The following is a 216,817-nucleotide window of genomic DNA, read 5'->3' as shown; positions in this document are numbered from 1 at the left end:
CGATGTCATTCTTTCCCAGGTTGAGTACACTTGGATAGATGCAGCTCTTTGGCTTTGCAGGGTTCACCTGCTGTACACCTGGCTGGACTCCCACGCGGAAACATCCTCTGATCAAACACACATCTGGCACTGTCCACACTCAGCCGCCTTGCGCAGGCTCCAGGTGGTGCAAAGGTTCAAAACTGTGGGCTCGGAAGGGAAAGTATGCCCAGCCTTAGAACTACATTCAATGTCCTTTTGTCCAAGAGGGTAATTCAGCTCCTTATAAACCAGATTATAAAGCTCTTATGCTGTTGCAACTCTGCTTTGCTGATGTCACCTGCTGCTACAAATGAGTTATTAACTTTTCATAAAAGCTGCAAGGGATGTGGTCCAAAATGTTACCTCTCTAATCAAGGTCAGTCCTTGCGAAGAAGAAGAATCTGCTCTGTCACCAATTTTCCCTCCACAGTCCCAAGGGACATTAAGTACAAACAAACACCAAATGAACCACAGTAGACAAGATCCAGAACTGATACCCGAACCTGAGAAACCACATCAGAAACCAAAGAGAAACCAGTGGAGCAACCGTGATTTATTTGTGAAGAGCTTTAACAACATCAAAAAAGAGGACTAAAAGGTAAGAGCACTGGTGGTGGATGTTGCTCGGGGGGTGGTGGTGGTGGTGGTGGTTTCTCCCACCTCTGCTGCCCTGCCCGAGAGATGAACATCAACCCACAACTGAAGAATGGTGTGAGGGTCGATTCCTGTCCTACATCTCACTCCTCGGGTCAGAGGAGTGCGTGGTGAACACTGAGCTATAACAAAATCATTAACAAGTCTTGCTCCTAGATTAAGAAGCAATCCTGTAAGGCAAACAGGAAGCATGCCCGAAAATCTCTTTAACAATAAGGTAAATAATTTACTTGGTGACAACTTTTCCACAGACAATGTGCTAGTGCTGGAGATTTCAAACTAAGGAAAGAGGAAGAGTAGCATGATTGTATATTAGCCATATTTATTGTCATGTCTTGTGATTGCTGCTAAAGAAATCTTGCCCAGCACTGGCACTTTGTCCATCAAAGGAGGGCGTATCAAAGGAGGGTTCGGGGGTTCGGGGGGTCATGGGTCATTCAGGCACGTTTCCCATGCTATTGTGACATATTCTACAACACGTTACAGGTGACAAACGACAAGATTTTCTCCCTTTTCACAATACAGCCTCTGCTGGTGGACTGAGATCAGCGGAATCGGCAGAGTGAGTGATGAGATTACAGGAAGCGGATTCCTGCTCCGAACTGGACGCCATCACATATCCTGCGAGAAAGAAAGAGAGGTCAGGATTGACTGTCAAGCCAGACCTTGGCGCTAAATAAATGATCTATAAGGTATGCTGAACTTTGGGCCATTACAGGTGCAGGTGGACAGGCGTATCTGAACATTGTTTCATGGCAAGTCCATCCAACAGTTGATAAGATATTTCAGCCTAATTTTGTACAGCGCTCCTACCTGTCTCCACTCTGAGCTCCCATGGGCACGCAGTAGTTGAGCTCGAGCCTGGCGATGTTTCCAAGCCGGAGCACAATACCCGCTCCGTAGGACCAGCGAATGCACTCAGCTAGCTTCTGAAGGTGTGCCCGGGGACCTTCGCCTGCACACGGAACACTTAACATGTCACACCACAACTATGACAAAGCTCCTTACTGTGTTCCTGATTACTTTCACAGCTGTCCCGACCTTCTCAGAGAAAAGAATTGGATCAAGAGAATTGTAACAGGTGTGAAGTCTGACTTGCTACCTGTCGGGCATAGCGGAGATACATGAAGAGTGCTAGTTAAATGTTTCTAGAACATTTTATTAGCCTAAGTTATTTACAATTGCGCATTCCTGTCTTGGCTCCATACAACACTGCAGGTATGGAATAGTAATATTTTAAGTGCACCTACCATAGTGAAGATTACAGAGGTTGCCGGCATTGAGAAAGAAATGTGTCCTGAAAAGGTCTCCAAAACCGCCCTTTCCTGGTCGAAAGGGCAGAGGTGTGTAGAGATGCAGGCCACCTGCCCAGTATGCCTCTCCACCCAGATAGTCACCTGGAACACACAGAGAGGCAGAATATATCTCTAATAAAATTCTCCACAGTCATTACAAGAGCTTAAATGAGAATCCTAATTTTTCAGCTAGCTAGCTGTTGTGATCCAGATTATTGAGCTCTATTTGTACTCTAATTTTTCTAGATAAAATGATCATCCTTTCTCAAAAAACTCCAGCTAATGCTGATGTTTCTGTCTCTCATATAATATGTTACAAAAGATTTTAGTTGAGTTTTTAAGTCTTTACCTCCATGGACCTGTCAGTTACCTTTGACATGGTAAGCCACAACCACCACAACTCTTGGTACAGGCCATGGTTATCTCTTGCCTGCACTACGGCAATGTCATTCTAGTGGGTGCAGAGTGAAACCCTTAAAGATGGTCCAGAATGCAGTGGCGTATCTGCTCTACAGCCCTAAAAGGGTGCATGCCACTCGGCTGCTCACTGAAATTCATGTCAAGACACCCTAACATGCCCAATTACTTAATTACTTAATACTTATACACACCTATATACACCTGCTTCTTTTTCTTTACAAAGAACTAAGTACAATTAAACGCAATTTTTTTGTGCTGCCCTTAATGCATCTATTTCTATACTCTACATATTTTACTTGCAAGTTTTCTATGACCGCCAGACAGTCAAAACTGTTTATACCTTCACTTTGTGGCCCAATACTGTACATCCCAAATCCTCGTACGCTGGTGGGACCTCCAAGGTAGAACCTGGACAAAAATACATGAGCATCACTGAACCATCTGCTCTGAGTGAGGTTAAACTACAAACGTTTTTCATATCTACATACTAAATGGTATAATTTAATTGTGATTTGTTGAGGTCTCGGACAGGAGCTGGGGATGTTGTCAAATCCAGATCAATAAATCGAATAAATCAGATGTACCTGTCGGCAATGCAAGATGGTTCTGGTCCGATGGGATAAAGCATTCCACCCCACAGAGATGCAGACAGGACCTGAGAAGATACAAAATGTTCCCTTTATACATACCTGTATACATTCACATTGAATGCATACTGTCATACAGGGCAAGGCAGAAAACGTCAATACATATTTCCTGTTTCTCACTGCTTTGCTACCATCTGGTGGTTCTTGAAGGTAGCTACAATTACAAGTGCACCTCCACAAACAAATGCAACAACATAGGTTATTCTACCATCACTTGTGTTTGATAGAAAAGCTTGGCTGGAGTACTGAAACATGGCAATCAGTGTCCATAGAATTTATTTATGCAGTGCCTGAGCACAAGCGATGTACCAAAACAGCTAACTAAAATCTCAGCCCCAGCTTTCTGAAGCCAGCTCTGTTGACAATATCTGATGTCCATCTTACCGAGTCCCAGAAGAGCCGTCTGTTGAGCTGCAGCTCAAAATCCTCTTTCAAGAAGCTGGCGTCTCCTCCTGTGTACCCAGCCAACTCCTGTAGGGTGAAAGCAAACACACACCTCCGTTTAATAGTTGTGGCATTGGACAAAATATTTGAACCATGTAAAATATGTCTAAAATGCTAACTGCTGTCTGGGATAAAATAAGGAGAGGAAATTGAGTTGAGGGTTTAACAGTGGAAAAATTAAAGTCAATATACACTTATATGTATATATATATATATAGATATAGATATACACATATATATGCACGGGCACACATGAAGGTTTACCTGGTTGATCCGGAGCAAGGCACCTCTGCTGGGGAAAATGGCAGAATTCCTTGAATCGATTGACACTGTGTGCTGAAAACAAAACCAATATGAGAACATTCAATTGCCCTCAAAAATTTCAGGAAAATTGTCTAAATCAAATGCAATTATGAAAGAGAAAAGGTTTTCAAGAGTGACTATATATGACATATAAACAAATAATCAGAGATTCTGGCGCTTCTGCGAGGAGCTAGAGAAAAAATCTCCAGACTGTACCGAGAGAGCAGACTTCAGCGAGTGTCCGCTCTCCTCTCGCACTGCGAAGGACGCACTGCGTGCCAGGCAGCCCAGCTCCCTCCAGACACCCTCCCACTTCAGTGTGTGGTTTGTCATCCCAAGAGGAAACTGCAGGGGAACAGGAACATGGAGAACTACGGCTTAAGTAATTCTTAAATTGCTTTTTATGTAAACTTTTTCAACTTAAAAAGCACTGTATGTGTGTATGAATGGGTCAGTGTGACTTGTAGTGTAACATCGGTGCACTCTTTCAAAAGACAATGGTATACACACACATACTTATATCGTTGTAAGAACACTCATTGACATAAGCAATCGCTACCCCTTACCCTAACCTTCTCCTAACCCTAATTCTAACCTGAACAGTAAAAATGTCCTCACTTTCCCAAAATGTCCTCACTCTGTAAGGTCTATGCTCAACTTGGTTCTCACAATGAGAGATGTACAAGTATACACACACACACACACACACACACACACACACACAGCCTCTTACATTTAACTCTGCAGACACGCCTCTGTCGGTCTCCTTTAAGGAGCTCCATGGGAACTGACCGGTGACTTTGTACAAGTTGAGAGTGAGGCTGAAACAGAGGACACCAACTTTGAAAAAAAAAAACACCAGTATGTTCCTTAAAAGTACAGCAGAATAAAAACACAAAGTTACACAGGTGACTTTCTAAAGTCACAGCGAAAGTAAAACATCCTGACTTTTGTGTTTTCAAACCATAACAGGATTGTGTGTGACTGCAGCCTCCTCCATTAAGACGGCACTACTGATGCTTCACCTATCAGAGGAGCTGTCTGTTTTGAATTTCTACTCATTCTTCTCAGTCACCAATGCTTTTGAAAGATTTGGCGTACTTGCGTTCGAAGTGTCCAGGCTGGGGCTTGAAGAAGGACAGGCCGTAGGACGTCTCCTTGGTCCCATAGGAGAACTGGAAGGTGAGTTTCTCAGCTCGGCCAAACATGTTGGGCAGTTTCAGACCCAAAACCTGGAAAAGAGGACAGAGGGCTATATACAGTAACACCAAACCAGTGAGCCAGCTTAAAAAATACTGGGGTGCTGGAACAGCAAAGTCTAATTGTTTCCCAGGTTCTTCACTGGTTTCTTGGTGATGGATGGTATCTGGGTTAGTGCTGCTAAGTGTGAACTTGTAGATGACCTTTCTTCAGCACCAGGGATCTTGACTTCGCCTGCTTGATCCGTTACTCAAGGCCCTTCGGGATCTGCCTTCTCCCTGGGACAGATGTTGTCATCACAGTCAGACCATCCATAAAGATGGCTGTCAGATGCCAGACTGCACTGAACCTCAGCAAACTTCGCCAGCATGTTCACTGCAAGTGCGAAGATGGTCACAGAAATGATGCTTCCATTAATGATTCCCTTCTTGAGCTCAGGTCCTTACGCACCTTGCGGCAAATGCATTCTCTACTTGTTGTTGCATGTCCACTGCCAAGTATCAGTGTATTTTGGTCTGTCTGAATGGGTTTCTCTTCCACCCCGACTTCTGGGGCATCCCAGGAGGTACATTTTCATAGGTAAATATGTAGCTTGCTGTAGGTTCTTCCTCTCAGAAGATCCAGATCAGGCCGCTAACTCTCATGAACCTCGTTGCCATCTCTCAGGGCTGCCCGCTGTCAGCTTCAGCTGTCACCACTCTATTCTTGGTAGTCAATCAGTCTATTCCTGGAAGTCACTGGTTGTTCCCGACAAAAGATTTTAAGCATACATGAACCGTTAGCCCCCATCATCAATGATGTTTCCTGGGGTTACTAAAAGCAAATATTTTCCATGGCCTATTATCTGTAAAGGCTGGTTCACTCACCATGCTTCCTTCATTGTTGCCAACCATCGTATTGTAGCTTCCCGTCAGTCTCTTGATCTCGGTCACCTCAAAAGTTACATCTAGGCCATTGGGCAGGGCATCTGTACCTGAGGAAGGAAAACAAGGCAAGAAGGGGTGAGTGAGGTTTGTACCCTTCACCTTCACATCCATGTCAGCTGAGGGTCCATTTAAAAAGCAAGAGATTGCCCAGTGACATCATAATTGTGAGCACTGACAGATGGGGGGAAGCACCCAAACATCCCACCATTTCTACTACAATGAATCAGTTACCTTCAGATGTATCGATAAGAACCTCCACCTCGTTGAAGATTCCCAGGCGGAGAAGCCTCTGTCTGGCGACGTGAGCTTTTTTCATCACCTGTGACCAAACAAGAAATACAGTGATTGACTGAAATTTAAACTTCAACTTCTGGACATCATCTGTCAATTCAAAGTGGTGATATGCTTTGCACTGCAGTACAGTCACAAATACATACATCAATGAGGTTTTTGGCATGGAACACATCAGAGATCTCATAGCCGAGCAGATCCTCTTTGGTTCTTCCAAGACCTTGGATGTTGACATGTTGGACAACTACCTGAAATCAGAGATATTTTACTTTATATCACTGTCATACACAAATGACAACACCTGTAGCACACTGTAATAACATGTAAAAATGTCCTTTTTGGTGTTTAAAGGCTAAATGCCTAATACAACACAGACAATGTATAACAGATTCTACAACACCTAAAATAACCTCAAATCAGTTTTACACAAAGAACCACGGCTGTAACCTAATCTATTACTAATTATATCCTAAATAAAATATTCCAAGTAAAAACACTACTAATGTTACTAGTACTCACATCTTTGTTTTCGAGGATCTCCTGCTTGGCCTCCGAGTCCGGCTCTGGAGTCTCCACCAAGTCATCGGGGTTGATGCCCAAGTCCCTGCCATGCATCGGGAGAGGGTCCAGACTCTGCAGCAGTCATGAGGACACAGATGTACATTACACTGGTCTGGTCTGGTCTGGTCTATATAGCGGCAGATATGCGCAAGAGCCCCGTAATACAACCCGCACTGTCATTGAGACTGTGTCCGCAGAGAAGCTGTCTATTTGTGTTACAAGGTAAGGTGAAAGGATAACACTAACACCTTATAATTAGGCCCTAACACAGTCCAATACAAACACACAACAAAAAAGGTGCATGGCTCCTTTAAAGGGCAGCTAGGTCAGTGGATAGGACTTCATATCTGGACTCAGCTAGGATCTGATGTCCCACAACCTGTGACATTCACAGCACATAAAAAGTCAGTTCAGACACTGTTGTCCACTAAAGGATGGACATTTGAACAAATAAATGAAGTTAGATTATAGGAAATGAATAAAAGTATTGATTTGAAAAATATCTTCAGGAATTCGTGGTTACAATATGGTGACAACAGAGGCAAGTATGGCACGACACAAATTAGACAATTTTCTGGATTCATTACAGTTTAATAAAAGGTAACCCTGAAATATGACCATAGTAAATAAAACAAAGCATTTTGTCAAACGTATTGCTGATATTTCAGTTTGAAAATGCCGCTCCGTCTGTATCGGCAGCATTACAGGCGACGACATTACCGACAGTTTTCACGTTTTACACTCGGTTCGTTCAGTTACCGGTGTCACAGAACACCAAGAACGGATGCCAAGGGAGCTCGCAGCCTTCAACCATACACTGGGAGCGGGGGTTAGGAGGGTCATGGGCAAGCTATCCGCACACAGGCTAGCTGTCAGGAGTAAATGAGGTTTACCTTCGCATGGACTGTCCCCATTATAAGTACCCGCTCCTAAAAGCCTCTTCGGTCGTGGTTAGTCGCTCTGCTCGACTAGGGGAAAATGAAAAGAAAAGAAATGACAGCAACTACTTTCTCCTGCTGCAAACCTCCTTCAAGGGAGACGCCATGACACTTTCGTGCTGTGTTCGCGGACTCCTCAAGCGGTGCGTCAACTCTATTCTCCGTCTTTGTGGATTGGCTGATATCTACAAATCCCCGAGTTGTTATGGGTTTTGTTTTTTTGGTGTGTGTGTGTGTTTGTGGGGGGGTTGGTGAAAACTACATTAACAGCAAAAAGTCACTGTCACGCGTTCAATAAATTTAAGCTGGAAATCATATTAATCATAGCCTAGTTGTGTTTGTGTCACCTCAGAACTTATAAGCAACACAGGAGAATGGAAAAGCGAGTAGAAGCCTATGTATGAGCTCTACAGCAATAGCAACAGCTGCAGCTACGATGTTACTGTAACAGCAGAGTATGGTGATGTGTGACATGGAAAGGAAATCTACTTACCGGGATGACGTTGTCAGCGTTCACAAATACGTTGTTCATAAAGGCATCAGCGTGTCTTCTCTATGATTGGATAGAAATGAGAACCCATAAAAGTGGGTGAGGCCAGTCTGTTCGATTCAACTAAATTCAGAGGCTTTACTGGGAGATATACCCCTCTCTCTCTCTCTCTCTCTCTCTCTCTCTCTCTCTCTCTCTCTCTCTCTGTCTCTCTCTCTCTTTATATATATATAGTTACAATCAAAACCCCCACAGCAAATTAGGTTTATTGGCAAAATGTACAAACTACTAGCTGTTTACAATAAGCAAATGAAATAAGAACAATTTAAATAGCTCAACACAACTAATATTACAAGTGGTTTCTCCAAATTCAACAAAAAATCCCACTTTTAATGACTACTGCAGTAACAGAATTATTCAGTCACTTCATGACAAGCATCTTTGCTGTTATGACCTGCTGCAAACATGATGCATAGCCAGACACCAGCCTCTGGCAGCGTTCCTGAGGAATCTTAGCCCACTCCTCATAGGCAAAGGCCTCCAGTTCACTAAAATTTTTGGGTTTGCAAGTTGCAGCCGCTTTTTTCAAATCCCGCCAGAGATTTTCAAGTCAGGTGGCTGTGTTGGCCACTCTAGTATCTTCCAGGACTTCTTCTGAAACCAAACCTTGATGAGGGATCATTGTCCTGTTGGAAGGTCCAGTGACATCCAAACTTCAGCTTCCTCACAGACGGCATGACATTTTCTCCCAGGATTTACTGATACTCGATTGAATCCATCTTGCCCTCCACATGCTGCAGGTTTCCAGTGCCAGAGGTAGCAAAGCAGCCCCAACATCACTGAACCACGGCCATGCTTCTCTGTAGGCAGGGTGTTCTTTTCAGCGCATACTTCATTCTTCCTCCTCCAGACATCCATAGGCCCAAAAAGTTCCAGTTTTGCTTCATCGCTCCACAGAACAGAATCCCAAAACCTCTTTGGCATATATATATAGTTTTGAGCAAATTGGAGCCAACTTTTCTTGTGTTTTTGGGTCAGTAGTGGTGTACGTCTGGGAGTTTGGGCATGAAGTCCTTCAGCGTTTAGTATGCACCTTACTGTGGAAACTGAAACCTGTGCCGTGCCTGCTGCCACCAAGTCTTGCTGCAGGTCTTTTGCAATCAGTCGAGGATTTTTGACCACCTGCCTCCTCAGGGCTCTGGTGGCAGCTGTTAATAACTTCCTCTTTCTGCCACGTCCAGGTAGTGTAACCACTGTTCCTTTAACTATAAACTTGCGAACTATGCTTCCAGCTGTACCTCTAGGAACATTCAGTGCCTTTACTATCTTTTTGTATCCTTTTCCTTGTTTGTGCAAGGCAATGATCTCTATGTGTTTATATACACACATACACAGTTTATTCTAACAGCAAAAAATACATATGTATATATATATATATTTGACGTCTGAATTCATTATCATTTAATTTATGATGCCATCAACATTAGAGTGTTGATGGCTCTAATGTTGATGGCATGGTTGATGTCTCTAATACAACTCAGTCACCCCCTAAATGAGGTTCTCCAGCAGATGGCAGACTATCATCTCACTTCAAGCAGAATAGAACCTGCCAACTTCTGGTGACTCAACACTTGTTAACTGCGTCTCAGTTTGGTCTGAGGAGATGTTTGTTGGGTTCCCAGACAGGTTTGGCCCCCTAGGTATGCTTGATTATTGTAAGCTTAGAAAAATAACTCTTTTCGGGTTTGCAGTTATAAGTTACCTGAACCATGGCCCTTGAACTTCCCGAGCTACTTTGCTTTGGCTCAGGGAGTCAACAACGAGGAATATTGTGCTTTTTGAACTGTCACTTCATTTTGAAGGACTTAAACCACAAGAGTCACCTTTCGACCTTAATTTTTGAAATGAATGGATGGTTCATGACCTTTGTTGTGGCTGGATTATCCTGTTAGTGACGTGTGGGCCCCTCTTAACACATCCACCACTCATTTTGTCCTGAGAAACCAGAAACCAACCACTACTTCTATGCTACCCCACTCCAGGATGTGCTGTATATAAAAAGTGTTCACCACCTTCAAGTCAGTATTTAGTAGATGCACCTTTGCCTGCAATCACAGCACTGAGTGTGTGGATAGGTCTCAATCAGGCTTGTACATCTGGACACTGCAATTTTACTTGATTCTTCTTTGTGAAACTGCTCAAGTTTTGTCAGGTTTCATGGGGATCAGGTGTGAACAGCCTGTTTCAAGTCCAAGGGCTGTGTGGCTGCAGGTTTTTGTTCCAACCAATGAAGAGCACACAGTTTGACCAATCAACTGTCTGAAGACTGAGATCAGTTGATTAAATGAGTGCTGCTGCTTGGTTGTAACAAAAGCCTGCAGCCACATGGCCCTTTGTGGAACAGTTTGGACACCTCTGCTTTAAACCATCTCTGCGTAGCTTTCGCTGTGTTGTAGTTGTCTTGCAGACTGAGTCAGATTGTTCTCCAGGATAATTTGCTGCATTCATTTTATACTCTATCTTAACAAGCCCTCCAGGGCATGCTGCTGAGAAGCATCCCCACAAGCATGTTGCTGCCCCCACCATGCTTAACAGTGGGGGTGGTGTGTTTGTGGTGATGTCTGCCAAACACAGCGTCTAGTCTCATGGCCAAAAAGCTCCATTTTGGTCTCATCAAACCAAAGGACCTTGGAGTCTTCCACATGCCACTCTAGTTGAGACTTTATATGAACTGTCTTCAACAATGGCTTTCTCTTTGCTGCTCTCCCATAAAACTTTGTCTGGTGAAGAACCTCAGTAGCAGTTGTATGCACAGTCTCTCCCATCTCAGGTGCTGAAGCTTTTAACTCCTTCAGAGTATTCATAGGTGTGTTGGAGGCCTCCCTTACTAGTCTCCTTCTTGGAGGGTCACTCAGTTTGTTTTCACATGTGCCATTTTCCTTCCATTTCTTGATGAATTTAACTGAAGTCCAGTGGATGTTCAGTGACTTAATTTTTTTTTGTATCCATACCCTGACTTATACTTTTCAATAACCTTCTCTCCAAGTTGTTTGTAGTATAGTAGTATAGTAGTAGTATTCTTTTGTCTTCATAGAGGAACTGTAGCTAGGAACACTGATTAAGCACAGTTGTCTTTTAACTGCAATTGAACCACATTCACTGCACTCACTGAGGTGATCTCCATTTCACTAACTGTGGGACGACTAGCACAAACTGGCTAGACCACTGTTGAATTAGTCACTTTAAAGGGAGTGAATAGTTATGCAATCACTTATTTGACACTTTTGTGTAATTAACTGACATGACTTGTCCACTAAATCAGTTTTCACTTTGATATTCAAGATGTTGTTGTTTTTTTTGGTAAATTCTTCTTAAAATGTAAAATGATTCCTTTTATAAACCAATAAAAAGGGTAAGGTCTGGTGACCCACTGGGATTTGTCTGGGGGACACCCTGAGGGTCCTGACCCCAGGTCTGGAACCACAAGTATAAATGAATCTTGGGGTTCCTTGTCATGGGTACTTTCACCATGACTGATGGTGACACCTTAAATACTCTCTCCTCTCTCTCTCTCTCTCTCTCTCTCTCTCTCTCTCTCTCTCCTCTCTCTGTACTACCAACAAACCAATCAAATGGCTCGGGTTGCTCCCCCCCTCCGCACCCTGTCTCTCCTGCTCTCCCTCTCTCTCTCTGTCCCTCTCTCTCTCTCTCTAACCCCGCCGCTGCCAGTCCACCAAAAGCGGTCCTCCTCCGCTCGTATCGCACACACACACATACACACACTTACACACACATACATACATACATACATACATACACACAGTCCAAACCCCGAGAAAAAAAGCCCCTGCTGAATCCTCAACACCGTCTGTCAGTCAGCAATGGGGAGCGCTTGTTTTTCCCGGGACGTTTGTTTGTTTATCCTCCTCATAAATACTTGCAGGGTGATGGGGAATGCCGGACTCGCAGGTAAGAGCTCCCATTTCCTCTCTGTATCGCTTGTATCGCTATTTGTCAACCATTGGATTCACCTTTATTTTCTTTCAATTATTTAATTTCATTTAATTTATTTTGCTGGTTCCAAAGTGGAAAAATAAATAGAAGCGCTGCTGAATAACTGCTGGGAATATGTTCTAATCGTATTTAAAACATAATAAAGCCACTTTAAACTTGTCATTTACTAACACTGAATGTCCTTTATGACATTTTTATTTAATGCGATATTAGATCCGCATCGTATTAATGTACAAAAATGCACTTAATGTCACTGGAAACGCGTATTTGCGCACGATTTTTTGAGACGATTTGAATAGTTTTAAAACAGCTTTTTTTTTTTTTTTACAATGAATCTGGTTCATTCGTAAATCAGACTTTAATTGATTCAATGTGAAAACTTCTCGGTAATAACTCTTGGGGGTAATTTTTGCATCCCAGTTCGTCCATGAACGGGATTTGCAAATGCGCAGCGGAGCTTTTCAGCAGACTCGCACTGGAACTTCTCGCCCCCTCCTTTCGTGCAAACAAATCCATTTCAAATGGTGAAACCGAAGAAGCTTGATCTCGGGGTTAAGGACCCGTTCGGTTTGATTTGCAATGAGAGGGTTTACGCGTCTAGGAAACGGTTGCAAATGATGATTGTGGTGGTTTTTCGAAGCCGAGTTCGCTAGAGAGCATCTCGTCTCCGGGTTTGGGGTGGACTGTGTGGAGTTGTTGGAGGAGGAGGGCGGTGGAGGGTGTGTGTGTGTGTGTGTGTGTGTGAAAAAGTGGGTTGAGGAGAAGGAGGGGGCGGGTGGAGTGGAGGGGTGGACTAGTGTTGCCGGAGGGCCGTCAAAGTCCCAGGAGGAAGGCAAGGCAGGCAAGCATGGGCCCGGTATTGACCAGGCAGAAGCAGAGGCAGCAGCAGCACATTGTTTAGCCTCCCACCACTGTCAATGGGTGAAGAGTCAATATTGAGACAGTGAGCCTCCATGCATGCAGGCAGGCAGAGCTTTGTCCAAAAACCATGAGGGGTTCAGGTTTTTACTCAGCACCCTGCAGAGAGGACGGACACTTTCACCATCAAACGCTGCACCAAAAACATTTGAAGCGCTTTATTGTGAAATCAGTTCTCAGTCATTTGTTTATTTATTTGTTGCCTTTCATATGCCTGCGCTGGGGCATAGGGACCAGACCAGAGAACAGGGGCTGAACCACAGGGCTGCTTCCAGCTATTTGTACTCTGAAAGGAAAGCGCAGAGGGTGATGAGAGCGGCCCTGTGGTGTTGCAAAGCTCTGCTGAATGACAAGAGGAACCTCCTTCTGTGCATGTGTGTGTACACTGTGTAATGACTTGGCCCTCCACCCTGAGATTCAGCCCCCCCCAATGTGACCGACTCCTCTATCAATAACCCAATCAGATGGGGAACCGTTAAATCCTCCTTTCTCGTGTGTGTTGTCTGAGGCTGGACCTTGACCTCAGGGGCTCTTTCACTCTGTCACATTGTGACAAAGGGCTTGCGATTCTGCTCTTTTGACTCTTCTACCGGAGGATATCCTGGGGTTGATTGATCTGGAAAAACCAATTCAGTTGTGTTAAGCTAAATGCAACTTTGTTAGAAAATTTAAAAATCATATCATATGTTCATATCATATGTTGTTTGATTAAAATTATCTTAAAGCTGCAGGTGAAAAAAAAACATGTTTAGGATTCTGGTTCAATCTTTAATTTATAAAAATACCTGTTGCTCTTTAATATTTCTTGCTTTATTCTAAACTCGTTTGTCCCTGTCAGGATCCTGTAGGAATGATTACTCAGTTTTTCCAGTGATCTGATTGGTCAGTAGGCTGTTGACAGGTTTTTTTCAGTCTGATTCTCTGAAGTTAACCTGCTCCACTGCAGGTTAGGTTTGCAAGCATAAGTTACCATGGTGATGTCACCTGGTGAGAAGTGAACCACCATCATAACCCTGAAAATCCAGAGTTAAACCTGAAGCTCCCACTTACCACAGATCCTGCTACATAGTACTGGCCTCTGGTCCAAAAAAAAGTGAAAAAGTGTAAAGTGTGATTCATTTTTCTGATAAAGTGTGATTTTCATGTTGCCTCACAAAATACTGGTTATAGATACCAAATCCCCACATACACTCCTCATCTTAAGACATGGTGGAAATGAGGGAACTCATCCTACAGGGGCAAGTCCAGCTCTCTTTGGACCCTGCACATTGTGGTTAAGGAAAAGTTCCCTGTGTAAAGAGATGTCATAGGTCTGATTGGATGCCGATGTTCAATGTTTGTGCAGATGCAGATGAGTGTGCGGAGGGTTCGGACGATTGCCATATTGACGCCCTCTGCCAGAACACGCCAAAGTCCTACAACTGCATCTGCAAGCCGGGCTACAAAGGAGACGGCAAGCAGTGTGAGGGTGAGTGAACTTTCTACTTTTAAACCCCGTGGAGAATTGTTCGGATGAATGCTGTTCTCCTTTGAGAATCTGACTGCAGGGACAAGAAAATCAATGGCAAGTCTGTTAGGACAGATGAGCAAGGCTGCAGGATTTCAAGTCCCAAGTCTCTTCTAGAATAGTAACTGAACCATTACTGAAACATCAACAGAACCCAACAGGAAATAAATCAAAGCTTTTGAACCATCAAACAAGGCAAACCTACATTGTCATGTACATAGTCCAAACTTTGGGGGATGGATGAGGCATCCACCATGACGCCAGCCAGGCTTCTTTGGTCAGAGAGAGTGCTCCAGGTGAACTGGCTTCTTTTGTATGCATCCTGCTCTCATACATGAAAACACATCTGTAGCGCATCAGCTCAGTCACTATGTTCAAGATGCAGATGCCAATTTAGCAATCCGGCAACCTTTGTTCGAGGAATTCTGACCCCTTTATCCCCATTTGTACAATTCAACACCACAAGGACCCAGAATTTTTAGAGTAGAACTTGTGAGCAGCTCAACAGGGAGTTTTTCACCTCACCTTTGACTGTGGTTTTCTAGTACACAGCATACCAGAAACATATTTACTTGAAGGCAAAGTGGAACAACACATTGTCAGCATAATTAGCTTGAAGCGTACTGAGACCTTCAGTAATCCCCTGGTCTACTATTTAATCTTGATGATACAGGTGCAAGGTGAAGCATGATTCAAGGGCTGTCTGGCATGCTTGTTCACCTCAAATCTAGTTTCAGCTCATTTTGGGTAATTGGGTGATACCATTTCCTGTCCAAAGACAATGTTTGGTGCCATTGCAGAAAGTAGTAGTAGTATTTTATTTAGTGAAGCAGAAATTAAGGCTGTGGTCAGTGGTTAATATGCTGTTTTTTGTTTTTTTGTTTTTTTTTTTTACTGTGGAACTATATCATTGGTTCTAAAGAGTTTTAACTGCGTAACCCAAACCTTAACTAGACCGGTTCCCAATTTCATCAATCATCAATGAATTAGATTCTGAATATGGACTTAATATGGGCATGTTCAGGAGAAGGGTCAAAAAGCATCCCTAGCTGCCACAATGAGAGTTTCCTGATCAGATCAGATCAAATCAAACCAAACCAAACCAAACATGTAGACAAAGTCTGGATAGATGTTTGTACAAAAACAGGGCCTCTGATGATGTAATCCCCCACCCCCACCCCACCCTTCTCCAAGTTCTCCTAATTAACAGGGAGGAAGTGGACTGAGCAAGGGTGTTAGGGTGAGATGGGGCCAATGCCTCCACTCACTTCTGCCTCAGAGCATACCACAGCTGGAGCCTGCCAACTGCGCAGATATGCCTTTTTAACCGTTTTGCTGAATCCTACCTCACTCTCACATGCATTTACACACATATGTGCATAATCTTTTCCCATGTACTGGATGCACCACTGCACAAAACTAGACCGATTGGTCTGGAATTTCAGTGAATTCATTGCATTTTCAAAACCTGGATGAGAATAAAGAATCAGTTAGAGATTAAAGTAATTTCTGATATTTAGGAACACGGCAATGTTGCTTGGGTTCATCCGCACTGTACACGTATGCATTTTTACATTGGATAAAATATTTTTTTAAAAATCAATTCAAAATATTCCACTTTGTTTTAGAAACAATGACAAATATTCTCGGACTCAGGTATTAAACTGAATTTTATATAAATATAAATTACCTGATCACTCCCTCAGCCTGATGCCTAAAGGCCTCTATTTGAAAACCCTTATTTATTTTTTATTTATATGTTTTTAATATAATGGGAAAATAAGGCCTTAAAGTTCTCCTGAATAGTCTTTAAATCTCAAAACAAAATAATATGTTAGGAGATTTGCTAGTGTTCCGAAAATCTCAACTGTGAATCTTCCTGAACAGCCCCCTAAGTGTCAGGAAAGGTTAGTTAACAGTGAAATAAAATTAAATAATGGTGGATTTTGCAGAGGAGGGAGTTTGCCTATACCATTGAGTTGGTCTGAGCAAGAGGAAATCATGTTGATTTCTTCTTCCTGCGCAATTTGCACATGTTGCTATCTATTTTATTTTATTATATTTTTAAACATTTATTTAGTTCCTTGTTGTGTGTCTCTACAGTTTTTGCCCAGACGGCCCAGCAAGCAGCTCAGAGCAGATTTGGTCACCAATATTATGTTAACATGTTAAGACTGGGTCAGGTCCAGAATCTATTTAAAGATGAATGCAGCCTGATTCTGATGCTGAGCTTTACAGGGTTACTATAGCTGCTTTAACTTTGCTAAAGCAAAGTAGCTGCTGTAGTGGATGCCAGTTTGTCAGACAGCGAACCACAGGAATACATTAAATTTTTGTATAGAGTAAGAGAAGCTAGTGGAACAGAGGTTAGCTTGGATGGGACAATCAGGACTTCAGCTCTCTACAGAACATTTTCCACTCATTACAGTGAGTTTATAGCACAAACACAACTCATATGCTCTCAGTCTTTCTGTTTTTTTTCCTTCCATCTGTGTATTCTTGTATCTTGCGATTATGTTATTTTTTGTTTGAACTGACCCTTTAGATGTGCAGGGTTATTGATTGTGTAAACTAAAATCCCCAAGTACATTAACTACACAGCTCTGTTGTCTTTTTCTGCTTGCCATATAAGTGTGTGATTTATTACACTGGACAGACAGGCGCACACACAGAGTCTGAACAAGGCGTCCTGAATAACAACTGCTCCTCTGTCCTCGGAGAGGAGACAGCAGAAAGTTCTGAAATTTTCAGGAATATGATCTTCCTCTCATAAAGCTGCTGTCTGAGTAGACCTGTCCTGCAAGCCACTTTTTATTACATCACTTCACCTAGGCCAGGATATGAATCAGTGTGTTTGTATGTGTGTGTGTGTTTTCTGTGTAAGTATGTCTGACTGTGTGTGGGAGCTGTAGTCTGCTTTGGTGGAGCTATATCAACTGCATTTTATTACACCCCTACATTGTGAGGACCAATATGAGCATAGACTCTGTGAGGACATTTTGAGAAAGTGAGGGCTTTTTTGGGTGGTTCACGGAGGACTTTTTGAGGGTTAAGACTCGGGTCTTCGGGTTAAGTTTAGAATCATGTTTAGGTTAAGGTCAGGTTGATGGGTTAGGGAATGCATTATGTCAATGAGTGTCCTCACAAAGATATAAATTCAAGTGTGTGTGTAAAATATGCTTCCCAACACACACTCCGCCCATTGTCTCCTGACTTTATGCCGAGATCTATCAAACTCCCTCTGGTGATGAGGCAACAGCTAGTGACAGGGACGCCAAATGAAGACGGATGGCGGATAGGAGTCGACCCCTGACCCCAGTGATTAGATATGGGTGCTTTAATTGGCTGGCTGTGTTTTCCATCAGCAGGCATTATGGGCCACTTTGCCAGCCAGTGCCATTAGCGGGTTCTGCTATTCCTGGAAGCACCTGGAAGCAGCAGAGCCTCTGCATCCCACGGGTTGTCTCTGTTTCTCTATTATCAGTGTGAATCCACATCGGCAAACAATCACTCAACAGTCTATAAACATGCAGTGGATCACAAGAAATTGGATAAAACTGAGGGTTTGATGAACACTTTTTACTCTACAGTCTTCATAGATTGTGTGAGCTGGCTCAGAAATGTATGATCCATCATTTATCATCTTATTGCCCTTCTCTGTCAAGAACACCTATATTCATTTAAAGACCCTCAGATGCACCCTTAGTACTCCATATTCCTGGATCTAAAGTGATCCGGAGACCTGGTGACTGTTGTATGAGCAAATCTGTTTTGCTTCCCTCAGATTAATATGACACAATTAAGGATGATGGTAAAACTCATATATGCTTTAATGTGTCCAAGAAGGATATGTCACTTGAGTTGGCATTGGTTGTGTCTAAAGGTTAAAAAAAAATTGAAAAGTAAAAAAACATTGGTGGTGTGAAGTTAGAATGTTTACCAGACCCCATGTGTTGTTGGTACAAGCAGCTTATTATGACCCATAGTATTACTGTTGAGTATTTTTTTGAGCGAATAATACCAAAGTACCAAAATGATAGCACCCTCTAGTGGCCAGAGCAATTATGAAGTCATATGACGATGTTGTGGTCACAAAGAAGGGAGGTGTAGGAAGGGGGTTTGAGTGGATGGGATGGAGACAGCTGTTGTTTGGGCGGAGGGGTGCAATCCCAGCCAACTTTTGGTGAGAGGCTGGTGACACTCCGAACAGGTTGCCGGATACCCAGAGGGAACTCATGAAGGGGGAGAACATGCAAACCCCACACAGAACTTTGCACAGAAAAGCCCTGGCCAGCGTATTCAAACCCAGAACCTTCTTGCTCTGAGGCGACAACACACACTTTACCAGGAAAGGATCCTGTGGGTGGTATCATAGGGTAGGGACAAACCATCTAGATTGCTGTCAAGGTTGGAGGACTTTTTGGAAAGTGTGTTTTTTGACTCAGATTTCTCTTTGACAAAGGTCTCAATTCTAATGCAAGCCCGCTTTGGGCTAACTCTGCAGCTGTGTGCACTTACATTGGCAGGTACTCAAAATTACAAGACTTGGATCAGGATCAGGAGCTAAAACACTTGATTGGGACTCTAAACATATTAGAGATTGACCTTATGTCCAGCTCTTGAAAACATTCATGTTTCCTAAGTGAAACACTCAAGTGTTTCACAGATATTTCCCAGGAAAATCACAGCACCACACACCACAGCATTGAGGGCAAAGTACCAAAAAGGTGCCAGAGAAAGCAACAATGTAAAGTGGTTCGAGTTTTCACATTTAAAACAATAACTAAATGTGCTGGGACAGGCCAAAAACCACAAGTACCTCTGTCAAGATAGAAAAGGCTGTGGTCAAAACGTCAATCAAATATTGGGGATTGGTTTATTGGGCATCAGCAGAAATGTAGAGACTTTAGTTCTGACATTCTTTTCTGAAGAAGACAACATGAACATGGATTGTATTGATGATCACATTAGTGATGTTAAGTTTCAAGGCTCCAGAGGGATGTGGCCTGTGTGAGAAAACTCTGGCTCGCTCTTGTGCTTTTGTAACGGCTGGGGATTTGAGCCCTGGTGACCAAGGGAGACGACCTGCGCTCTCAGCCTCTGCTACATTTCCGCACTGCAAATTAGCAGCTTGCAGCCAGAAGCCGGCTGTCTGGTGGTTCAGCAGGATTCAGAGGGATCACACCCCAGCTGCACCAAATTTCACCTAGAATTTTAGTGCCCAAGGGCGTTTTTATTCTTGTCGCAAAGGTTCTGAGCGCTCCCATGAGTACTGTGTCCTCAAAGGAGTCATTTTCTCAAGTGACTATGCTTCTCTGAAAGCTGCTTACCGCTGACATCTGATGTGGCTTTCATGAACGCTGCCCTCTCTGTAGACTTTTCCACAAGCTGATACTGCTGGCTCGTTATGGAAAAATGTGAACTTTTATCCCTGTGCTGTCAAATGAAGACTGTGTGGGAGGAGCTGTGTATCACTCAAGTCTGCTTTATTGCACATGTGTGTGTGTGTGCAGAACAGTGCCTGAGTTGTCTCCCTGTTTATAGAGAGATCGAGCAAAACCATAACCGGCTGTTGATAGAGTATAAAATTCAAAGGATTATGATTGGATGAATCACTGTGTATCCAAGAGACTTTGCTGTGTTCGCAGAGTTCAGGAAACTCAGTGAGCTTTGGGAGATTAGTGATGGCGTTCCTGCAGCAAAAAACATCTTTACAACCAATATTAAATGTCAGGTCTTTAAATCTCTGAAATGTTTAACCAAAGTGCATTATTATTTTCTTTATTTTGCCTTATTCTAACATGACTTGTGTGCTTCAGTTTCACGTTTTTCTTAAAAACTGATAAATAAAATTTCAGGAATAGGGTTAAGGTCCGACTGGGACATTTTTTTTTTCAGTGTATGATGTTCCAGAGGGGGATGAGTGATCTGGCTGGTTGCCACAGAGCCATCACTGGTCTGCAAAAGCCCCCCCGTGTTTACTCAACATTTGTCACTCAACATTTGTCACTTCAAGGCTAATTGATTGGTCTTCAGCAGCACTGCCCACTTCTCTGAATAGAAGCCTCCTCTCCTCCCTCCCATTATGCGTTTTAATATCAAAGCTTTTGCCGTCAAACACTGTGTGCGTCACAGTTGAAGTTTGAGATTTTATCTCTCTGCCGGAGAAACTCATTCATTAAGAAGCAGGAGGAAGTAAATATCACTTTGAACAATAGTTTTAATAGTTTTAAATGCTTTAAAACTCAGGTTTTTCTTATCTGGGCCAAATAGTTTGTTTGGTACTCATGTGGACCTGTCAAATCACAAGAAGGTTCTGGTTCAAATCCATGTTCTGGGTTTTTCTGTGTGGAGTTTGCATGTTCTCTCACGTGGGTTCCCTCTGGGTACTCCAGCTTCCTCCCACAGTCCTCCCACAGTGTCATATTGTGCCTTAATTACATTGCCATTGTGTTCATATTCTACCATTCACTTTGTGATAAAAGTTATGTTGGGAAGGTCATCCTCGGATGACCGCGAGGACAGACCGATTGCACGCCTTGTGGACATGGTAACTTCGTAGCCACACCTACAGGCTGCATCCAGAAATTAGTTGAATCCACCACTTCTTAATTTGCTACTGTGGGAGTTTGAACACCTTTGAGTTCTTTGAATTAGCCTATATGCAGATGTTAGCAAGTATGGAAGACAGACAGCCTGCCACTTTTTCTCAGGCTTACTTGGGGGATCACTGCGCTACTTTTTCTGGTAAAGCTTGACCCTATTTTCATAAAGTAAAATCTTCTTTCCTGCCACTTTCTTCACTTTGTTCCCATCAACTCACTCTGCTCCCTTAGTCCGAAAGTGTGATCCACAATCTACTGAAACTACAAACTACATCATTGCTCTCATATTAGGGGTGTAACAGTGCACAGATGTCACGCTTCGATACGTACCTTGGTTTTGGGGCCACGGTTCGATACAGGTTCAATACAACAAGAAGAAGAAATAAATACCTAGTGCTTGTTTTATTCCTACTGTTTATTTTGAACAGGCGGTAGTATTGGGTCACAGTCAGGTACAGAACTTTAATGCTTCTTGTGATATTCAAGTACAAAATAAATAGAATAACGAAAACTTTTTAATCAAGAAACTATATTAAACTTTCAAAGGTTAACCAAATCTTTTCCTTAAACAAATAATAAACATTAAATGTGCATTAATAATGTTTCTTGCATTGTCACTGATCAGTGCAACCACTGCCTCCTGGAGCTTCTCAGCTAGGTGAGTGCTTGTGTGCTGTTCATACAGTGGCCTCATTTGTAACACTGGGCTTTTCGTTTCCCAGTCAGGGTTGATGAAGTGTGCTGTCACTGTGAGATAGCTTTCGGTAGCACGGGAGGTCCAACTGTCGGTTGTTAATGCAACAGCGGGTGCAGAGGACAGCTCGTGTTCAACCAGTGTTCTTGTGCGCATGTACAGAGAAGGGGGCACGGACTGGCTTATGTGTGTGCGGGATCGGACAGTGTAACGTGGCTCGATGACTTTTAATAAATACTATACCATACTATACTATTAATAAATATAAAGCCAGGATTCTCTACTACTGTATAAGGGTGCATTGCGGATGAAATGTATATGCCAACTGCCTCCGTGATAGCCTTGGTCCTGTCTGCTCTTGCATCTAAAGGCTGGTTAAAAACTGCAGGAATTAGCTGTTGCACTGTTGCAGTCTTTTTCTGCCTAACTCCGGTGACTGGCACATGTGGGTGATGTCGTCTGATATGAGTTAGCATGTTGGTTGTATTTCCACTCACGTACCGTACAGCTGCCTTACAATGTCGACACACTGTCATTGTGCTATCTACAACTCGCTGTCCTTTACTGTCATACTTCACAGGAAACCCGAAACCTTCCCACACTACAGATCTGAAGCAAGCAGACGGGTCTTCGAGCTCTTGTGTGCTGTCGGACCTTGCCGTTTTTGTTTGAGATTGGTGTGTGCATGCTGTGTGTAGCAGATCGTCTCTTCTTCAGCTTTTTCTGTTCTGAGACGTAGTGTTACATTATCACGAGCACTCGTGACTGACTGTATTCCGCATTGGAGGGTATTGTGGCGGTTCGGGACGAATACATTAACCGTTACACCCCTATCTCATGTCCTTTATTTAGTATCTTAACTGAAAAACAAATGTGTCCGTACATTTACTGCTTTTGTTCTTTGTAATATTGGAACATGTTCTGAAAGAAGTACCCTGGTGGCCTGAGACCGGATTCCACTCACAGCTCCTCCTTTGCTCTGTGCCACAGCGACAAACACCCGACCTGTTTTACTGAGACAGAGAGAAGAAGGAGAAAGGGCGTCTCGTGGGAGGACTGGGTGGTGAGGGAGACGGTGCAGGTGGGAGGGCGAGAGAGAGAAGTGGCAGACAATTTACTAGGCCATTGTCTGCCTGGCGTCTACGCCTCCGTCATCAATCAGCCACTCTCCTCACTGGCTTGCAACAGACACACACACCTAAATTCACACGCACAAATCCAACCCACCAAACACAGATTCGGTCTGTGCACCTCCCTCTTCCTGTCTCTCGTCTGCCTCTCCCATGTCAGACTCAGTAGAGCAGGTCAGATTCATTGAGGCTCAGGCTTTTATATATAGATACAGTGTCCTCATGCCAGCATCCAACCCGCTTTCCTGTTAATCTTTGACACATGATGTCTGGAGCTGTGAGGTGGAAATGTCACTGGGGAAAAGCGCCCAGGAATTCCAAACAGCTTGGTTCTGACTTTTGCCTTAACTCAACACCTGAGACGTGTGTTGTATGTGACATGAGACTTTCGTAACACACTGTCTGTCTCCATGAGGTTGAAATGATACCACGGTGAAAAAAAACATGGGGATGTAATGGCAGGACATGGAACTTAAACTTTCCAATACCATGGTATCCAAGATTAGCTGCAAGTTTCCGCTATCCACTTTTCTCAGCTGCATTTATTGGCACTTGATCAAAACATATAAACTTTTTGCATCTTTTAGGTCTTGTGATAGGCTGTGTGATCCTTTCTCCTTCATTCCCTTCTGTCCTTCAGTGTGTCTGTCCAGTTACGGGGTGCTGGGTCATCACTGAAGGTGCCTAATTCACTTGATATGATGTGGAGCATAAACAATTCCCTGGCAATTAGAAAATGTGACCATGTGAGTGGAAGCAGCTGCCAGTCTGAAGCTGTCGGGGGCAGATGTCAGATGTCAGCAACAGCTCAGGGGCAGGAAATGGCACCATTTGGGGCCAAGTAGACCCTACTAGGCACCTTCCCTCTACCTCCGCCAACCTGCCCCACTTCCCTCTAATCTCTGTCACACACACTTCAAACCCTCTTCCCATTCTCTCCATCACATCAACATAAACCACCATCAAAACAGTTTATTAAGGCCTAAGCACAGATGGCCCATGGCCAAACAAGGAACCTAATAATTTAAAAGCCTCTTGGTGTCGTACTCTTAATACAACAGGAAGTCAACCATTTTGAATTTACTGTGGATTTTTTTTTTGCAGATTGAAGCCATTTAAAGGCATTGTATTTTAATGAACTCCCAGAGAATTAACCAGAGGGGCTTCAAATCTGATAAGTTGTAAGTCCCTTGCAATGCTAAATTCAATTAAATTTTGCCCAAAACATGAAACAGGAAGATGTTACTCAAATATACGTTGTTAGAGCTATTTTCTTTTTTCAGTTCAATTCAGTTTTATTTATATAGCGCCTTCCACAATCAAAATTGTCTCAAAGTGTTTTACAGAGACCCAGAGCCTGACCCCAGAGCAAACACTTAAGGCGACAGTGGCAAGAAAAAAACTCCCTTTTAACAGGAAAAAACCTTGAGCAGAACCTGGTTCATACAGGGGACTCTCCTGCTGATGGCCGGGCTGGGTGAAAGGAGGAAAAGGAGGAAGATAGGACAGCTGGGAATGGAGGAGAGGAGGATTGGCAGTGGACAATGTTAGAGGGCCAGCATTCAAATTACAGAACAGTTAGTGGATACTGTGTGCTCAGCAGATTACACTTATAATAGGACACAGAGCATAGAAGCAAAAAAGCTGTCATAATTGGTAATTATGTACATTACAGTTGGCATAGAATATTAATCCAAAATGTATCTTAATCAGAGTGGAAAATTAAGCATAGTAATGTGTTAGAAATGGATAATTGTAGACAATAAACAGTAGCAGGTCGGTGGAGCCAGGACCACAGACAGAGAACATGCAGCTCCGGAGCCAGAGATACCTGCAGAAAGGTACAGAGAAAGAGAGACCAGAGAGAAACAAGCAAGGGGACACAGAGTTAATGACATGTAATAAAGGTTAATAAATGTGAGAGTGGGTCTGAGGAGAGAAAGAGAGAAGAGGTGTGCAGAGGATCATGGGAAGTCCCCCAGCAGCCTAGGCCTATAGCAGCATAACTAAGGGATGGTTCAGTTGCCTGAGCCAGCCTTGCTATGGGCTTTATCCTTAACTGTAACAGTGCCTATAGAAATAATTGTGACTAACTATAGGTTTAGTCATAATAACTAGAACTATAACTACAACTGGATGTCTGCTTCCCGAACCCAAACTGGCAGTTAGTTCCACAGGATAGGGGCCTCAGACCCACTCTCAAATTTATTAGCCTTTATTACATGTCATTAACTCTGTGTCCTCTCGGTCCCGTAGTCCTGTTTTTGCCTCCGTGCTCTGTTTCATAATTCTATTCTGCTGAGCACACATTATCCAATAACTGTTCACTAACTGTAATGTAAATGCTGACCCACATTGTCTGTATTATGCTTCACGTCCTTCTCCCCCTCTCCTCCATTCCTAGCTGTCCTATCTTCCTCCTTTTCCTCCTTTCACCCAGCCCGGCCATCGGCAGGAGGGTCCCCCATCTGAGCCAGGTTCTGCTCAAGGTTTCTTCCTGTTAAAGGGGAGTTTTTCCTTGCCACTTTCGCCTTAAGTGCTTGCTCTGGGTCAGGCTCTGGGTCTCTGTAAAGCGCTTTGAGACAATTTTGATTGTGGAAGGCGCTATATAAATAAAATTGAATTGAATTGAATTGAATTGATAGCTAAAGGCTCAGTCTCCCACTCTACTTTTAGAAATTCTGGGAACCATGAGCAAACCTGCATTCTGGGAAGGAAGCAGTCAGTTGGGATAATATGATACTATCAGCTCTTTGAGATATGAAGGAGCCTGGCCACTGAGGGCCTTATATGTAAGGAGAAGGATTTTAAAATCAATTCTGGATTTTACAGGGAGCCAATGAAGAGAAGCTAATACAGCAGCAATATGAACTCTCTTGCTAATTCCAGTCAGTACTCTCACTGTAGCATTTTGGATCAGCTGGAGGCTTTTTAGAGTTAACTGGACATCATGATAACAGGGAATTACAGTAGTCCAGCCTAGAAGTAACAAATGCATGGACTAGTTTTTCAGCATCACTCTGAAACAGAATGTTCCTAATCTTAACGATATTGAGCAGGTAAAAAAAAGGCAGTGCGAGTTAAAGGACAAATCCTGATCAAAAATAACTCCAAGGTTCCTCACATACTGAATGCTAAATTAATGTCATCCAAGAAGAAAGTTGGTTAACTGATCTGTTTTGTCTGGCTTCATAGATAAACATAGCTGCGTATCATCTGCATAGCAATGGAACTTTATTCCATGTTTCCTGATAATATTGCCTAGAGGGAAGCATGTATAAGGTGAACAATATCGGTCCAAGCACAGAACCCTGTGGAACTCCATGACTAATTCCGGTATAAATGGAGGAATTGTCATTAACATGAACAAACTGGAATCTATCTCATAGATATGATTTTAACCAACCTAGTGCTGTTCCTTTAATCCCAATGACATGGTCCAATCTTTCCAACCGAGTCCATTGTCTGATGCTGTGAGAAGGTCGTTGGCAACTTTCACCTGTGCTGTTTCTGTGCTATGATGTACTCTAAATCCTGACTGAAAAACTTCAAACCGTTCCTTTGGACATGGTCACATAACTAAGTTGCAACAGCCTTTTCAAGAATTTTAGAAGTAAAGGGGAGATTGGATATAGGTCTATAGTTTGCTAAAATGCCAGGGTCAAGAGAAGGCTTTTTAAGTAGAGGTTTGATAACTGCAACCTTAAAATCCTGTGGAACATATTCTATTACTAAAGAGAGATTTATCTGATCTAATATGGAAGTTCCAATCAAGGGCAAAACATCTTTGAGAAGTCTGGTTGGGATGGTTGGGATAGGATCCAAAAGACATGTTGATGGTTTAGATTTAGTAACTATTGAAGTCAACTCAGCAAGGTCTATGGAAGAAAAACAGACGACGAATCAGGACTGCCAGATGTTTCTAAAGTTGCTGTTGTTGGAAGGATTTGATGAATTCTATCTCTAATATCTACTATTTTGTTGGTAAAGAAACTCATAAAGTCATCACTAGTGATCTACACGTAGTATCACAGAGGAGTATGGACTGATACGATTCCAATGGATTGGACTGGTTGAGAACCAGTTCCAAACTGTTGTAGACCTATGAAAGGGCTAGCATTTACTTCTAGATAGAAGTACTTCCTAATGTTCAGGTCTGTTTTGATAGTCAGACGTTCTTTAGTGTACCAGTATGGATGCGTCCATTAAAGGGAAACTACTTTAAACATACAGTAAATTTCTACTTATCTACTTGTCATGTTTAGTACAACTCAGACACTGAAAACAACTTTATTTCACTTAGGAAACATCAGTATTTTCAAGAACTTAAGGTTAATCTCTAATATGTTTGAATCCCATAGAAGTGTTTTAGCACCAATCCTGATCCGTCTTTTAATATTGAGTACCTGCCAATGCAGGCTACAGTTAGCCCAAAGCAGGTTTGCATTAGCACTGAGACCTTTTTTTAGAGAACAAATCTTTAGTTTGATATATTAAATATGTACTCACTAAAATTGCACCCACTTTTAAGGTCAGTGGCTTTGTTATGTTTCCAGGAAAAGTTGCAGCTTCTAGTGCTCTAGCATATAGCATTCACAGAGCACAGAGCATTTCTTATGAACAAAATAAATAAAAATATAACACTTGAAATCTAAAACCAAGTGCTTTGGTGCTGAAAACATATATGTGTTTCAGTACACAGTACTAACCTGTAAAACAGGTGAAATGATGAAGCTGAGAAAACTTGCTACCGTTCTTCTAATCGGTCTTGCCGGAATGGTAAGCTTACAACCGCTACATCATCAAGATAGTCCTGGTGTGGCCAGTGCTTTGCTTCCCTCTACTGTCGGTGATGGCACACATATTTTTCAAAACAAAAGCCTTGGAGGACTTAGTCATATCACTTTCATCAGCACCTAAATAGTGTTACTCTTACAAAAATAAAATGTTAATTAAATTGAATCAGTCATGTCATCCCATATTTTGTGTGGGTCATACTTACTCTAGAGTTTTCAGGTGTTTTCCTCGTATTCTCTGTGTATTACAGTCATTTTAATCTATATGTAGTCATAAGTATAACTATTTGATAGTTAAGGCACATACCATGTAACAGTAATATACACGGTTCAACTCCTGGCTGGTAGGTGCCTGTTGTTGTCATATCCGTCTCTCTGCAATCACATTTCCTGTCTGTATCCCTGCTACAGCTATCAAATAAAGGCAAAGATACAAAATAAATAAATATAAAAATAAGTAAAATTTTAAAAACTCTAACCTAGTATGAAAACAGAGAGAATAAAGTGTGCACCAATTAATCACCTGCTGCTTTTCATTCACCCTCAGTGAAGCTCCCTCAGTCCTCACGCTCCTTTACTTCTAGTCCTTTACCTTCTCTCTTCATGTCTGACAGATGAAAAGCAGAGCACATAGGAGGTGCCACAGCCACACCATCTGAGCTGGCAGCACAGCAAAGTGCCCAAACAACCTCTTTCCCAAATAGTCGCCCCTTTCCAGCTCACCCTAATTGGTTGCAAATGCCTTTTAGGATGAGCCAGTTATGGCTGTTGGGAGGTTATGTACACAAGGCTCACGCTCTTTAAAGCACAATTCCGCCACGATTGATTTTTGTTGTCGTTTGTTATGTTTTCCTTCCTTTAAAATGAACCTCTGGCTGTTGTCACACACGTGCAGCTCATTTAAAGCTGTTTGGTCAGTTTTTTGAAGAAGGCTCAGGTTACTGTTTCATATTAAGAGTATTGAATGTGAGAGGACGATATATTTATCTTCTCATCTAATCCCAATCATGCTGGAATGGCCCCTTCAAGTACAGAGTCATGCTTCCTTTGTCAGAGATCAGACAAACAGGATTAAAATGCTCTGATGTGTGTTGGCGTGCGTAATTGGCTTCCGGTAAACATGTCCGTGGCGTTTCGTGGTGCAGGATGTGGCACTGATTTGGCTTTTGTGATGATGGTTTCTAACCTCTCAGATGAGGATCTTTTCATGTTGATGCCTGCCTTCTTTTGGACTCTTCAAAGACCTCATGCTTGAGCCAAAATCACCACGTTCTTCATCTGAAAGAGAGTGCTTTGTGGATAGGTCTCTGTGAATAGTGTGTAAAATGTGTAGGGGTTGTTTTCTAGCGTGTGTGATTACATTTGCATGTGTTCTGGTCTTGGTACCAGCAGTTTGCAGTTTCTTGAGTGTATGTATCTGCTTGGTGTCCAGGTCTGGCTTATGTCCACATCCAGGATATGGAGTCTGAGAGACATGTCAGTGCGTTAGCATGTGTGTCGTCCATAGCTGCTACGTGCTGGTGCCTCATCCCCAACTCTGAGCCATCAAACCTGGCAACTCAAGTCACTGACAGTTTTGCTTCCTGACAAATTATGCGATCCAACAAAGAGTCTGTTCTCATATCCCTTACAAAAAAGAAGTATACTTAAAGTTCATTTAATTAAGTAAACTTAAGTACACTTCATGCAGTAAGTATGGAGGAGTAATTAAGGACAGTGCTAACCATGTGCTGCCTACCCGCTTTGTATCTTAGTTTTCTTTTGTACTGCCACTATACTATGAACTATACAAAACTGAACATATGCTATACTGCTAGTTTACGAGTTATGTACTTCTAGCCCATTTTGTAGTTTATAAAAGTATACTTTTAATGAATGCATATAAAGACAAAGAACTGCCCAGAGATTAGTGGATGACTTGGTCTACTACCTGAGACACAGCTGTCTTATGATGACAGTGTGCTGTTAAAGAGGCTGTTCCATACTAAGAGCCTGAGGGGGCTGCTATCAGTGTCTTTAAGTCACTGATATCAACATCCATTGATGAAACTGCTGGACAAACTGAAGGACAGGTAGATGGACAGACAGGCAGGTCAGCTTGCAGGTATGTAAGAGGAATGCTGGCAGACACAAACTATAATGTGAGAAGACGCAACAGAAGAGAGTCCAGAGTGGGACGTTGAACAGGGTGCCCAGACTTTTGTGAATTTTGCATTCATCAAACTGTGGACAATTCCAAATAAGGGTCTGGGTCCTGGAATCAAGAAGCCCAGAGGGCAAATACCTGCACTGTGTCATCCTCAGAACAGAGGGAGGAGGAGGATGTGTGCTGGGGTTCTTCCTCGCTGCCTGGCAGATCTCCTGCTGTTCACACAGAGGGTAGGGGGTGGGGGGTGTGGGGGGGTGGACTGTTTATTTAAGTGGCTCTGCATGGCAACCACTTGTGAGTGGATCCTCTGAAAGCCTCTACGGGCTCAGGCCGGAGGTGGGGGTTGTTGGGGAGGGGGTGGAGGTTGTGGTAGGGTGGGCAACATCCATAGATAATTAAACACCAGCTGACGCTCTCATCTCCTTCCTCACCTTCTATCCAAACTGCCTATTCCTTACCGCCTTTGCAGTGAAGGGGAGGAACCCTTCACTGCACTGTAATGCAACTGGAGGTTTTAATGAAGAATAGCACAGATACCCAGGAACAGTGATGTTAAACTACCTGGGATACGAACTTAAAAGAAATTCATCAGGACAAAAGAGGTATTATCATTCTCTGTTTGGATGCAGCAGCCTGCTGCCTCATATCTCTTTTCTGTCATCTCTCTCTCCTACTACTACTAAACAGACTTTCATAATACTGCCACTGGTGGCACGATGTTGTGGTGGTCAGCACCGTTGCCTCACAGCAAGAAGGTTCTGGGTTTATCAGCCAGGGCTTTTCTGTGTGGAGTTTGCATGTTCTCCCCTCTGCTAGCATGGGTTCCGTCTGGGTGCTCCAGCTTCCTCCCACAGTCCAGCGACAGTCTACTTAGTTTCACTGGCAACTCTAAATTGTCCATAGGTGTGAATGTGAGCATAAGTGGTTGTTTGTCTCTATATGTCAGCCCTGTGGTGTGCTGGTGACCTCTTCAGGGTACACTCTTGCCTAGTGTCGATGCCTTAAATGTTTATTAAAAAAACATTACATTACACATCACCGACAAAGGTTCTCGCAGTAACACCTTATTGTCTTTCAGACATGGACGAGTGTGAGAACGATTACAATGGGGGCTGCGTCCATGAATGCATCAACATACCAGGAAACTACAGGTGCACCTGCTATGATGGATTCATGCTGGCCCACGATGGACACAACTGTCTGGGTAAGAACAGTCTCTTTGTTTAAATGCATTCCACCTCTATGTGTATGCTTGTGTTAAACTAGGAACTTTATACAAAAACGTCATGTCTTGTTTTAAGATAGTGGCCAAAATTAGATCCCATAAAGCAGAGGTGTCCAAACTGTTCCACAAAGGGCCGTGTGGCTGCAGGTTTTTGTTCTAACCAATCAGCAGCACACCAGACTTGACTCATTTAATCAACTGATCTCAGTCTTCAGACAGTTGATTGGTCAAACTATGTGCTCTTCATTGGTTGGAACAAAAACCTGCAACCACACGGCCCTTTGTGGAACAGTTTGGACACCCCTGCGAAAAAGGTCTTCTTTACTCCTTATCTTAGTGGATGGCAGAATGCTTGATTTGTATCTGTCTTTATACGACATCACTGGATTTTTGTCTGAATATGTTAATTGAAATACAAATGTGAACATTATATTAGAGAAATCAAGGACTGTCCTTTTGTTTTCAGTGAAATTTGAAGGATTTCACGGTCTATGGGAAGTGTCAAATGTATGGTTGTCTTTTAGTATGTGTCAGTGTCCTGTCTGTTGGTTTTAGATGATTATGTGTTTGGTGAGTGTCTCAGTTTTTATGGGTATGCATCCATCTAATTTAGAGTATGAATAGATATGTCTGTCTGTGCTTTAGAGACTATGCTTGACAGTGTGTATGTGTGTGTGTACCTGTATTTCTTAAGCACGTCTGGCTCAGCTAGCCTTTCTCCAGAGAGACCCTCTGTCATCGTTTGGAGGGTTTCCATGATTTGTGCTGTTTTATGCTCCTTTCCTCTGTACTCTTGGGAGGACGGTCAGGGTTGAAGAGTTCTCCTACAGATATCTGGCTTGGCTTCATTACTGACAGATCCAGCCCATTTAGCTCCAGTGCTGCGTTGCTGACTGAATTGTCAGCCAGAATAATGTTTTTCTCTGCCCTGTGCAAAACATTGTTCTGAAAGTATTTGCACAAACACATTTGTAAAATAAAATCAGAAACCTAAAAACCATGTCACTTTGGACTCTCTGTGTCTTTGGTGGGATATGTTTTGGCATTTCGTAAGTGTTCATGCTTTGAACCTTTGGAGATATTCAGTGAGGGATTCAGTGCTAAAAGCAGCAGCCAGTGGCGCAGAGGAGCTGCTTCATTGTGGATTCACTTTACAGGAATGACTTTCAGACAGCTGAGATAAAACAGAGTAAAATACACCCGGCCATCAGAAGTCAAAGTTTCCTCCATGTACAAGCATGGCCGAGGATGTTAATGAAAAAGCTTTTAAAGGTAGAGTAAGCGAACGACTGTTAGAATTTGAACTCAACAGAAAAATAAATTCTGCCCTCCCTTCAGTCTGCCTTTAGAAGTTTGACACCCCCCCCCCCCCCCCCCCCCCAATATAATGCGCATCGCCAAGGCAACAACACTTACAATTGGGCTAGCTGACCAAAAGAGAAATACAGTTCTGCTTGAAAGTTTGTGAACCCCTTGAGTAGTTTAGATTTTTCTGTTGTTTTACCATGATTTTCTTATTTTATCATCACCAGTTTTTATATATGAAATGTCAGGTTAATGTATAGCAATTCCATGTACTTGTTTTGAGGGAACTGTGTCAGTAGCCAGCAGAATACGTGAAACATGGAATCAGAGTGTGTGCAAAAGTAAGTGAACCCCAGCTGCATTGGTAAAATCAAGTCAGTAATAGGCTCAGGTGAAACGCATGTGGGTGCTCAAGTAATCAATTAAGCTGACCAATCAAATAAGACATCCTTAGGAAAGGTTTTAAGCAGCACTGATTAAAAGAGAGAGGAAACCAATGAAACCACTGTTGTGCCAAGGCCTGAAGCATACAGATCAACAATGCTGAGAGGAAAGGAGATGTCAGAGGACATCAGGAAGAAGGTGGTGACAGCTCATCAGTCTAGGGAAAGCTACAAGACCATCTCCAAAAGATTCCAGCTCCATCCATCCACTGTAACACAAATCATTTAAAAATGGAGGGCACTCAGCATCACTGCAACTCTGCCCAGAGGTGGACGACCATCAAAAATCTCACTAAGAAGCACCAGAAAAATAATAAATCAGGTACACACATCAACTCTAGAGAGTTACAGACCACTCTGGCAGCATCTGGGATAAATGTACATGCATCTACTATCAGGCGACAAATGAACAAACATGGCATTCATGGGAGAGTTGCTAGAAGGAAGCCTATGCTCTCAAGAATGAACAAAGTTGCCCATTTAAACTTTGCTAGACAGCACTTGGACAAACCAGAGGCCTTCTGGAAGTCCATTCTCTGGATAGATGAGTCCAAAATTGAATTATTAGGCCATAATCACAGGCGCCATGTTTGAAGAAAAGTCAACACTACATATCAAGAAAAGAACCCCCTCCCAACAATGAAGCATGGTGGTGGAAATGTGAAGGTCTGGGTCTGCTTTTCTGCCTCGACACCTGGACACCTCCATATTATCCAGGGAACCATGAAATCCCAGACCTATCAACAAATTCTTGACAAGAATCTCCTGCCATCAGTCAGGAAGTTGAAGCTTGGACAGAAATGGATTATGAGTGGGCAAAAATCCCCATAAGCAGATGAGAGACACTGTCTAGTGGTTACAGAAGACGTTTGGTTGAAATAATGGCTGCAAAAGGGGGTGTCACAAGCTACTAACTAAAAGGGTTCACATACTTTTGCACATAGCAGATTTTCAGTTATTTGAGAGATAAATTAGTTGAATAAATAATGAAAATATATCTTTTTTTCTATGTGTTCCTTCTTTGGAAGGTCTGCTTTACAAATTGGAATTTGGATGTTCATTTCATAAGGTTATTTAAATTTTTTTTACGAAAACGATGACCATGTCTGGAGGGTTCACAAACTTTCAAGCAGCATTGAATGGCAGAATCCATCATGGAAATAGATACTGTATCTCATAGTTGAAGCAAAACAATCAAATGGCATGCACTCAAACATCCGTCCATCTGTCCATCCACCCACCCATCCATCCATCAGATATACAGCTTATCCTTTTGAGGACAAGCTGACATTAGGTGAAAGGCATGATACACCCTGGGCAGGTCGCCAGACCTGAGGTCAACTCAGACTCGTCAGTTAACCAATCCTGTATGTCTTTAGACTGTGGGAGGAAGCCGGAGCACCTTGAGGAATTCCACATAGGCCTGGGGATAACATGAAAACTCAGAATGTTCTTGCTGCACCACAGTGCTGCCTTGCATTTAAACACAGCATCCAAAAAGAATTGTGTAAAAACTAGTGAGAGTTAGTTGTTTAGACTGCAGTGACAGCAGAGAGGACCGCAAGTTTGTAGCTAAGCTAACATGAAAGGTAATGTTACCTAGCATGGCATTAATCCAAGTAGTCCAAGTCCAAGTCTTTGTGGCTCTAAAACCCTTTGCACATTGCAAAAACAAATACCATGATATGAATAAAAAAAAGACTGCAAGGCTATGGGTTAGAAAACTCACTACAGTCAAACATCACCAAGTTCAAAACCTCCTGCTGCTGCTACTGCCTTAACAGGGCCATCTACTAGGCCTACCATTCTACACAATCAACAATAAAAATTCTTTACAACAAAAGACTTCACATAAAAATAGGAAAATGAACAGGAAAACATATTAAAAAATATTAATGTAACATAAGGTGGAAAATCACAGTGGAATTGCACTGCAGCCATCTTTTGGCAGTGACTGGCAGCCAACTCTCAGTCTTCCACTGGTTCCTTTTTAAACAGCTCTGCGTAGAAGAAGGGGGCATATCAAGGGAGCAAGGGAGCATCTATTTGAGATACAGTCAGAAAGTACGAGCGAAACAGAGTAGACTTTTGCTACAGCACCCAGCAGGTTGGCTAAGGCAGCTATTTCAGATTTAATGGCTTCAATATGCCCTTGATTTCCTGTAGAATCTACTAGACTCTGTAATTCTACTACACTACTTCAGTTTCTATGTCTTGAAGAGACCTGTGCTTGGTGACATTGCAAGTAAACCACTGATGGAACTGTTTTATTTGACTCTTTCCAACATCCTGCTTAACATCTAGGATGTAAAAGTAGCACTGAACAAGGAAACGATCAGACAAAGCAACAGGAATATTTTGGCATGCTTTAAAAATGCCAAAAACGGTGCTTAAAAAATAAGAATGATCAAGTCTGGCCAAAGTTAACAAATTGCCCTTGGAGTTACTCCAGGTATGCTGCCTGTCCTTCCTCTTAAAACCCTCCAGACACCACCGGAGTCTTAATGAGACACTTGAGACTGGCAGATGAAGGATGAGGCTCTAGGTGATTCCTATCTGATTTTGTGTACACTCAAAATTACCTCCCAGAAAAAAAAGATTGCAATTATGAATGACTGAACATCACAAAAACAAAATCTCATTGTATCAAGGCTCAGAGCTGGAGCATTTCCAAAAATCATTTTCAAATTTACAGGGACTAAAAGCACACAGTCTCCACCACTGTTAAATGATTTACAACTTAGAGTGACTTCTACCCGGACCAGTCCTTCCCAGTCATTCACAATGTCACTGTGAGTTTCTTGTACAAAAACCACACCCAAGTTCTTCTTTTTTTAATTTTTATCACATCACTTCTAGCTCCATTAATATTTAAAGAACCTATTTTTAGGTTCTCCTTGGAAGAGAAGGAACTTGTCGCTACAACAAAAGCACATACAACCAGCATGTGGAGAAGCATTTCTGATTTCATCTTCTTTTTCAGTTAGATGAGCTTAGACTGTTGTCACAATTTTCTTGAGCTGATAAAAAACGCGTTCGCTGAAAGCATCCTCTCCTTTCTTCAGCCATGTCATAGACCTGGCAAAACCTCTCAAATCAGAGATGAAATGTTCAGTTTTAACTGCCCATTTCTGCTTTAGATTCTCTGTCTGACAAGTCATCCAGTGCTCTCTTTGCCTTAGTATCTAACTGTTCTTTGGCTATACTGTTTTTCCTTGATTTGTTAGTTCGACTTATCTCTTCAGAGCCCACACCAGTCTGCTCTCCAGCATTAGGACGAATCAAATGTCCCTGTCCTTGAAACTGAAGTTATCAATTTTGAAACTTAAAGTGAAGCTCAAATAATTTCTGCTGCCTGTGGGAATCGTAAAGACTATATTCTACATTAGACAGTGTGCTTTAATTTTGGCAACTTGTGACCCATTAGAACCATTTTAAAGGGAGACACTTCCTGTAGTGTGACAGCTCTTTGGCCAACTCTTCATTTTTAATGAATGGATGTTCATTTTGTGAGGTCACACCAGTGCAAGAGCAGGGGTTAAAGTTATTACATACCACAACACCATTTTCAGCAGCCTTCTCAACTTTGGCCACATCATCTAGAAAAATGACAGGAATGTAGAATTATTCAGGATACTTGAGAATTTTAGTTTTGGTAAAAAAGTATAAGTCATGGACTAAGCTGTTAATCGGTGGCCGGATCTCTGGCTCCTCCAGTCCGCATGTCGAAGTGTCCATGAGGAAGATACTGAACCCAAAAAAATTGCTCATTAAAATGGACTTGAAAGGCACTACTTCATTTACACACATACAGTATTATAAAGATAGTGTTGGAGATGTTCTTTCTTTCTTTGTGACGTCTTTTATCTCTTTCTGCCGTACGTTGCCTATTTTTCCATCCCCATCTCTTAGAGTATTTGTCTTTTTCTCTCCCTTTTTCTCCCACTGACCTTCTCCACTCTTCCTGTCTGTCTGCTGACCTTGTCCCAGCTTTCATCTAATTTCCTTAATAGCTGTCTGGTGTCCTTTCCTTTTTCTTGTTCTCTGCAATAACATTTTAAATCTGTTTTTCAGAGAAATCAAAAAAATTTCTTCCCCACACTTTCAAGCATCACCTGATAATCTTGTGGCTTAATCTTTTACCCTAGCAGACTAATACATCACTGTGTCTATGGGAATTACATATAGACGTAAGTATTAATATATTTATGTGTTAATGTATTTAATGAGATGTTAACTCTCTGGGCTTGTTGACCACTGCCTCAGCTTCTTGAGAGGTTAAAGTGTTAGTTATCACTACCTAATCACTGGGTGACCTTCTTACCTTTCCAATTTGGACTTTCAATCCATTAAAAGTGAAAGTCCTGTATTGATAAGTATGATTTGTAAGTATGATCGGACTTTAAAGTTAATGTCAATCCATACCCTTATCCTCTCATGTGTTGTGGGTCTGGGAGTGGTTAGCACTGAAACTGGGAAGTACCTGAAAACTTTTAGCTGCAGCTCTTATCAACACTGCCACTGTATGTCACCAACTTACAGTGTGCCAATAATGTGTCATGGCACAGTGACAGCAAATGAATGACAACGAAGTACAATGCTGCACATCAGCATCTTGGTAATGAAAGTCCCCCCCACATCAGGCAGCAGTCAGGCCTCAGAGGACAAAACTAACTTGATGGATAGTTTCTGGATGCGGCGTCTCCATTTGGTCAGAGTGATGGGTCTGGGCTGTCTCTGAAAATTCAGCTTTCCTCCTAAATCTGTCACACACCCACTAAAGTTGCTTGACCTTGCCAATGCCTCCAAAAGTGATACAAGATACTATAACAGTCAGGCAGACTGAGAGCACGGAGGCCTTTCTTTTGGAGCAGTGACGAATACATTGCCTGCTAGATACTAGATACTGTTTTTATCTTATGGGAGCATAAGTTGTAACAGATAAGAGCCATAAATTTAGGAACAGAGGATCTCAGTTTCAGAGGATCTCAGCAAATGTGTTTGTTAGTGTATATAGTAAAATTTTAAAATGGTAAATGTACCTAATTTACATAGCGCTTTTCTAGTCTTATCAACCACTCATACAGCACTGTTTGCTAACATACACACACTTGTATACACTGATACGCAGAGTGTGGTGGTGGGGGGATTTGGGGCTCAGTATCTTGCCCAAGGACACTTTGGTATGTGGACTGGAGGTACCTGGGATTGAACCATCAACCTTCTGATTGGCGAACAACTTGCTTTACCAGTGGTTAGCTCTAGTGCCTCACAGCAAGAAGATTCCTGTCGGTAGGTGTGAATGGTTGTTTTTCTCTGTATGTCAGCCTTGTGATAGACTGGCAACCTGTTCAGGATTTACCCCACCTCTCGCCCAAAATCAGCTGGGATTGGCTCCAGCCCCCTGCCCGTTACCCTTAAGAGGTTAAACGGTATAGAAAATGGATGGATGGAATTATATTCTATTACTATTGATCTACATTACTAGATCAATAGTAAGCCCATGCTTACGTCTTGCATGGGCTCAAGTTCAATGTTCATTTTAGAAAAAAAGACCAAAACAAAACAGTTGCTTCCTAAAGTGCAACAGACAGACAGTAAACATTTCAGCAGTGGAAAAAACTTGTTTGTAAGCAGGAGTGTTGAAATGACTTATGAGTACTGTGTGGTTTTGTCTGATGCCAGGAGTACATCTTGTTTTTGCGAATGCGGCATATGTCCAACCTCATAAAACAAAATCCACAAATAGATAGGTAGGTAGGTAGGTAGGTAGGTAGGATTCTGGTAGTCCATGGAAGGCGTTGTCTAGTAGATTAGGGTTTATCATGCAAGGATCAGCCTAATTTAATCCACTTTGAGAAGACATATGACAATACAGATTGAGTAATGCGTTCTTGTGTCCTGACTCACTGATACCCTCACCAGTTTCTCTCATGCTTTATGTTTACTGCAATCACTAACTGTAGAGATAAATAGTTCCCTGTGATATAAACAGAACTTTGACAGACTGGCATGTCAGCCTGTTGTCAAACTGCAGTTCCAACCTTGGTCTTCTCGCTGCCCATCAGCATGGGACCTCAGGTGTTTGTTATAAATGTCTCGCTTTCAAGTGCCATTCATTCAGTGGGAGATTTACTGTATCACCATTGACACAAAATTAATACTGGCAATGTGTATACCTCTGCAGACACAGAGCGTCTCGGCTCTCATATTATGATGAGCTGTCATAATATCATACATCAGAGCTGTGGCTTGACTCAGCTGCGATGAGTTCAAAGATCCTGGAAATTAAAATCATATGTCGCCCACGACTGGTAGAAATGTAGAACACGCTAACCGTAATCACTCTGCTTTCTGACTCATCAATCAAAGCTGAGAATATTATGTCTACACATCTGTCCTCAGAAGACACTTGCTGCAGTCCGCCTCAGGGTTCAGGCCCTTGCTTTGACAGCAGCAGAGGCCGCATGTACTCAAGACCGAAGCTTAGAGCAGCTGGAGAGGAAATTAATAAGTGAGCTGCAGTGTTAAGTCACCATCAAAGTGCAACAGCTCCATTCGAAAACAACTTGTTTGTTTCCCCATCAAAGTTCACACTCAATTTATTTCTCATTTTTTCTCGCACGCTCTGGGAAAAACAATAAAGACCGTTGTGGCTTTTAAATAGACCCAAAGGCATGATTTTCAGCAACCTCACAACCTTGTGGTGTTTTGAATAAGCCTTGGATGACCAAAAAAAAAAAAAAAAAATGAAATCTGTTCGCGTGAGCATGCGGAAAGTCGCTCCATCGGCTCCCAGATGCACTGTGTCAACAAGTTAGGGCACTAATTGATTTAAGATTGCCTAATTGTACCCTGATTAAAGAGCGGTCTTGTTCGGTTCCTTTCTTCCTTTTGATTTCGACTTTTATTTATTTGGTTTTGGCGTGGACACAGCTGGGCTCAATGTGTCGCTCACTCTGTGCCCTCGGGTGCAATCCAGTGAGTTTATTTTCCTTCTGTTGTGTCGTTTTCATTTCACAGTGAGATCTGAGAGGTAGCTGCGGCGCGGCAGGGAGTCAGCGACCACAGTGTGTCACAGAGAGGTTCAACATGTAGCAGACGAAGGGAGAGAGAAAGGGGGGGCAGATAAAGTTTGACAAGCTCCCGTGGAGCTATCAAATCCACATTTATTTGTTTTAAATATAATGGGACAGAAAATGTGTCCCTTGTTCTTACAAAGTAAAAATGTGTCCCTTGTTCTTACTGGAAGACAGCTAGGGACACACAGCAGATTTCAGCATTAGTGGAACAATATGAAGGGATGGGCTCACAGTTATATAAAGTCTGTCTTAAAGACTCATCTGTCCATATGTACATCTAAACAGCTTTTAGCTGCTGTTATTATTTCTTCTGTGACTGTGATGTGACTCTAATGTAAGTGATAGGGGACAACATCTAAAGCCCTTGTGCCCCTAATTTATCTGAAGTTAATAATGAACTTAAACAGCCTGAGTTAGGCAGATTAAATGTTGGGTTCACAATTTTTCAAGTCTGTTGTAAGACAAGCTTCAGGTACTTTTATGGAGGTGGCGCAGCAAGTTAAGAGTGCAGCAAGTTGGACTATGGACTGCCTAGAGAGGGTCAGGAGGGCCGCCGGTTCGATTCCTCGACCAAGCACAACTGATATGGGTAGTGGTGAAGGAGATGCACCCCCTGAGCCTGACCCCAGAGCAGGCACTTAAGGCGACAATGACAAGAAAAAAACTCCCTTTTAACAGGAAGAAACCTTGAGCAGAACCTGGCTCATACAGGGGACCCTCCTGCTGATGGCTGGGCTGGGTGAAAGGAGGAAAAGGAGGAAGATAGGACAGTTGGGAATGGAGGAGAGGAGGAGAAGGACATCCAGCATATAAAACATGATACAAACAGGGTCGGCAGTGGACAACGTTAGAGGGCCAGCATTCAGATTACAGAACAGTTAGTGGATACTGTGTGCTCAGCAGATTATGATAGGAAACAGAGCACAGAAGCAAACAGCTGTCATAATTGGTAATTATTTACATTACAGTTGGCACAGAATATTAATCCAAAATGTATGTGTAGCAGAGTGGAACATTAAGCATAGTAATGTGTTAGAAATGGATAATTCTAGACAGTAAACAGGTCGGTGGAGCCAGGACCACAAACAGAGAACATGCAGCTCCAGAGCTAATCTCTCTAGCTAATTCCAGTCAGTACTCTTGCTGCAGCATTTTGGATCAGCTGGAGGCTTTTTAGAGAGTTAACTGGACATCCTGATAATAGGGAATTACAGTAGTCCAGTCTAGAAGTAACAAATGCATGGACTAGTTTTTCAGCATCACTCTGAGACAGAATGTACCTAATCTTATATTGCGCTAATATTGCACAGGTGAAAGAAGGCGGTCCTAGAGACTTGTTTTATATGCGAGTTAAAGGACAAATCCTGATCAAAAATAACTCTAAGGTTCCTCACAGTCGTACTGGATGCTAAATTAATGCCATCCAGAATAACTATATGATTAGAAAATCTGTTTCTGGGGTGTTAAGGACCAGAAGCTACAAGTCATCCAGGCCTTTATGTCTTTAAGACATGCCTGAAGTATGGCTAATTGCTCTGTTTCGTCTGGCTTCATAGATAAATATAGCTGCATATCATCTGCATAGCAAGGGAAATTTATTCCATGCTTAATAATCTTAATAAATTAATATTGCCTAGGAGAAGCATGTATAAGGTGAACAATATCGGTCTAAGCACAGAACCCTGTGGAACTCCATGACTAACTCTGGTATAAATGGAGGAATTGTCATTAACATGAACAAACTGGAATCTATCTGATAGATATGATTTAAACCAACCTTGTGCTGTTCCTTTAATCCCAATGACATGTTCTAATCTTTCCAATACTATACTATGATCAATAGTGTCAAATGCAGCACTAAGTCTCTAGTAGGTAGTAGTATCTAGTAGGACAATTATAGAGACGAGTAACTTTCACCAGTGCTATTTCTGTGCTATGATGTACTCTAAATCCTGACTGAAAAACCTCAAACAAACCGTTCCTATGGAGGTGGTCACACAACTGAGTTGCAACAGCCTTTTCAAGAATTTTAGAAGTAAAGGGGAGATTAGATATAGGTCTATAGTTTGCTAAAATGCCAGGGTCAAGAGAGGGCTTTTTAAGTAGAGGTTTGATAATTGCAACCTTAAAAGTCTGTGGAACATATCCTATTACTAAAGAGAGATTTATCTGATCTAATATGAAAGTGCAAATCAAGAGAAAACATCTTTGAGAAGTCTGGTTGGGATAGGATCCAAAAGACATGTTGATGGTTTAGATTAAGTAACTAAATTTCACTAGCTTGAGGGATAAATAAAGTAATAAACTAAAACTAACTAAAACAGATGTGAGTGGGTTGTCATAACACCTTATTTTGAAAACCGGGCGCAGTCACGTGTGTCCTTGCATTAACTTTCCCAAGTCCGACTTAATTTGATAAATTGTATATGTACCGTTAAGATTTCATACAAGACTTTCATACTGCAACACATAGTGTACTGCAGCAAGAAAAATGACAGAATCAAGTTGAAATCCCTTCATGTGAGCTTGCTCTGGGCTGTTTCAGTGTACCATTCAGAACACAGGTGCGCTCTAAATTTAAGGGGCGATTGGCTTAACCACAGTGGAATTAATCAAAATCTGTGAATGAATTAAATAAAACGTGGGAACAACTGAATCAAAACATGGGAATGAATTCATCAAAATGTTGGAATGAACTGTATCTCATGGGCACGCGATAAGATCTTAGGTTCTCAGTGTAGTAAAAACATGGACTCAATATACATACTTTTTTATTTCTATGGTCACTCCGGGGCTATGGAAAAGTTACTGTTTCTTTGTGTTTTAGTACAAAACGCCCTCTCAATGGTAATGGTACTTTTCTACTCTTATTGACTTGTACCTTGCCCAGTGACACCTCAGTACATGGATTGGAAGAGCCAGGGATCAAATCACCTACTTCCTGATTAGTGGAACTCAATCTTCCTCCTGAACTACAGCTGCCCCATACGCAATCTCAGTCTGCTGAGACTCAAAAAGGAAGATTTTACGGTAAAAAAACACTGAAACTTTGGAAAATACCCTCTTAATTTGTCAAATTCAAACTCTTGAAGCCACATATGAGTTTCAGCTAAATTCAGGAATGCACTTCTGCACAGAAGCGGGACTGTGGCTGTGACTGTGTCACCCATCTGTTACACTAGAATGATGCCTGGAAGGGATCACTTCACAGCCAGTGTAAAATATAAGAAAAATGTAAAACACCATAGTTTTCTACAAAATAACAAAGGAGGTGAGGAGCAAGGGAAGGTGACTCCAAACTGCTATGCCCAAACAGAACAGAACCAGAGTCACAGGAGTCTGGTACAAACATACAGTAACCTTTGTCAAAATCTATACATAAAGCTTGCAAAATCTGATGCATAGCCCTACATATACCTGAATAGCTACTGTATATTTTGGACAATAAAACTTCCCCCTTTATAGGTGTTCAAAGTTTATTTCAAAATGCATATGCAGCACTTTGAACTTCCAAGTCTTGTTGTTGTCCCCCATCACCCTTTCACCTCATCTCTGTCCCTTCCCTTTTTCTTGTCACCTCCTGTACTCTGCCTCCCTTTAATAACACAAGTTTACACAAGCACAATCAAACAGAAAACAGAAGAGCTCTGGTTGAAACTTGCAAAGTAGCCTTGTGGCTTTTGTTTATGCAGAAAAGTTGGCAGAGATTAGTTAGAGATGGCTGCACTTCTTCTCACTCTCTCTCAGCTTCCCTCTTTCTCCCTTCAGCCTTAAAATGAAATGCATCAGTCATATTAATGACTTCCGTTCAAACATGAGCATTTGCCTGAAATAGTGTTAGGAAGTGCAATGAAAACAAAACAAAAAAACCCAGAGTTCAGTGAGGACCCCATGACTTCTGCTGCACTAATACATGAGTATATTTAAGCATGAAGTGAAAGTTTATGGATGAGTCCAGGGTAGAAAGAAAGTAAGTGCACAAAATGACTCTCATTCATGCACCATTCAGAGTACATTTAGTGAAAATGCTGGCCATAGGGCTGACATGATTGAATGAACTGGTAGGCAACTCTGCGGTAACCAGGAAGTGTATTATAATGCTGTACTTCCAAGGTTTTGGTGAGGCTGGAATCTTGGATGTAGGTTAGCTAGGTGAGTCAAGGCTGTAAATCACTTGGATAGTAATCCTTAAATCAAATCACAAAATGGTCTGGGAACAGTGGAGTTTTGGAAATGAATCTGTAGATGCAATTCTATCCAGGATGGGCTGAATTAAAGCTCTGACTGCTTGCAGGGTCTCTGTTACTTCATGTATGAGTGGATTTACAAAGCTACAAATTCACAGTGCAAATCCCAAATGTTTTCTGATTATAAGCAGAGCTGCTAGTTCTTGAACAGAATGGGACATCACAGTAAGGGTTGCGTATTTGTGTTGTTGAAACTGTGGTAGCGGGTGATACAGGCAGACCTCAGAGAATGAAAGGATACAGCAGAATTAGCAGTTGGCAAATGTTTTGCAGAAGCTTCAACAGCTGTATACAGTAACTCCCACCAACACAGCTGTGCTGTCGATGGTTCTGTGGCAGTTATCTGTTCATCTCTGCACTGAACACAACCACTCTCTTTCTGTCCTCTGTTTTATGGCCTGTCTTCCTGTTAAATGAACTCAGTCTAGGGCTCTGTAACTGAAGGAGTGTTAGTGCTGGCGCCTGTTTTGTTCTTGGTTTTTTAAGGTCCCCTTGGAACTGATCTCCTTTCTCCTTAAATTCATGTAGGGGCCACTTTGGTGAGCAGAAATGAGAAGACGGAGAAAAGATGAAGACAGGAAGAACTGCTTGACAAAATGAGAATATTTCTGTAGCTTGCTCTCCAGTGAACAGTATATATGTATTACTGTCTCTCTGAGCGGTGTGAGGCAAGTAGGAGAAGATGGTACAGATCGAAGAGGAGGCTCAGCATTTAACACTGGACTCTGTAGATTAAGAGTACAAATACTTGTCTTTTCTCTCTAGCTCTTCTACCCCTGTCACCCACCAAGGGATAGCATGATACTGAAGTGTTCCCCTTCTCTCCACGCACTGTTCTAACAAGGCTCTGGAAGGCTCTGTCCACTCCGCAGGGGTTTAACAAGCCCACCGCCTCCTTCTAAAAGTAGAGCAATGAATTTCCTGGCAAATCTGCAAAGGGTTAGTCCCACTGGAGCTCCAGTGAACCCAGGCAGACAGGAAAACACAAGTTAAGACAGCATCACATAAAGATAAAGACAAAGGATATGTTTGTCGTCTGCTCACAACTTTCAGATGTTGGGACTGCAAAGGTCGTTTTTAATACATCCTTAACATGTTGATGTTCACTGAGACAAATGAAGGATGAAACAGAGTGGATGGTCGCATGTTTAGATTAGGAAAGAGATTTTACAAAGGGGCTATGGGTATAAATATGCTCCAGCTTGATGAGTGGAAAAATAAAATTGGAAGGGGAAAATTTTATCTGGATCTTTGTTCTCTCCCCATTTTTGCCATCAGATCATATGCTGTACAAATTAGTTCCTCTCAAGCTTACCTGACATTCACCTAATTTATACCATCTATACAGGAACAGCTGTCAAATGGAACTCTGAACTTTAGTCTCTTTATGTCACATTGCTTTTGTCCTTGCTTGATGTAACCATTTGGTATAAACAGATATAGGCTAGAACAAGGTTGGACATCATATTCAGCATATACTTTTGTGTAACCTTTCTGCAAGGTTAACCTCAGAACCTCAGTCTAATCACAATGCAAAGTCATCCTGGTCAGGCATGGGGTTTACACACACACACAGGCTTTTTTCACTATCTCTGTGGGGTGCACTCATTGACAATGCATTTCCTAGCCCCTTACCTTAACCTTAACCAATATCAACTTAATGCCAGACCTTAACCTTTACCCTAACCTAACTCAAACCAAAACCCAATTGTAACCATAACCCTAAAACCAAGTCTTAACCCTCAAAAAGCTGAGGGGACCTCAATTTTGGTCCCCACAGTGATACGAGTACTCTCTAGGATATTAAAACAAGCCCATAAACACACACACATGGGCAGCCCTGTCTGATCCCTGTTAAAATCAGTCAAGGGTGTTACATATTTCCAGTTCACTTCAGCCCCATCAAAATGCCCTATTGGAAATTTACTGGCCTTTCAGTGGCACATTGGGGCCCTATAAACACACTCGTGTACCAGTATGTGCACATAACACACTCACACTCTCGCACACATCTTTAGATAGACCTTTGTAACCACCTAGTGCCAGGTCCCCTCTGTGTGTGTGTGTGTGTGTGTGTGTGTGTGTGCGCCCGTGTGTGACCCTTGCATTCCCGACTCTGGTGTCATCCCTCTCATCAGACATTTCCCGGCACATAAACTCTTGCTGACATATGTTTGTTTATGAAGTCTAATGGGCTGCTGTTCTACCAAGTTGCCATGGCTGACCTTATCTCTCTGTCTGTATCCCCATTCGAACAGATGTGGACGAGTGTCTGGACAACAATGGTGGATGCCAGCAAGTGTGTGTCAACACTATGGGAAGCTACGAGTGTCAGTGCAAAGAGGGTTTCTTCCTCAGTGACAACCAGCATACCTGCATCCACCGCTCTGATGGTAAGGCCTGGACAGATTGGGAGAGAATGCTGTGAGAAAGTGTGTGCTCTTTGTTTCCAGTTTTTGAAAATGAATTACTTGAGGGGAGCATGTAGGGTTTTAATTCAGGGTCATATGAAGCTTCTTGTTGTGGTGTTAGCTTACACTTTGAGTTCAAAGTGTCATCAGTCTTATAATCAGAAGGAGTTAAGCTCTCAATTCATAGATCTCATGTTTCTGCTTTGAAGGAATACCAAGACCATGACTTAGCGAATGGAGGATATCTGAGACTGTAGGGGAATATCTGGCAGAACTGTTGGCTGTTGCCTACTTTTGTAGCATCATTTCGCAGGGATGCTTCCAAAGGTGCAGCAGGCGCCAAGGCAACAAGGTGTCAGTCAATGGAGTTGCTCATCTGATCTAGTGCTTTCACTCCAGTGTGGATAGAGCAGAACTGAGGTTGATGGTGGCTTTTGCAAGCAGGCAGAAGGGTTGTGATTCCGCTGCTGGCTTCTTGATTTTGGTGACATTAGTGTCAGATAAATTCTTATATTTTCACTTTGCCTGACTAGATTCATTACATAATCTTGAATGTGATGTTGCTGATGTTGATCCTTATCTGTCATCACATTTGATTGGTTGCAGGGCATGTACATCAACACATTTTGTCAGTGTATGGAGTACCCTTTGCCAAGGAGTCTTGTGTTAATTAGCAAAAAATACATCCAGCTCAGACATCCACCTTGTTCGCAACCAACACATAACTAATTTGTGAAATTAAATTCTACATTTTATAACTTAATATTTTATAACATGGGACTTGATTTTCATTAACACATCTGCTGAGTTATATTTAAACAGATTATGGAATATCAGAATATCTGAAAATATCAGTTTCTGTTATTTTGGAATGAGCTATAATTTAAGACAGGAGTATGGCAACTCCTCATCTCAGAGTGTGAGAGAAAGAGAGAGGGACTGCTGGTGATTGTGAACCCTAACCCTTTTGTTTTGATCATTTTTCTTCATGAGCTATATTTCAGTTTGCAGAATAAGTCTCTGTTCCGCAGCACTTTATCTGATCTTTTCCTGGGATGCACAGCTGGATAATCAAAAGGGTGATAAAGAAAAACTTCACGCCCTTCCATTAATTGTATTATCAGATCAAAACGTTAGCTTCTCCAGGTTGGAGGCAGGTAGCTCCTTCTGGCATGTGCTAATTTTTGACACTTTTACTGTGTCAGGGGAGTAAGGGGGGGCACTTGAAAAGTCCAGAGGAGTTTTCTAGCAAAGTTTATTCATACGCTTTATCTCCCAGTGGAATGTGAAAAGGAGAAAACAAGCCCTCACTCCCTGGTGGTACATCCTGAGATCTCTGAACTTCTGGTCAGAGATCTCAGGATGTACCAACAGAGATCTCTGACCAGAGATCTCTGGTAGTACTCTGGTGGTACATCCTGAGATCTCTGAACTTCCGGTCACTCACCGTTGATATCTTTGTGGAATTTGTGATTGAAAGGGGCGGTGTCCTCATGACAGTCTTGGTACTCATTGTGTAACACTGAACAAAACAGTGTTACACAACGAGGGATTACATTGTCTAACATGAATGGACCACTTTTGGTGGAATGACTTGTTGTAAAACATTTATTCAGGTGGAGTGAATTCCCTGTCTTTGACTGTGTCAAATGCAGAGTCCAGTTTTAAATGTTTAGTCTTATTGTCTTGAAAGTCTTTATTGTTTCATGTATTTTTTCTGACATTTCTTTAAATATAATGATGTAAGCATGGGTGGATTACAAGTCAATGGGCCCTTGAACACAGACATGTCAAAAGCCCCCCAAACCTCCTACATAGGAACAAGACCCCAAGACTCGAAGAAACATTTTGTTTAGTGTATTCTGGATGACCCAAACACTGTGTGTCTCTTTGTAGTTGTTTTGCATCGCTTTGTGGTCCCTTTGGTATCTCTTTGTGGCCATTAGTCATTTTGTAATTCTTTCTAATCTTTGTGTCTCTTGGTATCTGCTTTCTGTGTGACTATTTTGCATCTCATTGCAGTTGTTTTGCATTCGGATGGGCAGACAAAGCCTCATGAACTTCTGTCGTGTCTTTGTCATTATAGCAGCCTTTAGAGTGTAGTCTCCACATCACTTGTTCATGCACTTTCTTTTGTGTTTTAACCCCTTAACACTCCGGCCAAATTTGCCCAAAACGTCTGTCAAAAATATACCCAAATTAAATTCAAAGCTGTTCTTGAGCCCTTAGGAGTACATTCAAAAGTTTGGTCTCTTTGTGAAAGTAACACTCTAAAGTTTTTATTTCAGCAGTCTGATGTACTGTAATTGTAACTGGTATGGAGTAAGAGAATATTAAACACAGAAATTTTTTTTTTCCTCGCCTGGATTTTTTTTGTAAAAATGTATCTTTCTAATAACCTGGGCTTGTAGGTGTGGATTAGATGATAACATATTTCTGTAGTCCTACCCATTCCATGTTAAAATTTCATAGTAATTGTACAAAAAATAACTGTTTTTCAGTGGGTATGTCCAGGTGTTCTCAAGAGCTATCCAAAATGGCCACTTTGGATAGCTCTTGGGCACGCCAGGTGCCAAGTGTATAACTCCTGAATGCTTCAACATACAGATATCAATGACGGCGCTAATGAAAGGTGACACTTAGAGAAATCATATTCCATATCGATTCCTTTAATATATTCATATTCATATTCATAATTAGTAGTACAGAAATAAAGTTATGGAAGAAAAAACACATTGAATGTTCATTATTCTATTGAAACTAAACATGTGCATTATAAGAAATGAGTCAGAAAAAGTGCTAGATGGTCGGAAATCAACACCTTCATGTGAATGAAACACACAAACTATTCACAGCAAACTGTTTACATATTTACAATTTCACCTTCCTAAGTTTGGCTGCCTGGTTAGCTCAGTTGGTAGAACATGAGACTCAGTCTCTCAGGGTCGTGGGTTTGAGCCCCACTCTGGACGGCACCACCTCACCAGGTGGCCACTCTGCTTTTGTTTTTTGTTTTTTTCGTTCACGTGATTGGTCAACTACCTGACGTGAGGCGTGTCTGCACTGAGTCGGGGGGGGGGGGGGTAGTGGGGGTAGCGGGGGTTACAGACACAGGAGAGAAACAGAGAGAGAACAGCCCCTAAAGAGACAACTTGCTGGGAAGGTGACAAAATGAGTGACCGCGGGAAAATTAATTCATTTTACACGTAATTTTACATTATTTTGTTAGTAAATTAATTTAAGTAACAAAAAAAAATCTGCGGAGCCCCTTGGGAGCCGAAAGAACCGGCACTTTTTAGTGAGCCGAGCCATAAGAAAATCACTACTGTTTTTACGCACGTGCGCACGACTAGCTGATTGTTAATTCATTAGAGTGCTGTATCAGTTGTGGTCATTCCTAAGTGCACAGATGTACAATATCAAGTAAATATGGAAATGGGTTCGGCTATAATTTGCTGCAATCAATGGAAAGAATATGGCAGTGGGCCTTACAGTCAGAAATACAAGAGGATTTGAGGGATGTGCTTTGTGAACATGGGGCATTTTGTGGTTGTGGAAAAGCATACTTATGTTTTCACTGAAGGTTTTTATTTAAAAATTGAATTTGCACCACAGTGCTGGGCTTTAGGCGGTTTATTTGCTGGCTGACTACTTACCCAGCCTTGGAAAAGATCCTTTCACATGGCACTGAGGATGCTTGCACAGCCATCAGAAATAAGTGGGGATGTGCATGCATGTGACTCATCTAGAACTGGAGCTGGTCCGGTGGCCCTGCCAAATGTGGGTCATTGACATACCTCAGAGGTTGCACAGAGGTTGCATTGTTGTTGAATGTGCCTCAATATTGATGAGGTGTCATTATTATATGACAACTTAGCAGTACATAGCAAACATCAAACCTTACAATTAAAGCAAATGTATATTTACAGTAGTGGACTTATGTACCCGATCAAGATTAAGTGTATCCCTAACTGCAGAATAAAAGATGGCCTTAGGGGTCACTGCAATGGATTACCATCCGCAGATACCATTCCTGATGCAATCTTGTTCAGGGGACCAGTCTGATTTACCACCTGAGCCACTACATTTACCTCATTGGCGGTTAACAGGTTGAAGTGTTCCCACACTCTTCCACTGGTTGTCTCTTTCCGCCAGTACTCACCATGAGATTGAAATGTTGAAACCTCACTTGAGTGTGTCTAGGATATCAAATACTCAACTGCTTCCTTTATGTCTCCCTTTTATCTTGTGGGTTATCAGATAGGGCCAAATCTTCAAACTGTTGAAAGCCCTTCCCTCCCACCCTGGTGGCTAACTGACATTTGAGGCTGCAGACACCATCATCAGTAACATGGCAAAGGCAGCAGCACTGATAGACAGTGGGTGCAAAAACTGTTTGACCCCAATTCCCCGGCATCCCTGACCCATTGTGCTTGTCACATTTAATTTATGGCCTCAATCTGTGGCAACAAGGGACCCTGACAGACGCTGTGATCCTGAGGTGAGGAGGCGTCGCTTCCTACCCCCCCTGCAATCATACACACATTCCCTGAGCACAATACATGCATGCATCCAGCTGTGAATGAAGACAGTGTGGCAGTCAAGTTCAAAGACAGATGAGAGGACGGTCATCTGTCATCTTTGCAACAGCACAAAAAAAGGAGACGCTAGAGGAATGTGGTGAGGGGTGAAGACTAAGAGAGATCAAATAGAGGAAGAGGCAGAGCCCGAGCGACCTCTCCCTTTATCCTCGCAGTTTTTGCCCTGGCTGCTCACAGTTGGTCACAGTGTGGTCAGTGTGAAGGCGTGTTAGGAGCCAGTTAGAGGATTCTCTGTAGAGACGCTCAGAGAAAGAGGTGAAAGAGATGCAGAAATAGAAGGTTTGTGTTTGCTCACTGGAAACCCCATAAACCAGCGTATGAATACATCTCCCTTTCCCTCCCTCTCTCTTCTCCTCTCCTTCAGAACTATTTCAGGAAGTTTTGCCATAGCTCACAATGGGGGAAACAAATTCAGTGACAGCCACAGAGAGTTCCTCTTATGTTATCTGGTGGATTAACAACGTTTTATCACCAAACAAGACCTTAATGCAGGAGACTAGTTACCAAATTTCATGGATTAATTTCCCTTTTTCAACCATGATAAAATACTTGCTCTTTAATAAAGGCTACATGTTTTATTTAGTGTATCGTAAACAAAGCTCTCTAAGTCCTTCATATCTGTCCACCTTCTCCATGCTCTAAATATACTAGAGATCAAAGCTGTTACTGTGTCAAGGCATAGTTCCCACTCCCGTCAGAGGGATGTTCATGGTAAACAAGCAGTGAAGATGCTTGTGGTATATTCCTGTTGCCCTGCTACAGCAGGCTGTCCTGAGTCTTCAACCACTGCCACACAGGCCCTCCACCCCGTCCATAAAACCTTCAATCGGACACTTGTCTTCTCCCTCTCCTGGACAGGAATAGCAGCAGCATCTTGGTGTCCCACAGGAATCTCCTTGCACAGTTTTTTCCCCCTCATTCTCTCCACCATGACTTGCTTCTCTCCCATCCTTAGCTTGTCTCCTCTCATACACTCTCTTTATGTCATCTGCTCAAAACTCTTTTTCTGTCACTTTCTCCTCTCTTCTTCTTTTCTTTTTTTTTGTTTCTGTTGGCTTCCAAAGGTTCCACCTCAAACCAGATTAGGACCTCTCCCATTCATTCATTTTCTCAGGCCACCTTTAATTTATCTTGTGATCCATTGAAGGGACCTGACCCCTAGGCTGGGAACCACTGGACTAAATTAGCTAACAGTATCTAACGGTAACTTGACCTCAAGCAGCTACAACATTGAAACTAAGTCCTCGGCAATGAGCATTTTACCAAAAAAAAAAAAAACTTTTACGGTCTGAACCCTTTTTGTTACATTTAGAACTCTTTTGTGGACATTTTCAGAGTCTTGTTTAGTTTGTTAAGTTTTGTTTATAGTTCCTGTTTTATTTTGAAATCATGGCCCTTGTGTATCTTGTCTTGTCCTACTTCCTGTCTTTGTCTTGTTTCCTTCCATTTGTGATTGTCTGCCCCGCCCTAATTGGTTTCGCCTGTTGTCCATTGCCTTGTGTATTTAAGTCTCGTCGTTTCCCTATGTTCTTGTCAGTTCGTCTGTGTCCATGCCCGAGTCTGTGCCTGTTTCGATACCCAAGTCTGTGCCTGTATCAGAGTCTGTACCTGAGTCTGTGTCTTCCCCTTGTTTGTTCCCATACCTGTGCCTAGCGTTTTTTTTCCCCACCTCATGGACTTACCTTGGTTTCCTGTTTTCATGTAAGAACTTTTGTATTTTTTTGTTTTGTTCCTGAGTATTTTTTCTCCCATGTGGATGATTTGTGGTTTATTAAAAGACTTTTAGTTTACTCCTTTTGCTTGTCTTGGAGGTTATTGCGTTTGGGTCCAAGTCCTTGCCTTCCCTTCGTGACATGTATAGTTCTTTTGATACCTTAAATGCATTTTGCCAATAAACCTTCTGTACTTTTACTTAAGCAGAATTTTTGAACGCAGTACTTTTAATGGATTATTTTTACAGGGACTTTTACAACAATTTATATCACGTCACCTGACTTCCTCATTTGCTCTTGCCATAATCACTAGGGCCACTAGTGGTCGCCTAACAATAAAACGTAACTATGAGTCGGAATAACTGTTGGACAACCTGTCGACAGTTTTGCTTTTTTATGACGTCTCATTATTTATTTTCATGCAAACAGCAAATAATTTCCTGCGAGAACATGTTATATAGACACTAATAAACTAATAGAAGTCAAGGCCTTTACTCCCATTCATGACCCCAACTTGGTATGTTGTGAGTCTATATGTACAGTATGTGAGGTGTGCTGAAGACCTGCTTCACCTGCACACTTTCTCCAGCAGGCAAAAAAAAATCATGCAGTACTTAGCCGCCAAACTCCTGTCACATCGTTTCCTGTTGTGGATTAACCTAGGCGTGTTCATCTCCAAAAACCTGTGGAGAGCTAAATACAATAGAGCTTTTTAATTGTGTGCTTGTATGTGTATCCTGGCAAGTGACAGCTAGTCTGTTTAAGACATTTAGCAAGAAATCTAGACTTGTTGTCTGCTCTTAATGTCACCTTGACGTGCCATGTTCACCATAACTGCAGCAGTAGGGAGTTCTGGGCTTCTCAACCAGCTTCTCAAATTCTAGTCTGGTGGATACAAATTATTACACTCATTTTGTGTGTGTGTGTGTGTGTGCATATGTGTGTGAGGACAGATAGTTTGTGTTAGATTGTTGCTTTGCATATGGTAAGTGTCAGCTCGCGGCTCATTTCTTTCTCCCCCCCTTTCCCTGACACTCGCCTGGGGGATAATAAAGCCTAGCAACAATTGTTTGTTCCATTATGGTGTGTTTCCACTCTGTTGTGCTTCACAGCTCTGCCTGAAGCACAGTCCAGGCGAGAACCAAAAACTCCACACAAACTCCCAAACACAAATTGGGGGGGTGTGCAGGGGGACCTGTGACCTACAGGTCTACATGACCACATGAATCAGGTATAGCTCACAGGCCCAACAATGACATGCATACAGAATTTGGGGATCCTTGCCATAAATAATTGTTGTGTAGGTGTTATTTAATAGTTCACTGTTTTGCAGTCCTGTGTGATTTGCAGCAGCAGTGCAGAGTTTGATTAGTTGCAGAGTAGTGTTAGGTATCACATTGATGCCTCAAGAGTTGACCAGGTCTGTCCCTATGTCTGATTTATTAATTGTACCTTTTGGACAGTGTAGCCCCCCCCCCCCCCCCCCCCCCCCCCACCCAACCACCAAAACAGAGTGAAAATAATACGCTTGTAAATTCTTCTCTGAGCTCAACACCAAAATTCTCTGGCAAAGTTTGGAGCTGGCAGTGAGCTGGGAACTTTAAACACCATCTCATGCGGACGCCATGCCTGGTGTTCCAAGAGAGTGTTTTGGTCGCAAGAGTGAAGGTCTCTGTGATGACTTGATGATTCTTAATAGTGGACTGTGGACAAGAAAAACACACTTTTTTGATTGGGAAAGAATCGACAAAGAAGGCTGACGCCGTAGAGTTATTCCAGATCAGCCCAGTTTTTAAGGTGCATTTTTAAAATTCTTTCCTATTTTCCTAACTTTTTCCTGACAGTTTGAAAAATCATTAGGTGGCCGCTCAGGCCTGTGGGTATGAGTGTAGTGCTAGTTGGGGGAGGGGAAACGGTAGCTCCTCAGTCCAGTCAACAGTCCAGAACGTAGAAGGATATTCAGCTTTAATTCATATGTGACAAAGACAAACAGTAATTTAGCAAATTTGAGAAGCTGAAAGCAAAGGGTTTTTGTTTTTTTTTTTGAGCTGGAAACTCAATGAATCACTGACACTATTAAATTATTAATCATTTAAATTTAAAGATCATAAATCATATCACATTTTTGAGATAGATCTCACTGGAAATAGTCCCCTAATCATTGGTATCCTCATTGGGTAACTCTTAAAGTACCCCCCGCCCCCCTTTAGCATTTCTAAGCAGCATATAAACATTTAATTATTAATCAATATTAATTATCATTAATAACTGAGTTTTAAGTTCTTATAGATTGTTAGAAACCAGTTATTACATGTTTATTTACTGATTTAACAGGGATATAAAGTGTTGTCATGATTTGAAATGATGACACAGTGCATAATATGTGTATACAGTGTGCCATGTGTTGGGAGAGAGGACGGCAAAAAAAGCAGGGGATTCTGGGGGCAGGAGATGGGGGAGGTGTGCGTATTGGTGGGGGTGGAGGGGGAGAGAGAAAGAGAAAAATAAACACAGAGAGACAAACATAGTGGAGTGGACCAGTGGAAGTTGCATGTGTTTATTTGGAGTTGTGTGAGGAGAGGAAGCAGACTGAAGCTGAGGCTGCTGCCGCACTTGTACACACACACACACACAGATGCACACACATCCATGGACGCAGACGCACAAATATGCAGTCACGCACAAACGCCCACATGCACAGCCATGCGCACGTCCTTTCCGCGACGGAGGAATTCTCACTTTAAACAAACCAAAGCAGGAAATTGGAGGCGCAGGGAGCGTTTAAATGACAGCCCATGGGCACGTGGGAACTCTTTAAGTACAGGGAACTTGGTCTACCTGGCTGTTATCGTCATCAGTTACAAACATCATCAAATGCTACATATGCTTCACCTACCATACACCTACACACACTGAGAGCCAGGTGTCAAAGTGGGAATAAAAATTGGCCCAGGACTTTTGACTCAGACTGACCAACCACTGACCCACCCATGTTGGTGGTGCAGTAGTTAGCACAGTCGCCTCGCAGCAAAAAAGATCCTGGGTTCATCGGCTGGGGCTTTTCTGTGTGGGGTTTGCATATTCTCCCCCATGCTACAGTGGATTCCCTCCAGGTACTCTGGCTACCTCCCACAGTCCAAAGACATGCAGATTATAGGTTCATTGGCAACACTGAATTGTCCATAGGTGATAATGTGAGTGTGAAGAGTTGTTTGTCTCTATATGTCAGTCCTGTGATAGACCTCTTAAGGGTGCACCTCTTGCCCAATGAGAGGATAAGCAGAATGGATGATGGATGGGTGGATGTCTTATTCCACAAAAGTGGTGCATGAAGAAAAATGGAAGAAAACAAAGACCACTTGACCATTCTGTGAGTTTAGACATGCTGAAATGTAAATCCTCTCTAGAACACTGTGGATTCCCAATGTCTTTGTAAGACTTTTGAGTCGTGCATTGACTGGTAGACAAAAAGCAAAGTGTTTTCTTAACTTAATTATGTTTTGTAAATGCTTTTCTTTGGTCATTGGCCTTGCTGTGGACCCATTTGGTAAATGGACATACAGGAAACAGAACACAGAGAGTCATCATGAAACATCTTATTAGATACATTTCATAGTGTTCAGTTTCCCTAGTAGGGGTCAGACTTTTAGGGAAATACAATGCAGTTAATGAACTACTCCCCTAAATGGCACTGGTATTATCCTTTAATTTTTGAGGGTCTGAATAAAATGGTTGCCTGTTTGTGTTTTGTATAACCCCCCCTCCAGATGTCCTGGTGATTAAGTCCAAAAACCATAGTCTGTCATAACGACAGAGGTGCTAAAAGTAACCAGTGCTTTCCTTCGTAAGCACCCATTCTTCCTTCATCTTATAAATACTTATTATTTAAATATTATTCCAACTTGTGATTTTAACTTTGAAAACAGGCTCTTATGAATGAGCAACATCTCTCTGAGGTAAACAGGAGTTATTTACCTGTCAGTGGAAGGTGGAATTTATGTTTTTTCTTCTCTGTTCTGCTCTTTTTCACCCTCAAAAGATATTTTTAGGGCAGAGTTTGCCTTTTGGTCAGTGGAAATGTTTAATACCAGGGTATGGAACTGAGCTGGTGTGTAGCTCCTGCTTGGTAGCAAACAGAAAATGTTGGGAGTGGAGACACAAACATACAGGCATACAGTGGCCTCATAAAGTAGTCAGACTGCTTCGCTTTTTTCACTTTTTAGTATTTAATTTTAAATACTAAAAAGTGAATTTACCATTTTTATGCCTCCGTGCCTGTGATGGCTGTAACTGGAGGCATTATGTTTTTGGGTTGTCTGCCTGTAGGTCCAGTTCAAATTTGGCACAAAATGTTCACTTGGACTTATTAGATTTTGGAGGTCAAAGGTCAAGGTTCCTGTGACCTCATGTCTGTGGCCCTTCTATCTCTGTTTTTGGCCATAGCTCAAAAGTTCATACAGTAATAATGTCAAAATACACTTTTTACTCAGTTTTACTTCAAAAAATCTTCACTATATAATAGTATATGAGTCTGTCAAAATGAATTTATTGGACATAGTTTAGAAAGGCATACAGACCAAAACCAAGCCATGAAGTCTAAGTAACTCTCTGTAGATCTCTGTGATAAAATTGTGATCAGGCATAAATCGGAGCAACCATTTCTAAAGCTTTGATTGTTCCGAGAAGCACAGTGACCTTACTCATTGTGTAATGGAATAAGTTTTTGAAACCCAGACTCTTCCTAGAGTTGGCTGTCCAACTAAACTATGTTGCTGTGCAAGAAGGGCCTTGGTCAAGGAGGTACTCCAACACCCAGCTTCAGAAGTCCTCTGCAGAGGTGGGAGAACCCGTGAGAAGAACGACCATCTGAGCAACACTCCATGTCATTTGAGTAAATGACATATGACGGCTCGCTTGAAGTTTGACAAACTGCGTATAGAGGACTCAGAACATGAGAAAAAAGATTCTCTGATCGGATGAAGTAAAAACGCAAAATTTTAGGCAGAATTGCGACCACCATGCCTGGTGAACACCAGGCACTGCTCATCACCTGGCTAATGCCATCCTTACAGTGAGTCACGGTGGTGGCAACATCATGCTGTGGTGGTGGGGGGTCTTATTACCAGTAGCGACAAAGAGACTGGTCAGAATTGAGGGAAGGATGAATTCAGCCAAATATACAGAGGTCTTGAAGAAAATCTGTTCCAGAGACCACACGACCTGAGACTGGGGCGACGGTTCACCTTTCAGCATGAAGCATGTTCCAAAGCATTCAGCCAAGACACTGGAGTGGTTTGGGACAAGTCTCCGACCGTCCTTGAGTGGGCCCAGCCAAAGCTGAGACTTAAACCCCATCGAACATCTGTGGAGAGATCTAAAATGACACTTCACAGATGCTTCCCATCCAATTCTGACAGAGCTTGAGAGGATCTGCCAGGAAGAATAGGATACACTGCCCAAATCCTGGTGTGCAATGCTGGTAGACCTACCCTCGAAGACTCGAAACTGTAACTACTGCCAAGTACAAAGCACAGAATTAAAGATCTTTTGAAGTTGAATATTTTTGAATAATCTAGCATTAAGTGTAGATTTATGGGCAGTATGTCAATTTTAGCCATTTAAAATAAAATCTACAACACAGTGAAGTGTGCAGAAAGTGAAGGTGTCTAAATACTTTCCCAAGCCACTGTATATCCATGAAGTAAACCTCCTTCTGTGTCATTATTTCACAGCTTTGTGCAGGAAACTAACATCTGCCTCAGCCAGAACAAGTCTGACACACACACACACACACACAGACACACACACACACAAACACACACACTTGTATTTCTATCTTTTTGAGGATACTCATAAGATGTCATAACACATTCCCATTCCTTAGCCCCTTACCCTAACCTTAACCATCAAAACTTAATGCCTAACCCCCAACCCTTACCCTTATGAACCTTCAAACAGCCCTTTGAAGATGTGTCAGAAGGTGAAGGCAGGCTAAAATGTCCTCACTTTCTCAAAATGTCCTCACTCCAGTGGTATAAAACTCAAAATGGTCCTCACAATGTGTAAGCATGCAAGTGCACACAAACACTTTGTAGTCATACTACCACATGAAAACAGGGCTGTGTGAATCAAACAGCTCCCCGTTTTCCCTCTTTTTAACATTAGCAGCTGGACTCTGTTAACATGACACAGTGAACTCTGGTTCGCCTGCTCTCTGGCCTCCATGCAAATGTTGCTGCTTTGACGCCATCGCTGTTGAGTACCCTTCACTGCTTTGTGTATTTATATAACCCATACCTGTGGTTTGCAGGTTGTAGCTCATTAACTACAAATTAAAGACACTTTATGTAACTGCTGACCGTTTTCCAGAAAGACCCCATCAGCTTTCCTGCCTTCAGGCAGCCCAGCAGGTTTTGGTTCAGTTCAGTACACTGTTGAAAATCAGCTTGCAGGGACTTGCTTGATATAGCCAAGAAAGTAATCATTCATTCTAATCCAATTTTATGTGTTATTTTGTCTTTAAGGTTGGACCTTGAGCTTTGCATCCAGTAGTAACATTTGTGCCAGCCTTTTTGGGAACCAACTCTAGAATCTGCTTCTTAATAGGATGTATTTCATTTTAAAACAGAATGCAGGGACAAGACATTAGCAATGTACAGGAAGTTTGATTTGAGGATGTGCAGAAAGGTTGTACCCATTACTGTAGCATGTGGTACCAGGGGATTGTAGGATCCTCTGATGATGTACACCTGTACTTTTGCAGAGTAAGGATGTTCTCCAACTGAAATGATGCCTTCTTCAAAACCGTCAAAGGTGGGACTGAGTTCAGCAGCTGATTTCTGAGTTGCTTTCTCTAGCACCACCGCCATCCCTGTGGTGACAGAGTGGAACTGACACATTTACATTTTCAATATGTAACTGCTTCCACTGGATCTCCGGAATAGATTAGCCACCATACATCACAGTGTTACAGGCAGGTTCAGTGTAGCAGTGACGTCTACTTCCGGACGTATCTGTACTATGTCCTTGAAATGTGATTACAGTATTCACCTACAGTGCTTTTTCCTTTCAGCCTTAATTGTTTTTTTGGATTCACGGAAGTGGAAGATAGATTAAAATATTTTTGCCGCAGGTTTCACAACAATTCAGGTTTGGTTCCTTTTGCCTTCTGCCACCAGTTTAGTGCTTTAATTCAACTGGTTCCTGTCCAACTACTCTTTCATGATTCACAATGTATGATGCAGCATCAAAATTTTCTAGCATAGTGATCATGCTAATGTCTCAAAATAAAAGTTTCTCCCTGGTGCTGTGATTTGTAAAATTAGATCTAAATACAAAAAGAGAAAGCAAAAGAATGAGGGAGTGGGATCTGTGCATCCGTGTGTGTGTGTGTGTGTGGTGCTTGCTTCCTCTAGTGTTTAAAGAAGAGATTGTGAGGGGTTGGTAGAAAGGCACAGCCCTTATGTAAAGGAGTTCAATGCAGCCAGTTGAAGAAAGGCTCTCATTGAAATTCATGGCTTAGCACCTATAGCTCTAGACCAAGTGAGAGAGATTTCAATTAAAATGGCAGCTACAAGAGCGTGCATGGAAAAGTGTGTGTGTGGGGGGGGGGGGGTTATTAAAAACTATCCCCATGCTGTGTGTGGGTAAATTTTGGGTGCAGAGACTCAGCTGCTGACTTCCAGAGAAAATTGAATCTGCCGACTGGGTTCATGAGAAAGTAGGTGCATCACAAGCACGCATTAACCATGCACAAGGCACTCCACATGACAAAGCAGTGATGTAACAGCTGCTCTCATCCGGTCTGCAGCAGTAGCCAGTCGTCTTCTGTGAAGAGGAAGCTGTAATGAGACAGAGCTGTTCCGGTGGTTTGATTTAGTCTTTGAGGCTTTTTTAAAAAAAGGTTCATGTTTTAGAAGAGGCCTTCTTTAGAAGTAGAGGTCTACATGGGTGGTTTTGTGCGTGCGCCATCTAGTCACAGTACAAACACTGACAAGCATGCACATGGTCATTATAGCAGGTATGAATACAAACACACACAACACACAACTGTGTCTTTATTCACTCTCATTCAGCTATTTCTCTGATAATAAGCACAACGTGTGTAGCTTGTCTCTGGACTGGTAAAAAATCCTACAAATACTTACAGCTTATGCATAGAGAGAAGAGTTTGTGTCCTTAGTCACAGAACTGTGACACTGACTTCGACGGCATAGACTCAGTTAAACACTTTTGAGTTGAAACTGTCGATTTGATGTACAGAAAAAAAATATTATATTTCAATATCATACCTATCATAGATAAGCTGGGTATTTATATTTTCTGGATTCCTGGTTTTAATACATCTCCTCTCTTTTAGTATTTTATCTTATTTTATCTTTCTTTGTTTTTTTAATCTGTTTTCCTTTTAATACTGCACCTTGATTTCTGGTCTTTGAAATCTTAGATTTTTTCTTTTTAAGCATTTTCTTATTGTTTTTCACACATTTTCACTTTTATTTTTAATTTTATTTTATTATTTATCATTTTTGTATTTTATTTTGAATTTTAAAAAATCCTACCTGGTGTTTCCTTGTTGCGTATTTATGATAGTATTTCCACCCCTCGTTTAAAGGGCTGTTTAAGAGTTAAGACTTGCTTTTAGGGTTCAGGTTCAAATTGGGTTTTGGTTAGGGTCAGGCATTCAGTTTTTTGTAAAGTACTTTTTGTTACAATGCTTTGTATGAAGAGTACTGATTGATTGATTGATTGATTCATTCATTCATTCCTTCATTGGTTGACAAGTAAATGCAAGTATTAAATGTATTTGTTGACACTTGCAGTGCTGGAACATTTAAATGTAAAATGGTTACTTTTTTGACCCAGGAAGTGTTAATGCTATGATGGTAAGAGCTTACTGAAATCCAAATATATAGAACTAAGCTCTTAATATGTTCTTTTCCTTTCTGTCTTCTTCTTCAAGCTTCATTACATACAATGACAAGACAATACAATGATGTGCATTTGTAGTGTTTGTATGGTTCCTTCACATGATTCAGTTTTTAAATGTTGCAACATCTTTTCTTCACTTAAAAGTCACTTTGCTTCACAGTTGACTGTGAAACTGTGAAATCTCTCTTTGTCCCTGGTGACGATCAGGCTGAGAGAGACTGGGGTTCAGCATCACCTCATTCCTCACCAGCCTCAGAGGAAACGGGGAGGAGAGCGACTACAAGCCTCTAAATTATTCTATCCTTTATCTGTCTCTGTCTTTCACTTCATTCCTCTTTTCCTTTTTTTCTTTTTGTTTTTTACTGTCTCCATTATACTTTGCCAGCCAGACTTTCGGGGCTTTGGGGTGTAACACCGCAAGAGTCAGATTCTAATAACACGGCTGTGATATACTTGGATCTCATCTGGTGTCAGAGCTCCTGAGAGAGATATGTGTGGAGAGGTGGATAAAGAAAGGCAGGCAGAGTGAAAGGCAAAGACAGACATGGGATAATAAAAAAGACAGTGGAGAGACTGTGCGAGAGACAGACTGTGTCCTGGGGGCTCTTACTGGGGCCATGAAGATGTGTCTCTGTGTTTTATCTGGACCTGCTGGGGCTCTCGATCAGGAGCTTCAGTAGTCGTAAACCTGTTGACCTCCCTACTCTAAACAAAAGCTGCACAGTGGAGCTGGAAAGACGAAACATCAACCTTCTCTCCGCTTTTTCATCGCTAAGTGAAGAATTGCAGTCAAAAGAGGCATAGGCACCACATTACTGTAAAGACTGTTTGCATTTTCTGACCTAAAAGGATTCAAATCAAAAATACTTTACATTTTACTCAGTTTCCCAAATCAGAACATCAGGTTTTGGATTTGTTTTTCCCCTTCATTCCAGGCATCCACTGATTTCAGTTACTCTCTGGAAATTAATTTTTATTATCCTTTTGAACATGCTGGAGTCTGTGGTCTTGTGAGTCACTTTTGAGGTAGTTTGACAGGCCTTGACATTTTTATTTTATCTACAAAATATTGGTCTCAAAGTGCTAAATGTGCTTCTATTCAGCACAAACTCAGCACCAATAATCTGAGAGCTGTAGGTCAACTGTAAACACACTTTTCAAAAATCTATTCTTACAGAGGCTGAGATATTGCAAGAGAATAAAGAAACAGACAGAAACACATTATAAACATTTCACGAAATTTAAGCTATTAACCTTGTAAATATAATTCTAAGTATATGTGTGAATGCACACACACATATTCATTAGGGGCTGAGCCCCTGAAGGGCTGGTATTAGACCCCTGTTTTAGCTATAAGATGTGCTGCGCCTGTGCAGACTTTACAGAGGTAAAATAATTCAGTGTGTTTTTCAAATGCTCAAAATATGTTCACCAAGATTAATCCAAAAATGTTAATGTTACTAATCTACATGTAACCCTTTTAATGGCCAACGGTAGCTAAATGAAACTGGTCAACAAAGTGTGGTTAACCTAGCCTGGGATATACCCTGGACTTGGGGTAGAGGGAACCTGTTGCAGGTTTTATGAGTGAGTGATCAACAGTCACAAGGGTCCTTAACTTCTATGTGCAACAATTTATGAAAGGGAAGAAGTTGAGTTAGTAACATGTATTAATGGGATATGAATGAGAATGGATAAAGAGAGAGAGGAGCTCAGTGCATGATGGGAAGTCCCCCGGCAGTCTTAAGCCTATAGCAGCTTAACTAGTAGATGGTTCAAGCAAAGCCTTAGCCAGAACCTCCTCTTAAACATGGAGAGGGTGTCTGACTCCCAGACCCAAACTGGGAAATGGTTCCACAGAAGAGGAGCCTGATAACTGAAGGATCTGACACCAATTGTACTTTTGGAGACTCTAGGAACCACTAGTAGGATTGCATTCTGGGAGCGCAGAGTTCTAGTAGGGTAATGCATTAATAAGTCTCAGTTTTGCGAACCTGTTAACAGGACTGGTAGTTTTTAAGTATATGTAATATAGTCGCATTTGTTTTGGGTTTTTTTCTCCATATGAAGGGGGCCTCTGTCTGTCTGTGCATCAGCAGGTCAACACTGACATTAAGCTAAACAGAGCTCAACATCAGATCGGGGCTGATGTAGGGACCCATGTGGGTTATTCAGGCCTGACAAGTGAATGTGTCAGTGATCAGGGGCTTTGTGTTTCAGCCTCTCTACCTCGTCACTTCGGACACGTTGAGAGGCCATGGTTCGTGGCCGCCGCTCTGTTTGCTGTTTTAGACTCAGCTGTGCTGAGTGCTGGGCCTGTGTCCTTACTTCTCCCACTGCCTCAGTTTATTTGACTTCTCCAGGGTTTAAACTGATTGTAGATACATTGCTTTCTTATGAGTTTAGTTTTCAAACAGGGTCAATGTATGCTTTGGCAAATCTTGAAAGTTTGTTTTACCCCTCAACTATGTTGTTCAGCTAGTTTTCTGGATTGTGCAGGGGTTGAATTTGACTGCTCATCAGTACCTGTTTACATTTAAGGTTAAATGAAATATATTGCCAGAATTATATAATGTTGAACAGAAGGTAGAAAAGGGTTTGATCTTTTGTTAATCATGTAAATTCACAATTTCTTTTAAAGATTTGGCTCCTTTGATTTTGGACTTTGATGGAATGGTCCTGTTGGGAGTGGACAGCTAGAATGGTGTTGTTTAAGAAAGACCTTTTTGTGAAGGGGACTCTCTTGAGGGAATGGCCCCCTAATGAGGTACTTGAAGTGCTCTTGGGCCCCATGAAGGGACATTATTCACCATGGGGACCGGGTGGGGTGGGGGGGGGCGTTCTTGAAAAACCTTCTACATGGTGCTTGGATTGGTTCAGAGAGACAATGCTGAACCACAGCAACTTTACAGCCAAACACCATAATATCCAGAAAACATTCAGTGAGCACACATAGCATCACACTAAATTTGTTATATTTATAACAGGATATATCTAGACAATTCAGATCTGTATTGGGATTTTAATCTGCATACAGTACTCCAGTCCACCCAGCTGACCCTCCTGCAGTTCCGACTACCCCCGGCAGATGCCCCCAGCAGTCCCGCTACCATCTGACCTGGACTCCTCATTGGCTATGGTCAATGCTGCTGTCTCTTCCCCACCTGTCACTGACAAGTTGTTGATCCATCATGGAACAGCCGAAAAAATTACGGGGAAGGTTCTCCTCTTCCCATCGCTGGATGCTAAACGAGGCTGTGATCAGACAGTCTGGAGGTCTCCTTCACCCAGAGCCAGCAGAAGACCATTTCTCCCAGGATGGAACCTGCCTCCCCTTCACAGCATTTGCCTGTCCAGACCACCCATCCACAGCTGTGATGTTGCCACACTACATGGTCACTGAAAGTGCACTGTTTTGTTCTGTCAGCACTCAGTCTCCATTCCTGTCCTCTCCACTACTACACTGTTAGCCACCAATCCATAATCATGATAAGACAGATTCCTTCTGTGCTTGTTTCTTGCCTGATGCTCCAATTTTAGAAATATGAAGACTCTTGTGAAAAGTCATGAAGGAATGCATTGTGAGTAACATGAGTGCAAGAAGTGCAGCCAAGGAACATGGGAAATTTAACTGATAGTCATGAGGAACAAAGCAAGGGGTTGCCATCTCAGATCATGGGGCAGATACAAAATCTGCTATGGGAGAAAAACTGCTTCTTTCTTCTTACCATCTTTTGTGAGTGAAGACATCTGATTAAGCTGATGTCTATCTACATGTATGCACTCCCTGACTAACTGTTCCAGCTCTTCTCAGAGCTCAGTGATATCTTTGGCCAGTTTCTCCCTCTCTACTCGTCTCGCTGGAAAGCACCAGACCTCCGCGCCCCGCTTCTTTGCTTCCTCCCCCAGCTCCTCTCCACGCTGATGAACATTTTTAACACTTGCCTCGGAGGCATGGTGACCAGCCATGTCCGAGCTGACAAGAAGAAGTCTCAGACCATTAACAGCTGTAAATTAAGACAGAATGTATAATTGGTGGTGATCAAGAAGGGGAAATGTGTCAGGATTTTAGTTTGAGAAAGTCCGACTTCAGAAAGCTTTAAAAAATTGTCTTGTAGTAATGAGAAAAAGGTAACAGTGGTTGGGTGAATGAGACCCAACTGGTGGTTGGATGACTGTTGATGTGTTTTTTAATTATTTTTATCACCTTTTCAACTCCATGGGCCATGAATGCACACAAACAAATGTTTGTGCAAGCTGACCTGACTAAGCAAGAATATTGTGGCAGAGTTACCCTCCCAAAGATAGAAAAGCCGGGTGCAGAACTAAACTCAAATGGCAAAATACACACAGTTCACTACCCTTTGTCAACCTCAGCAAGGTCCACACCCCAAGACATAAGATAGATGAACTTTAAGCAAAAGTTAACTACTTGCATGAATATAGAAATGCTTCCATCCTGGTGTTCATGGAACCATGGCTTGAAAGTCGCTTTGATGATCACATACTCTTTACTGACGGTTTTATTGACACCTTGTTACAAACGAGCTATTGGTAAAATACACAGCCATCATTTGTGAGAGTGTAAAGCCTAAAAGTAGAATTCTTGGCTGTGTTTTTATTCTCATTTACATCCATCCCAACGCGAACAATGCCTCTGTACACATCAAGAACACTGTAGATGGAACTGATTTCACCTGACTCTCCCAATTTTATTTTGCGAGACTTTAAACCACAGTTCCATGGAAAAGTCTGTGAAAGACTTCCAATAATATATGTCAATGTGCCAGACGTTTTGACAAGACTCTTAACAAGTGCTATAGTTTTGTTCCAGGGGCCTACAAATCTCTGCCCCTCCTTCCTCTTGGAACTGCTGATCATAATCTAATTCTCCTTGCACCTGAACACCGACCAGTTGTACAAAGAACAGAGAAAGTGGTCAGCTCTATAAAACAAGGCCCTTGCACTGACTGTGCAAGGCACTGATGCACCAAGGTGGTGTTTTGAATGTTTAAGCTGGAATGTGTTTTTAACACCAGATCTCACTCTAAATTAGTTGGTTAGCAACATCTTGTTGTACATATCCTTCTTCTGACAATTTCCATGGCCTTTGGGTCACAAAAGACCTCAACATTATTCTCAACAATAAGCCTTCTATATGTCCATCACAATTTGTTTTGTAGCTTGGTCATTTTGAGATCAGATTCATAAAAAAAAACTTCCTGACTGACTGACATTACCATCCCCACTGGTATTGCTCGAAGAAATGTTTGTCTTTAGGCCCATGCATTGTCCGAGCAGGACAAGCAAAGTCTAATTTCTGTGATCAATCAATCAATCAAGAACTTTATTTGTCCCCTGGGGGGCAATTCAAGGCACAAACAGTTTACACACAACACAATAAGGCATAGAATAAATAGATAAATGATGCTATAGGACGGAGGTCACTAACAGGCGGACCGCGGTCTGGGTCCGGACCCAGACGCCGTCCTATGCGGACCCAGACCTACCATCAATAAATTATTGAGGGATTCTACATCACGACGAGGCGCTAATATTTTAACCAGCACAGCTTTTCTAGTCTTTACGGTATCTTTTTAGTGGACTTTACAGACCAATTGCATGCGAGTTAAGCCATCCCACGTGACGCAGCTCAGCCAATCAAATTTGAGAGTGAAAGCGCGACTCTGAATACAGAGATAAGAGATGAGTGACAGGTGGAAAGGGAAGCTAACGATACAGGGAGATGACATTTATAGACAAGTGAGCCAGAGACAGGAAAAGAAGACAGAGAGGCGAGTGAGTGGGAGACAGGGAGAGACAATGGCCCTGACACCATTCCAGCCCAGATTTAAAAAAGTTAGAGCTCAGTTCTCTCACTGAACAACAGAAAGTGGGGGCATAAAATATAAGAGGGGAAGAGAGAGAAACTGTAAAACTGTTCAGTTGTTAAGATGTGTTTATATTAATTTATTGTAAAAATTTATTGAGACAGTTAAAGGAAAAAGGGAAACTCAAGCTGCTGGTATTTTATTTTTCTAAAATTAATCACTTTATTTATTTTATTATATATATGTATGTATGTATATATGTGTATGTATATATGTGTATATATGTGTGTGTGTATATATATATGTATATGTATGTATGTTGTTATATATGTTGTTATATATGTTGTTACATATGTTGTTACATATGTTGTTATGTGTGTCAAGGGTTTGCCTTTTACAAGGTGGTGTCACATATCCGCTAGTCAGAGGTTGTTTGAACACTTTGCTTCATTTGTTTTGTTTGTTCAAATCTGATCAAACCACACCCCACAGTCCTGATGAAAATCAGCTGAGATTTCAAGTCTTAAACTCTTTTAAAAGTCTTGATACTTCCTTATTTAGTCTTGAATATTTGATGTTATAGAGAAATACTTAAAACTGAAGCCAGGTTTTCTGTGATTAAAGTCTCACTGTCCTTCTGTCTCTGTCCCCTGCATAGATGGGATGAACTGCATGAACAAAGACCACGGCTGTGCTCACATCTGCAGAGAGGCTCCAGGGAAAGGCGGGGTGTCATGCGAGTGCCGCCCCGGTTTTGAGCTGGCCAAAAACCAGAAAGACTGTACATGTATGTATCGCACTTGACCTCCATACTACCCCCACATCCCCCCACTGACACACACACACGCTACTTTGATTAGATTTTTATTGAGTTACCATTGTGATGGTTCTAAACTGTTCCTGTAATAAACATCTGTAATGGCAATGGCAAGTTCCAGTGGGCTTTCAGAGTTAAAATATGAAAAATCAATCACCAAAATCAGCGAAGCATTTCAGACCAAGCTGAAGGTGCTGAAGGATTCAGTAGAGAGAATTCATGTCTCTAACTCCATCCCTCTTTTTCTTGAATTAAGGGCTGCTGTCTTTGAGAGGGGGAAAATAAGCATTCAGTTACACTTTGTTTGGCAACACATCTTGTTCTCCTCTGAGGCGCTGAGAGTGTAAAAGATTGTGAAAACCTCTGAAAGGCTCTAATGCGCCCCAAACTCCAACCCCCCAACCCCCTCCCCTCCGCTGTGGTAATATTTCATTAGCGGCAAGGGACCCAATCCGCCGGCTTGTTGAGCATGCGGCACAGGACAGTTGTAAACGAGTGACGAGAGAAACGACAGTTCCCAGGTTAGGGATCTGCAACTGCGCAGTGTCATTTTTGTTTTCCGCCTTCACCGATGACAAATGTAAAGGCAAATGAGGAAATAAAAATACTGAACACATCACAGATGGCTCTCATAATGAATGTTTGACAGATCAGCTTTGTTTACAATGGCAAACTCTATTTCAGTTTGTGGATGTTGAAAAGCACTTAGCTGGCAAGTTTGAGGGCCAGGGAACTGAAGTTGAAACCTGTTTTTTCTGGTGGATAAGGGCTAATGTTCCTGAGTTCTTGAAAAGGTCTCAAGAAAAGTTTCTCTTTCTGACTTTTTTCTTCCTTCTCTTTATCTCTCCATCTTTCAACACCTTCCACATACTTTTTTTTTTACCTTCCTGAGAAAATATTTAAAAAACGGAACCTTGTTTCTTTTCCCTCTGACCCTCGTTTTTATCACAGGAGGTTTTCCAGAACCCTGAGAACCTTTAAAAAATGTTTTTACCTGCTTTTCAAACACAATAACATAGACCTAATTTGGTTTCTGTCCCCCCGACTCAGAAATCCCTGCTCTTGTAGTAGTAATTCGTGATGGCTCAGGAACTGTCAGGGAGGAGTTTGTAGTGTTAGATGCTCAAACTCTAGTTTTGCTTCAACCCTGAGTCTAAGGGTCTAAACTGCAGCAAATGGATTTTGTATTAAACCTAATCTCTGCTCTGGATAATGTTCAGATGCAATGTTTTTTTTTTGTTTGTTTTTTTTTTAATTAATGTGCTACATTTATTAACAGCAGCGGAGTCACCAGGAGATTTTAGTGGTGAACATCCAATGCACACAGCTTTCACACCAGAGACCACGGTTCACATCCACTGTCTGTGGGCTAGACAACAAAAGCATTTTGTTCAAGGTTCAGGTGGTGAGTTGGAAGTCGCAGATGGTGGTTAGGTTAGAAAAAAATAAACATGTTGTGTCTGAAGTCACTGTGAACTTTGTATTCAACCACACCAGGATGTTTCCCGAACCTTAACCAAGTGCTGTGAGAGTCTGAACAGAGCCATCCATCCATCCATTTTCTATACCGCGTAACCTCTAAAGGGTCACAGGGGGCTGGCTGAGGCCAATCCCAGCCATCTATCACAAGGATGACATACCCAGAGGGAACCCATGCTAGCTCAGAGAAGAACATGCAAATTCCACAGAAAAGCCTAGGCCGACGGATTTGAACCCAGAGCCTTCTTGCTTTGAGGGGACAGTGCTAATTCTGTGGCCCAGAACAGAGCCGTAAAACAGTTTAACAATGCTGGAGTCGCTACATGTGGATGTTGTGCTGCAAGATCACATATTTTAGGGGAAAACAAACACATCTGTGGGCAGTTTACTGAAATGCTCAGCATCAACGTATCTGCGACATAACCAGATCGCTTTTGTTTTTCGACAGACTCTGGAGGCAAAGCCCAGTCTCACGTGACAGTTTTGTGCGTCCTCCATCCACCGCAACCACCTCTTCATGACTTTGCAGCTGTTAAATAAATGTAGCACTTAATTCATTCAAAAATCAATAAGTTGCCTCCGAACATAATCCAGTCAGCGATTACGTTTCTTGCAAAACATATTTACTGTTGCAGTTTGGTTGTATAGAAATGTAATTGCTAGAAGAGGGTTCCTTTTTTTCTTGTCTCTTTTTTCTGTAACTTCCAATGTTTATCTTCTCCTCTCTTATTTCATATAGCTATTGTAGCTAAATAATTAGTTAGCATTAAAATGTCGTTCAAATTCCTTAAATGTGTTTGTTATCTTCAGTGACGTGTAACTATGGAAACGGGGGCTGTCAGCACACATGCGATGACACGGACACAGGGCCAGTGTGCGGCTGCCATCAGAAATACGCCCTGCACTCAGACAGCAAGACCTGCATCGGTAAGTGACAACCACAATGGCTTTTTCCGGGTTAACACACAAACATAGTCTGATGTTGTCATAGCTGTTTCAGTGTAACATCTGCTGGATGAGAGAAGGCGGTGAGAGGACAACGCTTCTGCGGCATCATCGCCGTGACTAGTGTGGCACTTATAAAGATGTATATCAATTGACATTATCCACAATAAACTTGAATGAGGCTTACTTTGGAATAGTTCTGTGCAAACAATGTAGCGACTGCTGTAATGAAATGCTAATGTTTCATGCAGACTATATTCAGCATCTGAACTGAATTAGTAGAATAAACAAAATGATAAAACATGCTAGCCTAGCAGCATAAAGGCTAATAATGCAACACTCTCTGCTGAAGACCATGCTGTTCTCTCCATGTTGTCAACACAAAATTCTCTTATCCTGAAATATAAGACAACCCCTACCTTTCCAAACCTAAATTTCAGAAAACTTAATGAACAAAAAATATATATTCATGACATATATGTAGATATATTAAGAATTTTGGATGTTAGAGTAAAGATTGTCATTTTTAGGAAGAGTTTTTTTATGTTCTTTTACTTTTTGTGTTAGAACTAATAATTTGAAGGAATGAATTAATAAGGTCTGTGTGCAATTTACCAAAAAAAAAAAAAAAAAAAAAAATCATGGGGTTCAAGTACGGGTAACAGTACAAGCAACAGTCAGTTCTGTCAATAATGAGTAATTTATTAGCGCTATAGTGCATCTAGCTATTCTGGCTTTTCCAAAATGCTAGTGTAACAGTACACGAAACATTGAAAAGTTCATTTTTAAAAAGGTGGAAAGGTCAACTTCAGTTTGGTTCTTGTATGAAGACGAGAGCAGTCACCTTCAGGTGGCACTATGACACCTAAAAGAGGAGGTTTGTCAGGAGGTAAGGTGAAGACAAAATCTAAACCAAATCTCCTACAATTTATGGGTAAATTAAGATTCGGTGTTCACAGCAGTTCAGTCCAGGAAGAAATTCCTGAAGCAGTAGTTACTTGAAGTTCAGAATTTGTTTTGACTCCCCTGCTGCCAGAATCTCTAAGCCTGGTGGGATGACCAGGTCCAATTTATGAACTGCTTGGGAGTCCATGTAACTTCTGTTTACCAAAGAAAACAAAGTGTAATTGTGATTTAACACTTACGCTACATGTCACCTGGTGAGATTACAACCACCTGCTGGACTATAGGACATGTGGTCGTCTCATCTTTGACAGTGAACTGAGAACCATCATAGAACGACGTCATCACTTTTGATCGCGCACAGTTATCTGATGTCATTTTTGATATTGCTTTCTGCTGTATTCCAATACTGGAACTGTCTCTCTTTCTCTTTGTCTCTGTTTTTGTCCTCCTCTGTCAAGAGCAGATTGGCAGATTGGGCAGGGGAGGTTTGATTACCCGTAACCCTTTTTTCTTTCCAGCTTCTTTGAAGACGTGAAACACAGCATCAAGGGAAAAAAACGGCGAGGAGGAAGGGTGAACAAGAGCTAGAGGGAACCCTCTTCTCACTCTTTTCCTTAACGTCTCGTGTCTTTTCTCTCTCTCTCTCTCTCTCTCTCTCTCTCTATGTCCATCTCTCTTGATGAGAGAAAAGACCCCTGAGTCTGTTGGTCCAAGACTCCCAACTGCTAAGTGGGCCAACCTTTAATGCCCTCCACACCCCGCTCCCTCTCTTACCCTTTCTATATAGCGCTACCCTACTGCTCCAACCCCACCCCGAACCTTGACCCTCTTCCTCCTCCTGCTTTCTGGTGATAGTACCTGATTGCCTGTCTTGTCTGAGCATCTATGTTAAAACCAAATCAGGTGGAAATAAGGATTAGTCCTCAGTGCACAAGAGGAAAGAGAGACTCTATGTGTGGGTGGGTATGGGGGTGGGAGGGAGAGGTGTGTGTGTGTGTGTGTGTTGTGTGTGTGTGTGTGTGTGTGTGTGGTGGGGCAGGAGGGAGGGGGGGCACATCTCAATTGCAGACATCTCAATTGCAGCCTGATCTTAGGTGAAGCTCCCACCAGCTCCCACGAAAGCAAACCTAACCTAACTTCCTCCTCACCCTCCTCTTCCTCCAGCTCTCTCACCACCTCTTCATCCTCCACCTCCTCACAAGTCCCAGAACCCCCCCCCCCAAAAACAAAAAACAGAAAACCAGTTCATTGACAGCCCAAACCTGCCCAGCCCAACAACACCAAAATGACCTCCATGCACCTCTGCTCTGCTTTCTCTTGCTCTGGTACACCTTTGCTACTGCTCGTCTTTCCTCACCATCACAACATCTCATTCCTTACTGCATGTGTCGATGTGTCACGGGTGCTGCATCGCCCTGTCTATCCCCGCCACTGCCTCTCTAACCCAATTGCCCAGCTGCATGGACATGAGCGCCTGCACTGCATTTGTATGACTTACTTTTCCTGTTCATTATCTTTTTTTTTCCTTTTATGAATCGAAGACTATTTTTATTGTCATTGTTTTTAGCAATCCTGGTCCTTCTGTTTGATTCCAGTGCATTGTTTTTTTTTTTAAATTTACTATTCTCCTTCTAGTTGTAGTAGTGTAGAGTGGTTTAACCCTCCCCTCCAATCCAAAACCCCAACCCCACCCGTCGTCGTCCTGCGTAGGTCTGGATCTCTTAAAACACTCCCCTCTCTGTGGGCCTCCAACCGCCGCTTCATCCTGTGGTAGACTCTTTAGGAGTGAGTGGCTGGGACTTCTTTTCTTCCCACCTCTTCTCAACCTGTCTTACACATCCACCTCTCTCTCTCTCACACATACACACATTTTATCTCCCTCACTGACCGATTTTTTCACACGCTCTAGCAAGCAGACGCTCGAAAGCACACACACACACTGGTATGCACAGGCTCTTGATTCAACAGTCCAGCACACACACACACACATTTCATCCATTAGTCGAGCACCAAAAAGGCCTCCATTCATCCCTGAGTGCACTTCGTAGAGTCCACCACTTTGTCCATGAAGTGCCTGAGAGGAGAGGGACAAAAATAACAGAGGGCTTGGATGGGGGTGGGGGGGTGGGGGGGTGCAGCAGGGAGTGGAAGGGATGTTAATTACCCCCAATATCCAGCCACCCCCCCCCCCCCCAACCCCACCCCCTTACACCTCCCACCATCCCACAGGAGTGTGTACATCAAAGGCCAGTCCGGTGGCATCCATTCAGGGAGATGCTCATTCAGGCCCTTAATGACTCAGGGCCAAAGAGAAAGGCACCATCCCTAGCACCAAAGCACACATCGCACACACATAGCCATCTTAACAGTCATCTCATTCCCCTTCTCCACCACGCAATAACGCCCCCCCCCCCACCCCCCTCCCCAAACCTCCCCCCAACCTCCCCATCTCCAGCTTTGGGAATGTATTTCTTCCAGCGTTGACTGTTAAAGCCAGTTGTAATGTGTTCCATAGACAAACAGGCAACCAGCGCTGCCCCCAGACCACCTCCTCCTGCTTTTTTTGTCCTTTTTTTATTTCTGTGCATGCCCCCCAAACCCCCTCCTCCTCCCCACACTCTCCCTTCAAAAACCCCATTTCTCAGCGTGTGCACCCCTCCTTCCCTCATATACCTCCTCTCCCATTGTGGGCCACGATGGGACTGATTTTGTCTTTCTTTTCATCCCTCCCTTTCTCTCTCTTTTCCCATGTTTCTTTTCAACCATCTTGTCATCACTCTGTTCCTCAAGCCCAAACTGTTTGAGCCCCCCCCCACCTCTTCCTGCACCACCCTTTCTCCTCTTTCTTGTCACTGGTATCTCCCACTTCTTTGCTTTCCATCTCCGTGCCCACATTTGAGGCTGCTTGTCTAGGAAACGTTGGACACGTATCTTAAACTTCCTCCCTCTCTTTCTTGTTGTCCTCCTCCACCCCTAATGCCAGGGAATCATTGCTGACAAAGCGTGGCCATTTGATATGGAAGAAAAAGAAACTCCATCTGCAACAACAGCAACGTCAACGTCAGAACTAAAATCCCTCAAAACATTTACCCCTATCATATTCCATTCCCAACACCTCGTACACCTATCATTTTATTTATTTAACCTTTTTCATATGTAAGCCCTGAACCTTCTCCTGTCTCCTTCTCTACCTACCCACTTGCCTACCAACTGCTTCATTTTAAAGGCTATACTCAGATACATTTTCATTTTTATTTCGGTTTGTTCTTTTGATTTCTTCTGGGGGATTTATCATTTGTTTGGGGATTAACACTCTAACAGGGATTTTGGCGCTTCTTCATCGCTTCTTTGCTTCTTGGCTTTGTTTTTTTTTTTGTTTTTTGCTCAAACGCCAAGAGGGGCTGAAGGTCTGGTCATTTGGGCTTCTCATTAACCTGCTGCTCACTGTTTGTCCCCTTGTCACTTGTGTTTTAGAGAAAGATGAGGCTGCAATTGAGAGCTCTGAATTCAATGCCACGTCAGTAGCTGATGTGGACAAGCGGGTGAAACGGCGGCTACTTATGGGTAACTCTTTTCTTCCTCTTTCTATGTGTTGCCATGGCGCTTGTGCTTGTATCCCCAACTCTACTCCTCTCTCCGTTCCTCCTTGTCCTCCTCTCTCTGTCTTTTATTTTGTTAACTTTCATTTTTTTGTAAATCTTTGGTGCCCACTGTGTCTACTACCACAGTCACATTTTTGTTCCAACTGTATCTAACATGATGAAAACGCAGTAAAAGAGGTCACTGTTTCCCTTTAAACCCTTCCTCCCCAGTTATACTTACTGAAATTTCTGGATGGCTCTAAGGTTTCCTCATTAACTAACCTTTTTCTACTCCAGTTACGCCTTACTCCGAATGTTTTGCTCTTATTTTTGATTACCCACGTTACAAAACAGGATACCATTACAAGCAGGGAAAAACCCTTGTAAACGGTCATAAACACTTGCCCCACATTTACCATACACCATAAAGGTTTTGTGATTTGTCAGAATATTTTCAAAATCATAATCCTCAATAGCTGCAGCAAAGGCAAAGAGAAAAACAGAAAGAGAGTCCTATGAGACCCCATGGTGCTGGTGAACCCATCTCCAACATTGCAGTGCTTTCTACTTAGTGAAACACTTGGTAGGCTATCAAGGTTAACGTCACCAGACTGGACTACCCTGTGACCAAATGGATGGTTTTTCATGTTTGCAAGACCTCAAATAATACATCAGAGATTTTGAGAAGTGTCTTTTATCACTACACATTGGTGTTCTTTTGGTGGGATGATTGCAAGATTAAAATAGTACTGATGATACTTTTGTCCCTGGGGGCTTCAAAAACCACCTTCAGGAATTCCTGGCTGTGCTTGGACCACATTTTAGGAACAACTACTCAAACTAGATCCAATCTGTTTTAAAGTTCATCTTTGGGTGTTCTACTATTCATGAAAATTAGAGGATCAATGACTTCTACTTGAGGGCTTGGTTTGGTTTCTGAAGGACTTCACTCTGCTACTTTTTGCTCTTGGACCTTCAAAATGCCTTTCAATTAATTAATTAATATTTTTGTTGTGACTTGCACATGACAAAAAGGGCATTTTAGTTAAAATTAAATTGCATTTTTCAAAGCACCACTTTCATCCTTTGCTGTCCTCTGAATTTAACCTTTCTTTTATTTTCTAAGACAGAAGTACAGAAATCCATCCCGATAACCCAAACCAATGTGCTGCCCAGTCCGTAATGTATTAAACCATGTTACATATTTATACTTATAAGTTTCATTTCAGTTGGTTCTGGTCAGTGTTGCTTGGAGGAAGAGTGGAGAATTTGGTTTTAGGGATGCTTCCTTGTCCTTCCTCAACCTCTGTTTTTTCCCTCTTCCTTCAGTTACCTTTTAACTTAATATTTTATTTCTCCTCACTGGCTAAAATCTGCTTCACCTCCTGTTGTACCAGCATGTCACCTGTCTTGATGGCGTTCCACTTGTAACCCCGTTGTGGATTGTGCATCATGTATACCCCACTGGGATTACAGTTATTATTATTAATCTCTGTATGGAGGTTTTCCTTTTGACCCAGCCCCTCCACAATGAGATCCATGTCACCCACAACAACAGTTGTTTGTGACATTTCAGACTTAAACCTGGTCTAAGGTTTGAAAGGCTCTGTGGACACTTTGGCAACCAGATGCCCTTCATTCTAATGTACTGTAATTTTCTTCTGAATTATTTTATGCCCAGCTGGTTGACAACAAATCTTTCACACTTCACCTCAGATATCTGCACAGATATAAACGTTATCCATTACTGGAATAAGATTTGCAACAAAATGAAACTCTCTGAGACCGCTCCCTTGAATGGGAAAGTGGTCTCAGACGTTTTGGACCCCACTGTATGTGCCTCCATCACGTCTGTGCGCATGGGGGAACATGTGTGCATGCGTGTGGTTGCTGAGAGCAGGGGCCACCCCAGAGCTGCACCAGCACAGCGCAGACAAAATGCTGATCAAGACAGAAGGAAACCTGCAGCTGGGGCTGTAATGAAAAGGTGCTGCTGAGACAAGGACAAGGCTACAGAAAAAAAGAGGGGCCAAGACAGATAGAAAAAGGTTAGAAGAGGGAGCATGGCTGACTTGATGAAAAGTCAGTCATGATGTTGAGACTGAATGAAAAGCTAAACCAGGAGCCAGATGCTGGACACACTTGAGAAAAGTGTCAAAAGAGAGGCCCAGTGGCTGTGGCCCTAGATTCCACATAAGACAGCATGAGGCCTGAGAGGCAATTGTACCCTTCTAACCTTTCTTATAACAGTGCAGCAGTTGCTGTTACTTGGCATGATGCTTTAGTTTACGCAGTGCCTACAGTTTTCTCCCGGTTTTAATCAATAGAACATGTGTCCTGCTCTCACGGAGGGAGCGGTTTGCAGCAGTCAGCATTTCCATGTGAGGGAGTGTGAGGGACATGTGTATACTTACTGTCTTCCCTTTCATTCCTCTGCCCCCTCGTTGACATGTTGTGATCCCTACAGAAGAAGCTGCTGTGCTTGTTCAGTCTGCAAGAGGAGAGGTGGATTCAGTTGCTTCCATCTTGCTGGTCTCCTCTCACCTCAATTCCTCTTACAGATCATGAATGTTTTACCAAGAAGGATCTGGGTTCGTTGGCTGGGGCTTTTCTGTGTGGAGTTTGCATGTTCTGTCCCATGCTAGCATGGGTTCCCTCCAAGTACTCTGGCTTCCTCCCACAGTCCAAAGACATGAACATTATTTTAGTTGGCGACTCTGAATTGTCCATAGGAGTGAATGTGAGCAAGAATAGTTGTTTGCTTCTATATGTCAGTCCTGTGATAGACTGGCGATCTGTTCAGGGTGAGCCCCAGCTTTCGCCAATGTCAGCTGGGATTGGCTCCAGCCCCCTGTGACCCTTAAGAGGATAAACGGTTGTATGGATGGACAACAGTTAGTGATGCTAACAATGGAATGAAGTTCCTTCCAAAATGAGCCCAACAGTTACTTAATAATCTGTGTGAATAAAAATGAATAAATAAACATGATTCATAACTGATCTAAATTCATACATCACCCACAAAGTAGCTAACCAGCCTCTGTAATCCCAGTGACACAAAAACACAGTAGTGTGTAGAGTAATAGGCAAATTTTTTTCCCAATGTTTCAACATTAATCCAAAATGCTCAACAAAAGATGAGATAGTGTGAATGAAGTTTGGACATTGACCCAGTGGACATTAGGCAGTATTTAAATGAAAGCTTGAAGGTACAGCTAGCATGACTCAGTCCCCACCCTATGATTTTAGGACCATTATAAGTGGAAAAAAATGGATATATCAATAAATAAATTACGTAGCTGGGGGAGGTGGATATTCCCTTAAAAAATTCAGAGCTTCCAATATTAACGTTGCAATATACCCATTGTGGATCTCTTTTGGTTAATCTGTACAAAAAGATGTTTAAAACAACAAGAGGTGTTTTTACAGGGGGCAGGGGGGGTTATGTGCTTCTGTGCTGGACTGTGACTTGAACCTCAAGACACTGGTAGAACTTAGTGAACAGCAGCAAATTTCAATACTCAGTCATTGCTGATTCCAGTCATCATTGAGAGAAGCTCCATGTAGAAATAATGCCCCCCCACCCCACCCCTGACACACTCACTCAAACCAGGCTAGAACAGAAATATGCATGGTTAGACGGAGGGTGTAGAGGCTTGGTGACAGGGCTGTAGGGGTGGGGGGGGGGGGGGGAGTTGTCCAACACATCAATCATGCCCCGGCGGTGTGTCTGCGTTCCCGCACTCAGCCTGGCCCTGGGGCTGGACGTCGTCCTGGAGAAAGAGGAGGCTTTGAGTAGGGCTATGTTCACCCTCAACTAATGATAGGGCACCAATGTACTCTGTATAAATCACTCTGACCCATAAACACTGCCCTCACATGCATCAAGCCTACTCGCATGCACCTTTAGCGCTCACACAGACCTTATTGACTATATACACCTGTGCAGACATGTAGATCTTAACACAATACACGTTCTCACGCACACTCTTGAAAGACCTGGGGAGTACAGAGGGGGACGGTATTCTGATGTCATACCCTACCAGGCCAATCAGATAGGCTGCCCTGATGATAGAGTATCCCTCCTTCCAGTTTAGCTATCTTCCAAATGCCTTTCAAATGTCCTCAGATCTTCTCCAAAGAGAGAGCCAGAGACTGAAAGAGTTTGATGGAGTCGTGAGGTTGTTGCTGTTGAGGGAACACAAACAAACAAACACCTTCCTGTTTCTCGATGTAGAAGACACCAACCATCTTGGCCCGGATGCATTTGTGACTGTGCATTCTAAAAGGGCATTATGCTAATGCCTTGACCTCAAGATGTGCATGTGCTAGCCTTAAAGGGCTTTAACTGTTTTCCCTCTTCACCTCCCTCAGGCACACAGTCTCCTGGCTTTTTAACGAAATGGGAAAAGTCGCCAGAAAGATTGGGAACATCCTCTGATTTCATGAATTACATGTTGTTCTTTTGTTTCTTTGATGATGTTATGTTTGGTACTTCACATGTTTGGCCCCCTTGTTGGCCATTTATAAGCCCAAAGCAGAAATGTCTTCACTCCTAACTGTTCCTGTACTATTCACACAACACCCAAACTTGGAACTTCGGTTTTTCTTTAATCTGGAAAGTCAAACCCACCAAAAGTAGAACGGTTACTAAGTGAAACCTCCTTATTAGGCGTAGATTTATTAAATCCCTTTCAACAAACATAAGTCAACATCAGATTTCAGCCTCTTCAGCACTTCTCGAGGCCTGTTTGGGAGGGGGGGGGGGGGGGGGGTGCACAAGTGTGTGCCGAGCTTTGCTAAAGCAACAGCAGCAGAGCAGGTGAGCTAGAGTTACCATGAGCTCGTGTTTGTTTTAGGATCAGCTTGGGGGTGATACTCACAAGTCCGAGCAAACCTTATCCGCAAACCTTATTCTGCTCCGAGAGTGTTCTAGGACTCCCAGCACCATGCACTAACTTTTTATTTTTCTTTTTACTTACCTTAATCCTACTTTTTTTTGTTTCTGTTAACCGATTTCTTGTCACTTTTGGAAACAGGACCGACCTCTGGGCCAAAGAGTTCTGCACCCTCCTATATCAGCTCAGTTTTTGTTCTGTTGTATTGATACACTGCTGTGAATGACAATGAGGTCCTGATTGGGACTTTCTGTGTGTATGAACATTGTATTTATCTCTATATAAAAATTGTGTCTACTCATGAAAACTGGGATGTTGTGATGTAATTTCCTCATCTGTGTGTTGACAAAGCTACATGAAAAAAAAACCACAAGAATGAATTAAATTCTCATGTGCTGTTTGATTGTGTATTCTACTGCATGAAGCTTTGTCTTAACCCACATCACCTTCAGTGTCTATAGTTTCTTTTTCATGATATTTCAGAAGCAGGGGTGACATGTTAACACCACCGTTTTTGTGTCTTTCTATTTTTTCCCATCTTTTTGCTGTCATCTATAGAGACCTGCGCTGTGAACAATGGCGGCTGCGACCGGACATGTAAAGACACAGCCACAGGGGTGCGCTGCAGCTGTCCCGTGGGATTTACCCTGCAGCCTGACGGCAAAACCTGTAAAGGTTGGTAAATATGCGAAAGTGTGAATATACTTGTGTGCAGGCCAGCAAGCCTGTCGTGAGGGTCGATGATGGTCCTGTTCACTGAGCGCTTTGCATGCGTGCACAGGTGGCCTCATCCGCCTGAGCTTGCGTATGATGGGCATCTGAGTGATCCTGAGCCAAACTCGACCCTCCTCCATCCACTTCACTTCCAACTGCACAGAGCTCCGGTCGCCGTAACTGCCACTGCAGCCGCTGCTGCTTGTTGTTGATTTTGCCACTGAGCATTTCTCCACTTCCGACAGCCCTGCCACTGACGTCAACGATGGTGGTCTGAGGAGAAGGCTGCTGAAGCGTGCTCCTAAACATCCCAAACAGATTATTACAGGGTTTTTGGCTTTCCTCTAAACAAACAGTCTCGCTGAATGAGGTTGACCCGTGGGTTCAAGCTGAGTCAAACACCAGTCTTTACAGCCTGCAGAACTTTATTCTCCCCAGAGCTTGACAAAGCCACAGTGAGAGGGCTTTGAGTAGGCAGTAGGCGGCATTCAGTTTTGGAGTTTGGTTACGTGTCCACAAGTTGAGTGAGAGCTTTTCTGAAAAGGATATGGAAAATATGGATTAGTATTTCTTTTGGATGACAATATTCTTACCAGTGGGCAGTACGGTTTTGGTGGTGGTGCAGGAAGAAGGTTCTGGGATCAAGTCTGCTTAATATTGTGCATCGGATCATGAGTCAGTTGCCATGAAGGTTCTAGGTGTGAATCTGCTGGCCAGGGCTTTTCTGCGCTTCTTAAGAGGACACATGGGGGTGGGTGGATTCTTACCAGTCCTTCCTGAATCCTTTAGCAATTCCAAATAAAGCAAAATATTCCAAATACTTTTATACTGTACAATTGATGTGATTGTTAGTGAGGTGGATAGACCAGCGGGGACACTCCACCCCGCATGCAACAAGCGTGTCGTCATAGCAACAAAGTGCAGGTCATGTGACAGCGACATGACATGTTTGCGTGTCAGGATCCTGGGTGCCTTACGTGGTGTGATGTTAGTGTACTTCTTATAAATTGTATAATACTGTCTGTGTGAATGAGTGTGTGTGTGTTCTGGAACATGTGTGTTTGTGAAAGTGTCAGGCAGTTTGAGAATGTGGCATGTAGGTGTGTGAAATCCTGGAGCCGGAGCTGTCTCTCAGGCCTGGCAGGCAGACGACGAGCTGACAAACTTTGGATGTTTGAACAGTGAGGCCCACGCTAGCCACTGTCTCTCTTTCTCTTTCTCTCTCTCTCCCCCATACACACAATGACACACACACACTGACACAGACAGCACCATCCAGATGTAGCTGCAGTAAATACAGCAGTCCACTCGTAAATGCACACATTTTTAAAGACGAGAGTCAGCTCCTAATTTGAAGAATTTGAATGCAGCACAGTTATCATAATTGCCTTTGTTTTTTGCATTAGATTACACAATTAAAGTGTAATTTACTCTTAGGAACTGAAAAATTCTCTTCAGTTACATTGAGCAACATGTGTAATCCACTTCAGAAGGGCATCAGAAGTGTTTTCTAATCATTTGTCTCGGGTCAGTAACTCTGCGGTTACAGCTCAGACATTAAAAACGACAAGGGAAAGATCGTAGTTTGGGTTTAAGGTAAGGGAGACACCACTGTCATGGTTACAACAATAACCACAGGGTTGAAGTTAGGGAATGATCATGGGAACAGTTAAAGAAACCAGTAAGAGGTCCATGTTAGAGTCCTCCTCCCTTTGTGGACTTTGTTGCTCTACAACAATGCCACCTGATTTCGTCACAAGTCCTACAGATGTTGAGGCTTTGACACTTGAACATTAACAGATGTCGTTTTGGGGCAACAGCTGACTCTGTCACCCCTCTTGGTAGGCCAGTCTCAGATATAGCAAAATACTGGATCTGGTCCATGTCAAAAGTGAAAATCAGTCGAAACACGTGTCAGCCATCCCAACTATTTGGTTCACCTGACAAGCATACTGCATGCTGGAAGAACATCTTGTCTGCCGCCCCAGTGTCAAGTTCAAGCCCAGCAGCTTGTGTGAACACTTCCATCCTGTCTCTCCCCAGGTGATTTGTGGTCCTGACAGAACCCAGCATTTACAGCAGTGGAAAAATGAAAAGCCCCCCTCGCCCCAAGTTGGGGGCATGAGTTGAGTGGGGAAGATGGATAGGCGCACAGTCCAGCTGTGCCCCGCCCACATAATTTGGCTGTGGATCAGCCCCTGGGGCTTCATAAATCCCTGAGCGGGGGATCAGTGCTGAGGGGGAGCTGAGAGACACAGAACAGGCGGTGCTCATCGATCAGTATCTATCACCTGGGCACCAAGCATGAAAACATACACTCACACACACAGATGCAAACCAAGGTCTGACGCCCTGAAACAATTACTGCTACTATGTGCAACTCAGCTAGGCCCAGACCATCCTTTGAAGGTCTTAGGGGTTGTAGAAAAACATGGTCATAGTGTTCATTGGCCATACGTCCCATATATGGCCATATATCCTTAAAAGGATGAGTGATATGGATAATGGATGGATGGAGTGAGACAGTTTGCAGTAAGGAGAAGACAGAAAATGAGAGGATTGGGAGATGGGGGATGAAATGCAAGAAAGGTCCCTGATTGGACTTGAAGGGATGTCGCAGTAACATGGTCAGTATCTAAAAGTACTTACATGGAGAAGGTTTGAGCATGTCTTTGGACTGTTGGAGAGAACACCTGGAGAAAGCTGCCAATGCATTCAAACTCATCAGAGAAGCTGTTTCACGCAACCAGAGCAAGATGTGAAATTTCCATCTCCTCTCCCTCTTAGAGCAAATTTATTCTTTAGTCCTTCCTTTATTGGCGCCTCAACGGTATTCAGTTAATTCCATGAGGCTTCCTGTAACCTTGGCAACAGCATGCACAGGTTGCGGTGGCTGTCTGAGAGATAGCTAATCAATATCTCCCGCTGAAGCCTATACATGTGTGTATATGTGTATTTGTGGGGGTGTGTGTGTTGACTCCGGTGATACATAGTAATCATAGTCATGGTAGCAGTGTTATTGTGGTGCACAGACACAGTATAATTGCTGCTATTTAACTGTTTACAGAACATAATAGTTAGTGGCAAGATAAGTGCCGCGCTGTGAGGTGGTCTCATCTAATGTGCTGCTGAATTACTTGATAGAGACAGACAGCTCTGTCTCCACCTCTCTGTCTCTGTCTTCCTGTCCATGTTGCTCTAAAGCCAAAAGGGATGTGCCCTGTCGTGCCTGTCTATCATAATCATTTCAATATAAACTATGTAGGGCATGTTTAAAAACCCAGAAGTCTGATAAATGCCCTTTCATCTGCACTGACAGATGAGGCGGTTCAGCCTCTCATGATGACAGACACGCCAACCCGAGGAGGTGTTTCATCACGGGGCTCTCATGCTGACAGCTGAGTGTGTGAGAGAGAGAGGGAACTGAATTTGTCTTCCCAAAAGGTATACAAAGGCAACTGGACTTGCTTTAAGTTCTTGAAAAGGTTTCACCTCTCGTTTCAAGGTCTTCTTCAGTTCTAAATGACTGGTGGGGAACCTGGGGTACCCTAATGACTCATGTGATGGCAGGGCAGGACAACGACTCACATGTGACTCACGTGACCTCAACAACTCGAAAAGTGTTAACAACCCTGCAAGGTAAATACCTGGATTCCCCACCAGTCATTTAGAACTCAAGAAGCCTTTCAGACAGGATGGGATGCTTGAATAATCCTGATGACTGGCAGGACCCTGAACTTCACTACCAGTAAAAGGTCTGGGAAGGGATTGGTTGGATTAAACTGTCAAATATTTTAGTTCAAATTTTAATTGGTACGTCAGTTTTGTAAAATGTTCTTTTAATTGCATGAAATGCTCTAGATGTATCCCACAGAGGCCCTGCATGTAGAATTCTGTAGGTCCATATTAAACATCCAAAGAAAAACACCAATCAGTGCTGCAGGGCAGAATTAGGCTGTTACCCATTGATTATTAACATAAAAAAATTTGGTTATATCTCAAAATGAACCCCCAAGACACACTGAGAGCTCAAGCACGACAAAACCAAGAAATTAACCCCCAAAAGTCCCTCTTGTCAGTTGGTCTTGAGACTTACTGACCAAATAACACCCAATACTGTTCCATCTCACACCAGCACTGCTTTTTTAGCTTCTAATCAGAGTAAATCAAATGATTAAATTAAGAAAAGATGCCTGATGATCTGGAATACTGACAGAGTATCTCTTTACTGTCAGAGATACAAATCAAACACCTGGATACTAGCAGAGGAAAGACCTCACCTCAGAGACAGAGACACACTTTCTCTTAAAATGTAACAAATATAATAATATCAGAGTGGAATACATTAAGAAATTTGATTTGTTAGTCCCAAAATTCATGGAGTGAGGTGACAGTGAAAAGCAACCGATTCTATTATTATTATTTACTTAAAGAATGCCAATAAAACTTACTGAATTGAAACAACTGAAACTAAACTGAAAAGAAGGAGATAGGGAAGAGATTTCCAGATGTTTGATCAGGAGGTACACATTGGAGGTTGGATAAGATACTGTATATATGTGTGTGTTTGTGTGTCCCTGTGTGCTTCTATTTCTTTGGGTTGATTAACACACACTTTGTTGTATGTTAGTCTGTATTTCGTGCACATACAAGGTTGGTGCATGTGTGTTTCTGTGGGAAGCATGAGGTTCGTGTACTGTACACAGTGTATGTATTGACACCTGAGACACGTTTCCACTGGTCTGCATTCCTCTTCTATCTGAAAAGACCGGAAAACACACACACACAAATCAAACCAACACAAGAACATGATCATATTCATTCACCAAGGAACTGGTAGACTTCTAACAAAGGAACATCACATCCATTCAGACATAGAAACACGGTCATACATACACTGCTGCAACATAACTATGAGATTTTTGTTGTAACTGCTAAATACATTACAATAATGCAATTAATGTAGGGCTTCAACTAATTAATCTGTCAATTATTGTCAGTTAATTGATGATGTCATGTATGACAAACAAAAGCATGACATTCACACATTTTAGATCCAGGAAATGTTTAACAATTTTGTAAAAAAAAAATTGAAAAAAAAAATGAAACCATTGATTGATTATGAGCTGCTGATTAATTTTCACCCTCAACTAATCCAGTGCTATTGCTGTGGTCTTCCATCATCTTACATGACCTGCAGCATGGCAAGCAGTGCCCGCTTTGGTCCAACCAAGCCAGCATCGCTGACTGTTTTTATTGTCATTGTGTTAAACGGAGAATTTCCCTTGGCCCGCATGCACCCGTGGAGTGTTTGTTATAAAACAGAATCAAGCGCTGGGGTCGTTTAATACCTGAATAAATACACGCTGCCTCCCGGCCTGATGTCTGTCCTCTCCACTGGCAACACCACTGACAAGGAAAACCAATGCTCCCAAGAAAACTAGATCCCCTGTACTCCGTAATTATTTGTAGAGGTTCGGGTTTCTTGCAAATGCATTCCATTTAATTGCTTTTTACTGCAAATATTTGGTAAAACTACACAGCTCCTCTCCACTGTGGAGCAGCTCGTACTCTGGAGGTATGAGCTTGCACAAGCAAGTCTAAATGTGGTTTAATTAAGAGACAAGAATAAGAGATGTGTTTTCTTCCTGGGCAGTTTGTTTCAACCAGCTTTTCCACCTCAGCCCCTTACATAACGCTGACCCTGCACTTGACCTCTGCATGCTGGGGTCAGAGGTGAGCACTTAGGGTTCATTTACTTCTACCTTCAGCAGTGGCAGTGGACAGTTTTTGCACCAGCGCTGATCAATTGGGTCGACTAGCAGGTCTTATTCAGGCACCTGAGCCCCGCAAGCAGCATTTGGGGGTCTCTGCCAGAGTCAGATTTCTCATTCCAAACTCTGAACTTCTCAAACATAGCCCTGAGGCGCACAGCAGAGCAGACGAGGGGGTGGAGGGCTTGTTTCCTTTGGCCCAGGTGGATGTTAGCAAACCTTCTCATTTGGCCCACAACCTCCTCAGCGGCCAGCACAGTGAAGAGTTCACATTCTAAAAAACATCTAACCTGGAAGAAAAATTAGTTCCCCAAAGGTCACCCTTCAACTGCCACTAGATTCAGTTCAGATTTAGTTGTGTAGGAGGTCTGTTATTTGGGTTATTGAGAAACTTGTTTTTCTTAACTGATGCAGACAGGGTAATCTGCAGACTTCGATCACTCAGCGTCATATCGATCAAACTTTTCAGCCCAGTGAATCTAATGCTCTGCTTTAAGCTAGGTCATGTTCAGCCCTACAACTTGTGAACCACAATTAACTAAAATTACTCTACTGCTGCCTCCTCTGCTGCTAAACATGATCCAAGCTTCTGTGGTCTTGATCACAATGCAAACAGTTTACACATGCTAGCAAAGACTCTATTGTCACAAGTTAAGAAAAAAAAAGCCAAAATACTGCAAAAAAAAAGGTTTTACTTTACTTTTTCCAAACTCCTAATATTCTCGTAACAGCAATGGATGGAAATGTGTGCTAATTTGCATACTATGCAGATTCTCAGCAAGTTTGGTTAAAATTTGCACTAAATTTAGATGGAGACTTGAAAGGAACAGTCATCCTTGTTTTTTTTTTTATGAACAGTTTTCTCTTGCTGAGATCATGAGGTTTTTGGAACTTATAAATTTGGGCCAGACGCTTTTTTTGACTTTTCAGATTTGATCTGTTTCATATCGAATACGATAGACAGACTCTTTGTTTGATTCTATTTCAATCTGGAGAAACTTGCAAGAGCAACGAAAGAAAATGAGACAATTAGAAGAAAATTTATTTTGAAAGGGTGGACCTTAGACCCCGGCAGGAAGTGGATCCCTATAGGAAGCGATCCTATGGATTAGATGCTTCTGATGTGAAGGAAACTAGTAGGTAGTGATGAGGAATGGAGCTCAAGTTTGGGATGTCTTCTTAGACAGAGACTTCTGATTAGAGGTTTTGATTGGAGAGGGCCTGGCATCCACAGTTGAGGCAAGTCACGAATTGCCATGGTTCAAATTACAGTAGAGGGAGAACGCTTTTTCAGTTTGACAGCTAACGAGTGATTGACTAAAGGTAAGTATGTAGGGTTATGGTTGGATGAAGACAGGAAGGAGTTGGTGGAAAAATACTGAGAAACTGTGTTAAACTAAGTTTCGTTTAGGCAGGTACTGGAAAGAGGCCGAGAGAGTAACACAAAGGAAATACTCCAAGTGGTATTATTATGTAGCTATATGTGAAAAAAGAAACACATTAGCAATAGTGTAGTGGTGTTTTCAATGAACGTTATAGTTCACTACAACAAAGGCTTATATATATAGAACAAGGTTAATACAAAATGATGCTGTGTTTTCTTTGAATGCCCATTAGCATTCCTTGTTTCATTATTTCGTGGTAACGTTCCATTTGTAGTAGGGTGTTTGTGGCGGCCACATTGGTGTGAGAGACATAACATCATTCTATGCATGCTTTTTTCTTGGCATGAGCAGTGACAGCTTGGCAAACTGTCACTGGCAAACTGTCACTGCTTATTAAGCAGCAACCTTTTTTCTTTGCTGTCCATACACAGTCGTATGTGAGTGTTAATTATCTAATTAGGATCATCCTCATTAACAAATGCCTCCTACATGATGGCCTCTGGCAGTCCAGATGTTTGTTCATGAGGTTCATGAGTTCAAGGTGCCCATTCATGTGAACACGCAGACTTTATTCATATTTTTTTCCTGCTTTTTGCACTAATGCAGACCATTGACACTAGCTGTTGTAGACGTCCTACAATTTTAGCCATGCTAAGTCATGGTTCTATAGTTGGCAGTGTTTCAGAGGTTTGGTCGGCCAGCCATTATGGTCCAGACTGAAATATCTCAACAGCTATTGGATGTATTGCCAATGCATTTGTTGCAGATATTCATGGTGTACTGAGGACAAATCTGTCATGACTAGCCCCTAAGGGGGCTGTTTTCTGAAAACTTTTGTTATGTTTTGAACTCTTTTGTGGACATTGGGACCTTTTCAGTCTTGTTTAGTTTAAGTTTTGTTTATAGTTCCTGTTTTATTTTGAAACCATAGCCCTTGTGTATCTTGTCTTGTTCTACTTCCTGTCTTTGTTTTGTTCCCCGCCATTTGTGATTGCCCTAATTGTTTCCACCTGTTCCCCGTTACCTTGAGTGTATATATTGTCTGCGTCTCCTTTTGTTCAGGATCAGTCTGCCTTGTCTCTTGTCTCTCACCTTGTCTCATGTCTTTCGCCTTGTCTCTTGTCTCTGGTCTTGCTTTTTGTCATCATATCCCACGTTAGGATGTGTATTATTTTTGTTACTTTGTTTCTGGTTTGGTTTTTGCTCCTTCCTGTTTCCTCACTAGAGGAATTTTGCGTTTGCATTTTGTATTTTTGTTTTTGTGCCTTTTTTCCCATTATGGGTGATCCTTGTTTGCTACTTTGTAAGAATAAAAAACATTATTTTGGATTTCGTCTGTGGGGTCGTGCGTTTGGGTTCAAGTCCTTGCTCTAGCCGTGACACATATCCACTTATTTTTCCTCTAGCTCAAATATACTGTACAGTATGTTGTCAAAGGCATTTAACATTTACATTCCCATAGCTGCTAAAGACCAATTGGCATTACAGCCTCAGGGAGCCAATAGTGTGGCTGTGATCTCCTGGTATTGTTTACTGATATTTTTCTGTTGCTGCTTATCCTTCATGACATCAGAAGCCACAAGAAATCCAGAGAGCAATAGTAATTGGCTGAAAGGCATTTAAGTTCCTGTAAAATGACTGGGTTCCTCTAATAAGGATTTAGGTGAGGAAAAATAATTTGTAGCACAAATACAGAATAGATGGAGGTTAAGAAAATTCAGTCTGACTTTCCACACGTCAGGCAACCCTCCATTCCCCCTTCACCACCTCCTCCTGACTCGCCTTTATCTGTCCTGTCTCTCTCTTCCCTCCAAGCTTTATCATTTCAAGATGTGCGGAGGCTTAATGTATTTATTTAAGCTCAAAGCATATTTAAGCTCCATTAAAGGTAATTATATACCCTGTTATAAGGCTCAGCCATCCCTAGAGTGGCCATTAAGTTTGGGTAGATGTGGTGGTTCTGCCAGTGTTTGCGGCTGCCAGAATAATTACGAAGCTGTGTCTGTGTTGGATAGACCTGGGGTGGTATCCACTGTTCTGTTTTTTTTTTTCAAAGGCATCAGAGCAGAGACGACGTGGGCAGAGAGGGAATGCTGGGGAATGGTTTGTGTGTTTCTAAGTTTGTATAGATGCCTTACTTACCAACTGTGCCTGTCTCTGAGAATCCAGATTTCCTCAGTCCTGAAGCTTTTCTTCTGGTGGTCTATGCCATATTTTGAAAGGAGAAAGGCAACCATCCCTCTGGCCGTCACGTTGATTCAGATCAGCCCTACAAGCTGCTGTCAGCATACTAAAGGAAAGAACTGTGACATGGCTGTGATTGATTAGCAATCCTTTGGGGCAAGTGGTGCTGCAGGTTAGACATGAGACAACAGAGGAATAACAGAGAGGTGAGAAACTAAGACAGGAAAAAAGACAGTGAGGAATCAAAAGAGCAGAACTGTTAGAATCAAGTAGTCTGTAGATGACTGGCAGTGGAGAGCAGAGAGAAACTGAAAGGATCTAATCAATCTTAAATGCTTCTCCCCTGGTATGACATCACATTTTGGGATGCTAGATGGGCACTTGAGTATACTTGAATGCCCTTACCTATCCCTCTCTTCCACTCTCCTTAAAAAACCCTGAGCCCCATTCTCTTCCCGCCAGCCACGATCTATTTCAGCCGAGCCAGACGGAAGGACAGTCTCTTTAAAGGGCCACTGACAGAGCACAGCAGGACATAGACTTTACTACATTTTTACCGCAGCACACAGCCAGCACCTTGTGGATTCCTGTCTCGGCTCCATGTTTAGATGAAGAGTTCATTCAGCACAAACACACACAAGCATGAACATGCACTAGAGATGCTGGGGTAAAAAAAAAAAAAAAGCCAAAAAAGCTTTTTAGCTTTTGCATTATTTTTCTCTTGGCCACGCATGCCCTCACGGGCCATTTTGCAAATACAAAAATTGAACAATTCATAATGGAAATAGTAATAATCAGTCATAATTTTTAGTTGGAGGTCTAGTTGCAAGTTTTAATGACATCTCTTTAAAATGGTGGTCTATGGGGAAAATATTTTTTAGGCCACAAGGAATTGTATTTCTTTATTTGCTTTCACATTGACATGTCCAGCTAACAAGCTTCCTACAAAAGTAAAAAAACAAAAAAAAAAAAACAAAAAAAAAAAAAAACAAGCAAAAAAAAACAACAACTATGTGATTGTCCCGGTTTTGTTGTCACATTGTGTTTTTTAGTTGGTCAGTTGGTCCACCATAGTTCTGTGGAGGTCTTTAGTGTTGTCATGCTTTCAGAGTTTAGGAGAATATTAACTACTTTTTCCTGCTCTTTAATGGATTCAGGGAAGCTTACACTTTAACAGCCCTAGCCAAAGTCAAGTCAAGTCAAGTCAAGCAGGTTTTATTGTCGTTTCAGCCATATACATAGTATACAGTGGGACGAAACAACGTTTCACCAGGAACAATTAGTGAGATACACAACTGTTAGAGACAAGACAGATACAGTATAGTGCATACAAACTATTTTGAACCACATACACACACAGAATTCGCACACACACAATCATCGCACATTTCTTGCACACTGACATACACACACACACTCTCAGACACACATGTATATACATTTTTTACATAATTTGCAGAAAACAGTGACATAAAGCAAACAACAACAGTGACATGAAGAAAATAATGCTAGACAGGGCATGGCTATTAACAGAGCACTGGTAGACAGTAGTTATAGTTGTTGTATAAAAAAAGTATATATATGAGATATTAGCAGCAAAAGAAAAAGTGCAGAGTGCATAGAGGTGCAGTGTGCTAGTTTGCTTTTATGTTGCCAGTTAATATTACAGGTTTGTTATATTGCACTATAGGTTATTTAACAGTCTGCCTGGGGAAAGAAGCTCTTCCCCATTCTGGAGGTGCGGGCAGTGATACTGCAGAACCTTCTGCCTGATGGTAGTAAGGTGAAAAGTCCATGGGAGGGATGGGTAATGTCCTTGACAATGTTCTTGGCTTTGCACATGCAGCGGGTGTTGTAGATGTCTGAGAGGGGGGGCAGAGAGGCACCTGTGATTTCTTTGGCCATCCTCACAATCCACTGCAGGGCCTTACGATCTGCAGCAGTGCAGTTACCAAACCATACTGTGATGGTGCCACTGAGGATGCTCTCAATAGTCCCTCTGTAGAATGTTGTCAGGACGAAGGTTGGGAGGTGGGCTTTTCGCAGCCTCCTCAGAAAGTACAAACGCTGCTGGGCTTTCTTTGTGATGTGTTTGGTGTTATTCGTTCATGTAAGGTCTTCTGTCATGTGCACGCCCAGAAACTTTGCACTCTGGACAATCTCCACTGGCAGGTTGTTGATGCACAGTGGAGAGTGTTTGTGTGGGGTTACCCTAGATAGCATTATATTTGCCAAACACATTGCTAACATTTGCATTTGTAAGCAATAATGCTCACTAACAGCATTACTGTAAAACTTTTGTTTTTTCCAACATAACCAAACTGCAAATATAACATTGTCACAGCATAAAATGGATTTAGATGGTTTTTAAAAATGCGTGTTGTTCAGGAGTATTTGGACAAAAGACATAGTTTGTCATTTAATTTGCAGGATGTTAATTCAAAGTTCTATTAATTAAGTAATGCCAGACAGTGGTAGCTTGATTATCTAGCTAGCTGCAGCTGATAAAATCTGGCAAGGTGTCATCTCAGCCGACAATATTGGAGGGTTGTCAGCTAAAAATACAAGACGCTTGTTTTTGTTTGTCACTGTCTGAAATGAAAGAGCCATTATTTAAAAAAAATAATAAAAGAAAAATAAAAGAAAAATCATGATGAATTTTGTTTGTTGTCACCGATATCAAACATGTTCTGGCAATCAGGGTGGAAAAGTGACAGCCATCATCAACAAATCAAAGTTAAAGTGTTTAACAAAAGCTGTAACACGTAAAAAGTTTGTATTTGTCTCATTCAGCTCTTGCCTCTTTTTCCTTCCATTTTCTCCCTCTTCTTCTTTGTCAGGCCTTTTTCTGTCTCCCCCTCTCTCTTCCTCTATATCTCGACTTATTCCCTTACTCAAGGGCTTAGGTGGTAATCCCTCACAGTTTTCATCACTTAAAGCATCAATCAAAAGGGGCTTAGCCTGTGTAATCGGCCCTCTCCCTCCCTCTTTTGCTTCTGCTCCTTCTTCTCTTTTCCTTCTCTTCCCACCTGCTCCTCTTTCACCCTCTCTGCCCTCTATTTCCAGCCTGATCTCTCCTCCTACTTCTTCTCTAGAAACAAAGTTTTTTTCTTTTTTTTTTGTTTTGTTTTTTTAACAATAGAATAGCTTTCATTACATAGTTTGCATTTGCTATAAATAAGATACTTGAAAAAGAAAAAGGTAGAAGACATGATTTTACAGTTCGGGTTCATCTGAGGGCATGGTAGTCTGGTTGAGGTGAGGGAATGAGGTTGGAGCATTGTGGGAGTTTGTGAAACCAGATCTGCCAGCAGCTTTGCAGTTGGCACTGAACAAGCCGCCTCGGGGGCGATTGCTTTCGCCTTATTATTTTAGAATCTGTGCCTCTGGATTGCTGAACCACACCTGGGCTAGAGCTCAGGTATCTAGGTTTTATTCCACTGAGATCCGGCGGACTCTTTCTCCCAGGACCACAGGCCTGTTGTTTGGCTATGGGACCCATGTGAATGTTGCTACCAGCATCTTAACACCTTCTCAAACAGCAGTTTGTCTTGATTGTTGAAAACAAGTTACCCTTCATTTTCACTTGGTTTGCATGGATGTTTAGGGTGCCTAACGTGTTGTAATAAAACTTCAAATTAGGTGTAAGTCAGGCAGAAAGGGGACGACAGACAAGACTTTTACCACCTCTCTATTGTGGCAGGATCAAGAGCGTAGTTTGCACTTCAGGGCACAAATGTGATTTAAATGATGCTTCCCCCAAAACATTCCATTTTCTTTACTTTCCAACCTTTTCTTGCTTTACATTTTTTCATAATTATGATTTTGCTAAATATATTTTGCAGGAACATCATTGGTATGATTGGTACAGGCAACCTTTTTTTCCGTAAGGAAAGCACTTTGGTTCAAGTTAGTGGTCAGCTGTGGTTTCTGTTAAGGATTCAAAGGCTTTTTATTGTCAATTCACCATATGTCAGACATACAGGGGAATCGAAATGTTGTTTCTCTCTCTCAGCAATGTGCATTTTACAATATAAATAAACAATCTAAACAAAAAACCAGCTAAATAAACTTTCACTACAATATATATATATAGTAAAGAAATATATGGAAAACAAATATATATATATATATATATATATATATATATAGCAGAGTTGGGGTCCAGTGGCGGGAGGGAGGTAGTGTTACTTGTGACAAACTAGTGATCTTGCTGCAAGTCACTATTTACTTGTTTGTTTGTTTTTTTTTTTTTTTTGAGAAATAGCTATTAAGACTTTCCTTATTTATTTATCGCATTTGATGCTTATTTCTGTGATGCTAAAAGACACGCAATCATTTATGTTTGAGATACAGGTGCATTGTTCTGTGAGATTTGAAGATTGAAGGAGAACATAAACACCTTGGCCATACATACATGAATATTATTTCATTATAGCCACTTATAATGTCCATGGATTAAATCATCTTATTGGAAAAAAAAACTGTCAGCTAAAGAAACTGAAAAGTTCAAGTACCTTATTGTAGTAAACTGACCTGACCTCAAGAGGGGGTGCGACAAGAGGGTTCGGATACCTAGGTTTTGTCATAACTTCTGACACATCACAGCTGTTCAAGACCAATTATGGGAAACTTATAAGCAAAATAAAAACAGACTTTACAAGATCTGGTGGCACCTTGGACCAGTGCTGGAAGGGCTTTGGCCTGGTAGGAGACCACACACACAGACCACACACATCTTCTGTGTGTCAATAGTCAGGATAATGGCAAAACATACAAAATGAAATTTTAAAAAATATGTTTAGATATAGAATTCCCTTTAGTATTTGCCAGACAATGTAATGGATTACAACCAGATATTACTACTGAGAATCTGCCCTCTAATTGGCAAGAAGATACAACCTCACAGTTTCCTTGCTGAGGCCACAGACCCTCATGGGCAAAGAGATAAGAGATAGTGAAACAATTCATGCCAATTTTTTTCTTCTCATTTAAATGTAAATACTACATGTTACTTCTTTTACAGTGTACATTTGTCTGTGTTCCTTGTGTTCATGGACAAATGTCACCATTCCTTCCTTTTTTTGACAATGGGAACTATACATTTTGAGGATGCTGAAATACATGCCTCCTAAAATATTTATACCCTTATTATGTCTCTGAACATGTGACTGTAGTGTATGACTGTGCTTGACAAAAGGAAATAAAAAGTTTAAAAAAAAAAAAAAGTGGAAACTCTTTGTGTGCTCTTTATGTGCTTCAGTAGGCACACAAATTAAGAACAAGGAAAAAAGATAAGATAAGATGAATCTTTATTGTCATTGCACAATCATACTTTGTACAAAAGTACAACGAAATTGAGGTACTGTCCCACATCAGTGCAAAAGAAGGCATACAAATCACAGTACAGAAGAAAAAAAAAAAAAAAAAAAGATAAAATAAAATAAATATATCCAGGATAGAAATATACAGAGTGTACAGTATATACAAAGACAGTGAACATTGTTTATTGCACATGACCTGCTGTCGTAAAGGTGGCTAGTCAGATTAAGTAAGGTTATGTGTTTGCATTGATTAGGGCTATTGCCCTGTTGTAAAAGCTGTCCCTGAGTCTGTTTGTTTGTGCTCTCAGTGCCCTGAATCTCTTGCCAGAGGGCAGCAGCTTAAACACCCAGTGTCCTGGGTGTGTGCAGTCCCTCAAGATGCTGCATGCCCTCTTGAGACAACGGGTGCTGTAGAGGTCCTTCAGGGAGGGAAAGGGATGGCCAAAGATTTTCTGGGTAGTGACCCTTTGTAGTGCCTTCTTGTGTGCCGTGGTGCAGCTCGAGAACCACACAGAGATGCAATATGTCAGCACACTTTCAATGGAGCAGCGGTAGAAGATGGTCAGTAGCTCTCTCTTCAGATTGGTCCTCCTGAGAATCCTCAGAAAGTGAAGACGCTGCTGGGCCTTCTTCACAACCTCTGAGGTGTTAGAGCTCCATTGGAGGTCGCCCTCTATGTACACTCCTAGGAACTTAAAGCTGGGCACCCTCTCCACACATTCCCCGTTGATGCAGATGGGCTGAAGGTTGGACTTCTTCCTCCTGAAATCAATAATCAGTTCTTTGGTCTTGGAGATGTTGAGGACCAAATTGTTGTCCACACACCACCCCTCCAGCCTCTGGACCTCCTCCCTGTAAGCCATCTCATTTCCACCAGAGATGAGCCCCACCACGGTGGTATTGGCAGCAAACTTAATGACGGTGTTGTCTGGGTGGGTGCTGACACAGTCATATGTGTACAGAGATTACAGTAGGGGACTGAGCACACAGCCTTGTGGTGAGCCGGTGTTGAGGCTGAGGGCTGTGGAGAGATGGGGACCCACTCTGACTCTCTGTACACGGTCAGAGAGAAAGTTTCTGATCCAGCAGCTGGTGTTGAAAGGATGTCCAATGTCCAATAGTTTTTCTGTCAGTCTGTCTGGGAGCATTGTATTTAAAGACCCCAGCCAGCTGGTCTGCTCACTCCCTGAGGACCCTCCCAGTCACTCCGTCTGGTCCAGCGGCCTTCTTGGGGTTCACTGCCCTCAGTGTGCGCCTCACCTTGTGCTCCTGCACCATGAGACTGGAGTTGCTGCAGTCCGGTGTTCGAGCTGTGGCTGCCTCGGGTCCTCAGTCCCCCTCGAAGTGTGCAAAGAAGTGGTTCAACTCCTCTGCAAGCACAGCGTCACCCTCTGCCATTGTGGTGTTGCTGGACTTGTAGTGGGTTAGTTGCTGGACTCCCTGCCACACCTGCCGCATATTGTTGTCACTTAAGTGGTCCTCAGTTTTCCTCTTATAAGCTGCCTTGGCCACTCTGATTCCTCTTTTCAGGTCGGCTCCAGCTGCGCTGTACTGTGCCCTATCACCGGCTCTGAAAGCGACATCACACTGCCTCAGCAGGACCTGGACCTCTTTGGTCCACAGTGAGGCTGTCAACACAGAAGTTTATGTAGGAGAGCACAGATGTGGTGTGCTCCTCCAGGTCCTGATGTTCAAAAACACTCCAGTCTGTGTTCTCAAAACAGTCCTGCAGCTGGTGTAATGCAGTCTCCTGGCACTCTCCAGTTTTTACAATCTTTGTGGCTGGGGGGCTCTTCTCCTGATGGGGGTGTATGCAGGAATCAGCAGCATGGACATGTGATCTGAAAGACCCAGATGTGGTAGAGGGGTTGCTCTATAGCCTTTTTGGATGTTGCTATAGGCTTTGTCCAGTGTGCTTGCACCCCTTGTTGCACATTTAATATGTTGATAACATCTGGGGAGTACTGTCCTTAGATCAGCATGGTTAAAGTCCCCAGCTATGATCAATTCAATTCAATTCAATTCAATTTTATTTATATAGCGCCTTCCACAATCAAAATTGTCTCAAAGCGCTTTACAGAGACCCAGAGCCTGACCCCAGAGCAAGCACTTAAGGCGACAGTGGCAAGGAAAACTCCCTTTTAACAGGAAGAAACCTTGAGCAGAACCTGGCTCAGATGGGGGACCCTCCTGCCAATGGCCGGGCTGGGTGAAAGGAGGAAAAGGAGGAAGATAGGACAGCTAGGAATGGAGGAGAGGGGGAGAAGGACATGAAGCATATTACAGACAATGTGGGTCAGCATTTACATTACAGTTAGTGAACAGTTATTGGATAATGTGTGCTCAGCAGATTAGAATTATGAAACAGAGCACGGAGGCAAAAAGCTGTCATGACTGGTAATTATTTACATTACAGTTTGCAAAGAATATTAATCCGATATTTATCTGTAGCAGAATGGAACATTAAACGTGTCAGAAATAGATCATTGTAAACAATAAACAGCAGCAGGTGGGTGGAGCCAGGACCACAGAACATGCAGCTCCGGAGCCAGAGATACCTGCAGAAAGGTACAGAGAAAGAGAGACCAGAGAGAAACAAACACAGGACTATGATGTGCACTGCATCAGGATAGGAGTTATGCTGGCTGCTTACTGCTTTGTGCAGCTCATCCATGGCTACGTTAGCCTTAGCATCAGGTGGTATGTATATGGCCGTTACCATGATGACGGTAAACTCGCGAGGTATATAGACGGGTCTGCATTTGACGGTCAAATATTCCAAGTTCGAGGAACAATGGCTGTCTACAGTCTTTGCATTTTTGCAGCAGCTGTCGTTGATATAGATGCATAACCCCCCTTCTCAGCTCTTACCAGAGTTGCCATTCCTGTCGTGGCGGTGGGTCGTGTGGCCAGCTAACTCAATAGCTGAGTCTAGTATGTATGGCTGCAGCAGGTCTCTGTGGTTAAAACAATGCAACAGTCGTGGAAGCACTTGTTGGCTGCAATCTGTAACCTGAGTTCGTCGATTTTGTTTGTTATGGATCTGGCGTTAGAGAGGAAGATGCTGGGAAGCAGCGTCTTAAATGGTTGTCTCTTTAGCCGTGCTATTGGTCCAGCCCTGCAGCCTTGCTTTTGCTTCCTTTGTTTACGCTTCCTCTTGGGCTTGCCGCCGGGAAGGACCATCCACGGAGACCTTGGAGTCCTGGTTATGTCCTCCAGAATGTCGTGGAAGTCTTGGTAGTCTGTGATATACAGATAGTCCTTTGACAGCGTAATCCCAAACTAAGAAGATCCTGACGACTGTATGCAGGTTCTGCGCAACATTGTGCGCTTGTGCCATTCCAAACCTTCTCACAAAGGGCTCTGAATAGATGCTTTAACCAGAGATGGGTTTTCTTCACTAGTGCCTTTCGGTTTAGTGTTATGTTCTAAATGTGTCCACTGGATCTTGTTTGATTTATTTCGTCTCTTGAGCTGCACTATGAGTTCCTCTCTCTTCATAGCATAAGTTCACTTAGAAAGTTCTTAAATGTACAGGTATAATTCTGGAGAAGCATGTTAACAGCTTCCACACTTTCAAAGTACATCAAACCAATCACCAGTTGTATACCTTCATGTACAGTCAGACAGTTCTACAGTTCTCCTTCAAACATGAACTGTGTATGCTTTACCACATCATCTGCAGCTGAAATGTGAATGAAGTGGACAATGCTAGTTGTGAGTTGACATTTGACACTTAAAGTTGTGCTTGCTAATGGTCTTTCTGTTTTTCAATCTGCTATTTTCTCCCCCCAGATATTGACGAGTGCCAGGAGAACAATGGAGGCTGTGATCACTTCTGCCGGAACACAGTGGGCTCTTTCGAATGCAGCTGCCAGAAAGGCCACAAACTGCTTACTGATGAACGGACATGCCAAGGTCAGTGACTCACAGCATCAGGCCTGAACACAATTGGTGGCCATTAGGTTTAGAATATAAAAGCAATAATTGCAATTGGACATTGAGTTCCATCCACTGCGTAACCAGAACCTCAGGAAAGACCAGGCTTTGGAAATAATGAGCACTATTGGTCCTCATGGACACACACACACACACACACTAACACTAACACTAACACACAAGGTACTGGCCATGGCTAAAAGGATCAGGACAGGAAAATTAATGTATGAATTGAAAAAACTGGAGGCATCTGTGTTTGCATCTCATGCTGGTTTCAGCTGGGAAAATCAAGATTGATTTGATCTCTCTCCAGGCATTTAGTAGGCCCTGCAGGGCTCCCTCCAGGCATGTAGGCCTGCAGGACTCTCTACGAGCATATAGCCCTGCAGGACTCTCTGCAGGCATATAGTAGGTCCTGTAGGACATTAGTTTATCTTAGCATTTGTGTTTGAGTTAGAGAAAAAAATGAAACATTCCATCACATCCACTACTTGCCGTTTTTGTGCTAAGCCAGGCTTACATGTCCCAGCAGATCTAGTGGACTCACAGAGTAGAAATTTGTATTGACCTTCTCTGTGCAAGACAGAAAACATACATTTCCATATATTTCCTTAAATGTTGGGCTGTTCCTTCAAACCTTAACTGTTCTAGACTGAAAATTTGAATATATTGCTGAATGTCAATGCATAAAAGTTTCAGTGTATATAGTAGAAAATGTAAAGTGTGCCCATGACATAATCTATAGCTTGTTGTAACACTGTAGCTGATTTCCTCAGCTGGGTGTGCAGTGTATGTGTGAAAGCCTCCGTGTGATGGGTGCTTATGTTTATACAACCAAAGGCAGATTCCTAGTTGCAAGTCGAAGCAAGCGAGACAGAAGAGCAGACAAACACAAAATGATTTTTATTAACAACAAAACCCAGCGGTGCTTCTTTCTCTGGCCCAAAGCCACCAAACAGTGTGTATGTGCATGTGTGTATATGTGTTGGATTAACTGTGTATCATCGGTAGTGCCTTTGGAGTCTTTAATAATGTGGTGTTGAGTGTTCTCAGCCACATCACAGCATCAGTGCCTATTTCTGACACACCTTTGCCAGTGTGTCACGCCTGCCAATAGCTGCCAGGTTTGTCCCGTTCACTGACATCTGGCCTGTTCAGCTTCAATACAACCTTAAAATGAAATAAGATGTTTAATCTGTCAGTTCCGTCTGTGCCCCGTGAGCTTTTCCAGAGAAAATAGCTCTGGGTGATAGACTACATGCCAGTGTTAAGAGCATTTGCCAGAACTGGCTGAGAAACCAAAGCAGAAGAAAATGAATCGTTTGCCATAGTTGCATGAGAGATTTCCACAAATGATTCCTGTTGTTCTAAATGTTTACAAAGGCAGAGAGGTAGAAACACTCACATCAGCAGTTAGATAAGGGTCAGCGATCACTGTCGAAACACCTCATCTTGACTGACAGCCGGTCAAACCAGAAACCAAGGTTTATTTTCTATATGTTCCTTTTACTTGGGCAACTCCAGTGTGCCCCCGGCTCAGTTTATGTAAACTCCATTTGCGGGCTAGCTGGAAAACAGGCGACCCATTCCTAAGTCCTCACATGGACAGTTGCCTGGGGTATTTACTGAGCCAACATCCAGGGCCTTAACAACTTCCTCCAATAACAAACCTCTTGTTTGTTATTTGTAGCCCTGTAAAGCCCTGTAGAACAGTCGGAAATAAACCAGGTGAGCTTGAAACGCTGGCCTCCATTCCTGATGGGTTAATAATATTTGGTGCTGGGCCAGTACACGAAAATTCATGCACTCACTGAGACACTGACATGATGGTGATCGCGAGTCATCCTAACCTCAGTCCGGTGAAGCTTTTCCAGATTGGTTTATCAGAATGAGCTCTTGTCCTACTTTAGTGTGCAACTCATGTATTTGTTTACCGCAATGTCCACAGTGATTAATGGCCCCTTTAGTCCTCAGGGAGCAGCGAGTGTTTGTCTATAAATGAGTCAGTAAGACTGCAATGTCTGCGAGCAACTCATCCCACTGACCTTTACTTGCATCAACGCAGCGGGACAAAACCTCAGTCAGCTCTCATCAGCCTGATTTGAACCACAACTGCAGTGGTTCCGAATTCAATTAACATGCAAAGAATCCAGCACATGCACTCCAGACATCAGCACTCATCTGAACTGTTGCTTCATTTGTCTTCAACCCTTTTTCATCAATATGCAAAATATATTGAACCAGATGACATTTGTATTGATTTTGTCATCATTTTGTGCTATGCCTAATTACATAAGCAGTCTAAATGAATATTTCAAATGATTATTTCACTAATATTGCAGGGGGATCAGTTTCCCTCAAGACAAATGAATCATTCATAAATAAATTTCCAGGCAACAACCCTTAAAAGCAGGTGATTTGGATTCAGTCTTCTGTCACAATATATGTAACTTTAAATCAAGGTAGTGACCTTGTGCAGAACATCCATTTTGTTTCATTTCCTGTTTTGTCTCTCAGTTTCCACTTGTTGTTGATGGATGTAGTAAACACAACTCAAAAGTCTGGATCTAGTAAAGGGTTACATTTCCAACAATTAAACCAACATCTCTGTGATTTTGTGAGACTCTACATGTCCAGTAAATTCTTCGAAACTCGAAGCCCTCTCTAAGCCTGTAATACCTCCTGGACACAAAGTGGTAGATGGTTCCACAGGAGAGGAGTCTGATAGCTGAAGGCTCTGCCTCCCGTTCTACTTTTGAAGACTCTAGGAACCACAAGTAAGCCTGCATTCTGGGAGCACAGTGTTCTAAGGGGGGTAATAGGATCAGAGGCCAGTTGGTTCTGTTGTTGTCATATCCACTGCAGGTCCTGGAAGGTGTAGTAGATTGTCAAGATGGACAATGTTATGGGCTCTACCACAACACATACACAGCACAGTAAATGTTTCCCATTATGTTGTACAGCATCATCAAAAATAATGTAAGAGCCTGCATCATCCCCAGTCTTGAAAATCCACTTGAGTTTTCTGTTTTGTCTGTACACAAATGTTCACATTTCTTTTATTTTATTTTATTTTTTGTCTTTGTGTAACTTTACCACTGATAGGATCCACAATATAGCTACAGTATTTCTCAGTGTTCAGTATTTCATGTGTCTCTTTGGTGTCCCTCAGACATTGACGAGTGCTCCTTCGAGAGAACCTGTGACCACACCTGCATCAACTACCCTGGCAGCTTCGAATGCTTGTGCAACAAGGGATACATCCTGTATGGCCTCACTCACTGTGGAGGTAAGGGTCTGCACAGATTGATGCAGCAAACTAGGTCTGTTAGTGGCTGCTTGGCACAGCTGAAGTGTTTGAGAGACTGGATGAAACGTGTGGGTTTGTTGTGTATGCATCTGAAAGGACAAGGTCAGTGAGTATGTGCATCCTCACACTTCAGTTCCCTTGAATAACTTCTACCTGAGTTTTCTGTGCCTGTATCTTTGTGAGAATACAGCTCCCCTTAAACTATGACGTAGATCCCCATGGGAAGCAAGGCTTCTGACGTGAAGGAACCCTCCTGGAACCTAGACATTGGTAGTGATGATGAATGGAACTCAAGGTTCTGACGTCTTCTTAGAAGGAGACTTCAGATTGAAACGGCCGGCCATCTGCAGTTGAGGTGGTGAAAGGGGGCGCAGATGGGTCACGAACCACCACAGTGCTGAAGTGGCAAATGAATTACAGCAGAGAGAGAACAGTTTGACAGCTTACGAGTGATTAGTTAAAGATGAGTGTGTCAGGGTGTGGTTCAGATGAAGACAAGGATGAGCTGGCAGATTTTAGAAATAGCAGAAAACTGTGCTTGTGACTTAGAATGGAGATAGTCTTCCTGACTGTCATGAAGTCATAAATCTATCAATGTATCACAGCGCAGACATATAGAGACAAACAACCATTCATGCTCACATTCACACCTGTACCTCTGGACTGTGGAGGACTGTGGAGGAAGCTGGAGTACCCGGAGGGAACCCATGGGGAAGGGAACCCAACATGCAAACTCCACACAGAAGAAATTCAAACCCAGGACCACTGTTTCACCCCTTATTAAAAATATCAAATGAATATATCAGTGGGCGGCTTGGTGAGAACTGTAATCATCACATTATAGATGGGAAAAACATTTTTCGAATGTGCCAATTCAGCTCTGAACTCAGAGGACAGATATTTTTGGTTTGCCCCTGTTCATTTGTAATGGTGGTTCCTGCTCCTCACAGTCTCTGATCTATATAATTTTTTGCTTATGAACGAGATGTTTTATCTCCCTTTCTGGCTTTTCCATGGTCTAATTAATATATCAAACAGAAAAAAGATCCCACACACACTGACTATAATTCTCTCTGTGGTTGTGTCTCAGATATAGATGAATGCAGCATCAACAATGGGAGCTGTGAGTATGGCTGTATAAACACCCAGGGCAGCTACGAGTGTGTGTGTCCACCTGGACAGAAACTCCACTGGAACAAGAAAGATTGCATTGGTAAGCACCAACTCTCTCTCTTTCTGTGTGTGTCAGTCTTTCTGTGGTTGTGTGGCTAAGGGGTAAGTTCATTATTATGAGGACATTTTAGCCAGTCCTCATGACTTCAGAGGGCTGTTTGAGGGTGAAGTGGTGGAGCAGGGAGATGAATGACAAAATGATTGAGAAAGGTCTTTCTTGGAAACAAAAAAAAACACCCTGCACTAAGAGAAGAAGATGATGGGGGCAAATTTTATCATATTGATACCCTACATCACACAGATTTTGTGTGCCTTCGTGCCTGTGGGGTATTCCTCACAACAGGGGCAGAACACAATTGCATGTGTGTGTGTCCAGGTGGTTCTTATGGTGATGTGACTCTGTGTGTTCCTCAGAGGCGGTGAAATGTCTGCCCAATGGGAAGCCAGTACCCCGAGCCCAACTGACCTGTACCAAGAGTGGAGGGGCAGAGGTCTGCTCACTCTCCTGCCCCTCCAACGCCCTCTTCCTCGCAGGTACATGCACATGCATACCCACAAACACATTTTTGAGACTCAAAAACTCTGTGTTGCAAAGTTCTATAGTGGCTTGGTGCAGCCAGTGGGATTCATAGCGTCCCCAAAAGAACAGTCATGTTGGGATAAAGGTGCTTGGATGTTCATGGGATCATTGTTCACACCATTTTGGTCATAGTACGTATTTTAATTTTATTTTTGTTTTTTTGTTTTTTTCCAGACAGGAAGTCAGTTATTTTGAAATTTGTGTGTCAATTTTCATTTTAGAAACACATTTTTGGGGTCTTTAGCATTTGCAGAACCTCACAAAACTTTGTCAGTAAGTATTTCGATTTGATATCACAATTGAGCAGGTACATGTCACATTGGCTCTGGTAGCACCTCCTAATAGTGCTCAAAAACTTGGCATATGCATCAGAAGAGGCATAACTTTAAACATGATATGGGTCTTGGGCATGGGTGTGGCAAAACAGCTCAAGGGTGCCCACTAGAAAATTTCAACAAAGCAGCCCTCACAGTACGTTTTACCTAGGTGAAGGTAGACACATGTATCTTATATAGATCTACAAAAGGAATCTTGTAGTCATAGCTGCATAGATGTTTACAGATATTGCATTTTAAATAACTCCTCCAGAAACAATTAACCCAAGCAACTTAAAATTTGGCAGGTTGCCCTCATAGACCTTTGTGACACTGATTTGCAAAACTTCATCATTAGATCTTTCCCAAACTTCAAATACTCAGAATTCTCAGCCTTAAGACATCTACATGTCAGTCATTCCAATCTTCAACTGTAGTCAAAGTGCCACCTACTGACAGCAGGAAACTACATGTTATACTTTGCAGTACACCTCCTAGCAGGTTGACCAGATCCTTTTCACATTATTTCAGAAAAGCCCTTGATGTTATATTGTGAAGTTTGAGGGCAAAAGGGTGATAAATTTCAAACAGAGGCAGTTTGTAATGTATTGTAGAAGGTGATCTTTGTCGGAGGAATGGGGCTGGCATGATTGCAGGTCTGAATCTCATTCAGCACATACAGGAGACAAACCAGGAACGGAGCATGGGGAACTGAACCAGGAGGTTGGGGAGAGATGAACCTGACACACAGTTAGGCAAAGGTTTACCCAGAATCAAAACAACAAAAGGAAAATATTTGCACCATGAGAGTTGGCCGAACTTAACACCATGGAGGCACGTGGAACGATCTGGCTAAGAGTGGAATGTAGGATCAGGGTTTGACAGTGGATTGGCAGCAGGGGCACAGGTGAATTGGCAGGAGGAGGAAAGCCATGTCCCAGCAGAGACAGACAGACAGACAGACAGACAGACAGACAGACAGACACACACACACACACACACACACACACACACACAAAACAACAACAACAGTGGGCAAACATGATACATAAAGGAGGCAAAACAGCAGAATAACTGGGGATGAGGGAGTGATACTGCCAAGCCATGGCACTTTTAGGGTCTAGGGTTCAGCACCGTTTGCAGCTTTTATTACATTTGTTCCACTCATGCAAATCACTCTAAAATGCCCTGAGCTGCCAGCTCAGCATACTTTGCTGTCCTCTGCTGGTGACAGTTCGCAGTCACAACTCTCTGCTTCATCCTTCCTCTCGATGCCACTGATGCTCAATGAAGGCACACAAGCTCCTCGCTGCTGTTTTTGTGGACTCCTCGGGGGGGTGGGCTCCACTCAGACTGATGTGTTTTTCACTCTGTGAGGTTTTTCCTGGCTTCACCCTTCCCAGCACTTTGGCTGGCACCCCGGCATCTCCTCCTGCAGTAACACTTAACACACATCTGTAAATCGATTACATTCTTTGATCACAGCATTTTTTTTTCCCATGGCGCGGCCCTCGCTCCGTTTAACTTGGCAGCCATCGTGTTAGAATGATGGATAGCTCTCAGGCATGAGGTGAAATATTTGTTTTCTGTCTTTTTGGAGTGTGTCTTAATTTTAGGGGGAGGTAGCCATGTAAATTCCTGTGGCTGAATGCAGCCTAGGCTCTTATTTAATCATCCTCGCTTTTATGACTTCTGAAGGCTTCATCCCTCATTTCTTACTTGAAATATGCCTTTGTGTGTATGTGTATGTGTCTGTTCATCGCCAAGCGAAACACATACACACATATGCACACACACAAATCAGGATGACCTGGTCACACAGTCGACATAAAAACTCATCAGCCTCTCCAGCCTCTCATCAGGATGTCTGCTTTCTCTTTACTAGCAAAGTCTAATATGTCTGTATTTGTGTGTGTGTGTGTGTGTGTGTGTGTGTGTTTGTGTGTTTCTTACAGACTCAGAGAACAGCTACACACTGAGCTGCGGAGTGCCAGTTCAGCCTGCTAAAGCTCCTCAGAAAAGGAATGCCACTGCTGCATTACCCACCTGTGCCGGTAGGCCAACCATGATGAAATACAGTTTCCAGTTTCCAGAATTTAGAATTTCAATCTGTATTTAGAAAATAGTATTGCACAAAGGTGGAGTCTGTGGTTGCAATAAGGCAAGAAACACACTCTGGATACTGGAAGCACAACGAAATGCAAAATGTGACTCTGGCTTTTAATAAATACAGCACGTGAGCAGTTTGTTCGAGTACACTCTTGATAAGAAAAAAATGAGCAAGTCTCCAGTCTGTCACAGGGCTGACATATAGAGACAAACAGCCATTCACACAGTCACACCTGTGGACAGAGTTGTCAGTTAATCTAATCTGTATGTCTTTGGACTATGGGAGGAAGCCAGAGTACCCAGAGAGAACCCACGGAAGCACAGGAACATGCAAACTTCACACAGAAAAGCACTGGCCGAGATATTCAAACCCAAAGGTCTGTGGTCAACCAAATTACTAAAAATTTGACAACCAAAACTAAATTGTTGATACCTCACAGCCAGTACCAGGACAAAATGTCAAGTGAAATATTTTATTAACAGCACTGGGGTAAAAAGCATTCACTCAGCTCTACACAGACCTGGGTTCATTTCCATTTCTTTTCCCATTTCCTGTTACTTCTGGGTAGTTAGTAAGGCGTCCTTGTCTATGTGGAAGCTTTGCAGATAGAAATGGGATAGCATGAACACTGCGTGTAACACCCCTGCTGCGGGGCTAGATTGTTTTTGCATAATTGTACTTCATGTATCTGTTGGTACTACCTTGTGTCACGTTTAACAGTCTTCCATTTTTTTTCTGCTGTGGGAAGATACATTGGCGCCACCCATCAAACAGAAGGCCAGGTTTAAGATCAAAGACGCCAAGTGTCACCTGAGGCCCCGCAATAAGGAGAAACACAGAGATTCATCCAAGCAGAACCTGCCAGGTAAAGACATTCTCATGCAAAGTATTAAATCAGCAACACCTCTCAGCTCAGTGTTTTTAGGAAGCCTCCTTTTACCCACACTTCTCACTCTACACTTGTTTTTTTACCTGGCAGGAGGCCATTTCCCTTGCACAGACGACTGCCAGGTAACTTTTGTCAACCTAAAGTGTGACTCGTCTAAGAAGCGCCGGCGAGGACGCAAATCGCCTTCGAAAGAGGTTTCCCACATCACAGCTGAGTTTGAGATGGAGATGAAGGAGGAGGAAGCCTCAGGTGTGATTTACTTTTTTTTTTTTTACCTGTCTTGTCTAACTCCACTAAGAAACTAACAAATTAGGTTGCCTACCTATACAGTATATCTGATATAAAACTTTGAGGTATGAATTCACGCAATATAGAACAATTTATATAAAGTGACAAAATTTTTGCCTCAGACTCGTGTAATGTGGACTGTGTGCGGGAAAAGATGAAGCAGAAGCTGCAGAGCACCATGCGGACGCTCAGGAAGTCCATCAACAAACAACAGTTCTACATTCAGTTCTCTGGGACAGAGTACGAGGTGGCACAGAAACCGTCCAGAGTACCAGAGGGAGCTGAGGCTTGCAGTACCGGACAAGTCCTACGAGAGGGAAAGTGTGGTAAGTGAGGAGTTTGACTAGTTGTCAGTGTCATGGTGTTGCTGTTGTTGTCATAATGACAAACATCAATGGGAGCCACAGGAAGTACTCACCTGTATCTTCACAGTGAGCTGTGGGATGGGGACGTTCTACAGTGGAGAGCAGGAGCAATGTGTCCAGTGTCCTCCTGGTACGTACCAGGACACAGTGGGTCAGCTGTCCTGTGAGCCCTGTCCCAGCACTGAAGGACAGGGAATCGCTGGAGCCAAGAATGTGTCTCAGTGTGGAGGTAACTCACCATAGTCTTTTTAACATTGACAGCTTGATTCAGTAAGCATTTATACATACATTGGGAAGACATCACCTTGTGGTCATTAAAGCAAACTGAAACCGAGCTACATCCACAAGAGGGCACCATAGACCAGTGTTAGTGTACACAATTACTGAGCTATTTGTGGTGAGGTCAAATTTAAAAAATACTTGTGGACTGATTTTGCCCTGAAAAACACTTACCTTGTGTAATTCCGATCGCCAGGTCAGTGTCCAGCAGGTCATTTCTCTGCTGATGGGTTTCGTCCGTGCCAGCCCTGTCTACAGGGCTCTTACCAACCTGAACCAGGCCGAGTCCTTTGCTTCCCCTGCGGAGGAGGCCTCATGACCAAGTATGAAGGATCAGTCTCTTTCAGGGACTGTGAGGCCAAAGGTGAGGCTTTCCGTGTGTGTGTGTGTGTCTGTCTGTCTGTCTCTGTGTTCAGGTGTCAGACAGCACACACACAGTACACACATCTAATCAGTACTGTGGCATTTATTGCAAGAGACAAAATGACATTTATTTGAGGCATGTTATCATCAGACAGGTTTCTATGTTGTATCTCCAGTGTAGATGGCAATTTGCTAAGCTCGCCATTAAACATCTCTCTATACCACTGCATGATGGTATTAGAATCTATAATACCTGTTCCAACACCTGCATATTGCTTTATGAAGGAGATTGTTGTTTTTATATTATGGTGGCCCATATGATAAGATAGAATATAAGATAGATTCTGATGACATTTTGTACAGACATTCATGGTCGTCAGAGGTTGATTTTTGTGTTTTAGCAAAAGGTCTTGTCAATTGTAGGAGAGATTACTTGGCAATCTACATCTACATTAGGCACTTTCTCCTGTGTAATTTGAGTTTTTCATCTGTCTCTTCTAATTACTATGTATGTTAATACTGGCATTTGCTGTGACACATTTTGTTTAACTACATTTGTTTGGCAGATGTTTTTGTCCACAGTGACTTGCTCTAAGTGCATTTAATCCTTGCAGGAACAAGAGCTAGATATCATCCAAAATTATAGTGTATCCCCCCTAAAAGATTGCCTGAAAGCATATTCAGGGCTATTCTACTCTACAAGTGCTTATTGTTATTGTTTTAATGAGATTAATAATTATGTTGTCTGAAGAAATGGGTTGAGAATAGGGTGGATGGCAGGTGAGGTTGATCGGTATATGAAGCACAAACTGGCAGGTGGAGGAAGGAAGGAATTCAAGTTTGTACGTGTGTAGAAAAGGTTGCGGTTACCTTCATTCGGTTCATACATTGTGTACACTGACTTCTTCTGGTCCCTCCTCAGTGCACTGTGCTCCTGGACATTACTATAACTCTAGTACCCACCGCTGTATACGCTGCCCAGCGGGAACCTACCAGTCTGAGTTTGGGCAGAACTACTGCATCACTTGCCCCGGGAACACCACCACTGACTTTGATGGTGCCACCAACGTCTCCCACTGCAAAAGTAATACTGTTTACATAGTATTTTAGTATTTAACTGAGACTCTTATCCAGAGCTGTGGTGTAGCTGTATTGAAATGAGTTATTGTACAAAGTGTTTCTGTTATTTTGTCCTCAGACCAGCTGTGTGGAGGTGAGCTGGGAGAGTACACAGGCTACATTGAGTCTCCTAACTACCCTGGAGATTATCCGTCCAATGTGGACTGTGTCTGGACAATCAACCCGCCGCACAAGAGGCGGATCCTCATTGTAGTACCAGAGATCTTCCTCCCCATCGAGGATGAATGCGGAGATGTGTTGGTCATGAGGAAGAGTGGTAAACAGATATTTATACTCAGTGTATAGTCCCAGTTCTCTTTTACAGTTTAGTCCTCATCTATAGTCCTAGAAAATAGCAGTGATGTGGAGGAGTGACATAGTTGTGCACCTCCTACAGCCCTACCCACCTCCATCACCACCTACGAGACATGTCAGACCTATGAGCGGCCCATCGCCTTCACCTCTCGCTCACGCAAGCTCTGGATCCAGTTCAAGTCCAACGAGGGTAACAGTGGCAAAGGCTTCCAGGTTCCATATGTCACCTATGATGGTGAGTTGACTTATTGTCATAGATTTTTATACTGTCATTAACCTTCGCCCAACAAGACTCATGTAAGAACTTTACTGTATTGTGTATTGTGGCCTTAATAATTCAACCCTATTGTGTTCCAGAGGACTACCAGCAACTGATAGAGGACATAGTGCGAGATGGCAGGCTTTACGCCTCTGAGAACCACCAGGAGATACTGAAGGTATTTACAAGCGTTGTGGATGTATGGTCCTTGGTATTTACCTCATGTGATTGCTAAACTGCAGTGACATGCTTTGTCTCTTTCTCACAGGACAAGAAACTCATAAAAGCCTTGTTTGATGTGCTGGCCCACCCCCAAAACTACTTCAGGTACACGGCACAGGAGTCCAAAGAGATGTTTCCTCGCTCCTTCATCAAGCTGCTGCGCTCCAAAGTCACCAGGTTCTTAAGGCCATACAAATAAGACAGGGCTTCTCCACTGTCCCATCAAAGACCCCCATCATCCTGCGTCATTCCAAATTCAGCTACCTACTTCCTCTCCCACCTTGGTCAAATTATTGATGTGCCCAGTATCTGACTAAATGTCTGCATTTCCTGGATTTGTCCTCAATCCTGTTTGTCAGATGATACCTTTCCTGAACGTTGACCCTTTTAAATAGAATTACATGGTTAACTGACATCCCTCCTTCCAGTTAGCGCAGGTTTTTCTATACGGTTTGACCGATATGGGTTTTTTTTGGCCAGTATTAAAATATCAGAAGATATTTTATAGACCTGATATATTGAATGTGTATATATTGTTTCTTTAAATTTAAACATTTTATACCAAACAGGTACAAGTACTTAGTGTTTTTTCTCAGTTTGGTTTGGTACAATTTAATAGCTCACCCCACCTTTATGCTATGTCAGTGAGGGTGCAAAATCTGGAAAAATTGGTGGCGACTGTTCTAACTGAATGTTAAAAACTAAGTGGAATGTTTTTGATATACATATACATATAAAACAAGACATAGACACAGAACAGATGTTCGCTTACTTTGTATAAGGTCAAATAACAAAGCTTAAGTAGCTGTTTTGTCGATTCAATATATTGAAAGGGAAACTGTATGGGTTTTGCGGTGGTTAACACTGTTGCCTCACAGCAAGAAGGTTTGAATCCACCAGCCAGGTCTTTTCTGCATGGAGTTTACATGTTCTACACATGCTAGCATGTGTTCCCTCCGGAACCGTACTCAGGCTTCCTCCCACAGTCCAAAGACATGCAGATTAGGTTAATTGGCGACTCTAAATTGTCTCAGAATGTGAGTGTGAATGGTTGTTTGTCTCTGTATGTACCCCGCCTCTCGCTCAATGTTGGCTGGGATTGGCTCCAGCCAGGCTGTTAGTTTCAGAACTAACTTACAAAACCCACATTAAAGTGAAGTATCGTTTTAGTTTGTGGACATATGCAAATATAGCTTGGTTTTACCAGAAGCTGCACTGGCAGTCATCAACCAAACACTGAAATGTGGGCTCACAACCTGGCAACTAAAACATTCAAACTGTTGCACACTGAAAGAATAGTTGGACGTTCAGACCAATATCAATCTCTGTGAGCCTAGCTTAGCCTGTAGACTGTCTGTCTGGAGGTCACAAAATCCACCTAACAGCACCTCTAAATTAGAATGTTATATCTTGTTTGTTTAGTATGTAAAAACAAAAAAAATTGGGGGGTTATGTGCCAGACAGCAGGGGCTCCTGGTCCTTACTGGTCCTCACAGCTAACTCTTGGTCAGAAGGCAAATTTCACAAAATTCTCAACTAGTCCTAAAAACTGTGCATAAATAATCATAAAGCAAAGCATAAAAGTCATAAATTATGCATTCCTACAGTAATTTAAGGACATGTTATTGTAAACTGATGCACCCAGTATTTACTAAAAGGCCAGTATCTGCAAACCTTTATATCGGTCAAACCCTATTTCTTCATACCATACACTAAATCTTCTTGTCTCCCAACCATTCCCAGAGTTTTGCACCTTCTCTAACAACTTTGCCGTCTTCTTTACACTTTGTCCACCTTTCTCATTTCATTTTGGCCCTTCTTTGTTTTCCATGTTATATTTTTGTTTTTGTCATATTTATAGTGAACAACATTTGCAAAAAGCCCACATCACAGATGTTACAGATGTGACGTACGTTCAAACGTTATGAAATGTGCGGACACACACAGGTGTACATACGTGCCCCAACACAGAGTGAATGGAAGCATCCTGAATTAAATTTCTTCGTTTGTCCCAACGTGCACATGACAAAGATGAGAAAGCAATGGGTGCACTTGAAACACATTTTAACATGAAGAGCAAATTCAAAGAAATGTTAAAGTGGGGAAATTGAAACCATTCCACCTCTGTGGGTGCTTTATCCATTGGAGCACAGGGAAAGATTAAATGGGGTGAATCAGAAAGTCTATATTGTAATTTTTTTAAATGATAAAAAAAAGATATATAACAAGATGAGATAAACTACCTGCAAGTAACAGATTGTTACTTTAGAGAGAAATGTTTGTGATGTAACTAGTATTTGGAACTTTAATTGCACTTGAATTTTATTTGTTAAATTGTAGGGAAAAAAAAAGATCTAAGTTACGTATTTGTTACTTTTTTGTGTTGTTTTGAAATGTGCCACATGTGGCAGTGATGAGAGAGAAAGATAGCTGTCTCCTGTTATTGCTCCCACACTCTGTAGCTTACAGTTACACCAGAATCTCTCAGCTACGGTAGCTTCACACCTTATTCGTGTCCACAGTGAGGAACCATTTAGACTGACGTGTCAGCATCTCAGAACCTGAGACTGTATCTATTTTAAACTAAAGCGTCACTCAAACTCGCCACCATCATGATAGTTCAGTTTTCACTGGCCAGTCCTGCTTTATCCCTCAACCATGTGCTATAGCTGCCAGAGAGAAGAAGCATCACCATAAACTTCTTGTATGATGGCACTACATACATACCGTACTACTACAGTATATACTTGTCTTTAAAAAACTAATATCTGCATTCACCAAGATGCACACTCTTTCCATTAAATAGGAAGCATAGTGTGTATACTATGCTTTTCTTTTATAACCCAACTAAATGTTTTTTGTGTCATTCCCATTGGTACTAATATGTCTATAAAAATTCTGTACTGCATATTGAAGATGGACTCTGTATCTGCACAACGCGACTGGAGTTGAAAAAAATGTGCAAAGTGTGACTGGAGTGTTGGTCTGGTGGCAGAATGAGAGGCATCTCACATCGGGAGTGCAGCTTCAGCCGTAAGCCAGTGAAAAATTTATTTCTTGTTCGTTAAACAAAAAAAAAAAAAAAAGAAAGAAAAAAAGAGATAGCTTCCCTTGGCCAATGCTAAAAAAATAGTATGTAATATCCAGTATTGGTTAATGCTTCTTTAGTTTACTAAACTCAACAGTCCCACTACGCATTGGAAAATTACTACTCTTTGTGCTGGGTACAAGGATGATGAGGGAGCAAATTTACAATCAAAGCCCATTGAATTTGGATGAAATCACCATCTGGGACATTTATATTATGATAGCCCTCATTTTTCAAAGCATAGGTCTTTAGGTGTCTTCCAGACAGCCATTCGTGTTGGTTCATTTCAGAGCACTATTTAATTTAACCTGTGCAGATTTGCAGCATAGCTGAGCTAAATAAGTATAGTGTAAGTGGGTGATATTTCATTTGCAAGCTGGGATCTGTTTTCTAAACTTATTAGTGTGTTCCAGGACACACTACCGTCAGAAAATTGTTGTTAGAGCAGTAACTTTCTGAAAATCAAGCGTATCTTTGTAGCTGACAAGACAGTCTCAAATCAAGGTCCATTTAGTAGCTATTCTGGACCTTTAAATCCTTGAAATTGAAGTTCTTCTTGTCCGTTTTGGCATAGTAAGCTTCAGAGTTTGGTCTTGACCTTAGAAACCAGCAGATTCCAAAACAGCAAATGACTAAACAGTCTCACTTCCAGGTACATTTAATAGTAGGGTTTTGGAACTTTCTACCATCTCTTTTAAGTGCTCAGAAAAGGTGCAAATTTGAACATTTTCAATAATTGGGGTCATCAGCTGATGAAGATCATAAAAAACAAAACAGGAAAAAGGAAAGCATTTTTACAAACTCTGGTTTGCTATGTGGAAGTAGCATCGCAGCAGCTGCAAACTAGCAACATAGTTTTCAAACCCCACAATACAATATATTACAGTTAAAGCAGCTTAACATCCCCAGTGTCACATCTTTCAGGTCTCCTCACGCTAATTTTCATAGTGTACTGAAATGAAACCTGTGGCTAGAAGGTAGAAAGTCAATCAAAGATCGTGTGCTTTAGCAGACAAAGCTAAGTATAGTCCTGCACAGCTCTGAGCTGATCTTTGTTTGGGGTTTTATAGTTTTTAACTTGAGAGAATCAATAACTAAATGGGAAAAACATGTTTTATTGGCATTAACTGATGATCGCTCTCTCCCATAACCCCAAATGTCTGTCAGATAATTTTCCAAAATAAAAGCATACTGTAGTTAGGTGTTGTTCCACGCCTTACCAAATAGCTGCCACATAGACAATATTATGGTACAGCCTACTTCTTGTTTGAAGTGGGCACTGTTCACTATGAGTGTTATGAAAAAAAATGATATGAAATGCTCTAAAAATTTATAATTGACTTTTTTGTTTGTTTGCTTGTTTTTTGTTTTGTTTTTTTTCCTGAGAATGTATTCTGTCGTGAATAGGTGGGTACATGTGGTGTATGTGTGAGAGAAAATGAATGTGCGAGCAGCAATTATGAGTGTATGACTGTGTGTGAGTGTGTGAGCAGTGAGTTTTTGTGCCGGGCGTGGGTGAGATAGAGAAAGAGACTGTACGTGTGTACTTTAGTCCATTTTGTAGAGGAATAATTTTAACGTTTGTGTTAGTCGGTCGTACCCAAAGAGAGGAACTGTAACGCGGTGTTGTGCCATTGTTTGGTCCATGAAACTCCAGTACTGAACAAATTAAATAAAACAGTAGCAGAAAACAGATTGGAGTCGTCTCTTCTGTGTATCCATGTGAGACGTTTTCTCCTCCGCAGTGAACGGGTCCATATCTGCTCTTCATATCTGTGATCTTTCCACACAACCGGCCAGAAGTACGGTTCCAGAAAATTGAGCTGACTCTGCTAATAGCGTCCTTATCTTCAAGCAACACAATCTGCACAGCAGATCTGGATGCTACATCAGAAACACTCATCATCATTCACACTGGGAGGATTTTCTTTTTTTTTTTTTTTAATTCAAATTCTCTTTCCATGTTTTACATAGTAGGTACCTTTTCTTTAGACTCAACCTATAAAACATCTCTGGCAAATCTTTCAAAGTTAAAGATTTGGACAGTTTCCAGATGTCCAGCGTTTATACTGAACCCAAAAAGTAAAGCATTGTTACATAAAGACTTATATCACAATAAAGAGCCATAATAAAATTTAATGATGTTTGTTATTCACATATAAATTCAGCAGAGTTGGGGTCCAGGGGCGGGGGGGCGGTAGTGTACAGAGTTCAGCATCCTGACAGCCTGGTGGATGAAGCTGTTGGACAGTCTTGTGGAGCGGGCCCGGAGGCATCAGAACTGTCTCCCTGAAGGCAGGAGGCTGAAGTGGGGGTGTGAGGGGTGTAAGTTGTATATAAGTTGCACATAAGATTGCAGATGAACAATGACACATGGCTTTGTCTTATAATTTAGTTTGTCTTTAGTTATTATTACTATTAGAAGAATAAGGATATATCGATGGATGGATGGATGTAAAACTAGTAGTCTACTAAGAGTTTTCTACTTGTATCCTTAAAACTATATTTTTAGAAACTAAAAAGTGGGCTAGAAGCGCAAAGCTAGTAAACTAGCAGTATATTGTAGATTCACTTGTAGTACACTTCACAGTATAGTTCCAGTATAAAATAAAACTTGTTTGTGTACTCAGCCCATCCAAGCTCTGTGCCTTTTCTTGCTCATCTGGTATTTGGAGGACTGTCCCCAAGCTCTGCCGGTTCAGTCGCCCTGGAGCACAGGCAAGGACCCCCCCCCCCCCCCCCCCCCCCCCCCCCCACCCTCACCCTCATCCCCAGACCCTTTCCCAACAATCTTTCATCTGCCAGCCCAACTCTGACCTATAGTTTTTGATTCATACATTGTCTGTGGCATTAACCTGCTGAAATCTAACTGTTATCTGTGTGCTGAGCTTTGCATTTGGGTCCAGATTAAGAACTGACTGTTCTGTGAAGTTGAATTACGACTGAGTTAACATCCAGGTCACAGACCTGCCAATTAAAGTTTGCTTTAGTTGTTCCTTAACCTTAAAATGTGTTAGTTGATAAGATAAGAAAAAATCCTTTATTAGTCCCTCAGTGGGGAAATTGCATTTAGCAACAGCAAGGGTACAGTACAGTAAGTGAAAGTAAAAGTAGAGTCTGACAGCAGCAGGAAGGAAAGATCTGCTAAATCTCTCCTTCACACACCGAGGGTGTAGCAGTCTGTCACTGAAGCTGCTCTGCAGAGCTGACAGGACGTCCTGCAGGGGGTGGGACTCATGGTCCAGCATAGATGACAGTTTTGCTAGGACCCTTCTGTCTCCGACCTCTCGCACTGAGTCCAGAGGACAGCCCAGGACAGAGCTGGACTTCTTGATTTGTCCAGCTTCTTCCTCTCCTTCTCAGTTATGCTGCTGCTCCAGCAGACTACGCTGTACAGGATGGCTGAAGCCACCACAGAGTCATAGAAGGTCTTTCGGAGTGTCCCCTGCACACCAAAAGAGTCTCCTCAGGAGGTAGAGCCTGCTCTGCCCCTTCCTGTACAGTGTGTCTGTGTTGTTAGTCCAGTCCAGTTTGTGGTTTAGGTGAACACCCAGGTACTTGTAAGAGTCCACTCTTTCAATGTCCAATGTTCACCAGTGAGGGGTCAGACCGGTGTCTGCAGAAATCCACCACCATCTCCTTGGTCTTCCCTGCGTTGATGAGGAAGTGGTTTGGCCGACACCAGTCCACAAAGTCCTGCGTCACTCCTCTGTACTTTGCATCATCATCATCGCTGATCAGGCTGACGATAGCAGAGTCGTCAGAGAACTTGAGCAGGACACAGCCGTCCGTGTTGTGTCTGAAGTCTGCAGTGTAGAGGGTGAAGAGGAAGGGCGGAAGCACCGTGCCCTGAGGAACACCCACACTGCAGGTCAGGGGGTCAGACACACAGTCCCGAGCTCTCACAAACTGGGGATTGTTTGTGAGGTAGTCCAGGACCCACTCTGCCAGCTGTGAGTGTTGCCCAACTTTAACCACACTTCAACCATGACACTGTGCACCATTTATTTGTTCATGCATTTGCCCATGGTGCAGAGCTGAGGATGGTTTACTGCCCTGGGAATCATCACTGGGAACCAATTCAGAATTTAATAATTTTTTAGTAATTTAGTAATTCTGAATGTGTTGATTTACATTCTCTCATAAATTGGCTCACATAGCTGCAGCCAAAACTCATGACTGAGTGCACAAGACTAGAAAAGCATCAAGTATTGTTTACTCTTTCTGAAGCTTTTATTTGCTTTTGCTTTGCTTTTATTTGTTCATGTAAAGCATTTAAAAAACAGGTTCCACAGACTGAGATAATCCATCAGATTGTGACACCTTCATTTGATTTGGGGACAGTTTGAGTGTTTTTTGTTTTTTTTTAAATTTCATCTGAGCTCTGTGTTTTCATATCACCGCTGCATTACATGTCACCCTTCACTCTGTCAATCAGTTCACACCCTCAAGAAGAAGAGAAATAAACATGTCACCTTACAAACTGTAGTGATGTAGTGTTTTCTTCAATGTGCCCTGTTTCCCTTTAGGGCAGCAGTTATTTTATGCTAATCTGAAACTAAAGATTATGTTTTTAAGACATAAATAAATAAAAGAATTACATGCACTTGGTTTATAGTACAATCAGGAGACCCAGGTACAAATGACCTGTAACTCCAACGGGCAATGGCAGTCCTCATTACTGTAACTCCTCAGTTGCTTTGGTGTTTGGTCATTAATCATATTTGACAGGCAGAGCTGATATTTCCTAAGTGATCTTTCCAGAACGTCCAATCAAAAGCCAGAATCTGCAGGCAAATGCAACTGTGCCAGATGCTGGGATTTTTTTCCCCTTTTAATATCTTTTTGCCTTCCTTCCATCAGTTGCTCTGCTGAAAGTTCACTGGATGTGAAGTGAGGAAAAAAAGACAGAATTTGGAATGATTAAGTGACACAACCATTATTTTTTGGTGGAATTACAGATGAATCTGGTGTCATGGGGCTTAGCACATGTAGATTTAACATAATTGTAAATCTTTTGGATTGCCACACCCCACAGTTGCTGGCAACCTGATGAATGTAAGTTCAGGATTCCCTCTCTTTTAGCTCTATTTTGGGTCTCCACCAACTCCTGAGGGAAATATCTGGCTAGTCTCGAATTGTGTCTGCTGTTTGTGTGGCAGCTTGTGTGTTTGATTATTGTTTTGTTTTTGCTGAAAGCTACGACTTGCAGTTGGAAACACAGCTGATGAGACTCAACCAAAACAGTGAAGTTGTAAAGCCAAAACACTGAGCTGAAAGATACCAAAACTCACATACACAGTTGAGGGGAACTGCACTGTTGGTTATAATTCATAATAATGAGTGACAACTTTGATATATATTTAATCGTTCTATAGTTACTAAGTTACTCTGAAATTTGATGACATTCCAGTGTTTGAAGATAATGTTCTTGACTTTTATTAGTATTCTGCCAGGGGAGAATACTAGGTAATCCAGTATCCCATCACATATTTGTAAGAAATCAGATAATTAATGTATCATTTGTTTCTGTTTGCATATTTACTCCTTACTCAACCCTGCAGTTGCACAGGGAGACAGTATTGAATGACCTGGAGTCCAGTAGATAGAGGATAATTAATTGAGCATATCTATCCAGCAGATGGCACCCTCACCCCAGTCTGTGAATCTGCATGCTACCACTGTAACTTTGATCATGGTGGTTTTGAATGCATGTGTTTGAGTTCCAGATTGTGGTCTATTTGTTTAGCTCATTACCAGCCCAAATCCCAGCCAGTCCAATTACCTGCGGATAAACAGGAGCAGAGGTGGTGATATGCTGTAATGCTGTAATTTGACTGATTATTCCTTATCCCTTACATGGCCAGTAAATGATGGGGAGTGTGTTTTTTTTCTCTCTCTTTTTAATTTCAGCGTAAATGCAATGATTGATCAGGTCTGAGCTTATCAAGGTTTACTAATTCAATACTATTGTTTGATCTGACAGATGGTTTGCACATCAAGAACCTCAAGAAAGTCCAGTTGCCTTTGGAAATACCGTGACCTGGATGACTGAGAATCTTCAGACATATTAAACCAAAGAGGATGCAGTGTCCTGATCAATAAAGACAGATATCACTATCAAATATTCTGATCAACCAAAGAAATGGGTCTTAAAGGGGGATGGGTGGATACAAAATAGAGTGGCATACAGTTTGAATCACAAAAGAAGACCTCTGCAAAGGAACAAGTACACACATTTACATGTCCTTGGATAGATGACCAAATGAATCAGCAAAAACTTTATTGAACCCCAACCCCACAAGTCAGTCACAACTGTGACTGACTTGCGGTGGGTGTATGGGCAGAACCTCAATGTTGCAGGTCATGACTGAGTAGACTCTGGCTCCAAATGATGACAGCACAAGATGACAGCTCCAGGATTATTTTGGCTTAATTTTTGTACAGTAGGAGGACATGGAGATGTCTTGTCTATCTTTATCTTGTTTATCTTTATATACATTCATTGGTCCAGCGTCACTAGATTGGAGGTCATTGTGATTACTGGTTAGCAGAGGGGGGAATGTAAACACCCAAGACAGCATGTGAGACCTCCCTGGGTATATAGTTCGGACATAACCCTACGGCTAACAGTTTATCGTGGGATGCATGTGTTCCTTTGCGGTAATGTGACCAGGGTGACACCATCTGTTGTCTTTTCTTTCCAGTCTCAGATTTATTCCTGTCTGCCTGATCCGTCAGATATCTGTTGTTGGTAGCGATGGTATCCAAAGTATCTTCCTGTAGCCATGTCACACGTAAACACGTGACACGGCACCCACGGATGTCCATCCAATTCATCACTAGGCACGCTAGCTTGTCCATATTAACTGTCCAGAAATCTCACGTTGACCATGATGATTAATGATCTGGTTTATATCACCATTTCAGTCTCTGTTGCCTGGACTGAGCTTTCTTCCCTTGTTGTCTTGTTTGTCCTCTGCATCCTTGGTATGCAGCCTACTCCTCTTGATTTCTGAGGAAATCTTGTTGAGGATAATGTTCTCGACCTTATTACCTGCCAGGTGAGAATATTAAGAAACACCCAGTATTGGCTTTGGTGTGATCAGCAGGTCCCTGGTGTGAACAATGCAACACAATGCATTGTAGCATAGCACATGTCCTACTCAGTACTAGGTCAGGGGGCCGAATTCCTTTTTAGTATTCGGTATTATATGCTAAGGTATTTTGTATGATACTAGAGGAGAGGTGCATCAGATCTGATCTAGCACCACAAGATTCAAATGCCCTTTGATTATCTTTAGCTATAACCAAGAAACCATTTTCAAGCCACAGCAGCACTTTACAGTTTAGGTTAACCTGCATAATACTTTGGAAAAAGGTGCAGAATGAAGGTTAGTTTGCATGGGTGGGTGGTACTTTTTTGGGTCTCCCTGTGAAGTATCTCAAATGAACCATACAGTCTCGTCCTATAGTCTCTCTCCACCAGAGATTTGGAAAAATGAGCAAGAAAAAGCTGATTCATCCACTATACGACGTCAGTAAAATTACTCATGAATCTAAAATTCATGAAAAAGTTGACTCGTCTTTGCAAAAAGTGAATACACTGTAAGTGTAATAAATATATAAATTACTGTTTGCTTGTTTTCAGAAAATTACAATTTAAGGACTAAATAATTTTAATTCATTGTTGTCGCAGGTCCTTGCTTGGATTTTATTGGGGCAACGTAAGACCAGAACGGAAATGATAAGTCAATTGATCTACAGCAACAATTTTGATAATCAGTTAATTGTTGAAGACATTTTTAAACAAGGATTTTAAAATTTCTTTTTTATTTCTTTTTTTTTTTTCAGTCCTCTGTGATACTTAACAGAACCCCTTTGACGTTTTGGACTGTTTGCTGAACAAAACCAGCTGCCTGAACATTTTGATGAAATTCTGATGATCATTTCTCACTATTTTCTGAACCAAATGATTAATAGATTATGAAAATAATCATTAGTTCGGCCCTTTTTAAGAACTAAACAACCGTTCAGAGCCTGAGGGTTTTTTAATTGTTGAAACACATTTGGAGCAGTTTAGGTTCTACTTTAGTGGATTTACACATGAAGTACATTTTCTCAAATACAAATAAGTACAATTTTAAGGTACTTCTACTCTAACATTTAGTATTACCCTAATATTTCTATTTTCTTTTACTTTACAGTTCTACAGCACTACATTTATTTTATTTACTCTGAAGAACAGTTTTGCATTCAAAACAAATACTTAGTATACTACTACATATACTACTACATTAAATGATAAATATGTCAAATATGATGTCATGCCATAGATTAAACAAACAAAAGAGTTAAAATATGGTTGACTTAACCCAGAAATCCAATGTAACACTGACAGTGGTCATTCTGCAGCCTGATGAGTACTTTGAGTACCTTTGATGACCTTATGAATGCAGGGTTTTAAGTAAGTAAAAGATTTGAATACTTGCTTCACAATCAATAAAGAAATCAATAAATTATTTTTATTATGTTTTTAAACGGTCTATTTTTTTTATCATTAAAATTAACCTAACTAACCCGGTATCTGTCGCCGTCCGACCGGCGGATGAGCTCTTGTAGAACCGCAACAGCAACAGCAGCTCTCGGTCCTGCCTCCCTCTCCTTCTCTCTCTCTCCTCATCTGCTCCTCCTCATTTTACCCTCACCGGCAAACACGGTGGGCTGGACTGATGCGAGGCAGAGAGAGAGAGAGAGAGAGAGAGAGAGAGAGAGAGTGAGAAAGAGACATAGAGACATAGACACACACAGAGAGAGAGAGAGAGAGAGAGAGAGAGAGAGAGAGAGGGCGGGGGGGATCTCCACGACGCTCCACCGGTGCACCACGGGGTGTTCATTCAAACTGACCAGCGCGTCTTCTCCACGGCGCAGACCCTCTCCTCCTCTTCTCCGATACCCATCACCGTGAAGATTCACCGCAGCTGACCACGGGATCCCGCCGGTAGGTCGAATCCTCTTCATCTTCTAGGTGCATGTATGCTTCTTAAGCGTGCAAGACCCTAACCTAAACCCGCACAGCGCTGCGTATAGCCTGGGTTTGTGCCGTCTCCCTTATACCCTCATTTTGAATGTGCGCTGGTGATTCTTTTTTCTTTTTTTAAATAAAGGCATGCATTTACATCCCCAGATCTAACGCTTTCCAGCAGGGCTCACTGGCACGCTTTCATGTTAGATCCGATTTCAGTAGCACCGCATCCAAAAGGGGGGCAACATCTCCGAGCGCGGTGCGGGCTGACAGAGGCTTTACTGGGACTTCCTAACCACCCCGCGTGTCTCACAGGAGGAAGACAGCCGGTGCAGCCGGTGGGCTCCTGAAGAAATGACTGAAAAGTTCAGACTCCAGGGTAGAATCAGTGGAAAGTAACTTGCTGAAAAAAAGTACACCAGAGCTGATAATTAAATGAAAGAAATGTTAATTAAAGTTTGCAAAAAAAAAAAAAAAAAAAAAAAAAAAAATCTGTCTACCAGCCAATTCACTGAAACAAACTGAGTCGGAGAGGATTTAAGAAAGAATTAAACTAGAAAGCAAAGTATAGTTTGTCAGAATAAATGCAGAAAACAGAGGGAATATTTTGTATTTTGACATGAATAGTTTTAATGATGATGATGATGATTATGATGATGATTATTATTATTATTATTATTATTATTATTGGAGCCACAAATCAGCCCAACACACTCCATGCATATGCCTAAAACAGATACTGTAATTCACAGCTGCACTTATAACGTGCACATAAAAGGTGTGGGTCTATATGTAGCATGAAACAAGAAGTCTGCTACACCAACGTCTAATATGAGTTCTGTTTGTTAAATTTGAGAATGTACCCATGAGTTTATCAGCCAACGTATGGTTCAGCATTCTGCTGTATCTATTTGTGTTCTGGTCTATACTGCTGCTGCCAAAGGGTTTGGGGGGGCTTTGATTCCCCTTCTCTGAATGGATTACTGAACAGGCTAAGGGTGGCCTCTGAAGTTGGAAGCCTCAGTGACCGTCGTTAAAAATCTGTGGTTGCAGAGAATGACAGCTCCAACAAAAATTCCCTTTGAATAATTGATGGGTTTATGCTCCATATTGTCATCATGCAAAAGAGAAAAAAAAGAAAAGAAAAGAAAAAAAATGTCCATAAAATCCGTATTGCCACCAAATAACAAGGTTTAATTTCCATGTGTTGGGTTAAAAAAATTCCAGAGAATTAAAGTGCTTGTACGTTAAAGGAATAATTTAAGTCAAGTAACCTTTGAAAATAACTATTCGGATTTTGACTTATTAATTCTAACATCTCTCACCTTTTTAATTGATTTTTTTTATATATATAAGGGGGGGGGGGGGGGGGGGGGGGGGGGGTTCTGTTATTCAAAAATCAAGAAATGGCACACATATATGTACACAGTGTTCTTTGTTTATGTCAGGCAACACATAATCAATTCATTGACTTTGCTGCATTACTTAATATTACGAATCCTGATTTATGGTTTGCTCGTGAAATTTATTCTAAAAAAAAAAAAAAACACAACAAACAAACAAAAAAAAAACAGCAGTGCTCACCTTCATGGTCTAAAAATGGTTTTCCCAAAAAGCCAGTTTTAGACTAAGGTGACTTTGGCATGCTACTAAGGCAGTGGGATGTTCCTTATGTACCTAAAGACGGCCCATAACTGACAAGGTTTGCTGATAATAGCACAGATCAGGACTAAAGTGGGCTGATGAAGTGAAAAGATATCCGGCTCACGGGCTGAGCTGACAGGCAGCCTGACGGACACGCAGGCACATCCAGCCAACGGGATTCCAAAAATGCAGGCGGTAGATGTAAGGGGAAACACCAAGGGACAGGAAAGAAATGATCCAACAAGGAGGAAGGCTGATTACAGAGTGAGGTGCAAGTGGGGAGAGCCTAGGTGACAGCAAGTCTTATGATAAGTGAGAAGAGGTCAGGCGTGTGGGTGCAACACACAGGTGAATGGAAGCAGAGGGGAAAGAACAGCAGGTCTGGGGAGATGGGATGTAGATACCACTGCTAACAAAGTGTCTTTTAAGAAAGAGAAACTTGTGTAGGACACAACAATTAAAAAAAAAATGTATAAAAGCATTTGAACGGGGGGGATACTAACAGGCTAACCCTACCACTTACCCTCCTCCCGGGGCTTTTCTGTGTGCGAATCACTACCTCCGTGATCTCTCTTTAAAAACCCTGCCTTTCACTAGCACATTTAGCAGCAGCAGCTTCAGTCCTCCATCCATCCTCCACAGGATGCATTCAGGCACAGGGTTTCATGCAGCAGCACCCAAAATACAATCGCTAGTTCTGGAAAGTAATTAAGTACGTTTTACTCAGTTTTGAGATGCTTGTACAGTACATGTATACAGTACAGTATATTCATCTGAAAATGTCCAGGCAAGCATTTACATGTTAAATGACAAGATATACATGTTCAGATGCTGTTAATTAACATGCAACTTGAAATTTTTTTTTGTCTGTTTGATAATTCTTCATAATTCAACAATAAGAACGAGTAGTCTGATGCCTCGTATTCATTATGAAGCTATAATTTGAAATACACTGCTATTTATTTTCTAACATTAAGTTTTTGTACAAAGTACAAAATCAGTGGTATCACACATCACTACTCAAAACCACCTCTCCGGCAGCTCCCACCACAGTGGGCGTCTCCAAGACCACATTTTGTCATGATGACACATACACACACGTCTTGTATTAGTTGTGAGGACTCTCGTTTCATGATGCATTCCCTAGCCCCTTACCCATCGTAACTAAATACCTAACCCCAACCTTACCCTAGCCTAAACCTGATTCTAACTTCAGGTCTGAACCCTCAAACAGCACTTTGAATTTGTGAGAACCAGGCAAAATGTCCTCACAATGATGTACATATAACCATAGAAAATATATGCAGCCTCACCGTTGCAGCTGCGGCTGTCTGTGTACAGTGTGAGTAAAACATGTCCGGTTACACAGCCAGTGTAGATAACTGTATTGCTTAGAAAAAGTGTATATGACTTAAGACATGAGACGACATAAAAATGTGGCTGAACTTCCTCCTGTGTAGATAAAAGCCTTAACAACTTTGTATCTGCCGTGTGTCTGTTCTGTCATGCACACAAAAAGTGACAGTAGGATCATGGCAGATTAAGAACATATTAAAAAAAGAGTGGGTGTAAATGTTGGATTGTTTGTTTCTGAAAGTTCCAAAAATTAGGTTAGAGTTTTATCTTTCTGAGGTGGGGCAGCCCAAGCAAAGCCTATGTGTGGGAAACACATGTTTATAGAGAGGGCATGTACATATGTATGTGCTCTAGATCACAGATAGGGTTTGGTTCGTTATAGCTGGTTTCCATTTAAGAGCTGGTCCGAAATAGATGGATTTGCTGATCTCTGAGGATGATGTATCAAGCCTTTTGACTCTCTCCTCATTGACTCTCCTACTTTCTTTGAAATAGCCATGTAGGACACATTCAAGTAACATTTGCAGGCTTCTCATTTATCGTTATTACGTCAGGGATAAGTGACAGTAGTCGTTTTCAGTAAGTCATATTAGTAATGCCAGAATTACGTACAGATTTCAGTGGAATCTCCGATTCGTAGTTATGTTGGATGGATTTGATAGGGAATTCTAAAATAAAACACTGTCAAACCATAACTGATGTCAGATGACTCCGTTGACACTGATTTTCCTGGGTGCTTCAGTCGTCCGTAGCTTACACGATCTCGAAAACTGCATCCGAGCCCAAATGTGTTCTACTGTCAGCATTTGCTAATGCATTCCTCAGTCTCACACGGGCAGTGTGAGAGGCTGTCACTGTCACATTCATGACAACAGAAACACATTTAAATATGCATTCGCAAGGCCTGCACACACATCGGCGTATGCACATGCAGGAACACACGTGTTTCTGTATGTGCACTCCTGAGACACATCCACTGAGCATGCTGGGATTTGCCCGTGACAAGCAAGCGCAGTGTGAAGCGTGGATCCGTCACGTCGGGGTGTACTGTCAGTGTGTGAGGTTGCGGCAAATGAAAAGAATCGAGAAGGCGCACCGACATCACACGGTGGTCCAGGCTGACTTTGCCAAAAGCTGTCGGTCCCCCCAAATTATCACCTCCCTCTCCCGGCAACCCCCCCAGCATTTCGGCGCCTTCTCGGTGGCTCTGCTCTGTCCCAGCAGTTGCCAGAGAGAGAGAGAAAAAAAGATGAGCTGGATCTGAGTCTTAATGGATGACACACCAGGGATGGGCACTGAAAAGATTTTATCAATTCAGTTACATGAAAAGAACTGAGTACATAACAGCAAGTACAGGGGAAAAAGAAATATATAAAAGAGCACAAATTAAAGACCATTAGTGAACAATAAATCACTTCAGCTCTGGAACCACAGTTTGTTCTGTTAGATTTAAACATTAGATTTAACATAAACCAGCAGATGTACTCTAGCTGCCTAGAATTTTCGGCATGGATTGCAAACAAATGCTTAGAGCATATTTGAGGGTTTCACACTCACCCTAAATTCAAGCTTTTGTATTTCTTTTCTGAATTTTTCATGTATTTTTCTTTGAGGATAGTGTCCAAAAATTTCATGACCTGGTTTTAATGTAGATTCCCTCTACATTACATATGCTACATTACCTACATATGCTTTACATAAGATGGATTTCATCATTTTGACGATTCTGGTTTTTGTCGTGATTACTATTATTCCATTGTACTATTATGTCCTTTTTTTAAACTTTATTTATGTTGATGGTGTTCTTTTCCTTTAGCATGATATGTACTGTTCCCATTTGGTTCATCCTATCACATTTGCAAATGTACTACAGTTGCAATGGTTGGCGTTGGGTATTTAATATTTATAATTATTTTCCAGCATTTCTTATTCTTTCGCTGAGCCACATTACTGCTCTTTTCATTTTGTTATGGTGAACTAATTTTATTTTATAAATAGCCGTATTAGTCCTGCTTCAATTTGTGATGTTAGGATGTACTGCTGGCGCTCTGTCCTCTGATTGGTGGCTCACGTTCCATACTTAGCTAACAGTATGCCACCTCAACAGGCTCTGTTTGCTGAAAAAGGTGTTGATTATACACTGATCAGCCACATCATCAAAACAGATAAGTGGTTTTAATGCTGTGGCTGAACAGTGTACGTCTGTGGCCTGTTTTGAGGCCAGAGTTCACTCTGAACCATCAATCATTTTCCATGGCTTTGTGGCTTGATTAAGTTGAAAGTCGTGACACTCAGGTGATGCCACCTGAGTCAGTGTGGGCTAGGGCTAAAAACTACAAGTTTGAAAAAAAATCCAGTGTGTGGATTTAGAAAGAACTGTAGCCCACTCTTCATTACTGCTGCAGTCTTCAGGGTCCAGGATAAACTGCTGCTAATTAGCATAACATACTGAAAAAGCTAACTAAACTTTCAAAAATTGAGTTGCATTACAGGTATTGTGGGTGCCAGGTTTTGACAAGGAAGACAAAAGAGTGCATGGAATTGAAAAGACAACATCTCTGGTTTTGTCCATTGTGAGTCCAACATTTTAGCATTGCAATGCTAAATCAGTGATGAACTCTTATTCTCACATATATTGTTTTTATTCATTGTTTTATTAGCCTATAAAATGGCAGAAAATGCCTATCACGGTTTCTCCAAGATCAAGCAGACACCATTGTTTTATCCAACTGGCCAAAAACTCAAAAAAGTCCCATTTACAGTAAAATAAAACAGCAAATGAGCAGCAAACGCTCACATTGAAGAATCTGGAATCAGAAAATGTTTGGCATTTCTGCCTCATAAATGACTTAAACTTTTAACTGATTGTTAAAAGTCTATTCAAAAGTTTCATCTATTCATTTTTTAAACTAATGCATTGACTAATCATTTTGGCACTACTCTGAATTGCCATCCTTAACCCACACACTCCATGTCAGCTCTGCTCTGTTCTGTCTCTCAGGTGCCAAGGAGCTGTAAAGAAGAAGAGAGTAGAGGTGATGTGCTTTCTTCAGCTCACTGGGACTGTGAGCTCTGTGAGGGTTTGAGTCTGTCAGGACGCCTCGCAGCAACCCCCTCCTCAGGCCGGGACTGTCCACCCACCGTCCTCAAGCAAAAGAATAATCGGCTAAACTTTCCGACTTGACGCCTCTCTTGCCTCCCCCACCCGCTCTGCTCCAGTCCCTACTGCCATGGCCTTCACCCTGTCAGAAATTATGGCGGCAAGGCGGCAGCAGTCACAGGCTCAGTCACACGCCCAGCGAGGCAACAGGACAACAGTGGAGGTGGACGAATACAGCACCAACCCCACTCAGGCCTTCACCTTCTACAACATCAACCAGGGACGCTTCCAGCCACCACATGTCCACATGTGAGTAGAAAGGGATTATTCTCCTTTAAAGAAACAGCTGATGCACATCCAAGAACAATCTTTTCTCATCAGTCTTCTCACCTAACTCTCAGAGAGACACCCTTGCGTAGAATTTCGTAGCGACTGTAGGGACATGTCCCCTACCGATATCCAGCAGCTACTCCAGCAGAATTCTCCCTAGAAGTAACTTTGATCAAAAATTTGAAATAGGGACCATTTTGCAGCTGGATCATGCTAGCCACAACGCTGCTGACATTCTGACTCATGAGTCTTCAGCAGTCTTTAATTCATTATTTCAGAACTCAGGAACTCAGTATTCATGGGTCATATCACACCCATCTACGAAACACCTGCTATAGTACTTAAAACCCCCTCTGTGGTAAATCCCATTACAGTGAGTGGGGGGGTGACCTATTCTGTAGACAGCCTCCAGGAGGTGATTCAGATGTTTTGGCTTCACTTTTGGGCAACTGTCATGTCGTCTCTTTACAGTCATTAGTTGGAACCTCAACATGGTGTTGTGGCTGGTGTGATCCCATCGCAAGATATTGAAACTGGTGTACAGTGTTTTGTGACTGAAATGAATGTGGGCGAGGGGCAAAAAGTGGGGTGGTGGTGGTGGTGAGGGGGGGCAATACTTTGACATCAAATTTAAAAACTTTATTATTTAATAAAGAATTTCTAAGATGAAATTGAAGGTCTGAGATTGCCATCTGCTTTTATGTCCCCCACAAATATCAAAATCAAACCTACGCCCTTGACAACAAGTAATATAGTTCCCAAAAGGCTGAATTATCACTTTAAATGAAGAAGCCTTTTGAACCTGATAACGCAAAAATGAAGACAGAAAAAGAAGAGACTGATATGCCGAAGGGTCAATCTTTCCACTGAAAATTTAGATTTTATTTTATTTGAGAGAAATAAAATAACAGAAAAATGGAAAAAATGAACGAGTGGCCTTCAAAATGTCTCTGATGTCTCGCCTACACTTGTAAACCCAGGCAGAGAAAGTTTTGTAACAGCAGCAGGTCTGAACAGATTTCTAGACTTAATGCTATAATGTTTTCATTTTGACTTATTGTGATTTAGTCCGACAAGTGGCAACCTGAGACCTTCAATTTTACCTTAAATGTAATTTCAGTGGTCTTAAATTTGATGTCCAAGTGATGAAACCTTTGAAAGATCTGAGTAAGACACAGTCTCTCACAAATTCAGGAATTCTGCTCTCTAACATGACCTTTGACCTTCCAAGATGGAGTACAGTGGTTATAAAGGGTATCTTGTATTTTTTCCCCCTTTTACTGCTTTCTTAAATGTAATCATGGTTAATATATTGGGGCCTTTATGACAAGAATTTACAAAAATAAATAAATAAATAAATAAAAATTCTAATTACAAAGTGAAAGTAGATTTCTACAAATTAATGTCAAGTAACTAAAAATATGTAATGTGAAATAAGTGACTGAATACCAAACATGATTCCATTTATAAAAGCACGAAAAGGGGAGATATCCAAGTGGGTGAATGCTTTTCACAGGTTGTATAGGCTGTAGTGAATGCATGGATGGTTAATTGAAACTGGCTAGTGTTAGAGGCCAGCCTTGAGTTTTAATTTTGTTTGTGTTGTTTATTTTATCAGGGTCGATGATAAAATAATAATAATAATAAAAGTAATATAATGTACATATCCACAGCAGTCATTTCATCAGTTTAACAGTAATATTGTTCTCAGTCATTAGTTAATTGCAGCTGCTTTTACTTTGCCATTTGTCACATTGGTGTTGAGCTGTTCTTGATGAAAAGCAACACTTCCTGTATATGTTTTACACTAAATGCCAGCTTGGAAAGAGAGGGAGTATGAAAGGCTTTTAATGTAAACATGTCCCCATAGAGTTGCATTGCTACAACATGAGCATATGCGTATGTGAGTCAGGATACAGTTGGTAATTGTTGGCACAGGTTCTAGCAGTTGGGAAAGTGGTAGCGGAAACCACATGGAAGAATCCAAAGACAATGGTAGGTTTCAGGCTGTGATCATATCATGGTAAAATGTGCCAAAAGTTGGGTGAGCACTCCTATGGATGCCTTGTATTTGTTAAATGGAGAGGCCTAATTAATAAGCATCATATCTACATTATATGTTCTTTGGCTAAAGTATGATGACAGGTCCAATTGACTTGAAAAGCAGTTTCATGTGAACACCATGATCATCTCAATCATCCGGCCGTCACTGTGTATGGTGGTGCTTCTAGTGGTTCTACTAGTTTTAGAAACAGCCACTCATTAGCAACCTTTCTGGTATGAGAAACGTTTCATTGGGCATGTGCCTTAGCAAAGTCTTAGAAAGTCTTAGCAAAGAAAACAAAGTCGTTTCAACATGAATTTGGTTAACAATGCAGGCAAATCAACAGGCAGGTACCCTCTCAGCAACTGACCCTGGGTTGATTTGGGCCCACGACACTGAGAAGGCTCAACATATGTCCCAGAAACATCCCAGAAACATCCCCCCCTCTGAAGCAGGATATATTGCTGTTGACATCAACTTGTGAGGCTAACTAGCATGTTGCTTTCACTGGCGACATGAAAACACCAAGCAATCCTCTTCACCTCTACCTAACAACAGCTAAGACTAATCTTTTAGAATGTGCAGAGTGGATAGAAGGTTTTAAGCTTTTTTAAATTTGATTTTGAGGCAAAGCCAGGAAAAATGTAAGGTATGAAACACTTGTTTTACATTTTGGCAGCCTGCCACAAATTTTCAATTAAAAGGTGGTTTTTGAAAAATGACCAAATCTAAAATAATGGTGTCCACAAACAATAAAGACCAGTCACTGTACTATAAAGGACTTATGTGGTTTGATGCTTTTAGTGACCCTTTGAATCATTAGAAGGCTTTTAATGTGGAATACCAATGCAGCTAACTTAAAGTGATTGAAACAAAAAAAGTGAACAGTGTTTCTGTTGAAACAGAGCTGCAGGTTAGCAAGTACAACAGGACTGTTATACTGATGGAATTATTGCTGGACTTGCTAATTTAAGCCACTATCTTTTTTACCTGGCCTTTTAACCATCTTTGTTTATTTGTCCAGGCTATTAGCTTATTATTATTATTTATTATTTATGTACTGGATTTTAACCACAAACTTATGATGTGTTATGATATTTGTAGAACAGAGCCTCGGATCTAATGGACAGTTGTTTCAAACACCGTTATAGTGATGTTAAGAAAGACAGTTTCTTTGTGGGGCTCCATAAAGCCTTACATTTACGTAAACATTTTCACAAACCCTCTTCTGTGCTTTATTACTTGTGACTCCTGCTTCTTGCCAACTGTCCTACATGCATGTCTATCTGCTTTCCTGCATCCCCTCATCTCTCTCTGTCTCTTGTGGAGGTGGGGGGGTGGGAGTGGGGGTGGAGGAGGAAGAGGAGGAGGAGGAGGAGGAGGTGGCAGGGCTGGGTGTTATCGTACCTGGAGGAGAGCTTGCTAAACTGGGCCACGGTTATTCACCAGCTCCTCTCTTCCCCCTGGAGACTCCTGTGGATCTGCACACTTGCTGGAAATCCCACAGGACTCTGCTCTTTTTCTATATCTGCACTTTCTTCTTTTTCCATCTCCGCACATTTCTCTTTCTGTCTCCTTGCTGCGCCGTGCTTTTATTGTGGCCTCTCACTCTCGCTTTCTTGCTACGTCTCTTGCTTCCTCCTCTGTCTCAGTCTGTGGGGATGACTCTTTGCTGGATACTAATTCAAACTTCTTTCATTGTCAGCCTCTTACCGCAGAGACTTTGCATACAGCACTGTGTCTCTTTTTTCAGTGTTTCAGTAAGAGCACCAAGAGCCGCAGTGACCCCTTTTCCCTCCTCTCTCTTCCTCAACTTTCTTGTCTTCTGTTCTTTTGCTCCTCTTAGGGTGGACCCAATGCCCCACGACACGCCCAAGCCACCAGGCTACACCCGTTTTGTATGCATCTCAGACACTCACTCCCGCACAGACACCATCCAGATGCCATATGGGGACGTGTTCATCCATGCTGGGGATTTCACCGAGTTGGGACTGCCGTCCGAGGTCAAGAAGTTCAACGACTGGCTAGGTCAGTTGTGAAAGTTGTGTCTCTGGATCCAGAGTGGGTCAGGGGCCTAGTCTCTGAAACTTGGTCCCCCTTGTGATGATTTCTGCTAATACAGGTGGGGGCCATTGCCAGGCTAAATTTACTTGCTGTGGGCGTAAAACTGAACGTTTTTTTAAAGAAAACTTTTTTTTTTGAAGTCTTAAGAGTCTCAGGGAAACAATAAGCTCACTTTTTTGCAGTTTTTATTGTAATTTAAAGGACCAAACCAGTTTTAAAGCTCCAAATTAAAACTCTGCTTCACTTAACCCCTGACCATTTTCCCCAAAGTGTACGTTTTTTAAACTGATTTCCTCACTTCCTGAATAAATTTGGGTCTTGTCTTCCTTTCTCATTGAGTTCAAGAACGCTCTGAGAACATCAGAAATGTGAGTCAACTCCTGAATAGCTATTTTCTCTATATGCACAAAGCAACAAGATTTCACACACTCCCTATTCAATTTTCTTCTCTTCCACACAATGATAACCTTGGCAAACAAATGCTGACTGAATGTTCATTGTGATGGAAAGAGCGTCTGTACAAGTTGAATTTCGTAGCCTACTGAAATGAATTTAAAACCAACAGTTGCCTGTAAAGAAGAAAAAAATTAAACTAGAAACTTGTGCGGTGCTGTGCTGTGCACATGCAGAACCCGCTATATGGTTCTTTACATGTGGTGTGGTGTGGTGAGAGTCTGGTTTGTGTTGTACTCCTCTCAGCTTTGACAGAGGTTGCAGAGATGTCCCAGTTCACATCTGTGTGGTTGAACACTGACAAGTAGCTAGAGGGCCTCTCCTTCTCTGTGGAACAAACCACTGAGATGAACAGGCAGGAAAAGTTTGTTGTTTGATTTTCAGAAATGATCAAGTAGATGATTTTCAACTAGTTTTGAACATTTAACACTGAATCTATCTGATCAAACCCAATTTTTAAATTTAATTTTCATGAATGGGTTTGGATGGCACAGTGGTAGCAGAGTGGTTAGCACTGTTGCCTTGTAACAAGGGTTAAACCAAGGGTTCTGGCTTTTCTGTGTGGAGTTTGCATGTTCCTTCCATGGTAGTGTGGGTTCCCCCCAGGCTCTCTGGCTTCCTTCTGCAGTCCAAAGACATGGAGATGAGTGTGAATGGTTGTTTTTTCTCTATATGTCAGCCCTGTGGTAGACTGATGACCTGTTCAGGGTGTACCCTGCCTGTCGCCCAACGCCCAATTTTTTTTTCCACTGATAGCCATTAGTGTAAAATGACCCTTAGGAGATGGTTCCCTTGGAAGTTGGTGTTACATGTTAGTATGCCTTATCTACAAGTACCCCATTAACTACTGGTGTAGCCAAAGGGGTTTGAAGGGTTTGAATTTGAACCGTTTGTAAGTTGTAAGTAATTTCTTTATTAATGGTCAATAAATCATTTAAAGATACTTCATAGATCATTTATAAATGTTGGGAATCTATTAATATGGTAATGGGTTTCTCACTTTCTAAGAAGCTATCAAGTCTGCAGTTATAAATGTTAATAAGTTATTTATAAAGGGTTTTAAACCATCAAGTAAGTAATAGATGAGTTACTCTTCCTCTTTTGGATTTCTGACAAGAGTAACTTCTCCATCAGGTGCCACCAGAGGTAAAACATCCTCATATTAACTATTTAAAAAGAAAGTGTTTCCAGTATCTTGCCTAAAGACACTTCATCTGACCATGCTTCTGATAAGGCGACAACCCGCCCTCCTGAGCCATGGCCGTCAAATCATGACATACATTATCTCAAAGCATTTTACAAACCCACCCATATTGGTTCCCACCATGAGCAGCACTAGGAAGAAACTGACCAGACTCAGGGTGGGCCAAACTAGACTCTCAACCAAACCTTGACTGGTTGGGTCCCAACCATAACCTGATAACCTGTTAAAGAGGAGAGAATTTTGGAGGCCATTAGCCATTGTCGAGGGAAAGTGTAAACTCTTTACCAAGCTCAGTTTTATCTACTTTGATTTTTTTGCTTCACTAGCCCAAACTGAAAACACTTCTGAACTTACTGAGTTAGAAGTAAGTGTGATTCTTATCGTCGCCATGTGTTGTTAGACAGAAATTCGAAAAAAGGTGTTGAATTGGTGGATCTGCAACAGTTTGAGCGAGCAGAACATCATCTGTTATCATCGCCGTTGTTACTGTCAATGACGGGGTGAAGCGTTCCGGGGTTGCGGCAGGCGGTTGCATGGGCCTTTGTGCGCTCATCTCTTTCTCGGAGGGAGGGGAGTGGAGAGGGGGAAGATAAGGGAAGATCTTGTTGTCCTTTTCCCTCCTCTATCTCACACACACACTCGCGCGATCTGCAGGGAGTGCAGGCTGCAAATCTGCTAGCCTGCGCTCCAGCGGCGTGCGAGGCAATGGGAGAGACGGGAAAGAAAAGATAAACCGAGCCAAACGCGCCCAGTGCTGCCTCTGAAGTCAGTCTCCCCCCAACCCCCACCCCCTGCCATTATTTTCTCCTTCCCCACAACTCTGCCATCTCTCTTTTCCTCTCATCTGCTTGTATAAATATTTATAATCTAACTATTCCTATTCTTTGTCTCTTTCATTCCCTTCCTGCTCTCCGTCTCTGGCACACAAACACAGAGACTTGTTTCACTATCCTCATTGGGTACGCTCATTGACGTAATACGTTCCCAAACTCCTTATCTAACCCTGACCCTTATCCTAAACAAAAGGCAATTGTAACCCTCAAAAAGCAGTCTTTACCCACCATTTTTGTGACACAAGTCTCCATGGGTTAGTGTGCAGTCAGCTTTAAGTCCCTACCAAGATATAAAAACAAGCACACAAACACACACACACACCGTCTCACTCTTGCAGATGAATGTAGCTCCTGCTGTTTGTGTGCAGAAAATTATAAAGATCAGGTTCAGGGTATTCGTTTCTTCCGAGTCTCTGTACAAACTACACTTTGGTCAGGTCCAAACTCTGCTCTTTTATCTTTCTTTCTGGTTGAGCCTTTCCTCTTATATTTATTTCTCCCTTCACTGTTTCTCCTCCTTCAATCATGGTTGTCCTCCTCCATCTTTCTCTTCTTCCCCATTCTCCAAAGATCTCTCCCACTTCAGTCTTTCTCCTCGCTCCCTCTCGCTCAGTGGCAGCTCGGTGCGATTCTTCTCTCAGCTCTTATTTTTAGCAGGAAGTCAGCTGGCTCTAGGGGGCCACTGGCTGCCGCTCAAGGCTTTGTCAGGGACGCTGGATGCTGCAAGAGAGGGGGGAGAGGAGGAGAGGAGAGTAAAAGAGGAGAGGACTGAAGAGGCAGGAGATGAAATGCAAGCGGAGAAAAAGGAAGGAAGAGGCGCTGGAAAGTGAGGAGATGACAGGAAAAGGGGAGGTGGAGGTTTTAAAAAAGGACAGGAGGAAGACCGTTTGTGTTTCTCCCCAGAGGGAAGCTGCCTTACCTGGGTAAACTCACAGTGCAGCCACCCTGGAGACTGATGCCAAACTTCTGCCCTCTGTTGTCATGGTGATCCCTGTAGGTCCAGCTGTCAGTCACTGTATGAGGGTATGAATGTGTGTGTGAATGCATATTTCTATGTTGCAAGTATTTTTGCAGCATTTTGGTCCATTCACGTTTCTTGAACTTAAGTGTGTTGCACATAATTTTGAGGTTTGTCCATTTTAAGTCAGCCGCAGACTCATTGAGCTTCACTTTTTTACCTGCAAGCCAGTGATTCTATTGTGTTTCATCAGTCCGCCTTGAGTGTCTGCATTTGGTTCCTCTCACTGGTGTCGCTGGATACACCCCACAACAACACTGTTGTATTTTACAGTTACAACCTGGTACGTGTGATGGTGTAATCATTGTCAAAAAGCTGACTGCTCAGTTTTAACTGACAATATACATAAACTATGGGTTTAAGAGGCAAGAGACAGATTGCCACTTATTCTGGGTATCCAGTGTTTTTCATTCATAACTTCATGGGAAGAAAACCAATTAGGAGCTGATGTTGATGGTTACCATAGACTGTATAAAACATGGATGTAGCACCCGTGACGTCACCCATTGGTTTCGGGGAGTTGGTTTTGTGACCAAACCATGGGCATTTGAGCTGCGCCATCTTGTAATGTACTTTCCATGTTTGGTGGAGAGGTGGTTACTCTACGGGTCAGCCGCGGTCGAGAACCCGCCTACTTAGCTAACTAACCAAGCTAGCCTAAGGCTAATCAGCTAGGCTAACAAGCTAAGCGGCAGCCACACGCAGCTACATCCACCACACGACAGTCCCCGAGTCCGACCCGACTAGCTCAACCCCGTGCGAGCGAGCGCTCGTACCTGAATGTAAGTTCCTTACAAACTATAACGCCACAGCACTTGAAATAATAATTAACCTTTTAATGAGGTCATACTACATGAGAAATAAAGCCAAAAAAATACGCCAAAACTCATCTTAAAAGTTAACGTTGTGAAACAATCATTATTTCATATTAAGAAAATATATTAAAAGTTTAAAACATTATTATTGTCATTGTTATTAATGATAACAATAAAAATAATGAGAATAATAATAATATATTAAGTTTTTATGTTTAATATTTAATATTTACCGGTTTTGACTGCTGCCTCCATCCACTATCCACTTACAGTTACAGCAGCACACAAACAACAGCAGCCGCTTACTGATGGAGCTGCTCTGTCCATGCAATGTCGAACTTTTTAAACAGAAAAATGAGACGAAATAAAATTGTAGCCTAGTATTCCCGCAATAAATGGATTCTGAGAGCACAGAACACACCACAACAATGTTCATAACATTAGCTGCTTTGGTCCTCTATCTGTATCAGCAGCGACCGTAAATTGGCAATTAAGTCATAAGCCAGTGGCAAAATATGCTAATATGTGCTAACTAGTGCAAACATCCAGGTAAAATAGTGAGAAATTTACTTACCGAAAAAACTGCAACACAGACTCCTTCGACAGTCGGTTAGTACAGTCTACACTACAACAAGCCATATTGTCACAAAAACCGAACATTGGCAAACAAACACGGAACCTGCAGCCCCTGTCAACCGGTGGAAGTAGCCGGAGGCCTTTGGATGTAGCCGCCTAGCCCAGCCGCTGCTTTAGCAAAGAGCTAACTGCCAGTGCCTGTCTATGGAGGTGTCACTTAACATAACTACGCCCTAATTTATGTAAGAATTTTAAGCCTAAATAGCACTAAAATGGTTGGGGTACAAGCCAGTGGGGTACAAGCCCCCCACAGTGTTCACGGAGGTGGAAACTATCAATAGAGACCAAAAACAAAAAATGTACCAGGCTGTAAATATGTTTTTTTAGGCTGTAAAGTTGGCTATTTTAACATGGGGGTCAATGGAGAATTGCTCACTTCTGGAGCCAGCCCCCAGCGGCAGCCGAGGAACTACAGCTTTTTGAACGTGGAAGTGATCCTCACTGCTGAAACCTACAACTCCCCCCTTGATGGTTATATGACCCTAAGCTAATTCTAAATGGCTAAAAGAGTTAAATGATTTGCACATGGAAATCGACTGCCTGCAATAACCGAAATATCCTAAAATTATTAGTTTAAAAAAAAAAAATATATATATATATATATATATATAGAGAGAGAGAGAGAGAGAGAGAGAGAAAGAGAGAGACTCAGTAAAAGTACAGAGGAGGAGGGGGAAGGTCAGTGAGGGCAAGAGGCAGACCTGGAGTTCATGAGCAGCAGCACTTCAGTCCAATTGTCTCCAATAATGGCCTCTTTGATCAGGCTTTCAGCACACACTCAAGCCCATAAGCATGCAACAAGCATCCACATGGATTTCATAAGCTGAGGCAACGCTTTCCTGAGTGTTTGCATGTTTGTTTGCACGTATTGTCCTGGCTGTTGACTTGAGCGGCGTCTTTAGTCATGCCGTGTGATGGTGGAGCAGAGCGGGAAGAAACCGCAGTGAATGTTGTGTTTAAAAATGGATCTCATTGTGCTCCAGAGTCGACTTGGGGGTCAAGAGAGGAGCAGCTTTAATTCTTAAAGGCTTTGTTCTCTCGCTCCTTCTTTCTGACTTCTGTTCAGTGAGTACTTTACTGCCGTCACACACACAGACCATAAATTCAGCATAGGAAAATACACATCTAAAAGCCAACTGGCCATATGCAGTGTTTTTCTCTTTTTCCCTTAATGTGAGACAAGATCCCAAAGCAGATTATTTGTTAAGGAATACTCTAATAATATTAAATAACCACTTCTTGTGGGCTTGAATGTGATCGGTTGATTTTAGCTTAGTCACTTTGGTATCAGCATATATGTTGGCCAGTGAGCAAATGTCAGTACAAAAATTACATTAATTACATTAAAAAATTAATGTTTGAGGTAATTTAGAAAGTGTTCTTACATATTTTGTCCACCAGAGGGAATTCTTATTTTTACACTGTAAAATATCCCACTCAAAGTCAAAGTCAAGTCAAAGTGTGCTTTACATATGCCAGTTAATTCTGGCATATGTACAGCACATACAGAGGATTGAAATTGTGTTACTCTCTGGCCCATAAACTTCTAACATTAATCTAAAGTGCAGAAAACTATCACTAGAAAAAGGCATATAAATTATGTGCCATTTTCATTGCTAATGTGTTGGCAAACAATTACGGATTTACAGATTCTGCAGATATGGAGGAATATTAGCATTTATCTGTGGTGAATAACCAATGGAAAATTAACTGAAAATAATTTTTGAGAAGAAGCACAGCGGTGCAGTGGTTAGCACTGTTGCCTCAGCGCTAACCATTTAGGGGGCAAAGAATGCCACAACAAGCTAAAAACCGCCTAAGTGGAACACCTTAGCAAACAATTGTCAATTTATAGATTATATAGCAATATTAGCTTTCACTTCACTTGGAAGAGAGGGGGGAGGAATATGTCTGTCCACCTGATGCATCCAAGTCCAATATGACAGTAAAGACTCTTCTTATTCTTATTCTTCTTATTACTTATATTGCCTCTCTTTTAGCTCTGGTTTTGGTCTCTACCAACTCCTAAGAAAAAAATATTGACTCTAAAGCTGCTAAATGCAATGTTTACCACCACCATATTCACTTTGTTCTTGTTTGGTGCTAAGCAGGTATTGTACAGTGGTTAAATCAGCAGAGGGGAACAAAAATGGGTTATAATTTGCTGTTGGTTCATCACTAGTCACACCTTTTTCATGTAGTCATTTTATCAATTGTTAATGTAGAAAATATTCATGAGTGCCGCTTTAAAATATTTAAAAATGTGGAAGAACTCTCCATATCATGTGCCTGTGAAACTCCCTGATGGGACAGGACAGATAGTTGAAGCAAGAAGTAACCCCAACTTTTATCTTGGTATTAAATCTTTGTCTCAGACTGCGTCTAATAAAAACACAACCACAGGCTCTCTCTCTCTCTCTCTCTCTCTCTCTCTCTCTCTCTCTCGCTCTCTCTCTCTCTCTCTTACTCTCTGTTGCCGGGTCCACAGCCTTTAGCATCTCAGCTACAACTCTTTATTTAGCGCCTGCTCTGCTCTGTTCCCCTTTACTGCTGAATAATGGATAAGTGACGACCATGATGCGATAGCCGTGTAGGCACTTTCATTGCGAGTTTGTGTGTTTTTCCTTGGCCCAGGAGAGGTAGACTGTCTCTTAACTCTCCACCTGCCTCTATAACATATGTAGCATATATGAACTCCGGACAATGCTTACAGAATCAGGTCTGGACCTTGTGAGATACATTCACACCTACCAGAAAGTTTCCATTTGGTTTAGGGGAGAGGTGGCAGGACACATCAATATCATCATCATGTCCACTCGCTGGCTGTGAATTCTCCAAACAATGGCCTCCCCTGTTAACATATCAGGTCAATGATACTTACACAGACTTTGTACCAGGGAGGTGGAAGGTTAAATCTCTGGTTCAACTGATTCGTTCTCACATTATACCTCCTCCGGGTGATGTCCAGAAAAGTTCATGGTTGCAGTACATGTGATTTCTACCTCTCCGTCCTCCAAGTATTGTACACCCTCCAGCCCTCCCAAGCCCTTCCTCTCAACCCTTACACCCCAAACCCCCCTTTGGATCTCCTGTTCATCTCCTCAGCTTCCCTTCCTTTCCTCCCAGCTTGCTCCCTTTAGTTCGGTAACTGCAAGGGCATTAAACTTTCATGACTGCTGTCTTTTTCTGGCCTGCTCTTCTTCTATCCTCCTTTGTGCCCCCTTAACACTTCATTCCTCACTCCTTCCCTACGCCCTCATTCCTTTTCTTGTCACCTTCATCTCTCTTTTTCTCTCATATGTCTTTCCTTCCCCAAAACTTTTTTTTTGGTATTCTTATTCTCTTCCTTTTTAAAAAAAATTCGTTACCCCCCTTTCTCTTGTGCTTACCCAGCAGTGAGTGGTGCTGGAAGAGAGCATAACGAGGAGGTTTGACACTCCTTTATGGTTTTTAACACCGGGAAACTCGACAGAATTTCAAGCGACTGTAAATTTAAGCAAACCGTTTCCCATCTGTTACTCACTGCTTTTGTGTCTTCTATTTGCACACTTGAAAGACCGCGTTCCATGCGTGTGTGTGTGTGTGTGTATAAGGGAAGGGAAAAAGATGCAACGGCATGTAAAAATGGTCTTAGAAACATCCCCATTTTTTTCTTTCAGACAAGTTCTTTTTTTTTTATCCAAGTTGAGAAGACATCTGGAAGGGAGTGAAGCCTCTGTGGATGCAGCTTATGAAATGATGGAAGTCTTTCTTGTAATTTTCCCTTTTCTCTCTTTGTCAGTCTCAGATTTGTTTTCTGGGTCAGCGTCAGTGTGTATAATCCACTGTATACAAACTGTTGATGAATCTGCATTAGGCCAGACTGTTGGAGAGTTGACCAAATGGCAGAGGGAAGTCAGATGTGTCTGTGTTCAGCTTTCATGAACCTTATGCAAGTCTTTCTTTTTTCAGGAGGCTCCAATCTCGTTTGCTGTCCAAGTACAAGCAAAAGTCCATGAATTGGCCATAAGGGTGCACCAAACTTAAATATTGCACCTCCAAGGTATACTTAAAGTTGGGGGACTTGCACGAACCAGATTAGAAAAAAGAATGATCAAAATTGACAAACCACAGCCTAAGAAATCATGACTTTTAGTCCCTTGTACGGGCCAAGCTCAATTTCCTATCATGCAACCAAGAGCACCTTTTCTTTAGTCTCTCCCTACCTAGTCTTTCCAACTCTCATCAAAATCATTATTATGACATAATTAGGGTTAATGTTAGATTTTACAAAGGCCCTCCAAATCCACAGAAAACATGCAACTAGAGCACACCATGACTAGTAAGCTGATCTTCAGGTATACATTTTGTGGAGTGCACCTTAAAGACCCTAATCAGAAATTGCGGAGGGAGTTGTAAACCTTGTTTACAATCAAATAATTTGTAGTTATTGTACACAAGAGTAATTTGATGTACATGTTGTCATTTCACCAGCTTGTATTTTTAAAGCATTCAGCATTCAGAATTCATAAAATATGGTGGAAATGAACCCAGCCACAAAGTTTCACAAGCTCTTTAATGTATACAGACTTTTATCCATTACATGCAAATTACATGTTTTGCATCATTGATGATCTTTGCCCTCCAGAATATGTTTCCTAATGACTTTGGTGATCCCCTGACTTTTCATCTAGCACCTCGCTGAGAATTGGTGTTTTTAATTTTAAGTGAAACGTCTTGGTACAAACATCCATGTTCCGGTCAGAATGATTTTTAGTCTCATTTTACGATTTTTAGTACAGCCTCGCAGCCTCGGTAGACTTTTAGCCTTGTTTCTTAGAATTTTATGGTTATCGTGAGTGATGTCTCAGGCGAGAGTTTCTGGATATCATGGCACACTTGAACACATTGCAGGGGGGATCTGGTCCCTGCTCCCTGCTCCAAATGCTTTACCATGTGATGATGCAGTAGTTTTGACAAAGGTAATGTAGTGCACAAGGGTTGTAGTTTAGCACTAGCTAAATGTGGCATCAGTGGGAATCTGTTTTGAAAACAGACATGGGGACAGATGGCGGGTGGCCAGTCGTTTAATGCACCGGCATTCATCAGAAGCCCACGTCGCTGGTTTTGAAAGTTGCAGCTTAATCTTCAGCCACATTATCCTGGAGGCGACGTCGTCACACCGAACATGGAAGTGGAGCAGACGAGGATGAAAGAGACAGAGATGGAGTGTAGGAAGAGAGAAAGAGAAGAGAGAGACCACCTACGAGGCCGCTTGATGATGCGCTGATCTGTCTTTGTCACTGCTTCTCTGTGTGCATATGTGTGTGCCTTTCCTTGTGTGTGTGTGTAATGCATTATGCTCAGAGAGGACATTGTGAAGTGTTAGGAGGTGCTGCTGTATGCAGATAAAAATGTGTGTTTTGGATGCGTGGCTCAGTAGGTGGTGTTTGTGTACGCTGTCTCATAATTGCCGGTTGTCTTTATTTTGCGTCTGCTCGTATGATTGTGTGTGTGTGTGTGTGTGTAAATGATGTGAGACACAGCAGCGTGTGGGTGGTGAGCTAAATGAAACGAGTGAGTATTAAGTTTAAGCTGAGGTGGGAAGGCAGAAGTCTTGCGGCTTCTCTTCCTCCTTCATCCATCTCCACCTTGTTGCATGTCTATCCCTTACTCACCTCTCCTCTTCTTCTCTTTTTCCCTCCTTCATGTGACATATTACTTCCCTCTCTTGCATCTAGTCTTCCCTCTCTGTCTCGTACACACACACACACGCGCTCACACACGCTGTAAAGGAATTAGGACTGATCCGAGCTGAGTCTTTAGCTTGTCTGTCTTTGAACATCAGTGCTGTTGCTTTTGAAGCTTTCCTTTGAATTATACACAGATAAAGGCTGGCTGAAGCTGTGCTGTGGGCTATACATAAAGAAGACATACATAAGCTGTGGGTTTTATGCACACAAACATTAAAGTTTAGAAACACCTATACAGAGTTGTTCAGTGTTAAAGATTAATTCTGGTTTATTACATCTTGGGTTTTTTTTTTTTTTGTAATGTTGGCATATCTGTTATGATAACATACTCAAGAGGGTAACTTCTGAGCTCTGGTAGAAGACAGAACATAGTCAAGTTCAGCAGGGCAGGAACCACAAACAATCAGTACATCCTGAACAGGCTGCCGGTCTATAGAGACACTGGGGCAATAGGCAGATTACACCCTTAAAAGACTGCCAGATGTATGCTGAGCTAATTGCTCCCCAGCTATAGTATAGTAGGGATGGTACCATACCCACAGATGTACATTTAGCTAATTGCCTCTCAGCTATAGTATTATGTTAGGTACAGTACCATAGCAACAGATGTATGCTAAGCTAATCACCTCCCAGCTATAGAATAGTAGGTGGCTATATTATAGCAGGGCTATAGTATAGTAGCGATTAGCTTACAATACCCACAGATGGATGCTAAGCTAGCAGTGCCATACCCACAAATGTACTCACAGTGTAATTCTTTTAACTACACATTCATAAAAGACTCATACGCAACCAAAAAAAAAAAAAGAAAAAAAAAGAAAAAACAGGACCCAAGTTGTAATAGACTTTTCCTTTTAATTTCATTTTAAGTTCTGGCTACTGCTTCCTGCACACATGCATTTACTCATATTGACACACACTGGTATTAATTTAATCATTTTGAGTTGGCAGGAAATGTTTGGCCCCTATTTTCTGCAACTGCACACACACTCATAGACATCCTAGAAACACACACACACACACACACACACACACTTTAGTATTAAGTTATTTGGCAGGACATTTTGGCTACTAATTTTTGATATCTATACACACACACTTAGGAATTAACTTTGTCTTGGCAGGCAGGAAATTTCTTTTTTTTGTGTGTGTGTGTGTTTCCGCATGCAGGCAAACATGCATATAAGAGTGCATGCATACACATGCACACACACAATGGGCAGTAATCCCCCTGTACATGCCAGAGATTTGGGCACTGCAGGGATTTTCCTCTTCAAAGAGCAGACCACCCATTGCTGGAACAATGGTGTCCGAACTCTGGAAGATTTCCTGTGGCGGAGGTGGGAATCCACACACACAGACACACACAAAACAGATAGCCTGTATTATGTATAGACACACATACGCTGTCATATGCATACGTACATTAAACATAACGCTTATGCACAGACCCCCGGGGTTATGTATATACCTGCAATGCTGCATGTGGCATTTTATGTGCATGTGGCTGCCTTTTGGAGCTCATAGGAGGACAGAGGGTTTTTGTGGCGACAGGCAAACAGACAAGGATCTGGAATGTGTATTTTGCGGGGGGGGCTTGACGAAACAGCAAAGACATTGAGCAAGAGCAAGAAGGGATTGGAGAACCAGAGGAATAAAGGGATAAAGGGACTAAGGGGAAAGACTGAAGTTTCCCTAGCACTGTCCCATGTTTTCCTCAAGTCTTTCCCTCCCCCTTGCTCACTTGCTAACTTTGTTTTTTCTTTTCTTCTTCTTTCTTCTTCTATTGTTTTCTTTTTTCTTTTTTTTTCCTTTTTTTGTTTTTGTCTGCCTTGTGCTGCCGCCGATTCACTCACAGACAAATTAAAAGTATTTGTCGCCTTAAAGCAGCCTTTTGAATTCAAAGACAAAAGATGGCGGGGCAACAAAGAACACCCTGCGTGTTGTGTGGGAATATCGCTCCAAATGTTTAGATGCCCCCCCCCCCCCCCCCCCATGCACACACACTTCCACCCACATCCTCTCTTCTTTTCTTCTTCTTTTCTTTTCTTCCTTCTTTTGTTACAACCAACAAATTCTTTCTCATTTGATGGAGAAATTGTCTTTTTTGTGATTGATTTGTTCTTTGTGCTACACGTACAATAACAGACTGTATTGTTGCGTTTCTTTCATTTTTGAGTTGTTATTATTTTCCATATTGACAGACAGCAAGTTGGCTTGGACGCAGAATTACAACAAGCAGATGCACACGCAGGCTGCTTTTAGCCTGGTTTAACTATGCAACGTTCGGCCTAGTTGGTATTCACACCTTGTCATTTTGTAGCTTTTTTTTTTTCCGCGGGAAACTTTCAGAAAATTCATCCATGAAATTGAAATTTAATTCTGCTAAGTAAGAGCGTTTATATGCATGTGTGTGGGGGAGGATGGTTGGCATTTGTGTCCAGCTGGTGGAGTTTTGTATTTCTCCCCTTGATTTATTTTTCGGTTTACAGTTGGCCGTCAAACTTCATGGGTGGAAAAACTGCTCACATTGCAGATTTTCTGAGGAGATGCAGATAGTGTTTATGTCTTTCCCTTATTGCCTCACTGTCTCCCTCAGGCTCACACATGCATTGACCCATGTGTGTGTATATATATATATATATATATATATTCCTCTTCCCTTACTTATTTTTTATCTTTGCATCTTGTAGCTGTAGCAGCTGTTCCCATGCCACTCAATACCTTTTCCATTTTCAGCTTGTCTGTCTTTGGCTATTTGAATTTGTATTTATTTAGTTACTACTATAGAATTTCTTTATCTAGATGTGCAGATAGTCCCACCTTGACCTGATGTGGCATAAAAGAAAAAATAAAACAAATCACAATGTTTCAGAGCTCAAAGGCAAAAGCTGGTACTTTTCTCTTGACCTTACTTGATTTATTTTTTTATTTTCACCATTTTTGTTATGAGGGGTGGGACAGTGGTGGGTGTTGCCTCAAGTAAGAATGTTCTGGGTTCAAATCCTCCAAATCCAAGTTTGCATGCTCTCCCCGAGCTTGCATGGGTTCCCTCTGGGTACTTTGGCTGCTTCATGTCCAAAGACATGCAAGTGAAGACTTTAAAATGTCCGTAAGTGTGAATGGTTCATGTCCATTCAGTGATAGAGTGGCAACCTGTTCACGGTGTACCACGGCTCTTGTCCAAAAGTCAGCTGGGACTGGCTTCAGCTCCCCATCCTCTGACCTTGAAAAGAATAAATGATATAGATAATGAATGGATGGATCGAGTTTTGCTATGCAAGCAGTCTTGGTTCAGTCCAGTTTTTATCTGGCACTTCACACTCAGTTCCAGTCTTCAAGCAACAAGCTAAACAACTCTCCAGGTGGATTCTGAGCTCCCATTCAGCTACTTGGCTGCTTTCCTGATACTAAGGAAAATGAACAGACTAAGTTGGCTGTGTGAAACATGTAAATGTCAGTCCTGTGACAGACTTGTGCGACCTGTTCAGGGTGTACTGTGCCTCACCCCAGTGACCATTAAGAGGATAAGCAGTATAGATAATGCTAGATACAGCTAGGCTACACTACCAGTCCAGTGTGTTAAGAAATTTACAAAAGCTGAGTAGTGGTTTAAAAAACATTCAGTGTGAAGTCTATTTGGACAAATAAAATTTGCATTGTGAGTCCAAAAGCGTAGTGTTTACCTGGTATTTCTGTATTTACCCACTTATTAAATTTCTCAATATCTGAGAGAAAAACACATGGGGTAGAGAGGTAAATATTGGACTTGAGGACCCACAGAGCAGTTCTCTGGGATGTGAAACACATTGATTGTACTCTATTATCCATTCAGAAAATGTGCAGGGATTTTTTTTTTTTTTTTTTGCATTTTTGGAGCGATAAGAAGACAGATAGAAAGACAAGCTGAGTACTTAGTTGTCCTGCAAGCTTCAATAGGGATTCGGTCGAAGATAATGATCCAATTTTTATTTTGGAGTGAAGTATTCCTTCAACCTTGGTCCATCCAGGGACGATTGACCGAACGCTACTTCAAATGCCAAAGTCTGACGGAGAGGAATCTAAAACGTCTTTTGATTGTGTGGTGGTGTGCGGGTCCGTGTGCCTTTGTGGAGTTACACCCCCTCGTTTACGAGGCTGTTTTTTTTTTTTTTTTTTTTTTGGGTCTGCTTGACAACTAAACACAAGCCCCTTCTGCCAAACAAATGGGAACTGTGCTGGGGAGAGGGGGCGGCCCAGGCCCGAACTGCAGAGATGGGCACTCTTTGACAGCTGCTTTCATCTTGTTATTATTCCTCCTTCACACTCAAGGATTTTTGGGCTTCCTAAAGTATTTCTGTCGCTCTCTCCTTCCTCTTCCTCCATCTAACCCCCCTCCTCCTCCATCTCTTTCTCTCTTTCTGTCACCAGGCTGTGATTGGCTGTTATGACAGAGCCATCGCCAGGCTGTCAGCCTCTTCTAAAAGCTCAGTTTAATTACTCCTTTTCACTCGCATGTCACATTCATGCACAGATGCATGCAAACCCGCACGCACACACGGTAAAGTCACTCGCAAACACACAAACTAATGTGCTCAGCTGCATGCCACATCCTGGCAGTAATTAAAAAAAAAACAACACAAGAAAAAACAAAACAATGGTGACCGATCTCTCCGTCACCCACTGTACTTCTTAGCAGACCCCCAGACATCAAGTCGGTTTTCTGAAGGGCTGGCCACTGCGTGGTATGATGGGCATCGATCAATCGCGGGCCATGCTGTGCCAGGCTCTGAATAGCCAATTAAAACCATTGAGACAGGGGGGTACGAAGGAGTAGGAGTTTGGTTTCAGAAGGATGGTGATGAAAGCGAAAGGAGAAAAGATGCAGCAGCAGTTGCCTGTAGTTGGTAAATGTTTCAATATTTTGCTTCGTAAACTTCACCGTGCTCGCTTTTCCAGCGTTCCCTCTCTGTCGTTCCTCCAGCTAAAGATTCCTTGACGGATGCTTTCAGCCATGCTCCCATAAACAGAAGAGAGAAGTGCACTGGGTTGCGACCTTGACTGATGGAGGGAAGCTAAGACAGATGTACAGATTTGCTAGAAATGAAGGAGAAACAATGAGAAAGTCTTGTCGTGTGTGCCACGCTGTATGCCAAGCTGTGTGGGATGGGTTTCATGTTGTCCTCAACCCCCCCCCAAGCCGCCTGTCACTCTTCTTTTCTTCATTTCCTTTCTCTCTCCCCTTCCCCTACATCTCATGTCTCTCTCCTGTCCATGTCCTAATGTCCTCTTTCCACTTTGTATTCCTCCTCTCCATTCCTTTTCATTCTTTTGTTCACACTTCTCATTTTCCTCCCCTCCTCTTGTTTCTTCTATACCCTTTCCTCTCTCTCCCCTGCCTTGTCATACCACCCCATTACCTCTCTTTGTTGCTCTTCATCAAATTTTGCCCTTGTCACTCCCCAATCACTCCCATCATCCTTTTTCTCTTGTTTTCCTGTCTTACCTCTTTCTTGTCCCCCCCCTCCCCTTTTCTTACTTTCACTCCTCTACTCCCCCCTCTCCTCCCCCTGCTAGGTACCCTGCCCTACGACATCAAGATTGTGATTGCTGGAAACCATGAGTTGACCTTTGACCAAGAGTTTATGGCTGACCTGATCAAGCAAGACTTCTACTATTTCCCGTCAGCCTCCAAGCTGAAGCCAGAAAATTATGAGAATGTCCAGTCACTGCTCACTAACTGCATCTACCTGCAGGACTCTGAGGTCACCGTGCGGGGCTTCAGGATCTATGGCTCCCCCTGGTGAGTAACCACCTTGACTTGAACACCTTGCACTGCAGGTACGAAAAAAAATACTTGGTTCACTTTTAGGATTCTTATTCTTCTTTGAAAGTAACACATTTTTGTGATCAGTTATACACAATATTTTGGCCTTGTGTTTCAAGATTGCACTTTAATAGTCCCAAGTGCAGGAAAGCAAAGTTTCAAGAACATCAGGCACACAGCTACAGAATCCTCAGAAGTGCCTTTCTTTTTTATCACATTTTATATGAAATCTCACTGTAGCAGTCTCAGCAGCGTTGGCTATTCCACATTTCTATGTCTACTTGGTGCATGGTTGCTGCCGCTTAGGTGCAAGTGATGTAGCGGAGAACATTTCCCACTCATGACCATGACCAAGTCCTGAAGGCAGTTCTCTTGAAAGGTCAAAATGTCTAGGCAACACTGCATTGTTTGACATGTATCATTTGATGCACATATAGCACTACGTTCCTATAGGCAGGAAAGTTATTGTCGTCACTCCCCACTGTACTTTTACATAATATAAATCAATTGTAGGCTAACTGAACTAGCATCAAAAACAAAGAGTAATAACCTAAACACATCTTAATCATCCGGTGGCATGGTGGTGCAGTGGTTAGCACTGTCGCCTCACAGTACTCCGGCTTCCTCCCACAATCCCAAAAAGGTTAGGTTAATTGGCTACTTGCCCGTAGGTGTGCGTGTGTGGTTGTCTGTCCTTGTGTGTCAGCCCTGCGATTGACTGGCGACCAGTCCAGGGTGTACCCCGCGTCTCACCCATAGTCAGCTGGGATAGGCTCCAGCTCCCCCGTGACCCTGACAGATTAAGCGGTAGAAAATGAATGAATCTTAATTATCAAGACCCCTCATGGCCAGATAATTTGACAGTGATATGGGCTTTCATTGGTTCAAAATCTAGTTTCAAGACCTTTATTTTTTTAGGTTTTGTATTTGTGCTTTTGCATGTTCCTAAATGACTTTGTATTCAATTAAATAACCACATCAAAAATCTGAAACTACTTAGTATTCCGCCATGGAACAACTGTACACATTACACACTGAAAGGGGAAGAATGGGCTCAATAACGATCCAGCAGTCCATATTTGCCCCGGGCCCTGTAGCAGCTTAATCCGGCCATGGCTCTGCGCAAAGTTAAAATGCTGTTATCGTGACAACAGTGCTCGCTTTTTGACGTCATCAAATTTTCAATTATTGAAATTAGTTTCTTTATTCAGCTTGTGACTTGTGTTGCTTTCTATTTTTGTAACTCAATTCACTGTGGACAGGAAGCTTCTTTTTTCAGTGTGTGTGTTTACTCTCTCAGTGCTGGGTAATTGGTTTGCTGTGATAGCAGGGTCCCCAGAGTTTATTTGCTCAGGCCACTGCAGAGAGCTGCTTGATTTGGACCAAGTGGAGACGGAAGGAAAGAAGAATCAAAGCAAGGGAGGGCATGAGACAAAGGAGAGAAAGGAGAAAAGAAGGAAGGGGTGGAGATCTATGAGAGAAAGGGGAAAAGAGGCAGTGGGAGGGGAGGGATGGAGATTTAGCAAGGAATGATTTTATTCACATTCACTGGCTGGTGTAATAGGCACATGAGGTGGTGGTGGTGGTGTTTGTGTGTGTGTGTGTGTCTGAATGTGTGAATGTGTGTGCCCGCTGTGGGTCTGTAGGTTTGTGTACCATATGTGCTCTCACTTGCTTCAGAGTGTGCAAGTGTGTACTTGTAGACCTATCCTATCTTTGTGAGGACCAATATCAGGATAGATCCTACTTTGTGAAAGTGAGGACATTGTGGTCGATTCTCACAACTTCACAGGGCTGTTTGAAGGTTAAGATCTGGTTTTAGAGTTCAGTTTAGATCAGATTTAGGTTAGGGTTAGGTATTTAGTTTGGATGGTTAAGGATGAATTATGCCACTGAGTGTCCTCACAAAGATATAAGCACAGGTGTGTGTGTGTGTCTCTGAGCCTCAGGGTGTGTTCCTGCAGCACATAGGGGCTCCAGCTGGAAGCTCCGTGTGTTTCCCCCCTCGCTATGTGTGTTCCCCTCTTCCCTCCTTCGTTCCTTATCTCCCTCCTTCCTTCTTTCTTTTCTTTCTCCATTACAACCTTATTTTCTTCCTTCCTGTCTTCTTTTTTCTTTCCCTGCTCCATCACTTTTGTACTATGTTGTCATTTCCCAAAATTCCCTCCTTCCCTTTTTTTCTTTCTTCATCCTTCTCTACCCATGCCCGTGGCCCGTACCCTCCCGGCCCGTACCCTCCCGGTCACTGGATGGTCTCAGTGTGTTGCTGGATGACACACACACACACACACACACACACCAGCCACCTCCTCCACACGCTCCATTCTTTTGGTAGCAGCAGTGGGATAGAGCCTGTTCCAGTCCCCTCCGTTGCCATGGCGATGACAGGCCCAGCGATGCTTTATGGCCTGTGGATTACCCCCGCCTCGCCCCACGCCACCACCTCCACAGTCCGAAGGTGCTAACGGACTGTCTGACCTCCTGATTACGGTCTTCTGTGTGTGAAAGTAGAATATGACGTGTTTTGCCATTTGCAATGAAAACACAAATTCATTTTATATTAGGAAAATAATCTTGTCAATTCTAAAGTACTTTAGAAAGCCTGAAACACTACTTTTTAATGAAAAAATAAGTTGAGCTCAATGCACAATGAGTAGCTACAAAGCTAACCCATGGATCACGGATAAAAGAAGCAATTCTACCAGTTTCACACAGGAAACAGACAGCTGCATCCTGTCTTTTGTTGACCTGTTCGTCCATCCCGACCTCCTCCTTATGCAGGCTTTTTATTAGGTATGAGACCATGTGTTTTGTCTGTCAATCAGTCTTTCTGTCTGCCTGTCAGTCAGTCAGTCTGTCATTCCTTCAGTCTGTCTGTCTAATTGGATCCCTCTTTCTTCTTTCTGTCTTTCACCTCCTCTCATTCTCCATCCAGTCTTCATACCTTCCCTATTCTTTCTCCATCCCTCCATCCATCTGGCTTCAGGAGCTATTTACTTTCACCCCCTGCCATCTCTGCCTTACTCCTCCTTTGTCTTTACCTTTCTCCTCTGCAGATCCTGTTAGTAAAAGCACTGTGTGAATGTGTGTGGTAAGGGTAGTGACTGTGACTTGTAGGGTAAAAACTCTTTGAGCAGTTGTTAATACCAGAAAAAATATATATAAATATTAATAAATGCAGCACTATAAATGCAGTATATTTACCATTTAAGACAAAAGTATAAATGAGGCTTAATTCTCTTCAGGTTTTGTGCATGTAGTGTGTTTATTTTCCCTCAAACAACATCAGCATATGTTTTAAATCTGCTCGATTTCTGAGTGTTGTGTTGATGGACATGATGATGTCAAAGCCCCACAATGCAACACAAAGAGGAATCTGATGAGCTGTTTAGAGCTGCAAAATGTTGACGACATTCCACAGAAGAAAACAAATAAGACATTTTGCTTTTTTCTTTTTACATAATGCCATCATCATCTTTCTCCATGATCAAAAAAATGTCAATTTCAGAGTTGTTGCTTCTGTAAGCTAATCTTTCGGTCGCTGTTTTTCATGGATGTAGCTAGGTAACTAACTTGCTATGTCAGAAGATCCAGATTTTATTGTGCAAAGCTCCAATTGGCCAGTTGTTTCCCCAATGAGTCATGTGATGTTTGGCACGGTATGGCATGACTAATGCTGCAAATCCTGCTGTGAAATGGACATGACTCCCATGTAGAAAAAGTAATTTCATTACTGCCCCGTTTTCCTCCAGCATTTATTTGTTGTGCCAACCCGGCCATTATTTGAATAATAGCTTTTACTAGAAAATTTACATCATCTGGCTGAGATAGTGTTTGTTACATTGGAAAATATTTGACTTTAACCTCAACGTGCTATTTTTTTTTTTTAAGATATATGGCACACCAGAAAGTCTGATGCAAAAAAAAAAATGTCAGTGTTAGCGAAAATAAAAGCTTCCGCACTCTTATCTCCATTGTGTACACCTAATTTAGAAAAAAAAGTCATTAATTAAGTGCATGCGAGGGAGATGTGCCGAAGCTTTGATTAATTTGCTGAACAAACACAGTCCATCAACTCAGAACCTGTTCCCGAAATAACAATAAACAACAGGAGCTAAGCGATGCATGAAAAATGTTTTGTAGCTATATTTAGGCTACCATTTTTATTGGGTGTCAACTTCCTCCACCAAAGAAAATGTCTTACATTAACTCTCCAGATGTCCAGTTGTTTTTAGTGTATTACTGATTGTAGCTGTAATTTTTAGAAAGTAAAGAGCAAAGTACACTTGTAGTTATAATGGACTCAATCAGAGATTTTTGCGCATTCGTGAATCACCTTCCTATTTTCTAGATATTGTCTATCATTCATGTAGTAATGAAAATTGAGTGATATCTGTCTATTACTGGACTGAGTGTCACTTCAAAAATTCGCTTTTGAAAAGAAATTTTCACACAAAAAGTACATAATAGTTTCACCGGCTGGTATCGCAGACATCTCGGATGCTCAGCTCAGAAACTACTCTCTACTCATAATTTAGCAACTCAGATTCTCAGCAGCGGAAACCAATCTGGCAACCTCGGCAGATGACATCTGAGTCATTATTAATAATGAGCTTGCATGGCCGGGACACGCAGCTTTTGCACATTTGCGGATCTGTTCCTCTGCGAGAACAAAACACGGCCATAAATATGCACTTCATCAGTCACCAATTAAGAAATTCATGTCTGATAGAAAGAGGAGTGGAAACATCTTCTCTAACAAAAGCCTTCATCACAACCATTCTGCCTCCTTTGAAAACACTGCATCGCTTTGAAATTGATGTGATTATTGTACATTTCCTTCACGCTTAGACATACACCAACGTTCATGGTCTTTTTAACCAAATAGGTGGCCCTAGGCCTAAAATTTGCTGTCAGGTCCCATGGTGACCCCAACCATATTGGCAGCACTATTATTTCCCCGGACACCCAAAAACCAATCAGTAGTCTGAAGTGGTTAGTTAATTAATCTGTGAATTCATTTTGATAATTGAGTATTCATTTAAGTGTTTTTTAAAGCCAAATGTCAAAACTTAACTGGTTCCAACTTCTGAAATGTAAATATTTGCTGGTTTTCATCAGTTTTGAGATGACACACTTAACGACTTTTGGTTTTAGACTGCTGGTTGGACAAAACAATCAATCTGAATATGCTACCTTGGGCTTGGACAGTTGATGAGTAAAGGGGTGGGTCCTCAGGTTGGGAATGAATGAATGAACCAGGGTCACAGGATTAGACAGCAGAAGACCCTATCAAGAACCTGGGGCTGGGGAGGTGGGGGATATGTTTTCTAGACTTTTTCAAACAATTGGGCTGTGAATATTCTGTACTATATTGCCAAAAAAATCCCTTAATAATTAAGTTTAAGTTTTAAGTTTATACTTTATTAATCCCTCAAGCTGGGGAAATTACTCTCTGCATTTTACCCACACCAAGTGAACGAAACACACCCACAAGCATGCACATGCACTAGAGACGCTGTGGCAGGGGGCTTCCCTAGGAGGAGCCCAGGGAGCTGGGGTAGATTGGTGCCTGGCCATGGTCGCAGAGGTGGGGGGGTGTGTCTCCTTCACCACCACCCATATCCATTGTGCGTATCCATTGGGCTTGGAATCGAACCAGCGACTCTCCATTCTCCACGCGGTCCAAAGTCCAAGGCCGCACGCTTAACTTGCTGCACCACGGCCGCCCCCATATAATTATAATACATTAATACTGCTCAATATAACTTTATGTTTGTTCAATAAAATATTTAGCAACAACAAATAAAGACAACAGTTAGTTTAAAAAACATTCCTAAAACAGAAATAAACACCAAATTTGTTGGGGACTAATTTAGCAGCGGATTAATATACATTCAGGGAAGCAGGACGGAGTGTGTAAACTACTACAGTGTGTGTGAGTGTGTGTGTTTGTTCTTGGTAGTTTTACAGTTATAGTTTTTTTTTAGTTTTTGGGGGCAGCTGTGGGTCAGTAGGTCAAGAGGGTCATCCACTTATCAAAAGGTTGGCGGTTTGATCCCTGGCTCTTCCAGTTTGCGTGTCAAAACATCCTTGGCCAGGTACTGAACCCCAAATTGGCCCTGAGTGTGTGTGTGTGTTAGTAAAAGCAATGAATCTGTGTGTGAATGGGTGAATGTGACTCATACCACCAAAGCACTTTGAGTGGTTGCTAAGACTGGAAAAGTGCGGTATAAAGTATTCACCTTGTACACCTTGTACAACAATGGAGACATTCAGTGTTGTGTTCAGTGAATCATCAGACCTATCCTTTAAACATTTAGCCTATTTTTCAGGCGACAGCAGACATGTAAAACCTTGATGTGAGACTATTTGGCTCGAGGGTCTCTGACAGCTGCTTGGAATAATTGAATTTTAGGGGGCAGTCCTAATAACTTTGAAACTAATGGGGTTAGAGACTTGATTCCAGATCCTAAGAGAATGCTTTGGAGGGTCAAGATACAAGTATAATTCATCGATGGAAAGCTTTTGTCTCCGAGTATCATCTATCATCCAAGTACTTTTTGCTGTTAATCGCAGGAAGGACGGAAGTTAGTTGGCTGAGAAAGAGGGAGCTGGAGAGGACAGGTGGGGGTGGAGGGGGGGGCGATGAGGAGAATGGAGGGAAAGCATCAATGTGCAGTGGTATGAATGGGTTAAATCTCTTTAAATGTTTATAATGATGGTCTCGGTGGAGTGGAAGACAGGCAGGGGAGACGGACGGCTGGTTCTTCAGACACACAAACAGACAGGGATGAGAGAGACAAAGTAGTCCGTTTGTTGATGGGGGATTTGCGTGGGAGCGATGGGGGAGAGAAAGTGAGAGACCCTTTTCTTTTTCTTCTTTAAATGAAAACGGCAGAAATGTATCGCTCCCCACTGCTCCGCGTGGAATAATTAAGGACGGAGATGCAAAAGACTCCTTAATTAGATTTTTTAATTATTGAGGATTCACTTCTCCTTCTATAGTGGCCCAATTAAGAAAGCTCATCAAAAACTAAAGAGATGAAGAGAGGCCGTTTTCTTCTCCCCCCATCCTCCTCCTCCCGGCCCCCCTCTGTCTCATCTTCCTCCTCCCTCTCTCACTCCGTCTCCTCTTCCTCAGCTCCTCTCATTTGACAGAAATGGACTACCTGTGCTCTGTTTGATGGCTCGTCCTCGCTGATGAGCGGGAAATGGAAGGGACTCTTGCCGACTTTAATTAACTTGCTTGTTTTCACGGGCCTCAGTGAAAAGTAAAAGAGGGAGGTGGGAGAGAGAGCGGAGGGAGGGGGGTAGAGGAGAAGAGGTAAAATGCAGTGGTGGCATGCAAGAGCTTTTCCTTTAATGATAATGAGTCTAATGATGGTGGAGATGGCATGAAGGTAATTTGACCTTCTTTCTCTTTGCGGAGCTTCAAGACTTTACTTTGTTCCCGCTCTGATGAGGAGAGACTTCACAGAAATGGAAGTTTGAATGATGGAGAGAAAGAATGAATGAGTAACAAATCCAACTTCTTAAGGCATGTTTTAGCCCATTAACGACAAACTGTGTTTCGTTTACTGCCAACCGTTTGATTTTCTTCCTGGCCATCATTTTCACTTCTGGATGCTGCAGGAACTTAGGCAGACAACTAATCCATCAGAGCAAACATGACTGACCTTTGTTTTACACAGGGCGACATAGTGGTGCAGCAGTTAGTAATGTCGCCTCACAGTAAGAAGGACTGACATCTAATCTACCTAAAAGGTTTCTAAGTTCTCCACATGGTAGCATGGGTTACCTCTGGGTTCTCCAGCTTCTTCCCACAGTCAAAAAACATGCAGATTAGATTAGGTTCATTGGCAACTCACTCACAGGTTTGAATGTGAGTGTGAATGGCTGTTTGTCTCTATATGTCCGCCCTGCGATAGACTGGTGACCCGTTCAGGGTATACAAGGTATAGAAAATGGATGAACAGATGGATGTTCCACACTGTTGTCATGCAAGTAGTCTGGTTGCAAACAGGGATTATTTTGAAGAACAGAAAGTTCAGAGACAGTCTGTCTTCTGAGATGTGGAAAATGGCTGCTAAGAAGCTGGAAGTTAAACTAGAGCACAATTATGCAATTAGCAAATATAAATACTATGAACAAGATCAAGTGATTTTGGCCATTTCTTTATGGCTGCATTGAAAAGGTTGCAGTCTGTGTGTTGCAGCCAAAACACAGGAACTGGCCATTTATTCAAATGCTTAAGATTACAAATCTTCTGATACATTCTGATACATAGCTAACTGACTCTTAATGACTGTGTTTCAATAAACTTTCTCACATTCTGGTAATGGAACAGATATGCTGTTAGTCTGTGGGCATTGCCAAAACATGCATGACCTACACTCAATATTGTGCCTGGATCAAAGAAGCTGCTGTTGCTGCTTTGCTAACGTGCTGCTCACACTACAACCAACTGTGTAGACGTGGTGTTAGAAACAAAAACAGAAGTAATATTATGTGTGTGTGAAGGTGATGAGGAAAGGGAAAATCATTCATTAGGACATCTGCTGGACAGATTGAGAAAGGCAGGTTTGGGGAGATGAAAGGGCTGAAGACCGGGGCCGAGGCAAACTGTGGAGCAGATTGTGACAAAGTTTTTCCTGATTTCTATAGTGGACTGAGCTGAACTGAAACCAGAAGGAAGTAAATCAATCTAAAAATATAGGGTATATATTGGAATACTGTCGACAGTAATGCAATGCATGCACTCCTTTATAGTCATGCAGCGTTGTGGGTGTGCTCCTTCAAAGATGTATAAAGACAGAGAGATGTGGAGTTGGGAGTTAATGCTTTTCTGGGCCTCCTCACCAGAGCCTGCACTAAATTAACATCCAATTCACTCTGAGACTCTCAAACCCCCCCCCGGGTCCTTGTCCTCTCCTCTCTCCCCTCCTCCTCTATCCCATTCATCCTTCCATTCCTTCATCTCCCACCTACTATTCCTGTAACACATACATTCCCACTGGACCCAAATAAAGTAGCCTATGAGCACTGAACATTAATAAACGGGGTACTGAAGGGAGATGGTGGAGGAACAAAGCAAAAAAAAAAAAAATTGGCCCACTTTAACCCTTGTTACTTTCCTACCCTCTCTTCTCTGCACCCCCTCTTTTTTTCTTCATACTCCTCTACAATTTCATTTTTTCCTCCCTTCTAAAGTGCTGCCAGTCTGCAGCCCTGTAGCTGAATAAACAGTTACAGAGGGAGGAAGAGCAGACGTGAGGACATTTACTGTGTCGTTTCCCTGGAGGGATTTCTCTTTAAATTACCTGTTAAATGGCCTCCAGGGGCAGGACTTCACCATTCATGGATGTGTGTGTGTGTGTGTCAGTGTGTGTGCGTGCTTGTGTGTTATGGCATGCTACGGGGCATTTTTCTTTCTCTATTTCACACATGCCTTCCCTCCCTAAGGCATGTGGCATTGTCAAGCAAAAAAAAAAAAATGAATTAAAGTGATTCTGTCCTTATGTTCCTCCTCGCCTCAGTCCCCTCTCTCTTCCTTCCTCTATTCTCTCACACACACCTCGTCTTTCCATCTCGTCAGCTCATCAGCAAGCAGTTATGTTCGGCATTAGAACATAGAAGGTGGGGGTTGGGGAGGTGGGAGACAGGAGGCCATGGACACTGCAAAAAAAAAAAAGTCAAAGCCAGGAAGTCATATCACCATCTCAGTGTCTCTGTTCCTCTTTGCACGCCTCAAACAGGCAAATGAGATGACTCCAACCGCTCCCTCTAAATGCAGCTTCATTTATTGCAGCAATTTTAGCACAAACAAATGTGTTTTGCTGTGAAACAAGGCAGATTAACTCTGAGTGATCCACTTGCATTAAAATGAGCTTTTCAAGCAAGATAAACATGTTGGCGCACTGAAATTAGGGAACGTTTTCCCACTCGTGTTCTTTAGATAGAATCCTTAAAATTCCACCTTTGCACACGCTCATGTTGTCCATCATAATTCCAGGTGTTACTTTGTAATGAACTGCTATTTTATTCCTTTGTATGTATCCATGTTATGTAACAAATGTTGATTTCAGTCTTACATTTACCTGAATGCCTATTGACCTAAATGTATTGCATTCAGTGTTCGGTTTTCCATGCAGATGACAAAGCAACAGTACTCACTGTAAAAACTTTAAACTTGAAACTGTCTCAATCAGCAGGTCAGGTCCTGCATTCTTAAACTTTTCTAATGAGGGCCCCTCATTTAGCTTTAGGTAGCTTTCTGCACCCACTGGCACTAAATATGAAAACATGTTTGTTATGATCATTCCCCGTAGAGACCCCTTCGAGACTTCTTTTGGTATCTGTTTAATATTTCCTGTTTTATTTTGATGTTCATTTCCTTGTGCATCTGTTCCCACTTCTGGTTGTCAGTTTGTCTGACAAGAGGACAGTTAACTGTTGACTATGTCCAACTGTAGATAGTTAAAAGGGTGTAGATAGTTAAAAGGGTGGTTTATTGGTTCTCAAAGGGGGGTTGTGGCCACAAATGGTGTGTTGATTCTCAGGATCAAAGATAGTAGGGTCCTGGTTCAGGGCATGAGAAAAAGATTTCTTTATCAGGCTGCTTAGTGTTCTAGAAACACTAGTGTAGAGGGTCTGGTTGGGTTTGATTCTAAGGCTGTGTTGCTGGCAAGCACTACTGGGGTTCTTTGAGAATCTTTATGGGTTCTTTGGAGAAGATCCAAAGGTCTGTCCTTCGCTCTTCTCAAAAACTGCTCATCCAATCGACTTCACACATCTTGTTGAGGACTGAAGAGAAATAGAAAATGCAGCATCCACTGTGAATTTGAGTTTTTGGATGAGAGGTTCTCTAGAAACATTAAACGGCAATCATTTAGAGTTGGAGATGATGCATTTACACAACCTTTGGTCAATCTCAATCCATATAAATAGAATAGGCAAAATATTTGGAACACCTCTCAGTATAATCTGATACAGTTCCATACCACAAATTATAGCCTTCAAAATGGCGGTTAAAATAAATCAACACCTCTTTCAAACGGATTCATTGCACTTTTGCTTTTTCTTCTTTGAGTTTTTTGTTCATCTTTAGTGTTGACAGTGCCAAATACTGTGGGCTCTTCTGCTCTGCTTCCTGTAACGCTTACTTCAAAACCACCTTTAAAGAGCCATTTGCAGCCTGGGTTAATACTAAACAATTTGCGTCCCACACTTAAACAGGAAGCTTCTCTGGTCTCAAGGTCGATCAAATGTCTTGATGCTGCATTGCATATTCTAGTCTATGGAGACTCCGGTCTGTGGTGCAGTTGATCACTCAGTTTGCATCTTCTGTGTTGGATTTCTCCCTGGTTATTGCTGAACATCAGTGCAAAATGGCTGCTCTAGTTCTGCTAGTGTAGCTCTTCTGGAAATGTCTCAAAAAGAACATCATATTTTTCACATTTTGCCAGTTAATCACTTGTCCCTGCCAGTTTCTTTTTTTTTATTTAAGTGCATGAAGTGTTTTGGGTGGATTTCTTCCCTTTAAATCTGATCAAATAATCTTTTAAAATGGGTGGGGGGTTTTTTCCCAAGAACTGATTTGCATTTGAAACACGAGCATTTAACTCAACCAAATGGCAAGTATTTGAGTTGTTTCAAGGAAATCTTTAATTGGAAACCACTACAACATTAAAAAACTCTATTTAAGGTGCATGTTTTCTTGCACAAGACTATTTCCACTGAAATCAAGGAACATTACCTGTTAATATTTATAGGTTCAACAATAAATGGGGTCTTATTGCAAGTACGATACCATCCTTCCCTCAAGGGCCACTAAGTGCCCCTCACCGCAGTGTGTCCCTTCTGCCATGCTGGCACCGGGAGTACAGTTCTTGCCACTTACCCCCACCCAATCTCGGGTGCAGAACAGGATACCCACGCCTGCCACCCATCCTTCCACCCCGCTGCCCACCCAACCTCCTCCTCCACTTCCCCTGAACAAGCCACGAGCAGTGGATGATCTGGCTAATCTCCACGATTGACACACTGAAGCACAGAAGACCGGAGAAAAGGGAACAAGAAGAGAAGGGGAGGGTGTGTGTGTGTCGGGGGGAGGGGGGGCTTCCCTATTTCTCTTTTTCCTCTCCATACCTTTCTTCTGCTCTTCTCCGCCCATTTCGTTTCCTTCTCTCCACTAGAGAACTTTGAAATAATTTGTGTCTCGTGGGTTTCTTTTTTTTTTTTTTTTTTACACATTCTAATTTTCAACTAAATGGGACATCTGTTTGAGAAAAGGAAGATTTGCCACGGTTGCCAAGGCAACTATCATTCTGAAAGGAAGGGTGTGTGGGGGGGTAGGAGAAAAAAAAAAGGAAGTCCAACAGCTTTTATGGACAGAATTAGACTTTGGTGGAATATTACCCCTGCAAGACAAACTGCAATGGGACCTGTTCATTCTTTCCTCTATCTTTCTCTCCTTCTTAACGTCGTCTTCCCTCAGTCTCTCATGCCACTTTCCCCCATCTCTCGCACCGTCTGTCTGTCTCCCTCTTGTTTGTCTCTTTTCTTGCTCACGTCCTCATATTCCCCTCCCCTTCCCTGTTTTCTCCCTTTCTCTATCCCTCATGCTGCAGCATCATCAGAAATATCAGTGTGAAATCTGTCTCCAATTAGAGGCCTTACCCCCCTACCCCCTCCCACCTACCCACCCATGACAGCTCTTCTGCTGTCTGAAACGTCTCATCCACAATGCTGAAGCCCACCTCACACTCCCTGGTAATTGGTCATTATTTAGAACAGGAAGGGACAAATATGCTTTCCCCAAAGCTTCTAAATGCAAGTTAAACGGCCCTTCATTACGCTTGCACTAACAGTAAGGAATGATGGTGGAGAGTGGGGGGGTCCTGGCAGTTGTGTAAAATGTCACATGCTGTGGTTGAGACATGACAAATCCAGAAAGTCGTTGGCTCCTTTGGAAAACAGGTGAAGTTGTGCATCAAAATCTGCTGTGTCTAACCTGAGGCACGGGCTGAAGGGTGGGGGTAGAGAAAAACTAGAAAATAAGAAAGGGGTTGTTTTCTCTTAACAGCGCACCAGCAGATATGAAATCGTCTTCATCACTATTGATGTAGTTTTAAAAAAATCAATGGTGGCTGCAGCTGCATGGTGGATAACGAACCACTGGTTGCCGTGTATCACATGAATCGCTCTTTGACAGGTTTTTGCAGTAAAAATGGAGCTCCTTTCCCTGCTCCCACACAATGTCCCAACCAAGTTCTTGATGGGAAAACAGAAAAAAAGGTTCCAGTGCTTGAAACTAGCAGCCCCTGTACTACAAATCATTCTCCAACACCATTAATGTGAAAAATATAGTTTTCTGAGGCATTTTTCCCTTTTTCCCAGTTAGAACACACACTACTGAACGTGTTAGTGTCTCTTAGTTCAATTGATAATCAAGCTCAAATTCATATTCAGCATGGGATTTACCATGAAGCTGAATCAAACATTTCCGGTTGAAAAGACTACATCCCCCACACGTACCAGCAGGTCTTGAGCTCAGCATATATTATATTAGTAAATAAACTAAACTAGTTATTATTTTACAACCTGTGATCCAAAAGCCTCCAGACAGATAACGGGTGTTTTCACACCTAATCTATCTTTGGTTCAAAATTGTCTGGTGCAGTTGCTTGTTTTGGTTGATTAGTCTGGTGTCAATGAATCTCTGGTACGGACGAAACAACTGGACATAGACCTGTAAATGGGGGACTCTGTCCTGTTCTAACAGGATCCTGTGCTGTTTATTTGTGGTGTGAATGTAAATCAGACATACCAAGATTTTTATGTTTGCAGGTGTTTTTGCATGAATTAAAAAGCATAACTATTATCTGCAAATCATGAACCATTAGGAAAATCATGTTTCAAACTGTAACCAGTACTGACTGTCCTGTGTTGACTTAATCTTGGATTAAGTATAGGTTAAGATGAAGGTATGGTTTCACATGCATCTCAAGAAGAAGGGACACTCCTTTGAAGACAGTGATGTCCACATTTTGGACCAAGAACATAGATGGTTTAAAAGACAAGTTAAGGAGGCCATCTCTGTCAAAATACCCATCACTGAACAGAGGGGGTGGTCGAAGACACCAGCTGTCACCCACCTATAATGCAGTCTTGAGATCCCTCCCTAAATGACTAACCCATCCACATCTGGGCTCATGTGACTCTAACAACTCACATAATGCTTAGTTTCCACAATCAGCCTATGTATCCTCAGGTGCTAACGATTCCCCTCGAGGCAACCCAGCAGGCATCACCCAAAGTGTGAACAGTTCCACCGTCGTTTCCATTGCTCCCAGAGGTACCACCCAGTAGGTGGGATAGGGATGAGTTTAAATGTTTGGGCTCTCTAACCAGCTGCTAGAACTGAAGAAGCTTCTTGGATGAGAGGTGAGACATCTTCAAGCTTCAAACAAGGAGTCCAGTTGCCTTCAATCAACCCTTAGGATACGATGACCTGGATGAATGAAAACTTGAGCAGACATGAAGGTTTGGGTTAAAATGGTTACTTTGTATAGGTTAGGACACCTTCATTGTCATGATCACATTAATAAACATGTTTAAGATTCGGGATTGTGGTCTTAGTAGCAAAAAATAAATGTAAACGTAACAGGAAATTAACAGCAGTGTCTCTTGTTAAAGGTAAGCATTTTGTTTATAATAATGACCCCGTTTCTTGTAAATTAACTATCAACAATAAACATTATTACTACAGCCAATAGGGGGCTTTCTCACTTTAACTTAAACGTGTAGTTTCACTGCACTTGCTGAAATGACTGATTTCATCGTTTTTCCTGGAACAGTCTCAAAAAGAGAGTAACTCCTCTGTGAAGATGAAGAAGCTATTACATTTTAACAAAAAATGTAATAATACAAGGCTTATTTAGATTCAGGTAAAAGGAGCAGTAGCTCTACGTCACACAGGAAAGCCCTCATGTTAAATGAGAGAGCCGTATAAGCCACTTACAACTAAGAATAAAACGAGGTGTTAGGATATGATTCACCTCAACAGGCGACTGATTGGTAACCTTGAACATTTGTGTTGCACTAACTGACTAAGAATAGCACATCACAGTGTTAGAAAATGCACAAAACTTCTGTTTTAAGTTGGGAAAAGTTAGTTTCAAGTTAAGGTTTGTGTTGACCAGCTGGACTTCTGTGAGTGCTTGCCACCTCTGCTACCTCAGCCCTCATTCCTGCAGAAAATCCCCTCAGGTTTACCTACAGTCATCCAAAGGCAGCAGTCCTTAGCGGTAACAGGACTCAGTAGTTAGTCCATGCCCAATTCAAGCACTGCCCCCGCCCACACACTTCATTCTACCACCCCCAGTTCCCCACACGCAGGCTTGAATTAGGCCTCCTTTGTCGCCTGTGCAGCTCCAGGCATCTCCTAATGACATAGCAACTCACCCACCTGCTCTGTAAACACACACACTCTCATACACACACAAACTGCAGCCTCCACCTGCTGTACCAAGGGAGGCTTACACGGTGCTGAAACCATGTGCACTGATCCAGTCTTTCCTCATCCCTTGCACATCCAGCACATACTCCCAGCCTCTGTGGAGACTCCCCACGCTCATCCCCTCTTCCTGGTTATGTTTGTCCGCCCCATCTGCCCCTCTTCAAATCATTCTCTCCTCCTCCTTCTAGTCTCCCATCCCTTATTTATTTATTTATTTGTGGTTCTTTTTAAAATTCTTTACACATTCCACTTCGGCCGATTAGCGCATTGTTAATGTTTTTCCGCGTCGCCGTTCCTTCCCTGAGAGAGTCATCTCCGGCGGGAGCTCATTATCGCCGGGCATGAATTTGACTGCCAGGGTCCCGACTGATTTGTCACATCCCAGTTCCCTCCTGCTGCTGAGCCCAGCAGATTGGGAGCGTTGTCAAATAGTGAGTGTGTGTGTGTCTTATAAGGAGGGGGTGTTGAGGTGTAGCTTTGGGGTGGTGAGGGTGGAGGGGATCGTCTAGAACTTCCTGCTCTGGGGAGTGTCGCAAAGCGTTTTCCTACAATGCCTGCTTGTTACTGTCTTGTTTCCTGACGATAACTCTTGTCGGTGGCAAGGGATGGCAGCCAGTCACGTTGCATGTGTTGAGAGTGTTTCCATGTGGCATTTGTCATGTTGCAGGTATTGTTTACAGCAATTCATGCAGTTTTGTTGATGGCTTTGTATTGTTCTGTTATATGGAAATGGGACCCTGGCAGAGAATTCATCCACTTACAAGATGCAAGACATGGGCTGGTGACTATGGAAGGAGGAAAACAGAAACAAACGCAAAGATTTATGACTCAAACAGACAATTTTCAGCATGCCGGCTTCATCAGAGCGTGCACATCAATTCATCCAAAAGCCTGACAACGGTTTTACTAAATTATTCTGTGTCAGCACTGTAGAACAGTTACGGAATTTTCACTTTTGCTTTGTTGTGCAGTGGAATAAGGATAGAAAACTTTAGCATTGCATTGATTCTAGCCACATATTATGGCTCTGGGATGAGTTTTGTATTGTGCTGCTCCCAGAGGCCTTCGGAATCCTTCAAAGTTGCTAGATTTAACAAATTAAATGAAGCTTTAAAGGTAAATGCTAACCACTGCATCACCATGCCGCCCTGAGAGGTGATCATTGACCTCCACAAAAGAAAGTGTTAAAAATGTCAATTTTGTGCTTAAACCTAACCAAACCATTCCCATAGCACTGTCTCATCACATAAATGTATTTTTCATCTTATTTGCAACAGTTTTGTAAGGAACAGACAAATGAAGACAATTAGCTTCTTTTGTTGTGAAACAGTTGCTGCAGTTTGTTACCAAGTGAAACCAGATACAGATAAACAGGGTTCAGCTCTTATAAAATGAGTTGATGAATTTGGAGCAATTCCGCTAACAGTTTGTTGACATGTCTGTAGTTCTTTTCACCAAGTGGGAGAGATTTTCACTGTTGGAAATTCGCCATATCTCCATTGACAACTGACAAACTGACAACTCCTACTTGTCAATGGAGACAATGACATGAACGGTTTTCACCACTCCACTGCTCAGAACAACAGTTTAAATAATACAATGTGAATGCAGCATCACAACATCAACAGCTGTAAATCTGGTGATTTTGGCTACAATGATATAATCCGTGTGTCATCGACTACAACCCACAGCGCCAACCCATGGGTTTAGTGGTCTAGTGGTTGAGTAATTTTCAGAAACCCTACATAGTACTCCAGCATAGAGATAGGGCACATAAAGTGGTGGTGGCTTTAGTGGTGACACTACTGAATGACTTCCTGTTGACAATTAATTTGGGGCAAGAAAGCATCAGTAGAAATAAAAGTCAGCTAACTTTTCCTTGTCCTTTTCTTTTTCATTTTAACAACTTCCTAATGAGTACAGAGCTATTGAAAGATCCATCTTTGTACACTGAGTGTTGTACAGTCAAGCTTTGTTCAAACCTGCCAAACCTTATTTGAAATTCAAGTGAGGTTTCCAAAGGTATATATATATGTTCAAAACATGAAACTAAACTCTCCTTTTTGATGTGGTGGTGCAGTCATAAAAACCTGAATATTGTTTGTTTGTTTGTTTGTTGTTGTTTTTTTTCTTGTTTGACTCAGTGTTTGAGGGATGTACCTTCAATGACACATGGTTTTACCCCTAAATCAACACAGAGCTGGATCACACTCCCAGATCTACCAAATTCAGGGTCTGTGATGTGACACCCCCCACCTTCTTAGGAGGTCTGGAATCAGTTTTGGCTCTGTTGATGTGAGACTTGGTGAGAAAGAAGGAGGTAGGAAGTGTCAGAAAAGAAGAGGAGAGCAGGAACAGGGGACTCAACTATTCTGTCACTAATCCTGTGTATGATTCCTTCCCTCACTTGTCCAGCAGTATCCCACTTTCCCCTCTCTGCGTCTGTTTCGCTTTCACTCTCCACGTCTTTGTTTGGCAGTGTTGCATCTCCTGTCATTTCCCCCCTCTTCCTCTTTCTTCACTTCTAGCTCTGCATCTTTCCCTTTGTCTGCCAATCCGTCATTGCCCATCCCCAAAGCCTCCCTCTCCTCCTTTTTCTTCTTTGCTACTGCACCACACACACAGAAACACCCCCCGCCCCACACACACACACTATCCATCCCTTTATGACTTTCTTTTCTGAATTAAAAAAAAAAGAAAACGGGACACATCAGGGACACTGAGACCTGCCAGGTGTGTTTTTGTGAGCATGTGGAATTGACACAAGCCTTGATGTGTGATACTTCAGCATTTCAGCAAAGAGGCATTTTTTATAGACTCGAACGTGGATGGATGAATGTACAGTATGGATGAATGGATTACGTGGCAAGAGAGGAAGGTGTTGTGATGAGGGAGGAATGGATCAGAATGGCATTCAGACTAAACGCGAAACAAACTTTTGCCTTGTGCGAGTAGAGCCACTGGACTGTTTTTACAATATTTCACTATCTGGAAATATCTGCCCTTAACAGCCAATGGTACTGGCTGTTAAGGGCAGAAAGGAGGAGGGGCTTGCCTTCATAGATACCACAGACCTTCGCAATGCTTATTCACACAATCAGCCATGACCGAAATTACCACTATTGCTGCCTTGTACCGGAAATTTGGATGTGTTAATGATTACGTTAACTGGGGAAGGCAGCTAATGCTAGTGCTAACTTGGCTAGTTAAGTTCAACCAATAGCTAGAGACATGTAACAGATGCAGATTTTACAAACATATCTACATTTTCACTCAAGTTTAAAATTTTCAACACCCGTGAACGAATATTCACATCTTCTCGTCCGATGCTAATTTGCTGCTATTCATATCGCTGCATTGACTTGGCATGTAATCATACTGCAAGAAAAAGTAGATTCACATTTGGTCATGATCATGCACAGATTTTACATCTGGAGAGTTCAAGGTAAAACCTGATTGGACAAACTTTTTCCACTGACAGAATTTTCCATCATTTCTTTGTTGGAAGCTCCTCCAGAAAGAGTCAAAAGATAATTTGACACAATATTTACACAATATGATTCTTATTTTCATAGTTTCATTTCTATGGGTAATAATGGCATTGTACCCAATAAGTTCATCGCTGAAACACATTAATTAGCTTGTTGCATCTTGTTTTTTTTTTAATCAAAAATAGAAACGCTCAGGTTTATTTATAGTCAGCATCACAGTTGATTATATCCACAGTATGACTCAAACTGAATCTGAAAATGTGAGTATAATGTCTGTGAGTTCAGATTTGACCAAGTAGTGGCTCAGGACAGGAGCATGATTTTTGATGCAAATCTCAGCAATCTTACTAAAGTATTGTGAGTTGCAGCCACTGTTGTTGCAACTCTTGATTGTGTTAGAAAGTAGTAGAACCTCTGCAACCAGAGTACTGGGGTCTTCACCTCCTCCACCTGGAAAAGCTTTGTTACAGACTAAACAATTACTAATCAATTTAAATATCAATGTAAAATAATCAACGGATAAATTGATAGAGACTCAGTAGTTACAGCCTTTAACTGAAGGTGTGAGTGTGTGTTTTTGGGTGAGATGTTCAGCATCTGCCTGCCTAATATACAACTACCGTACTACAATCTCTCTCTCTCTCTCACACACACACACACAAACGCACGCACAAACAGGGTTCACTGCATAAACAGCATGACAGTAGTGAACATGCAACATACATGGAATGTCTACATTATCTATTGAGTATGTGCGCGCGTGTAAGGGTGCTCATGAGTGTGAAAGCTGTGAATGAGCACAGCTGTGAGCAGACACACCAGGTCTTACACGCACACACACACACACTCACTCACAGATCAGGGAAGCGTTTCTTGTGATGCTTTTCTTCGTGTCCTCTCACTGTTTCTTTCATGAATCTTGCTTGCTCTGTATGTCTGTCTGTATGTAGAGAGAGAGAGTGTGTGTGTGTCAAGTGGACAGATGTCCCCACTCTCTGTCCCACAGATGGGCTCTGTGATGCCACAGTGTCCTTGTCCAGGATTCACAGGATGCTTGGACATACACACTCAAACTAAACCCAACTGGGCCCACTGCAGAGTGTGTGTGTTTGTGCTTGTACATCTATCTTTGTGAGGACCACCTAGAGCTTAGACCTTACGGAGTGAGGACATTTTGGTCAGTCCTCACAACTTAAAGGGCTGTTTGAGGGTTAAGACTTGGTTTTAGGGTTCAGGATAGAATTGGGTTTAGGTTAGGGTTAGGCATTTAGTTTTGATGGTTAGGGTAAGGGGCTAGGGAATGCATTATGTCAATGAGTGTCCTCATAAAGACACAAGTACAAGTATGTGAGCGTGTGTTGCCCATGTCTCGTTGGAGAGAAGACTGTGTGTAGTATAACACTGTGTGTAAATCAGAGCTCTGGCAATCTTCTAATCCCTCCATCACTTTGTGCTGAGACCTTTGCTGCACTCACTGCTCACCTGCAATTATACCATTACTATCTAACACACACACACAAAATAGTACTTAAGGTGAGAAAAGCCCATAATACCCACTATCTCCAAACACTGCAAAACCAGAGCTGACTGTGTGTGTGTGTGTGTGTGTGTGTGTGTGTGTGAGAGAGAGAGACAGAGAGACAGAGATAGAGAGAGAAAGAGAGAGGCCCTGTTCACACTTGGCATTGAAATTTGTCTCCAGTGGCTTCTTGTGATCAGATCTGTGATCTGTGATTCTGATTCCGAATAAAGCTGATTCTGATCTTACCAGCATTACCTCTAAACCCTTAACGTAACCCTAATCCTAAACATGTATGTCATTTCTGTTTGCAAAGACCAAACACATGGTTGTTTTTAATCGGCGGGAGGAAGTAATGCACTTCCTGTCCCCTTGTCTGCCTGGAAATTAAAAGAAGAAGAACAAGAAACAATAAAAGTAATGCAGACTGGGTCTATTCCTTGGCAAGTTCAAGGTAAAACCAAATTGGCCAAGGTCAGCAGGCGGTCTTTCACGCATGAATGTACACGCTGCAAAAAGAGTCTGGCAATATGTAGCCACCTCAGAATGTGGTATGAGGGGTCAGAGCTCAAACACGTCCTCAATCCGTCTTTGGTTTGTTCACACCTGGACTTAGAACTGTCCACTTGTGATCATATTATCCAAGATGCATGTTCATGCCAGGTCTGTAAAGGGCCAGAGAGGGGGAGGGGGGGGGGGGGGGTGTCTGTGTGTGTGTGTCCTGAGACCTGCTGTGAGTTACATAAGTCATGCTGAGGGCCAACATGTCTCCAATCTGCCTCTCTGCAGAGAGGTCTGTTGGGGGTGAAGACACAGTCAATGCAACACAGGTGGATCCAAGACCACAAGAAAGGCAGATTAAAGGAGTAGTGCACCTCAAATTCACTAGTGCTCTCCTTACCCGTTGGCTTTGGGACTGTTTTAAAGCAGTTTCATTGTTGGTGCCTTCAGGTGTTTTGAGCATTGGAGATGTTGGACTTCCATACAGCCTTGAGGGAATTTCTTCAAATTTGGCACAAAGTCTTTGGACTGATTAGTACTTGGTGGTCAAAAGTAGACCTCATAAAACATGTTTTTGGTCATAACTCAGGAATTAATCAGCTAATTATTACAAAATACTGCAACTTGACCATGACAGTCTTTCTAGCATTGAAGCACTCTTTAAGGTTCCCGAAATAATTTAGAACCATAGGCCACGGAACAAGGGCTCAATTCAGGTAATTATTGCAATGCAATACAATATTTTTTTAATGTTACTTTGCCAACTCAAAATGTGTGCTGTGAAATAAGGTTCTTTATTTTCACTTGCATTTTTTCCATTGCTTTACAGAGGTGCAGTGGTTAGCACTGCTGTCTCACAGCTAGAAGGTTCTGAGTTCAAATCCACCAGCTGGGGCTTTTCTGTGTGGAGTTTGCATGTTCTCTCTGTGCTACGCTAGCAATGGTTCCCTCTGGGTACTTCAGCTTCCTCCAACAATCTAAAGACATGCAGATTAGTTTCACTGGCAACTCTAAATCTCTAAATTGTCCATAGGTGTCAATGTGAGCATGAAAGGTTGGATGCCAGCCCTGTGATAGACTGGCAACCTGTTCAGGGTGTACCCTGCCTCTTGTTTTGGATCAGCTGGGATTGGCTCCAGTCCCCCCCCAACAAGACCCTTAAGAGGATAAGCATTATGGATAAGGGATGGATGGATGCTTTAAAGAGCACAATACTGAAATGATGGTTAATGATGGGTGTAGTGAGGTGGTGTTAGGACGGCACAATGCATACTCACACACACACGCACACACACACAAGCGCTGTAGGCTACTCCCTGTCACATCTTTAATCTTCCTTATTATCTGAGTCAGATACACTCTGCCTCCGAGTGCTGTTTTCCTCCCTCTGTCCTCACTCTATCCCTCCCTCGTTGGCTGCTTCTCTCCCTCCTTCCTTAACACACCCATTCCTCTCCCTCCTTTTTCATTTCCCACATCATTTCTTCACCCATAACTGTGCCACCCATTCTCTCCACAATGTATTGTTTGCAGGATCAAATTTGGAGTTTGGTCTTTTGCGTCCAGCATTCTCTTTCCTTCTCTCTGTTCCTCCTCTCATTCTGTCTGTCTTCCTCTCTCATCCTGTCTCCGTGTTCCTGCTGTGAGGATCAGCCCCTTCACGTGTGCGTGTGTGCCCACAATTATACATCAAAGTCTGTATGTGGACGGGGGAATTGAACAGCACGTCTGCAGTGCTTTTGAGTCACAATAAATAATTAAATTGAAGAACTGCTCCTTTGCAACATATAAAACAACTTGTTCTCTCCCCGTGTGTCTCTAGCTCGGCGCCCCGCTGTGCTGAGTGGGCCAACCAAGTCAAACTCTCACATGCTTGCCATGTACCACCATGGGCTATGCAAACGCTGAGGACAACACGCTCGTTTTTAATCTGCGCACGCGCCTGTTTGTGTCTGCGAGTACTGCAATGTCTATTGAGTTATAACTGTCAAATTTGCCGAAACGAGCACCGCTAATCTCATTGTGTGGGAGTGAAGGGGGGGGGGGGGGGGGGGGCGGCAGTGACAAGCTTTCACGTGTCGCTTCTGTGTAAACTGCTGTTGTTCTGAATCTTCAGCCGAGTAAGGGAACTTTTTTTAAAAATCCCTTTCGTGTTTTGATTCCTTGACTTCGCTTTGAATTGTCATCTGTTTTGTCACCAGGTCAGAGGAATGTTTTTCATGACTCCGATACCAGCACTTTTCACTGCGTTTTTTCTGGTCTAGGCATTCAAGCCTTTTCTATTGTTCAGTTCAATGTCAAGTAGCTCTGGTTGAGAGCTAGAGCTACAAGTGTACAATGTTACTCCTGAATAAACGTGGTTGTCAGTAAGTTTGGAGGCAGAATGTTGGAATTACATTTTCTAACTGGAAGTTTTAGTGGTAGAACTTTTATAGTTACTTTGTGTTTGGAACAATACAGTGGCCTTGTGGTTGTAATTACTCAGTTGGAGTTACAAATTTGGCCTGGTATAAGAAGATAGTGAAATGTAGGATTGCAAATTCAATTTGACAGCCAGGTCTTTTTGTCTTAAACTGATTACCCAAAATATCCTGTCATGTCATGTCCACCTGCGGATTTATCAATTTGTTCAGCTGAATATTTTCTTTAAATATATTTTAGCATTGTACTTCTCTAACATTGACAGAGTCACATTGGGCATTTTAAATAATAGATCAAAATCAATGCAATCAGTTATTCAAAGTAATCTGTTTCCTTGTCAAAACTTCATTCCTGTTTTACCAACAATTCACCTTGAGTCAGTTCACTCACCTGCATTGGTTGGGGTGTGTTATGCTAGTAGCATGATACTATGCTAGCAGCCAGGGAAATTCATTCTCTGCATTTTACCCACACTAAGTAAACAAAACACACACACAAGCATGCACATGCACTAGAGACGCTGGGGCAGGGGGGCTGCCTAGTGAGGCGCACGGGGAGCTGGGGTGGATCGGTGCCTTGCTCAGGGGCACCACAGCCATGGTTGCAGGGGGCGCATCTCCTTCACCACCACCCATATCCATTGTGCATATCCATTGAGGGGGTCCCTGCTCCATCTCTCCATCAGCTTCGGGGTCCTTGGCCTGAAAAATGTTGAAGACCCCTGGTCTATATCAATAAAACTTGGCTTACTTATGAGACCTTCAACTGATGTTAGTTAATTGTAACCAGAATGCTTCAGTTGCCTAAGCATAATCCTAACTACCTAACAGTTTGTGTGCCATAACCAAACCTTAAAGCTTACCATAGTTGCCAAGTACAAACTATAGAAAGCAAGAATTCAGTCATTCTTTTATTGGTCAATGGAATGACCTTAACAAATGGTTATAAAGTTTTAGAGATTTAGTCAGGCTCTGCTCTTTGAGAGGGTTCATAAAGAAGAGCAGCAGCTAGAATTCTGTTTAGATAGCTAGTCCCCTCAATAAACATAGATGTACAATGAAATTCATATCAATCATACCAAAAATTCTAACACTTAAGGAGGTGGTTGGGCTGGTGAAGGAAACGGTGAGAAGCGTCAGGTTGTAGTGGCCACTCCATACACCTGCATGAATATGAATAGAAGTCAGTCAGTAGCCACACGTGATGAATGAGCCAGTGATTGTGAATCATCCCACATTATCCCACCCATTATATTCGACTGACATGCATGAGAAGCACAGAGAAAAAATCTGGCCTCAGGCTGAGCTTCAGGAGTGAACATCTGAGTCTGCTTCTGCACCGAACTGACAGGCGGTCTCACCTGCCAGATGATTTAGCAGACGCTTTTCGCTCGACCTCTGCTGGAGTGGGGGGGGGGGTCCCGGGGGGAACGGCAGCCTTCCCTCTGTGCTCTTTTAATTGAAACTTTTCCTCCACAAGGTTTCCTAGAGAGGAAGGGCAAGTAGCATCTACGGTGTAAAGACTTACACACAAGACATCGGGCAGACGGAGTTTGGAAATAAAAAAAAAAAAAAGTATAAATAAACAGGCACAAATTCATGAATTTGTGTGAAAACAAAGAAGGAACAGCTTTTCGCCAGTCAGTGTGTATTTATACCGCTGTGCTCCACTCCTCCAACCTGCCTTCCAGGGTCATTAAGTCATGAGCAGTTAATTAAATCTAACAGAGGTGATCACAGATGGGTGTTTTCACTGCACTGGCACATGTAGTGATTAGCAAGAAACCTGTGTTAAACATTAAAACAGGTCCTGTTAAAGTAATCCTCTTTTTCATTTTCTCTTTTTTAACTCTTAAAACCACAGCACTCCCTCATCTCAGCTCCTCTTTTTCATCCTCTCTCATCAACAGTTATAAGATCTCTTTTTTCTTGTTGTTGTTGTTGTTGTCATGTGTATCCATATAATTGCTGAATTTTCTGTCTCGATCTTGTTCACAAACTCTGTGGACTCTTTTGGATCTTTGGTTCTGTTTGGTGTTTTATTTTCAAGTTATGTTCCTTGTGTATCTGCTCTTGGGTTACTTCCTGTTGTCTTTTTACCTCTTTGTCAATTATCTGCCAGTCCTCTTTCAGTTCTGAAAAAAAATAATAATAAATTAATAATAATAAATTATAAAAATAAACAAATCCCATGATGATCATCACCAACAGTGTGTTAGTCTATCGCTCAACACTTTCCTGTTCTGCCTGTGGCTCTCAGCTCCAGGTCTGTGGGTTCCGACTGAAGATATAAATCTTTAAAATCATCTTGGAAATATATAGTTTAATTTTTAAAAATGCTTAGTAATTACCTAAAACAGCTTCTGACTGTTCGTAGCAAACAAACTCTAGAAAATCATGTTGGGGACTAGTTTCAGATTGGCTGAATCCACAAATGACTCTGTACCCTAGTGAGTATTTTGGGCAGCAGGATGGTGTTACTAGTTTTTGGAAACAATGGAGCTCTATGGAACAGAGAAAGAAGATATATCAGGCTTTGGTACATGCACAGCACTTGTTAGTAGGATACATTCAGTGTTGGCTTGATCTTTTCATGGTGTTCATTATTTTATTTATTTTATTATTTTGCCTGTGAGTTTAATGTCTCAATGCTCTCGTCAGCCTTGTTCCCAGCAGGAGCTGTTTTCAGAGTAAAAAAAAAAAAAAACAATCCACTACCTGCTCAGCAGCAAACACAGTGACTACCATAGCTTGGGGACAGAGCAGCACAGTCTCATGCTGGACTGAGGGCACCCTGGACGCTACAGTGACTCACCGTTGCCTCTTGAGATATAGATTAGATTAGATTCAACTTTATTGTCATTACACATGTACAGGGACAGGATAACGAAATGCAATTTAGCATCTAACCAGAAGTGCAAAAGCAGCAAGTGCAGCATATGGCAAAAAAAAAACAAGTGCAATATATACAGTATTCACAGTAGATATATACATATAGAACTAAATATATATAAACATGATATACAGATGAGTGTTTTATAACAATATGTACAGTTAATAGCATTGTCAGGTATGCCGCTGTGTAGCCATGTTTCTGTGAAAATCATGACATTGCAGTCCAGAAGTCTCTTACAGCTGTTGATGCGGAGTCGTATCTCGTCCAGTTTGTTCACCAATGACCGTACATTAGCGAGGAAAACGCTGGGTAGAGAGAGCTGGTGCGGTGTTGTTTTTAGCTTAGCTCTTACCCCTCCGCGCTTTCCCCGTCTCGCTTTCCCCTCATTCTAACCGCCCGGCTGGTTAGAGTGCGTAGACTCGGGTGTTCTGGAGATCTCGAGGATGAGTTGAAGATCGGCGATAAGACTGTTGGAGAAGAGTAGGTTGATATCCAAAAGCTCCTGTCGGGTGTACGATGTTAAAGAAAAGCTGTTCCGTACGAACAGACCCGAGATGAGCAGGAAAACTACTGCAATTTTGCAAAAACTGGGGAGACGCTGAGCCTCACGCTGCACACGTGCCGCCATCTTGGTCTATCAGTTGTACAAAGTGGTATTTCGAGATGGGGCTAGCTGGTTACCATGCAAACTTTAGTGAAAATCTCTGCAGCAAACACATAGACATCTTTGACATAACGTCAAAATTTCTTCAAATTCTGATAATAATCAAAGTTATTTTTTGAACGTCGGAAACTGAAATATGTACATATTACCCATTGCAACTTCCTCCTGACCTGTCTCCAAACTCTGCTTCTCACTTTCTTCCCTGCTGGACCTCAGAATAACATCACTGTTGAAGTGGTTTAAAAAAAAAAGACACAGAAGGCAGGCTCTCAGAGAGCAGGCTACTGTCCTGGCAGCGGGTCATTTTCCATGGTAGCTGGGAGAGTGAGGGGGAGACAGACAGAGAGAGAGAGATGGAGTAATATGTCAAGAAGAGAGGGAGAGTGGAGGAGGAGGAGGACGAGAGGGGAAATGAGATGTGATGAGGGGGAGAGATGAAGAAGAGAGAATAAGAGAAACGAGAAGGAGAGAGGCAAGCAATGGGCGCTTTGCTGCCCTCGGCAGAGCCATTCAATGATTCATGTACTTACTCCAGTGATATCAACGGGCCTTGGTTAGTTAGACACACACACATTCTTGTCCGACTGTCTTTGTGAGGACTCTCCTTGATATAATGCATGCCCTAGCTCTTTAGCCTAACTTCAACCATCACTTCTAAATGCCTAACCCTAACCTAAACCAGATTCTAACCTGGTTAGAATAAAAGCAAATCTTAACCCTCAGAGTTGTGTGGACCGGACAAAATGTCCTTAAAATGTTAAAATGTCCTCACAACGATGGTTTTGAAACAAAAATGCTTGAAATGCACATTTGATTAAGTGTTTCATTTGACTTTTCCTCTTGTCCTGAAGAGAATTACGGCAGTAACTCTGAGTGTGAAATGAAAGTAATGGTTTGAACGCTGTTGTTTTTCTCCCAGTGTGCAGCCTGAAGACGTGCCTGGGGATTGAGACAAACATCTGTTCTCTTCTTCTTCTTCTTCTTTGAAATCCCTAACAAATACAATACATACATACAGAATCTTTAATATGCTCCTCGCTTTGCCTGATTCTCGTCCTCTAAGTTAACACAAATCACTTGTACCACTGTATAATCCCTTACCTGATAAAAAAAAAACAAAACATTGTAATTCTGAAGCAGGGATATTATCCATGGAATTACATTCAGTTAGTCTTGGGTTTTCTCAGCAAATACAGGAGTGGTTCTCTCACACAGAGAGAAGCTACGGTCAGTTCCCGGCAAGAGATAATCTCTTTTTAGTAATTGTGATGGAGACGCCTACAGAGGCATCCTGGCATGGTGGAAGCCATGAAGAGGTTTTGCTGCAAAATGAGATATAAAGGGTTTGAAAGAAGAATGACATTTTCTTTTATAGAATGATTGATAGTACAAAATTAAAACAAGCTGGGGTATTTTATAAGTGAAACTGTAATCCTCAGTTGACAAAATGATAGACTGGATCATCAGTGTTTTAGGAAAAAAAATCGTTTGAAACTTTAACAAAGTAAAATTTCTGAGGTTTTGACAGGAACTCAAAAGCGATATTGATCAATAACAGATTGCTTGTGGGGCTATACCAGTGATTTTGACTCTATTAACCCATTAACTATTGGTTATCAGCAACCTTTTTCAAGGGCATCACAGTGGACATATAGTCATTCTGACTCACTGGGTGTTGGAGTATCGTTGACATATGCTAGTTTAAGTGCATAAGTTTTAACAAGGGGTGGCACAGTGGTGCACTGGTTAGCACTGTCGCCTCACAGCAAGGAGGTTATGGGTTTGCCAGACAGGGTTTTTCTGTGTGTAGTTTGCATGTTCTCCCCAGTGATAGCATGGGTTTCCTAAGGGTACTCCTCCCAGATTAGGTTAATTGGCAACTCTAAATTGTCCATAGGTGTGAATGTGAGTATGAATTATTGTCTCTATTTGTCATCCCTGTGATAGACTTCCGACCTGTTCAGAGTGTTCTCTTCCTCTCGCCCAGTGTTGGCCATGATTGGCTCTAGTCCCCCCACCCTCCCCTGTGACCCTTAAGAGGATAAGCAGTATGGATAATGGGTGAATGGATGGATTTTAGAAATAAAAGTGAAACTGTGACCAACATGATCAGTTAAATAAGCCAAATCCAGGAGACTGGAAATGCAGGAAACAGAAACCAAACTGCGTTCATCTTCAACTCCTGAGGGAACTCAGTGGGTAGAGAAATTATGTGCAGGAACCAAAGGCAATCATACGCTTACATATCAGAATCCTGGATTATGTTGGAGTCATGTAGACAGATGTGGATAACCAGGTAAACATCAGATCCTGAAAATGAAAAAGGTTCATTTGTTTCGAGTTTCAAGTTGATTTTCACAGTACACTTAAACCAGTGGCTGCCTGGCAGAAAAGAAATCAGTCTAAATGCTGAATGTGCTTTGGAAAGTGGTTGTAAATAATGTAAAGTGTAAATGATTTGCAGTTAATAAAACATGCAAAAGTACAATATGGTCCTTTAAGTTGATGAACTGCATAAGTTGACTTCATCCTTCCACGCACATGGCTCACACTCTTTCCATCCTCATGAATCTTTCTCTTTGCTTATCTACCCCTCTGTTGGGATGAATCACCGTCTGGTTGGTTATTATCAGAGAAAAAAACTCTTCACCGTTTCGTCTTTGCTCTCTCCCTTCATCCCTCCGTTCACACAGAGAGATTCAGGAGCATCAATCGTGCCGCTGAGCTCATTCCATTTTAATTGAGACGTCCATGTTAAGATGGACATGAATATTACATGCCACGGGCTCTATTAATATGCTAAGGCCAGTCTAAATGTTTTAATATTTGCTGTGTAAATTATTGAAATTGTGTTCACGGGCAGCATTGGATCATTCCTCGGAAATGTTTAGTCTCTGGTGTTCAGGAAGTGATGGGATTCTCATTGCGTGAACTCCAGCTGAAATGTGGACTGATTTCCCATGGTGCATCACTACATACAAGCTGACCACCCTTCACCAGAGAACTCAGGGGTCACCATTTTTAGCTTTCTTAATTAGAGAGAAAGGAGAAGAGAGTGTGTGACAGGTATTTCTTCCTGTCTTCAGGTCTGTCTTTCTATCTCCTCATCTACCTCTAAGTCCCCCAATGTGTCACACACAGACACACACACACACACTCCGGAAATTATTCTAAAAAATCTTCAGCTGATGTTCCACTGAGCACAGACGCATCGGGCAGCGGCCACAGCGATAAAGTTGGCGTTTCAAGTGACTGCACTCCGCAATTTCAAAAAAGCCGGCTGCACAGCAGCGACAGACACACACACACGTGTTGTGTTGTTGGAGAGGAAGATGGATCGGAGTACAGATTGTAAGTGACATGTTAATTTCTTCTCCGTCACTCAACTCACGGCCAAGGCATCCGCTATCAAAAGTAAAGGGACAGGAGCCACAGCCTTCAAGGCTCTCCTCTCCTTCTTCTTCTCCTCTTCTCCTTCTCTTCTTCCCATTTCTCACTTCTTCCTCCCTCGTCTTCCTGCCATGGAGCGTTCCAGGGTTTACTGTGATGAAGGAGATGTTTAGGAGATGTAGTTGCATTAGCTTCCCTCATCTTGCATAGATAGTTACTCTTCATAAGCTGCCCCCCGTATATTATATATATTATGAATATTCTGTGTGTTCTTCTTGTCATTGTTATTGTCTTGCTTTGCTGTGTCTTTGCTTGTTCAGTGGTTCAGTTCAATTTCAGGTGGTTGATGCGACTTAAAATGCTTTCTATACTATTTTTATGACACAATTCTCAGTACCTATTCACATAAGGATCCTCTTTATTGTCATTAATCATTGTGTTGCATTGTGTGTCTGTTGTAACGACAAGTATTACTCCTATTAAGGTTGTGTAAAGGTTAGTAGAGAGTGAGATGTATGACATCTGACCTCTGACAGTGAGAATATTAACCAAACTATATGTATGTCTTTGCATGTGTGTGTCTGCAGGCAGCCCTGGTATTATGGTTGGGGTTTCAACCTGCCACGGGGTCAGGCTCTGCTGGACAAGTGGAACCAGATCCCCAACAACACAGACATCCTGGTGACACACTGCCCCCCACTGGGTGAGACACATATTACACACACACACACACACACACAAGCAGAAACACACACACATCCTCGTTTAACTACATTTGCAGGGACCTGATATTGATACTGTGCATTCCCTACCCCCTTACCCTAACCTTAACCATCACAACTAACTTTAACCCTGATTCTAGCATGAACCCTAAAATCAAGTCTTAACCCACAATTTTACAGTTGGTAACTTATATTTCTCTAAACTTCTAAACTGAGTTCACTTTCCTACTTTCTAGTCATTAAATCCAGTTCTCTTCAACTTTAAATATTTGTAACAAAAGTTTGAAAATAACTAAAACCCAAGGATTTGATTGAGATGTGGACTTCTGTTTGTTGGCTCAGAAGGCGGAAATACTACTGTTGTGAGTGGCAGTGTAATTTTTTTTTATCAATACTTGTTTAAAACCTGAGAGAAAACATGAGATGAGCGGCAGAAGACATGATGATTAAATATGTAGCTGACACATTGAAATAACAAGTGTAGTCAACTTAATTGATGCACTATTGTAGATTTAATCAAAGCTGTTGTTTAATGACCAGTTTTGTCTTGTCAACATCTTGAATTTGTCATGGGAAAAATGGTTATTGACAAACGTGTTTTGTCACATTCATAAACAATGTACAAATTTTTATTTTTTAGTTTGTCTGAATATTTTACATGTCTAATAAATGTTATAATGTGTGTGTTCAAAAATACATCTGTGGGCAGAAATATGATATTTGACGTATTTCTTAACATATTTTTTCAATTTTGTTGATGGACATCAAGTCATACCAAGTCCAAGGGCTAAATTCCAAGTAGAGTCTTGTGTCAGTGGGGTTAAAGTCACCACTGAGATAGTCCAGATGTGAATCCCTGATTTTGTCAAGTCATTCCCCACCAGTCATTTAGATCTGAAGAAACCTTTCAGATGTGGGGTTGAAACCTTCAAGAACCTCCAGTAATTCCAGTTGCCTTAGTTGTATATTTAGAAATACCATGACCTGGATGACTGAGAATCTTTCCCAGATCTCAAGTCCAAAGTCATAAGATTCATCAGAGTCCAAGTCATGAGGCTTGAGTCGTAACCTCTGTGAATGGGGGGCACTGAGGTTACATGGCCCCAAATGATCATTGCATCCTCAACAGTACCAAAGGTCCAAGTATGTGGACTCACACACTTGCACTTATGTACACAACCAGCATACAGGTATGTGTGCATATTTATCTACTGTACTGTACACAATTTCTGTGGCAAATGAAAAAGTGGAGTGGAAATGTCTCTGTGATGAATCTCTGAGGAATCATGGTCGCGTCGAGCTGGTGAAGGTAATCAAAGCAGTAACTTGCGCGGTCCAGTCAGCTCATCCTGCCCTGCCTGAAAACACACTTCACCTTTAGAGGAAGTGATTAGCTTTTCAGCTATTTTCATCCTCACACACAACCTCGTTACACACCAGCAAAGCAAGAGTCTGTACAAACACAGATGCCAACGCACAAGCTGACTTGACATCATGTACACACTTCTCTGTCTTAGCACACAAGCAGACGGAGACACACACACATTCGCTCCTCTCCCTCACTGACTCTCACTCTCGCACACACACTTTCACACCTCATCTCCCGCTGCAGCTGCGGCGTTCGGATGAGTGTGTGTGATTGATTTCTGTGTCTGCGTCGCGGCTGCGAACACGGCCATTTATTTTCCATTCAGCTTAGCCAAGTGTCTCCAGCTATCTGCTCGTAAGCCACCGGCATATGGAGCAGCTACAGCAGGCTACTAATGCATGACACACACACACACACATATATATACATATGCACACAAAGACTCAGAGAAAGACTGAAGGGAATCATATGAGTGAGAAAGAAAGGAAGGAGAAAGGAAAAAAGGAACTGAGGACAATAAAGTGGATTATTTAAAGCACCAGGAGTCAAGAAAAGACATCCACTTAAAAATATTTTTTTAAAAAGAAGGAGAAATGAACGATGGATGGGGGGAAAAGGAGTGTGATCAAGACATTTCGCAGTGCAGCAAAACCGCCCGTCTTTTATGAGGCGCAATAAAGCAGCAGATCGGTGGCTAGAGAGGAAAAATATGGCCTCTTTATCTGGCTGTGAGGAAGAAGTTAACAGCAGCGAGAGAGAGCGAGAGAAAGACAGAAAGTGAGACAAAAAGAGGGAAACAGGCTCAGTGCCCGAAAGCAGCAGCTGCTTTGAAACAAGTGGCACTTTAGAGCAAAATACCCCGAGACAACAAAAAGCCCTCGTATAACTCCTCCCTTCGCTTCCACCGTCTCCCAAGGCTTGTAAAGAATACACTTACAGTTTTAAGGCATTATCCACCTAAACTGGCACTAAAGGAGTGTTTTTACAGGTGGATCCATTCAGAGGACAAAGAAGTCAGACTGTAGCATTTTACCACCGCGATGCATTCACTGCCAGCTGAGAACGTGGAAGTTTTTTTTATATCTATGTTATGTACGAGAGGGTCCATTAACTCATTAACTCTGAGATTTTTAGCACTATGTTTTTTTCTCTGTTGACTACTAGCAAACAAGTCATAAGGCTTGATGACTTGGTTACTTGGGGCTCAAATCTTGGGAATGGCTCTTAAAGACTTGAGATTTTGCATGGACCAGTTCTTAAAGACTTGAGATTTTACTTGGTCTACACACTAATCTCAAGCCCTTAAAGACTTTGAGATTTTTTGTGGAGTTGCCCTTAAAGACTTTAGATTAATCTCAAGCCATCACAGATTTGAGATTAATCTCAAGATGTTACAGATTCAAGATTAATCTCAAGCTGTTACAAACTTGAGATTTTACTTGGTCTTGACTTGAGATTAACCTCAAGCCCTTTAAAATTTGAGATTTTGCTTGGACCGGTCCTTAAAGACAAGAGTTTTTGTATGGACTAACCCTTGCTAGGGTCACAGTAATCTGAGAATAAACCTGAGGAATATATGTTGTTTCTTGAAGCATTAGTTGCTACAACTTATTCAAGGCCTTAAACATAATTGTGGGGTTTAGACCTTTCCAGATTCATGGCCCCAGAAGATGAATACTATGATTTTAGTTGACCCATTGAACCTTTCCTTTACTGCCACTCTCAATGCTAAATGTCTATGTACACAAAAGAAATTTAATCTTGGTAGACTGTCTTTTTGATTTTTGGAGGACATTAATGTTGCTCAGAGGATGAACCTGTTCTAAATTTGGACACTCTTTGGGTTTTGGACTGCTGGTTAAACAATTTAAGGAATCTGAAAATATCACCAGCTTTAACCCTGGGAACTTATGAGCAGACTTTGTTAGGTTAGCAGACATATGGGCACCGTGGGGTACTACTATCAGGACTCTTTTTTGTTATTCGTCCTTTTGTTAACTTCACTTTCTTTTTCACTCTTCCTTTGTGTTTACCATCTTATTCCTGCCTGGGCTGAGTGACAGAAGGCAGGGAAGATGGAGACATGAGCTCCTCAGTCATTTTATTTCTCCGACTTGATGCTTTTATTGACTCAGCATCATCCACATCCCTCCTCACCAAGCAGCCACTAAATCATGCACACTCCACGCTTCATCCTTGTCACACACACTGTGAAGTCTGCATCCGCGTGTGGCTGTGATTGATCTTTATTTTCTATGGCTGCTTTCTCAGATTCACTTTTATTTTGTGCTGCGACGTGCGGTTTGCCATTAGACGAGAAGTGTGGAACGAAAGAGCTTCATCCTAAAATGTGATGGATCGCTTTTTGAGGGGAGATGAAATTTATAGCCTTCCTGGAGATACGTTCAGGCATGGAAACAAAAAATCAGCACAATACTTTTGCCTGATTAAATGCAAAACTCGAATGATTAAAACAGGATCATTGCTGTAATAACTGAGGATAAAAGTAAGGGAACAGGTGCACTTACAGTTACAGCAGCACACAAACAACAGTAGTCGCTTACTGATGGAGCTGCTCTGTCCATGCAATGTCGGACTTTTTAAACAGAAAAATGAGACGAAATAAAATTCTAGCCTAGTATTCCCGCAATAAACAACAGCGTTCCTAACATTAGCTTCTCCGGTCCTCTATCTGTATCAGCAGCGACCATAAATCGGCATTTAAGTCATAAGCCAGTGGTAAAATATGCTAATACACACAGACTCCTTAGACGGTCGGTTAGTACAGTCTGCACTACAACAAGCCATATTGTCACAAAAACCTATCCAAACATTGGCAAACAAACACGGACACAGCAGCCCCTGTCAACCGCTGGCGGTAGCCGGAGGCCTCTGGATGTAGCCGCCTAGCCCCAGCAGCAGGTTTGGTGTGAGGTGGTGTCTGATTTGCATATCACCATGTGTAGGTTTCTTGGACTGGGTCCCAAAGAAGATGCAGCGCGTTGGATGCATGGAGCTACTCAACACGGTCCAGAGGAGAGTCCAGCCCAAACTGCATGTGTTTGGACACATTCATGAAGGTACGTGTATGTATGTGTTTTTAAAAGGCATCAAGCAACAAGCAATGCTGGATCCTAAAACAGTGAGAATTCACTATTTAAATGTGTGAAACTAAATTGCAGAGCATTGGTTAAGTCAGTGTGTTCACATCACGGCTACAGTATCATTTTTTGACTTGGCTTGTCTTGTTCTTGGCCGTCGTTTTAATCAAGATGTACAAATGTATGTGAAGAAATCGTCATTGGAATCAACAGCAATATCTTGTTAAGATTAAGCTTATTAAATTCACTGAGATCTTCCAGTTATGTAACCTTGGAGAATATGTTGATACGGTATATTTATTTGAAAAAGAAAATTATCTAAGGGTATATTAGTGAATAGCTGAGTTGCCACATCCTTATCAGCATTTCATCCAGGCTTGTGAGTGCAGAGAGGCTGTCTCCCAGGACAGTGGATTTGCTGGGGCTTTTTTGGGGTTATCAGGTCAGTGCAGAGCCCCCAGAACAGCGCCACCACCCCCCGCCCCATCATCCGAGAGAACCACATTAGAAACTAGATCAAATTTTAGTTCAGAAGAAGAGAAATAGGCTGAAACCAACTCTCTTCATTATTGTAAGGACTCTGGGAAAAAACAATTCAGAAAAGGCAGAAATTATCCTTGGGTTCATGCATTTGAAAGGACAAACACAGACATGCACCGTTCTGTGCCAAGAGTGACACCTACACTTGAAAAAAAAATCCTGATAGTATAAAGTTAAACTGTAGTACTTCTTGAGAGATGGTAGTGAACCTGTGTTGACAAAATAGTAACACTAATTTCTTTTAGAAAAGATTTTTCCTCCACTGCTGATGCTTAAGGGGCTTATTGCTGTTGTGTTTCTTCAGTGCAGGTCTTCATTTGTCCCCAATGATAATTGCATCATAATCATTACTCTTTCTGTCAATCAAACTGTGTGCAGTACTTCCTTTGATTTCATTTTAGCATTTTTTCAAATACTGGTGATATTCGCTAGGGATTTGTGGCCTTGGTAAAACTAAACATTGGCAGGTAGCGACAACCCCAAAAAGAAAACCCCAAAAGTTTCCACGTTTGGGTTGTATGTTTTGATGTATTGGATGTATTTCAAAACAACAGTTATCTTCCAGTTCACAGCCTCAGATTCTGCAGTTAAGGGGAAAGTTGGGGAAACTTAGCTTACAGTCTGATATTGATAAGTGATAAGGGGTGATTGACAGATCCCTTCTTAGTGGAAGAACAGTCTTGGACCTCCAGAAATTGGTCAACAACAGAAATGTCAACATGGCTACCACTGATCTTCTACTTCATCTGGTAGGAAGAGGTAGTAGTCTGAGGGGGTCAAATCAGGCAAACAGGCTTGTCCAACACCCGTTTAATCTGCCCTAAATCTGGGCCTTAAGTAAATACCAGCTAAATTGAAATTTGTACATTTGCACCCAGGCTGTAATTTGCCATGAGCTTGTAAATATTATCCATTGTAAGATAAGATAAGATAAATTTTTATTGTCATTGCACAATCATACTTTGTAAAAAAAGTACAACGAAATTGAGGTACTGTCCCACATCAGTGCAAAAGAAGGCATAAGAAACACAGTACAGCAGAAAAAAAGAAAAAGTAAAAAAAGTAGAATAAAATAATAAAATAAAATAAATATATCCAGGATAGAAATATACAGTGTGTACCGTATATACAAAGACAGTGAACATTGTTTATTGCACATGAAGTAAAGTTATGTGTTTGCATTGATTAGGGCTATTGCCCTGTTGTAAAAGCTGTCCCTGAGTCTGTTTGTTCGTGCTTGTGTTTTATCAGTTGCTTAGAAACAGCAAGAAAGCCAAAGCTCACAAAATTTGAATCTTCAAAATAAAAGCTGATTATATCAGAATACAAATGGCTTCCTTCCTTCTCTCACCGCCCCACAGGCTATGGCATGATGACAGATGGCACTACAACATTCATCAATGCCTCAGCCTGCACCGTCAACTTTCTGCCCATGAATCCACCCATTGTCTTCGACCTCCCCAACCCCAGGACCACATGACTAGAGGAGGCTCGCTCCGAAACTGCCAATCAGGAGAAAGGCACCAGGAGAAGTAGATGAGGTCAGAAGGCAGGAGGGAATTCTGTAAATATTAGGCGGGTATGTTTTTTGATGGTACACACCTGGGGTCCATTTGTGGAGAGCACTAAGTGAGGACTGGGTGCTCACTCATGCTATTAGTGTTATTCTATGTGCCATCATTTCTTCATCAACGACTGAGTCTAAATGCAGATGAATGAGCAGAAAGACGCTTTGACATGCGAACAAATGGACATTTTGTTTGTGTTCTCTTTTACTGCACTGACAATCTCTTGTCACTCTCGCAGAGAGAGACAAAAGAGACACCCTGATGTCCCTGTTGGCCTTCAGGTCATTTTGAATTAAATGGCAGAAACATTTGGACATGCGATGAAACGACTCATCTACAGGACAGTTTGGGTCCAGCACTCAGCAATGGAAGCATTGGCCAGGGGGCAACTTTTCACAGAATTTTCTCCCATCCTACTTTTAAACATTAATTTCCCATAGTTTTCCTCATTTCTCACCCCCCCTCCCCTTCTTATCTTCCTCCTGTTCCTCTCCCCTCCTCAGGCCGGCAGCATGCCGGAGTGTGTTTTTTTTTCCTTTGCCAGCGCATGTGCGTGTGTATGTGTGCAAGATCAAAGTGAGTGTGTGAGGGCAGAGAGAGGTCGCTGCCATGGGCTATGTGAGAGTCAGGGTGTCAAACATGTTGACACCACTCCCCTGGGCCTCATTACAGCCCTCAGTAAGCCTCTTAACCGGCCGAGGCGAGGACGCAGAGGAAACCACTTGCAGCACTTCCAGAGTTTTTTTTTCTTTCCCTCTCTGCTCCTCGTTCCATATAGCTCCCCGATTTGCCTTTCCTCCCGTTCCTTTTTTTCCCCTTCCTTCCTCCTCATCTCTATTCACACAATGAATGATTCAACTCAGCTTTTAAGTCCCGACTGGAAGGTCGGGCTTTGTTTTTTGGACTTGGAAGGGATAGCAGGTAGCATGCAACGTAAAGGTGCTACATGCTAATGCTAAATCTGAATAGTGGTGGTTGTTTCATGATGGGTTACACCTTTGCATTATTCGTGGGGGAGATGAATCTTTTTATCCTTTTCTTTTTCAAGAGGATCAAAGCTGTAACTAAATGTACTGTAACTGCTCTATGTAAATGTTCTGTCAATGTAAAAACAAAACAACAACAAAAAAAATTCTTGAAGATTTTCAAGTCATTGCTATGCTTTTCAAAAAAAACAAACAAAAAAAAACATGTTAAGTATTTGTGTCCAGAAATGTGTGGTTGTTGCGTTTCATTTGGTCTTTTTCTTAGTAATGTAGATGCTCATTATGCTATTTTCTTCTCTGTGAAGCTGCTCATTGGGCCCATTTGGTGATTATTAACTGTTTTACGTCCCTAAGCAGTTTGTCTGTTTCTTTCTCTTTTTTTTTTTTTTACATTTTTTTTAATCTTTGCTCTATTTTCTGAATCAGGCCGTTCCCAGTAAGAGTCTGAATGTGCCTAGCAGAACGCATCGCACTTTGATCTCCCTGTTCTCCGTCATTATGTATGAATGTTCCCCAGAGCTGCAGTTTACTTCGGCTTTACTCTTCAACACATCAGGCGTTTGTCTTGCCAGCGTCTGACGTCTTAATGTTTCCAAACGGGCAAAAGAGGACAGAGCAGCAGAACTACTTGCCAAGGAAGCCGTGTCTGTGGATGATGGCAGGAAGTGCGTGCACTTGTTAGAACAAACTTGTTGATGCCTGTGTGTCTGTACCCTAAAACTGAAGACATGTTGGCTGCTCCTCGCTCCTTCAAGGGGTACATTTATATTTTAAGGTTAGAATTAAGATCAAGTTTTACAGTTGCAAAGACAGCCCAGAGCTCTGCAGTCTGAGAAAACATAAGACACAAGCAAATACACAAACCATATTCATCAACACCACAGGTTCTTGCATACATTAGTCAGTATGACAGGGTTTAAACTAACAAGACGATCATCGTAAATTATGGTCTGATAAGCACAGAGCGCTGCTTTGTATAAAGGTTAGAACAGGTAGAATAGACTTTAGGGGTGAGACCCTGACAGAAAGTAGATCGAGGCTTTTGAAGCGATGGAAGCTCCCCCTGGAGCTAGAAATTAGAAAAGGCCATTTGTGTCCTGACATTTTATAGTTTAAATAGCCATCTATCCATCACCTATACCGCTTATCCTCTTAAGGGTCACAAGGGGTGGGGAACCCACACTAGCAGAGGGAGAACATACAGACTTCACACAGAGAAGTCTGGCAGATTCCAGCCCAGAATCTTCTTGCCATGAGGCAACAGTGCTAACTACTGCAGCACGGTGCCCCCCAAGTTAAAATATCAATTAAGAAAATTATTGGCAATAATGAAAGTATGAAAGTATTCTTTGTTGAAGCCCTACTAGTGACATATGAATGGAAGATAATCTGTTTGATTTATACTTGCAAGATTCTGTTGTGAGGATGAATCTTTATTTTGCTAAGCCACACCATCAGTGATGTCTCAATTCTTATTAGTATGCATCATAACTTTGTATCTCACAGAAACGTGTTTCCGTCTCATGCGTGTTAACTGTTGTGCATCTGTTTCTGCCTGTGTTTTCCGTAGTTGTGGTGCATCCACAAATACCAAGTGCAGTCTGTTTGCTTGTGTCTATGTCTTTGCAGGTTTTCGCTCAACGTAGTCAGTGGGTTTGTCCAATTGGCAAATATTGAAACTACTCCAGAAAAACTTTTTTCTAACTTCAGACAGCGCCAAAGAGTTGCAATTTATGGCTACAGTGCACAAGTGGTTCCATGAGTCTGACAACATCATTGGCACACTAGTTTACAAAGTGCTAATGGAACCAGATGGAAGCGTCAGCGAAGTCCAAAGACAATGGTAGGTTTATTGACCACAACTAGCTAATGTTTTAGCATGTTAAGAGTAGGTAGCAGGTTATTTGATTTATGGGCTAATAGTAATTAGTAAGAGACAAACACAAGAAACTGAACAAATAAAGGCTGGTCGCTAATAAAAGATTGATAAAGGTTGAAAAAAGATTTCACTGCAGTTATGCCATTATTTTCTCAGTTGCAAGTCCCCACTTTATGAGCTTCTTTTGTAATGGTTCTTTGTTGAATACTGGCATAAGATTTCATTGCAATCATTGCAAAACCAGAATTTGAGACCTAAATTCAAAAGATCTTAAATCAGGGTTAGAAGTAATAGTTTCAGTGGTCACCATATGGGCATGTGAGTGGATTTAATGCAGGCTTGGCTTCGTCAAATTTTAAAAAAAAAACTTGATTACGACAAAAAAATGTTACAAGAAAGGAAGAAAAAGGAACTATTAAAAACCAAAAGATCACATTCATGTAAAGCTTTCTTGTTTGGTCTGAATTCCGCAGTCTCAGTCCTCATTTGGATGTCTCCCACTTTGATGCTCTTCTGCTTCAGTAGTTGTGTTCGGTGTTCCCTGTTTTTTTCCAAGACAAAAAAAAAGTGCTGTACAACTTCTTGATTTCTTTTGTGAAGGCATGCTTAAAAGAGTTAACAGACTTCTGCTACTCAGACAATCTGCATATGAAGAGTTTCATTCCAAAATGAGATATCCAGCATTAAAAAAAAAAGGAGAACATTTTTTTTTAAATGGGGGGGTGGACACCTACGTGAAACGAAATGATTGACAACTGAAACTTGAAAGCAGATTGTGCTTTTATTTTTTAAAGGATTGTAAGTAAGTTGTGTTCTTGCTGACATTTTTTTACTTGCCCAATCTTTTATATCTCAACAAAAATGGATGGTTATGAACAGATTTTTTTTTTAATGTAAATGGATGTGTATAGCATTTTGGAATGAAAGTGTTCATATGGTATTGTATTTTTTCCATCGTTGTTGGGGGACTTTTCCATTTTTTTAAACCTGTAAAATAGGGATGAATGAAGCCCCAACAGCTGGAGAATTTTACTGCGTTGCTCCTGGAGACAACTCTAAAAATGTAAAGTACCTTTCTTTCTTAAGACCATAGAGATTCTGCTGGTTCTGACAGATTATTCACCGATTGAATAAAATCTTATCTGTGACCCATGGATCACGTTTCCTTATTTCCATCATAACTCTCTCCTTTTGTCTCTCCTCTCCATTATTTCTTGTTATATAGTGAAAAAAATAGAGGGGATGAAGAAACTTTTCTCATACTGGTTCTTCCCTTTTGTTCAAATCAAAGGTATTTGTGTCTCGCATCAATTATAGACTCCTGGAGCCGCGAGTTAATTTCCACTAGCTAAACCCTCACCGCTCTGTCTCGGTCTCCCATTTTGTTCTGCAGGTCTTCCACACCTCTGCACATTCTAATGAGAACCCTCGTTCAAATAATTACATTAGTAATCCCAGGGGAGACTGGGTAATTTATTCACTGACTTTTTTTTTTTTTTACTTTGCCATTAATACAACTAGCTTTCCTGTGCTTTCATGCTTCCTCTAGCTCCCTCCTTCCCTCTTTTTTCTCACTCTGCCCCTCCAACCACAATGCTGAGCTCTTTTTCTCAGTTCTCATCCTCCCTCTTCCATTTCCATCTGCTCTTCCTTCACTTAGCATCACCAGATAATGATTCCCAGCTCACTACATTTTTCTATCCTCCTCTAAGTGCTACAGTATATCTCTTGCTGTGGTAGCGTTTCCTTTGAATGAATGACAGACGTCATCTCTATCTCCTTGTCATCCATCTCACTCCACACTTCCCATCCCATCTGAACAAAAGACATGCCCAGCACTTCCCATCTTCGTCTGCTGTCATTAGGCGTGTGACGTGATTGGCTATGGAGCACAAATCAGTGTCAAACAGGCAGTCAGCAGACATGATTTACATTTATCAATCCATCCTTGTTAATTTTTATCTCTGCGCAATTTTCAGTTCAGTGCCTTTGATGGATCATATAAGTGGCAAAGTTGAATTTTGGAAGTCTTGCCACTAGGGCCAGATTCACATACCAGAAGGGGTGAGGGTGAAAATCAGCTGTGGGCACCACACTAGCATAACATCAGTATCAATACTATTAAAAGTAGATTTTGGCCCAGTGCCTCTCTGGCCTTAAAGAGACTTAATAAAAGGTTGAATCATTGTCTTCTTTCACTTCGTATCTGATGTGAACGCACCATAAGGATACTGGGCTGCTATCTAGCAATATTTGATGTTGCAGAGAAATACGTTTTCACGAGATTTTCAATTTTATTGTGCATATAACCAAAAAAACTGCTTTTTATCCTATTACAACAAAGTAACACTTCACCTGAGGCCTCTGAGTGTCTGGTGCTCACTTTGTAACCCTGCCATGCTTGCTTTAGCTGCTGTAGGCCGCTGTAGGTCAGTTATGGAATGCCCACAGGAAGCTGTCACAGCAGATCTTCCCTGTGGTGTGGCATCAAAATTAGAACTGAGGTAGAAGAACTCCTGTTAGATTAATTTCACCTGCAAGGCGGCAGCAGCAGCAAAAGCTGGAATGTGTGTCTTGTGTACCAAATGGGGATTTGGGAGATGTCATCCCCAACCAGGTTGCTAATTGTTTGTATCGATTAGCTCAAGAAGTGCTGTCTTCAGGAAACTGTACAGTAGGTAAATGGCAGGAACAATAAAACGGGAGTGTCAGCTGCTGTTCTCCTGGGCCAAAATGTCAGCTTGGTCTTGTTTCAACCTTCAGCTTAATTAAACAATTAAAATTACTGATTGGCTGTCAAGTTCAAGCGTGTGTGTGTGTGTGTGTGTGTGTGGTTTTTCAAGCTTGCACACTAAAGCTTGATGGATTTCTAGTACCTCTCCATCAGAAGATACAAAAATGGAGCTCAAACAGTCGTAATACATAAAGCTCCAGTTTATCTTTGGGTGTTTGACATCACTGGGGTGCAGCAGAGCAGGTGGAGCTCTGCAAGGTGGCATGCTATAGCTGACCTCACCTTCCTGAAGACCCTTCCTTGAGCAGGTGCGGTCAGATGTCAGGAAGCTGTAGGGAGATGAGGGTCCAGGATGAGCAAACCACATCATTAAGTCCTCAGAATGACTTCCACATAAGTCTTTTCTCAGAACACCTTAGCTTGTCAGGACCCGATCAGACCATGCAGGATCCCATCAGAACACAGGCCACAACTGAAAGGTGTGAACAAAAAAAAGAAAGAAAATAACAAATAGAGGTGAGAGTCGCCACATTATCTATAATATTTCACTTCCTCACAAGCTGAGACTCTGAACAAAGTGTTTTTTGGTCTGTGATCGGTGTCAGATAGAGAGGTTTTGTCTGCACTCACATGTACAGACACACCATTGAATAAGATAAGATGCAGGGGGTCTCTGCAATTTTACACAGATGGTGGGTTCAGTCGAGACAATGCAGGTCTTTGTGATTCCAAAGTTGGTTTGGAAGGTTGCAGCTCATGGGTTGCCAGATTAGGCCCTCACCCACACGCTCCATCGAAGCTTGGGGCTCGGCTTAGTTGCTCAGCGGGAGTCCTTTTAGAACGTGCCCACCCGTGTGTCATTGTTCAAAGCTTCGTGTATGCCTCCCCATGCCAGAAAAAAAGGAAACTGCAAATCACCAAACTTGCCAAATTTGCTTGTCATGGGAGGTGATAGTCAAGAGCCCGAGGGTGGGAGGTCCCTGCTGAGTTTACACAATCTGGCAACCCGCCCCCTCGCATTACTGAGCCACCTAACCCCCCCCCCTCCAAAAAGAGAGTTTGGATTTGCAGCCAATAAAACCACAATAGATCAGACCTTAAACAGAGGAGAGGAGAGGGAGTACAGAGTTAATTTGAAAAGTGTTAATGTGCTGCTGAGCATGGGTATATGTAGCTATGTAGTGCACATCCCGTGTCCCCAATTTCAGACTTAATGCTAGCTGTGATGAGTGTCAACACACCGGGTACATGAGGAATGTATGTGTTCAGATGCTAACACGCCTATAAAGGTAGTTTGACTGTCACAGATAGAATTTCATACTGCACATACATACCACTTTCTAACAAGCCACCCTTTTTGCAAAGAATTTATATGTTATGGCTAATGTCTTATTAATGGTCGATTGATGGTTTGTTAATACTTTATGAATTATTTACGAGCCATCAATAAGAGCAACATTTAGGGTTGCCAGGCTGTGGGAAATCTCCATAGCTCTCAAGGTTTTCTCACTTTTTAACAGGCCGTCAGTTTTTAAAGCTAGCAACACGCTGACAAAGAATAATAAACATCAAATCTGCAATTGTATAAGTCATTAATGAGCGATCATGAGTTTCTCACTTTCTAATGAGCTAACAGCTCAAGCTAGCAGGTCACGTTTAATCAGGACTGTTAATAAGTTATTAAAGGATTTTTATAATGATTCAGGTCTCTGGTTGTAAATGTTGATGTGTTTATGTACAACATATATTTATAGAGATCTGGGACACTCACTGACTCTACCTGCGTAATGTGGAAAAGGGAGTTTAAATCGCCCTAAAGCCATCTTTGGCCTCTGTTGATTTTTGGTTATGCAGGAGGTAACTGTCATAGTCCGTAAATAGTGTTAAGTTATGTTTTTGTCTTGTGTCTATGTTGTCTTGTGGTTTCCGCTTTTATTTTGAAATATTATCTCCTCTTTTTTCAGGTTGCTTGCCCTTCATGTTTCCCGTCAGTCTGATTGTTTTCCCCACCCTGATTGTTTTCACCTGTTTCCCATTACCCTGTGTCTATATATTGTCTGTGTCTCGCTTTGTTCTGTGCCAGTTTGTCATGTCTCTTGTAAACTGAACCAACGTTATTTCTCTCATCTTTGCTCTTCAAAAGTCAGGTCTTGTATTGTTTTGTACTTCGATCTTTTTGTGTGCCTTTGCTGCCTTGCCTTTTGTGGACTTTTGGTTTAGTTTGTTACTTTCCTCTCTAAGAGTGATTTTGTGTTTTCCTCATTTTGAGTGGTTTTTGGTTCACCTTTTGTATTTTTGTTTCCCTGCCTTTTTCCCTGTTTGAGTGATTATTATTTGTTACTTTGTTAATAAAAACTTTATTTTGATTCTACTTCTTGGAGTCATGCTTTTGGGTTCTAGTCCTTGCTCAGTCGTGACAGTGACAAAAGAAGGTGGGATGTAAAACACAGCCATTATCAACATGAAGTCTGCCTACATTAGCAAATAGCATGTAGGAGAAATAGAAGGTTTTCTGCTCACCTAGGAAGGAGGTAGTGCGGATGTGTCCCTCTTGCTGAGGTTCCAGTTCTTCTGGATCCCCTTCCAGCAGCGCTGCACCGCTCCACTTATTCTCTTCCTCCATGCTGCCCAAGGGTCTTCCTGTTCCTAGCCTCCCCACTGAGGCGGGATGCCTGGGGGAACGCTGGGGGGCAGACTGGGAGAGGAATGAGGGGGGTTGGGAGGGGTCAGAAGAGGGGCTGCACAAAAACAGTGAAGAGAATTAAAAATTATTTAAAGGTTTGCACCGATGATGCTGATTCCAACTCTGTTCTCATTCAGTCTGATTAGTCAGGTGAATGTTATTCACACCACTTACTTTTAATAAAATTCACACAATTTATGAAATACTCCCTCTTGCTGCCAATACAGTTTCACTTAATGTTTGAAAAAAAAAAAAACTGTCATAATTTGGAAACAAGGCTGAATAATTTACTTTCACTTCTGTTGTGTGGAAACAACACCTCATTTGAAAACATACTCAACATAAGTTGAGTTTTGGAAACAAAGATGAAAACTCTTTGTTGATATATGCAACATCAAACATCCAAAGTCAGAGTCGAACCTAGCTGACTTTTGGGCGAGACGCAGGGTGGACCCTGAATGGGTCACCAGTCTATCACAGGGCTGACATAAGGAGACAACAATTCACACTCACATTCACAGCTTTGGACAGTCTAATCTGCATGTCTTTGGACTGTGGGAGGAAGCCGGAGGGAACTCACATAAACATGTGGAGAACATGCAAACTCCACAGAGAAAAGCCCTAGCTGGCGGATTCAAACCCAGATTCAATCCGGGAGTCTTCTTAAATTACGTTTTCGTCCCTCAAACTGGGGATATTTATTCCCTGCATTTTACCCACACAAAGTGGACGAAACACACACACAAGCATGCACATGCACTAGAGACGCTGTGGCCTTCCCTAGACAAAAGAAGAAGTCAGGTCTTTTTCTACACTCTTAATGTCCCATTTCAGGATTGAAGCACAGATATAATTCTGCCGTTTCCGGACTTCTTGGAGTAACACACTGACCTCATCTGGCTTTGCAGAACTGCTAGAGCCTTCATGTATCAAAGACGTCACAGTTGTTTTTAAGTTTTTGGAACCAAGTCCCAAGAGAAATCAAGTCAGAGTCTTTGAGATGTTACGAAAACATTTCATGAAATGTTGTTGTTGTTGTCTTGTTTAAACAGGGCAGACAAGATTTTTAAAAAAAAGGTTATTTCTAATAATTAGTATGTGAAAATACATGGATAATAATCCTTAATATTTAATAAAAATGAAAAGGAGCTCTTTTAATGGCTAAAACTAGGAACTGGTGCATAAATAAGTGATATGTGCATCATAATCATTCTCACAGCTGCAGGGAGGAAAACATGTGAAGAGTGGAAACTACTGAATTTACGTGTGTAGATTTTAATTATATAATCAAAGCCTAATTTCTTTAAACTGAATTTAGGTCAACTAAATGATTTGTTTCTTGTGAGATTTTCCAAGCAAACACTGCCAACAACAATGGCAAGGAAAAAACCTTTTGACAGGTAGGAACCTTGAACAGAACCCGGCTCATGGCCCATGGATGAGAGAGGGTGCACCAAAACACTGAAGAAACCCTGTGCACTGCAGCTTCCTCTGCTCAATCAACTGCATTCTGGTAACACACACACTCAAACTGAAAATCAAAAGGAAACACAAACACATAATCATCCCCACTGAGGAGACTGATGCCCCAAAGAGAGTCAAGCACAGCACGTAAATTGGCTTTACAGCTGACTGACTTTTTCACGCAGTCAATAAATAACAACAAAGATAGATTAGATTTTGATGAGAATAATTAAAGAAAACATATCAGACTAAAAAGAACAGAACTGGCAAATGGACCAAATTTTCGATTCCTCTCATTTTTAAGTGTGGATTGATGCCAGTGTGTGTTCTTTTCCGATTGAAAGCACAGGGGGAGTTGTTGGAAATGTTCTCCTGAACATCTCTGAGTTATAATGCACTGGAATATAAGCAGTATCAAAATGTTGTTCTGACTTCAGCTGATCATTTGTTAGACTCAGGCAGTGGCGATCACAAAGCTGTCTGAACTGTGCTTTTGAGATGGAGGTGCTGTCGGAGGTGTCCAAATCCACATTGTGGATCTGCTGCAAAACCTTGGTGATTCCAGAGGTTTTGGTCTGAACAGGGGGTCTGGTCTGGTCTGGTCTGGCTCTGGGCCCTCTCTAATATCTAGGGCATTTAATAACAAAACATACAAAACACACTCTACATGAGGCAAACAAGTATAGAGGACATACAACTACAAGAATATACTACTCAACTACACTGTTGCCCATAAAGTTGGAATAAAATATATTTTACCTGTTCTCATGAAATGATTTTGACAATGTGATTTATTCTTAATAGATAGCGTATATATTATCATTATTATCTGATTACTGATTACTGAAAAGAGGAACGTGTCTGAAAACAAAATTATTCCAACTTTATGGGAAACAGTGTATATAGCCTAGTATAGTATAAAGACTTTGTAAGAGAGTGAGATGAGAAGATGGATATCAATCTCATGTCTGTGCGTTAAGTATAAATCTAGAGCCAGGATGTGAATAGCCTTAGCATAACAAGGCTAAAGACCAGTTTATACTTCTGTGTAGGACAGACAAAGAAATGCAGGAAATGCATAGCAGGAAAAGTGCTGTTAGCAAGTGGAACAGTTGTTTAGGTCTGTGTCACCGCAATGTGTAGTTACATTTCCTGGGAGATGCACATTAAGCGATGGCCCATGGTACGCAGCTAAGCTGTACCTATGGAACTGATTCTACACCAAAGTATAAACTGGCCTTAAGAGTTTACGATCACACTAGCAGCTCTATGAAGCTGCAGTTAGGCACAGTGGCACTTTGAGTGCTCAGCATGCTAATATGTTCACAATGACATTGCTAACTACAAGAAAACAGATGTTACATCACAAGAGTTTTGATATTTGGCCTTCTTAATAAGGCCCACAATTAAATGCCTCCCCTAAATTCCCACTCTTTGTGAGGGAATTATACGCAACAAATTGGAGTTTTTGTTCCACTTTGTGAATTATTTATGGTTTTCCACATTCCAAGGAGTGCCCTTCATGTCTGGCAAGCACACTGGCCATTTAACCGCCTGACCTGATTTACATATAATTAGAAACACAATCCACAAAATCTGGGAAACTCAATTTTTATGCCACACAAACATAACTAACTTCACGCCCCGGCTTTGTTTAATGATTCTTCTCTTTGTTTGTTATTCTTTCTACTATTTTTTTAATGTTTTTTTTTTTAGAGGATACAAATTAAAGTGATGCCCTGCTGCTCTGTTTTCTGCTTCCAAAGCACATAATTAGCCCAAGCAAGCAGATATGAGTATGAATTGGAATCTGTGTGCTTCCCTGCTCTGCTAATGAGAGACGAGGAGGCTCACTCTTGTTCTGTTTATAATCCAGGATGATTTCTCCAATGGTTCATGTGCTAAGAAAGACATAATTTTACAGGAAGCAGGGGGGCTTATGTTTGATCACCGTGGGTGGGGTAGGTGTTGGGATGCAAGGCAAGATGGAGTTAGGGGTGGGCACTGGTGGGAAATAGGAAGGGATTTTTAAAATCTCCATTTAATCATTGAAAACCCCACCACGCAGAACAGATGGGATTGCCGACGGGTCTGGTCAAGATGTTCTGGCTGCTATTCTCTCGTCTCGCCCTCATACTTTGCCTGGAACATTTCAGCGATCCAATCCATCCGTCCGGGAAGTCCTGCAGTTCAGCGAACTGCGTAAAAGAACAGAAAGCAGAACAGGTCTGATGGTGTGCTACACTACACTGTGCTTTAAGCATACAATACGCAAACTGTATCTAAATGTAGCAAGATGAGATGTTCCATTTCTGCTTCCAGTGTGAGTGTGCGCAGTCTTGCTACCTCAGGGCACTCTATAAAAGGGTGCTTTGGCCATCTTGACGCTCTCTTGCTCCTGGCTCCGAGGCCCTCCACTTCCAGAGATTCCACAGATTTTTTTGGGTTTTGATCATTTTGTTTTCTTTGTAGTTTTGTTTGCTGACTGAGAGATTTGTGTGCTTAGTCGGGATCTGTAAAGATCTGCCCCTTGAGTGAATTTACATGGACTTTGTGCTTCCTATTTTACTTCATTACCCTCCCCTGTGTATTTACGTCTCTGGATTTCCCTCATTCTTTATCAGTTCATCTGCTTTTGTTTTCTGTAGTGTTTTCCCATTTAACTCCTTTTGTTTAACAAGAATGGCAAAAGGTTTATTGCCTAATGTCATGAACCGGCTCAAAGTTCACAGCAAAAATAAGGGAGATGACACAAACAGATAGGTGGATAGTCAATTAAGTTTATTTAAAGTATAAGAAAACGTAAATTCAAAAGTTAATGTAGGAATCTGTGGTGGTGGTGGGGAATGTCTGCGTATGTGAAAATGTTGGTTGTAAAAATACCCTAACAGAGAAATTAACCAAACCTTACCAACCAAAATCTACATGCTGGAGTGAGAGTGAGTGAGTGTGTGTGAGTGAGTGAGTGAGTGTGAGTGAGTGAGAGAGTGAGAGAGAGAGAGAGAGCACACGCCAGCCTCTCCAGCCCTCTTTTGTGGCTGAGTGAAACTCAGCTCAGGTGTGGCTCAATCGGGAGGACACACCCCTGCTACTCTGTCTATCTCCTGAGGAAAAGGAAAAAAAGAAAAGAACACCAAATAAAAACCCAGGAACACAGAGTAGGAGGGATCATCACACTAAACAACATTTTTATGTGGATAGTACATATATTATTGGTGACCTGACAAGGCAGCACACTTGAACCCAACCCTTAGTGGAGCATGGAGGTTTTACATGGAGTTATATTCTTTGCTGTTCATGTATTAGTTTGCTCTGGTTGCCTCCCACAGTCCAAACTGCTTGTACTGTAGGTGTGAAAGTTCTTGTGCCAGTCTGTCCAGGTTATTATTATTTCTTAGTTCTTAATTTGCCATCTTTTTTTGCCTTTGTGTGTCTTTGATGTTGCACGCCATAGCAGCTCAAGACCCTCTTCAGATCTTCCTGTGTGACATATGCAGTGTACTGAGGGTCACATAGCTTCAAGACTTTCCAGCACTGAACTGAGCCACTCACAGAGCTTTGTCCACTAGCAAACTCTTCACCTTTATATAAAAGCACACAGTGCACACACAGACACACACACACAATACACAAATAGTGCATTAATAATTAACCTCTCTTTCTTCTTTTTATCTCATCCTCTGTTTCTTACTCTGTTTGATCTCATGGTGTATGCCATGTGTGATGTGTGTGATATTTGATCATAGTATGTTGTGTTAATACACTCACTGTTCTCAGTGAAGCAGACATTTTATCAGCCCACTGTGTTGTTTTGCCTCTCATCTGGCGTTTCTGCTCCTCCCAAAGAAAAGCAGTCAAAAGCATAGTACACTTAAATGTCTATATGGAAGTATGCAACTTGGAAATGAACACACAATCGCAAATGATTGAGCAAAGATCCTCTGTAGTGATATCCTTTGTTTCCTCAGGGACATCCAGGGACTAAGCGATGTAAGGAAGGTATGGTGGTGGTGCCGTGTCGCCTATGATAGCAGATGTGATGCTGGGGGTGAGTCTCTCCAGACTGGCCAGCTGGATGACCCTGACATGTTGTGGATCCAGTACATTGAGCAGCTCTGTGATCTGTCGAAGTAACAGACTGTTTTGGGGTGGGGGGGCTGGGGGATTCAGGGCCTCTCAAGCAAATGTCGAAGGTCAGCTTGAGGGATCTAACCTTCTCCCTTCTGGAAAAACAGGCATTATGAGCATGTTCAAATTACACAGGTAGTGTTATTTCCCAGGAAAACTGTTACACTGTCACTGAAGACACACATGGATGGGTATTATCATGGACAGGATAGAGGACAGTGTGTTACCAAGGTTATAACTGATCACCATGTCATAGAATAAAGAAGTGAGTGAAGTTAATTCCGGAAGTAAACAGTTAAATTCAGTTAGTGACTCTTTTGGACTCTGGTTTGGCTTTTGTGTTCTGTACTTCTTGTTTTATTTTGTAGCTCCATCCCTTGTGTCTCTGTTCCCACTTTATTTCCTGTCTTTGTCTTTTTCCCTCCTTGGAGATTGTCTAATGTGTATCACCTGTTCCAATTACCTCTTGTGTATTTAAGTCTCTGTTTTCCACCAAACCTCCAGAAAAGGGGGTTTTAGATGCCATTAGTCTGACACTCTGACGAAGACTGAGGCCTTAAGAATTCCGGTTGCCGGGTTCTTACTTACATTCCTAACAACCTTTCTGAATTCAAATCTGCCCGTTGGGGCTTTTCTGCCCTTCTCATGCTACTCCGGCTTCCCCCCACAGTCCAGAGACATGCAGATTAAGTTAACTGGTGACTCTAACTTTTCTATAGGTGTGTATTATGAGGGTGAATGGTTGTTTGTCTCTATATGTCAGTCCTGTGATAGACTGGCAACCGCTCACCCATAGTTGGCTGGGATTGGCTCCAGCCCCCCAGCAATTGACCCTTAAGAGGATAAGTGGTACAGATAATGGATGGATGGATAGTTGTGTAGCATAGCTCTACATCACTCCATCTTTCAATATGCAGCCCAATAAAACACCACGAACGACTGCCTCATTAAACAGTAAAGGATCAAGTTACTTTTATTGTCATACCAGTACATTTACATGTTATGGTACAAAATTAGTGCTCAGGTCCCAGTTTAAGCCATCAAAAGCAAGATGCAAGATGTAAGAGTGGCAATATAAACATAAACATAAGGGCAAATATAAACATATAAACATTTAAATAAAGATAGTAGTGGCCAAGTATTGCACTTAGTGATAGTGTTGTAAGTGGGTGAGGAAGGGAAGGGGGGGTGGGGAGAGGTGTCTACAGGGCAGGGCTAGAGTTCAGCAGCCTTACAACTCTAGGGAAGAAGCTGTTCCTGAGCCTGGTGGTCCTGCTCCGGATGCTCCTCAACCGCCTGCCTGAGGGGAGGGGTTGGAAGAGACTGTGTGCAGGATGGGTGGAGTCCTTCATGATGCGGAGGGCCCTCCCTCTACATCGTGCTGTGTAGAGGTCTGAGGTGGTGGGCAGGCTGTTCCCCACAGTCCTCTGCAGAGAAGGGGTCCTCTGCAGAGTCTTCCTCTCAGCAGCAGTGCAGCTGCCATGCCACACAGTGATGCAGGTGCAGAGGACACTCTTCACCGCACAGTGACAGAAGCTCCTCAGGACTGAGCTTCCAAGTCCAGCTCGCTGCAGCTTCCTAAGAAACCAGGATGAGATGTGTTGGTGTTCCAGGTGAGGTCCTTGGTGATGTGCACACCCAGGCACCTGAAGCTGGAGACCACCTCCACTGCTGCTCCTCCGATGTGCAGGGGGGGGCGCCTGTCTCTCCACCACCATCTCCTTGGTCTTTTTCACACTGACAGAGGTTGTTGTTTCTGCACCACTGCTCCAGATGTTCCACCTCCTCTCTGTACTCTGACTCATCTTTGTCGGTGATGCATCCTACTACTGCTGTATCGTCCGTGAACTTCACTATATGACAGCTGGGGTGTCTCGCCGAGCAGTCATATGACAGCTGGGGTGTCTCGCCGAGCAGTCATATGTCAGCAGGGTGAACAGGAGTACACAGCCTTGCGGCGGGCCAGTGCTGAGGGTGATGGAGGAGGAGATGGTGTTGTGGATTCTGACGATCTGTGGTCTGTTGGTCAGAAAGTCCAGGATCCAGTTCCCCAGTGTGGGACTCCTGCTTCCTGCTCTTCGGGTGGGTGAGGGTTGTGTGGACCACTGATGAGATGGCATCATCAGTGCAGCGGTTCTTCCTCTAGGCGTACTGGTGGGGGTCCACAGTGACATCGATGGAGTCTTTGATGTGGCCCAAGGCCAAGCCTTTCAAAGCACTTCATGACTACAGGGGTCAGAGCTATGGGTCAGTAGTGATTGAGGCCTGTCACTGTGGAGCACTTGGTGGACAATTGTGGAAGTCTTTAAGCAGGTGGGGACAGATGTCAGTGACAGTGAGGTGTTAAAAATGTCCATCAGCACCTCAGACAAGCACAGCACAGGCCCTCAGTACCCGCCCTGGGATGTTGTCGGGGCCTGCAGCTTTGTGGGGGTTAATTCCTGTAAGGGTTCTCCTCACTTCAGCTGTGGTCACACTGAGGGGTGTGTCACCGGGTGGTGGTGTGAGTCTGATACAGGAGGGGGGTCAGGATCCTCGAAGTGGGCATAGAACCTGTTGAGTGCATCAGGCAGGGAGGGGTCCAGTGGGCATTGTGCAGTTTGTGGTGTTGTAGTTTGTGATGCACTTGATGCCCTTCCGCATGCTCCGGGGGTCGTTGGAGGTGAAGTGACCCTGAATTTTCTGAGCATATGTGGCTTTGGCCCTCGAGATGCCTGCTGTCAGTTCTTTCCTCGCCACTCTCAGCTCTGATGCCTCACCTGCCCTGAACGCAGCATCCCTAGCTTTCATCAGAGCTCTGACCTCAGCATTCAGCCAGGGTTTCTGGTTTGCGAAGAAGGTTACTGTCCTGGTGGTGGTGGTGACATCATCAGCACACTTGGAGATGAAGCCAAGGACAGAGGAGGCGTATTCCTCTAGGTCCACCTCTCCCTCGTATGTAGCTGCCAGTCTGTGCACTGAAAGCAGTCCTGGAGCAAAAAGTTTTAGTGACATAGTATTAACGCCATGTTAAGGTCACAATATACAGTATATGTTTTATGTGATTAGGCTCTGTAATGTTATACTATTACTAATTATGGCTTGGCACAATATCACATCCATCTCATATATATATGTGAGGTTGTGAATTGTACACAAACAATGTGAATTACATCAAGTCGTCCGAGCTCTTAAATGCCTCCCTAGGGATAGTCTAAAAACCATAGTTGGCTTAGACTCTGCCTGAGTGAAAAACCTCATTACTGGCTGGCGGTGTGAGGACACTCTTGTTTGATCTCCCACCCGCTGAATAGATTATTAAAACAGTTGATGAAGGGTTTTTTTTCCCTCCCATGCCATTAAAAGGAGGAGATTCTGGCAGACAGATACGTGTGAGTCATATCTGGGAGAGGCTTCACACATGAACACACATAGATATATATATACACACACTTCCTCAAATTTGGAAGCTGGCTGTTGTTTTGTGACTGGCAGCAGCAACATCAAACATAACAGTGAATTAATGGAATCCCCATCCCCCAACCCCTCCTTCTCCCGAAGTTTAGTCAAACTCCAAAGTTTCATTCAGTTCCAGCTGAAGTAGACTGATTCGAAATTAAAGAGGCAGAACTGGATGCGGAGGCGTGTTGAAGGGGATGGCTGTCAGACGAACATATGGCTAGTGATTGAGTGGCTAACCAGTGGCCATATGCAATCATCTAATCATGTTTATGGCCATCAAAAAGCTGCAGATGATGATTGGCTCATCTGTAAAGCTGCTTGGCATTTATATTTAAAATGTACACCTGAACACATGCCTTTGTCTCTTTGCAATCTGCTGAGATCACTCCTCCTGTGTCCTGTCTGGTAACATCCACAATCATTTGTCTGGACTTTTACTAGCTCTTGCAAGGCTGCACAAATAAGGAAAACATTTCAGCGTGTCTTTTGTACAAGCAGCTGATCCATCACTGCATTTTAGTCTGTTGTTTCTTTCTAGTCCTGACTCCTGCCGGACTCCTGTCCAGCTGATGGAAGATCTCTTTAAGTCAAGAGTAAATGTCTTGGAAATCCAAGTTGTCTGCGTCTGCTCTGAGGCCCCGAGAGAGGAGATAGAAGGAAAGGAAAGGAGATGACATGTTGGAATAGATGGATGTGGTCGTTAATTCCTTTCAATACTTCACCACCTGACCAGTAATCATTGCTTCACCTCACCAGCGTCCAAAGTATCTTGTAAAGTACCCAAACTCATAAATGTTCTAACATTTTCATGTGGAACCAGCAGCTGGAGTTAATTTTCTATGTAAGATGATCCATAAATTTTGCCAGCTCAAGACCTAAAAAAGGTCTCCAGAAATCTGCCATTGTTCTGGTTGGAGCTGTATCTGGAACATTCCTGGTGTGAATGAAGGAGTTTCAAAACTGTCCAAAGATCGAAATCCACATGACAAACATTAACATACCATAGACAATGTGAAAAGGATGGTGACAAATTGGTTTTGTCCAATAACAGTAAAGTTTATTCAAACAAGAAGACCGCATCCTCAGCTAAGTTAGGAACCCTAACCTTAACCCTACTAATGTGATACTACTATGAATGGGAAATAAGAAGAAAAAAAGAAGCCGTTATGATCAGCCACCATAATGACTCTTGATTTGGTTTCTTTGATTCTGTTTAGGGTTTCCTGTTCTTAAATTATGTTTCTTGCGTATCTGTTCCTATGTTACTTCCTGCCCTTGTCTTTCTCCCTCCTTTTTGATTGTCTGCTCCACCCTAATGTGTGTCACCTGTTTCCAATTGCTTCACCTCAAGAGTCCAAAGCTGCAGGTGATGACTGGCTTGTCTGTAAAGCTGCTTGGCATATTTAAAGAGTACACCTGAACACATGCCTTTGTATCTTTGCAATGCTCTGCTGAGATAACTCCTCTTTGTCCCGTCCAATAACATTCCCCTGTCTCTTTGTGAGTTTGTCTGTCTGTGCATGTGGTCATTTCTGATTGATTTTTCTGATTGTTTTTTTTTTCTTTTTAATAGATTTGCCTCCTTCACAGTTTTTTCGTGCTCATGTAAGGCATCTTTAGTTTCCTTGGATTTTCCTGAGCTTTTCTTCCTGGCTGCATGGACATTAGTTTCTACCTTCTGTTTTACCTGTAAGCCAGTGATTTTTGGTTATTAAAGATGCCGTTTTTCATCAGTCCACCTTGCCCCCCCCCCCCCCCCCCCCCCCCCCCCACCCCACCCCACCCCACCCCACCCCACACACACACACACAAACAAATATCACATCAAACTGCCAGTGGTTTCGTACTGATTTAATACTAAAATAATGCCAAGCATTGCAGATGCCGAGTCTTGCACACTACCCTTTCTTTTCAGAAACCTTCATGTCCTGAGTCAGCACTGAATAAAGGACCCCTGTGAACAACGTGCAATGCCAAAAAACAAGCCTTACCACAAAAAGGAAGGGAAAAGGAAGGGGCTAATATGTCATTTCAAACTGACCTAGCAAAAGAACGGAAAAATAAATAAGTAAAATATTGTTTGCCCTACCGACTGGTCAGCCTCGGGAAGGAATGCTGGAAAATATAAAACTACTGAAAACAGCCTTCAGGACATCCTGCTTTACCAGGCCAGAGTGGGTGGTATCACAGTGCCAGGGTAGAGTTCATACACATCTGACAGGTAGAAGAACTAACTGATGTACATAAACTCATTTTTTAGAGACAAAACCTCCACTTGCACAGGAAGGAAGTGAGTCATCTCCGGTTTTGGTTGCCATAGAGAACATCCCAGTGCGCCTCTCGAATACGAGATGAGAACCAGTCCCGACTCTGCTGCCTTTCCCGCAAATTAGCCGTGATTAACACACTAACTCGGGAGCTGATTTTTCTGGGCAAACATTTTAATTAGAAGTGTTCCCTCTGCCGTTTGCATCCTGACGCGCCACTTAGACCCAATTTACCCCTCCGTCTTTAAAGAGGATAATGCAGAAGAGAGGGCCAGATGGTGGCACATGAACAGGAAAAATGAAACACGCAAAGACATTCAGAAGAGAGTCAGCAGCTTCCTAAGTGGTAGGACTGAATTGTCCCTCAACTGGACATCTCTGTAAAAGACAATCTATAGAATAAGTCTTGATTCTAGTGTTTACTTGAAAGTTGATTGGGCCAAGATAGATTTCATAAGCTTATTTCATTGTAGATCTGACTTTGCAGTTGATTGTAATCATGTAGGCCTTTAGCCATGCCAGCTGTTTGATTATAGGGATCACTTTGGTCAGAATATCTCAGCAAATGGTTGAATGGAATGCAATTTTGTGCAGACGTTCTTACTGACTTTGATGATTTCCTGACATGATGTTGACAGTTTTGGTTTGAGTCAGATATCTTGAAAACTTTCTGACAAGCTACCATGAAATTTGACACAGATGTTCAAGAGCCCCAGAACACCGGTTCTAGTCTCTTTTCTTCTGGCACCCCTATGAGGTTGATATTTGTGGTTTTGAGTGAAATGTCTTTTGTTTACAACTGTTTGATGGATTGCCATGAAATTAAACACACGCATTCATGTTCCCTAGATGAAGATCACAGGAGGAATTTGATCTCCTCTGACCTTTTGATGCTATCATCAGGTTAATATTTAATTTTATTTTTTGCTGTATCATGGTATGTCCATGCTTTTACTTTACCTATGACTGAAAGGTAGCTTGCTGTAATGTAGTAATTGAGTATCTGTAATGTGTTACAATGTAAAGTTGAGAGTAGTGTTAAAGCCATGCTAACAGCTCTTTAAGCCTCATCCTTAAAGAGCTGTTAGCATGGCTGTACACTTTTGAAAGTTTGGTTTTTAGCTTTTTTTCCTGTATCTTCACCTAGCTTAATGCAGATTAGATCTTATGGTTATGAGGAGTTATCCAGGAACGGTTCATAGGAAATGGTAGCCATTGCATTGCAGCTGTAGTGATTTCACAACCTACAAAAAGCAGCCAGATGCTTTATTAAATGGTACACAGGTGGTTTCAGAGGTGATCTATAATATCAAGAAATCCATGTCAATGAAGAGATGAGAAAAGAGGCCATGCTTTATGCTTGGCTTTATCTGTTCCAACACACAGACAGCAAGAGTGTGTGTGTGTGTGAGAGAGAGAAAGTGCTTGAGCGCTAAAACCAATTAAAGCCATTGAAAATGAACCTGTCACACACAATCCTCTAGAGCCATGTCAAAAAAGTTGAGCAGCGTTTCTGGAGTGGATTTGACTGCAGGGCCCAAAGTTTTAAAAGTCAATTAGCTCTCTCTCATCCTGAGTCAAAGTCTGACCACAAAGTTAGCACCAGTGATCTCGTCCTAGCTGACAGACGACTTACTGCAGGGAATACTGGAAATAGCTGGGCCCGTGTTGGTTGGTTGACAACTGGAATGTGTCTGTGCAACACATCACTGCACGTACACCCGTTAAAAAAGGATTCGACTATATGCATATGCACTTTTAGAAGTCAGTATGCGTTCAGACATTCAGCCGTGGAGTAAATCATAATAAATATAAATGTAAATGTTTTTTTTTTTCTTCGCTTTTTTTCATAACATGGATTAATATAACATTGTCATATGTCTTAATTTACTGTCTTATAATTGAATGAAAAACTTGTGTTCCATAGGAAACATTTACACTCTGTCCACTGCACAATGGCTTTGTATCCTTGCCCCAGCTTTGCCTTATAACAGAGATCTACAGAGAGCTCCCTGGATTTCATGTCTTTGTTTTTCACATTCACTGTGAATTATGCGACCTTATACACACAGGTGTTGTGCCTTTCTAAACTGTGTCTAATAAACTGGTTTTGTCACAGATGGACTCCAGTCAAGTTCTAGAGACATCTCAAGGATAATACTAAGCACCTGACCACAAAAGCAAAAGATCTGATGTTTTTGATTAAAAATTGAGATGGGCAATTGAATGGGCAAAAATTTATCCATGTAAAGAATGGCTCTGAATACTTCCTGAAGCTATGATATCTGGAAGTTTTGATCAAGCAATAGAGCAATAGACATCATTAATGGAATGTACAATATTGTACAACCACAGTCTTGATCTGCTGGCTCCACATTTGTCCTGCTGATCTGAGGGTCAAACCATCAACTTTCCAGCCACATACCCAAAGGATCTCTAACCTTTAGCCAACCACTTTCCCACCATTGTGTTTCTTGGTCCATCCAAGATCTTTAGTCACCCGCTTCACAGATCTCACCAGTTACCTCGACTGATAGAAAGTGATCGATAGAGATCTGATAGAGATGATGGTCTAAACTAAAAAAAATAAGGCACACCTGCCTTGATCTGTTGAAGCCCAGGCCGCTGGTAGACAGATGAAATAAAGAGGAGGAGGGAGGTGTACCTGTGTACAATGACTTAAACTATGACATGTACTCAAAGGATGATACCTACACATTATTTGACTAAATTCACCAATAGATACTTTGATTTGCAAATCTTAAATCAAATCCACCTAGAATTTTATTCACTTTCTCAAATTCATTTTGTTTCAACTGCATTAAGGAGATTTTTTTTCTCTCTCTCTTTTATATACTTTTCAACATTTTGCTTTCACTTTGAAATAGACAGACAGGAAATACATGCAATAAAGGTCCTCAGCTGGAATCAAACCATTGCCATTGCAGTTATATGGTCTGAACCGGTCCTGCAGTAAGGATATTTCTATGATAAAAGTCTGAAGTAGATCTTTGTTACTATACCATCTGGCGCTTTATCTCTGCTGTGGAAAATAGATTACAAAAGTATGTCACTATCAAACTCATATGACAACGTGACAGCTCGTTAATTGCTGGACTAATGAGGATTTTGGATTCTAAAGCCATCAGTCAAAAATGATTTTAACGGATCATGTGACACAAAAAATTGATCAAAATCAGTGCAAATGCCACTCATATCACATCCTTGGGGGGTGGGAGGGATCTTATTTACAACCTTGCTGTCAGCCATGTAATACTGAAGGATTTATATTACACTTAGGACTTAGGAGTGCCTTGGTTTTGGGCATTATGTTTTTTTGTCCGTCCGTCCCAGATTCTTCTACGCACGATATCTCATGAACGCTTTGAGGTCTCTCTGTCAAACTTTGCACAAATGTTGACTGTGACTTAAGGCAGATCTGAAAGGAGTTTGGAGGGCAAAGGGCAAGGTCACTATGACCATATTTATGTTTTACATGGTAATGCGATATCATAACAACCATTTGAGGGATGGCTTTCAAACTTTGCATAAATGTCAACTATGCCTCAAGGATGAACTGAGTAGATTTTGGAGGTCAGAGGCCAAAGGTCATGGTCGCTGTGATTGTACATTTAATTTCATTCAGGCAAATGTGATATCTGAAGAATACTTTGAAGGATGTTCTTTAAAGTTTGCACAAATGTTCACAGTCACTCAAAGATGAAGTGAGTAGATTTTGGAGGTTTTAGCTTAAAGGTCAAAGGATTGTCTTCAAACTTTGCACAAATGTTGACTGTGACTCAAGGATGAACTGATTAGATTGTGGAGGTCAGGGGTCAGAGGTCAAAGGTCAGCTGTGACCTTAATGCAAATGTGCTTCAGAATGTGTTATGATAACATGACGCCCTCCAGACATGTTTGCTCACTCCGCTCCTAAATGCCAGCTTTTTCTTCTTTTTTGTGTGCTTTTTGCTCTTTCTGCAGTGCACAAATGCCATGCATTGCTAACATACAACCGACAGGCACTGCTGGATATTGCCAACTCACACAGCCCCGACTGTGAGTGAGCAAGCTGACCCCAGGAGAGCCCGTCGCAAACGTTGATGCGAGCGAGGGAAGAGGTGAGGGCTAATTTAGCCTATTATAAGGCTATCAAGCCGTACACACAGATCATAAATGTCAGTGTCATGTCTCGCAAATGGCTGTTCCTTGCAAATTGCAGATGAAGGTACGACAGGACTCTTACATGTTCACACATGAGTTAGAAGTGTGGCATTTCTTTTGATTAGTGGAATGTCAAAATGATTGAGAGGAAATTATCTTACGGGAAACTGCACGGTGCATTTTGTGGATTTCATGAGACAGGCCCATGGAACTCGATGAACCCTGGTTTCTGGTGTTAGAACTCATCTGCTTTGTACACCCAACCGTCCAATCACAAACACTTCCTATGGCTTCTTTGTAGGATCAGGATTTAACACTTCCTTGACTGTCCCCAAAAGAAAAATATAGCACTGGGCATTTGGTCAATCACAACCAGTGTCTTTCACACTGGAAACTGTTGTCTCCCATCTCCTCTCAACAGTCAGCATTGGTTTCTTTTCACTGTGATCACAACTTTTACCAAGTTGTTTTAGTTACCAAAAAAAAGGCGAACCTTAAGCTTGTAGATGGCAGATCAGAGAACGCTGACCTTGTATGAACACTTGAAGCCTTACCACGATCTTCTCAAACCTTACACAAGAACATGGTTGATCAACTATAGTTAAGATTAGACAGCAAAAACTCTTGGTTAAGGTTAGGGTAATTAGGGTACCTGTTAACTGCCGGTCTGTAACTGGCTGAACTTTGGTTCATGTAAGCACCCATTCCTTGAGGAATACATTATTGCTTCACCAGCACCCATATCCATTGTGCGTATCCATTGTGCTTGGTCGAGGAATCGGACCGGTGACCCTCCGATCTCTGGGCGGTCCGAAATCCAAAGCCGCACGCTTAACTTGCTGAGCCACGGCCGCCCTCAAGTTTCCAGACTTTCAAGACCTTGTCTGTGTGTCTTATGGACCCACTCTGCAGTGTTTTAACGTTTGATAAGACATCAAACACACAAATCAGTCACTCCAACTTGACTTCCTGGACCATGCCACTGGTTAATTAAAGGCCCCCCTCAATCCAGTGGTCTGAATGTCTGTCTGATGTCCATCCACCACCCCACCTTCCTGCATAAAGGACACTAGCCAGCACTGGTACTGGACACTGGCTTCTGATGTATATAGTGGGCGATATTGGGTTCCATTTGATGGAAGGTGTGAAATTTGCCTTCATTTTGGGCAAACCAATATATGAGTCTAATTATGATGAACACAATGAGCAGTCTAGCATCAGGGCAGCTGAGGACTGAGCAGCTACATGAATAAAGAAATTCAATATATGTGTAATTTTGAACCCCCCTTGCTCTCTGGGAAGCTGGATGATGAGGGATCAGGTTCACAATGTTAGTGCTCAGTTGCACTCGGTCGGTCTGAGCAAGTACCCCGGCCAAGTCCAGTCCGTCCCCGTTTTTTTTCCCCGATGTCTCCTCCATGCACCAGCTCACTTCATAGCTCCGGGGCGCCGCACTAACCACTGAAGAACAGGAACAGAGATACTAAATATACCCCCAGTGACTCTTGGGTAATCAGAGTCTTCTGTCGCCCAGAGAAGTCTCCGTCTAATTGCACTCTGATTAGACGAGCTGCCAAGTCTCTCAGTGAAAGGTGTGGAGGGAGGAGCCTCCCTCATGTGCTGTTACACTGACATTGTCTCTATGCTAAGACACAAAATAGAGCAGATGGAGGAAAGTCGAGCGAAATTATAGATGCTGACCTCTTAAGTGTAGTGTTCACTAATTCCTGCATCACACTGGACAAGGCCTTCACATATCCAGATTTCTACATCTTTAGTTCTTGTTTAAATTAATAGGGAGGTGTTTTTTTTTCTTTTTTCAACTTTGAAAAATCTCTGCTTTTTGTAATCTAACAACTTCAGCTACCGTATCCTTTCCTTACAAGAATTAACAATTACCCCACCGCTGTTATATACACTGCTGTTCGTTCTGCCAGAGTCAGGGGAAAGGAAAGCAGCCCCTGTGTTTAAAAAAAGATCAAATGAAAGTGAATTTATTAAAGACAGATATAAATATGATTCTCTCCCCTCCAACCTCCCTCTCTCCCTCCCTCCCTCTCCAAATTAGAGGATTCTGTGCTAATTAGAAATGTGTTAAAATCACAAAGGAGGGAGAGAGGAGATCATACGGTATTAATGAACAGAGACAGAGGGATATCATCCAATCTCCATCTCTATCTCCATCCCATCTCTCCCTCTGCACACACACACTCCCCCTCTCCTTTTATCTGCCTTTGTTTCCTGCTCTTCTCAATTCCCTCGCAAACTTTGTTTCCACTTCTTTCTTCTCCTTTGTCTTTTCAGCCTATGCCCCCCCCCTGCCTTTTTTCCTCCTATAAATTCCTTGATTATTTAGTTTTTATCTCCAATTTCCCCTTTTCCTTTTTCTCTCTTCCCCCCTCTCGATTCCCCACTACTCCCCAGTCCGTTGGCAGCGCCACAGCGCTCCATTAGGCAGCTGTGTTCTGGTTGGCGTGGTTGGAGGCCTGGCGATGTGCCACGCTCGGAGTGTCTCAGCAGCCCTTACCCATCCGTCTGCCCGCCCAGCCCCATGGTCCTTAATTAATGAAAGCTCTGTTGTTTTTGTTTACCGGCCTGTTATATGCTAATCCAGTGAGCCCTGCGTGTGCGTCCCCGTCCTTTCTCTGTGTCTGTTTGTACCCCCTCAGCTGACAAGGAAGATCTCAGCAGCCTCGACCCGAACTCAGTTCTGATAGCCATTTGATCGCACTGTATTCTCAAAGCCATTCTCCTTCGAATGATTCTTGCACATTTAAAGGATCAGTTCACTTAAATTACAAGAAAGCATATTTTCCCATTAACACAGGTAGTGTTGGTTTATTTGTCCAGATATTCAAATATCTGTCTGCACTCCAATGCATTGAGGATAGACGGAATTTAATTTGTCATGCTCACAGTACTGAAAATTTAAAAAAAATCAAGAGCAACATTTCTTTCCAAAAACTGCCCCTGTTGCTCTGGACAATCCACTTTGATGAACTGTTTCTTTGCTGCTGTTGCAAAAATCTTGCTGAAGTTTTGTTTAAATTTTTTTCTCATCTTTGAATCATCAGTGCAAAACCATTTATAGAAAAAAATCTTTGGAAAAATATAATCAAGGTACATGACATAAAAACATAAAGTTAGCCAGCTGAGTTTTTGACCACTAGGAGTGCTATGGAGCAATGTTTACAAGCAGGTTCCTGCATGGTAACAAGTCATAACATAGTAATAGTAATGCAAACAAACACAAAGAAGAATGCTAAATATGTACCAACATTCCCAGGTTCACAGACGCACACAATAAATTTTGATGAGTAACACTGAACGTAAAGATTTGTTTGTTAACAGGAAAAAAATGTATAGAGTACCTTCTAAGATTCCCATGGTGCATTTCAGTATGAAACATCCATCCCGTTGTGTACACCACTGATGAGCTTTGTAGAAACGTGAAAAGACAATCAATAATTTTAATTGCTTTCAGATTCTGGGTCAGTTTTGGATCAAATCAGAAATGATGGGTGCTCAGCTGCCTTACAAAACAAGAAGGTGGAAATAATTAAACAATAAACCTATATAAGCACTAAATTATTCAGAAGGCACCCTCCTAAGGTTGTATTGGTGAACACTGAGCAGTATATATATATATATATTTAAAAAAAAAAAAAAACCTTCCAGAAGCAGCTTCTCTGAGTGGAAGCAGAAATCTCAGAGACAGATGTCTCAAAATCTGGACAAATAAAAACCAGAATTATGTGCATGCATAGACATAAGTGGCAAAATATTTGTTTGTTTGTAATTTGGGTGAATTGACCCTCTAATGCCACTATTGATTATTGCGTAACATCATTAATATATTGACCTCATGCAATAAAGGAGTGTTCCGACTCCGACTGTAGTGTTTGTTGCACTGAGGTCCATAAGTATATGTATGGAAATGACACAAAACCCATGAGCTGAACCTAAACCTGAACCTGCATCATTATACTGATAATTTATTTACAGAGCTTTTGAGGTCAGCAAAGTTAGTTGATATATCATACATATCTTTTTAACCTGATGAGGTGATGTCAGACCTTGTGGACTTCTCATAAATGTAGACATGTGTTCACATCTTACAGAAATGTATATCAGACTGTGTGAAGCCATCAAGATCCAAACTTGTGTTTTCTACATCCAGCGAGACAAAACAAGAAATGGAACAAACCATAAACTGATTGTGATTATTACGAAATGTCATCCGGCAGATTCATTGGGGTTTTTTTTGTTTTGTCTTTTTCTAAATGACCAAAACATGGCAAAGCCAGTTTTGGAAAGTCCCAAAAATTTCTCTCAGAGTTTTATTTGGACGGAATGGAAGATGGATCATCATCAAATAGAAACAAACTGGTGTGAACTAGCACAGATTTAAGTGGGATTCAGGGTTTGAGTTTTTTCATACGTGACATTACAGGATCTTTACAACCATTTGCTTGATTTAGCCAACATGTTTAAACACTGGGAAGCATCTCCAATGATTTGTTAAGCATGAGGCCTTCTCAGCTGGGCTCAATTAGAGCAATGATTAATGACTAATAGAATGTGTTCGTGCCTGCAGCCTCCCACCTCACCTGCATGTTTGGATTTATGCTAACAGTGTTTGTACAGAAGGTAAAATGGGTCATAATTTTTTTTTTCGACACCATGATGAAACCTACACTTCAGGACACGAAATCCCCAAATAAAACTCCACTGAAAGAAGAAACCAGCTTCAGAGGCATGACAGGATGATGGCTGCGTTAAAATAAATTTATAATAAGAAAAAAAGTGAGGCACTAATCTTACTAATGCTTAGTGTCACAGACAAAGCTGCATTTCCTGTGTTTTCAGCTGCGCTGACTTGTAAACAGCGTGTGA

The 216,817-nt window shown here is 42.1% G+C and overlaps 3 protein-coding genes across 4 annotated transcripts; 2 read left to right on the top strand and 1 right to left on the bottom strand.

Annotated features, from left to right (window-relative positions):
- Positions 1–562: 562 nt before the first annotated feature.
- samm50l (sorting and assembly machinery component 50 homolog, like) lies at positions 563–7,821 on the bottom strand. The gene is made up of 15 exons (XM_041030685.1): positions 7,656–7,821; positions 6,721–6,834; positions 6,348–6,449; positions 6,142–6,229; positions 5,851–5,957; positions 4,886–5,016; positions 4,518–4,605; positions 4,001–4,129; positions 3,746–3,817; positions 3,422–3,508; positions 2,975–3,045; positions 2,731–2,798; positions 1,926–2,072; positions 1,489–1,630; positions 563–1,296 (listed from the first exon to the last, which is right to left on the bottom strand). Exons 1-15 carry the CDS (start codon positions 7,674–7,676, stop codon positions 1,251–1,253), a joined length of 1,413 nt encoding a protein of 470 aa, XP_040886619.1. The 5' UTR covers positions 7,677–7,821; the 3' UTR covers positions 563–1,250.
- A 4,111-nt stretch (positions 7,822–11,932) lies between these two features.
- On the top strand, positions 11,933–114,365 carry scube1 (signal peptide, CUB domain, EGF-like 1). Of its 2 annotated transcripts, XM_041030250.1 has the most exons (23): positions 11,933–12,159; positions 14,468–14,590; positions 31,082–31,207; positions 46,564–46,698; positions 68,450–68,578; positions 70,898–71,014; positions 75,413–75,502; positions 80,976–81,092; positions 99,594–99,716; positions 102,910–103,026; positions 104,138–104,260; positions 104,635–104,754; positions 107,070–107,168; positions 107,973–108,089; positions 108,204–108,362; positions 108,524–108,727; positions 108,834–108,995; positions 109,242–109,409; positions 110,331–110,492; positions 110,607–110,804; positions 110,925–111,077; positions 111,200–111,279; positions 111,370–114,365. In XM_041030250.1, exons 1-23 carry the CDS (start codon positions 12,072–12,074, stop codon positions 111,520–111,522), a joined length of 3,063 nt encoding a protein of 1,020 aa, XP_040886184.1. In that variant the 5' UTR covers positions 11,933–12,071; the 3' UTR covers positions 111,523–114,365. The 2 variants fall into 2 exon arrangements, with proteins under 2 accessions (XP_040886184.1, XP_040886185.1); XM_041030251.1 differs by lacking the exon at positions 75,413–75,502.
- A 15,301-nt stretch (positions 114,366–129,666) lies between these two features.
- On the top strand, positions 129,667–188,087 carry mpped1 (metallophosphoesterase domain containing 1). The gene is made up of 6 exons (XM_041030366.1): positions 129,667–129,845; positions 133,757–133,938; positions 150,222–150,447; positions 181,463–181,578; positions 185,933–186,046; positions 187,969–188,087. Exons 1-6 carry the CDS (start codon positions 129,667–129,669, stop codon positions 188,085–188,087), a joined length of 936 nt encoding a protein of 311 aa, XP_040886300.1.
- Positions 188,088–216,817: the final 28,730 nt, after the last annotated feature.

This window comes from Toxotes jaculatrix, chromosome 22 (assembly GCF_017976425.1).
Source record: "Toxotes jaculatrix isolate fToxJac2 chromosome 22, fToxJac2.pri, whole genome shotgun sequence".
Lineage (NCBI taxonomy): Eukaryota > Metazoa > Chordata > Actinopteri > Toxotidae > Toxotes > Toxotes jaculatrix.
Note: the sequence above shows the minus strand (reverse complement) of the source record. Positions and strands in the feature narration are given on the sequence as shown.

Coding starts and splice junctions, on each gene's coding strand:
- samm50l (XM_041030685.1), bottom strand. CDS start 7,676: ATGGGGACAGTCCATGCGAAG. Junction 4,606..4,885: donor CCTGGACACTTCGAACGCAA/GTACGCCAAATC, acceptor CCTCTGTTTCAG/CCTCACTCTCAACTTGTACA. Junction 2,073..2,730: donor TATTGGGCCACAAAGTGAAG/GTATAAACAGTT, acceptor TGTGTGTTCCAG/GTGACTATCTGGGTGGAGAG.
- scube1 (XM_041030250.1), top strand. CDS start 12,072: ATGGGGAGCGCTTGTTTTTCCCGGGACGTTTGTTTGTTTATCCTCCTC. Junction 46,699..68,449: donor CTGCATCCACCGCTCTGATG/GTAAGGCCTGGA, acceptor TCCCCTGCATAG/ATGGGATGAACTGCATGAAC. Junction 71,015..75,412: donor AGACAGCAAGACCTGCATCG/GTAAGTGACAAC, acceptor CTTGTGTTTTAG/AGAAAGATGAGGCTGCAATT.
- mpped1 (XM_041030366.1), top strand. CDS start 129,667: ATGGCCTTCACCCTGTCAGAAATTATGGCGGCAAGGCGGCAGCAGTCA. Junction 129,846..133,756: donor CAGCCACCACATGTCCACAT/GTGAGTAGAAAG, acceptor TGCTCCTCTTAG/GGTGGACCCAATGCCCCACG. Junction 186,047..187,968: donor GTTTGGACACATTCATGAAG/GTACGTGTATGT, acceptor ACCGCCCCACAG/GCTATGGCATGATGACAGAT.